This window comes from Grampus griseus (genome assembly GCF_964374135.1).
Source record: "Grampus griseus genome assembly, chromosome: 12".
Taxonomy (NCBI): Eukaryota; Metazoa; Chordata; class Mammalia; order Artiodactyla; family Delphinidae; genus Grampus; species Grampus griseus.
The window spans coordinates 11,858,865-12,079,462 of NC_139006.1; the positions used below are offsets into that span (position 1 = coordinate 11,858,865).

Below are 220,598 nucleotides of genomic sequence, written 5' to 3' on the forward strand. Positions count from 1 at the left end.
AAACAACCCAATCCAAAAATGGGCAGAAGACCTAAACAGACATTTCTCCAAAGTAGACATATAGATTGCCAACAAACACATAAAAGGTTGCTCAACATCACTAATCATTAGAGAAATGCAAATCAAAACTACAATGAGGTATCATCTCACCTCAGTCAGAATGGCCATCATCAAAAAAATCTACAAACAATAAATGCTGGAGAGGGTGTGGAGAAAAGGGAACCCTCTTGCACTGTTGGTGGGAATGTAAATTGATACAGCCACTATGGAGAACAGTATGGAGGTTCCGTAAAAAACTAAAAATAGAACTACCATACGACCCAGGAATCCCACTACTGGGCATATACCCTGAGAAAACCACAATTCAAAAAGAGTCATGTACCACAATGTTCATTGCAGCACTATTTACAATAGCCAGGACATGGACGCAACCTAAGTATCCATTGACAGATGAATGGATAAAGAAGATGTGGCACATATATACAATGGAATATTACTCAGCCATAAAAAGAAACAAAACTGAGTTATTTGTAGTGAGGTGGATGGACCTAGAGTCTGTCGTACAGAGTGAAGTAAGTCAGAAAGAGAACAACAAATACTGTATGCTAACATATATATGAAATGTGAAAAAAAAATGGTTTTGAAGAACCTAGGGGCAGGGCAGGAATAAAGACACAGACGTAGAGAATGGACTTGACACAGGGAGGGGGAAGGGTAAACTGGGACGAAGTGAGAGAGTGGCATGGACATATATACACTACCAAATGTAAAACAGATAGCTAGTGGGAAGCAGCCACATAGCACAGGGAGGTGCTTTGTGACCGCCTAGAGGGGTGGGATAGGGAGGGTGGGAGGGAGACGCAAGAGGGAGGGGATATGGGGATATATGTATACGTATAGCTGATTCCATTTGTTATACAGCAGAAAGTAACACAACATTGTAAAGCAATTATACTCCAATAAAGATGTTAAAAAATATATTAGCAACAAAAAAAATAAATAAAACAAATAAAAGATAACCAAAAGGACACCTTTAATTCAAAATTCAAATTGGGCATGATTCTTCTCTGATTCCATTCACACTGAAACCAAGAGACCAAGACATATGAGACCAGCATAAGGAGCTTAAGTGAGCTTAAGAGAAAAGCTGTTTCAGAGTCAAGACACTGGTGTAGCCATTTCTGGGGCTTCCCTCCCTGGACCTTATTTACAAGAGCAGCACTGATCCTCACCTGTTTGAAGTGGTTCGGTGTGTCTGCTCTAAGTCAAAGGCCAAGCAAGATGGCACTCGGAATCCCTGTAACTTTCATAGGGTCAGTGGTCCCCAAATTAAGAAAAGTGTTTTGTTGCTCCCAGAACATTGCCAACCCTTCGGAGACGCCCCCCCCCCAAGCTAAGTGATCAGAGGGCCAGGAGAGCAATACGGGTGAACTGCCATTTACACAACTGCATGTGTGTACTCTGATTCTGGTTTACCATCCATTCTGAACACCTTGGTTTTCCCATCAATAAAATGGGCAGGACTTCCCTGGTCCAGGGCACAGTGGTTAGGAGTCCACCTGCCAGTGCGGGTGACACAGGTTCGAACCCTGGTCCTGGAGGATCCCACATGCTGCAGAGCAGCTGGGCCCGTGCGCCACAACTGCTGAGCCTGCGCTCTGGAGCCTGCGAGTCACAACTACTGAAGTCCGCGTGCCCGGAGCCTGTGCTCCGCGGCAAGAGAAGCCACCGCAATGAGAAGCCTGCACACCGCAACGAAGAGTAGCCCCCGCTCACTGCAACTTGAGAAAGCCCACGTGCAGCAACGAAGACCCAACGCAGCCAAAAATAAATAAATAAATTTATTTTAAAAATTAAAAAAATATAAAATGGGCATGTATTGGGTACCCAGTAGTGTACGCACTAATGATGGTCTGTTCCTATCTTTTTCCTTCCAGACTCTGAGGTCAGAGACTACCTCACTGTAGTATCTGAATTCCTGGCACTCAGTAGTGAATGAGTGGACAAATGAACATATGAATCATAATAACAGCCTACTGTGTAGTGGTGTGCTGAATTGTCTCAGACCAGCTTGCAAGAACAAATGATTAAACATTCAGGAATTTTGCAAGCCCATTGTTCAATTATTGGTACCTTGAAATTGACCATGGTGGGAGTATTTACAACAGGGAAATGGGCAATGTTGCAAGGTAGAGCTTTTCCTCTGTTTTCTCAGGGCCTGTTTACCTGCACCCCACTGGATAGCACTTCCTGTGTCAGGCACTGTTTTAAGCCCTTTAGATATATGAATCCACATTTAACCCTCATAAATATCATGAAGAAGGCACCATTGTTATTCCCACTTTACAGACGGGAAACTGAGGCCCAGGGAGGCAAAGCCACTGGCCCAAGTGTGGTTCGGTAGTCTGTTTCCCTTAGACGAATGAAGACCATCCTCACCATCTCTGGGCTCAGCTGCCCTTGGTGGCCTCACAGGTACCAGCCATTCTCACTGCAGCCACTGTTTGTAATCAGCTCCTCTGGGAGAAGAGAGGCAGTTGCCTGGTGACCAAAGTGTTCCCTAGCTCTCCGAAGGTCACACTGAGTGAGGGGGAGAATAAAGATCACCACACAGGGTGCCCCCTCTTCCAGGGCTCCAGACAACAGATCCAATCAGCCCAGCCAGACCCCACGCAGCGCTCCAGACCTCCTTGGTGCTCTGACGCCATTAGCAGGATTGAATTAAAGGCCTGATGTCCTGGAACAGGGGCAGCAGGCTTTGTGTGCAGAGAGCCCTGCCGTGTGTGTGCATCATTGCCAGAGAAGGAGGCAAAGCCCAGGCAGAGGGTGGGTGACCGCAGGGCCCCCAAACCTCACAGGTACTTCTGTCCAGCCAGTAGTTGCCTCTGGCATGTCCCTTTGGGACCACAGTTTGGGACAGTCATGGACTCCCCAAAGCTCAGCTTAGGGGTTAACAGTCTCTCCAGCGGCCATTCCAGCTTGAACATTCCAGATCTCTGCGGGGCCTTGTTTACCCCGCTGCGTTGTCACCTCCTGTGTGTCTGTCTCCCACTCCTCCAGGACTCCCGTAAGAGCAGAAGTGTGGCTCCAGGCCCCAGGCAGGCCCCTGTACACAGCAGACCTTCGATAAATGGGCGATGAATCAATGAATGAACAAGCAAGCCCGCATATTCCTGCTGCCACAAGGAGCTCCCGCTTCTTTCTCCAAGCCCTGCCGCCAGGAACAAATTCCCTGTGCTCATCACACCCAGCCTTCCAGCTCCCGCTGGCTGGAGAAGGCGGCCTGTATGGCAGCAGACCCAGGAGAGCGGATGGGGGCCCTGAGAAGGACTCTCCAAGGAGGTGATGTTTATGCTGAGATCTGAGGAGCCCCGATCACGGGAAAATGGAGAGCAGCGGAGTTCCTGGCAGAAGGGACCAGCACAAATGCTAGTCTAGAAACTGACCGTGGCCAGCGGAGCTTGAGATGAAGTTGACTGGGTAGACAGACGATGGAGCAAAGACCACCTCCCTTCACCCCATACACTGGGAGTCTCTCCGCGATCACCCGAGGGGCAGAGCCAGGCCACGTGCCCCCTGCCTGCCCCAGGGCACTGTCCCAGGGCTTTTACCCCCGCCCACCTGTACTGTACCAGCTCTGAGAGCAGCCATGCCAAAGGGGAGGAGATGTAGCCGTGAGAACGTCATTTTCTATCTCCCCAGCAAAAAGCCCCAGCATTTAATCCTTGGATAATTTAATATAATAAAATTCCAGGAACAGATATTTTAAGTCGGAACAAAATTGTGTCCAGCAGTTGTGGGTAATTCCCAACGGGCCCAGGGCCCCATTTCTTGATCCAGAGGCCAGTTTGGGTTTCTAGAGTCCTTCTGACCTGACATGCAGTCTCCCAGGCGGCTTTCCAGTTTGCTTGGACCAGCTGATGCCCCCACAGCCAACATTTCCCCGGCTTGGCTAGGTCTCAGAACCGCCCGCGAGCTTTGCAAAGGCACATTCCAGGTGCCGCCCCAGCTCTGTGAGTGTCCTGACAGAGGGTAAAGGGGAGCTGGATTTTCAACCAGGAGGGGGCTGACTCTGCTGCTCTGGCAGGTTTCAGGAGGCCCCTGGTGACTCTGAACGGCATCCTTGTCCCTGGAAAGGGCTATAACCCTCAGCTTGGACCTGTGGCCTGCAGGTATGGGCACCTGGTTCTCAGCACTCCCTCCCCAGCGCTCTGTGATGCGGATGTAGGTGAGCCGGATCAAGTCTCCATGACCGCCGCCCCCCAGCGCTGTCAGCGGAGCATGGCACCCAGGACAGACCCTGAATACATGCCAATCCTTGATGGCCACGTCACCAGGCACGTGGAGCACAATGGCCTGGGCTTGAGACAGGGAAAGTGTTGACTTTGAATTGATGCCCTGGCTATGTGACCCTTCTGAGAACCAGTTCCTCTGTTGTAAAGTGGACATGCTTCCACAGCGGCTGTCTCGCGCTGTGTCCCAGGCCAGGCCTTTCTGATCTATGTCTCATTAACTATTATTATCCCCATCTTAAGGAGAAGGAATCATGGTTAGATAGGTGGCAGGACTGGCCGGGGTCACCCAACCTGGTTACGGAACCCAACTCCTTCAGTCAGCTTCAGGCAAAACTTCTCCCAGAAGGATGGCATTCTCTGGTAGTTTGAAATGCAGCCTCCTGGGCCCTGCCTGAGTCAGAATCCCTGAACCTGAAGACTTAGAACGTCCCCACCCTAAGCAACTAGGCTAAGTAGCTAGGACAGGCCAGTCGTGTACGTGGGTGTGCCCACTTCATCAGGGTGGGCTTTCCTGGAATAAACCAACGAAAGCCCCCCACTTGCGCATTCAGGTTCAATTATGATTATTATATTATCTTTATTGCTGTTCACCATAGAGATAATTAATGCTGTCCTTCTCCATTGTTCCCAGGGAGTTTCCCTCCTGACATCTGGGAGGGTGGCGGAGGGCATGGAACCTCCGTGGGGTCTGATGCCTCCTACCTATACCCCCAACTCCGCTCACACCTTCTTCCCACAGCCGGCAGGGGTGCGGAAGGGGTGAGGCGCGACGAGCACGGCCGCGGTTGTGGGGAATGGGGAACCTGGGTCCCCCTCCTCTCCTCACCCCTCTCCCCGCCGTTTCCGGCCCGGGGCGGGGCGCTCCCCACTCCCGGCAATGCGCGAAGCCGGAGCGCACTAGGACCGTGACGCTCCGCCCGCCGCCGCTATAAGAGGCCGCGCTCGCACCCCACGCGGAACCCGCGGCTCAGACCAGTTCCTGGCGTCCCGACCTGTGTCGGACCCGAGGCCGGACCCGCCGCTGCGCAGCCGACGCCAGCCCAGGGCCTGGGAGGGACGAGCGCCCCCCGGGCCCCCGCCGCGGGCACCATGGGCGCTACCCACTCCGCGTCCGAGGAGGTGCGGGAGCTCGAGGGCAAGACAGGCTGTGAGTATCCCGCGGGGGACGGTGACGGGGACCGCGACCGCCGGCCGGCTGGCACGGGGGCTCCCAGCCCACGGCCACCCGCTGGGCTTCGGGCCACCGCGCTGTGTGACCTTGGACTAGTAGCTGGCTCTCTCTGCGCCTCAGTCTCCCCCTCCTTCAAATGGGTCCCCGCCGGCCACTTTGCAGGCTGCGGTGATGCTGAGTAAGTGTCGCGGCAGCTCTGCCTCGGTGCTCTCGGAGTTGGCTGGGAACCCCTGAACCTGGGACTGCGGACCCGGGAGGGAGCGGTGTCCGGGCTCCCGGGCCGGGAAAGCTGGCGCCCATGGACGCTCAGCTGTTGTACGCGACCCGCACCTGAAAGTCGTTTGGATTCAGGATTACGCAGGGGGAGGAAAGTTTTTCAGTCGGCGGGAGCTGGGTGGGAGCCCGGCCCCGCGACCTTAGCGCGGGTGAGCGGGTCTCTGAGCCTCCCGTCTGTAAAATGGTTTCAGGCGGGTCCCCCGCTACCCCACCATGGGTAACTGGGAGGATTAAGCGAGGCAGCGCCCGAAGAGCACTTTGCTGGAGCCCGGCGACCTTCGTGGAGCTCGCCCGGACTCCCGGGCCCGCAGAGGCTGTGCGCCCCGTATCCGCCTGGGGCAGGGCGCACCGCACCGGGAGGCCGGGCTGCGGGCCGAGCTGACCGCAGGGAAGTGATGGCGGAAGCGCCTGACCGCCCAAGTCCAGCCGGGCTGGGAACTTGACCCTGGCACCCGGTTCTATTACGGGCTGTGAAGGGGGGTGTGGACTGAAGACCGAGAGAGGCCAGGTGAGTGGGCAGACTGGCTTCGGCAATGGGCAGACCGGGTGTCAACCCCGCCAGCGCTACTTCCTGGCTGTGTGTCCTTGGGCTAGTCACTTTACCTCTCTCTGTCTCTGTTTCCTTCCTTCTAGAATGGGATTTCTGCTAGTATTTTGTAGATAAATGCTCAAGAAAACTGTAGCTGCAGCGGTAATTTCCAGTCAGGAGCTGGCTCCTGGTGCCTGCTTCGAGTTTAGTGCAGACAGTCAGCGGCCATGGTGGATCAGCTGGAGGGAGCGGCCCCGCCATTTGTGCGTGAGCTGAAAAATGACCCCTCCTGACTCCCAATCTAAACACCTGATCCCAATCTAAACACCTCTTTCCAGGAGAATTGGGTGAAAATTACAGAAAGCCCTTAATAATTGGTGTCTGCGTCTACACATGCATACATACACAGACATGTATGCGGACACCTTCCTGTGTACAAATATAGAGCTATCTTCAACTGGAGAAAAAAAAGTTGTGGTGCATATATATCGTATGGAACCCCCTTTTTTTTAAGAGGGGGAGTAAGAGTATATTTTTGTAACTTTTATTTGCATCAAGGAATTAAGAATAATACTTATTGGGGGATTTGGTAGAAAAGATGAAGGGGGGGTGAGCTTTTCACTGTTAACTTTTTTATGTTTTCATTTTGAACCATGTGTGACTTTCACTTACTCAAAAAGTTTTATAAAGTCTAGTTCAACAAGGCGCACGTGAGAGAGGAGGTAGGATTCCTGTCACCTGAGTTTCTTGGATTTCCCCTGTTTTTATTATTTCTTGAGTGCCCTCTGGCTGTCTTAAATCTGGCTGGTTAGAAATGGGGGTTCTCTGAGGCTGGTATCTCTGCAGGAAGGGTGGGCTGGCCGCAGTCTCTCAGGCAGCCCCTCGTGGCAGGCAGTCTGGGGGAATTCCATCTGGTTGTGGGTTTGACAGGTGATGGGGCTGCAGAGCATGCTGGGAATCTTGTCAGTTTCCTGGGCCCAGCCTCTGACCCGGATGATAGAAGCTGAGGGTTCCGTGGGTTGTTGCTTTCCTAGAGGTGGCTGATGTGACTTCCCTTTTTGCTGCTCAGAACTCAGATTTCACACCCCAAAGAGGGAGGGGAGACAGAGGAGGTCAGGGAAGGAGTTCTGAGGTCAGACTAGAGGGGAGGATAATGCCTTCCGTTATCTGAACTTCAAGTAGGTGGAAACTTCCCCCTAGTTCTGTGAAAGGGGTTGGCACAGTCTGAGCACTTTTATCCATTCAGACCCAGAGAGGTTGATTTCCTGAGGGGAGATGCACAGCATAAACAGATCAACCCACTGGTGTCAAGTTCCGTGAAGAAGATACAATCCGACGGCATGAGAGTTGGGGGAGGGGCAAGGAAACATTTCTTTCGAGGGGACCAGGAGGGCTTCTCGGGGGAGGTGATAATGGAATAGACCCAAGTAAGAAGGAGCCAGCTGCGTGAAGACCAGTCAGAAGTGCATTTGGAGCAGAGGGCACAGCGAATGCAAAGGTCCTTTGGCAGGAACAAGTTGAGGACAATGAATGAGGTTTGTATGAGATGAGGACGTGGACATGGGGCTCAGGTTGGGATGGGAACCTGATTTAAGGGGTCTTGATAGGTATGCAGCCTTGGGCAAGTCATTTATGCCCTGAGTGCCTCAGTTTCATGCACTATAAAATCGGGATAAAAGTGGTACCTTCCTCTGAGTTGTTGGGAAGGATTAAGTGAGTGAATTCACCTGAAGTATTTAGAACAAGCACAAGTGTTTAGTATTATCAGCCATGCTTTAAATACCTTGAGAGGTCCTGGTTGCTCTGAGCCACAAGTAAGAGTTAAGTCGGTGCCGCTTCTTCACAGCTGCATGACCTTAAGCAAGTCGTTTTACCTCTCTGAGCGTTAGTGCTCCCACCTGGATCGTGGGGTGGCGGTATAGATTCAACAAGAGGGTGTGTGTATGTGTGGCAGTGCTTGACTTGGTATGGGAACGTCAGCTCCCAGCATCCTGCGGGCTGGGTGGAGTGTTCCTATAAGAACCCTTGGGAAGCATCCCTGAGAAGGGGGAAGAGCCCTAGGTCCCGGGCAGCCAGAGAACAGGCTGTGCCCACAGGGTTGCTAGGCTTCCCCCGCCTCTCTGAGGACCAGGGTGATCCCTTTGCATGCACTCTCTTGGAAGCCTCATGGTAGTCCTCCAGGGAAGGTGGTACTGTGGCCATTTTACAGAGGCTCAGAGGAGTAAAAGCAACTTGCCTCCCGTCCCGCAGCTCATAAGCGGAGGAGTAGGGATCTCAGGATGCCCAGGCTCACTGTCCTGCTACTGCTGTGCTTTCACTGTGTTTCGTTGCCCCTCAGATTTCTAGGAACCCAGAAGGGGTAGGAACAGCCTGCCCGTATATTTTTCTCACCACCAGGCCTTTGTACAATAGGTTCCCTGTGCCTGGAGCACTCTTCCCATCTCACATAATGCGGCGTTTGCATATGGCCGTACTTCTGTAACCACCACCCAGGTGAAGATCGCGCACGTTTCCTCTTTGCCCCGTCTCTCTCTCTCTTTTTTTTTTTTTTTTTGCGGTACGCAGGCCTCTCACTGCTGTGGCCTCTCCCGTTGCGGAGCACAGGCTCCGGACGCGCAGGCTCAGTGGCCATGGCTCACGGGCCCAGCCGCTCCGCGGCATGTGGGATCTTCCCGGACCGGGGCACGAACCCGTGTCCCCTGCATCGGCAGGCGGACTCTCAACCACTGCGCCACCAGGGAAGCCCTGCCTCATCTCTTTATGAAACTCATGCTCTTCCTCGTTCAGAGCTCAGCTTAGCTATTGTTTCCTTCCAGAAAGCCATCCCTGGCTACCCTCCTTCCTACCTTTGTGTGTTAAATGCCCGTCGTCAGCACTCCTGCAGCCCCTGCATTCCCTCCCGTAATAGCTCACATCACACCCTGTTATAATTGTCAGCTTCGTCGCCTGCCACCCCCTTGAAACTTGGAGCTGCCTGAGAGTGGGGAGTACTCAGTACCTTTGTACTCAGTGAGAACACAAGAGGTTCACGTTGAAGGGGTGAAGGCCCTGGGGACTTTATAACCCAGGGAGTATTGCCCAGGAGCCAGTGTCCGGTATAAAATCTAGTGCCTCACCAGCAGCTGGCCTTGGCCACGTCAGCCCTGCCAAAAATAGGCCTGAGCGCAAGCTCGCTCACGCAGGGCATCCTTGGGTCTGCACGCCCACCTCGCCTTGCCTGTCAGAGTCTCATCGACTGATTTAAAACATAGACAAGTACTCCCAAACATCTTTCCTGCGCCAGGAAAGCTGACCACCTAGACTGTTAAAATTCATATTAGAAACCCGAGCGAAGGCATTCTAGTCGTGTGTCCGAGTGGTGAGCTGGCCTTTCTCCGTGGCAGGCGTGGTGTCAAGCCCAGTGTGTGTCCCAAGGTGTGACATGGACGCTGGACAGGAAGAAAGGAGTCACTCACTGTAGCGTGTTCCCTGTCCCCACCTTGAGCTGGCCTGGAGGTGGCCCCCGCTTCCTGTCCCCCCAACCCCGTGTCTGCTTCTGGAATTGGAAAGGAAAGAATGCGAGGAGGAATCTGGGAAAAGTGGAGGGGTCTATTTTTTCCTTCGGGCTCCAGGGCAGCTCCACAGCTAATGTTTATCGGGCGCCTGTCACCTGCCAAACACTGTGCTGAGCTATGAAGTTTCCCCGCGGTGGCTCATGGAATCCTCCCAGGAACACTGTGGCCTTCCCATTCCAGAGATGGGGAAGTCAAGGTTGAAGAGAGGACGTGACTGCCACGGGCCTCTGAGAAGCAGAGGCGGGATTCAAGTCCTGGTCTGACCCCCGGACCTCATCCTTTGGGGAGGGAACCAGAGATGCAGGAGGCCTGTGTGGCCTGGGCTGCATTTTCTACTGGAATCTCCTGGCTGGGCAGTACTCCTGGGTTATAAAGTCTTCAAGCAGCCCCAGACCACAGCCTCAGCCCCTTCACCACATGCCACATGCCCTGGTGGCATGTCACCTCCCCTGCCTTCCTGAAGCTCGGGGCCTTGAGGGGTAAGGGCGGACCGGCCGGTTCCACTGTGTTCATTCCTGTTGTCACCAAGGCTTGTGAAGCTGAATGGCCAACAAGACCTATTGGCTCCCTTTCCGTTTCCTCTGGGGTGGACTGTGGTTTTAACTTGGGGTCCTTGGGGAGTCTCTGAAACCCATAAAGTGGGGTGCAGAATTGTGTCCGTGGGGCCCTGGGAGCTGTAGACCCTCAACTTTCCTGAGATTCTTAAAACAGTGACGATGCATTCCACAGTATGTAAATCAGATCCCAAATAGAAAGTAATAATAAGAGCACTTAAAGCTCTTGAGAAGAATGAGTAATGGTGGCTCCCTGCTGAGGGAGGAGCAAACATATCTGGGAGGACTGGTCCCCAAAGGCTGAGCTGTCAGGGGCCCATGACCACAGCAGGGAGGGCCAAGTGACCCCAGCCCTCTGGAACCTTTTCTGCCTTGGTCGGGTGGGTTGTCCAGACCTCTGCCCACTCCCTGGGTGCTCCCAGTGTGGAAACGTGCGGGAAAGGGCTGGGTAGCAAGTGAACTAATTCCTGGGCACCCAGAAGCACCCCCTGCCCTGGCCCGTTTTGCACTCTGTGCACCTGGATCCGGTCGTCCCGTGTTAGCAGTAGCTGCAGAATAGGGCTCGGAGGCCGGCGATCATCGGGCTTGCCCCACGCGGCAGTGCTAGGACGCCTGCTCCAGGCCCAGCCCTCTCTGAGCCGCCGTCTCCACCCCTTTGAAGACGTGGCAGTCAACGAGACGGTCTAGAGCTGTGGATGAGGTAACAGCTGCTCTTTCTTGGGCCTTTTCCATCCATCATCTCATCCTCCTAAGAGCCCAGTGGGACTTCTGTTACTCGTTTACAGATGAGGAAACTGAGGCTCAGACATGCAGGTGACTGCTCAGGGTCACTTAGATGCATACGTGTAACTGAATCACTGCCGTACACCTGCAGCTAACACGATTTTGATATTATAAATCAATTATACTTCAATAAAAACAAAGAAAATATAATTAAAATAAAGGTCACTTAGATGTGGTGTGTGGAACCCAAATTCAAAACAAGGCCTCTTTAATGGTATAGATGATCTCACTTGCAAAGCAGAAGTAGACACGGGTAGAGAACAAATGTATGGATGCCAAGGGGGAAAGGGGTGGGGTGGGAGGAACTCGGAGACTGGGATTGACACATATATATTATTGATACTATGTATAAAATAGACAGCTGATGGGAACGTGCTGTATAGGACGGGGAACTCACCTAATGCCCTGTGGTAGCCTAAATGGGAGGGAAGTCCAAAAGGGAGGGGGCATCTGTATGTGTACGTATGGCGGATTCATCTTGTTGTGCAGTGGAGGCTAACACAGCATTGTAAAGCAACCATACTCAATAAAAATAAATTTAGGAATACACTGTAAAAAAAAAAAAAAAAACTTTTGGGTGCAAGGAGAAACTGCCTCTCCCATGTGACAACATAGGTGGAGAGTGTGAGTGACCCCAAGTCGTATTATCTGTGAGAGTCAACACTGCTGCCCCATGACCTTGTTAACAGTGTTCCACACACTTGTTTGCCCAGCTGGCAAGGGGAGAATCGGACCTCAAGGCAGATAGGATTAGCTCTGGGTGATGTGGAAAGTTCTAGAAGTGTGGGCTATGCCCCCCAAACCCCCAGGGAGGGCAAGCTTGGTGATGAGCAGTGTGAGGGGTGTGGGGAGGGCTAAGAAGAAGAGACCCCCTCCATTTCCTGGGTCTGACTGTGTGGCTCACGTCTGTTTCAGAAGTTGTGTTTTCTCTGCGTGAAAGCAACCGCAATCCACTCCAAGACTTCTCAGCTCCACGGATTAGTAGTAATTAGATCCCTCATGCATCTTTCTTTCTCGCCTCCCCCATCCCCACGCTGGCAGGGTAATTTTTCTGTGAGTTAATGGTCCCCAGAATGTAGCATGGCATTTAATCACTGCTCAGATATGCCATACGGCCCAATCCTACAGAAAAAACGCCGCGATAAGATGCTTCTACTTTTGCAAAGCACTTTAGTATCTGCTATCTCAAGCCCGGGGAACAAGGCGTTTTTGGCTCAGGAGTGCCCACTGCTTTGGGAAGATAAGGCAGGGCCTCCTTTTCCCAGCCTGGAGAGGCTGGGCAAGGTGACGAGGAGGAGCCTGGCACCCTGGTCCTGCCAGCCATCCTGTCGCCGGCTCCATCTTTATTATTAATTCATAAAACCAGAAGGTCAAGTGGGTGATTTCTGCCAGTGGTGGAAATCACCTTAAGCGTGAGGACAAAAAGGCCCTTTGTTGTCCCAACAGTGTGACCTTTGTGGACGGGCAGGCTGTCAGAAGTGGGCCTTCTGTTCTCAGCACAGCTTCCTGGGAGGTGAAAGGGAGCAGTTAGGTCTCAGGGCCCAGGTACCTCTGGGAGGGAGGGCGGGTGGCCAGGCAGGAGACAGCAGCACGGTTGGTGTGGCTGAGTTATACAACGATGGAAAGAGAAAGCGGGGGGTGGGGGGGGCCCGGGGGGGGCCCTTCCCAGCTCCTGAGCACCCATGCCAGGGTCTCAGTGATCAGAGAACCCCAGGTGAGCACCCAGCACTTCACAGGCCTTACCCACCTGGTAGTTCTCAGGAGTTCCCTTATCTTGTCCTCTCCTGCATCTCCAAGGCCTCAGCCAGAGTCCCACGTGGACACAGACTAGCCTTCCACCACCTTGACCTTTAGCAGCAGGTAGATGTGGGTTTGAATCACGACGCTGCTGTTTACTGTCTAAGCAAGAAACTTCGCCTCCCTGAGTCTTAGTTTCCTCATCTGTATGATGGGAATGTGTCCCAGGGCTGCTGTGAGGATTGAATGAGAATTTGAGTAAAGCTCTTCACACGTCATAAGTGTTCAGTAGTTGTTGGCAGGTACAGATCGTTTCGATTGTAAACCTTTCAGAGGCTGGCCATATATCTCCTTTTTAAGGGTATTCTGTAACTTCCTTCAGTAATTCATATCACTTGTGACACACCTGCCATCTTTGACATGCGTCAAGTTTGTCATTTTCTTGATGTTGTGCTAAGGATCAGGGACCTTAGCATGCTTTAATTTGTATCACTCTGTAGTATTTTTTCTTTAATTTAAAAACCTACATATTGGTTTTTGTTTTATGCAGACTCTTAATTTTTGCAACCATTCTTCCTTATAGATTCAGGTTTTTTTTAATAGTTATTTATTTTGGCTGTATGAGGTCTTAGTTGTGGCATGCAGGATCTTTGTTGCGGCATGCAGGATCCTTTTTTAGTTGGGGCGTGCAAGCTTCTTAGTCGTTGCATGCAAACTCTTAGTCACAGCATGCATACGGGATCTAGTTCCCCAACCAGGGATCGAACCCGGGCCCCCTGCCTTGGGAGCACAGAGTCCTACCCACTGGACCACCAGGGAAGTCCCCAAATTCAGTTTCTTCTTATGTAATACACCTTTCCATGGAGTTTGCAACAAGTCTCTGTGAGTTGTCAGCTTTGTCTGAAAATGTCTTTATTTTGCCAGGCTGCAGGAATGATCATTTGGCTGGGTATAAAATTCGAGGTTGCTGCATGTTTTCTCTCAGCACTGAGTTTTTGGTCTCTTCTTGCTGTTGAAAAGTCATCTCTTTTGTCTGATTGATATTTCTTTGTAGATATCTGCTTTTTCCCCTCTGTTTAAAAATATTTGTTGGTGGTGTTTTTTTTAGGTGCTTTGTGTAGGTGTGGATTTAATTTATCCTGCCTGGGAATGGTTTATGCTGTATTATTATAAATTGACTGATATCTTCCATAATGAAGATATTACCTCTCCCCTTTCTCCTAATCTTTTTCCTCAGTAATTACTTTGGAAGGGGATGAACCGTGTCATCCTGTCCTGAATGCCTCTTTACTTTTCTTGCATATTTCCTATCTTTTTGTTGCTCTGTGCTGTATTTTGATTTGTTTCCTTAGGTCTGTCTTCCAATTCACTAATTCTCCTTTAGCTATTACAGCTTTGCTGCCTTAACCCAACTTAGTTTTTTAAATTCCATAGACTTAAAAAAAAACATTTTGTAAGTTCTGTAAGGTTTTCAGATTCACTGCTTTTATCACAGGGCACTGTTCTTATATTATTCGTAATAATTTAAAGCTTACTGCATAGTTTCTGCTGTCTCATCTTCTTGGGGGTCCATTCCATTTATTAACTGTGTCTGCTGATTATCCCATATGGTGGTCATTTGCTGTGTAGTTTGGGTTTTCATTCTGAGCTCATCTTTGGGCTGGCTCCCCCCTGGTTTTCAGTCATCTCCAGATTCATGCTGAGGCCACACCAAGTAGAGGTGGGCTTAGCTGAAGTACCTCTCCCATGAGAGTACCCTGTGCCCTGGGCTATAGAAGTACCTCACACAGTGCTTTGCATTTGTTGTTCTGGGTACCTTAGGGCTTTCGCTGGTCTGGAAACACTTTTTACGTTAATTCCTCAATCTGGCTTTCCTGTGCCACAGAGGTTTGGATTTTTCTCTTGTGAATGACACAGGCCTGGAGTTTTGATTCATCATAGAGTCCCCCTCCTCTCCTCTGCACCCTGCCACCTCTTCTGCAGAGTCAGCTTCCTTGTTGATTCTCTGGGCCAGCAGGGAACATTTTTCTGTCCCACCTTATATGGAGAGGCAGTCCTTTGTGCTCTAGCTTTTGATAGGAGTCTCACTTCTAACTCGTATGGACCCAAGGCCACTGCTGTCACTCAGTGGGCTAGAAGCCACACCTTTGCTGTGAGAGCCTGGAAATATTCTGGTACCCCTGGGCCACCTCACTTGCTGGGTCTGAGTCCCCTCCTTGCTTCTGGCACCTGGGGATTTCCCTTTCTTTCAAGCTTAGTGATGTCTTAAATTCTTTTTCTAATTTTGTCCAGTGCTTCACAGGTTCATAGTGGAATGCAAAGTCTGTGTTAGCTCCTTGTAGAAGGAACTGGAGGTTTTTTTTGTTTTTTTAATATTTTTTGGCCATGCTGTGTGGCATGTGGGATCTTAGTTCCCCAGTCAGGGGTCTACCCCACGCCCCCTGCTTTGGAAGCGTGGAGTCTTAACCACTGGACCACCAGGGAAGTCCTGATACTGGAGTTCTTTACCTAAATGTCCTGCCATAATAAGCCCTCATGCTTTTGGTAAATCTGGAGCTGAAGATAGTTCTGGAAGAATGTGAAAACCAGTTTCCTAGAGACTCTGAAAAGTGCCCAAATCTCCGCTGATTAACTGTTGCTTTTCTCCCTTCCTCATCTTACTCTTTTTATTAAAATGGAGACATCTCTCTTTGTTTAGTGATGTAAATGGTATGTATTCATTGTCCCAGTCGCTTCTTAGTTTTGGCAGACAGCACAGCAGATGGTCATGAGAACAGATTCCGGAGTCACAGACCTGGGTTCAAATCCCAGTTCTGCCGCTCATATCCGTGTGACCTTCAGCGAGTGACTTACCCTCTCTGAGAGTCAGTTTCCATATCTGTAAAATGGGTGTGATAACCCCCAGGAGAGGCAGGCACTGTGATGAGGACTAAGTAAGATCATGTGTGTCAAGTGTTTGGCTTAGTTCCTGCCTCTGAGTAAGTGCTGACACTTGGTGGTTATTATTACTGCTCTAAGGCAAATGGGAAAGAACAGAGGCTAGCCGTAGGAAGGTGAGCGCGGATGAGCAGAGCATGATCTGTGCGATTTTGAGTCATGCTCACCCACTCTGACAGCTTCCTGAGTTGTCTCGTTGCTCATGAGGGGAGAATGTTTTCTAAAATCATGTCCCTCCAGTCTGTCCCAGGGTCCCCTCCAGTCCTCAGATTTGGAGGATTCATTCTGTGCAGCAAACAAAACAAAAGGAAATATCCTAACAAGACCCTCGGTACCTAAAATAAATGCCGTCCTCAGGCTGGCATGGGCCTGGGGCAGCTCTTCCTGGGAACCCCTCAGCTTTTGCACTTACAAAGCGGGTTGACGTTTTCGAGCAAAGGGTTGAAAGCTGCCGGAGGAAGGCCAGCAATTAATCTTCTTGTCGTTGCTTCTGCTTTGGAATAGAATTGAGTTTGATAACTTCATTCTCAAGACCGAGGGCACCCAGGTGCATCTTTGGATTACTTTAAATTCCCAGCAGTGAGGTGTGGTCTGGCATGTGTACACACCCGGCACATGGCTTGCAAGGGGCAGGCAGGTGGAGGAGAGGAACAGGGCATCCGGCACCGTGAAGCATCGTGTGGGTGCCAGGCATGTGGGGGAGGGTCCCTTCCAGGCTGTGGAGGCCGGTCCCTCGCTCTCCCTGCCCAGGCCCCGGCTTAGTCATTGCTTGGGCTGTAATTCCAGGAGGGGCACAAGTTCTCTCTCCCCTGGGATCCTGGAGGCAGCTGAAGAGCCACATAGGTACCATGAGATTATTGCTTTGGGGACATAATACTAGCAAGCATGGCGGCTCCAGGATCTTACGCTCTTCCGGCCAGGTTCAGTGCTCAGTGTGTATATCATTTTTTTTTTCAATGGAGGCAAAATTCACATAACATGAAATTTACCATCGTAACCATTTTATTTTTATTATTTATTTATTTATTTTGGCCGCACCGTGCGGCTTGCAGGATCTTAGTTTCCCAACCAGGGATTGAACCTGGGCCTCCAACCGTGGAAGCATGGAGTCCTAACCACTGGACCGACAGGGAAGCATACAGTTCAGTGTCATTAAGCACATTCACGATGCTGTGCCGCCGTCGCCACTGTATTTCCCGACCATCTTCATCACCCCACAAAGAAGCTTCAGCAGTCACTCTAATCTCCCAACTCGTAGCCCCTGGCAACCACTAACCTACTTTCTGTCTCTATGGACTTGCTTACTTTGGGAGATTCATATAAAAGGAAGCATACAGTAGTGGCCTTGCATGTCTGGCTTCTTAATGTCATGTTTTCAAGGTTCATCCAGGTTGTATCAAGCGTCACTGCTTCATTCTGTCTCGTGGTGGAATAATGTTCCATTGGATGGAGATGCCGCATTTTGTTCATCTGTTCACAAGTAGATGGACATTTGGGTTCCCACGTTTTGACGATTATGCATGTTGTTTATGTGATTTGATTGTTTTTCGTGGTATGAACAGCCACGTGTAGGCAGTGCTATTATTATCTCTGAATTACGGAGGAGGAAGTTAACAGTCTTGGGGAGAAGGTTTAGTAAGACGAGAAGCTGGGGGTTGAACCTGCAGCTCTTGGAAGCGATGGGGTTAGCTCACCTTTCCGTCTGGCTGGGCGCATCTCTGTGTTGCAGGACCTCAGCCAATGCCTGGGTTGAGTACTGGCCAGTCTCTCGGGACACAGCCAGCAGGAGAGCTTTGGGGGTCCTGGAAGCCACCAAGCCCTTCCCAGTGATGCCACTTGGAGTCCCAGAGCCTGCATCCAGGCTGGCACTGCAGGGGGAAGCGGAGGGAGGCAGGGTGGCTTTGGGGTGCCCCTGGAGACAGCAACCAGCATGCTCTCAACCACCCTCGCTTCTCTCAGCTGTGTCTTGAGCGCCCTTCCCTACCTCGACTGCTCCAGCTGCCCGCCTCTCAGTGGGTACCCAGCCCCATCGTCTGCATCAGCCCTCCGTTCGGTTACCGGGCACATGGGATGTGGTTCTGTAGCTTAGCACCCTCCGGAAACTCAGGGTGAAGTCTGAGTGCCTTAGTGTGACGTGTGCACCCCCCACTCCTGTGCCCCTGTTCCTAGTCTGCCTCCCACCCGTGCTAAAGGGCTTGGAGCTCCCCGAGTTCTTCCCACTCTGCCTGCGCCAGCCCTCAGCCCCTGGGATCCCACTGGGCATCACCTCCCACCCCATCCCCATGGACCGGAAGCCCTACTCCAACCTTGGTGCTCCTTGGCAAGCGGACACTGCACTTAGGACCCTGGATCCCAGCGAGGTGAGGGCTCTGCCTCTTGTGTCTGCATCCTTGGTATCTGGCAGGTGCCCAGCAAACCAGAGGCACTCAGTAAATATCTCTTAATGAGTGGTGGGGGCACCTGTCAGAGGGTTGAGCAGATACAGGTGTGCCACGGAGGAGTCCGTCAGGCCCTCACACCCCTGAGGGCAGCCCAGATTCTGGGAGGAAGAAGCAAGTGGTATTCTATATGCCCCTCGCCACCAGGCTCAAATAGTCCTGACCGCCCCGTAGCGGACATGGGTAAATGGGGATCTTCGGTTTCCTCGCAAGTCATGTGAGGGAGGCTGGACCTCGTGGGAGATTTTGGGTGCCTAGTCTCCTCCCGCCCTCCTTCCTGAGTGTTGTCTCTGACCCCTGGTCCGTACGACTCTCCTTCCCCAGTGACTCCTTGCTTAGCATACCAGGGCGGCAGCCTGACCGTTGGGGCCAGGGCCAGGCAGAGACCCCATATCCATTAGCACCCCACTCACGCACTTTCTGTGTCCGTAGATTTGCCTGTTCTGGGCATTTCACATCAGTGGAATCACACACTATGTGGCCTTTTGTGTCTGGTTTCTTTGCCTCAGCAGAATGTGTTCCAGGTTCATCCACGTCGTAGCAGGTGTCAGTTACTCCATCCTTTTTTATGGCCAAATAATATTCCATTGTATGGATAGAACACTTTTTTATTAAGTCAATTTTTAATCAAATATTGTTCTTTGTTTCCTTAAATATGTAGTTTTTAGTAAACAAGCAAACTGAATATGGGAGGAAAAAACTATTTGTGCTGCCGGCCTTTTTTCTTCTTCCAGTTTTACTGAGATATAATTGACATACAGCACTCTATAAGTTTAAGGTGTGCAGCATAATGATTTGACTTACATACATCACGAAGTGATGATCGCAATAAGTTTAGTGAACATCCATCATTTCATATAGATACAAAATTAAAGAAATAGAAAAAAACCTTGTGATGAGAACTCTTAGGATTTTCTCTCAGTAACTTTCATATATAACATACGGCAGTGTTAATTATATTTACCATGTACATTACACCCCTAGTACTTATTTTTTAAATTTAATTTTAAATTTCTATTGGAGTATAGTTGATTTACAATGTTGTGTTAGTTTCAGGTGTACAGCAAAGTGATTCAGTTATACATATACTTATATCCATTCTTTTTCAGATTCTTTTCCCATATAGGTTATTACAGAACACTGAGTAGAGTTCCCTGTGCTATACAGTAGGTCCTTGTTGATTATCGGTTTTAGATGTAGTAGTTTGTTTATGTTCATCCCTAACTCCTGATTTATCCCTCCCCTCCATCTTTCCCCTTTGGTAACCATAAGTTTGTTTTTGAAGTCTGTGAGTCTGTTTCTGTTTTGTAAGTAAGTCCATTTGTATCATTTTTTAAAATTCCACTTATAAGTGATATCATATGATATTTATCTTTCTCTTTCTGACTTACTTCACTCAGTATGACAATCTCTAGGTCCATCCATGTTGCTGCAAATGGCATTATTTCATTCTTTTTTATGGCTGAGCAATATTCCATTGTATATATGTACCCCATCTTCTTTATCCATACCTCTTTCGGTGGACATTTACGTTGCTTCCATGTCCTGGCTATTGTAAGAGTGCTTCAGTGAACATTGGGGTGCGTGTATCTTTCAAATTAGTTTTCTCCAGATATATGCCCAGTAGTGGGATTGCTGGGTCGTATGGTAGTACTATTTTCAGTTTTTTAAGGAACCTCCATACTGTTCTCCACAGTGGCTGTATGCATTTACATTTCCACCAACAGTGCAAGAGGGTCCCCTTTTCTCCACACCCTCCCCAGCATTTGTTTGTAGACTTTTTTTTTTGAACATCTTTATTAGAGTATAATTGCTTTACAATGGTGTGTTAGTTTCTGCTTTATAGCAAAGTGAATCAGTTATACATATACATATGTTCCCATATCTCTTCCCTCTTGCGTCTTCCTCCCTCCCACCCTCCCTATCCCACCCCTCTAGGTGGTCACAAAGCACGGAGCTGATCTCCCTGGGCTATGCGGCTGCTTCCCACTAGCTATCTGTTTTACCTTTGGTAGTGTGTATATGTCCACGCCACTCTCTTACTTTGTCCCAGCTTACCCTTCCCCCTCCCCATATCCTCAAGTCCATTCTCTAGTGGGTCTGCATCTTTATTCCCATCTTGCCCCTAGGTTCTTCTGACTTTTTTTTCCTTCTTTTTTTAGATTCCATATATATGTGTTAGCATACAGTATTTGTTTTTCTTTTTCTGACTTACTTCACTCTGTATGACAGACTCTAGGTCTATCCACCTCACTACAAATAACTCAGTTTTCGTTCCTTTTTATGGCTGAGTAATATTCCATTGTATATATGTGCCACATCTTCTTTATCCATTCATCTGTTGATGGACACTTAGGTTACTTCCATGTAAGAATGCTCAACATCATTAATCATTAGAGAAATGCAAATCAAAACTACAATGAGATATCATCTCACACGGTCAGAATGGTCATCATCAAAAAATCTACAAACAATAAATGCTGGAGAGGGTGTGGAGAAAAGGGAACCCTCTTGCACTGTTGGTGGGAATGTAAATTGATACAGCCACTATGGAGAACAGTATGGAAGTTGCTTCAAAAACTAAAAATAGAACTACCATACGACCCAGCCATCCCACTACTGGGCATCTACCCTGAGAAAACCATAATTCAAAAAGAGTCATGTACCAAGATGTTCATTGCAGCTCTGTTTGTCAACTTTTTGATGACGGCCATTCTGACCAGTATGAGGTGATACCTCATTGTAGTTTTGATTTGCATTTCTCTGATAATTAGTGATGTTGAGCGTCTTTTCATGTGCTCTTTGCCCATCTGTGTGTCTTCTTCGGAGAAATGTCTGTTTAGATCTTCCACCCGTTTTTTGACTGGGTTTTTTTTTGATATTGAGCTGCATGAGCTGCTTGCTTAATCCAGTCACCTGTTGATGGACATCTGGGTTGTTTCTACCTTTTGGCTGTTATGCATCGTAGTGCTGTGAACATTCATTTATGGGTTTTTCTGTGGGCGTATGTTTTCATTTATCTTGGTTATATACTTAGGAGCAGAATTTCTGGATTGTGTGGTAAATCTATGTTTAATTTATTGAGGAGTCACCAAACTCTTTTCCACAGCAGCTGCGCAATTTTCCATTCCCACCAGCAACGTCTGAGGGGTCCAGTTTCTCCACAGTGTCACCAGCGCTAGGTATTTTCTGTTTTACTTTTCATTATAGCTGTTGAAGTTAAAATTTTTTTAATTTAAATAAGATGACACACGTAATCCCTATTAATTGCAGAAAAGTTAAAGGACAGGTAAGCAAAGATAAGGAGCTAGAGGAGGGAAATGTCCTGTCATTCTACCTTCTGGAACAATTTACTATTTTGTTGTGAACCTTTCCTAATTTTTCTTGTGCACACACTTGTATAACAATATGAACTTGGATGTAAATGAGATCTTTGTTGCCTGTTGGTTTTTCCATGTCATGATATTCCATGAACATTTTCCGATGTCCCACGATATTTTAAACATATTTTCTCAGGCCGTCTAGGATGCGCCAGGATTTATTTAACACGTTTCCCGTGGCCCGGCATTGCCCCCATTTTTTACTGTTTGAAACAGGCAACGATGATTACTCTTATCTGTTTATCTTTGTACATATGTCTCGGTTACTCAGGATTCATTCCTAGGGATCAAGTTCCTGCTTCAGAGCGCGTGTACCAAGCACTCTCCAGCACAAATATAATGCAAGGTGGAATAATTCTAAATTTTCAACGAGCAATAGATGGAATGTAATTCCCGATTTTCTAGTAGCCACATTAAAAAAAAAAAAGTAAAGAAACAGGTGAAGTTAGTTTAATAATATATTTAACCCATTGTAACTAAAATATTATTTCAAATATAATTAATATAAAAATTAAGACAGTTTACGTTTTTTCGTACTAGGTCTTTTAAAGCCAGTATTTTTTTTTACACTTCACATTTCAGTAGCCACATGTGGCTCTGTATTGGACAGTACAGGCGTATACTTTTTTGTTTAAACTTTTGATACAAAATGACAAGTCACTCCACCCTGCCCCCCCCCCCGGCAAAATTGGGCAGATTAAACTCCCACCAGCCCCATGGAAGGGTGTATATTTCCCTCAGGTTGAAATCTGATACCCAAAATAATGAGGTGAGATGCCAGGCTCAAGGTGTCTCTGCCTCCCGTTCCCATGGCAGCTGTGACCTCACAGGGGCCTGGAGAGAGGGCTCAGAGCGAGGAGCAGGGAAACTGGAAAAGCTTCCATCCCGGGAACCTTTGAGGGGACAACAGACAGGGCCTTCCAGGGTGTGACATGGGCACCTGTGTATCAGGCGCTCACGGGACAGACCTTATGGGGGCCCAGGGTCAGCCTGGGGGGCCAGAGTTGAGGGCAGAGGAGCTTAGCTGAGGGCTGAGCTCTTGGCTCTGAGGATTTGAGTGCCAAAAAGAGGGAACCAGAATTGGGGAGTTTGTCCTCCTAATTCCTCTGCTTTCAATCAAGCAGGACAGAGAGGTGCGTGTGTCACGTGTGCATGCACTTTGGATGCAATTAGCTGGAAACTCTTCGAGAAATCTGGTCTGAGATGGTTCCTGGTTTACACAGTGCTTCCCGGTCTGTGTGACCTTGGGCAGGTCTCAGTGTTCCCATCTCTAGGTTGGGGAGAAAACTGTGCCTACCTGATAGGATTGATTGAGAGTTATGTGGGCCAAGGCTTGTCGAGAGTAAAGTCGAACACAGTGCCCAGGACACAGCTCGACGAATGCCTATTTTTAATTAATGCCTATTGTTGTCATGATTATGCACTAACTTCTTTCTTAATGTCCTTATTGAGATATAACTCACATCCCCTGCATTTCACCCATTTAAAGTGTCCACAGTTGAGGGCTTCCCTGGTGGCGCAGTGGTTGAGAGTCCGCCCGCCGATGCAGGGGACACGGGTTCGTGACCCGGTCCGGGAGGATCCCACGTGCCGCGGAGTGGCTGGGCCCGTGAGCCATGGCCGCTGAGCCTGCGCGTCCGGAGCCTGTGCTCCGCAACGGGAGAGGCCACAACAGTGAGAGGCCCGTGTACCGCAAAAAATAAAAAAAAATAAAGTGTCCTCAGTTTGTCGTGTAATCACAGGGTTGTGTAACAGTCTAATTTTGGAACATTTTCATCCCCGTCAAAGAAACTCCTTTGCTATTAGCAGTGATTCCCTCTCTCTTTCCACAGCCCCAGGCAACCACTGGTCTACTTTCTGTCTCTATGGCTCTGCCTCTCTGAGTGTTTCGTATAAATGGAAACCCGCCAGGCGTGGCTTTGTGACGGGCCCCTCTCACTTATTTTTCATGGAGGTGGTTTAGGAGCGTGTGGTTGGCGTTAATTTCTGATCATTATTTCACAACACATCAGTGTATTTTTTTAAAATTACTGGAATATAATTGATTTACGATGTGTTAGTTTCAGGTATATAGCAAAATGACTCAGTTATACATATATATATTCTTTTTTAGATTCTTTTCCATTATAGGTCATTATAAGATATTGAGTATAGTTCTCTGCTATACAGTAGCACCTTGTTGTTCATCTATTTTATATATAGTAGTGTGTGCATGTTAATCCCAAACGCCTCATTTATCCCTCCCTCCCCCCTTTCCCCTTTGGTAAACATAAGTTTGTTTTCTATGTCTGTAAGTCTATTTCTGCTTTGTAAATAAGTTCATTTGTATCATTTTTTAAGATTCCACATATAAGCAATATCATATGATAATTTGTCTTTCTCCGACTTACTTCACTTAGTATGGTGATCTCTAGGTCCATCCATGTTGCTGCAAATGGCATCAGTGTAAGTTTTTTTGATTTGTGAGTTAGAGCTGAGAACTCTAATTGGCCAGTGTCATCTGATCACCTAAAGCGAGGCAGTGTGGGGTGTCAGTTAGAAAGAAAACCTAAACTAAACCACACATGTTCTGCCAGACAAACTAAGTTAAAATCCTGGGTCTGCCTCTTTGAAGTTCAGTGACCTTGAGCAGGTTACTGATCTGTGTATCTGTAAAATGGGTATCGTCTGTCTTTTGGTCATTGGGTCATGGAGATGATGAAATAAGCGCACACGTGCCCAGGATGCAGTACTTGCCAATGAATGATTCACCACTAACAATATTTTTGAGATCCCTCGGCTGTCTCACATGGGGCCATATTGGGTGCTTAAAATATTCATTACATGACTAATAAATATATATTGTATAAGAGACGGTTTGGAAAATATAGATGAATCAAAGCAAAACAAACATAGTCTTTAATCCCAGCCTTGAGAGATAATTGCTATTATTATTTGGGGAAAACAGGTTGATTTTCTTTCCTTACTTATATACGTTTGTATATATTTAGATGTTTTCCCAATGGGCGTTCGTGCTGTTTTCATAGCGTTGTTTTTAGACAACATTATGTTGGAATGTATGTTCACATTCAGTACACAACTGTCACTTTTAAACACAGCATCTTTTTTAAAAAATTGGCTGAACCTACCGTAAAGTATTTAACTGATCTGCTCTTGGTGGGCCCTGAGGTTGAGTCGTTTTTACACTGTTGTAGAGAATGTAACGGTGAACAGTTATGTACTCATCTTGTTGTACCCGTTGGATTTATTCTTTCAGGATAAATCCCCGCCGAGTAGAATTGCTGAGCTTCTTAAGTAAATGTTTTATTGCGATATCGTATACAGAAGAGTGTATCACTAGTGAGCATGCAGATCCCAAAACTTTCTGAGAACACATCTGTGTAACCTGCAGCTGGATCAAGAATTAAACTCTTCCAGTTCCCAGAAACCCTCTCAAGCCCCATTCAAATGACTGCCCCATCAAGGGCAACTTCTATCCTAACTTTTTAAAAAATTAAGACGTTATTATGAGCCATTTTAGGTTAACCGCAAAATTCAGGGGAAGGTACAGAGATTACTCATGGCCCCCTGCCCCCCCCCACACACACAGCCTCGCCCACTGTCAGCATCCCCCACCAGAGAGGACATTTGTTACAATTGATGGACCTCCATTGATACATCATCACCCAGAGTCCACGGTTTACATGAGGGTTCCCTCTTGGCGTCCTACATCCTGTGGGTTTGGACAAATGTATAATGACGTGTATCCGTAATTATAGTATCATACAGAGTAGGTTCACTGCCTTAAAAATTCTCTGTGCTTCGCCAACTCATCGCTCCCCTGGTAACCACTGACCTCGTTGCCGTCTCGGTAGTTTTGCCTCTTCCAGAATGTCATGTAGTTGGAATCGTACCATATGTAGCCTTCCTATCCTGCCTTAACACTGCAGATGAGTGTTGCCCGTTTTTGAGCTTTATGTAAATGGAGTCATAAAGTAGGTACTCTTCCATGTCTGGCTTCTTCCGCTTGTTGTTATGTTTTGGAACTCACCCAAGTTATTGTCCGTACTGTTTGTTCATTTTCACTGCTGTATCCTATTCCATTCCTTGCATATACCACACACTTTACTCTGCCATTGCAGGGCATTTGGATAATTTCCAGTTTAGGGCTCTTCAGATCGTACTGCCATGAACTCCTTCTACACATCTTCTGATGTGTGCAAATATGCATTTCTGTTGGGTATGTACTTAATTTGAGAGTGGAATGGCCAGACCATGGAATACACGAGTGTCCGTGCTAACACACATATGATGTAAATGGCTGTATTTTCCTCCAGAAAGGTGATAACTGTCCCCAAGGGTTACCTGACCTTTCCGACTGTCAGTTTGTACATCTGTAACATGGGATGCAGCCTCCTGCCAGGGCGTCATGAGGAACAGATGAGCTAATGTGTGGAGATGAGCCCCATTCCCCCAGCACATAGCAGGCCTTCGGGATGGGTTGGTCATTGTAAAGAGTATTTTCTAGCCAACAACAGCTTCTAGAAAGGCTTGAGAATTCTGAGTTGCATATTCTTTTTTATTTCGAATATTTATTTATTTATTTACTTTGGCTGCACCGGGTCTTAGTTGCTGCACGCGGGATCTTCATTGCGGTATGCGGGATCTTTTTTTTTTTAGTTGCTGGCATGCGGGATCTTTTAGTTGTGGCATGCGGACTTCTTAGTTGCGGCGTACACGCGGGATCTAGGTCCCAGACCAGGGATCGAACCCAGGCCCCCTGCATTCGTAGCGTGGAGTCTTACCCACTGGACCACCAGGGAAGTCCCCTGAGTTGCAGATTCTTGAAGAGATCACAGCTCGAGCCTGAGGCTAAAAAAAAACATGAAGTAAAGTAAGGTGACCAGTTGGCCCCAGAAATTAGCTACCTCTGGAACAGGAAGAGAAAAGATGCTTAAGGGATGAGAAATGCCAAGAGTCTGGTGCGGGGAGAGAGCCCTTCCCCAGCCCAGCCACCATTTCGGAAAGTTTTTTTTAATTTGTTTATTTTATGTTAATTTTTTTTTTTTTTTTTGGGTGCATTGGGTCTTCGTTGCTGCACGCAGACTTTCTCTAGTTGTGGTGAGCGGGGGCTGCTCTGCATTGCAGTGCGCAGGCTTCTCATTGCGGTGGCTTCTCGTTGCGGAGCGTGGGCCTTAGCCATGCGGGCTTCAGTAGTTGTGGCTCGCGGGCTCTAGAGCGCAGGCTCAGTAGTTGTGATGCACGGGCTTAGTTGCTCTGCAGCATGTGTGATCTTCCCCGACCAGGGCTCGAACCTGTGCCCCCTGCATTGGCAGGCGGATTCTTAACCACTGTGCCACCAGGGAAGCCCCATTTCAGAAAGTTTTGCCGGAACTGTCCATAGTCCCCAGGCACCAGGCCTAAGGGCCTCAAACACTAGGATATTCTGGGAAAAGAGGTGATGTTGTGTAGCGGTTAAGGGTGGGCTGTGCAGCTGGGGAGATGTGAGGTTGAATCCCAGTTCCACCAATCACAGTTGTGTGATCATAGCACCCTCTGAGCTGCACTTTTCCAGTGATACAACAGAGGGAAAAAGTATCTATTCACAGGGTTGTTTTGAGGAGGAAGTGAGAAGGTACACATAAGGGTTTAATATTGTGCGTTTCATAAAATAAGCACCGACACGTGAGTGGAAGGCTTCCAAAGCTTGGAACCCACCAGGCCCAGTCTTAGCTGTGGAATAAACAGGGTCTACCCACCAAAAATGGTAATAAAAAAAAAAACTGTATGTAGGTTTTCTAAAACAATTGGGGGTGGGGAGAGGGGGGACTTGGATGACGGCAGTCAGAGGTTACGATCTTGCACTTATAAGATAAATCAGCACTAGGGATGTGATGTACCACATGATAAATAGAACGAACGTTGCCGTATGTTATACATGAAAGTTGTTAGGAAAGTAAATCCTAACAGTTCTCATCACATGGAAAAAAATAGTTTTTTCCTTTTTTTTTTAATTAACTTTTATTGGAGTACAGTTGATTTCCAATGTTGTGTTCATTTCAGGTGTACAGCAAAGAGATTCAGTTATGCATATACATATTTTCATTCGTTTTCAGATCCTTTTCTCATATAGGTTATCACAGAGTATTGAGTAGAGTTCCCTGAGCTATATAGTACGTCCTTGTTTGTTATCTATCTTATATACAGTAGGGTGTGTGTGTCAATCCCAAACTCCTGATTTAGCCCTCCCCCCAGCTTTTCCCCCTTGGTAACCATAAGTTTGTTTTTGATATCTGTAAGTCTGTTTCCGTTTTGTAAATAAGTTCATTTGTATCATTTTTTAAAATTAGATTCCACATATGAATGATATATTTGTCTTTGTCTGACTTCACTTAGTATAATTTCTAGTTGCATCCACGTTGCTGCAAATGGCATGATTTTCTTCTTTTTTTTTGGCTAAGTAATATTCCATTGTATACATGTACCACATCTTTATCCATTCCTCTGTCAGTGGACATTTAGGTTGCTTCCATGTCCTGGCTATTGTAATAGCGCTGCAGTGAACATTGAGGTGCATGTATCTTTTTAAATTATAGTTTTCTCCAGATATGTGCCCAGGAGTAGGATTGCTAGATCATATGGTACTTCTGTTTTTAGCTTTTTAAGGAACCTCCATACTGTTCTCTATAGCGGCTGTACCAATTTACATTCCTACCAACAGTGTAGGAGGGTTCCCTTTTCTCCACACCCTCTGCAGCATTTATTGTTTGTAGACTTTTTGATGATGGCCATTCTGACTGGTGTGAGGTGATACCTCACTGTAGTTTTGATTTGCATTTCTCTGATAATTAGTGATGTCAAGCATGTTTTCATGTGCTTTAGGCTATCTTTATGACTTTTTTGGAGAAATGTCTACTTAGATCTTCTGCCCTTTTTTTGATTGGGTTGTTTGTTTTTTGATATAAGAGCTGCATGAGCTGTTTGTATATTTTGGAGATTAATCAATCCCTTGTTGATTGCTTCGTTTGCAAACATTTTCTGCCATTCTGTGGGTTGTCTTTTTGTTTTGTTTATGGTTTTCTTTGCTGTGCAGAAGCTTTTAAGTTTAATTTGGTCTCATTTGTTTATTTTTGTTTTTATTTTCATTACTCTAGGAGGTGAATCAAAGAAGTTATTGCTGCAATTTATGTCAGAGAGTGTTCTGCCTATGTTTTCCTCTAAGAGTTTTATAGTGTCTGGCCTTACATTTAGGTCATTAATCCATTTTTTAAAACTTATTTATTTGGCTGCATTGGGTCTTCGTTGCTGCGCGCAGGCTTTCTCTAGTTGCGGCGAGCAGGGGCTACTCTTTGTTGTGGGGCACGGGCTTCTCATTGCAGTGGCTTCTCTTGTTGCGGAGCGCGGGCTCTAGGCACACAAGCTCAGTAGTTGTGGCTCGCAGGGTCTAGAGCGCAGGCTCAGTAGTTGTGGCGCACGGGCTTAGTTGCTCCACAGCATGTGGGATCTTCCCAGACCAGGGCTCAAATCCGCATTGGCAGGCAGATTCTTAACCACTGCACCACCAGCGTAGTCCCCATTAATCCATTTTGTTTATTTTTGTGTATGATGTTAGTGTTCTAATTTCATTCTTTTACATGTAGCTGTCCAGTTTTCCCAGCACCACTTATTGAAGAGACTGTCTTTTCTCCATTGTATATTCTTGCCTCCTTTGTCATAGATTCATTGACCATAGCTTTGTGGGTTTATTTCTGGGCTTTCTATCCTGTGCCATTGATCTATATTTCTGTTTTTGTGCCAGTACCATACTGCTTCAATTACTGTAGCTTTGTAGTATAGTCTGAAGTCAGGGAGCCTGATTCCTCCAGCTCCATTTTTCTTTCTCAGGATTGCTTTGGCTATTTGGGGTCTTTTGTATTTCCATACAAATTAAAAAAATTTTTTTGTTCTAGTTCTGTGAAAAACGCCATTGGTAACTTGATAGGGATTGCATTGAATCTGTAGATTGCCTTGGGTAGTATAGTCTTTTTGACAGTATTGATTCTTCCAGTTCAATAACGTGGTATATGTCTCTATCTGTTTGTGTCTTTTATTTCTTTCATCGTATCTTATAGTTTCCTAAGTACAAGTCTTTTGCCTCCTTAGGTAGGTTTATTCCTAGGTGTTTTATTCTTTTTGCTGCGATGGTAAATAGATTATTTCCTTGATTTCTCTTTCTGATCTTCCGTTGTTAGTGTATAGGAATGAAGAGATGTCTGTGTATTAATTTTGTATCCTACAACTTTACTGAATTCATTGATGAGCTCTAGTAGTCTCCTGGTAGCATCTTTAGGATTTTCTGTGTATAGTGTCATGTCATCTGCAAACAGTGACAGTTTTACTTCTTTTCCAATTTGGGTTCCTTTTGTTTCTTCTTCTTCTCTGTTTGCCATGGCTAGAATTTCCAAAACTGTGTTGCATATAAGTGGTTACATTGGACATCCTTGTCTTGTTCCTGATCTTAGAGGGAATACTTTCAGCTTTTCACCATTGAGAGTGATGTTAGCTGTGGGTTTGTCATATGTGGCCTTTATTATTTTGAGGTAAGTTCTCTCTATACTCACTTTCTGGAGAGTTTTTATCATAGATGGGTGTTGAATTTTGTCAAAAGCTTTTCCTGCATCTGTTGAGATGATTATATGGTTTCTTTTCTTCAGTTTGTTACTGTGGTTTATCACACCGATTGATTTGCAGATACTGAAGAATCCTTGCATCCCTGGGATAAATCCCACTTGATCATGGTGTATGATCCTTTTAATGTGTTGTTGGATTTGGTTTGCTAGTATTTTGTTTAGGATTTTTGCATCTATGTTGATCAGTTTTATTGGTCTGTAATTTTCTTTTTTTGTGTGGTACCTTTGTCTGGTTTTCATATCAGGGTGATGGTGGCCTCATAGAATGAGTTTGAAAGTGTTCCTTCCTCTGCAATTTTTGGAAGAGTTTAAGAAGGATAGGTGTTAATAACTCTTCTCTAAATGTTCGATAGAATTCACCTGTGAAGCCATCTGGTCCTGGACTTTTGTTTGTTGGAAGTTTTTTAATCACTGTTTCAATTTCAGTACTTGTAATTGGTGTTCATATTTTCTATTTCTTCCTGGTTCAGTCTTGGAAGGTTGTACCTTTCTAAGAATTTGTCCATTTCTCCTAGGTTCTCCATTTTATTGACGTATCGTTGTTTGTAGTAGTCTCTTATGATCCTTTATATTTCTGTGGTGTCTGTTTAACTTCTCCTTTTTTCATTTCCAATTTGATTGATTCGAGTCCTCTCCCTTTTTTTCTTGATGAGTCTGGCTAAAGGTTTATTAATTCTGTTTATCTTTACAAAGAACCAGCTTTTAGTTTCATTGATTTTTCCTGTTGTTTTCTTTGTCTCTATTTCATTTTTTTCTGCTCTGATCTTTGTGATTTCTTTCATTCTACTAACATTGGGTTCTATTTGTTCTTCTTTCTCTTGTTGCTTTAGGTATAAGGTTAGGTTGTTTATTTGAGATTTTTCTTGTTTCCTGAGGTAAGATTGTATAGCTATAAACTTCCCTCTTAGAACTGCTTTTGCTGCATCCCATAGGTTTTGGATCATTGTGTTTTCATTGTCATTTGCCTCTAGGTAATTTTTTTTGGTTCCTCTTTGATTTCTTCAGTGATTTATTAAATTTTGCATATGAGATGATGGACATTCACTAAACTTACTGTGGTCATCGTTTCATGGTGTATGTGACTCAAATCATTATGCGGTACACCTTAAACTTACACAGTGCTATACATCAATTATATCTCAATCAAACTGGAAGGAAGAAAATGAAACAATTGAGGTTATCTAAATACATTGCCCACAACAGCAATGATCAAAATTCTATTTCTTTTCCTTCCACTTCTCTTGCTTTACCAGATTCTCTGTACACTTCTTACTACGGGTCTCCCAAATCACTTCCGGCACCAGCCTGAACCACTTTCCCCCTTCCCTCCTCCTCTGTCTCTTTTCATGTGACACACGAAGCCCCTTTTTCAGTGGGGAAAATGCCCATCTCCAGGAGTGGGAGGGGAGGAAGTCAGACAAGCAGATACCATCTCTTTAATGAGCTGAGGAAAGAGAGGGTGACCTGGTTCACGTTTGTCCTGTCCCACGAGCTGTTATTAGTAGTAATTGTCTTACTGCTAAAGGGGCAGAGCTAATAATAACCCCAGAGCTGTGTTGCCAGGAGGAATGGCAAACCCGTTCTCTGCTTCTTCACCCTGAGCTTCGTTTTGCCTTGGTAGGAGACGGCGAGAGGATGAATGGAACAGGAGGGTGAGGGGGAGACTCCAGCCTCCCTCCCGTAACTCCGAGTTCAAAGGTCAATGATGCCTTTCTCACTTCCTTTTTTTCTTGTTTTCTCCTACTTCTCAGTCTCGTCTGACCAGATTGAGCAGCTCCACCGGAGATTTAAGCACCTGAGTGGAGACCAGCCCACCATTCGGTAAGATCAGCAGCTGGGTTTGGGTGTCGGACAGGGCCGTGACCTTCAGGGATGTCCCTTTCCATTTATCTCTTCCCCTGAGTGCTGGCTGGCTCTCCCAGAGCCCCTGGGTAGCCCCATTTCCTGAGACAAAGTTGTAGTTGTCGTAATGCTTTTGGTTCCTTCTAGACAAGATGTCCTCAGCCGGGAGGAAAAGAATCTCATCTGTTTCTACTGGGATCAGAAAATTATAACTGGAGTGAAAACAAGGGGTTGGGGACAAAGAGCTGGTCAGCCACCCCTACCTCACCTTGCCTTCCCTGGAGCCCCAGACACACATGACGGGCGTGTTGAGTGCCAGGATCACTCCCAGTGCTGGGCACCCCAAAGATGATCAGTTGTGGTGCGGCTCAGTTCAGGGGCTTGAATGCTGTCACGAGGCCCCGGCTGTTGACCCCGCTTCCTCTGGTTGGTAGTTCCAGCCTCAGATTTCTGTCAGGGAAAATCACCATTTCACATTGCGTTATTTAATGTGAATCTTGTAGAAGCTGGTGGGTTACCTTTCTGTGAGGAGGAACGCCTTGGACTGTTTGCCGCCTTCTTCTATGAGAGTGTGTTCAGTCTTAGGTGGTGGTTGTTATTTAGAGCTAAGTTAGTGAGAAGTCCGAGTCAATGAGTCGAGCACAAAGTTGATGAGGAAGCTTCGAGTTGAACTAAAGCAAGCAGTTTCCAATGTAAAATGAGTACTGTTCTACCACAAACTTTCTAACAGATGTAGTTTCCTAAAATAGACATTCAGAGTCTCAAGGTTACAGTCTTGGAACTTTAAAATAAACCTTTAAATAGTCCAGGGAAGCATGTTTTTTTCTTAGTAAATGGACTTAAAATTTAACCAAATTTTTATGGAAAGCAACATGTAAAAACTATCCACTTTCTCTCGTCTGTCTAAACAAAGGCATGTTGTTAATCCAGTGCGTTATATTCTCAGAGCATCCGTTTCCAAAGCTCAGAGTCTGGTGGGCTCAAGGTTCTGATGGCCTCTGGTCTCAATTTGATTATATCCAGGGCGGGAGTAAATTAAATCAGGACTGACTTCTTGAATTCTACACATCTCACTCACTCAGCCCAGTGAAGAGCCCAGCAAAAGTTCCTCTGGCTTCTCATTGGCTCTCATGGGGTCACATGCCCAGCGCTGAGCCAGTCACCATAGCCAGGGGTTGGAAATGCAAATTGTTTTTTTCTCAGAGCTGTGAGTGAGCAGGGCTGGGTCTTCTGCCAAGGGCAGCGGTGAAGGGTGGAGTGATTTCCAAGGGCTTCCTTGGACCAGGGGCTGAGGAATGGGTGCAGGTCTCAGGGGAGGTGACACATGTGCACCTGGATTTTGGAACATGGAGGTGTGAAGGGCAGCCTTCATTCCTTTAGAAGTTCATGGGCACATGCTCTGTGCCAGGTGGGCAATATCTGTGCTGGCTGGCGGGACCACCATGCAGCTCACAATTGGGGGGGGATGAAGGCGGGGCCCCCTTCCTCAAGATAATTTTCCACCAAGCTGTGCCCCCAGCCCTATCATAAGCTGCCTTGGGCTTCTCATTATTATGGGTCTGGGGTCCGTGGGTCTTGGCTTGGTGAGAGGTCTCAGGTTCAAATTCCACATGTGTTTTCAGACTTGGGGGAAGCAGAGGCAAAACCCAGACTTGGGAAACATACCATATTTGGATCATCCATATCCCTGGCTGTGTGACTTTGGGTTAATTGTTCTGTTTCTCTGAGCCTGTCTCCTCCGTAAAGTGAATGTGGTCATTTGGGATTTGATTTAAGCATTAAAGATGAGCACATGCAGGATGCTTCTGCTCCGAGCTGGGTTCCTTGGCATTTGGCAAAGAGGACTGTCATCATTCGACCGTTGGTGAGGTCGTGAGGACCCACCTTGAGATGTCCGAGCAGTGGCCGTTGATTATCGGGCTGGAGTGGAGGTGGGGAGCACAGGTGCTGTGTGAGCAGGAGGTGGCAGTGCTGGTGGAGGCCCCTCCCACTTTGAGATTCCAGCATCCGAGCCCTGACTGTGTCGCCCAGCGGCCCCTCATGGGCTTTTGTAAGGATGTACTGAAACGTTGAGCTCTACACTGTTTTTTTGTTTTTTTTTTTTTAATGTTATTGAAGTATAGCTGATTTACAATGTTCTGTTAATTTCTGCTGTACAGCAAAGTGATTCAGCTGTACATATATATATTCTTTTTCATTATGGTTTATTACAGGGTATTGAATGTAGTTCCCTGTGCTATACAGTAGGACCTTGTTGTTTATCCATTATTTTTTTAATTGAAGTATAGTTGGTTTACAAAGTTGTGTTAATTTCTGCTGTATGGCAAAGTGACCCAATTATACACATACATACAGACTTTTTTTAAGTTATTTTCTGATCTTTTTAAAATTTTATTTTATTATTTGGTTGCACAGGAGGGATCCATAGTTGCGGCCCACGGGCTCCTTAGCTGTGGCATGTGAACTCCTAGTTGCAGCATATATGTGGGACCTAGTTCCCTGACCAGGATCAGACCCGGGCCCCCTGCATTGGGATCGTGGAGTCTTAACCACTGCGCCACCAGGGAAGTCCCTACATTCTTTTTCATATTCTTTTCCATTATGGTTTATCTAGGAGATTGGATATAGTTCCCTGTGCTATACAGTAGGATCTTGTTGTTTATCCATCCTGTATATACTAGTTTGCATCTGCTAACCCCAAACTCCCAATCCTTCCCTCTCCCTCGGCACCCACAAGTCTGTTCTCTATGTCTGTGAGTCAGTTTCTGTTTTGTAGATAGGTTCATTTGTGTCATATTTTAGATTCCACATATAAGTGATATCATATGGTATTTGTCTTTCTCTTTCTGACTGACTTCACTTAGTATGGTAATCTCTAGGTCCATCCATGTTGCTGCAAATGGCATCATTTCATTCTTTTATATGGCTGAGTAATATCCCAGTGTATATATGTACCACATCTTCTTTATCCATTCATCTGTTGATGGACATTTAGGTTGTTTCCATGTCTTGGCTATTGTGAACAGTGCTGCTATGAACATAGGGGTGTATGTATCTTTTTGAATTATAGTTTTGTCCAGGTACATGCCCAGTAATGGGATTGCTGGATCATATTGTAATTCTGTTTTTAGTTTTCTGAGAAACCTCCATACTGTTTTCCATAGTGGCTGCACCAACGTACATTCCTGCCAACAGTGTAGGAGGGTTCCCTTTTCTCCACACCCTCTCCAGCATTTGTTGTTTGTATATTTTCTGAGGATGCCCATTCTAACTGGTGTGAGGTGATACCTCATTGTACTTTTGATTTGCATTCTCTAATAATTAGTGATGTTGAGCAGCTTTTCATGTAACTACTAGCCATGTGTATGTCTTCTTTGGAGAAATGTCTGTTTAGGTCTTCTGCCCATTTTTGGAGTGGGTTGTTTGGTTTTTTGTTGTTGAGTTGTATGAGCTGTTTGTATATTTTGGAGATTAAGCCCTTGTCGGTCACATCATTTGCAAGTATTTTCTCCCATTCCGTAGGTTGTCTTTTCATTTTTTTTTAAATGATTTTCTTTGCTGTGAAAAAGTTTGTAAGTTTGATTAGTTCCTATTTGTTTATTTTTGTTTTATTTCTATTGCATTGGGAGACTGACCTAAGAAAACATTAGTATGATTTATGTCAGAGAATGTTTTGCCTATGCTGTCTTCTAGTCTTATGGTGTCATGTCTTATGTTTAAGTCTTCAGGCCATTTTTTAGTTTATTTTTGTGCATGGTGTGAGGGTGTATTCTAACTTCATTGATTTACATGCAGCTGTCCAACTTTTCCAGCACCACTTGCTGAAGAGACTTTTTCCCATTTTATATTCTTGCATCCTTTGTTGAAGATTAATTGACCATAGGCGTGTGGGTATATTTCTGATTCTCTATTCTGTTTCGTTGATCTGTTTGTCTGTTTTTGTATCAATACCAAACCGTTTTGATTACTGTAGCTTTGTAGTATTGTCTGAAGTCTGTGAGAGTTATGCCTCCTGGTTGTTGTTTTTTTTCCCTCAGGATTGCTTTGGCAATTCTGTGTCTTTTATGGTTCCAAGTAAATTTTTGGATTATTCTAGTTCTGTGAAAAATGTCATGGGTAATTTGATAGGGGTTACATTAAACCTGTAGATTGCTTTGGGTAGTATTGGTCTTTTAACAATATTAATTCTTCTACTCCAAGAGCATGGGCTATCTTTCCATTTCTTTGAATCTTCTTTAATTTCTTTTATTAATGTTTTATAGTTCTCAGCGTATAAGTCTTTCCACTTCCTTGGTCAGGTTTATTCCTAGGTTTTTTTTGTTTGTTTGTTGTTTTTGGTGTGATTTTAAAAGGTATTATTTTTTTACATTCCCTTTCTAATGATATTTCATTGTTAGTGTAAAGAAATGCAACTGATTTCTGAATGTTAATCTTGTATCCTGCTAGTTTGCTGAATTCATTTATCAGATCTACTAATTTTTGTGTGGAGTCCTTAGGGTTTTCTATATATAGTATCATGTCATCTGCATATAGTGACAGCTTTACCTCTTCCCTTGCAATCATTCTGTATATAATAGTTTACATCTGCTAATCCCAAACTCCCAATCCCTCCCTCTCCCAACCCCCTCGCCCTTGGCAACCACGAGTCTGTGCTCTATGTCTGTGTGTCTGTTTCTGTTTCGTAGATAGGTATATTTGTGTCATGTTTTAGATTCCACATATAAGTGATATCATATGGTATTTGTCTTTTTCTGACTTACTTCGCTTAATATGATAATCTCTAGGTCCACCCATGTTGCTGCAAATGGCATTATTTCATTCATTTTTATGGTTGAGTAGTATTCATTGTGTATATACCACATCTTCTTTATCCATTCATCTGTTGATGGACATTTAGGCTGTTTCCATGTCTTGCTATTGTGAATAGTCTACACTGGTTCTTTCCCAGCATGCGTGTACGTGCAAATCACCCGGGTATCTTGCTAAAGCACAGGTTTTGATTCACGGGACCGTAGTGGGGCCTGGGACTCTGCATTTTTACCTGTCATGGGCAGTCTTGGTGAGGTGCCTAGAATCTGGGGGTGGCACCCTGTTTGCCCTCCAGGCTTGGCTAGGTGCTGCTGTCCACCCCCAGGTGCTGAGAGGTCCATGTGCAGCCTCCTATTTCCCATGCCTCGTAGGTCAAGCCAGGACTTGGGAAGGTTTGAGCTGGTGACTGTGCCCGCCACCCTGCACCCCACTTACGTATCTCCTGCACACCCACCCCTGGGAGCACCATATGCATTGCCCTTTCCACCCCTGCCCTCAAGCAAGCCCTGATTATATCTACCTGGACCCAGGGAGCAGCCCCTGCTCCCGAGCCCTCGGGGGCTCCCCAGTCAATGTCATGTCCATGCCCTTTAGCTGGGGTCCACCAGGGTCTTCAGCTGCTGGGTTTTGCTTTGCTGAGGTCTCAGTGTGGACACCACCTCCTCCAAGACACCCTCCTGCCTCCTAACCCCCACAGACTCCTCCTGGGGGTGCCCCAGCCCAGAGTTGTAACTGCTCCCCTTCCAGCCACCCATCCCCTGCAACAGACTATCGGCCCCTTGCGGGGCAGGAACTGGGTCTGTTCCCCTGGCTCTAGTGCTGAGTCCAGGGCTTGTAACAGGGTCGATGCTCTGGGAGGAGTTGATTGATTGAACGAATGAATGAGAGAGCAAAGGAGTGAGGAACAAGTGAGTGAGCGTATTGACTAGAGGAGTTCTCTGTAGTCCATCGAGCATGGTATAGATGGGACCTGTTGTTGTTTGTAGTCTTTCCCTCACAGGGTTTGTATATTCCGGGTAGAGGAATTTATCTGGGCCCCGCACGTGGGGACTGTTCACAGGTAGAAGCTATTGTTTCAGCACATTTTATGCTGCACAGCCTGTTACTTCCGCCTTATACAACCCCACAGGTAGTGGTAGGAACACCTGTTCTCCCCGTTGGACACGTGAAGGTGAGGCTCGGGGAGGTCACGTACCTGGCTCCTGGTCACACAGCTCATAAGTGGAGGAGCTGATTTGAAGCCGGTGCTGAGATCCTTCTGTAAGGAAGCTGGGGGCATGGCTTTGACTTGCGAGTGTCCCGTGAGGGCCTCGGTCTCCCTGTTCTGCTCTCTGAGGACCCTCCGCCCTTACTGTCCTGGGATGCGGGGTATCATTCCCAACACCACAGCGCCTGCTGCAGTGGCTGCAGTCTCTGCTGGGCAGGTAGTGTCAGCTATACACAGTGATAGCCTGGCCCAGCGTGCAGGAAGGAGGTAACACCACTCGACTGCAGCGCTTATGCAAACAGGTCTGCAGGAAGGGCCTCTTCCCAGTGCCCTGGAACTGCTTTGCCTAATTCTAGTCCACCCTCCAGGGCCTGGAGAAGGGCGATGGGGCGGTTTTTCCAGTCCTCCTAGGTTTTCCTGCACGTTCTCCCTGGGCAGAAGGGATGAGCGGCCCTGGCCTGTGATCTGGTCCCCGTTCTGCAAAGGGTTTCCTGTGTGACCCCAGGCTGGGCCTTCAACCTCTCTGATCCCTGGGCATGTCCAGGGGAACATCCAGGAGTCCCTGGGCCACGCTGTGGTTTTGGAGCATAGAAAAGAGCTTTGTTTCTTTAGTGTCAAGATTTGTGAAAGTCGTTGACTGGGGTCCCCTGAGCAAGGTCCCCAGTACCCCAGTCTGGGAGGGGTGTGGGATGTGGCCCCCTCTGCCCCCCTCCCTCTCAGAGAACAAAGGTGCCTGAGAGGTTACTAGGGTCCCATGGGGGGACTTTGGAATACTTCCAGCGCAGAAAGCCCCTTAAAAGTGACCATTTACACCTGCAGCATTTATACATAGACTAGTAGGACTTGTACGTTGTGTTTAAAAGTTTAATGAAGAATTGGGTTTCTGAATTTATTTATTTTATTTATTTATTTTTGGCTGCACTGGGTCTTCGTTGCTGCGCGTGGGCTTTCTCCAGTTGCGGCGAGCGGGAGCTACTCTTCGTTGTGGCGCGCAGGCTTCTCACTGCAGTTGCCTCTCTGTTGCAGAGCACGGGCTCTAGGCACACGGGCTTCAGTAGTTGTGGCACACGGGCTCAGTAGTTGTCGCTCACGGGCTCTAGAGCACAGGCTCAGTAGTTGTGGCGCATGGGCTTAGTTGCTCCACGGCATGTGGGATCTTCCCGGACCAGGGCTCGAACCCGTGTCCCCTTCATTGGCAGGTGGATTCTTAACCACTGCACCACCAGGGAAGCCCAGGTTTCTGAACTTATGACTTCAATAAGTTGAATGTAGCTTTTAAAAAAATCCTATGGGGTAAAAATTGCGAAAATTGTTTTTAATTTTAACCCACCACTTCCTACCCATATCTGGTCCTGTCCCCTCTTTTTCTGAAAAATCATGTAAGGACATCCAGGGGTGAGTTTACCCTGAGGCTTTCAAAGCCAGCGCGTCAGGGCCCCACTCTGTATGGGTTCCTTACAAGCACCAGCAACTGACTTTTTGAAGAATTCCTAATGCTGAATTCTTTTTCTTTAAGAGGGTCCCCCAGATTATATGTGTTTCTGGACCCCCCAAACCTGAATCCACCCTGATCACAAAGCACTCTGTTCTGAGGCCTCTTGATGAAAAATGCTTGGATAGAAAATGTTCATCTGACTCATTAATTGAGCACCTAATATGCAGAGACTTCTGTCCTCAAAAGCTTTTCTTCGAACAGGGAAGACCTTCCATAAATAAGCTTGTTAAACGATGCTGATTTTAGGCAGTGAAGAAAATACAGTACTGGTTTCTTGCACTTCTCCTTTCTTTAATGGGGTCCCTTGAGCATCAAATGTTTTAAACAGCAGCCTTTGACTTCCTGATAGTGCCCTGGCAGGCTCTCCAACCCCCAGAAATAGATGCGATGGAATCCTTCAAATCTAGTGATGGGGCCAGGGAGGATGCCTGATTAGATAGAGCTGCATTACAAAAATATTTTTAGCTGCATCGAGCCACCACATGTGGAGTGATTCCCGGGATGAACGCAACCACAGATGTACACGGGGAAGAAAAAGGACGCAGCTGCCCACTGTCCAGCGCCACCAAAGTGCCGAGCAGCATTGTGATGTCAGCAAAAGTCCTGACTCCAGGGCTTGTTTTGCATCCCGCGGCCGTGCCTCTCACGGCTTTATCCAGTGAGAGGTTAGCTGTTAGCTGTGTGGTCTCGAGGGTCTCGGTATGAAGTTCACACCATTACCCCATTTGTCAGATGAAGAAACTGAGGCTAAGAAGGTTAAGGTCCCACAGCAGGGCTGACTGTTGGAATAGCCAGAGCCCTGAACCACTGTGATCACATCGCTTTTCCCCAAGTGAAGTCACTTTTTAACCCAGTCGCTTTGTTTTTTAACCCGTCAAATAACTGAGGATTTACTTTTTCTTTTTTTAAGATGTACTCACAACAGTGAAAGAACTGAGGCCCCACCTAGATGGTGAGGCTGTTTCACTGTCAGTATTTAACGTATTCCAGGAGTTTACAAGGACTTCCTTTAAAGCCTCAGCTAGGGTGATACACATTCACTTAAAAAGAAAAACCCGCAGTTACTTGTAAAACTGCCCAGGAAACAGCAGGTGAGAGTGGCCCCGGGGCTCTCACACCTGCTCAGGGGACCGTGTGAGGTCAGATGTGAGACGGGGACCCATGAAGGCATCAGTTTGGTGTGAAAGGGTGCCCAGGTGTCCCCCAGATCAGGAAGAAGCTCCCTAAATGGTCCTAGGTTTAGGGGACTCACATAAAAAAATTTTTTTTAACAGATTCTTTTCCCAGGACTATTAATACTTGACTCAGTCCTTGCTTTACAAAAACAGGTGTTAAGACCTTCCATGGCAGGTTCTAGTGCCGAGGAGACCGAATGAGAAGTGAGGCTCCCTCTGCCCCTCGGGGGGGGCTTCTGTTCAGGTGTGTGCATGTGAGTGTGAGCGAGGTAACTAGCATATAAGCCAGCTTGTTATATACAGTGACGAAGGAAACGGGGCAGAGAGGGTGCATCCCTTGGGACCACCACGTGGAGAAGGACCTTGGGACAGGTGGTCGTGAAGGCCCCCCTGAGGTGGCCGCCCTGAGGCTGAGAGCAGAATGGAAAGAAAGGGCCGGTGTGTGGAGGGAAGAGGGAAGGATGCTCCAGGCGGAGGTGGGACCGAGCTCCATCAGCCCGAGTGATGAGAGGACGGGAGAGTTGGGGGCAGATCACGGAGGCCCGCCTTGGCTGTAGGAAGGACCCGAAATAAAAGACTCAGTGCTGGCTCAACATACCACCTGGATATTAACTGTCTAATTTGTATCTCCGGCCGGGCCATCTCCTCTGAACTCCAGACTCACCTAGCCCCTGCCCGTCCCCTTGATGTCCCAAAGGCATCTCACGCTTAACACATCCCAGGGCAAAGCCCCCGTCGCCCCCCACCCCGGACCTCCCATCCAGGCTGCCATCAGCTCTCACCTGGGTTAGTTATCGTAGCAGCCACACCCCCCCAAGACCTCCTGCTCCTGTTCTCCCTGCCCTGCCCTCGTATAGACCCACAGTGATGCATGGTGGGGGGGAGACTCCGAAAATGGCAGTCCTCTGCTAAGGCTGCTCCGTCTCGCCGAGGAGAAGAAAGTCAGGGCCGCCTGGTCAGTGCGTGTCCTGCAGAGCCCTGCGCCCACCACCCCTCCGATCTCCTGACCATCTGCCTTTTACTCCTTCTGTTCCAGCCGCGTGGACGTTCTTCCTGTTCCTGCCTCAGGGCTCTAGCACGCACCGTTCCTTCTTTCTAAAATGCTTTTAGAAGCCAGAGTAGGCTTTCCACGGGCGCTTGGAGCTGGGTCACTCTTGTTGGGGTGGGGGGGGGCCTGTCATGTATGTTGTAGGATGTGGAACCGCATCCCTGGCTGCCTGTAGCACCTTTTCCCAGTGCGACAGCCAGAACTGTCTCCAGACGTTGCCAGGTGTCCCCTGGGGTTGAGCACTCGCCTCCCACGGGTCTGTGCTCACGTGTCACCTTCACCGTGAGGCCGTTCCCAGACCAGCCCACGGAGACTTGCACCAGCTGCCTGCGGTCTCATCCATCCCCGATGTGCTCGATGTGTCTGCGAAGCACTTCTCACTGCCTGAGATGCTCCGTTTTCTTTTCTTTTTTTTCTTTTTTTTAAAAAGTGTGTTGTTTTCCTTCTTTAGCCAGTGTGACTTTGATACCATTAACTCTTAAGTGTCATTTTCTTTCTTAAGTTTTTGGCCACACCCCACGGCATATGGGATCTGAGTTCCCCAAACAGGGACCGAACCCACGCCTCCTGCACTGGAAGGCAGAGTCTTAACCCCTGGACCACCGGGGAAGTCCCTCCGTTTTCTGTCTCTATCATTTCCCCCACTGGAACCCCAGGAGGGATCATGTCTTTCGCATCGCTGCTGAAGCCAGCACGCAGAACAGGGTCTGCCACCTGGAAGGTGCTGCAGTACCTGTCGCTCCCCCTGTAATGAGTACATGACCGGTATTGGGGTGCGGCCGGGCCGGGCATGGAGCAGCAGTGGGGGGCGGGGCGGGAAGCGCGTGCGGGGAGGAATCAGGTCGCTGATGCTGCCTCAGCTTTTGGAAGAGGCATTTGTCCGGGGGCGGGGGGACCGGGGCTTTCCTGCCGGAATCTGTTGTGCAAAGGCATGTGGATGAGAGAACCGCCTGGTGCAAGTAGGGAATTCTCAGAGCTTCTCAAACACAGACTTGCGTACAGATCCTGGGGATCGAGGTGAAATGCAGGTTCTGAGTCAGCTGGTTGGGCCCAGCCAAGACCCTCCACTTCTCACAAGCTCCCTGGTGCTGCTGCCACTGCTGTCCAGGCTGCCCTTTGAGCGGCTCGGCACTGCCTGCCAAGACACGGGCTAGATGAGACGTGCTCCTTCCTTCATGAGCTCCTGTGGGCCCCTAGTTGCCCTGCTGTTTAACCATCACAAGCTCAACACTAAGTGCAGGGAGGGGGTCTGGGAGGGTAGGGCATGCGGCCCGCAGAGGAGAGAGCCCCGTGTCTTTCCTTGAGCTGTGAAGCCCTGGGCCAGCAGAGAGCAGGGAGGCCGGGGCTCCAGGCTGAGAATCCTCCCCAGACTTGCAGAGAGAACTTTGCAGTTGAGCTGAGCCTCAAAGCCGCCGGAAACCAACCCACACCGCAAGGCAGGAGGAAGTGCCCGGCCCACCCTCCTTCGTGGTTTTTTCATCTTTCCTTCCTTTGTGGGCTGGACACTTGTCTTGCCCTCTTTCTGGGTCCCCGATGGGGCCTCTCGGGGCTGGGTGGGATCAGATGCCTCATGAAGATCTCTCTCGTTCTCTCTCTTTAAATTAAAAAACACAACTTGAAGGAAATAGCAAGTGTGAGGAAGTGCAAGGGGGTGGTGAGAGCCGGATTCAAAGCTCTTCTACTAGCTGTGTGATGATGGCTTAGTCACTTCACCTCTCTGGGCCTCATTTTCTTGCCTGTAAAATGGGGGGTCATTGGCGTCACCCATCATTGGGATGTGAGGGTGATTAAACATGGCTGAGCTCACAGAGTACTCAGCCTGGCACAGGAAACACGAGGGGGACTCAAGGGGGAAAGTTGTAAACCCACAGAAGCTGTGTGCCCCTGGACCCCTCATGGGTAGACCCCTCCCCGCTGGTCACTGGGGCAGCATCGCTGGACCACTGGCCACCGTGTATCAGCTCCGGCCCCGGCCCTGGGCTCAGGGTGAAGCAGAGCTGTTCCCACGGGTGGCAGGGAGGCCTTTGGCTGAGTTGGTTCAACCAGCCCCATGGGCACCTGGGGGTGGGAGGGGAAGAAGGAAAAATGAGACTGAAACTGGCCTTTACAGGACTATTGAATCAGAACCTGCATTTTACCACGATCCCCAGGATTCGTGTGCACGTTCATGTTTGAGAAGCGCCAAGAGTTCCCTGCTTTCTTTTTGTATTTTTTCATTTATTTCTTTATACAGCAGGTTCTTAATAGTTATCCATTTTACACACATCAGTGTATACATGTCAATCCCAATTGCCCAATTCATCACACCACCCCCGCCGCTTTCCCCGCTTTGTGTCCATACGTTTGTTCTCTACATCTGTGTCTCAATTTCTGCCCTGCAAACTGGTTCATCTGTACCATTTTTTAGGTTTCACATATATGCGTTAATATACAATATTTGTTTTTCTCTTTCTGACTTCACTCTGTATGACAGTCTCTAGATCCATCCACGTCTCTACAGATGACCCAATTTCATTCCTTTTTATGGCTGAGTAGTATTCCATTGTATATATGTACCACATCTTCTTTATCCATTCATCTGTTGATGGGCATTTAGGTTGCTTCCATGACCTGGTTATTGTAAATAGGGCTGCAATAAATATTGGGGTGCATGTGTCTTTTTTTTTTTTTTGCGGTACATGGGCCTCTCACTGCTGTGGCCTCTCCCGTTGCGGAGCACAGGCTCCGGACACGCAGGCTCAGCGGCCATGGCCCACGGACCCAGCCACTCCATGGCACGTGGGATCCTCCCAGACCGGGGCACGAACCCGCATCCCCTGCATCATCAGGCAGACTCCCAACCACTGTGCCACCAGGGAAGCCCACATGTCTATTTGAATTATGGTTTTCTCTGGGTATATGCCCAGTCGTGGGATTACTGGGTCATATGGTAGTTCTATTTGTAGTTTTTGGAGTAACCTCCATACTGTTCTCCATAGTGGCTGTATCATTTACATTCCCACCAACAATGCAAGAGGGTTCCCTTTTCTCCACACCCTCTCCAGCATTTGTTGTTTGTAGATTTTTTTGATGACGCCCATTCTAAGTGGTGTGAGGTGATACCTCATTGTAGTTTTGATTTGTATTTCTCTAATAATTAGTGATGTTGAGCAGCTTTTCATGTGCTTCTCCGCCATCTGTGTGTCTTCTTTGGAGAAATGTCTATTTAGGTCTTCTGCCCATTTTTTGATTGGGTTGTTTTTTTTAATATTGAGCTGAATGAGCTGTTTATATACTTTGGAGATTAATCCTCTGTCCATTGAATTGTTTGCAAATATTTTCTCCCATTCTGAGGATTGTCTTTTCGTCTTGTTTATGGTTTCCTTTGCTGTACAAAAGCTTTTAAGTTTTATTAGGTCCCATTTGTTTACTTTTGTTTTTATTTCCATTGCTCTAGGAGGTGGGTCAGAAAAGATCTTGCTGTGTTTTATGTCAGAGTATTTTTGCTATGTTTTCCTCTAAGAGTTTTATAGTGTCCTGTCCTATTTTTAGGTCTTTAATCCATTTTGAGTTTATTTTTGTGTATGGTGTTAGGGAGTGTTCTAATTTCATTCTTTTACGTGTAGCTGTCCAGTTTTCCCAGCACCACTTATTGAAGAGACTGTCTTTTCTCCATTGTATATACTTGCCTCCTTTGTCATAGATTAGTTGACCATAGATTCGTGGGTTTATCTCTGGGCTTTCTATCTTGTTCCACTGATCTATATTTCTGTTTTTGTGCCAGGACCATGTTGTCTTGATTACTGTAGCTTTGTAGTATAGTCTAAAGTCAGGGAGTCTGATTCCTCCAGCTCTGTTTTTTTCCCTCAAGACTGTTTTGGCTATTCTTGGTCTTTTGTGTCTCCATACAAATTTTAAGACTTTTTGTTCTAGCTCTGTAAAAAATGCTATTGGTAATTTGATAGAGATTGTATTGAATCTGTAGATTACTTTGGGTAGTATAGTCATTTTCACAATATTGATTCTTCCAATCCAAGAACATGGTATATCTCTCCATCTGCCATCTGTTGGTATCGTCTTTAATTTCTTTCATCAGTGTCTTATAGTTTTCTGCATACAGGTCTTTTGTCTCCCTAGGTAGGTTTATTCCTAGGAAGTTTATTCTTTTTGCTGCAGTGGTAAATGAGAGCGTTTCCTTAATTCCTCTTTCAGATTTTTCATCATTAGTGTATAAGAATGCAAGAGATTTCTGTGCATTAATTTTGTATCTGGCAACTTTTCTGTGCATTAATTTTGTATCCTGCAACTTTACCAGATTCATTGATTAGCTCTAGTAGTTTTCTGGTGGCATCTTTAGGATTCTCTATATATAGTATCATGTCATCTGCAAACAGTGACAGTTTTACTTCCTGTTTTCCAATTTGTATTCCTTTTATTTTTCTTCTTGATTGCCGTGGCTAGGACTTCCAAAACTATGTTGAGTAATAGTGGCGAGAGTGGACATCCTTGTCTTGTTCCTGATCTTAGAGGAAATGCTTTCAGTTTTTCACCATTTAGCAGGATGTTTGCTGTGGGTTTGTTGTATATGGCCTTTATTATGTTGAGATAGGTTCCCTCTATGCCCACTTTCTGGAGAGTTTTTATCATAAATGGGTGTTGAATTTTGTCAAAAGCTTCTTCTGCATCTATTGAGATGATAATATGGTTTTTCTCCTTCAATTTGTTAATATGGTGTATTACATTGATTGATTTGTGTATATTGAAGAATCCTTGCATTCCTGGGATAAATCCCACTTGATCGTGGCATATGATCCTTTTAATGTGGTGTTGGATTCTGTTTGCTAGGATTTTGTTGAGGATTTTTGCATCTATATTCATCAGTTATATTGGTCTGTAATTTTCTTTTTTTGTAGTATCTGTCTGGTTTTGATATTAGGGTGATGGTGGCCTCATAGAATGAGTTTGGGAGTGTTCCTTCCTCTGCAATTTTTTGGAAGAGTTTGAGAAGGATGGCTGTTAGCTCTTCTCTAAATGTTTGATAGAATTCACCTGTGAAGGCATCTGGTCCTGGACTTTTGTTTCTTGGAAGATTTTTAATCACAGTTTCAATTTCATTACTTGTGATTGGTCTGTTCACATTTTCTATTTCTTCCTGGTTCTGTCTTGGAAGGTTATCCCTTTCTAAGAATTTGTCCATTTCTTCCAGGTTGTCCATTTTATTGGCATAGAGTTGCTTGTAGTAGTCTCTTAGGATGCTTTGTATTTCTGTGGTGTCTGTTGTAACTTCTCCTTTTTCATTTCTAATTTTGTTGATTTGAGTCCTCTCCCTCTTTTTCTTGATGAGTCTGGCTAATGGTTTATCAATTTTGTTTATCTTCTCAAAGAACCGGCTTTTAGTTTTATTGATCTTTGCTATTGTTTTCTTTGTTTCTATTTCATTTATTTCTGCTCTGGTCTTTATGATTTGTTTCCTTCTGCTAACTTTGGGTTTTGTTTGTTCTTCTTTCTCTAGTTCCTTTAGGTGTAAGGTTAGATTGTTTATTTGAGATTTTTCTTGTTTCTTGAGGTAGGCTTGTATAGCTATAAACTGCCCTCTTAGAACTGCTTTTGCTGCATCCCACAGGCTTTGGATCATCGTGTTTTCATTGTCATTTGTCTCTAGGTATTTTTTGATTTCCTCTTTGATTTCTTCAGTGATCTCTTGGTTATTTAGTAACATTGTTTCGCCTCCATGTGTTTGTGTTTTGTACATTTTTTCCCCTGTAATTGATTTCTGATCTCATAATGTTGTGGTCAGAAAAGATGCTTGATATGATTTCAATTTTCTTAAATTTACTGAGGCTTGATTTGTGACCCAAGGTGTGATCTATCCTGGAGAATGTTCCATGCGCACTTGAGAAGGAAGTGTTATCTGCTGTTTTCAGATGGAATGTCCTATAAATATCAATCAAATCTATCTGGCCTATTGTGTCATTTAAAGCTTGTGTTTCCTTATTAATTTTCTGTCTGGATGATCTGTCCACTGGTGTAAAAGTGAGGTGTTAAAGTCCCCCACTATTATTGTGTTACTGTCGATTTCCTCTTTTATAGCTGTTAGCAGTTGCCTTATGCATTGAGGTGCACCTATGTTGGGTGCATATATATTTATAATTGTTATATCTTCTTCTTGGATTGATCCCTTGATCATTATGTAGTGTCCTTCCTTGTCTCTTGTGACATTCTTTATTTTAAAGTCTATTTTATGTGATATGAGCATTGCTACTCCAGCTTTCTTGTGATTTCCATTTGCATGGAATATATTTTTCCATCCCCTCACTTTAAGTCTGTATGTGTCCCTAGCTCTGAAGTGAGTCTCTTGTAGACAGCACATATATGGGTCTTGTTTTTGTATCCATTCAGCGAGCCTTCAGTGTCTTTTGGTTGGAGCATTTAATCCATTCACGTTTAAGGTAATTATTGATATGTATGTTCCTATGACCATTTTCTTAATTGTTTGGGGTTTGTTTTTGTAGGTCCTTTTCTTCTCCTGTGTTTCCCACTTAGAGAAGTTCCTTTAGCATTTGTTGTAGAGCTGGTTTGGGGGTGCTGAATTCTCTTAGCTTTTGCTTGTCTGTAAAGCTTTTGATTTCTCCCTCGAATCTGAATGAAATCCTTGCCAGGTAGAGTAATCTTGGTTGTAGGTTCTTCCCTTTCATCACTTTAAGTATATCATGCCACTCCCTTCTGGCTTGTAGAGTTTCTGCTGAGAAATCAGCTGTTTACCTTATGGGAGTTCCCTTGTATGTTATTTGTCATTTTTCCCTTGCTGCTTTCAATAACTTTTCTTTGTCTTTATTTTTGCAAATTTGATTACTGTATGTCTCAGTGTGTTTCTCCTTGGGTTTATCCTGTATGGGACTCTCTGCACTTCCTGGACTTGGGTGGCTAAAAACTTTCCCATGTTGGGGAAGTTTTCGACTATAATCTCTTCAAATATTTTCTCTGGTCCTTTCTCTCTCTCTTCTCCTTCTGGGACCCCTATAATGCGAATGTTGTTGCGTTTAATGTTTTCCCAGAGGTCTCTTAGGCTGTCTTCATTTCTTTTCATTCTTTTTTTCTTTTTCTCTTCCGCAGCAGTGAATTCCACCCTTCTGTCTTCCAGGTCACTTATCTGTTCTTCTGCCTCAGTTATTCTGCTATTGATTCCTTCTAGTGTAGTTTTCATTCCAGTTATTGTATTGTTCATCTCTGTTTGTTTGTTCTTTATTTCTTCTAGGTCTTTGTTAAACATCTCTTACATATTCTCGATCTTTGCCTCCATTGTTTTTCCGAGGTCCTGGGTCATTTTCACTAGCATTACTCTGAATTCTTTTTCTGGAAGGTTGCCTATCTCCACTTCATTTAGCTGTTTTTCTGGGGTTTTATCTTGTTCCTTCATCTGGTACATAGTCCTCTGCCTTTGCATCTTGTCTGTCTTCCTGTGAATGTGGTTTTTGTTCCACAGGCTGCAGGATTGTAGTTCTTCTTGCTTCTGCTGTCTACTCTCTCTCCCTGCTTTTTTTTTGGGGGGGGGGGGGCTGCACCACGTGGCTTGCAGGATCTTAGTTCCTCAACCAGGGATTGAACCCAGGCCATGACAGTGAAAGCACTGAGTCCTAACCACTGGACGGCCAGGGAATTCCCAAGAATTCCCTGCTTGGCACCAGGTGGTTCTCCCATCCCCATGCCTTTGCACAAAAAATCCTGGCAGGAAGGTCCTGGTCCCCTCCCCACGCCCCTTAGGAGAAGCTGCTCCCGGGCTAGAGCTTCCAGGTGCCACCTAAGGGGTATTGTTCTTAGCAATAAGACATTTCTTCAGCTCTCTGCCTCGGTTTCCTCATCTGTAAGGTGGAACTATGTTCTTACCTTGTAGGATAATAATGTAGGGCTCTCAGAACAGTACCTGACACCTTGGGAGCACATAGAAGGTCAGCTGCTGCTGCTGCTATAATTATCACCATCATCATTTTAAAATGACAGTCTCACTGCGTGTCAGGCATTATGCTAAGCACCTTACCTGTGTTTATCTCATTCAATCATTTCATTAACCCCATGGTCCTGCTGGGATATTCCCACAATCCCCATTTTACAGATGAGAAATCAAGGCTCTGGGACATGCAGTGGCTCACCCAGGGCCACATGCCTGGTCAGGAGCAGAGCCTGGACCGGCCCCCAGGTGTACTTGACTTCACTTCCCCTCTGATATTGGGGGGTGCTGCTTGGTCTGTATGCAATTCACAGATGAGGAAACTGAGGCTTGGGGAGTCACTAAGGTGCCCGTGGTGAGGGACAGTGTGGTTCTAGCTTCTGGAGAAAGGCAGCTAGCCTTCAAAGACACCTGCACAGACCTGCCAGGGGCTGTGCGGCCAGGACCCAAAGACACTGTGTCCCCAGTTCGATTCCTGGCACCTGCCTCACCTCTGGGCGGTCAGACCTCTTCTTTGTTGTTAATTTTCTCCTCCAGACACACAGTCAGGCTCTTCGAGGTCCTTCTGCCTCTATCCTCCTCCTGGGACCTTGCTGTCTGCTCTCCCTCCCAAGTCAGCCAGGGTCCCTCTGGCCCTTTGTAGGATGTCATAGTGCCGGGGGACCCTTCTTGCCACCTTCACAGGCATGGGGACCGGATGTCTCCCAGTGCCCCCAGAACCTGCAGCATCCCCATTTTTGGCCTCTCTTCCCTCCTGGGGAATTAATCAGATCTACTTCCCAGGCGTGTCCCCAAATGTGGTCCTTCCAGCAGCCCTGGGACAAAGCTCCTCTGAGAGCCCCATCCAGGACTCGGCGAGGCAGAGCGGGGTTGTGATGCTCTCCAAGGATCTGCAGACTGACTCCTGGGGGCACCAAAGGGTGTGGATGGCTGGGGAAGGAGCAGAGCCTGGGGGCCAGGTGCCCTGCCCACACCCGCCGTCCCTTCTGCTCAGCTGTTCGGTCCACACGCCGTGTTTTGAGCCCCTGCGCAGCCCTCAGCTGTGTGAGGCCTTGAGGCTGTGGTGCTGTGGAGACGAGAGTCCTGTCCCCGTGCTCTCGGATGCCTGAAGGCCTCCATCCATGGAGCCCTTGCTCTTCGCCAGGCACCGTGCTGAGAGTGACAGCCGCACGAGGCTCCTGTGTGTAGAGGAGCGAACGGAGGCTCAGAGAGGCTAAGTCACTTGTCCCAGGTAGCAGAGCTGGTAGAACCCAAGTCTGACTCCAGAGGCTGTGCCCACTTCACAGATGAGGAGACTAAGGCTGAGGAAGAGTTAGCAGTAGCCAAGACCCCTGGCCAGTGAAAGCCAGAGAGGGCTTGGGGGTCTCCTGCCAACTAGCAGCTGCTCGCTTCCTTTCCGTTCTCCCCACATCCCCTCTCAAGCTCCACGTGGCCCCTTTAACTTGACCTGTTCCCATCCTGGGGGCTCTGGGTTTTCTGTTTCCTCCTGTGGCTGCTTCCCACTCACAAGGAAGGAGGGGAGGATGGGGGCCTGTGCCAGTGTGGGGCGACTGTCATGTGCATGGGGAAAAGGGACAGGGGCGGTGAGATGATCTTTCACAGACTGAACACACCCGTGACCCCAAACCCAGAGCAAGGGCAGAACATCCTCAGCCCCAAGAGCTCCCTCCTGCTCCCTCCTAGTCAGCATTCCCGGTAGCTGACCGTGAACCTGCACAGGTGAGCACCTCACTTTTTGCTCTTTATATCGATGGAGCGATAGTGCAGTGGTTCTTTGCTTTTTGGTTTTTAAAAATAGCTTAGGGATATTTTAAAACAGCCTCATTGAGATATAATTCACATGCGGCACACTTCGCCCACTTGAAGTCTACAGTCAATTTTAGAATGTTTTCATCACCCCCAAAAGAAACCCTGTGCCTACGAGCCATTAACTATCCCCCGGCCCCTGGCACCCCCCAGTCTGCTCTCTGTCTCTATGGATTTGCTCATTCTGGACATTTCGTATAAATGGAATCATACGCTGTGTGGCCTTTTGTGTGTCCTCTTTCACTGCTAAGTGGGGAAATAAGGTTCATGCTTGTGAGGTTCATCTGGTTGTAGCATGAGTCAGTACTGCATTCCTTTTTTATGGCCAAATAAGTATTCCATTGCTGCAGGCCAGCTGCTCTGTGTCGCCCCCTTTAGAACTGGGCTCTCGGGAATCTAAAATGTTGGCGGCCACTGACACCGGCTCCTGAGTTTGGCCAAGTGCTGCGAGCAAGCGGAGCTGGGAGCGCTGGGGGATGGGGAGAGGCGGAGACACACAGAGATGGAGAGGCGTCGGGGGCGCCAGGCAGGTCCTGCTTCTCCTCCCTGAGCCTCAGCATCCCCATCTGTAAGATGGGGGCAGGACAGGGGTCAGCTGTGTCATGACAGAAGCTTCCAGCTCTGACGGTGCTGAATTCTCCGTGTACGTGACACTTCCTCCTTCCCAGCATGGGTTGGTTCTAGTTTCAAGTTCTGAATCTGAGGGCTCCTGGACATCCTTGTTTTAAGTGGCTAATATCCTTCCTCCTCTCCCCACTGGGCGTGCCCCCTTGTTCACCGGAATTCCCAGCCTGTGCCCTGGGTCCCTTCCAAGGCCACTGCCCGTTGAAGTCCAGGGAGCTGGAAGCAGATTCCGAGAACAAATGATGGCCTTATGCGGGAAGGTCAGGTAGATGAGGGACTTGCCTGCCTCCACGCCTGCAAACCCACAGCCTCTAGGACCCAGCAACGCCTGTGAGCAGCAACAGTGTCTGTGTTTGGAATTCACCCTCTCCTGCAAGCATCTCTCCTCCCTCTCTCTTTTTTCTGGCCGTGCTACTGTTTGGCATGCAGGATCCTGTTCCCTGAGCAGGGAGACCAGGGATGGAACCCACGGCCCCCTGCGGTGGAAGCGTGGAGTCTTAACCACTGGACGACCAGGGAGGTCCCTCTCTCTCTCTTTTTTTAAACAGCCTTACTGAAATACAGTTCACATATCCTACAATTCACCCACTAAGATGTGCAATGCAGTGGCTTTTAGTATGTTTACAGAGTTATGCATCCACCACCACAGTCAATTTTACAACATTTTCATCATCCCCATACCTGTAGACACCATCCCCATTCCCCATCACTCCCAATCCCCCAGCCCCTGGCAGTCGCTAAGCTACTTTCTGTCTCTATGGATTGATTTATTCTGAACATTTCATATGAATGAAATCATACACTGTGTGGTCTTTTGTGTCTGCCTTCTTTCACTTAGCACTGTGTCTTTAAGGTCCATCCGTGTTGTAGCCTGTATCTGTATTTCATTTCTTTCTATGGCTGAATAATATTCTCTTATATGGATAGACCATATTTATCCAGTTATCTGTGGGTAGACATTTGGGGTGTTTCTACTTTATGGCTGTTAGGAAGAATGCTTCTATGAATATTCATGGGCGAATTTTTATGTGGATAAGTGTTTTCATTTCTCTAGGGAGATACCCAGGTGTATACCTAGGAGTGGAATCCCTGGGTCACATGGTAACTCCATGTTTCTCACTTGTTGAGGACCTGCCACACTGTCTTCCAAAGCTCCAAGCCAGCATCCTGCTTCTCTGATTCCAGAAGGGCCAACTGAGGGTTTCCCTACTTGAGTTCTCTGACCCCTCGGAATGGGGTGCAGATCTTGTGTTGCTGCATCTTCCTGGGGGTGGGTGTCTAGGACGTTTATCAGATTCACAAGGGCATCTCTGAGCCTCCAGACCCTCTGTCGTCCTGCCAGCCCAGCGGTTAGAGGAGGAGACGGACCAGTGCAGCATATTCCAGTCCTGTCTCATTCTGGACTGTTCGTGTGGAGTCTGCTCAGGATAGAAAAACACAGCTTGAGAAGTGATGAACATGCTCTCTGACATCTGCTTTCTTTTCTCACTCTTTCCCCGGTGCGCCCCCTCCTTGGTACCCAGCAAGGAGAACTTCAACAACATCCCTGACCTGGAGCTCAACCCGATCAGATCCAAAATCGTCCGTGCCTTCTTCGACAACAGGTGGGCCTTTCTCCTGGAGCTGCCGATGGTGGGTGACTTTGGGGGAGCATTTGCCCTTGTAACTTCTTGCATGACTCGTGTGCTCGGAACAGCCCCTTAAACTGACGCAGAGAAGAGGGGGCTTTGTCAGGTAGGAGCTACAAGCCACAGGTCCAGGGTCTGGCAGTCCTGGATTCATGGCTGGGTGACTTGGGACAGCTCACTCAATCTCTCTAGGCCTCTGTATTAGTTAGCTATGGCTGTGAAACAAATTACCCCCAAACTTAGCAGTTTGAAGCAATATATATTTATTGGCTAACCATTTTTGAGAGTCAGGGATCTGGGTTCTCAGGCTCAGAGTGGGTCAGCTGGGGCTACATTCACCTGAAGGCTTGACTGGGGGAGGCTCTGCTTCCAAGCTCACTCTCCTGGCTATTGGCTGGAGGCATCTCATGGACCAGTCACCAGGGCTACCACACCTGGCAGCTGGCTTCCTCCAGAGTAAGCTGTTCCAATGAGAGAGAGAGAGAGATTGGGCGCCTGAGATGGAAAACACCATCTTTTGGTAACTTCATCTTGCAGATAACATGCCATGACTTTTGCTGTATTGTCCTCGTCAGAAGTCACTGGGTCACCTCGCACTTGGAAAGGGGACCACACGGGGCACGAATACCAGGAGGCAGGGTCACTGGGGCTGCCTCGGTTTTCTCACGTATAGAACGGAGGTGATAATAGCACCTGCCTCTCAGGGTTGCTGTGAGGCTGTGCTGAGATGAGGTATGTTAAAGAGCCAGGGTAGCTGTCGTTACGCACAGCACCCTGGCTTACAGACTGAGGCAGAGAGAGGCACCATGGACAGTATCCCAAAGCTGAGGCTGACACCAGAGTTCATGTCCCCAAATGTCTAGTGTCGTCGGAGTTGAAGGACTCACATATCCCCATGGAGATCACTGTGTCTGAGGCTTGGTGGAGAGGTGCAGGGGTGGGGGGGTGAGGGGGTCACGCCCTCTCCAGGCTGCCAGAACCTGTGGACAAACACACCAGGGGCCCAGGCCTGACACCCTGTGTCTGCAGAGATCGCTGAGAAGCAGAGAGAACTGGCAGAAAGAGGAAGGAAGGGAATAGGCATGTCCCTTCCTTGAGGTCGTATCATGGGTGGGGACTCCCGGACGGGTTTCAAGTTGTACGAGCCTGAACCGCCCAGCTCTGGTTCTGCCAGGGCTGCAGGGCCCTGAGGAAGACTCCGGGCCTCACCTGTTTATGGGTTGGGGCTACGGGGTCCTCAGGCTGCCCCAGAAAATGCAGAGGCCTTTCTCCCGGACCTGTGGGGTGAGACCTGAGGAGAGAGTGCCCAGGAGTTACCTAGGCAAAGCAGAGAGAGACCAGAACTGCACGTGCAAAGACCCTGTGGCACAGGGAGTGGTGCGAGTGGCAGAGGGGGCCTGGCTGGAGCACAGAAGGCCAAGCATGGTGAGAGGTGTGGGGTGGGCAGGGCCCTCAGCTCCTTTTTAATCCTCGTTCTGCCTGCGGAATCCCAGAGGGAGGCCTGGGTGGGCAGTGAGGCAGAGCAGGATTGGGGGGGGGGCTGACAGCTAGTGGAGAGGGGAGGTGGCAGGGGGAGCGGTGATGCGGCCCCCAAACGTGGAGACGACATGGTTGTCAGGGCCTAGAGTTGGAGGCATCACAAGAAGATGGTGCAGGGTGACCAGAGCCTAGTGACACCTAACGTGTCTGTATAGACACACGCCTGCATGTATGTGTCTGTGAGGCTTGTTTCCAAACGGCTGGACGAGACTGGGCCAGTTGTGAAGTTGGCCGGGCCCCGGCGACCCAGCCTTCTGTGGGTTGGAGCTAGAGGGGCTGGTGTCTCCTGGCCCTAGGTGTGCTAAGGTGAAGAGAGGATGACACCCCAGAGGTCCTGGCAAACCCTGCTTCCCCCGAGCCTGTGGAGCCCACCCAGGGCCAAGGGCTTGGTTCTTCCATCCTCACCGCCAGCCCAGGAGGAGACAGGTTGGGCTGGAGAGGGGCCCGAGGGAAACCTCTGGTATCCTGATTGGGGGGTGGGTTTCTCAGGTGCACACATTGGTCCAAATGTAAGATATGTGCCTTTTACTGTATGTAATTATTCCTTAAAACAAATCTGGGGACTTCGCTGGTGGCGCAGTGGTTAAGAATCCACCTACCAATGCGGAGGACACGGGTTCGAGCCCTGGTCCGGGAAGATCCCACATGCTGCGGAGCAACTAAGCCTGTGTGCCACAACTACTGAGCCCGTGTGCTGTAACTACTGAAGCCCACATGCCTAGAGCCCGTGCTCCACAACAAGAGAAGCCACCGCAGTGAGAAGCCCGCGCACCGCAACGAAGAGCAGCCCCCCCGCCACAACTAGAGAAAGCCCACGTGCAGCAATGAAGACCCAACGCAACGAAAAATAAAAAAAAAGTAAATTTAAAAATTTATAAAACAAACAAAAAAACAAATCTGGCCCGAGGTGGCTTGGTGCTCAGCTGTCCCCTGTGGGAACCAGAACAGATCCAGGAGTTGCGTTTTCAGCTCTTAGAGTGGAATTTAGGCGTTGCCAGGCATCTGTCCATGAGCACTGCCTCTGCTGAGGGGACAGTGCGTGAGCAGGGGCCAGAGGACAAGAAGGCGTGCCCTGAGTCAACAGTCCATAGTCAGAGGCAGGAGAGACCCGCTACCGTACTTGGGGCATCTGAGGTTAGGACAGAGCTCTTAAGGGCAGCGCAGGTGCAGTGGCACCTAAAGGGTGGAGGAAGGGGCCTTAGTCGATCAGGGAACGTTGAGTGCCCAGAAGGTGGGCATTGAAACAAGCTTTGGGGCCCCTGGGGAGGGGAGTGTGGTGGGAAAGGGTGGTGAGAGCTGGGCGGCTGGGACCAAACCTCTTGGGCCTGGGAGACCAGGTTGGGGGCTTGGGGGTCACCCCAAGAGCTGGAGGAGCTTCCCAGAGGGCATCGAGCAGGGGAGCGACAGAGTCTGATTTGCTTTTTGCAAAGCTCATTCTGTCTGCGTGTGGTGTGCCCGCTGAGATGGTGGAGGCTGGACCAGGCTATCCCAGGAGAGACGAGGAGGGATCCCAGAGAGATCGGAGGAGTGAAACTGGAGATGGACTGGATATGATGGGGACGGAGTCAAGGGATTCTCGGGTCTGCAGGTCTGCAGTGCGGGCAGCTCACGAGGCACCTGCTCTAGGGAATTGCTATCGGAAGATGACGCCTGACAGCAGGAGAGGGAGGGCAGTGGCCAGTAGGGGGTGGTGAGAGCCTCCCCTGTGGGGCCTAGGGCCTCGGCCTGGGGCGGTTGCTTAGAGACACGGTGTGGAGAAGGGGAGGCCCCGGGTGAGTCGGTGGGCAGCCCAGAAGTCACCAAATAAGGGAGGATTAAGGAAAGGCTTCCCTAGCCTGGACCCAGAGCAGCTCGGCGCCTGTGCCTCCTTCACATCTCGTCCTGTTTCAGCAAGGAGGTGGGGGAGGACTCAAGAGGAGGGGATTTTCCTTTCAAGAAATACCAGCGTCCACCTTGCTTCCTAAGACGTTTTGAACCAAGAAGCTGGTCTTGGAGGGCAGTTTGAGCTGGGTTTGTCCCCACCTCCAAGGGCTCTGATCCTTACAGGGTCATCGGAGAGTTAAGGAAGCGAAAAGACTGCTCTGAATCAGGCCTCCTTGCAGAAAGAATGCTCTCGTGCTGCGTTGCAGATTTGGATGTAGCCCCTGTTCTTCTGTCCCCCGACCCAGGTCTCGGGTGCTCCGTTGTGGAAGTGGACCGGAGTGCACGTGGGTCTGGCTCTAGGTGCTGCGTCTGGGTTTCCTCGGTCTCTGCATTGTGGTCACCTTTAGAGACCATGATGCTGGCCCGTGTGGGCCTCCTGGGGACACTAGGAGGAGAAGGGTTGCCTAGCCCCTGAATCAGGTCCTGATGCTGAAGCAGCCAGGTCTCGACCTTCCCTGAGAAGGACCCGTCCGTGGCCAGCCTGCCCCGGGGTTGATCACGTGTCCCCCGAGCTCACTGTCATCCCTCTCGCTGCAGCCTGAACCCCTTGAGAGGGACGTGCAACCCAAACACAGTGGAAAGACCTCCGAGGAGCCCAATACATCCTGGGGCTATTTTTACGCCCTGTAAATTTGGACTGTGCCCCTGACAGCAAGAACTCTGAGATGATTAAAAATCTGCCTGGAGTAGCGGTGGAAAAACTTTGTAAGAGAAGATTTCCGGGAAGATTGAGAGTTTTTACTCCAAGACTAGGCTTCCAGAAGATCTCGCCTTACCTCTCAGATTTGTTGTTTCATGATCCACCTTCCCGGTTCCAGGCTTGGGAGCCACCTCTTTCTGGAAGATGTCCTGGCATGGAAGATTGGGAATCGCGAGATCTCTAAACTGTGAAGTGTGGTACTTCAGGGGCAGTATTTGAAAAGGAGTAGATGGGCCCCTAGAGAGAGAACCTCGAATGTATTCCTTTAAACCGAGATATGGTCCTAACCGCAGGTGGGACCCAAATGCATTTGTCAAGCCCTAGCCCTTGACTGTTATCCCAGGCCAGCTGAGAACTGTCTCTTTGAAAGGATGCACAGTGAGGGCAGAGGGACCCTCAGCCCATCAGCCCGATGGCCACCTGCACCAGCGGAAGTCGGTTAGTGATGAGGGTTTGGCAGCAGTGGGTCAGGAGCCCGTGTTTGGTTGGCGTCATCTCCAAGCTGTTTTCTCAACTCTTCTTCTCTGCCAGGACCCTCACCCAGTGGCTTTTCAGTGCACTCACGCATCTGCTGAGTATCCGCCGTGTGCTAGGCACAGGGCAGACCCAGCCTTGGGTTCGCTCCCCGAGCCCCGCCTGGAACACAAGCCCTTTTCTTGCCCCCTGCAGAAAAGCACATCCATAGGGATGTTGGAGTGGTGGGAAAGTGCACAGGGAAGGGAGGTGTGACGCAGGCCCCCCTGGGACTCTGTGCCGTGATCTATCAGAAAACCTGCCGTCATCGGCGAGTTTTGCACTTTGGTAGGAAACGTCAGTCAGAGCTGCCTGTAACTGATCGTTGTGCTGGAGTTTTAAACAGCTGATAGCAGGAATTGGCAAACTTTCTCTAAAAGGCCAGAGAGTAAATATTTTAGGTTTTGCGGGCCACATGGTCGCTGTCACAGCTGCTCAACTCTGCCTCTGTAGCTTGTAAGCAGCCACGGATACTATGCAAATCAGTGGGCCTGGCCGTGTGCCAATAAAACTTTATTTATGGACGCCGAAATTTGAATTTCATGGAGTTTTCACTTGTCATGAGATGCTATTCTTTTTTTCCCCGGCATTTTTTTCAACCATATTAAAACAGAAAAACCCCTCTTAGTTTATGGGCTGTATAAAAATAGGCAGCATGTGGGATTTGGCCCCCAGGCTGCAGTTCGCTGACCCCGATCTAAAGGTAAGGGTCAGGAGATGTACCTGGGGGAATTACTGCCTCGCTTTCCCCGTGTTTAAGTGCCCAGCTCTGTGCACCGCAGCGTGCCCGGGCAGCCCTCCATCCCAGCAGCTGTGCAGTTGCCCGTGTCTCCCCCCAGGTCCTCAGATGGTGATTTCGGGGGGGGGGGCTCCGGGGACGGGCTGGACTAAACTGCCCTGGGGCCCGGGGCCCCCACGAGCAGGTTGTTGGGAAACAGAACCCAAGGCTGGGACAGCCATCGTAGGTGAAGTGTGTGCGCAGAAGGGCCGGGTTCTCGAGGGCTGTTGGTAGCAGAAGGACAAGATTCTGTTCTTAATGCATTTCCGACACCCCCTCGTGGCTCCCGTAGGAACCTGCGCAAGGGGCCCAGCGGCCTGGCTGACGAGATCAACTTCGAGGACTTTCTGACCATCATGTCCTACTTCCGGCCCATCGACACCACCATGGATGAGGAGCGGGTGCAGCTGTGCCGGAAAGAGAAGCTAAGATGTGGGTGTCCCGGGGCCCCTCCCCGGTGCGCACCTGGCCGCCCCCAAGGGGGGGTTGGGGAGGGTCGGGTCAGGTTGCACCAGCCCAGACCTTGGGGAGGTTGGTCCCGATTTTCACACACAAAGCGTGGTGTTTGCACCTCCCTCTCCTCGGAGGCTGTTGCGTGGCAGCCTCCTTGTTGACACTTCTCAGCAGCTGGTGGTTTTCTGGGAACAGAAAGAGGTGTCAGTGATTGGAAAAGGTTAAGGCCCTTGGTTTGGACAGACCTGGTTCAATCCAGCCCCTTCACTAAGCAGCTGTGTGACCCTGAACCTGACGGTGGGGATGAGGACTGAGCATAAGGGTGATTCTGAGGCTGGGTGGGATCTCGGGTGCTTCCTGAAAGTTCCTTTCTTCCCTCCCCTGGCCCATGACTGGCCACTGTATGCAGTTTCACGGGGCGGCCTCTGTGGGGCTTGTCCGTCCCAGAGGAGCCTCTGCTGGCCCTGGGCTCTGAGCAAGTTTAGCTGGGATCGGCCTTGGTGGGGGATGGCACAGAGTCCCAGGGTGGCTTGCGTCACACCTCCCTTCCCCATGCACTTTCCCACGACTCCAGCATCCCTCTCTATCCCACCCGAGCAGCAGCGTCTGCGCAGCGTCTGCAGGGACATGTAAACACGGGGCTTGGGCTATACTTAGCTCGGGCTGTGTACTGAGGGTTGTTGGGGGCAGGGCGGTGATGCCTGGTGTCCGCCCGGCTTCCACACTGTTCCAAGGACCAGGTCAAGGGGTGTGAGGGCTGTGGGATGGGACCCACTCTGGTTCAAACCCCCGGCTGCCCCTCCCTTAATGGGGTGGCTGCAGGCAAATGCCTTAGCTTCTGTGAGCTTGGCAGCCCAGTCTGTGAAATGGGCTCAGGGCAGCCCTGGCCTCACGGGGTCATGTGAGGATGAGAGGAAGAGATGTTTGCACAGCGTCGGGCTGGATAAATGCCAGGACCGAGGACTTTTATGAGCCTGAGGCTGAGCTAGGAGGCAGAGAGGTCACCTCCCCTTTAGCTCCTGGATCTGTTGGGCTGCGGGATGCTGAGTGATGTCAGTAAAGGGACCACGTGATGTCACTAAGAGTGAAATAACCGGAGCGGGTGTGAACGCCCCTCGTACCATCGGGGCCGGCTCAGATCTGCCAGGGGCAAGATGTAGGCAGCCGGGTCCGTGATCTGCCCCAGGCCTGGGATGACAGCCGCCCTCTGGGTCCGTCAGGAATGACACTTTGAAATAACGCCGAGCTGGCTTCCTGTTAATGAGACTGTCACATCGTCTGCACTCACAGTGTGCCAGGCGGTCGCTGGCCCTGGTCCACCAGCCTTAGCTCACCTGGCAACACCATGAGGCAGATGTGTGCTTACTCCCATTTTGCAGATGGGGAAGCTGAGGCTCAGAAAAGTTAGGTCACTTGCCCAAGGTCACCCGCCAGGAAGTGGTCGGTCTGGCCCCATGGCCTTTGCCCTTGCCCTCTATGGCTTCGGCAGGTTTCTGTTACTGGGGTCTTTTGCTCAGTTTGAAGTAGGGGAAGGTTGGGGGGCGGGGCGACCCGGGCTCCCCTCCACCTTGCCTGACTCAGCCGCTCTCTCCCCCTGCCACCCCCCAGTTCTGTTCCACATGTATGACTCAGACAGCGACGGCCGCATCACCCTGGAAGAGTATCGAAATGTAAAGTATGCTCCCGCGCCGGCGGGCCCCAGCGCCTCCCCTGCCCTGCGGCCGGGACGGAGGCCCGAGTTCACGGCGTCTCTGCTCCACCGGCAGGTGGTCGAGGAGCTGCTCTCCGGAAACCCCCACATCGAGAAGGAATCTGCGCGCTCCATCGCCGACGGGGCCATGATGGAGGCGGCCAGCGTCTGCGTGGGGCGGATGGTGAGAGCCGCCGGGGCCGGACCCCCAGATCCCTCCCTGCCCCTGCTGACCCCGCCGTGCCGTGCCCTGGTACTAGTCTGTGTTTGTGGAAGGCCCCAGCGGGCAGAGACTGTGCGTGTCCTGCTCGCCGCTCTAACCGGGCCTGGCGCAGACCACTGCTCACAGGCTTCTCGCTGCTTTCCTGTCCCCCCAGAAGACCGGCCCCATATCCCAACCCCTGGGGGGTCAGGCCAAGCAGGGGAGTCTGGCTTTGGGGGCCGTAGACCCCACTACGTAGCTCCCTCGGGCCCACAGGCAGTGCCTGGCACAGTGCCAGGCCCAGTTGGCGCACAGCCCGGCCTTGCTCTCATTTAATTATTAATGAGGGGATTTGTGGCCTGGAGGGCAGGGGTCAGCAGGGAGCTCTCTTGAGGGCCCACAGTCTGGGGTCCAGCGAGGAGCTGGGAGCAGCGGGGGGTGACGTGTAGATGAGACAGGAGAGGGGCTGGGCCATCAGGGCTTGTGTGCTGATGAGGGTGGGAGGCTCCGTGCTGACAGAGGCACTTGCAAGGCTGCTACGGTGGCCCAGGCGGAGGGCCGGGCTCGAGCTCTGATGGGGAGGAAGGCGGGTGGGACCACGTGATCAGGAGCTGGGACACAGCTGAGGCTTGTCGGGGTCCCACTGGCGTAGAAGTGGCTGGATCATTTCTGGAACCGTGCTGTTGGGCCTCCGGTGATGTCGGTGGGTTAGAGCAGGGTTTCTCCGCCCGGCCTTGTTGGCATGTGGGGTTGTCCTGGGGTTGCAGGGGCCTGAGCAGCCTCCCTGGCTTCCACCCACTAGATGCCAGTCACCGTCCAAGTCGTGACAACCAACATGTCTCCAGACACGGCCCACCGTCCCTGGGCCGGGGGACGAAGTCACCCCCAGTGCAGAACCGTTGGCGCAGAGGGGCACAGGAGCGAACGGTCAGGGCAGTGGTAACTGGCACGTCGTATGAGGGGTCACTGCCGGCTTTTACGTGCTCTGATGGTGCCGTCGTCAGGGTGGGGAGGCACGGACTCTGGCAGGCGCCTCCTGGAGGCTCCAGGCAGCCAGGTGCCCCCAGGGTCACCTGGAGGGTGACCACACAGCGTGTGCCGGCACCGTGCTGGCTTCTTCACGTGCATCACTTCATAGATTTGTAACCTTGCTTCACTGGTGGGGACATAAAGAATTTTCTGGACTTTGGGGGCAGCGACCTTTTTGCTGCGCTGGGTGGACTCGCTCTTGCAGGGCCGGGTCCACTCCAGACAGCCCCTGACGCAGGGGCTCGGAGCCCCCCGGGAGCCATGCGGGTAGGCACGTGACCATCTCCATGGATTTTGTTCCCTGAGGGTTTCGGGTGGTCCCCCTGGGGCCGTCCCCTCTGGTTCCTGTGTATTTATAGTGGCTGCAGCCCCAGACACCATCATGGCTTTGGGGTGACCCCAGCCCAGATGGAGGGGTGTTTTCCTGCCGAAACCTGCTGTCTGTGCCCAGGCCTGTCATCAGGAGATGGCGGGCAGGGGGCTGAGGTCACTTTCTCAGCCTGTATTTCATTTGTCTGCTTCGGGGACCCAGGGAGAGGCTTCTGGCTTTGGCGAAGCCACCCCACTCAGACAGTTAACTGCCGCGGAAAAGGCCGGTGACCTCGGTGGGGAGCGCGGGGATTCCCCTGCCGGGTTGCCTGAGCCAGATTCCCACTTGATTTAATGACACTCTCCTTCGTTAAATTGCTCCCCGTCCCGCTCCAGTTTCAATTGGCGACAGTTTTCTTAATTTGCTGTAGTAAAATTGCTGTCAGCTGCTGATCTGCATAAAAGCTGCACAGCCTCAGAAGCCGGGGCTTTCCGGGAGTCCGTGCCGGCTTCCTGGGTGCGCGTCCCGCTCACCGTGTGCATCTCTCTTTATGTACGGATCCTCTGTGTGCTCTTAGAGGGTTTTCTTGTGTGATCGTCGACCAGATACACACAGAGGCTCAGGGTGAGGGGTGGCCGAGTCAGTTCACACCCTGTGGCCCCTGAGGACGCTTAACATTTCTGCCCGCACCTCTCACCAAAGACAAATGACGCATCGCCCCGCCGTAACGGACCTCCGAAGCCGGCTGTCGACTGCGGCAGTGAGCTCTTTCCAGGGTGTTTCCCTGGAAACCTTGTTGTGGCTGGAGGCTGGGGCAGCTGTGCTGGGGTCTCAGCCTAGGGCGCTGCCCTGACCCTGCAGCCCCTCCACCCAGTGCCCGCCCTCCAGCCCGGCTCTTGGGCCGGGGGGACCTTATCTGTAATTAGCTCCCCTCGCTGCCCTAGGAATCCGGAGTCTCTGGCAGGGAGTGGGCGGCCACTTCTGTCTGTGCCCCTGGGCAGGAAGAGCCGACAGCCCTAGGGACAGGGCTGGCCCAGGCCTTCTAAAAAATTGGTGTTTTTCATAATATTAAAAAGTATATCCAGGGGACTCAGCCCTGACGGTCCAGTGGTTAAGACTTCGCCTTCCAGTGCAGGGGGTGCAGGTTAGATCCCTGCTCGGGGAGCTAAGATCCCACATGCCTCTCGGCCAAAAAACTAAAACATAAAACAGAAGGAATGTTGTAACAAATTCAATAAAGACTTTAAAAATGGTCCACATCTAAAAAAAAAAAAAGTATATCCAAAATTAGATTAAGAACAGAACCCACCTCTGGGAGCTGTTGTGAGGTTTGCATCAGTTCGTGGTAATAACGTTTGTAAAGTACACACGGCACGTGCTCAGAGAGCGCCTGCCGACGTTTTCTTAAAGACACGTAGGAACAAATCTCTAAGCGGTACAGAAGGAGAAGTGCGTCTTTCTTGGCCCTCCTCCCCTCGGCCCTGGTCCTTTTCCCTAAAGAGAACTGCCCTTGATGGTGTTATTCCCGACACAGGCCGACGTGTACACGTGTGTCTTTCGGTTCTGACTCACACAAAGCGGCACTGAACTGCCGCGGCTCGCTCTCCCCCGTGCTGACCCCACAGGTCCGCGGAGCAGGTGGCAGCCGTCTGCTTCGTGATGTAGGACAGAATCTGCAGCCATCTTTCTGCTCCTTGTTTGTTTTTTCCCCCCGTGTATGTATCTTGGAGCCTTTTCCATATCAGCAGGTCTAGATCGACCCCTTCTTCGTGGTAACCAATAGCCAGGGCGACCACGATTTATTTGGCTGGTGTTGTATTGACGGGCAGTGGGGTGTCAGCCCAGCTTTCACTGTCACAGAGGGCGCCGTGGGGACGTGGTCTTAGCACCATGGGCAGGAGCCCCATTTATCATCTCGTGTGTGTGCAGAGACTGGCACTGCCAGTGACTTGGCAGGTGGGAGGCTCCTGGGCCAGATGTTATCAGGGTGACTCACTTGGCCCTTTCCCCAGTGTCTGGAGCGCAGGTCGGCCCAGAACTGGTCTTACCAAGGCTGGTTTGAGGAGGCAGGACCTAGAAATGGCAGGAGGTGTCTGCTGGTGGCCGTACTGTTGGGAAGTGGCGGGAGGCGGCTGTGCCGGGTGGAGCGAGCCCTGCCTCTGTGCCCACCCTCTTCCTTTCCCACCCTCGTCTAACCTGTCCTCCCTGGGGGGCGTGGGGGGTGGCCCTGGTGAGCCTGCACCACCTTCCGTCCCACCATCGAGCCAGTGAAGGAGACGCTGGAGTTCAGGGCGACCAGCCTCGAGCTGGAGGCGAACAATCCAGAATGTTCTCCCCATTCTCATGATTCTACCTAAATGGCCCCAGCCTTCTGTGTTGCAGGGTGGGGGGAAGATGGAGAGTCTCCAGGCAGAAGCCCCTCACTGCACCCTGTGCTCTGTCCCCAGGAGCCTGACCAGGTGTACGAGGGCATCACTTTCGATGACTTCCTGAAGGTGGGTACCTGGGGGTGGGGGTGGGCACGGGGGCTGTGCTGGGGGCTTGAGGGGGCCCCTGCTGGTCAGGAGATGGGCGTCTCTGTGGAAAGGGGTCAAGCCTGGGTGTGGCCTTTAAAATAGTTTAAACTGGTTTTACTTATTTTTATTGGAAGGGTGATGATAGGTATACACGGTCAGAACAACTAAGCAAGTGCAAAAGGGCCTGTAAGGAAAACTCCATTTTTCTCCCCCCCCTCCTCAGAAGCACCCTGTTGACAGTTGGAGCCAGGGTTCTGGAATGTTCTGTGCCTGTAGAGACCTGCCCTTCACAGAAGCACACACTGGTGTTGACCGCGTGTGCTTCTGCCCTGGGGCTCGCAGCCCATGCTGCTTGTCTGGCTTCCCACCTTCCACCCTTGTTAGTGGACATTCAGGCCTCCCCCAGCCTTCACTGCTACAAACCTGCTCGCAGGCTGGGAACTGGGGCCCCTCGCTGCTCTGACAGGCAGATCCCTGTGGCAAGGAGTCGAGCCCCCCATGCTCTGCCCGTGCTTTGGCCCTGAGCATCCCAACAGCGGTGTCCCCGAGCCCCTTCCAGGAGGCAAGGAAGATGGGAAGTCAGGGGGACGATACCCAGGGTAGCCCCCTGGCCGGCCGCCGACTCTCCGGGCGGCCCCTAGGGAAACGGGCCTGTCCCTGGGTTGGGGCCAGGGACTCTGGTGAGCTGAGGGGCAGCTCGGCTGGGCGCTCCCCCAAAGTCTGCGCCGCCAACCTGGCCAGTCATGGCAAGAGGAAGGGGGCGGGCGGCACAGACCTGGGCCTGAGGGAGAGACCTGAAGGGCCTACTGGGCCAGAGGACAGGCGCCCCATGCCCCCGCCACCCCCAGGGCTGGGCAGGGCAGGCAGACTGGGAGCGCCTGAGCTGCCGTCGGTGCCACAGGCCACCTTGGCTTGTTCTGAGGTCTGCGCTCCAGAAAAGTGATGACACCCAAGCAAGAACCAGAATAAGGAGTTAGAAGATCAGGGAGGCCAGGGAAGGTTAGGGAGGAGGGATGGCTGCTTTAAGCCAGAAGATAGGATGAAATCCAATTTTGGCCTCAGAAACCAAGCTTCTTCCCCAGAAGGCTGCCCCCGCCGCTGCCCCGCCTCTAGTGTTCCCAAGGCCGTTGCCTCTGCACCGTGGGAGTTTTTCCTGACCAGCCGGCCCATCCCATTCTCTGAGCCCCACCACTAGCCTCTTGACCTGGCATCACCCGGCCTTTGGCAGAAACCACCCACCCTGGCATCCAGGTATCTTCTCCTGGGAACATCTTGTTCACCTAACAAGGAAAGCACCTGGCGGGCCGTAGGCATGTGACAGTGGCTGAGGCCTCCCTGCCACTTGGGTGCCCACAGGGCTCTGCTTTCCCCAGCCTCAAGGCTGTCCCTGGAGATGTTGAGGGCGACAGCTTGAGAGTTTGAAGTTCTCACATAAGCAGGGAGACAGTGACAAGTCACTGCCCACCACGTCCCTCCGCTCCTGTTTGCATCCTGCCCGCCATCTCTCCATCTGTGGTCCTCCTGGGCCCCGAGTGGCCAAGGAGCTGGCGGGCGCACAGTCCTGCCCGCGCTGGGGCTTCCTAGTGTGGCAGATACAGGGTCTGGTGGCCTGAGTGTCCGCTAGGGCCCTAGCCAGGATGGACCGTGATGGCAGTGCCAGTAGCAGGTATGTGGTGATGGATGTGGGCTTTGGCAGAAATTACCTTTCCTGGGCATGAGCCTTGTCTGTCTGGAACACGGTGACCTCCTATCCCTGGGAAGACCTAACTGTTGTGACCTTTTAATTTATAACGATGGCTTAATGAAACCTTATAATTGCACAGCCCTTAACAGTTTATAAACCGCTTCCGTGCATGATTCCCCTGGAGCCCCCAAAACATTCCGTGAACGGGCAGCACAGGTGGTGGTCTCGACACTTTTCTGGTGGAAAGGAGGTTTAGTGGGCTTAAGGAATTTGCATGAAAATCATAGAGCCTGAAGTGGCGGGTGGGATTCAAGTGACTTCAGCTAAGAGCTTGGATTCAGTACTTAATAATAACTTGCTGTGACAATCCATAAAGAATCCAAATGTCAGCCCAATTAACCAGCAAAAAGGCAGATGGAAGTTTCTCTTCCACGCTTCGCACTGGATTCCACCTGCGGGAGCTTCTCAGTGGGTGGCGGAGGAGGGCGGGTGGGAATGTGGCCGAGGACTCCGGTGGGGATGCCCGCTCACACTGCTCCGTCTGTTCCAGATCTGGCAGGGGATAGACATCGAGACAAAGATGCACGTCCGCTTCCTTAACATGGAAACCATCGCCCTGTGCCACTGACCGCCCCTCCCCCATGGAGAACCCGCACTTGGACCCGGGCAGCGAGGCCCACGGGGGCCCTTTTGCTACAGCTCTTGTAAATAGTCAACATCCCTTGCTCATCTCTTTTTCCCGCAGGGTATGGTACATGGGGCTTTGCTGTTTTTATCTCCAATAAAATAGAAAAAGGGTTTGTTAATGAACCTGGCTCCTGTCTGTTCCCCACGTCCATGCACGTGGCCTGGCCGTTTGGCGGCCCGCGGCTGGCTGACTATATGAGGAGCGAGGGGCAGCAGCAGCAAGTCTTCAGAGACTGGTTTGCAAGCGGATTTATTTTTCCCTTCCTTTCTGGTTTATTGTGGGTTAAATATTTGCTGTTTTCCCCGCATGAGTGCTGGGAATTCACCTGCCTTCGCAAGCCTAGGCAGGAAAGTAAGGAGAAGCAGCTCCTCACTCCATGGGGGCCGGGACTTGGGGGGGGCGGGGGGGGGGCTTCCTTGGTGCCACGACCGGATATTCAGACCCAAGGAGGAGACAAGTGGAGCTGAGCCTGGGCCAGCTGCAGTGAGGGCCCGACCTCGTCCCATGGTGCTGGGGCCGCCAGCGGTCCGGGCCTGGCGGGAACAGGCTGGGTGTGCCCTGCGGCCCTTCCTCAGGATGGGGGCCGGCTGCATGGTCTGCACTCCACTGTCCCCAGCGCCGCAGCAGCAGCAGGGGAGGTGACTGCCCCAGGTAGCATCTCCCACAACTCCCATTGTCACCTTCCAGCAGTGGGGTTTGAGGGGAGGAAGAAACAAAGGTCATTCATCTCGGTTGGTGGCAGTAGCCCATGAGTCAGCAGAGGGCTGGCAGTCGGTGGTGCCCTGGTGACCTGCTGACTCACTCGGGAGAGCTGCCACCACCGTGGTCACTGGTCACTGTTTACATTCCAGGCTTGTTGCTTTCATCAACACTCACTGGGAGGCACCTTCCTAGCCTTCCAGAAAAGTTCCCCTGATAATTGTTCCCCTGATAATTAGCTATTGCTATTATTTGCATTCTTGAATTTGTAATTCAGTTTTGATATTAAGTGTGCTTTATCTATCTTATACCCACATGGTGTGGGGTTCAGAATGTAACAGGCGCCCCCTGGAGTCTTCATCCGATGCCCAGCACCTGGTCTTCCCTTCCCTGAGGCAGTCATGATGGTCCTTCCTCTGACATCCGCCCCCACCCCCCAGCTGTGTTGTGCACACGTTGCTTAGGACGGGATTAACGTCAGTTTTTAAAAGCCAGCAGGCGTCCCGAGGGCGGCAGTGGAGCTGAGAAACCCTCATCATTTAGACAGAGCTGGCGCGGGCATCCCTCCCTAGTGAGCCTGCGGTGGACCAGGCTGGGCCTCCGACCCCAGCCATGCCTGAGGAACGCCAGTCTCCATGATGCGCCTGACAGGCGGCCAGGGGCAGCGCGGCCCCATCTCTGGTAAGTAGAGAGCGGTCTGAAGTCACTTCTAGAGCTCTGCTTTTTTTAACTTTTTTAAAATTTTTATGTTTTAAATCGAAGTATAGTTGATTTACAATGTTGTGCTAATTTCTGCTGTACAGCAAAGTGACTCAGTTATACATATATATATATATATTCCTTTTTTAATATTTTCCATTGTGGTTTATCCCAGGAGATTGGATGTAGTTCCCTGTGCTACACAGTAGAATCTGCTTCTTATTTAGACTTGTGCTTAATTCCACAAATATTTTGACATTTTCAAAGCAGTAGGTCAGGGCCAAGGCTGTGCTGCTTACCCTCCAGGTGCCGGCAATGGGGTGGGAAAGTGGGATGTGATTGCCCTCCCCACTCCCCCCCTTCTCCTGCTGCTGGGATCAGTTGCTCACACCCCTGGGTGCCTGGCTGCCCACAGAAGAAATTTAGAAAGGACTGGTGTGGAGAGATCTGGTCCTGTTTAGGTGCTAGTTAGCTATCGTCCAGGACGGGTCTCCAGTGAGACCCCTGCAGCCTGGCAGAAGCGTGCGTCCCCGTGCCCTCCCCTGCCCCGCACTACTGCCAGGGACCCGTGGAGTTACAGAGCAGCACGGACTGCTGGTGTGGCCACGGTAGGCTGGATTTTCTGGGATTCTCCCAATTTGCTTCCATTTTCTTCTCAACAAAGGCAGTTCATTAATGTAAAGTGTTTTTATAAGTAATAGATCTTCCATCAGCCCCCCTGCAGAGCCTGTGTTTGGGAGACATGGCCACTGTGGGCACAGGCAAGCGTTTGCCCTTGTTCAGACCACCGAGGGCTGGCCTCGTGTCTTTGAAGCTTTGAGCATCCGCTTACCTAAACTAATTAAAATGAGATTTATTCAGCCTGAGCCCAGTCCATACTGCTCAAAACCAAGCTGTTTGTTCACCGTCACTGAGGATGTCATCTAATCGGCAGGGTTGGGGCTCATTTCCACCAGAGGGCGGGCCAGAGTCCGCCTGGGGCTCCCCCGCCGGCTCCCAGGGCACTGTGTGCGTGACGTGTTTTCACTCATTTGGTGGTTCCGGGAGTGATGGGGTCAACTATTAGTTGGTGCGGACCTGCTCCTAGGAAGGGTGGTTATTCCCCCCAGTCTGCTGGCCTTTGATTAGGAAGAACGAGGGTCACTGCTCTGGGTACGCATCTCAGGACGGCTGTCTGGGCAGTGCGGTCTGCAGAGGCTGGAGGCTGGAAGCTCGGAAACAGCCCCTTACCGGCCGGACTGGTGGGCGTGCCCAGGAGGGGCTTTCTGGCTGCAGAGACCCTGAGGGAGTGTAGCACCTTCCCCCCATCTGAAGCAGCCTGAAGCAGGTGATGTTTGTTCTAGAAGTTGAGAAATTAACAAATGCACTTGTTTTACAGCTTTCCTTTTTTTTTTGCGGTACGCGGGCCTCTCACTGTTGCGGCCTCTCCCGTTGCAGAGCACAGGCTCCGGATGCGCGGGCTCAGCGGCCATGGCTCACGGGCCCAGCCGCTCCACGGTATGTGGGATCTTCCCGGACCGGGGCACGAACCCGCGTCCCCTGCATGGGCAGGCGGACTCTCAACCACTGCGCCACCAGGGAAGCCCCGGTTTTCCTTTTATTAGGAATTATATCCCTGTGACTAATCAGTGCTAAGTCAAATATCTGAAGTCAGTGCTTCGAGGGCCTCAGGCTGTGTGTGTGGGTGGAGGACACGGGGAGCAGGGACAGTGCAGCCTGCCGGATGAGGGTGAGGTCACCTCTCTCCATGTTCTCCACCCGTTTCCCAGGAATTGGGTTGAAAGCATATCACCAAGGGGAAAAGTTACCAGAACTGGGCTTTTGGCCGTTAAAAGAATACGGCAGTTTGACACAAACACGCCAATTTGGTAGGTTTACAAAAGGGCTGTGTAATGGAAATCTACTACGAGCAGCTCAGGGGAGAGCTGCTGCAGCCACGTTAAACATGAATTATGGATAAGGGAACGCAGTAAGATGACAGCAGCTTCCAACTGTGGCCAAGCATCCTCTGAGGGAACGACTTGCTGCTAGACTTTAGCAAAACCATTGCATTTTTTCTGATCCCAGGCACTGGCAAGTTCTCCATGTGCGTCATGTATGGATCGGATCCTTGTCCCTGAGCAGCTGAACCTGTCTCCACTGCCTGTGGTTCACCAGGCCAGAGCTGAACTGCAGGCGGCACAGTGACTGACGCAGGCTGATGGAGAGTTAAAGACACAAGTTGCCTTGGCAAGGGTTCTGCAAACACCTGCTTTGCAAGCTGTCCTCCCACACAGCGACCTTGGGAAGGCCTTGGAGAGTTGCGTGGGAGGGGCCGGGGTTTTCACCATGACTTCCTAGGGCGTCAGTGTTGCCTTTGTCTCCAGGCTCTTCTGGAATCAGTGAACAAGTACCAGCAGGGATTCGGTAGCGGATGAACTTGGCCCCAGCAGGACTGAGGACTCTGACGGGCACACGGCGGCTGCTCTTCCTTCTAATCTGCATGTTGACCAAGTGAGCAAGGGGCTAGGTTTCTGGTCTTTACCCCAGGAGTGGTCCAAGGGGCAGCAGTAAGGCTGGAGGATGTGCCGAGAAGCAGTTTATGGCCGCCTCCATCTTAGAGAAACGAGGCGGCTGCATTAGTGCTAGCACCGGGCGAGGGGACAGGAGATACAGTGGTGGGGCTGGGGGGAGCCTGCCCTCCCTTCCTAGGGGATGAAAAGGTCCCCGGCACAGAGCTTCTGCCTGGAAGCCCTTGCCCACCATCAGAGGCAGAGAGCAGGCTGGCACCCGCATGGCACAGGCCGGAGCCCAGCGAGAGGGGCTGTGCCGTTGCCCATCCCAGGCAGCCTCCGTCCAAATCGCTGCATTGCCCACTGCAGCAGCCAGGGAGCCATCTGGCCTGGCCGCTGGTGAGGTGGGCAGGTCTGCGAGGCTCAGGGCGCTGCAGACGGGCGGCCAGCACCACACGCTCCCGGCTGCCACAGCTGCTGCCCAGAGCAAAGGTCCGAGTCGGGAGAGCCAGCCGGCCCCCGCCTCAGCCACTCTCGTAGACCTGCCCGTCCTGACAGGCCGTGGACGGCCTTAAGGCGAAGGCTGTGCCCCTACCAGGAAACCGTTTCTCTCCGAGCTGAGCGAAGTTGGTTTGCAGTGACCAGCGTTTGTCATTTGAATGCAGAGTGGGACGCGCTATCCCCTCAAACGTGGGCCTCTGGTTCCCAGGAGGGGTACGGAGGACTTCATCCTGCTGTGGTCAGCTCTCCTGCACAGAAAGGACCAAAACTCCACTGTTGGGGACATTCAGTTTTTCCTCGAATCAGCTGAATCTGGGCAGCCTTGGTAGGGGAGGTGTTGCTGGCCCTAGGGTGTCTCTGCAAATGGATTATTGCCTGGGCAGCGGCAGTGGCAGCACCGTGGCAGCACACGGCTGAGACTGCAAAGCACAGCCTAGCGGCCGCTTGCAGAATCTGATGACAGAGCCATACTTCCTCCCAGAAAATGCCCTTATGCACAATTTCACATATGGTTGTGTGGGTTTCTTGGATCCTGGGCTAGGAGGCCCTCTAATAGTGGTTCTGGGAAAAACTATTCAACATGTCAGGTGAGATTTCCAGGGTGGGGGGAAGCTGGTAAAGTGGTATGCCAGGGGACTGTCACCACACACCTTGCCAGGGTGACAAGTAATATCAGCAATAAATACATTTAAAAAATTTAATACTAGAACTAACATGGACATGTTATAAAGCAGAAAACAAAGTCATACATGTTTTAAGACAGGGCAGAGATTTCTGGTGTTTGGCCCTCTGGCTCCCCCAGCGGCATATCTGAGTCTCTTCTGTCTTTAGGGGAGACATGGGGCCCGAGTTTGAAAAGCAGAAGAGATACAGAAGAAAAGGAGACGATAAGTCAACTAAGAAGTCAGAACTTGCAAAGAAGCTCCCACAAAATAGCCAACGGAGACCAAGGTAAGATGGGATGAGCAGATGGGGGTGGACATGGGCCAAGATTTTTTTAAGCCACTGGTAAATGTTGGTTCATAAAGGAACTTTGATCCTTTCCCCATCAGGCTATTTCTTCCAGAATGTAAGGTTTAAAGCAAAAAACACTGACTGAACGTGGTGTGCTTGGAGATTATTTGGGTCCAATAAACCTTCACAAAACCCAGGTGGTTTCCGTGAATGGGAGATGTTATCAACAGGCTGGGAGGAAAAACCCCATGCTTGTAACATTTACACTGGACCAGCAGCTGGCAGTGAATGAAAGTAGTTTAAAACTGTTTTTACTTTCAGTAAAATTTTTCTGGGTCGAATTTCTTTTGAACTCTTCCATTACTCTTAATTCCTGCAAAGCTAGGAGGGAGAATGTATCTGCAAAATGAACTGTGAAATGAGACTGGAAGGGGCTACTTCTTGAAAGGAAAAATAAACTTTCCGCAGTGGTCCAGTTGCATTAAGACTGTGAGAGGTGAAAACCGTATAAAGCGAGGTCACTAGGGGGTCAGAGCAGCACAAGGCAGCGAGCGTAAATAAAGTACGTACTCCATTTGCCCACTGCACGTTGGCTTCGTTTATGAAGTAACTGGGTTTTCTGAAAGGAAGCAGAAAACCCTCCTGACACAGCTGCCTTCCGGGGAAGGCAGCCTGAAGGAAAGCAGTGCTCTCGGGACTGAGGGGATGGTTCCCGGTCGCGGCTCTCTATGTGGCTCTGTCTCGTTGGATGTGGATTTTTTTATGACTGAGGATCTTAATTTGAAAAACCTTCCAAAACCCTCACGACTCAAAAAGTTGTAGGACTCTGCGTAATGGTGCATTTCCCAACTGCGTACGCTTGTGAACAACAGGAAAGCTTCACTTCGCTCTTGGATCGGGGGGAAGTGAGGAAGTGATTCCCATGCTGAAAATACTCGGTTTGTCCCTTGTGCCTTTTTTTCCCTTTATCAAGAGTCGTATATTTTGTCTTTCCAAAAACCTGCTTTCCGCTTTGCTTTATGATCAACTTCACTATTTGTTGGTTTTCTAGTTCATTAAAGTATTTTTATCCTTTTTTAACTCCTTTAAAGAAAGATTTAACTCCTTCTTTCTACTTTGTTTTTCTGTCTTATTTTCTATAAAGTCATGACGTCTCCCCGCCCATTCGGGCCTCGTCCCCTGGGTCTTGGTGTTCAGTGCTTCCACTATTACCCTGGTCTGGAGAGTTTCTATTTTCCATTTTTCTTTCCCTGTTTAAAACCAAGTTAATTCAGGAATGCCTGGGGCTTCCAGGTGTATGTTTTTGTTTAGCTTTTTGTTGATTTCTAATCGTACCACACTGGGACTGGGGGCACCGGATTGGACCTGTCTGGTATTGCTCTTTGTGTAATCTGAGATCTTCCTTGTGGCCTTCATACATGGTCATTTTTTATGCATGTTTTGTGGGTATTTGAAAAGGGACAGAATCCTACCTACATCCATCGTGTCACGCTTATAAATTAAGTAAATCCGCCGCATCACCCAGCATGGGCACGGATTTTGTTTCTCTGAGTAGTTGTCAGTTTTCTGCTTTGCTGTTTTGAAGGTACAGTAGACGGCGGCTGCTGCTCACAACAGTCTAAATCGTGAGTAACGCAAGGCTTTGCCCTCTTAATCCTTGGAAACGGAAGCTAGTTATCACACGGAAGCGGCCTCTCGTGCTGCCCCGTGTTAGCTCGGTGGTTGAACGTAATGGTCCCTCCGCGTTCTCCCCTTCTCAGTCTCTACTCCAGAACCCATCACCTTCCACCCCACGCGGGGGATGGGTGTTTACGGTACATAGAAAGTGTCTACTTTGTATCGTGCATTGCAGACACAATAGTCAGCAAAACAGTTATTAATGAAGTAGTTGTATAAATATATAATTATAACCATGTTAAAATCTACCAGGAAAAAGCACTGCTCTCCCAGGTTGGGTGATGGTGTCAGAGAAGACGACCCAGAGATGGTCTCAGATCCGGATCCAAGGGCTCAGAGACTAGCATGTCCAAAGGCCCCCAAAGAAGCAAGGGTTTGGAGACAGGAAAGAGGATGAGCAGGGGTGCAGAGGGCCTTTCTCAGAGCTGGAGCAAGGGCTGTGTGTAGTGTACAGAACAATGTGGGGAGGTCCCAGCTTGGGCCCGGGCGGCACTCCTGAGACAGGTGGGGAGCAGATGCAGGGCTGCGGTGGAGGAGCGTGGGGGAAGGAGGTACAAATCTGAGCCATCAGTGTGTGGTACTGAAAGCCCTGAGTGAGAGTGAGAACAGAGTAAGATGAAACGAGCCCTGACAAACGCAGCTGGAGAAAAATGAATTGGCAAAGGAGAAAAGCAAAGGCAGTAGAGGAAGATGTGGGGGTCACATAAGCATGCCCTGCAGTTGCTTTTTTCCCCCAACACTTAAAACCTAGTGAGGTGCTCCTCTGTAGTTCTAAAATACACAGAATTGGTTCTTCCCATGTTTCTCCCAGCTCCCAAATGAGACAGTTCTCTAACTGTTGTCACAGGGAAAAGCAAGCACCAGGTCATAGTTGTAACCCGGTATGGTGTCGCAGGACGAACGGCAGATGGGCACAGTGCTCTGAAAGGCCAGCCGGTCCACTGCAAACTCGTAGGCCTGGATCAGCCCCCGGTGTCTAGAGAAAGCAAAGAGACGGCGGCAGGGTCAGTCCTGGTCCCCAGCCCCCCAGTGACTTCTGTCTTTGTAGCAGGGACGTGCTGGAGACAGGAGAGCGAGTCATCGTGACACACGTCTGCTTCGGCCCCACAGTGTGTTATGGACGCTCCAGATCCCGCAACTAGAGACCAACAGGTGAGCAGACAAGTTTGATGGCGGGAACTGAGTGCTGGGAGGCATCTGTCTGAACAGGGAGGCAGGAAGGGTCAGCCTCAGGGAAGGCCTCACACGAGGCTGCTTGGAAGCCAGGCCAGTAGTAATCAGAAAGGGTCCCGGGCTTCCCTGGTGGTGCAGCAGTTGAGAGCCCGCCTGCCGATGCAGGGGACACAGGTTCGTGCCCCGGTCTGCTTTGCCTCTGTCACTGGTATTCAACACCACAGGTCCCTAAGCCTTTTGTCTTGGGCTCTTGGCACGTGTGGCCTCCATCCCACCCCCCTGTAGCGTCCTGCTGAAGTGCCTGAAACGCACCCAGCACATGTTGTTGGCTGATACCATCCTGCCCGCATGTACATGTATGCTCCTGACTTCTATGAAAAGAGCGGCTAAGCCTGAGGGTACCATCCTGTACGGACCAATGTGGCCTGGGATGTTCTATTAATAAAATCAAGCTAAGAGTGTCTCGTCTGAACTCCTACAAACCTGGACCAACCCAGCCCAAGCACTGACCTCCGGTGGGTGACGAAGTTGTCCAGGTCGGCGTTGCGCACCACCCTCTCGTAGGGCACGTGGGCCGTGATGAGGCTGTGGCAGTTGAAGGAGATGTGCCGCACGGGGTGTCTGGAACAGATGGGAGAGAACGCTTGTCAAGGTTAAGTCCACTGGAACTCAGCACATCCCACCTTTGCTGCTTTGGTCTCGGAAGTCTGGAGCTGCAAAGGACTCTAGAACCACCTAAGCCAGCTTTTTCTTTTACAGAGGAGGCAACCGGGCCCCCAGAGGGGCAGTGTCTGCCTCAGTTCCCAAAGCTAGCTGGAGAAGGCCCCACGCCAAGCCTACTCTGTAAACACGTCTCAACATCCCTGTGCTCACTGGCTGATGCCCTAACACCTTGGTGCGTTGGGACACAGAGGACAAACAACCTGAGACAATTCAGACACACGCAGTGGAGAACAGCGCCATTTCTGCCCCCCCCGGCTGGCCGGCCGGCCCTGGGCAAGTCACTCCAGCTCTCTGAGCCAGGTTCCCCAGCGGCAGGCTGTGTTGAGCAGTGCCCTACACAGGCCCGCCAGTCCTGAAGTCAGAGGCTACAAATGATACGTGTACTCTGGGTTGTGAAAGCCATTCAGAAAGTTTTGGAACAAAATGGCTTGAAACCTATGTAGCAAAGGCTTTTGTTCATTCTAAAAACTTTTTTCCAGCGGAGCACTGAGCCAGGAGACACAGGATAAGAAAGATGTCTAATGCAAGCAGATGCCTGCCATCAGAGGGATTCCCAACTGTTAAGAAGGTGAGATCCATTCCCACAAAAAATAACCAGTGTTTCTAGAGCACAAGAGGAGACACAGAATTCAGCACTTGGCAGCAGGAACAGGAGACCGCAGCACGGATTGCAGAGGCAGCCAGGCCGCTGCAGAAGGGCGGAGGGTGGCACGGAGGGGCTGAGGAGTCCCTTCAGGCTGAGCCACGGCTGTGCCAGAGGCAGGGACAGGCGTCTTGGCCACAGCAGAGGATTCTCTCAAGACGGGTGCCTGAGTCCAGGGTTTGCAGCACCAACTGGAGAAAGTGTGGCTGGAGGACTTCGCTCAGGGCCCAGTGAGGCAGGAGGGATGGAAAACAAAGCCGCGAGGAGGACAGGGAAGGGAGAGCGGGCTGGGGAGGGCAGGAGACCGAGCAACAGCGGGACCAGAGCTTGAGAGGGAATCAGGCCCACCAGCACGCTGTGCCGCGAGGACGCGCGTGAGCACGAGAACCCGGGCGGGAGCCTTGCTTTGGTGGCCGCCTCTGGGACAAGCCACTAAGCACTGGTGAGAACCGCATGTGCACTTACAAATGAGTTAGGAAGGCTGGGACAGGACGACAGTTCTGGGCACGACCTCGCTTAGCCTAGCTTCCCCTGAATGACCCATCCGAGGGAGTGCAGCTTTTCAGGGAGAGAAATGAGATCTGCTGGAGTGCAGGCCTAGTGAACTAAACGGAGCTGCTGGCGGCAGTCCCTGGGGGCCTGGACTGCTGAGGAGGCTGTCCTGGAGGCCAGGTCAAGCCAGCTCTTTTTAAAACAGAAGGGTGTCCTTAAAGGCAGACGGTTCTGGGCTTCCCAAGCGTGAGTTTTAGTTGCCTTTTGGCACCACCTGGTGGCAACTCAGTGCATCACCACAGCAGGCAGGGAGGGACAGAGCCAACCAAGAAGCGTGGAGGCCACCGTGGTCTGAGAAAGATGCAGGCCCAAGCACCGGTTACGGCCACCCTCCAAGGAAGAAACCAGTTCCTCTTTTGACCTCGTACTTAAGCTAGACTTGTGAGCAGTCTTCATTTTATCACTCTCTGCAGTTAGTGGGGACACGTCTCATCCCAGAGGTGCTGAGGGACAGCCAGGGGAGCTCGGTGCCCGTCTCGCACAGGCATGGGGGCTGGATGGATGTGGGCAACAGGGGAGAGCCTCGGGTCCGCTCCAGCCGACCCCTGCTCCAGGCAAGGCCGCCTCTGCTTTAAAGGTCAGACGCCAGCGCGCAACGTTTAACCGGCTGGGCCACCTTAGTATTCATTTACCTACATCCATACAGCCCTCTGCTGCGCTTGGGAGAACAGCTCTTGAATTTTAGAGCTAAAGGTTAAAGTTACAAATTCCTCCTTAGTTGAAGCCTGAATACTTTCAGTCTGAAGCGCCCTTGTAAACAGTAAGGAAGATCAAGACTTCCTGGAGTGGAGGGGATGGGGGGGGGCCTGGGCCCGCCCCACCTGGGGGCGGATGGGCTGCCTGCAGTGCCCCCGCCCGCCGTCTGGCCTGAGCTGTGGCAGTCTGAACAGTGACCAGCGCCATTTCTGAGCCCATTTCACAGCAGCTGACTTGCAGGGTTCCAGTGAGGACCACGTGGTAACGTGTGGACAGCACTCGCACAGTACCTGGCTCAGTGGCTGACTGATGCCATCATTGCTGCTACTGTGGTTACTGGAAGCACCTGAAGACCCACCTTACCTGGAGTGCACCTCCCACAGCTTCTGGTTCATCCGATAATCCCACACGGAGACCAGGCCCTCCTCGCCCCCGCTGACAATCTTCCAGTCGTCCATCTGGACTGAAGAGACTCCGAGCTGGTGGGCAGAGATGGACAGGGCGATCGTGTCAGTGCGGAGGTCGTGGATCCTCACCCTGCAGGGCCAGAGATGAGCGCAGAGATTAGCATTAGAGCCTGAAATGACGAATTCCTCCTCAGCCATCCTGGTCTGTGTACAGCAACCCTATGAAAACAGAGTATGAAACCCCTCAGTTACGATATCTAAATACTGATACTAAACTTTCACCACCTCCTTAGTGTACTCTCAGAGGAGGCCAAGAGGCACTAGAAATGCACTAGTTTAGAGCACTCCCCACCGTTCAAAGCACAGAATAAGGAGGACTCAGAACAGATACACTGGCTGCCCTGCTGCTCACTTCAGGGGAGACGCCTGCCCTGCGCACAAGCCCATTGTGATGGAGGCTGACCTGACTGCCATGGGGACGTCGGCCTGAGAAGGCTGTCCAGAGGGTAAGTATACTGCCCAGCATGGCAGTTTTGCTGTTCATATAAAAGTCTGTTAAGAGCAAGTTGTAAAACAGCTACATTTGTCTGAAACCTGAACCCTTACCTGGTTGGGAAAATAACACTTTTCGGGTAATTTAACTCAACTTTTAAGTTCATCACCATCTTGTTGGAATTTGGAAAGGCGATGCATGACTAAGCATAACAGAATCGTGATAAGAGTATGTGGACACTTGGCAGTCACTTATCTAAAGTCTTGAGATAATTACTTACCTTGTAATAATCTGAATTTCTTTAAGAACATCTTTAAAAACTACGTTCTATACAAGTATATGCTGAATTTCCACATAAGGATAAATTAGATGAGACAGAAATCTCTTATCCACTAGAAGTACCAACACAGTTCCTGAAATAAGCCACAAGAGCTAAAACTGAATGTGGCAACATTTCAGTACAGGTAAAATTAACAGCCCCTATGCTGCAAGTCACAAAGGAAAAGACAGTCGCTGCCCTGAAAAGATGCCACTAGCTAGCTAGCAGGGGAGCTGGACAAACATGTCTGACACAAATAATGTGGGGAAAAGGGATCATCTCGAACACGTTCTAGGTCCTAAACTCTTACAGGTACATGAGCACGCACAGACACAAAGTATCTTTGCGTGAGGGAAAATTATTTGAACTGGAAATTCTATACCTAGCTCACCTACCAAGTTTGAGGGCATAATGAAGACTTTTTTTTAAACATAAAAGGACTCAATGTGAGCTACCCATGGATACTCTCTGAAAGAAAGTGATGTAGAAGGGCCATGAGGAGCTGACACACACGCCACGGAGGGATATATGAAACAAACACTGAATGTTAGCAGACAGCTTAGAAAGCCCTATTGTGCCAGCTGGGTGGGCAGACGCACACAGGACAAACCCACCTCTTAAGAGCCTCAAGTCACAAAGCAAAACTCAATATAGGGACTTCCCTGGTGGCACAGTGGTTAAGACTCTAGTCAGGGAACTAGATCCCACATGCATGCCGCAACTAAGGTGCCTGCCTGCCACAACTAAGACGCAGCACAACCAAATAAATAAATTAAATAAATAATTTTAAAAAGCAGGTTTGAAAAAGATTTTTAAAAAACCCCTCAACATATGCTACACACGAAGGGCACATTTGCATGTGACAAGGAAGAGGTGACAATTTTAATACCTGAAAAGGTAGATTTCAGAGCAAAAAGCATTAGCCTGAGAGTACTTCAAAATGATGAGAAGGATACAGTTTACTAAATGTTTGATAAAACGTGCCAGGAAAGAAACAAAAAACCCCACATGATACCCGAAACTAATATAAAACTGTAAATCAACTATATTTCAATTAAAAAACCACACATGGACCTAATTTCTGTAGGTTGATTTTCCCCCCTTTTTAGTAATTCAGTTTCTTTCATCATTATAATCTATTTGGGTTTTTTATTTCTTGAGTTCATTTTTTGAATCTCCATATTTGAAGACCTAGATGAATAAATGACATTGTAGGAAAATAAGAATTATCAAAACTAACCCCCAGGAGACAGAAAATCCAAATAGATCAAGGAACACAGAGCAAGCTGGGAAAGCTGTCGAGGAGCAAGCTGTCCCTGCAAAACAAGAACAAGCAAAATGGGTCCAACCTGGAAGGAACAGACCGCCCCCCCGCATTCCCCAAACCCCGGGCTACATCTACTGTTCCACAGCACAGCAAAGGGAGGAAAGCTCTGACTCTTTACATGGAGCCAGCGTTGTTATTACGCAAAACCTGACACCGCAAGCATGACGGAGACGACAGATCTGCACCAGTGCTAAGACCTGAATAAAATATCAACTAACAGAACTCACAGCAACACGTTAACCAGCAAGTGGACTCTGTCTAGAATGTCCATTCCTGTGGCCCACCATGCCTCTCTGACAACAAGAAACCCATAGAGAGAGTCACTTCTGTGGACACTGAAGAGAGGTTTGATGACACAGAACACTTATTCCTAATGAAAAGTCTTTAAAAAATAGTAATCTACTTTTACCAATATTATTTCACATTGTTTTAAAAAAATTAGATACAATTAGATAAAAGAAGAGAAGTGGACAAATTTATCATTAGGGTTGACAATCCAAGGTAATTCAGAATCAAATGTATTTTAATATGTCAAAATCAATAACTATCCTTTGTACAACCACTAGTTTTAAAAATGTAATTGAAGAAAAGATCCCACTTAAATTCGCAATTATAAGCAAAATACCCTGTAACAACTTTCTCAACTTGGAGCTCTACCATATGCATTACACCAACATTAATAACAGAGGGCTCAGAGAGTTAAAACAAATATTCAGGATAGGAAGGCCTTTCTAAACATTACAAAAAAAAAAAAAAAGTCAAGGCAAATGGTAAACTGGGAAAAATGTTTGCACCAGAGGACTAATTTCTTATAAAAAAAATTCCTTCAAATTTATAGTAAAGACTGATAACCCAGGATTAAACTTTAATAAAGTTTAAGAAAAGAAAAAATAGTTCACAGGAAAAGAAGTACTAATGGCTTTTAAACACTGTAAGATGTTCAAGTTCACTGGTAATGAGAATGCACTAAAACTACAATGCAGTAATACCACTCAACCTGCCTACCCAGCAAAGGTAAAGTCTGGTAGTACTCCGAGACCCCTTCCACGCTGGTGAGCCCTGGATAGAGAGGTACTTCTATACGGCTGATGTGAGCACAAGCCCAAAGAAAGTGACTTGGCAATATCCAACAAAATAAAAAATATACTTCACTTTGACTTAGCAGTTCCGCTTCTAGGGTTTTATATAGGCTATATCTAACATACATGTACATCCACATATATACATACAAGGCCATTAGCCACAGTACTTTTTCAGTAGCAAAGATGAGGCTTCTGTTTCAGGCACCCTGTTGACCCTCCCACTGAAAATCACTTCATACTGCTGGATAAGACATTAACTACATCCTTTCAAGTGCACTGCTGAGCTCACAGAGTAAGCGACCTCCCTAGGGCCCACGCAGAAAACCAGGTTGGAGAGCTCGAGTTGCAATTTTGGTTGCCTCTATGCATGTGCGGTAGGAGTGAGGCTATTGGCAGGTGCCAGTCTCAGGAAGCAACAGGACTGGCTCTTACTGTACCACGGGGGCAAGGCTGTAAGACTGGGGTCCACTCAAAGGGGAGTATTGAGACCTTGCTTTATAAAAAAAGCAGTATAGAACTTCTAGACACGAAAACATAATCCCTGCAATTAAACTCATTACATAGGCTAGAAACAGATTAGACAAAGCATTTGTAAATTAGAAAATAAACCTGAAGTTACCTAGAATGGAGCACAAAGAGAGAAACAGATGAAAAACGTGAATGAAGCGTTAAGAGACAGGAAGGATGGAAGGGGATGATGGTTCCAGCTTACGCCCAAAAGAAATCCCAGAAGGAAAAAAATCTAGTGTGTGGCAAAGAAGCGATATTCAAAGTGTTAATGGCCGATGCTTTTCCAAAATGAAAGATAGGCGTACTCACACTCATGAGCTCTAATCAGAATAAATGAAAAGAAATACGTATTACAGAGTATCATAATAAAGTAGGAGAACCGCAAAAGACACAAGGGGTCTCAAAAGCAACCTGAGACAAAAAGACTTCTGATAATCAGACCAACAGGAAAAATGAGAAACAGTATTTACACTGCCATGAATTTGAGTGACTCAACGGGGAAGGCACATAACCTAGCTCCATCAGCAGATGCCAGGTAAAGCCGTGACGGTACATCCGGTACAGTGGAGACCTGCACGGGCATCAGAGAATGAGGCAGAGCTACACATACTGAGGACAGCCGTCGCCCGAACAGTCACACCCAGCGCACCAGGCCCAGCTGCGTGACGGCAGCTGGGGGGCGGGGGAGGGGGGCGCGCATCTGTGCGCAGGCACCCTCTAGAGAACGCCGCAGCACAGCCTCCGCTGAGGAAAGAGAAGCTCCCAGGAGACAACTTCTCCCTATATATACTTTTTTGTGCTTTTGAATTCAAAAGGTTACCTGCTTAAGTTAAAAAAATTTAAAGATAAAATTCTGGAAGGACATACTGGAGCTGGTAACAACAGTTACCTTGGGGAAGAGTCTCAATGGAAGAATGAGGGGAATAAATGCGGCTTTTACTTTTTATTCTAGATGCTGCCATGTTGTTTAAGGAACAAGAACTCGTTCATGACGGGGAGGGGCACCCAGAGGCCTTCACAAGTACTGGTCACACTCTGTTTCTTAAGTGGGTGGGTGGGTGGCGGGAATGCTCAGGTGTTCCGTTCTTTAAATTGTACACAGCATACCTTGTATACACTCCCATGAGGATGTTTTGTTTCAAATAAAACAGGGTTTTAGAAATCTATAGTCTTATGACACGGGGGTGAGTGAGGTCCATGGCTTCTTCCCTGCTGGCGGCGAGGCTGACTGAGAGCTCCCTTAGTACAGCAGGCCAATCAACACCCCCCCCCCACCCCGCCTCCCCTCTTCCCAGGGAGGGGTCTGTGACCAGAGGGATGCCGAGCGAGCAGGAAGCACACAGAAGACAAAGAGCTCCAGAGCTCCCGCAGTCAGCATTTGCAGACACTAATCTTTAGGCATTTGTGGGTTAGAGAAGGGAGAAAAGGTAAAGTTGCCGTGAAAGGAACTCTGCCTGGAGGCTACAGCTGCACTGCTTACTAATGGGAACGTGAAAAGGAAAGGGGAGGGGGGAGAAATTTTTAGCTTGAGTACTTTTCAGTGCGTATTTGGTTAATAAGGGTCTATTTTGCTCTAGTGATTTTCATAAAGAGCTCCTCTGTTGAATATTTATACTCCATAATTTACAGTTTGGCTGTTAAGGAGACAAAGGCAAACACAAACCTGGTCCAGAAGTTCAAAGTTTGCCATCTGTTTTCCTATTGTATTTAGATACCGGCATGGATGGCTCCAAACAAAATACACAAATACACCAAAAGATACAGCATTAGTGTATTTTATCACTAAGGAAAACAAAAATGGGCCAAAAAACAGACTCGAACTTCTCCCCACAGGGAAAAAGGAGAAGCACTTAGAAGACATCTCCTCAAAAAGGCACTGCTCTGGTTTCTGGCTGACAGAAAGAGATAGCACACAGCGCGGGGTGCGAAGTCCACGCGAACCCTTCGAGTTCACATCATGAAATGCATCTCTGCTTCACACACCTGACGGTGCGGCCCCAGCGTGCACAGCAGCGTTCCCTGGCAGAGCCCATACCCTCAGCGCTCAAATCAAATTCCTGACGTGGGGAAACAGGTAGCACAGCAAATGGGCACAAACATGCCAAGACAACTGATTCCAGGGACAAAAAGAAGCCAACGGTAGACACTGCGAATCCCTATCCAGCGTGTGTTTCATCAACTTTGCCCGTTGAAAAGAAAAAAATAATTGGTCTGAAAGCTGTAATTGTATTATGTTTAATATTCATGGTTGGGTTTGGAGGGCTGTTCCAACACTCCCTCTCTCCAGCCCCTCTCTAATGAAAATCACACCATAGGAGTCAGCTCAAGCCCGCCAATTAAAACAAAAGACACTGGAACCTTCCAAAGACTCCAACAGAGGAGCATCCATCAGATGGGCAGGAAAACGTGCTGGAACTGAGAGGGAGGCACGCGCTGGCTGGTCCTGTGCTGAGAGCTTTGAATAACTTATTACAACACTTGCAGATGGAGCAAATGTAACATTTACGCCCCACTCACTCTCCCTAACGGCCAGCAGCAGCACCAGAAGCCACCACAACTCTGCATTTGTCAAGGCGAGAAGCTCCGACACTCTCTAATTAGGGGTCACAACTCAGAGCTTGCTTCCCATTGGTTTGGATAAAACAGTCCCATAAAATAATAAGGCAAACTGTATTTGATGGCAAAGATGAAGCCTGTTCAGGCTCTGGCTCAGCAGTTTCATTAAGAAGGACCTGACCTTCAGCTATATTTCTATCCAGAAAATAAAGGGAACAAGCAAGACGGCATTAAAACAGTCTCTCTTTTTTTAAATGACCAAATTAATCAAGAAAACTCATTTTTTTTTAAGAAATCAATAACATGATTGTTTTGTCTCATCGAACCTATATTAAAGAGGATTTTTAAAAACAACGTTATATGCCCAAATTAGTAGCTATAACATATACACAGCACCAATGATGGCCTTTGGTGAACGATTCATTTTTAATAGCAACTAGAAAGACATGTATTTTCAGGTAGAACTGCCCAGTTTAATCCAAGCAGGCTATGGTTAGAGCTCTACGTACTGTAAAGCTGTATCTCGGAAGTTTAGAGTTCTTTGCTTATTGCCCATAAAGAGTAATAAGCCCCTTGGACTGATCGCTCGACCTTTCTGGACCTGTTTCCTTAGCTGGGCCAGCTATTAGATGGTCTTAAAGAGCTCTGCTAGACCGAAAATTCTGCAACCCTTACGAGCCAGCCCATACCACCACCAGTGGACAAAAGTGATGTATGGAAACACAGAAACATTCAGCTTACTTTAATAAATCCTTTTAAATTTCAATCAGATGAGTGTACCTAGAGTAAGCTCTCTATTTTATGATCAACTGATTTTCAACAGTGGTGCCAAGACAACTCAATGGGGAAAAAATAGTCTTTTCAACAGATGATGCTAGGACAATATATATCTACATGCAAAAAAGAATAAGGTTGGACTCCCACCTCACACCATATACAAAAATTAACTCCAAATGCATCATAGACCTCAGTGTAGGAGCCAAAGTCATAAAAATTCTTTTAAGTAAACATAGGAGTAAATCTTTGTGACTCTGGGCTAGGAAATGGCTTCTTCAATATGATATGATATTGCTATATGATACCAATAGCACAAATGACAAAGAAAAACTGGATAAATGGAATTTCATCAAAATTTAAAACTTCTGTGCTTCAAAGGACATTATCAAGTGTGAAAAGACAACCCATAGAACGGGGAGAAATATTTACAAGTCATATCTGATAAGAGGTTGGTATCCAGACTATACAAAGAACTCTTGCAACTCAATAAATAAAAAGACAACCTAATTAAAAAATGGGCCAAGGATTTGAATAGACATTTATCCAAAGAGGCCAAAAAGCACATGAAAGGATGTTCAACAACATCATACCTTTAGGACAGCTATAATCAGAGACCACAGCAAGTACTGGTAAGGATGTGGAGAAACTGGAACCCCCATACACTGCTGGTGGGAATTGTAAGATGGTACAGTCACTTTGGAAAAGAGTCTAGCAGTTCCTCAAACAGTTAAACATAGGGTTTATGTGGCATTGCAAGCCAGCAATGCCACTCCTAGGTATATATCCAAGAGAACTGAAAATACATGTCTACACAAAAATATGTAGTTGAATGGTAACAGCAGCATTATTCATAATAACCAAAAAATGGAAACAACCCAAATGTTAACTGATGAATGAATAAGTAAATGTGGTATACCCATACAATGGAATATTACTTGGCCATAAAAAGGAATTAAGTGGTGATTCAAGCTACAACACAGGTTTATCTTGGAAACATTATGCTAAGTGGAAGAAGCCAGTCACAAAAAGTCACACGTTCTATGATTCCATTTATATGAAGTATCTAAAACAGATGCGTAGAGGCAGGAAGTGATTAGTGGTTGCCTAGAGCTAGAGAAGTTGGGGGGACATGGAGAGTGACTGCTAATCGGCACAAGGTTTCTATTTGGGGTGATGAAAATGTTCTAAACCTGACCTGGTGATGACTGCACAACCTTGTGAACTTTACACTGGATTGTATAATTTAAATTAGTGAATTGTAGGTATGTGAATTCTATCTCAATAAAGCTAAAAATTTTTTAAATCAATTTAAGATTACAGGAGGAAAAGCAGTGGGATTTGTTGGCTCAGTGCATGTTGCTCTGGCAGCCCACTAACAACCTGATGTACGCCCTTACCACCAACTCTTCTTTTTGGCCCCGCCGTGCCGCCTGCGGGATCTTAGTTCCCTGACCAGGGATTGAACCTGGGCCATGGCAGTGAAAGCGCAGAGTCCTAACCACTGGACCGCCAGGGAAGTCCCACCCTTAACACCAACTCTTATTTTGATTCTCCCCAGCAGAGCATTCTCTGGTCTAGATCCCTGATTTCATTCGTTAGAAATGAGCAGATCCCAGATGAGAAGACTGAGAGCAACAGAATGGGAAGGGACCCCCTTTAATACAGCCCTCTACTGCCAACTAAACAGTTTATTTAAATTATTTAAAGAGAGTAGGAGTTCTGCATCTGACCTAAAGTAAGCCCATTACTGCCTCTGTCTTCTGCTGCTACAACCCAAACCTCTGGACAAAACACAAAAAGCAAACACCTGAGGACCCTGGGGAGTTGACTCACTACAGTGGATTGTGGGGGAAGTGGCCACGGAGGAAGGGGCCGTGGGGAAAGGAGTTTCTCTCTCACAGCCTCACCCCGAGTGTGAGCTCCTGTAGCACAGCTGTGTGGTAGCTAAAACGCTAACAGAAACACCCTCTTTCTGAAGAACCAAGGAGAGAAACCCCTAAGTCCAAAGAACGTGGGTGTGGCATTTTTGGGGATTCCCCCATCTCTTTTCTGTCTGGTTTTGCCCCAAGACAGTCCCTATTCACAGAGCTGCATGGTGGTAGGGATGCCAGCAGGTGAAACCCTGAGAGAAACCCCATCTTCTCGTCAGAGGCCCAGGGGACAAGGGCCCTGAAAGCTAGGAATCACAGGGATGAAGAGAGGGAGGAACTGGAGACGGGGAGCCCGTGATACCGTGTGCGACCCCGCGCGTGGCCCAGGCGCAGACCCAAAGCAGTACAGCAAAGGCTCAGGTAAGATTTCAACCACTGCCAGCTCAGACTAACCTCTGGGTGGCACGTGTGCAGGGCAGTCAGAGAAGCACAGCAAAGGTTTTGGAAATTGAACTGACACTGGAATCACCACCCACAGAAGGGAAGACACAACTTGCAGTCTGAACCTAACCAGGGGGACTGCCTGTTTAAAACAAAAACAAAACTCAACATCCTCCAGAGGATTATGTAACAGGATCGAAAGTGGACACAAAATGTCCAGGATACATCCAAAATTACTTGACATACCCCCACCCCAAAAGCCCCAGGAAAATGTGACCCATTCTCAAGGGAAAATGTCAACCCTAAAATAACCCAGACTTTTGGAATCATCAGTGACTTTAAAGCAGCTATTGTAACTATATTCCATGAGGTTAAGGTACAATGATAAGAATGAATGAAATTCTGAGCAGAGAAACAGAAACAATGGAAATTTTGAACCAAAAAAGTATAAAATCTGAAATAAAAAATTCACTAGATGGGTTCAACAGCAGAATGGAGGTGACAGAGGAAACAGTTCATGAACCCAAAGTTAAATCAGTAGATATGTGCAACTTGAAGAATGTAAGGCTTAGGAAAGAAAATGAATAGAGCTTCAGTGACCTGTGGGATAATATCAAAAAGTCTGTTCTTCACATCACTGAAGTTCCAGAGGAGAGGGGAAAGGGATCAGTGTGGAAAAAAATATCTGAAGAAATAATGGCCAAAAACATCCCAAATTTGGTGGAAGACATAAATTTACAGATTCTAAATGTTCAGTGAACCCCAAAGGTTAAACTAAAGAAACAAAACAAAAAAACTCACAGTGGTCTATTTCCTGCAGACTTTATCTTGGTAACCCATTCAAGTTTCTCATAACTGTTCTAATTCCTAAGATTTATTTTTGCCTTCATTGAACAAATACAGACTTTTATTTAATTGAAAACACCATCCAATTCAAGAAGCACCATTACTTTATGTAATATTTTAACATGCTGCCATTTGTAAGATGTTATTATAAAAGACACATCTTGATTTTCATAGATGTGAAAATGTGAAGAAAAAAAAAGTGCATCTCAGAATAAATGCAAAACATACACAGTTAAGCCCTCTCTGAGCACTAGACAGACACTGTGGTAAGACACAAGCGTCCTGTCCTAACACCGGATGCACACCGCTCCCTCCTCTAATGTTACTTACCACTCTTTCTTCTTGGCTTAGCAGGAAAGGACAAAATACGCATTAAAAAAACCTCATTGATCTGTAGTGTTAAAACTCTTGTGCAGAGCCCCACCTATATAACCCCACTTTATAACCCTTCCCTCCCAGCGAGGGAAAAGTACAATCCAACCATAACTCAGTTCCCACCCTGATCATTCTCTTAATCTTTATCAGACTCTACTTAACCTCTAGTGACAAGCTAGGTGAGCTATTTGTTTCATTTTTAATTTCAGCTTATACCCACCCCCCCAAAAAAAACCAACTCCTTAGAAAATTCCACCCATGTTATTAGCAAAGTTACTCAAGCTGATTTCCTTAAAGAAACATTATTTTTGTTTTAACCTTGGATAGTTTTATGTACCTTTCGAGTCCATTTCATTCTCAAGTTATTTATAAAGTACTAAGAGAATGCAATAGAAGTTCAGTTTTTTAAATAAAAATGGAGGTTCCAAGGTTTTTAAACTGCATCTGTCATGAAGTGATAGCCACCTAGCTCTCTTCATAGTATTTGCCCCCTCCGTCCCACTTCTGAAATAAAACATAAGCTGTACAAGCCTGGGTGTGCATCTCTGATGAGTTCCTACTCATAGCTATTAAGTCTCTGGGAAAAACCCCACAAGACATACCTCTATCACTTCAAAGTCTAGAGTCCTTATTCCTTCCTTTTTCCAGATGTATAGTGCTTTTAAGCCCCATGTTTGAAATTCATATTGCTAACACTGTTAATGTGATTCATAAAGAACAATCTTATATATGATGGCAAGCCTCGGCGGTACCAGTAGTGGTCAAATAGCCGGCACACAGATCTACAAGTGGCCCTGATTAAATGCCATTTTGGATAGCCCCCTCCCCAACTCCAAGTCCCAAGTCTATTCTTTTCATCCAAAAAGACAAAGGGTGTAAAAAAACCCACAAAAAACGTAACTGGTTTACTAATAAAATGGCTTTTAACGTGGCCAGGTCTGGCCTTCAAAATGACCAGAGAGCCCTTTACACTGCACATTCGGCTTCTCCTCTGGCAACGGGGAGCATGGTCAGGCAGCCCTGCTCCAGAGGAAAACGTCAGCTTTACCGAGTATGTACAGGCCTCCTCACTGACAGCAGGACGTGCAGCTGACAATGGTCATGACAATCTGGCTGTAACTGTGCTTCTGGAGCTAATGAGGTTACGTTATATAGAAAGCAGAGGTCTCTTCTCTGGAACACCATTTTGGTTTCCTGGGAGCCTAGCTGTGGTTGAACACCTAAATGGTCATGCTGTCAACAAACTCTGAAGCATAACCTACAATCCCAAACCCTTCCATCTGGATGCCCCACAGAGCCCTCTGCATTTGCTCTCCTGGAAGGCAAAGAGCTGTTAGGTCCCTGTGGGTAGATCCTATCAGATAAGCTTGAAGCCTTTGTACAGCTCAGTCAGAACTGAAAATGGGAGAGTAAAACTATAAACTGATGTGTTTCATTTGCTGTGCCACAAGTGGGGCCACTTATCAAGCCTAGTTTGTTTTCTTTTTTTTTAGAGAGAAAAACTGCCTGGACATACACTGAGGAGTTCAATTCTCAAGCATGAGAAGTATCAGCTGTTTTAGGAGGGCTCGAGGAAAAAAAGATCAGGTATTTTCTTTCAATAAAGCATACTCACATCTTTTTGCTCTCTGGGAGGGAGATAGTAGTAGTGAAGGTCAGAAGTTGAAAATATTATCTGACAAAATAATTATTTTTGCAAGCTGCTGCACTGGTACGACAGAGGTCTGGGATTTGGCACAAAGGAGGACCCGCCTCACGATCTGATACCCCACCAAGTGGCCCGCCACCTGCAGCCCGGGGCTGGCCAGGGGAGGGGGCGCCAGCTGAACCTGGCCTCCAGCCACGCTACCTCTCTTCAGGGCACTGGATCAGACATGACAGATAACCAGTCAAAAAAAGAAGAAAAAAAAATAAAGGAAGAAGAAAGAAAAGGAAAAGACAAGGGGGAGAGGGAAGAGAAAGGAAAAAAGCCTAAAATTTGGACTCAGACAGTCTTTTCAAACACTTTAATCCTTCCATGCTGATGGGTCCTGGAGCGGCCGGAGCTGGCACTGGACCCTGTACCGGGAAAATCCAACTCCCTAAGCCAATACGTTAAAGGGAAGACTGCTAATCAGCTAAATAGAAACTGGAATCTGTTCACATGAAGTCTCTTTTTTTCCCCCATCACCGGAGGGACACCATAGTGGTCTGAAACACACTCTTGACATCATTTGGCAGGCAAACCTATTCTGCTGAACATGATTCATCCCTTAGGTTGTTGTTTTTAATATTAGAAAGTGAGCTTTTAAATGCCAAACAAATTTTACAGCAGGGAGACAAAAGATATTCCAAGTGGTCTCACTGGACCTTCCACCAACTGCGTCCACCAAATGGCCTAAAAGACAACCTTCCCATGGTGTTTCAAAAATGAGGCAGAGACGCAACTCCATCCAACTATTACCTAATACAAGACTTTGTTCTCCAAGTTCACAGGGATGGTATTTATGGGATCAGGGCTGAACTCAGGTGGGCAGAGATGTGAGTGAGAAGTGAGGAGGGTGAGCCGGGGAGGAAATCAGTGAGCTCAGTGGAGGCCGAGCGGCCAGGCCTCAAGAGAAGCTGCCTGTGGCTCTAAGATGCGACTCTACTGACACCTACCTCCTGTCCATGTTGCCACTGACCATGAGATTGGGAGGGCTGTCCCGGAGGTTGACGCAGGTGAAGTCGCCAAGCGCGTTGCCCAGCTTCGAGAGGCAGCGTTCTGCTTCCAGGCTATACACCAGGATCTGGGGAGGAGGAAAAACACGTGGGTGTGCGTTAGGGGCAGCAGGCCTGCACAAACAATTTCCACCCAGCGTCGCCCCGGGGCACGGTCACAGCACCAACTCCCATTAGAGAAGAGGCTCTAATACTCCATTTCCTGACCCCTTCCAGGTAATGACAGTATAAGGATGGCTCTTAGAACAACAAAAGGAAACACAAGAGAAAAGAAAATCCAAAGAATTCCAGGCCAAGGTGCAAACAAACTCATAGGACACAAAAAAATGCCAAATGGGGAAATTCGGTATCCCAATTTCTTAACACAGAAAAAGAAGCATGGAAACTAAGGGTCACTGACTGCTTCTGATTAGTTAATGGGGGAGGCTAACAAGAAGTCTGTGTACAGGTTCTCTCTCTCTTTTCCCCCTCTGTATTTATACCACAGAAGGTAAAAAGAACAAACAGTATAAGCATCCAGGATGATGAAGCTTGTACAGTTAACCACTAGATGATTCCTTTAGATTAAACTACAAACCAAAACATAGTCTTATTCCCAAACGTTAAAAAAAAATTTTTTTAATTGAGGTATAACTGATATTCCCCAACATCTCTCTTCAGTCACTCTCCACCAGCTAATTATAGTAAGCTCTGTTCCATAAGGTATGGAGGCAAGTAAGAGAGTATCCTTGATCTCTAGACAATGTATTCATTACATTTGAACACTGCCTTTTCTCCAGCAAATGGGGAAACAAGGATGATTCATAAGGAATCTTTCTGAAGATTATTTAAGTCTTTTACTAAAAAGATCTTAGTAATTCAATTAACATTAAGTGCTTGCCATGGGTCAGTAATTGTTGTAAGTACTGAAGACATAGTTAGTCCTTGCACCCAAATTCACTGTTCAAAATCCTCCTCATTTAAACACACACACACGTGAGCATACGTTATATTCTGTTGATCATGTGGTTAAAATTAATCACTGAACTCAAAAGTTTTAATGTTAATATTTTGTAGAGTCTCCTCTCTTAGCCCACACATGAAAATGATGTGCTATTTTTTCTTATTAACCTATACATTTATCAATTATCAGTGTACAGATTCCTATTTTAGTACTGAGAGGTTAATAAATTGACTCCACCTTGAAAACCATTGATCTCATTGTTGACACATATTTCTAACAATTGAATCTTTGGAAATTCCTAATAGTCAAAACAACACTATAATATTAAGTAAAACTGCTCACGGTATCTGAAAGGAAAGAGAGCAATTTCAAAATGTAAAATGCCTTTTTTTTTTTTTTTTTTGCGTTACGCGGGCCTCTCACCGCTGCGGCCTCTCCCGTTGCGGAGCACAGGCTCCGGACGCGCAGGCTCAGCGGCCATGGCTCACGGGCCCAGCCGCTCCGCGGCATGTGGGATCTTCCCGGACCGGGGCACGAACCCGTGTCCCCTGCATCGGCAGGTGGACTCTCAACCACTGTGCCACCAGGGAAGCCCGTAAAATGCCTTCTTAATCCCTAAAGACCATAGAGAACAAGCTAAATTTATTTTTATTTTCATGCAGTTGAAAATAAAAGTTTCTGAGAAAATTTCAACTGTAAAATATCCAAAATAAGATTCTTCTTCCAAGTATGGACATAGAAATAAATCAAATCTTCCATCTACAGTAAATATCCTAAAAATTACATGAAAATCGGTTCCTGGAGGGAGAAAAAAAAAAAAACCAGCAATGTCATGGTCTACCCTGAAAGTAACATTCTGCACTTATGTATCACTATACAGCTTTCAAGAGGGCTTTTGGACTCAATCTCTTCTTCTTTTTAAAATACTTCAACATCTATAGCAGGAAGAAATGTTCCATGATAAATATAAGAATTAAAATCTGATATTGAGTCTGTTCCTATGTCTTTATACTTTTTTTTTAGAAGTTCTTTTTTGACAAGAGGATAGATCATTTCTGAATGAAACAGTGGGATCTAATCCCTCTTCAAAAAGACTGCAAATTCATCGTATAAGTTAGTAGTCAGGAGTCAAGTATTTTCTAAAATGTTTAATAATTCAATGAATCAGAACTATCCAAAGAGTACCTTGACCATTACGTTTAGTTAAAGACCGCAGAGATTAGAAAACACATTACCCATCTCAGAGGCGGTTCTTCCCACGTTACGAGTCCCTCAACAACCTTTAGCATCTCTCTCTCCCCTCCACGCTCTCTCTCTTTTAATAAGGTTGAGCAAATGGGACTTCATTTTATCTGACTGCCACAGACTAGTGAGATTAATTATTCATGCTCACACTCTCCCTCTTGTTAAGACCATGCATTAGACTAATTTTTCTCTTTATTGCCCTAGTTGGGTGAGTCTCAACCCACGGCCACTTGACTCACTCTCAGAAGTGTATGGATATGCTGGAAAGAAGGAAAAAACAACCCATAGCTAAAATCTTGGAGAAAATGTTCTGCACTAATGTGACCGCCAAATCAATAGATGTTGCTGGGGATATTTTTCTTAAGTACCACATGTATATTACAAAAGGGTTTAATCAGTGATAAAGGCGCAAATTTGTATAGAAGTTGGATGTTTCTTTAAGAATTATCTAAACTGACTGAACCATGTTGTGTATTTTACAAAGGTAACTGCAGGAGACGCGGTGTGTAGTCCCGGACGCTGCAGGCTCTACTCCTTTCTCTTTGGCTTCCAGGGAGATCTAGAGGGCACCTGGTGGAAGCAAGCATTATTTAAAAAGAACTTTCTGTTTTTTCCTTCTTAGAGATGTTAAGGTATTTTCACAAATCCTAGTCTTAGAATCCTAACTTTCATTTTTGTCAATTATTCAAATTTCTCTGAAATTTCTAAAGAATCTGTGTTTTTTTCTGATTTCAAACATAATATATCTTGTGTAACCTTCTGGATAGCCATCTCTCAGGAATAACCACTTTAACAGTTTAGTGTATACAGTTGTCCCTTGGTATCCATGGGGGTTTACTGCCGGGACCCCCCGGATACCAAAATCTGCCCACGCTCAAGTAAGTCCCTTATATAAAATGGTGTACTATTTGCATATAACCTACATCTTCTCATCTACTTTAAATCATTTCTAGATTACTTACAACACCTAATATGATGTAAATGCTATGTAAATAGTTGCTGGTGCTCAGCAAATTCAAGTTTTGCTTTTTGGAACTTTCTAGAATTTTGGGGGGAATATTTTTGAGCCGAGGTTGGTTGAATCAGTGGATTCGCAACCTGTGGATGTGGAGGGCTATGTACTGCTAGACTTTTTCTATACACGTCTGTCTTGTCTGTGGCGCGCACACTCTCTCTGTGTATAAAATTATTTTTTTCTCTCGATGGAACTGTCGTTCTACAACTTGTTTTTCCTACTAAATAACATGAGAGTTCTTTCCTCGTCAGTACCTATACATAGATCTTGTTCTTTTTAAAGGCTGCATAGAACTTGTCTATGGATATATGATTCCATATTGATGTATATTTGGGTTGTTTCTAATATTTTAGACAAAATAAATAATGCTGTAATTCTTTCAACAGCCAGTAAACAAATGTTTATGACTCTTCTCTGTGCAGCAGGCACTGGAATGAACAGGGAGGGTGGATGATGTGCAGGAGCCTGGCTGGCTGCCAGCTGAAACAATCCACCTCTTCACCAGCTAGTGCACAGCCACCAACTGTCCTGGTCCGCCATTTGTGGGGCTCGCCTCTCTAAGGAGACCCACCTTACAGCCATGTCCTAGCAGGTGGTGGTGTAACAGTAGGGGCAGCAGTGTAGAGTCAGGATGGAGGTGGTGGCCACAGGCCTGACATCTGGGAAACATCGGCAACGCCCCGGTGCAGGCAGGCCCCGCCCCTCCCAGGTGTGACCCGGACCATTTAGTGTGCCTAGGACTGGCTTTCCAACCAAACCATGAGGAAAGGGATAAGAAATGGCTACTGCCCCTGCAGTGGGGTGAGCTCAAGGCAGGCCAACTTCCTCTTTCACCCATTAAGAACTGGACTTAGCAATACAAACATTTCCTAATCTGGGACTGCTATTAGCCTCATAATGAAACAGGAACCACTGTATACAGAAATAGCTATGAAGAGATTACAGAGCCTTGCAGTCCCAGACTTTTGGCTGTGTGCTAATGACTGAAAAAAGGAATTCCATTTGTGTTTTCTTTAAGTTTACCACAATAGTGAGTCTTCCTCACACTCCTATGTGTCATCTGCCAAAGGCATGACACCACCACCAACGTCAACCTGAGCAGCGGGCTCACCGCCTCAGGACCCCAGGCACTGCCTTTCCAAAGGGGTGAGGAGTTGTCAGAAGGCTTCCTTACAAGACTATAGCTTTTCAAAAGGCGTTGTGAATTAAAGATAATTTGTCTGCCACCATCTAAAAAAAAGAGAAGCGACAGAGAGAGAAAAGGTTAGGGGACGCTGTGCTGGATTGCAGCGAAGTAAAAGATTAAAAAAGGCACGGGGAGGAAGATTTGACTGAAATTCCTGGAGATAGCAAAGTCTACCTACTTTCTTTTCTGATCTCTAACAACCCATCTCCATCACTACCACATATATTTTGCCCTTCTGAGGGGGTAAAGTCATGATAAGAAGCCAAATTCTAGAGAGTAAAGAAAATAATCCTCATGGTCTCTCCTCTTCCATCCCAATTAAGCTTACTGTGTGTTCTCTTTGAGCCCTTAGCAGAGTTTATTCCCTCTTGTCAGCGCTGAAGGTATTCACCATCTACGCACCCCATCTGGTGTCCCCAGGGGGCCACCTTGAACCGTACATTTGCTTCCTCCAACTTTTCCCCAGACCCATGGTTCTCAAACACTGGAGGGTAGGAGGGTCACCGAGGAGACTGTGATTTTAGCAAGCCAGCTAAGGCACTGTTACCAAGCGCCATGCCACATATTGTAAAACACTGTCCTAGACTCAGACTGTAAGTTCCTTGGGGCAGCAATCCTATCATTCATTCCTGCAGCACTGACCAAGGGCCAGCACGTGCCAGGTACTCAGTAAGTGCTTGTAGATTAACTGACTGGTACACATTTATCAGGCAAACCCAGGGCTTACCATGGTCTGGTACATAGTAAGTACTCAGATAGTCCTTGTTTTGCTTAACACATTCCCCCATTTCTGGATGCCTAATCTTGCTGCTGGCTTGTACAAAGGAACCCCTTTCCTTGTACTCAAAACAGAAGGTTCCACAGATCTCTCTCCACAGTCTCCAGATTCCAGAACTCCCAAACTGTATCCAGGCCCAAGGTTCCACCTCTGACAACACAGCACACTATGAATGTCTAGAATGTCTGGGAAACCATCCTGTTCACAACACTGAAGATTCAGTCTAGTAAACATTCCTGTAAACATTCTGTTTAACTCCTACGAAACCCGAGAAAGTCCGAGGAGGCAAAAATGAAGAAAGCACTACAACCCGAAAGGGAAGTAGCACTCACATCAGGGGCTGCTCTGGGGGCGTCTGCCAGCGTCAGAGCCTGGAAAACTGGGGAAATAGGAGGCAAGGTTTCCAGCCAGTGCCAGGTGGAACCAGAACTGATAAGTCTGCCTAAAGCTGGGCCCCTTGGACAGCTATGTACACTCAGCAAAAAGCAAGATAGGAACAAAAATCTATCCACTGGTGAAGAGAGCCTACGTGGCAACTTGCCTGTCTCAGGTTCAGCTCAGGATGGAAAATGTTTGCCCTCGGCCTGCAAGCCTCACGCAGGTTGGGAGTTTGAAGTTATACTACCTGCAAGGCCAAAAGACCCCAGGTCTAGTAATAAAAGTACTTTCATGCTGGTGACATGCTTCCTGGTACCTGGCAGAATCTTCTCAGGAGGAAGATCCTCTCAACCCAGGCCCCACAGGAGATCTACAAATCAAGATCAGCCAAATGTGAGTTCACAATTAAAGTTTTTTCCCAACACAGAAACAGCTCATCACAAGTGAGAGACAGAAAACAGGCTTCCAAGGATATCAGATGTTTATCAGATGAAGAAAAATATGCATGCTGGAAATGTTTACAGAAATAAAAGAGGGTGAGGGGTCAAAAGCAGCAAAACTGATTAAGTAGCTTTGAAAAACAAAACAAATAGAATTTCTAGAAATTAAAAAAAAAAATCAGGGGACTTCCCTGGTGGTGCAGTGGATAAGACTCTGCACTCACAATGCAGGGGGCCCTGGTTTGATCCCTGGTCAGGGAACTAGCTCCCGCGTGCATGCCGCAACTAAGAAGCCCACGTGCTGCAACTAAGGAGCCTGCGTGCCGCAACTAAGGAGCCCACGTGCTGCAAATAAGACCCAGTGCAACCAAAGGAAAAAAAAAAATCAATGGATGAGTTAAACGGAGTCCAAGAGAGAATCTGTGAACTGGAAGACAAAGATGAAGAAATTATTGAGGACGCAACACAGAGAGATGGAGATGGAAAAGATGAGTGAGTGAGGAAGAGCACAGAAGGGAGAACAAGTTGGTCTAACACACATCTAACCTGAGTTCTAGATAGAAAGAATAGAGAGAATGAGGGGAAATTTCAACAAGGCAATGGCTGAGACTTTCTGCAACTGAAAGGAAAGAAGTGCAAGAGAACCCCAAACAGGGAAAATAAAACTAAATCCACACCTAGAGACAGCAGAGTGAAACCATAGAAAATTAAAGACAAGGAAAAACCAGCCAAAAGAAGAGAAAAAGTCCTAAATGGGAATGACAGTTAAACAACTTCTCAGTAATAACAGTGGAAGTCAAACCAATCACCTCTTCAAAGGTCTGAGAGAAAACACCTCTCATCCTGGAATGATAAAGGACTAGTAAAACCACCTTTCAAGAATGAGTATGAAATAAAGATGTTCTGGGATAAAAATACCGAGCGCAGAGAGCACTTGTGGCCAAGAGACCCTCACTACACAATATACTTTTGGAAGATATAAAATCATTCCAGAATAAAAGGTCTGAAATGCTGGCAAGAACAGTGAGAGAAGATTCAGGTAGATGTGCACGAATATATGCGAATGTTGACTATACACAACAACAACGCTGATTTGGGGTTAAATAAATAGAATAAACTCTATCTAGTCATTATTATTCCAAACAGTCAAGTGCCATGCATCAGGGCAAAGTACCAGGAGCACAAAGATGACAGGTGCACGGGGGACCTCCAGCATCATGGTTTGGAGTGAACAGATACTTTCTTGGATACCTGTACCGTGTTTGGCACAAAGGAAGGACTCAGTATCTATTTGCTGAAAGAATGAATAAGTGCTGCACACCTCTGCCTGTGTCGATTACAGGTGAACGACACACCAGCCTTACATTAAAGATATCCCCCCCCACAGATGAACACATTAAGTCAATTTGCTTTCCACCAACAGCAGTATATTTAGCTGGTTCATAAGTGGGAAGTACAGTTTTATTCCATACAGAACTCAAAGTACAAGACTAGTAATGCTCAACTTAAAAAAAAAAAAAAGACAGAAGAAAAAGACCTCTCAGTCTTTGGGGTAGAATTTACTCATGTAAACGACCCAAGCTGCTCTTCTGACCCAACATAAATATGACCCTCAAAAATGTGCTCAAAAATTTTACTACAAAAAATGCAAGGTCTGCATATTGATGTTCACATACAAAGCTAAGTGAACAGTCTCTATAAATTCACAGATGAGCTAAGATTGTAAAAAACGATGAGAAAGACAGTTGGGGAGGGAAGGCGAGCTAGTGAGAAAAGAGTAAATCATACAAAAAACAGCCAATAAAAAAATAAAAAAGCAGTTAATATACATGAATAATGGATGTCTGATTTAAAAGCAGTTTACTCTGATATGATGTAATTTTTGACAATCAGCCAGAGAGACTATTTTGTAAGTCCTTGCCAGAGATAAGTCAGTGCAAGAGGCTTGGTAACGCGGCGTATCTGTGAACATGTGGAAAATGACTTTCACCACCATCCCAAAGGTGACTCTGCTGGCAAACAAAAACTTGCCTCTCAGGTGCTTTTAGCAGCAGCAAACAGCAAGATGCAGAGCCAAAGAAAAAAATGGACCCCTGACATGAGCACAGCTCCCTGAAACACAGCAGCCCCTCAACAGTCTCCATGACATGCTTCTGGCACAGTCCACCCTCAAACGCGGCACAAAGGGAGAAGCAGCCTGAACCGCTTTCATGTTTAAGTTTTAATGAGAGTGACAAGCCCACGAGGACAGGATATTTCAGGGATGGGACGGTGTTGCTGAGCCTCGCCAGGCACCGGGTAGGCAGGCCCGTGTGCACTCCCCACCACCACGTGCCAATGCACCTGCAACCCCTGCTGTTCCAGGACTGGACTCTGCCCGGGAAGGCACTGCCAATCACTGCAGACTGTGCCAAACATGGGGCTTTGTGATGTGGGCAGATGTCTACAAAGGACCAGAGCGAGGCCAAACCAACACCTATTGTGACCTAAGCCTGAAAAGAACCCAGAGAGCAGGAGTGCACTTGGGTGAAAATGCAGGCCAATATGACCCAATCTCTCTCTCCCCCTACACCCATAGGTGCTGGAAATAATGAAGGAAGGTAGTGACCAGAATATGGTTCTCTGCTTTGCTTCAGGGACCTCTTTAGACAGTCTCTGTCCTAGTGCTAGAAGAAGGACAAGAGGTACGACTAACAAAGAACGGGTTGATGGGGTACATAAAATGAATAGGAACCGCTCACTGTCAGAGCATTTAGCACAATGAAGAGATTATAATTATTATGCAAATATATAACTCAAAGCTGAAAATCCTCACATACTCCTTTCAGGTTCCCAGCAGGCCTCATCATAATAAAGAGCACAGACAGTTTTGAGCACTTCACAAATATTAACTACATGTAACTAACCAAAGTCCCCACGAGAAAGAAAGTTATCATTAAATCTGTGTTATGTAGGGAGGAAAACTGAGGCTGCAAACTACGAAATGAATTCTTCAAAATTAAAGACAACCTGGACATGATTTTTTTACGTGGGAAGATTGCAAGTGAGAGCTGGTCGTGTAACAACACTCGTGAGCCTGTAGACTTCACACTGTATACGCAATTCAGGATATCACGGTGCTTGCGCGTCAGTTTGCAACTGGCCTGGCAACTTCTCATTTGGCCCCAAGTTAGACTGGACAAAGGCTTAGAAGTGGGTAGACAGGCAGAATGTGGCTACAATCAGATCACCGAGACAAATGACAGCTGATGCAGGAGCATGAAAAGTTGCAGTGAACTACTGGCGCCTTTGGTGTAGGGCACACACACAGTCCACCCCAGTTCCCTTCACACGCTTAAGGGCATAACAACCTTTCACTATATGGTACTACGTGGAACACGACAGTGCCGGCACAAACGTGATCAGCAGCGTCTTGCACACGAAGTACACTGTAAATAGCAGCTGTTAATAATCATCATGATATTCCTTTCACACAAATCCTTTCAGAATATCATTCCATCTGATTCTCACAACCAGCAAAGGAAGACAAACACTACCGTACACATTTTATGCATAAAGAAACTGAGGCTTAAAATAATTTAAATAACTTACTCCAAATTACACAGGTAACAACAGCAGCTGAGGATGCACTAGGCAGAGCCCAGCTAATCTCATTTCTAGGTCAGTGTTTGCCACCATATGACAAGCCTTTTCCTGAGTCCTGGCAAAAATGGGTAGTGATGCCTAAGACTTACAGCGTCCTCTTATGTGCAAAACACTGCGACTACGCGTCCTCTCACCTGATCCCCGCCATGCCATACAGTGGCTATCATGACATCACTCACTTTATATATGAGGAAGCAGAGGTGTAGAGAGGCCAAACCACTTACACAGAACTGAAGGTTTGGAACCGGAATTCAAAGCTGGGTGGGTGGGCCTCCAACTACCCCGCGGTGCTCAAAGTGCGGCTCTGGACCAGCACCATCGGCAGCACTGGGCACAAAAGACCCTCAGGCCCCAACCCAGACTCGGTGAGTCAGAAGCCTTTGGGGTGGAGGCCCAAGATCTGTATTTTTCTGATACTCCCTGGCGTTTGAGAACCCCCGCACTACACCGACACTGACTGCCTCCCAAGCCAAAAAAAAGAATCAGAAACATTAAAGCAGTGGTACTTAGCTCTAAATGCTCACTTCCTGCCTCCCAGCTGATGGCAATCTGGTTAAGAACAGCGCTGGGCAGTAACAGTAAGGCAAGGTGAGATGCAGACCCTGTGTACTGTAAGTGTAAGGGAAGGGAGGTGTTCACTGAGAGCCACAACAGTTGAGAAGGCTTCTTCTGATAAGTGGGACCCTGGGTGGACCTTTCCTGAAAGGACATGGAGCGACAGGAGGGGAAGAGGGAATGCTGCTGCTAGTCCGGAATAAACATGGCATATTCTGGACGGCACAGGCTCCTTTTGCAGGTGCAGGGTGGAGAGTGGCAGGCCGACTCTCCAGGGTCTGGAAGGCCAGGCAGAAGGTGCGCACCAGCGAGTCACCCACAGTCCTTGGCACGCAGCCACTGCTCCTCCGACAAAATCTGAACGGGACCATGAGGAGGGACACTGACAGGTGGTACAAGAGACCAAAGGTGGGGAAAGGGCAGGGGCAGGTGAAGGAGGGGGGTGCTGGGGAAGAAGTATTCTCATGTCATTTTCAACATATGCTTTAAAACTTATTGTGGAACATGAGATAGGAGTTCACACCCTAAGGAAACTCCGCAGTCCAGAGAGGCCACCCAGGGGAACAGGCAGAGCCTGGGCCAGAGGTCCTAACCTAGAAAGATCCAAAGAAATGTGGGTATTGAATCTGGTCCTGGTCCAGTTGGTCAGTCCCATATCAATGGACCACCTGCAGCAGGAGACGGTCAGAACCCAGGTCACGGCAGAACTGCTTCCCCTACGTGGCACATTCAGACGATTCCTGGCCTCACTGTGACCCACTGAAAACCTCCCGAGTCCCTTAATCTGGAATGTGATTGTTCAAATGTGGACTGAGCTGGGGTTTTCCTTTGACTATCTACAAAACTGGATTTACCCTGTAAATTAATAACACACTGAGAGGATGCTTAAGAGAGTTAACTTTGCGTCCATTAGAAGAACTCATCTGCAACTCAGTAACTGGTAAGTTAGTTATAAGCCCGCTCCCTAGCACAGCGCCTTATAGACTGAAGTGCCGGGTAAATTAAGTCGTATTCATCTACGTATTGAATAAAAAGCAAAAGCCCTCCACTTCGTAATATTTTTGTTAGTTTAAGCTGCTACGTGTACTTGAAAACAATAAGATGTCTTAAATATTGTGAAATTCAAACTCACTCAGGCCATTTTCTGTGTGCCCTCTTCTCCTACCCTCTATCAAACCAACACCATCTGTCTCAACTGTCTGGATATACACACATGGAAAGCCTGCAGCCTATTCTACAGTGTTACTGTTACTGATTATAGAGCAAAGGTAAACATTTCCAATAGGCCCCAGTGATCTTCATTAACTGAAAAACGAGCTGATTTTTAACCCTAATAAACTAGTTGCTGCTCATCTGGCACAAAGAAGCCAAAGCCACCTATTCAAAGAGTGAAATAAACACCAAGATCAACTCCAAGTTCACACTCTCCCATGGGTATGGAACGGTAAACCTGGATGGAAATCCCACATAAGTAATCAGGAAAGCCATTAGAAAAATTAGGCCCTATATAAAATTCTAAGCTTAATTCAAAAGACAAATGAGGGCTTCCCTGGTGGCACGGTGGTTAAGAATCCACCTGCCAACTCAGGGAATACGGGTTCAAGCACTGGTCCGGGAAGACCCCACATGCCACGGACCAACTAAGCCCAGGCGCCACAGCTACTGAGCCTGCGCTCTGCAGCCCACGAGCCACAACTACTGAGCCGTCGTGCCACAACTACTGAAGCCCACGCACCTACAGCCCGTGCTCCGCAACGAGAAGCCACCGCAACGAGAAGCCTGCACACTGCAACAAAGAGTAGCCCCTGCTTGCTGCAACTAGAGAAAGCCCGTGTGCAGCAACGAAGACCCAATGCAGCCAAAAATAAATTAATTAATTAAAATTTTTTTAAAAGGCACATGAGAAAAAAGGAAATGATCATCATATATGTCAATGTAATGGTCTTGTAAAAACTTGCTCAGTGCTTCTAGAATTCTGATCAATGTTTTTAGAAATTAGAAAACGATACACGTGTCACGATATACAAAAACTACACCAGTGTGAGCGAAGACAAAAGATACTTTAAGACACAGTGCCGGCCCTCTCCAATGAGGCTCCACGTCTCAAAGTGACCATACACGAAGTGACTCAGCATTCACATTAATTTAACTGCATTCATCCTGCAAAAAGTTGAATTCCCCCAGCCCTTCCTATTCTAAATGTATTCTTGTAAACCAACTCTCAGGAAAATGACTCCTAGCAGGTATGGCTTTAGCACAGCTCCCACACCAGCCCACGGCACCTGTGCTCCAGCCCGCCTGGACCACCCCAGCAATACTTCCTGGCCCCCCAGAAACCCTCCTCCAGGCCTGGTGCCTCTGCCTGGGCTGCTCCCTTGCCCAGGATTTCCTGATGAACTCTGACCTGACCCCAAAGCTGGTGGGGATGGGGAGGTGAAGGAGGCGCCTAACAAGTCTTGAGCACCAGCCATAAGCACATTACCTCCTTTCCCCAGGTATTCTCCCATTTCCAAATGGGAAGCCTGAGGCACGTAAGCAGCTTGCCTAGGGCTTATCTGACTCCAAGTCCCCAGTGGTTATACCACCACCCGACTTAGCTGAAAATACTTTTCCCTATATTAACTTTCTGTAACTTCCATCACTCCCTCCCAGGAGTAGCTCAGGATCGCTGGAGATCCTGAAGCACTCTTAACTTCTACAAGAAGTGGCAGCGTTCTAAGAAATAGTTTTTGCAGAATCACCCATCATGGTTGTAGAGAATATCAGAGGTGGTCGGGTCCTCAAAGGTCTCTAAGTCAGAGACATTGTCTTGAGAAGCCCTTGGGGCTCTGTGGAGGCATTTCAGGGTTTTCACAACATGTGAAAACTATTCATTATCAACAATACACTAACAATTATATCAATTATTGATACATTCTATTTATTTTTTTTATACAGCAGGTTCTTATTAGTCATCCATTTTATACACATCAGTGTATACATGTCAATCCCAACCTCCCAAATCATCCCACCACCGCCACCCCTCCACTTTCCCCTTTGGTGTCCGTACGTTTGTTCTCTACATCTGTGTCTCTATTTCTGCCCTGCAAACCGGTTCATCTGTACCATTTTTCCAGATTCCACATATACGCATTAATATATGACATGTGTGTTTCTCTCTCTGACTTACTTCAGTCTGTATGGCAGTCTCTAGGTCCATCCATGTCTCTACAAATGATCCAATTTCGTTCCTTTTAATGGCTGAGTAATATTCCATTGTATATATGTACCACATCTTCTTTATCTATTTGTCTGTCAATGGGCATATAGGTTGCTTCCATGACCTAGCTATTGTAAACACTGCTGCAGTGAACATTGGGGTGCATGTGTCTTTTTGAATTACGGTTTTCTCTGGGTATATGCCCAGTAGTGGGACTGCTGGGTCATATGGTATCTTCTATTTTTACTTTTTTAAGGAACCTCCAGACCGTTCTCCATAGTGGCTGTTATCGATTTACATTCCGACTAACAGTGAAAGAGGGTTCCCTTTTCTCCACACCCTCTCCAGCATTTGTTTGTAGATTTTCTGAAGATGCCCATTCTAACCAGTGTGAGGTGATACCTCATTGCAGTTTTGATTTACATTTCTCTAATAGTTAGCGATGTTGAGCAGTTTTCAACGTGCCTCTTGGCCATCTGTATGTCTTCTTTGCAGAAATGTCTATTTAGGTCTTCTGCCCATTTTTTCACTGGGTTGTTTCTTTTTTTAATATTGAGCTTCATGAGCTGTTTGTATATTTTGGAGATTAGTCCTTTGTCCATTGATTCGTTTGCAAACATTTTCTCCCATTCTGAGGGTTCTCTTTTCATCTTGTTTATAGTTTCCTTTGCTGTGCAAAAGCTTTTAAGTTTCATTAGGTCCCATTTGTTTATTTTTGTTTTTATTTCCATTTCTCTAGCAGGTGGGTCAAAAAGGATCTTGCTGTGATTTATGTCATACAGTGTTCTGCCTATGTTTTCCTCTAAGAGTTTGATAGTGTCTGGCCTTACATTTAGGTCTTTAATCCACTCTGAGTTATTTTTGTGTATGGTGTTAGGGAGTGTTCTAATTTCATTCTTTTACACGTAGCTGTCCAGTCTTCCCAGCACCACTTATTGAAGACACTGTCTTTTCTCCATTGTATATCCTTGCCTCCTTTGTGTCATAGATTAGTTGACTATAGGTGTGTGGGTTTATCTCTGGGCTTTCTATCCTGTTCCACTGATCTATATTTCTGTTTTCGTGCCAGGACAATATTGTCTTCATTACTGTAGCTTTGTAGTACAGTCTAAAGTCAGGGAGTCTGATTCCTCCAGCTCCATTTTTTTCCCTCAAGACTGCTTTGGCTATTTGGGGTCTTTTGTGTCTCCACACAAATTTTAAGATTTTTTTTGCTCTAGTTCTGTAAAAACTGCCATTGGTAATTTGATAGGGATTGCATTGAATCTGTAGATTGCTTTGGGTAGTATAGTCATTTTCACAATATTGATTGTTCCAATCCAAGAACATGGTACATCTGTCCATCTGTTTGTGTCATCTTTGATTTCTTTCATCAGTGTCTTATAGTTTTCTGAGTACAGGTCTTTTACCTCCTTAGGTAGGTTTATTCCTAGGTATTTTATTCTTTTTGTTGCAATGGCGAATGGGATTGTTTCCTTAATTTCTCTTTCTGATCTTTCATGTTAGCATATAGGAATGCAAGAGATTTCTGTGGATTAATTTTGTATCCTACTACTTTACCAAATTCATTGATTAGCTCTCGTAGTTCTCTGGTGGCATCTTTAGGATTCCCTATGTATAGTATCATGTCATCTGCAAACAGTGACAGTTTTACTTCTTCTTTTCCAATTTGTATTCCTCTTATTTCTTTTTCTTCTCTGATTGCCATGGCTAGGACTTCCAAAACTTTGTTGAATAATAGTGGCCAGAGTGCACATCCTTGTCCTATTTCTGATCTTAGAGGAAATGATTTCAGTTTTTCACCATTGAGAAGGATGTTTGCTGTGGGTTTGTCGTATATGGCCTTTATTATGTTGAGGTAGGTTCCCTCTACGCCCACTTTCTGGAGAGTTTTTATCATGAATGAGTGTTGAATTTTGTCAAAAGCTTTTCTGCATCTATTGAGATGATCATATGGTTTTTCTCCTTCAATCTGTTAATGTGGTGTATCACACTGATTTGCGTATGTTGAAGAATCCTTGCATCCCTGGGATAAATCCCACTTGATCATGGTGTATGATCCTTTTAATGTGTTGTTGGATTCTGTTTGCTAGGATTTTGTTGAGGATTTTTGCATCTATATTCATCGGTGGTATCGGTCTGTAATTTTCTCTTTTTGTAGTATCTCTGGTTTTGGTATCAGGGTGATGGTGGCCTCATAGAATGAGTTTGGGAGTGTTCCTTCCTCTGCAATTTTTTGAAAGAGTTTGAGAAGGACGGGTGTTAGTTCTTCTCTAAATGTTTGATAGAATTCACCTGTGAAGCCATCTGGTCCTGGACTTTTGTTTGCTGGAAGATTTTTAATCACAGTTTCAATTTCATTACTTGTGATTGGTCTGTTCATATTTTCTGTTTCTTCCTAGTTTAGTCTTGGAAGGTTATACCTCTCTAAGGATTTGTCCATTTCTTCCAGGTTGTCCATTTTATTGGCATAGACTTGCTTGTAGTAGTCTCTTAGGATACTTTGTATTTCTGCGTCTGTTGTAACTTTCATTTCTAATGTTATTGATTTGAGTCTTCTCCCTCTTTTTCTTGATGAGTCTGGCTAATGCTTTATCAATTTTGTTTATCTTCTCAAAGAACCAGCTTTTAGTTTTATTGATCTTTGCTATTGTTTTCTTTGTTTCTATTTCATTTATTTCTGCTCTGATCTTTATGATTTCTTTCCTCCTACTAACTTTGGGTTTTGTTCGTTTTTCTTTCTCTAGTTCCTTTAGGTGTGGGTGGAGATTGACATTTTTCTTCTTTCGTGAGGTTGTATTGCTGTAAACTTCCCTCTTAGAACTGCTTTTGCTGCATCCCATAGGTTTTGGATCGTTGTGTTTTTGTTGTCATTTGCCTCTCAGTATCTTTTGATTTCCTCTTTGATTTCTTCAGTGACCTCTTGGTTATTTAGTAACATATTGTTTAGCCTCCATGTGTTTGTGTTTTCTACATTTTTCCCCCCTGTAATTGATTTTTAATCTCATAGCATTGTAGTCAGAGAAGATGCTTGATATGATTTCAATTTTCCTAAATTTATCAAGGCTTGATTTGTGACCCAAGATGTGACCTATCCTGGAGAATGTTCCGTGTGCACTTGAGAAGAAAGTGTAATCTGCTGTTTTCTGATGGAATGTCCTATAAATACCAATTAAATCTATCTGGTCTATTGTGTCATTTAAAGCTTGTGTTTCCTTATTAATTTTCTGTCTGGATGATCTGTCCATTGGTGTAAAAGTGAGGTGTTAAAGTCCCCCACTATTATTGTGTTACTGTCAATTTCCTCTTTTATAGCTGTTAGCAGTTGCCTTATGCATTGAGGTGCACCTATGTTGGGTGCATATATATTTATAATTGTTATATCTTCTTGGATTGATCCCTTGATCATTATGTAGTGTCCTTCCTTGTCTCTTGTGACATTCTTTATTTTAAAGTCTATTTTATGTGATATGAGCATTGCTACTCCAGCTTTCTTTTGATTTCCATTTGCATGGAATATGTTTTCCCATTCCCTCACTTTCAGTCTGTATGTGTCCCTAGGTCTGAAGTGGGTCTCTTGTAGACAGCATATATATGGGTCTTGGTTTTGTATCCATTCAGCAAGCCTGTGTCTTTTGGTTGGAGAATTTAATCCATTCACATTTAAGGTAATTATCGATATGTATGTTCCTATGACCATTTTCTTAATGTTTTGGGTTTGTTTTTGTAGGTCTTTTTCTTCTTGTGTTTCCCACTTAGAGAAGTTCCTTTAGCATTTGCTGTAGAGCTGGTTTGGGGGTGCTGAATTCTCTTAGCTTTTGCTTGTCTGTAAAGCTTTTGATTTCTCCCTCGAATCTGAATGAAATCCTTGCCGGGTAGAGTAATCTTGGTTGTAGGTTCTTCCCTTTCATCACTTTAAATATGTCATGCCACTCCCTTCTGGCTTGTAGAGTTTCTGCTGAGAAATCAGCTGTTAACCTTATGGGATCCCTTGTATGTTACTTGTCATTTTTCCCTTGTTGCTTTTAATAATTTTTCTTTGGCTTTTTGTCAATTTGATTACTATGTGTCTTGGCGTGTTTCTCCTTGGGTTTTGCTTCCTGGACTTGGGTGGCTATTTCCTTTCCCATGTTAGGGAAGTTTTCGACTGTAATCTCTTCAAATACTTTCTCGAGTCCTTTCTCTCTCTCTTCTCCTTCCGGAACCCCTATAACACGAACATTGGTGCATTTAATTTTGTCTCAGAGGTCTCTTAGGCTGTCTTTTCATTCTTTTCTCTTTATTCTGTTTCACGGCAGTGAATTTCACCATTCTGTCTTCCAGGTCACTTATCCGTTCTTATGCCTCAGATATTCTGCTACTGATTCCTTCCAGTGTATTTTTCATTTCAATTATTGTATTGTTCATCTCTGTTTGTTTGTTCTTTAATTCTTCTAGGTCTTTGTTAAACATTTCTTGCATCTTCTTGATCTTTGCCTCCATTCTTTTTCTGAGGTCCTGGATCATCTTCACTATCATTATTCTCACTTCTTTTTCTGGAAGGTTGCCCGTCTCCACTTCATTTAGTTGTTTTTCTGGGGTTTTATCTTGTTCCTTCATCTGGTACATAGCCCTCTGCCTTTTCATCTTGTCTATCTTTTTGTGAATGCAGTTTTCGTTCCACAGGCTGCAGGACTGTAGTTCTTCTTGCTTCTGCTGTCTGCCCTCTGGTGGATGAGGCTATCTAAGAGGCTTCTGCCAGCTTCCTGATGGGAGAGAGTGGTGGTGGGTAGAGCTGGGTGTTGCTCTGGTGGGAAGAGCTCAGTAAAACTTTAATTTGATTGTTTGCGGATGGGTGGGGCTGAGTTCCCTCCCTGCTGGTTGTTTGGCCTGAGATGACCCAGCAATGGAGCCTACAGGCTCTTTGGTGGGGTTAATGGCAGACTGCAGGAGGGCTCACGGCAAGGAGTACTTCCCAGAACTTCTGCTGCCAGTGTCCTGTCCCTGTGGTGAGCCACAGCTGCCCCCCAACTCTGCAGGAGACCCTCCAATACCAGCAGGTGGGTCTGGTTCAGTCTCCTATGGGGGTCACTGCTCCTTCCCCCTGGGTCCTGACACACACACTATTTTGTGTGTGCCCTCCAAGAGTGCAGTCTCTGTTTCCCCCAGTCATGTCGAAGTCCTGCAATCAAATCCTGCTAGCCTTCACAGTCTGATTCTCTGGGAATTCCTCCTCCCGCTGCCGGACCCCCAGGTTGGGAAGCCTGACGTGGGCCTCAGAACCTTCACTCCAGTGGGTGGACTTCTGTGGTATAAATGTTCTCCAGTTTGTGAGTCACCCACCCAGCGGTTATGGGACTTGATTTTATTGTGATTGCGCCCCTCCTACCATCTCATTGCGGCTTCTCCTTTGTCTTTGGATGTGGGGTATCTTTTTGGTGAGTTCCAGTGTCTTCCTGTTGATGACTCTTCAGCAGTTAGTTGTGATTCCGGTGCTCTCCCAAGAGGGAGTGAGCGCACGTCCTTCTACTCTGCCACCTTGAACCAATCTCTTACCACTGATACATTTTAATATTAAAACATGTACAAAATGCATAAGCATATTCAATCCTCATCTACGTATTTACCTGTATAACTTTCCAGTACTTTGGAATTCAGCAAATTAACCGTGAAGGTCTCCCTATGACCTCATGTCCATCTCAACATGGAGAAAACCACCTCTGTATCACTAAGTTGCTGTTAAAGCCCACGAGGAGGTAAGCCCCGACATGGATGTCATGTTTGAGACGTCCCTGTTTGCAGCACGGTCAGATATCCAGCAAATAGTGTGTGTTCAGTAAGCAGTCGTTCACAATGACAGCAACGTTAGCAACAAAAGTGGACACTTTGGTAGTCAACATCACTCAACAACCCAGAAAACTGGTCTCCAAGAGCTATTATTTTCTTAAACTTTTCCAAGCAGAAAGTAAATAAATATGAAACATGTTAAAGGTTTAAGGTGAAAGTGAAGAGGAAATGAGATACTTATTTACTTTGTGAACTTTCAATTTCAAATTATTCATCCTGCTTGTAAAATACAGTTTTTAGTTCTCCTCTGGAATGGAACCTTGAACAAAAGGAAAGATGGATTTCATATTCTGGTGTAGGTATGGAGAATGGTGCCAGAATCCATGAGCCTTTGATCCCAAAGGCTCTTCCAGACAGGTATTTCAACTTGTGACGAGTGCAATAACCAATCCAGAGTCTTTTCACGTCCACGTACAGGGAATGATTATCCTAAGAGACGTTAGCAATTATTTTCCAGCGTGATGTAAGCTGAGGCAGCAGCGCCAAGCCAGTGTCCTTGTCAAACACACCCCAGCCTCCTGGATTACTTCACTCACGTCACCCTGATTAGGATGCGTGCTGCGTGCTGCTAAATACAATCTGCCACCGAATGCCAAGCACTTCAGAACTAAATTAGGAAATATGTCCAAATACACAGAATGATGCTGAGAGCTGTAAGTGGGTCTCTCTCTTCCTTTATGAGGCATGAGATTCATCGTCAACATAATGCTCTTAAATGAGGCAATTCTATCTCCTAACCCTCCACCTCTGAGAGCAAAATTTAATTCAGGCAGCAAAAGAATTAATAAAGATGATTAGCATCATAAAAACATTTTCATGGGTGGAAGTATTTTTGACAGATTCAGGAAGTATGAGACTAAAAACAAAATTTAAAGGGCTATTTGGGCACAAAGGGCCACATTAAGAGAGCTGACACTGATATTTGCCCTGCAACATGATGAAGAGATGAGGCCAGAGTAACTGCTATTCCATTTGTTTTCTTTTACAATCATGTGCCACTTAGCAATGACTACCTTTAAGATCATTTATGCCACTGAAGTGTGAGAACCCAAGAATGCAACGTCAACACTTAAGAGTCCATTTTCATCTAAAAGTAAAAGACATTCAAGCAGCCCTTCTCACCACATACCCCTTGCCCAGAAAGGCACAGGAATTGATGAAAAAGTACCAAACAATTTCCTGCCCAAACATTCCTGCCAGCAATAAGCATGGCCCTTAGGAGATCCCGTTAGAGAAGTAACAGGAGAGCAATGGGTTCCTCAATCCATTTCAGAAACCCTCAGCTCCCAAATAGCCTCCAAGGACAGACCAGCTCAACACGACTCCACAGGTAAAGGAAAAAGTTTAAACCACCTAACTGCTTAAAGAATCAAGGGGGCTTCCCTGGTGGCGCAGTGGTTAAGAATCTGCCTGCCAATGCAAGGGACACCGGTTCGAGCCCTGGCCTGAGGAAGATCCCACATGCCACGGAGCAACTAAGCCCATGCGCCACAACTACTGAGCCTGAGCTCTAGAGCCCGCAAGCCACAACTACTGAGCCCACGTGCCACAACTACTGAAGCCTACGCGCCTAGAGCCCACGCTCCGCAGCAAGAGAAGCCACGACAATGAGAAGCCCGCGCACCACAACAAGGAGTAGCCCCCACTCACCCCAACTAGAGAAAGCCTGCACACAGCAACGAAGACCCAACGCAGCCAATAAATAAATAAATTAATTTTTTAAAAAAAGAATCAAGGAACGTGGATGCTGGACAGGAGACCAAAAGTCACATGTCCAACCCTCCTCATTTTACAAAAAAGAGGCAGATGAGCCTACTGTCTTTAAAGAACCATGGGTTCTCCCTCAAATGGTAGCAAACAAGGCGAGAAGGGGCACATATCAGTGTGTGCTGTAGCTCTGTCCACCCTAATGGTGGTCTGATAAGGCTGTCAGTCCCACTGCACTGATTCTAGGTAAAGCATGTGATTCTAGATGAGGTCATTCATCCTCAAAGCAGAGAGCTACAAAATAACTTAAATGAAGGCAGGACCAGACAGAGCTCTGTTTATTCCTTCTGGCCTCATTTTGTTGTGACCCTTCTGTAAAGCCTGTGAGAGGAAAGATGTTAAGGAACTGCTAGGAGAATGGGATACACTGCCATCCTCCACTTTCCAAGGAACACCTACTATAGAGGGCAACAGCTATCAAAATCATGAAGGCACAGCACCCTCTGACCCAGCAAGTCTTTACTTTGAGGAACTAATCCTACAAATACATTCATGTGGACCAAGTGTTGGTCACAGTAGCAAAAGACTGGGAGCAAGCTAACATCCATCAATAGGGGGTAGGGTCGCAGAATTACTTAAGGTACAACTACAAGGTGCAATATCATAAAATTGCAAAAAATAAAAAAACCTACCAGGAAGTTCTTTATTATGTTATAAGAAATGATGAAATGATCTCTAAGAGATTCTGTTGCACAAAAAAGCAAGAGGCAGGACAAAAATAGAGTATTTTACTATTTATATTTTTTAGAAAGAGGGGATTGAGGGCGTGTATGGACAATTTGCTTACATATGCATAAAAAATCTCTGGAAGGATGTGCAAGACACTGGCAACACTGATTTAGCTGCTCCAGGAAGAGAAACTGGGTGGCAGGTTGAAAAGAGTGGGAAGGAGTCATCCCACTGCACACCCTTCCTTTCATGTCTTTTGATTTCTGAATCAGGTGAATGCATTACCTAGTCAAAAAATACTTTTTTTTTTTAAGATGTTTAAAGATCTGCTCTTTTAAGAAAGAGTGCAAATAGATAATAGCCTTTTTTTTTCCTACAACTTTACGTGGCCAAAGAAAGAACATGCTGGCAAACCCAAGCGTGGCCCCTAATGTTAGAGCACTAACACCTTCTCTGAGCCTTCCTACCAGAGCTGGAAATGACTGAACCAGCTGTATTCACAAGCCTTTTCTTAAGATTAAATGGATAAACTTCTGCTAAGTTACTTGGTTTCATTTCCTTAGAAAACTAAGTATGTTTACTAACAGAGCTAAGTTACTTGACAAATACCCGTCTGCTGAAATCTGTGCACAATGTTGTTTTAATGCTCCGGTGCCAGGACACAACTGGTGCTCTGTAACTCTCTGTGATAAATACATGACAGGCTGGCTAGTAGATATGTGAATGGATGAGTCTGAACCATTATGACTGATACTCAGACAGCTGTGGTGTATATAAAATGCTAATGTGATCATCATATGGTGTAAAGACATTTTCCAAGTAAACAAAAGTAACACTGCTGAAATACTCCTACAGGTCAGGGAAATTTCAGTTCCTGACTAAAATTCTATTACCAACATTTGAACTTCATGTCTGCTTTTATCACAGTTAATCAACAGTGGACTCTAGCTAACCCCCAGTTCTGTATCAGGTACAAAGGAAGATAAACCAGACTCTGTGTTCTCATAAAGCCTTCATCTGAATCGTAAACATACAGGCCCAGAGGCACAGACACAAACCCTCACATGGACACAGCTCCAGGCAAACTCTACTGCTCCCAGTCTCATACCAACCTAGTAAAACGTGCTGCCAGGCCGGATGGAGAAAGCGTGGAGCTCACAAGCAAGGTGACACAGAGCCTGCACATAAGACTGAAGAATTATGACAGTACATTATGGGGTGGCAGGATGCTACTAAAATCTCACAGAGCCACCCATTACATGGCTTAATTCACACAGAAATGTTGGTTTTTCTGAGGAAGCAGAAAATCCATTAAACATAATCAGACAGAAAGTCCTACCTCTGCAAAAATAAGGAAAGTTTCACAGTTAAAGCTTGGCTTCCCTCACGTTCAAGTGGGTGGCGTTCATGTTGGAAAAGCATCTCAATGCAGTTACCACCAGCACTACTAACAACAACCCATCCACCCACACAAGTGTTTGAAGGTTTGCTGGTGTACTCAAAATACTTGCATGACTAAATGCTACTGTCAGATTTCAAAGAGGCACTTAAACGCATTCTTGTAGCAAATTTACTTCCACTCTTAATTTTAAAACACCAATGAAAACTACCCGCTAACAAGTTATTAGAGGGACTATAAACTTTTAATAATGAATTTTTATCAAATTAACATAAGAATCAGCTAATTCTTATAATTAATGCTTTTTAATTGGGTTGAAAATATTGAGAGGCATCCAAAAAAGTGCTTACTTACATCAACACCTAAAGGATGCTCCCAGTCTATTTTTTTTTTCAATCTAATTTTGTGCTGAGCTATCCCTTTAACTGGTTTCTCAAATATATCCACTGCAACTGTATCACTATAGAAACAGATCCACTCAGGTAAGTCAGAGAAATAGAACCTGTTAGGTGAAAAGTTTATTAAAAATATGAAAAATTTAAACCAGGCTAGGATTAAATAAACTATCACCTCACTACAATGAGAACTCAAGAAATAAGTGAGATAACTGAAACTTGAAAGCATGATGGATGAAAAATTAGAAAGCAAACAGTCTCTCTCCTCTCATCAAATGAGCTCACCAGGGATCAGAAAAGAAAGTGTTTTCGAAGGCCAAGAAAGGAAACTGCCTTAGGAAACCAACTGCTGTCCCTTTCCCCCCACGTCCTGGGAAGACAAAACACAGGAATGACTTCATCACAGACTTTCCAGCTAAGATATGCTGACTATGCTCCAGCGAAGCAGGCTAGCTTGAGCACAAAGGGGTCCCTTCTCACAGTGAGACTGAACTAAGCCACATGTAGTTTCTACGGCTTTATCTAGCTTCCTGGGTGAAGCACATATAATTGGAGTCCATGTTGCAAAACCAGTGAACACCTAGATAGGTGAGATTTGACCTTACAGGTGGCTGCATGGGAGAAACAAGATGTAAAAATCACAACCAGAGGCTAGACTCAAACTATGAGAGCTAGAAAGAACAGGAAGCACACAGTGATCTTTAACTCCAATGCCAGGTACTATGCTTAAAGCTTTACACATATGTTTTCATTTAATCCTACAATTCTGTGAAGTAGGTACCATTATGAACTCCCTTTTACAAATGAGGGAACTGAGGCATAATGAGGGTTAAGCAACCTGTTTAAGGTCACACAGGGTAGCAGGTGGTAGGCCTGCAGCTGGAACGCAGACGGTGTGCATCCAGAGACTGGCTCTTTTCCAGTTCACAACACTGCTACGTGAAAAGGGCCTCCTTCCTTGGGAGAAGGACGTCGTCAGAGGAGCTGCTGGCTCAGAGAAGTTCCTTCCCAGGGTTACACCCACTGCCAGCAGGGTCAAGACCCAGCAAACTGGAGGAAAAGCAAAATAAAACGAACCTTTATCCCTCTCCCCCGATTCCACTGGAAGAGAAAGAGTTCTGTAAGTCAGCTTTAAGACTAAGTACTTGGCCTGCAGTCAGGATGGTAAAATACTAAGCAGTGATAAAATTGAGTCATCATGCAAAGAATTTCAATTAAAAACTTATCTCCTTGTTTCTGGCTGAAAGAGTATCAGAGACACTTTTACAAACTGTGGATAAGAATATAAATTTTGATGCAACCTTTTTAGAAGGCAACTTGGCAATGTCCATCAACCCTCTGACCAAGCAACATAACTGCTAGCAATTTATCGTAGAGATTTACAAGTTGCAACACACACTGTAGCGCTGTCTATAACAGCCCAAACAGAGAAAGCAACCTAAATGCCCACTAGTGAGGAGACTGGTTAAGCAGACTACGGGTTGTAAGCATCGCTGGAATTCTAGGGAGAGGCAGCTCACATGGAATGCTCTCCAGGGTACATTACTGAATAACAACGTTGGGCACAGAACAGTATGTACACTATGATCTCATTTCAACAAAGGTATGTTTTTTAGTGTATAAATGTACCTATATATGCATTAAAATTTTCTAGATGGATACCTAAAAACTGTTAATAGTTTCTTCTGTGAAGTAGGGCTGGGGGAAGGGAAGAGAAAGAAAACAATTACTTATATCATTTTGAACTACCTGAATTTTTTTTAACCAGGCTGATATATATTGCCTGAACACATCTTTTAAAAATATATTAGAGATCTTTAATTTTTAAATTGCCTTTAAAAAAATAAAATCCAAAATCTTTTTTGTTAATTGCACATCTTGCTATTTTTGTACCTTGTTTCCTTCGTACACCCATCCCAGACTCTTCACACCAAAAGCAGCCTGGTTGGAGGAGACATCTAGACATGTGACAGGCTGCCCGTAGACATAATGGAGGGTTCTGGCAGAGTCTTCGGCTTTTAGCAGGTATACCAGATCTCCAGCAGTGGCTACGGCCACAGGATACCTTCCAGTATCTGGAACTATTTCAAGGTAGTCAACCTGTTAAAGAATAAGAGTCATTTTAGTCCTTCAGGTCTCGCCTACAATTCATCCTGACTTGCTCAAAAATACACAATTCCTCCTACACATCAATGAGAAGACCAGCAACCCAACAGAAAAAGACGGGCCAAGGGCCAGTTCACAGGAAGTGAAACACAGCTCCTACACAAATGAAAAGATGCTCATTGTAAAAGAAACACAACACACTCCTAACAAGAGAAATAAAAGGTGAAAATTCACCAAGATAGCATTTTCATCTGTCATATCAGTAAAGGTCAATTAGTCTGATAAGACATTGGGCTGGAAGTGGAGAGGGGACAACCACATTTATGGATCCCACTAAGGTTGGTGGGATGTAATCTGGTCCAAAATCTGGGAACACTTAACACAATGTCAGATGAGCACAGGCTCTGACACAGCAGGTCACTTCTAGGAATTTATTTACAAATAAACGCACATTTATGCAAAACGACTGTGTACAACATTATTTGCTGTAGCACTATTTGGTCATAGCTAAAAACTAGAAAACCCTAAACATGCCTTACTAAGGGACTAATTAAATAACTTACATCCATGTATTGGAATACCATGTGGTCACAGAAAAAAGCAGGAAGACAACCTTTATAAACTCATACAAACGGGGTCACCTCTAAGATAAATTTGGGGGAAAAAAACAAGGTAACAGGATTCACAGTGTGCTACTATGTGTAAAGGTGGGGCAGAGGAAGCCTGTGACACGCTTGTCTTATATGTGCACAAATCTAACTAACAACGGCTGCCTTCAGGGAGGGAAATGAGTTGTGGGACAGAGTGGAAAGGAGATTCTTACTGTAAACCTTATTGTGTTTTTTAAATTCTGAACCACGAGGCTAGAATAACTATTCAAAAATAAAAGTTTTTATTTTTTTCACAAGAAACTGAATAAATAACATAAAATTCACTCAGTTCCAAATTAGCCAAAATCACATTTTATTTATTTATTTTTGCGGTACGCAGGCCTCTCACTGTTGTGGCCTCTCCCGTTGCGGAGCACAGGCTCCGGACGCGCAGGCTCAGCGGCCATGGCTTACAGGCCTAGCCGCTCAGCGACATGTGGGATCTTCCCAGACCGGGGCACGAACCCGCGTCCCCCGCATCAGCAGGCGGACTCTCAACCACTGCGCCACCAGGGAAGCCCCGAAATCACATTTTAACATTTGTGCAAATAGCAAAAATGTGTTCCTAAAAGGTTAAAAGCACCCGAGTTATCTACTTTCTCCCGGTTTCAGTGCCATCCTAGGGTAGGAAGGCCACTGCAAGCACTTTTATGCCACACAGTCCTCCGGCCGCATCACTGCTACTACTTTCTCTAATCTGCGTAGGTATGAGGAGCTGCCTTTAAGAGTAACTTGCTTTCCTATGTTCGTTAAGTGGCATGCCTCCCCCGAGTGCAGTTTACATCGGGTTTTCACCTCCCTGAGTAAATTCTGAGAGTACAGAAGCAGAAGGTAAGCCACCTATGTGATTATGAAAATCCATGGTCCCTGACAAGAAGCCAAACGAGTTCAAAGACCTGAATCCTGAGAACTGTCCAGAAGCGCTCGACAGAGTAAACATCTGGGTGGCTCTGCTAGCCCTGAGGACCCACAGTGTGAGTAGTGGCCCCACATCCCCAGCCGAGGGCCCATCGCGAAGGACAGCTGTTCTAGGCCAGTATGACCACCTGGGAACACTGCCACTGTGATTCAGGGAGCCTATCTGAGGAAGACAAAGATGGCCCAGCAGCCCGGGCCAGGGGCTGCCTTTTCCAGAGACAGTACATTCTGTGGCCAGCCCTCATCCAGGGTGAGAAATAACACATGAAGAGCGTTATAACACAGGGCTCCAGCAACGGCTGCTTCATTCCTCTCTCCCCCATCCTAAAAATCACTTCTTGCTTTCCTAAAATCAACATCCTCAGTCTAGCCATTTAATTCACCTTCATGCTGGATGTGTGATAGACCAAGAGGCTCAGACTGACTGCGGTTGTGCCATCTTCTGGGAACTGTAAACAACTTCAGAAAGCTTCCGGTCGATGCCAGGATGCCACCTTATTGCCAAGGCCGGATTTGCACTTTCTGAAGGGACTCACGTCTCAAGTAATTGTCTGAGTTCATATAGCTATTGTTGATCTACAGTGTTCTTTAGGCAGAAACCAAATAACAAGCACTATGTAGTTTTGAGAACAGACAGAAATATGGTACTTTCACATTTTTCTAATAAAACCCCAAGAGAAGAAGACAGCATCAGGCAGTTTTGAGAACACTACACTAGAACCACAGAGGCTGAGCATTAAAGGCACAAGCAGCTTACAGAGGTGAAGCAGTGATGCCATGGCTTTTTAGTTATTCATGTCTAACAAGATTTTCACCAGGGGAAAAGGGAGAGGAACAGGATTTGTTCCAGGTCAGGCCATCAATTCATTATTCAGCATTGGCTTTTCTGTTCACTCCCCCACCAGTGCCAAAATCAAGTTTGCTTTAAATTAAATCCAAATTCAGCATAGACAGATTTCAGCTCTTCCTTCTTACCACCAAATCATCTCCCACCATGCAAATGTTGAGGCTCATGTACAAGTGAACTCAGAAACAGGCTCTACGTAATGAACTAGTAAGGTTAACTGAGCTTCACACATGACGTCATGGAACACGGCTACCCGATTAACACCGACTTGAATCTATACTCACTCAAGAGTTACCCTTAATGCCAAGTGAGAAAATCTTCGGATGGAGAAAGTGTAGGATGGAAACTTTCTTTCCCATATAGCCTGCGATGGTACCACTGAACTCATCTTCACTTATGTAACAGGCCAGATCCTGATCTCAGATTTCTAGGGGTGAACGTTCTGTTAATGTGAAGGAGGCTGAGGACCACAGTGATGAGAAACTGCAACCCCGATGTCAGCCTTGAGGTCAGAATCACAACTTCTTATCAGGGGCAAGTCAATTCACTGCTCTAAGATTTTATTGGCTGCTTGGTAAATGAGGAAAATACAACTACTTATTTTGCAAGGCTGTTGTGAGATTTATGGACATGAGGCCCACAGAAAGCCCTGAGTGAATGAGCACTGCCAACATCATTACTATCTGTTTATATCAGACCCAGAGATTCTAAGAATGAAAAATAAAATGACCAGACTAAAAGCTCACCAGTTTCTGAACTTCAAATTCTGCAGCTATTTGCCAATATCCCTCCTCATTGGGGCGTAACATTACGACATCAAAAGCAGAAGCTGTGGCAACAGTTGCATCTTCCTGGCTGAGGGCTAGTGCTTGTATTCTTGCATCATGCTCAAAACGATGAATAGGATACCTTCCAGTCCTTAGATCCCAAATATTAAGAAATCCTATGTAGAAAAAAAATTCAGGTAACAATTTTAAATTCATTTAGTATGCACAATTATAAAATAATCATGCAACATAAAGAAAATATAAAAGATAAATAATAAATTGGTAAAAAAAATCTGCATTACATATAACAAAGAGCCTATTTCCTTAATATATAAAGAGCTTCTAAGATTCAATAAGAAAAAAGCAACTGAAAAGTGAGCAAAGGACATGAGTGTGCTATGGTGTTCATAGAAAAAGAAATGCAGTTGACATATAAACATTTAAAAAATATAAAAATTCACTCACAATTAGAAAAATAAAAACTAAAATAGGATACTATTTTTCACCAATCAAATTGACAAAGACAAAAAATTTCATAAAACGTTTTGTTTTTGAGAATATGGGGAAACAGGCTTTCTCTTAAATTGTTCATAGGAATGTGAACTATTTCAACTAACTCTGGAGGCAATTTGATATCTACCAAATCACAAATGTATATAAGATAGTTACTACGTTTTAAATTATGTCAAAAGATTGGAAGCTACCTAAATGTCCACCAATAGAGAAATACTTAAATAATTGTATCTCCATAGTTTGGAATTTAAATAAAATGAGCAATTAAAAGAGTCAGCCTTATACATGAGCTATATAAAATGATCAACAAAATATACTGTTAAATGAAAAAAGGAAGGACAGAATAGTGGTATAGTATGCTATGTTACTTTTGCATTTTAAAAAATGTACAAGCACACATACACACAAATGTATACACAGAGTATCCTGGAAGGATACTTAAGAAACTTAACAATGAAAAAGCAATTGTTAAGAATTGTTAACGCCTCTAAGGAAAGAAACCAGGGAAAAGGGAAAGAGTAGGAGAGAAATTTACTATAACATCCCCTTGTATATTCTGAAAAATTTCCCCAAAATTATCCTTGCCAAAAAGATAAATTTTTAAAAAATGCTTTTATGAGAGATCTAAGAAGAATGGGAGGACATAATTGTTCAGTAGTTTTAACATATGGAGTTCTTAATTCATTCCCTTATTTGTCTATGCAACAGATAATTTTTTTCTAGTTTTGTTAAAATATAATTGACACAGAACATTATACAAGCTTAAGGTGTACAACAGAATGATTTGATATATGTATATACTGTGAAATGATTACCACAATAAGTTTAGTTAACATCACCTCACATAGTTACAAATGTCCTTTTTCCTCATAATGAGAACTTTTAAGATCTATTCTCTCAGCAACTTTCAAATATACAATACAGTATTATTACCTATAGTCATCATGCTGTACATTACATCCCCAGAACTTATTTATTTTATAACTGGAAGTTTGTACCTTTTGACCACCTTCAACCAATTCCTCTACCCCTGGCAACCACAAATCTGATCTCTGTTTCTACGAGGTTCTTCTTTTTTTTTTTAAGATTCCACATATAAATGAGATCATACAGCATTTGTTTTTTTCTCTTATCTCACTTAGCATAATGCCCTCAAGATCCATCTATGTTCCTGCAAATAGCAGGATTTCCTCCTTGGTTATGGCTGAGTAGTGTTCCACTGTATACATACACCACATCTTCTTTATCCACTCATCTGTCAATGGACACTTAGGTTGTTTCCATGTCTTGGCTATTGTGAGTGAACACGAGGGTGCAGATATCTCTTCAACATAATGATTTCATTTCTTTCAGATATATACCCAGAAGTCAAATCGCTGGATCACATGGTAGTTCTATTGTTAATTCTTTGAGGAAACTCCATACTGTTTTCCACAGTGGCTGCACCAGTTTACATGCCCACTAACACTGCATGAAGGCTCCCTTTTCTCCACACCCTCACCATTTGCTATCTCTTGTCTTTGATGATAGCCATTCTAAGAGGTGAAGTAACATGCAAGGAATTATTATTGAGCACTTTTTATATGCCAGGCACTGACCTAGACACTAGCAACATCTGAAAACAGCCACTAACCCACATTCTAAGAGGTTCTTATAAGTATTTTACATCCCTCCTCACCACCACCTTCTTTTAGCCACAGTTAGCAGAGATGTTTTATTTTGCATAGTCTAAAACACGAGCTTGACTATCCCAGACTTGTTAAAAACCATGATTTAAGGAATTCCCTGGCAGTCCAGTGGTTAGGACTCCACGCTTCCACTGCCGGCGGCCCGGGTTCAATCCCTGGTCGGGGAACTAAGATCCTGCAAGATGCATGGGTGGAGCAGTCAAAAAAAACAAAACAAAACAAAAAAACCACCACGATTTACCCACATACTATACACCCTTCTCCCCAGTCCCCTGAATGCTGCTCCCCAGATGAATTCCTCTCCCACACACTGGCTGTGTCTCCACCCTTCTCAAACTGTCTACAGCAATGATATCCAAGTGTAGACCCTGGACAAGCAGCATCAGCAACACTTGGGGGCTTATTAGAAATGCAGGTTCTCGGGCAGCAAACTCTGGGATATATGCCCAAGTTTGAGAACCAGCTGTCTGCAGGAACTTACACTTTTCTATCAGAAATATAAATTTTTCTGTATTTGGAGGGCCACTTATTCTTTTCTTGCCAAATAATTTCTTTTTACCACTCCCATCCACTAAGCTACCTTTTTACCCACAAAGCTTTATTCAAGAAAATAATTACTTTCTGCATCATGCTGGATAATGTCCTGTTCCAATTCCAACTGATTTTATTTTTCAAAAATCACTGAAAATAATTGTGTGCAGATAACACAGTCTGTGGTTGTTTGAGTTCAAATCCAGCTCCGCTGCTTGCTAGCTGAAGGCCTTGGGCAAGTTACTTAAAGCTGAGAGCCTGTTTTTTCACCTGTAAAACTGAAGGTAACATTACCCATTACACAGGACTGTTGGGCAGATTAAAGGAGATAAACCACACAAAATACTGGAGACAGACCAAGCATTTCTACATTTTTATGTATTCTATAGTGCCTGCCATGTTATAGAACATATTTAATCTATTAATAACACTAATCTCCTCTCTGCCCATCCATAAATCCAGTCCTATTTCCTACAACTTTCTAAAATAAAGCTTTCACTTCTCATCTTTTTGCAATCCCTCTTCCCATTTTTCTTGTCTTGTACTTTGTCCTTAAACAGTAAATGCTTTGAACTTAGGATCTTACCATAAGGTATCATTCATCACTAAATAAATACATCAAGTCAGAAGAAAACAATACTTGTGGGTTGCTTTGCAAGCCTTTCAAACTGTCAGTAGGCTAAGTAGGTGATTACAAACAAAAGCAGAGCTTTCTTCAAGTTAAATGTTGCTTCAGACGTAAAACAGTGCACTCTTCTAAGAATTATGATAAACTTGGGGGATAAGCAGATTGCAGAAGGCTCCACAACACATTCCTCTGGCAAATATTTTAGCTAATTCTTTCCATTTTGACTCAGAAGAAGCAGATACACTGCAAAAAATGCCAATGACTCTACACATTAAATAGGAGACAGGCACATTCCAGGATGTGCCTCTTCCAAATAGGCCTGCACTGCATTTGTTTGCAGACATTACAATAAAACAGTAAAGCAACCACTATTGCATGAAGCCTCTGACTGTTCAATCACTTGTCTCCTCTCCTTCAGCGCTAACTTCCATCTTGGGAAGAGCATCATTATCTTCACTTGACAAAACAGAAGAAACAGAAGCTCTGAGTGGTTCAACAACTGGTCCAAAGCCACTTGGTACGTGAAGTGGCTGGGCTGGAAGTTAGCTAGAAAGTGCAGGATGAGGGCTTCCCTGGTGGCACAGTGGTTGAGAGTCCGCCTGCCGATGCAGGGGACACAGGTTCGTGCCCCGGTCCGGGAAGATCCCACGTGCTGCGGAGCGGCTGCGCCCGTGAGCCATGGCCGCTGAGCCTGCGCTCCACAACGGGAGAGGCCACAACAGTGAGAGGCCCGCGTACCGCAAAAAAAAAAAAAAAAAAAAAAAGAAAGTGCAGGATGAGCGGCTGCATTTACAAGTACAAGTGCATGAAGTAACCATGAGTCCATGAGTAACTGACATAAACTTAACCTGTGTTCTGCCAAGTGTGGAAGTTATTCAACCACAGCTCACTCGAAGCACACATGGAGTTTATCTATAAACACATTTTTCATTACTAATCAAGTACTGGTTTTGTTGGCTTCATTTCCCCAACAGAATTGTATGCAACAAAATCCCCTTTACCACAAGGTTGCAGAGCTGTTCTAAGAAGGGTCTTTTTAGAAAATATATTCTGGGTGCCATCTATTTAATGGTCACATCCTTCTCTTCTGAATGCCTGTTGTGTCATGATCTTTGTCTGTTTTCTCTACTGCAGCTATTAAGTGTGTAACTCGGCCAGATCCTCACTTGTCATCAGTGCCACTATCGTTTGCACAGTCCTCCAAGATCACTTTTAGGTGCATTAACACTTAGGATTGTTGTGTCCTCTTGATGAAGTGACCCTGTATTACATGAAATGTCCCTCTTTGTGTTATGTTCTTTGCTCTGAAATCCACTTTGATATTGATACAGTCACTCCAACTTTCTTTCGGTTAGTGTTAGCATGCTATGTGTTTTTCTGTGCTTTCACTTTGTGTTGTCTTTATATCTAAAGTGGGTTTCTTGTAGATGGCATTTAACTGATCTTGCTTTTAACTGGGGTATTTAGACTACTTATCTTTAATGTGATTATCAGTAAGGATGGGTTTAATCTACCATTTTGCCACTTGTTTTCTATCTGTCCCATTTGTTCTTTGCTTCCTTTCCCCCTTCTTCTGCCTTCTTTTGGACTGAGTATTTGGATTAATTATGTGTTTATTTCATTTTAATTCCTTTGTTGGTTTATTAGCCAAAACTCTTTGTGTTTATTTTAGTTGTTGCTTTAGGTCTTTAGCACGCATCTGTAACTACCAGTCTACCTTCAAGCGATATTACACCACTTCACATACAGTGAAGCAGCGCACTTCCATTTCCTCCCTCCCAGCCTCTCTGCTATTGTTGCCACACTTTTTATTTCTACTGTATGTTATAAACCCCACATACATTGTTATTATTTTTGCATAAGCAGGCAATTGTCTTTTAAAGAGAAATAACAAAAAAAGCCATTTATATTTACCCATGTAATTACCACTTCTACTGCTCTTCCCCTTACCACTTTTAACATTATTAAATCCTGCAGCTTTTGCAAGATGTGCAATTTCACTTTGCAACTGTGTTGTTGGATATTTGACCCCAAGACACATGGGCAAGGTGAGCAGGAACAGACACAGCAGCTAACAGGACGGATGCTTGAGTGAAAGCTAATTTTATAAAAGGTCATTTTATTAGTTAATATAGTTTATATCATGCTACCTTTACAACCTCAAAACTGCAGGGGCTTGAACAGTGAATACTTGAATTATAAGAATGTTTTATGATATTGTAGAGGATTATTATCCATGTTAACCAACATTTAGCCAAAAAGGAGTTAATGCAACAATACATTCAACACGTATTTGAGCCCCTGCCTTTCTAAGCACTGGGGAAACTGCAGTGAATAAGACAAAATAAAACAAAAAAGTCCCTGACCGCATGGAGCTGACATTCTAGTGGCATCACCAAGCATCTTGTTTGGGGGCATACAGGAGGGATATGATCTCTGTTCTCACAAAATTCTCACTGCAGAAAGACGTGTTATAGTCACGAAAATATAACAAAAATATAAAAGATATATACACAAACTGCAATGGGACAATAGCTAAGCTTAAAAATGGATAAGTCCTATTGTCAAACTATTTTAAGATTCCCAAAAAGGAGCAGCTAACTTACGCAGACATTTCAAGTTGAACTGGGTCCACATACATTGCACAATATTAGTCAATACCTATCAGAGCCAAATAAATTTCCTTCCCAAACAGGTGATGATTTTAAAAATTTGATGTAAATTCATTTGAAAGGCCAAGTTTCATCATATTGCAGACACAGCACTAATATGGATTTGGCTCCTAGTATTGGGTGGATTTCTGAAGTGGCAGGACTGTGTCCTTTTTCTGCTACATTTCCTACGGAGTGACTTCACAGTACTGAAAGTGGCTGAACATCAATAAAGGTTTGCTGAATGTTTGTCTTATGTTTTAGCAATGGAACATTTGGTCATAAGAAACAAATCCACTGAAACTGGTTTAAATACAAAAGGAAACTGGCTGAAAAGGAACAAGGCTATTTCATGGAACCCAAGGGCAGGAAATACAGCTGGACAGTAAAAGGGATCAGAACCGGAAGTAGGAAAACATTCAGATCAAGGTAGTACGTTTCTTGTTGCACCATACATCTTGCCTCTGCTTCTCTCTGTAACTGCATCCCTCCCTCTCTACACAAAGCAGCTTTCTCTATTCCCCACTTCACAAGGTCTTCTACTCCAAGCACACAATTGAGACTGAAAGTCTGCAGCCCAAATGGTTCAGCCAAGAACATGAATCAGCTGCCCCAGGCCTGGGGTCCCCATCCTTGTCTACTCAGCTGACGTCAAAAGACCAACTCAAATTCTATGAATATGTCTACCTCTAGAGGGGCTTCAGAGCAAGGAGACACTCCAAAAGGTATCTACCACCCTTATCCTGTATGCTAGGCCAAGGTGAAACAAGAGAAAACTTCTCGGCAAATGCAAAGGGAGCTTCTGTGTGGCTCCTCAGTAGTGACTTAGTAAACAGGTCATTGCCATCATTCCCTGAACCAGGCATAAATAACCCTCAGAGCTGGAGCTGACACCCACACCGGGAAAGCTGAAAGGAGACCAGGTGTCTGTCTTTCTCCATGACAAAACCTCAATGGCTGCATAAAAGATGCTGACCTCTGAGCTAGTGCTGGGATCACAATACTGTTTCATTCATGAGAAAAATGAAAAGGACACAGGCAAAAAAAAAAAAAAAAAAACAAGGGTCTCTCAAAAACTGTGAAAGACCACAATGAGTGAGGGCCATCAGCCCAATAAAGTAGACAGGAGTAGGGCTTGGCAGTCCCACTGCTCTCTGGGCTCAGGGCCCTCCACCTTGACAAGCAGCACCAGGGCTGCAGGAACTCTGAGTTCACCCTAGCCTAGGAACAGTCATTAAGGGGGAGATGAGTAACGATGGCCAGTCTTTGGAGGAGACATAAAGTCTGCTCAGCAGCTGTGGATGGGCACCCATGCCAGTTTGCAGCATGCCCCTTCCACCTCCCAAAGGAGGCCAGCCAGAGTGTGGTAATGAAACTGCACATAGTGGAAATGGGATCTAAATGAGTTTAAACTGATTTATGTTAGCTTTTGTGAAGATTACTCGATATCAGGAAAGTGCTACCACTGTGAAATAATGTCAACAATCCTTAAGACCTCCACCTAATGGTACTTGCACAGAATATTTATATTCCTCATCATAGGAACAAGGACCATAATGGATACCGTTTTTGTTTTATTAGGGATGCATATTTAAATTAATCTGCTATTTGCCTAAACAATTAGCTGCTTCTGTTTGCATGCACAAAGCCAAAACTGCAATTAGGCTTCCATCAAAAAGATAAGTCCCAACTAAAACTGTCCCAGTGGAATCATAAGAGCTCAGGGCAGAACTTCCCAAAATTGCTTTTTAGCATAATGGTAATTATGTTAATTGCTTGAAAGGTAAATAACTGCTGAACTGGTTTTGGAAAAAGACAATTGGTATTATCCCTCCCCTCTGATCTTTTTCATGCACCATTAAATTTAAAACAGGTTAACAGTTTAGAAAGTCATAGACTGGTCACTTATTGTACTGCACAATTTGTCTTGTGGTCTTTCGCGCTTTTTTTCTCTTTTTAAATTAACTATTTATTTTTAGCTGAGTTGGGTCTTCCCTGCTGTGCACGGCTTTCCCTAGTTGTGGCGAGTGGGCGCTACTCTTCCTTGCGGTGCGCAGGCTTCTCATGGCCGTGGCTTCCCTTGTTGCGGAGCTCGGACTCTAGGTGCGCGGGCTTCAGTAGTTGTGGCGCACGGGCTTAGCTGCTCTGCAGCATGTGGGATCTTCCCGGACCAGGGCTCGAACCCATGTCCCCTGCATTGGCAGGCGGATTCTTAACCACTGGCCACCAGGGAAGTCCCATCGCGCTTTCTTGATCGGAACTTATTTTAGCCATGAGCTCCTGTTCACTTGAGCTTGCACAATAAACACCTGACTCTGAGGCTTGGTCTCAGCTTCATAATAACTAAGTAGACAAGATCAACTAACTGCAGTTCAGAGACACTTAGTGACGCTGACTATTCATAAAGCCAGCTGGCAATCTCAATTTCCACCAAGGCAAGTGTAAATAAACACTTGCCTATAAGAAATTAAGGAGGAGTCAAAGGAAATTCTGCAATGAGAAAAAGCATTTTAACAGAAATTTAAAATACACCCATACAGGTCGTAGGTGATCAGTAAATGTTCCTTGCTCTTCCCTGTATGTCAGAGGAGGAGCCATGCAAGAAAGCCAATCCTGCAGATCTCTGGCCGACAGAGAAAAGGCATATTCTTACTACAGTGTAAACCTGGATCAAACAGGCGCCCAGGGCAGGCCACCTCCCAGCCCTGAGGAGGCTGGCCAAGTGCATCTGTGCGTGTGTGTGTGGGGGGGATGCTTCTGACCCAGGATGGGGTGAGGATGGAGTTGGGCCCCACCCAGTTCAGGGGCCCTGATATTTGTCCTTCAGGCACTGCTCTCAGCCCAAATATTTGGAGGTTTGCCTGCTGAGTTTCTCCTTGGCCCACGGCAGCCATGGGAGTGCCTACTGTGGGGGGCCTGGGGTGTGTGTGTGTGTGTGTGTGTGTGTGTGAGTGAGTGAGTGAGTGAGTGAGTGAGTGTGAGAGAGAGAGAGAGAGAGAGAGAGAGAGAGAGAGAGAGAGAGAGAGGGAGAGAGAGAGAGAGAGAGAGAGATGCAGTAACCAAAAATAGCTCTGATGAAGCCTGGACCAGGCTGGGAAAGTGGGAAGAGCTGGGAGAGGGGAGAGTCAGGAGGCAGCCAAGCACAGGTCCCAGTAGTAACATTTTTGGTGGGACTGGGGTTCATTGATATAGAAGCTTCTCACCCACAGCTGAATGACTGCTTTCCCTCTTGCATGTCTCATGTCTAAGTGTAAGGTGCTCCTTGTAACCAGTTGCGTAAAATATCTGCATCATGGGCACGTGTTAAAGAATCTGTGTGTTAAAGAGACATGTGCTGAAGAAACCAGTTGTTAAGAGATTTTCAAGGATGCTTCAAGGGTTATTTCTTTGGGCTTCTTCATGTTTGATTCATGTATTAAATCGGGCATTTAGAATAAATAAATAAATATACCCATAGCACTCACTGAACGTGTACCTCTTCACTCATTAAGTCTACACAACATCACTATGAAATGTAAGCCAGAGATGTAAGTGGCGTAAAGTTTGAGAGGACAAAACAAGTTCTGCTTTCATGGGAGAAGAGGCCAGTAGGACATTAAAATCAGTGTAAACAAGGGACATAAAGAAGGGCTAAATCATGGAGGGTCTTGAAACAGAAAAAACTAAATGAAATTTATCTCTCACCTAGATGCTGCATCCACTGTGCATGTCATCCTCACCATCCCAGCTGAACAGAGCTCTAAAGCTGAACTCTCTTGCTTATGGCAGAAAAACAATACATATGAAGTATTCCGGAAGCTGCATTCCAGACTGACAAGGGAATGTGAATGGGCTTGTGGACCAATGAAGTGACTGGTTAGTGCATAAGCAAAGGAACGACAAGACATAAGATCACCAAAGCAGAAACTGAGTCAAGAAGGAGGAAAGATGAATATATTTAGTGGTCTCAAGTTCAAAGCAGAAAGAAAGAACATTCTAAAAAGAAGAATCAAAAACAAAGAGACAGTAAATTAAAAAGGAGGCAAGTGATATAGTGTAGGAATATGACAATGTGACTAAATAGAAGCATTTACAGTTAGCAAAGTCAAAGGAAAAACAGATCGATGGGGAAGAATTTGGACCCGCTCTTCTATAAGGGGAAGTGCAGAGAAGGCAGACAGTGCAAGGAAGACATCATTGTGCACACAGCCACTAACTCCAGCCAATTTTCTCCTGCACCACAACTAAGTGATGTAAACAATATAGAGTATATCTGGAAAACTATATCAGACGCTGGGACTGGTCAACGTCTCTAGAGAAGAGAGGGGGTGACTGGGGGGAACCAGGACCCCGTAGTGGTAGGGAGAGAAAGAACACTTTTTTACTACATGTTTTTTCTACATGTAATACTACATCAAACAATTTGTTATAATTTGTACACATATATTTATAAATATTAATTTTATCAGTGATGAGATATCTTTATTATTTTTCCCAATCACAATCCACATTTTATAATTAATATTTAACACGGATATACAAAATTAAATTAAAAACTCAAATTCTACTTCCGATTCATTGATGGGTTAAAGTGAATTAAACTCCAAAGGAAAGGGCTTCCCTCGTGGCGCAGCGGTTAGGAGTCCGCCTGCCAATGCAGGGGACATAGGTTCAAGCCCTGGTCCTGGAAGATTTCACATGCCAAGGAGCAACTAAGCCTGTGCGCCACAACTACTGAGCCTGCTCTCTAGAGCCCGCGAGCCTCAACTGCCGAGCCCGCATGCCACAACTACCGAAGCCCGTGTGCCTAGAGCCCGTGTTCTGCAACAGGAGAGCCCACCACAATGAGAAGCCCGCACACCGCCGCAAGGAGTGGCCCCCGCTCGCCGCAACTAAAGGGAGCCCACGCGCAGCAGGGAAGACCCAATGCAGCCAAAAATGAATAAATAAAATAAATTTTTTAAAAAACCCAAAAACTCCAAAGGAATCCGTAACATCACCACCACTTCTCCTGGATCAGGCCGGCACAGGGCCTGGGCTAGGACTGGCATTCAGTAAGTCTTAGCCTCCTTGTTCTTTTTCTTTTTAAAACTACTGTTTACTGCTAACAGGAAAATATGTCTGTCTTCAAAAATAGCTCCACTCATATGTTGAGTGATATAACCGTATAATATTTAGAAACCTGTGTAATTTAAAAGCAGTGCTGGTAACTACTGAAGCTGAGGGACAGGGATACGGGGGCTCATCAGACTATTCTTTCCACTTTTGCATGTTTTGAATTTTCCATAATAAAACAGTTTTAAAAAATAATTTGAAAGGCCATCCCTAACAAAAGCAAAAACATACTAACTTGTATCTTACAAATGTTTTCAGTAGCTGCCCTGAAAACTAAGTGACTTCTCAATTAGGATGGAGTTGCAATGAAACTTCTAATGGTAACACTGGAGGACTTTTACATCTATGTTCATGAGGACTATCAATCTGCAGTATACTTGTTATCATATATTAGTTACTATTTTTCTTCTTTAGCCTTGATAGGTAACGCTGGCCTCACAAGCTGCGTTGAGAAGTGTTCCTCTTAGTCTATTTTATGGAAGTGTGTAGAATTGGTATTATTTCTTCCTTAAGTGTCTGGTAGAATTCACCAGGAAAGCCATTTGGCTTGCAGTCTTCTTTGTGGAAACTTCTAAATTACAAATTCAATTTCTTTAATGGAAATATAGCTATTCATGTTTTACAGTTCTTATTAAGTGAACTTAGGTAGTTTGTTTTTCAAAAAATCAATTTATCCATTTTATCTAACTGGTTGAATTTACTGGAATAAAGTTGTTCAAAATAGTTCACTGTAACTTTTTAATATCTATAGGATCTGTAGTGATGTCCCCTCTTACATTCCTGATGTTGGTAATTCATTTCTTTTCTTCTCTTTTTGTCCTGATCAATCTGGTTAGGGTTTGTCAATTTGATCAAAATTTTCAAAGGAACAGTTGCCCATTTCATTGATTTTCCTCTATTGTTTTTTTCTCTATTCTATTGTTTTTTTCTCTATTCTATTTCATTGATTTCTGCCCTTATCTTTATTACTTTATTCTTTCCACTTATTTTGTTTAACTTTCTCTTCTTTTTCTAGTTTAAGGTGAAAAGCTATACTGTTAATTTGAGACTTTCTCTTTTCTAATATAAGCGCTTAATGCTATAAATTTCCCTCTAAGCATTGCCTTAGCTACATCCCATATACTGATATACTGTTTCTAATTTTCATTCAGTTCAAAATTTACGCATCGTGCTGTGTCATTAAAAATCAGTGTTCAATATATACGGAATCTAAAAAAATGGTTCTAATGAACCTAGGGGCAGGACAGTAATAAAGACGCAGACGTAGAGAATGGACTTGAGGACACGGAGGGGGAAGGGTAAGCTGGGACGAAGTGAGAGAGTAGCACTGACATATATACAATACCAAATGTAAAATGTATAGCTAGTGGGAAGCAGCTGCAACATACAGGGAGATCAGCTCAGTGCTGTGTGACCACCAAGACGGGTGGGATAAGGAGGGTGGGAGGGAGATGCAAGAGGGAGGGGATATGGGGACATATGTATACATATAGCTGATTCACTTCGTTATACAGCAGAAACACAACATTGTAAAGCGATTATACTCCAGTAAAGATGTTAAAAAAAAAATCAGCGTTCAATATACACTATGGAATATTAGCCGTAAAAAGGAACGAAAATGAGTTATTTTTAGTGAGGTGGATGGACCTAGAGTCTGTCATACAGAGTGAAGTAAGTCAGGAAGAGAAAAACAAATACCGTATGCTAATGCATATATATGGAATCTGGAAAACTGGTACTGATGAACCTAGTGGTAGGGCAGGAATAAAGATGCAGACGTTGAGAACGGACTTGAGGATACAGTGGGGGAAGGGGAGGCTGGGACACAACGAGAGAGTAGCACCGACATATATACACTACCAAATGTAAAATAGATACCTAGTGGGAAGCTACTGCATAGCAGAGGGAGATCAGCTCGGTGCTTTGTGATGACCTAGAGGGGTGGGATAGGGAGGGTGGGAGGGAGGCTCAAGAGGGAGGGATATGGGGATATATGTATGCATATAGCTGATTCACTTTCTTGTACAGCAGAAACTAACACAACATTGTAAAGCAATTATACTCCAATAAAGATGTATTTAAAAAAATATATCAATGTTCAGTAAAACCACCCCCCAATTAACCAAAGGATTAACACCAAACCTTGTATCATAAATGCAATGTGCCACTGTTTCCTGCATGATAAAACTATTTCAAATTATTTTCACTAGTAACTTCAAAATTTTGTAGTTATCCTAGAAATTGATCATCTGCTAATGTGTGCCTAGAGCATGAGAACTTCCCTCTCCAGTGTTTCTTAAATTTGAGAGTTTGCAGACCTCTAAGAATTCATCTATGAATCAGTCAGTGTGAAAAACAAAGCATTACAAGGCACACAGGTGATCACTTGGTGCCAACAGCCTATGACTATAAAATGCAAATTCAAATAATGAGATCTCACAGTATGGTTTAGTTACAAGGTCAAAAGATCCAGATTCCTTTTTAAAATTACGATAAAAATACACAGATTTAAAAAAACTTTCTGGGCTTCCCTGGTGGCGCAGTGGTTGAGAATCTGCCTGCCAATGCAAGGGACACGGGTTCGAGCCCTGGTCTGGGAAGATCCCACATGCCGCAGAGCAACTGGGCCCGTGAGCCACAACTGCTGAGCCTGAGCGTCTGGAGCCTGTGCCCCGCAACAAGAGAGGCCGCGACAGTGAAAGGCCCCCACACTGCGATGAAGAGTGGCCCCCACTTGCCACGGCGAAAGCCCTCACACGAAACGAAGACCCAACACAGCCAAAACTAAATAAATAAATAAATAATCAATCCTTCCCTCTACTAAAAAAAAAAAAATTTCCTAGAGATCTCACAACTCCCACCCACGATTTCATCTGTGGAATGCTACTTAAGGAACACTGAACTATTATTTAGTTACAGTGCGTATTCAGTCCAAAGTACATATAAGCAAGTGTAAAACAAATATAACTTCAAACTCCCCTCACTGAAGAATAGAAAAACTTTAAAAAAGCATTTTTATTCAGCAACTTCCTCCATCACATAAACATAGTCTCTATGGCTTGTCTATGAAACAAAATCTAACACCCTAGACCATTCCAGGTGGCAGTCAACTTTAAAGTTCAATGCCCTAAGAAATACTTCCTCAGTACTGAAAGAACCACCTCAGTTCAAAACTCTACATTTCAATTTTTAAATCCACTCTGAATATCTTTAAAATGTGAGCACTCTTACTGTTAAGAAAAAAGGACTCCATCTGGTATTTTTTTGGTTTTTATCAGAAAGTTGTTTCATGTTGTTTTATCCACCAAGTGTCTGAATAAGACTCCTAAGACCTAAGGGTAGGCAACGGTTTCAGGCAAGAATTACTTATTGAAACTTTTAAGAGAAAAATGACCAGAAAAGGCAGGCCTTGAAAAAGCACAAAATTCTCCACAATCCACAGTCAGGTGTCCTAGCCATCTCCCAAGCAATGCATTAGTATGTTAATAATCCACTTCTGAAACACCAGGGGAGAGGAGGAGATTGAATATTACATTCAAAGGTTATGTTATTAAATTGAAATGTCATCATCAACATACAAATGAGAGACATAAACAAAACTATTGAAGAACTGATTTTTTATTAAACATAAAGTTACAAATAAAACTTTAGAAGCACCTAGTCTCTACAGCCGTCTAAAATATGGTCCTACTGTTCACTGCTAAAAAGAAGCTTGGAGAGACCCACTCCCATCCATTGTGTGCACGAGAGTAAATGAGAAATCATAGTCACTTCGGCCCAGGTCAGGCACAGCCCTGGACAATGGAGCATGCGTGCATTCAGACAACTGCACTAGGAGTGCTGCAGGAGTGGATAAGCCACTCTGCCTTGCTTGACAGCGCCACAGAAAGACGACTGTTGGCTGTCCTATCTAGGCTTCCACGTGCTAATGTGCACTGGGTCTTGTTTCTCCTCTCTCCACTGAGGGGGACAAATAAGAACTTCTTTGCACCTAAGAAGTGTGTAATCTCATTTCTCACCAAAGAGTGAGTTTTCGTGACAAACTCTGAACAGGGAGCGGGTTTCGAGTATGCTGCCATTCCCCAATGCTGTGGCTCCAGGCCAAAGGCAGGCAAGCATGGAGCAGATGGAGTCCTGGCAAGGTCTGCACTGTCCCTGCATTAGTAGCATCTGCTCATTACTCAGAACCTTCGCCTGCTTTATCTAATGCTCCAGGAAAAGCATTTTGATTTGATTCATTTCGGTACGGTAACGTGCAACACAATTAGTGGTAAAATCAAACTGGAGGACGGCCAGTGCTGACAATCGGAAACAAGGCAGAAGAAATATGAGGCCAGTGGGTTGGAATTCAAAAAATCACAACTGTGGATCATCTTGCCAAATCTCAACACCCCAGGTGGGTGGTACAGTGTTCCTGCAGGGCCAGGAGGCTAAGAAGGACGTGGGGATGACTAACTTTTTCCCAAAGCAGTTTCCATCTCCCGCTCTGGACCTGACTCCTTCTGCGGAGAAAATGTGTACAGACAGACCATCAAGGGGGTGTCAATGGCTACAGAGCTTCCCTTTGGCACAAACAGGGAGCTGAAGTTCACTGGCTCATTTTATTATCTTATTCTTCTTTTCTGTGGGGCACAGTCCCGAATTTCAGACCTCACGAGGTGAATTTCCTTTGTGCTAGTATGGCACTGCCTAAGAAGCGCGTGTTCCCCGCTCCTAGAAAGAAGCAATACAAAATGTGTGTTTGATTATTTCAACCTGTCTTTGGCCAGAAGTAGTTACTCAGGAGTATGTTGGTACAAATAGCACAATGACAATCTGTTAAACTGAAGTTAAGACCAAAGACAATGCTACCTGAGGTCTGGGGTGAGGTTGGAGGGGGGAATGAGAAGCTGTTGCTTATCTCAGAAAGTAACAATTCCCATCAGACAGGTAAAACAAGCTGAGTGAGAGAGGAGCAAGAAAACACAAGAGCTTTTATCAAAGAAACAATCCTAATACCAAAAGGAATTCAAGACAAAGCAAAGATTTCAGTGTAAACGATGCAGCCAAGGAAGTACTATAGATTTTACCCACAGAAGGGCAAAATGAAACCCAAAATAATAAGACAGACAAACGTGATGATGTAAGTGTAAACAACCAGACAGATCAACTGAACAGAATGTAACATCCAGAAACAGACCGAAATACTAAAAGAGTTTCATGTGCAAAAACTTGTACAGGCAGCACCTCAAACCAGTGAGGTGGAGATGGGCTTTCTAATAAGAGATGCTGCAAAGATATAATCAGATTCATATACTATTATTCTAGGATGAACTCTATACTGGTCAAGATTCAAATATAAAGATAAGCCATAACACTATCATCCAAAAGAACACAAATAACAAATGTTGGCGAGGATGTGGAGAAAAGGGAACCATTATACACTGCTGGTGGGAATGTAAATTGGTGCAGCCACTGTGGAAAACAGTATGGAGGTTCCTCAAAAAACTAAAATTATAACTACCATATGACTAAGCAATTCCACTGCTGGGTATATATTTGAAAAAAATGAAAACGCTAATTTGAAAAGATACATGCATTCCAATCTTCATAGCAGCATTATTTACAATAGCCAAGATATGGAAGCAACCTAATTGCCCATCAACAGATGAATGGGTAAAGAAGATGTGGTGTGTACACACACACACACACACACACACACACTGGAATACTTCTCAGCCATAAAAAAGAATGGAATTTTGCCATTTGCAACAACACGGATGGACTTAGAGGGCATTATGGTAAATAAGTCAGACAGAGAAAGACAGATACTGTATGATCTCACTTATACGTGGAATCTTAAAAATACAACAAACTAGCAAATACAACAAAAAAGAAGCAGACTCACAGATACAGAGAATAAACTAGTGGTTACTACCGGGAGTAGGGGTTTAAGAGGCACAAACTCCTATGTACAAAATAAATAAGCTACCAGGATATGTTGTACAGCACAGGGAATATAGTCAATATTTTATAATAACTATAAATGGAGTACAACCTTTAAAAATTGTGAATCACTATGTTGTACACCTGAAATTTATATAGTATCATCTCAATAAAAAAAAATTTTTTATTGAAGCCCAAACAGTAACAGAAGAAAAAAGAATTACAAGTAGCAGGTACATATGTGAAAAAATTCAACCTCTCTCACACTAAGAGAAATGTAAGTTGAAACATTTGGATACTATTTCTTATCTATCAAAGTGACAAATACTGAACAGTTTGAAACATACTTTGCTGAGAAAATGGGCTCAACTTCATACCCTGCTGGTTCGAGTGCAAAATAATATAAGCCCATGAGCATCCACCTTTTGACCCAGACATTTCTGTAGGAAATAATCCTTCCTGCATTCACATGAAATGTCATACGTACAAGGCTTTTCACTATCACACTGTAATAGCAAAAGCATAACACAACTGTTCCTCAATAAAGGACTGTGTAAATAAACCACAGTGCGTGTACACAATGGAATACCATGAAAAAGGAGCATCTTCTCCATACACTGACGTGGACAACGTTTCAAGCTGTGTCATTAACGAGATGTAAGCATTCCCAGGTTTATTACAGCATTATTTACAATAGCCAAGATATGGATACAAGCCAAATGCCCATCAGTGGATGAATGGATAAAAAAGACGTGGTATACAGACACAATAAAACATTATTCAGCCATGAGAAAGAAGGAAATCCTGCCATTTTCGACAACGTGGATGGACTTTGAGCATATTATACTAAGTGAGATAAGTCAGACAGAGAAAGACAAGAACTGTATGGTATCACCTACATGTGAAATCTAAAAAAGTCAAACCTGTTTAAAAAAAACTGAGTAAAACGGTGGTTATGGGGTGGGGCGGGGGAGGAACAGGTGGGATAAGACTGATGGTGTTTAAAGGTACAAACTTGTAACAAGTGGTGAATAAACCACAGGGTTCTAATGTATAGTATAATGAATACAGATACCAATATTGTCCTATAATTATGTAATGTGATAAATATCACTACAATGGCAGTCATATTACAGTATATAAATGTATCAAAGTAACACAGTGTACACCTTAAACTTACACAATGTTACATGTCAAATGTATCCAATTAAAAAAAGATACGCCATTAAGTGAAAAAAACCAAGGTATGGAATGATATAAAGTAGTACGCTATCTTTTGTTTAAAAAGGGGGGGGAGGGACTTCCCTGGTGGCGAAGTGGTTAAGAATCCGCCTGCCAATGCGGGGGACACAGGTTCGTTCCCTGGTCCAGGAAGATCCCACGTGCTGCGGAGCAACTAAGCCCGTGCGCCACAACTACTGAAGCCCACGCGCCTAGAGCCCGTGCTCTGCAACAAGAGAAACCACCGCAATGACAAGCCTGCACACCACAACGAAGAGTAGCCCCCATTCACCAAAACTAGAGAAAGCCCACGCGCAGCAAAGATGACCCAAAGCAGCCAAAAAAAGAAAAAAAGAAAAAAAGTAATACTTACTTGTATTTACAATAAAGAAATACTAGAAGGATAGAAAACAAACTAAAAAATATGGTTGCTTTAGAATGGAGTGGACAAAAATGGGTAGAAGCAAGACTTTGCAATGCATAACTTTATATATTAGCTTGACCTTACATCCCTTAAAATGTATTACTTAGTCACATGCATTAAATTACAAAATAAAACCCACTCATTTATGGATTAAAAAATTAAAATCACATATTCACATACATACATAACTACTGTCTAGAAAAATAAACCATAAACAAAGTCCATTGAAGAATAAGGGACAAATTGAAAAAATATTTAAAATCAATGACAAGGGTTATTTCCTTAGCCCTTTATTTTCAACTGCAGAAGATAACAACCCAAAGAAAATGGGGAAACAATTTGCAGAGAAAGAAATACAAACACCTAAAAACACAATGAAAAGATGTTCATATATACTTATATAAAGAAAGGTAAACAAAAACAACAGTGAAATACCATGTCCACCTATCAGACAAGCATGAGGAAGCAGTCATTCTCATATACTTTTAGTGAGACTATAAACTAGTGAAACCTTTTTGGAGGGCAATCTGGCAGCATTTATCAAAACGTAAAGCATCTGTAGCCTCCAATCCGGGATTACTGGTAATTTACTCTGTGACTATACTTGCATAAGTCCATCACGATACTTGTTCAAGGATATTGTTTTGCAGCACTGCTTTTAATAACAACAACAACAAAAACCAATCCAAATGTGCATCGTTAAGGGCCCTAATAAATAAATTATAGTACAGCCACATAATGCAATACTACACAAGCTGAAAAAGAACAGGGTTTACCTATAAGTGCTGATATGGAAAGATCCCAAGATGTGTCATTAGGTGAAAAATCAACATGCAGAAGAGTACACAGAGTGGGACATACGTGTGAAACGTGAGAGGAACTAGGAGTAGGGGAGCAGGGAGGAACACTTCAACTTCTTTTTGTATGCATTTTCTTTTTTTATATATTATCCTTTTGTGCTTTGAATTTTAACTACGAAATTTTTTTAAACCAAGTATTTAAAATACATTATGACAATTATTTGCCAAGTATTTACTGAAAAAAGAAGTTTCCCTAGCCTATCTACAAGGTTTCCTATTATTTCTGTGCAACGACAGGGATAAGGGTGACAACTACAATTCTAACCAACAAACTAAAACCGGCAGCACACTTGCACATCACCAAAAACTCTATTTTCAAGCTCACAAGATATGAGATGTGAGGGTGCAAAAAATTGAGATGCACCTCTTTCTAAGTGTCTCTGTGGAGTTATTACATAAACAGCACTACATCCCTGGCATGGCCCAGAAGACACACCAAAGTTCTCAATTTGCGACTGATGACTGATTCAACCTCAAGGAAATAACTTAGTCGGCTTCTCTGGACCTCAGTTTCCCGATCTGAAGAAGAATGTGTGTGTGGCAGGAAGAGGCTACTGGATGGTTCTAAACCTGTATATGATTCTAACTTAAAAGTATTACAACTTCTGCATAGTTGTTTGAAAAAAACCTCATTGATAATTCGGCACATAGGAATCACACTCAAGCTGCTCTTATGTTATCTATTCAGGATGTTAACAAACATACACGAACTATGACATACCCCAGAGACAGCTTAGCTGAATTTCTAGAGGCTGAAAGGAAAATCCATCAATGGTGCCCAATTAATGTCAAACCAAAAAAACAGAGTTCATGTTAAAGTAATAAAATGAAAATATTTAATATTTCAGCTCTAATTTTTATTTCTTAAATGGCATATGGATATAAAATTCCCATTAGGTCCTTTACTACAGTCTTGTCCCTCTGAGCTACCTCTGAAGATTTGCAACCACGCCATGACAGGAACGCTAACATTCTGCAATATCTTGTGATCCAACTTTCAGGCAAGTGGGGAGACAAAGCTTTTGGAGACTCAAACTTTACAACATAATGGAAGTTAGGAGCATGAGAGGTAGTATACAATATCACAGCCATCAAAATTATTAGACTCTTCTTACCTAGTTCTGTAAATCCACAGCTGCCCACACACAAAAAGAATTCTGTTGATCCCAGAGAGACAACGTATTACCATAAATTATCTCGTATGGTATGTAAGTGCCAGGAAAAGGTAGGCCCTGCCTACCTTTATTTTTCTATTTCCGTATTTGTCAATAGATTATCTATGTCTATCCTCTTTTCACTCTTTCCTTTGGATCAAGCAGAGACGAAAGGAAAAGTAGGCCAAGTATATTTAACACCAAAACAAGTTATTTGCTTAAGATGGCTTGGCCAGCCTTGTCTGGCTCTAAAACCTAGCCCTACAGTTCCAGTAGGAATTAAACACCAGTTTGAAAGGGCGCTGTGTTCCAATGCCTACTAATGCATTGAGGGTTATTGGCCAACTTCTTCACATAAAGGCAAGAATAAGGGTGTGTGTGTGAACATGTGTGTGCCCACATGTATGTACGGAGGGATTATGGGTGGAGCCGGCCACAGCTGCTTAATTTTTGTCAAGCTTTTTTTTTTCCTTAACAGGGAGGAGGCTTGTGGTTACTTACCATCCTCATAAGCCGCTACCGCCAGCGAGCTGTTTATCCTCACAAAGGAGACATATGGCTGCATTCCAGGCTCATCCTCCTCGTAGTCCGATTCCAGGAAGGGGGCTGTGTAGTCCCAGGTGCGGGTGTCCCACACCCTCACGTCCCCTGATGTATATCTGGAAAAGAAGGACACGCTTGGTTCCAAATGGGGAATGAAGAGCAGGGCCACCGTGGAGAGAATGGGGAAGCCTTAAAACGACAGAGGAGTCAGATCTGGCCGGTGTGGAGCCACTGCTGCAACACTGTTTACACGAGTCACTCCAACAAGAGGAAATGGCAACTCTGTAACAGAAAGGCCAAGAGCACGTTTCCTGTTCTCGTAGCACAATGGGGACAATTTCAAGTGAGAATACTGTAATGAAAAATTGGGTAGCAAGATCTCCTTGTTTTTCCTTTTTGACTATTATAACCAACCTGCTACCTTAAGTCCTCCCAGTAAAGGGATCACTAGCAGAAATGTGTAGAAGCCACGCTATTTATACACAGACGCGCACACGCGAAAGACAGAGCGGGAACTGCTAAGGACTAATGGTCTTACAGGCACAAGCTTTCTAGTACTTCATCCATGCATCAGATTTGACTGATTAAAGTCCCTAAAGACTAATTGATTTGCTGAAACAATTAAATCTTGCCTTTAGCAGCCAGACAGTGCTGCCTTCTCATGAAAAGCTCTTGCCAACATGTATGACACACCCTGGTTTCGCCCGCTTAGAGGACAGGAGCGCTCACTCTCTCCGATTACACCTGCCACTGCAGCAAATGCCTCACTCCATCAACACCAAGGCAGGGCCAGAACCTGCGCAGACACCGGGCCCCGAAGATAATGGAACGGCCAGATGATGAGGTGGTGCGCTGGCTGCCACTGAGGTGTGTACGCTAAGTTCTTCACATCTGCTACAGGGGGTTTGATTCAACATGTAAAGCAACGGTGGGAAAGCACGTTAGAAACGGGGTAATGTATGTATATCGATGCTCCTCTCACTTCACCCCAGCTTCCACCTCCCCCCTCCGGCCCCGTGTCCTCAAGTCCATTCTCTATGTCTACGTCTTTATTCCCGCCCTGCCACTAGGTTCATCAGTACCATTTTTTTTTTTTTTTTTAGATTTCATATACATGCGTTAGCGTACGGTATTTGTTTTTCTCTTTCTCATTTCACTCTGCATGACAGACTCTAGGTCCACCCACCTCACTACAAATAGCTCAATTTTCTTTCTTTTGATGGCTGAGTACAGGGAGATCAGCTCGGTGCTTTGTGACGACCTAGAGGGAGGCTCAAGAGGGAGGGGATATGGGGATATATGTATGCATATGGCTGATTCACTCTGTTGTACAACAGAAACTAACATAGCACTGTGAAGCAATTATACTCCAATAAAGATTAAAAAAAAAAAAAAGAAACGGGGTAAGAGTCTCATGATGAACCCACACAAACACAGAGAAAGGCAGACAACTGTAAAGGTGTTCAGTCTTCCTGAGGCCAAGCCATAGTTCCTTCTTTGATCTCATATTACAAGTGTAGAATCGAACAAGATAACTCCAAGATTTATTTAATTACTTAAGTCTATGACATGATGCATCTATGAAGTGGTTATAGATGAATTTCTCATGCGAGGTTTCTTAATAAAGAAACTGGGAATATTCTGATTCAGGAATGCTTCATTTACTAAATGTAGCAGTGTTTCCCTCAAATTATTAGTTGACAGCAAATACGTACATTATGAATTCAAAGGCCATCCTGTCACACACATTCTCTAGGTTGGAGCACTGGACTCTCTCCCTGTAGGACAGTGACTGGAGAGTGTATGCGTAGTGTAAAGAGGCAATAGGAGAGACGTGCTTTCTAAAACTGGACTGATGGGCCTCTGTTTGACCACTGATCCTCCAGTAAAGAGAAACGCTCACTCCATGAGTGTCATTACACCTGGCGATGCACAAGCAAAGGCAGCTATTGATATCGCCACGGCCGCTGGCTCCCAGACCCTCCAGGCAGAGCTCCATATCACCTTCAATGAGGAAACCTCCATAAGAACACACACTGCACTGCACCAAAGCTACCAGGCTCACCCTGACACCCTGAAAATGACTCCAGCATTCCCTGCAATAAGGCCACATGCTTAGCAACAGAGACACTCAACAGAGATAACGTGGCTGAATTTCTAGTCTGTGTATGATTATTAGATTCTTAAGGTTAAATTCTATGTGAAAGGAACCGGCCAATTCAGAAAAGAAGGGTAAGAAGGATGGCAACATCTTTCAGAAATACAGAGAAGGTAAGTGAAAGACAGAGGGAACTCAGGAGATCAGAGGACTCAGGAACTTTGAGAGAAAGAAGTACACAAACCAGGAAAACGTATGTACTTTCCATCAGTCTTGGTCACTCTGTTTCTTATGACCTGCATATGGGACCACACCAGCCGTCTTCACGTGGTCCTCTGAGGTGCCCCCTTAGTGGATACAGAGGACAGGATTTGGGTGGCCTGAGAGCCACCATCCGCAAGCTCCCTTTACACAAGGGGTTCCAAGGTAAAGCAACAACCACCAAACCAAAACTTGAAAAACTGCTGAACCACACAACCGTGAGCTATGAAATACAATGTGTCTCTCTCTTTTGGGGAAGAGGAGAGACGGAGGGCAGAGGTCACCCAGAGAGGAGCATCTTTTAACATCGAAAAGGCTCCTGACCAGCCTCTTCTTCCATGCGGCTGTCCCCTTCCCACTGCCATTCCACCCACCTAAAATTAAACACGTGCTCTCCTCAAAAAGCCTCAGCCCACAACCAGACTGGCCTGTTGCAAGTTCCTGATTCTGTCGGTGACAGCATCCATCCCAGGTCACTGGTACAAAACCGAGGGGCTCCTCCATACCTCCTTCCCTGGCCACCCACACTGCTACACATGCGGTCAGCACGCCCTTCCTGCCCTTCTCGTTCCCCGTCTGCCAGCAGGTCCCACTCCCGCATCAGCTCCCGGCCGCCCCACGGCAGCCTCCTCACTCCTGAGCCTCGCCCACCTGCAGCCAGCCCCGCACCAGCCAAGCCCTCAAAAATACCTGACTACGCGGATCTCTCTCCCTCTCTCTCCACACTAGACCCTGAGCCTTATCATCTACCATGACAGCGGCCTAGACTTTCCTCGAGTGGCAACTGTGTGAGTACGTGTGTAGTCATCTGACTGTTCGTCTCCCCTACGAACCCACAAGCTTCTAAGGTCAGGGGTTGGGTCTTGCTCACTGATGTTGATCCAGTGACCAGAACAGTAGAACTACGATAGTACTTGACACCTAGGAAGCCCTCTGTAATCCTGAGGCCTCAACACCACACTGAATGAAGCTTTAACTACCGGCCAGGCACTGAGAACTCTCCACAAACTGGCCTCCACCCCTCTTCCAGCCTCACTTTCTCCTCTTCCTTAGCATGAGCTGGCCTCTAGCCAGGCCTGCCGTTCACTGGCTTCCACACCATAGGTGTCTCTGCACCTTGGCTCCACCTTTCTGGAGCCCCTTCCCTCCCCATGAACCAGCTGGGTGGGTCAACCTTGGCTACACATTAGAGTCACCTGGGATGCTTTTAAAACTCCCAATACCCAAGGGCACACCAGATCAATGAAATCTGACTCTCTGGGGGTGGAACCAGACAACAGTGTTTCCCAACGTGCCACCAAGATTGAGAACAACCTACCTCACTCAAGCCCACCAACGTCTCAAGGCCTAGCCCAGGCCCTCCTCCTCCATGAAGCCTCTCTGACTCAACTACTGCGCCCTTGGACCTGAAGAAATGGCGTTCACTGCTACATCCCACGTCTCCTCACCCTGACCGTGAAGTCCTCGTGAACGCCCTACCTCAATGCCACAGCCTCCATCACAGTGCCTTACACACAGCTGAAAGAAGGGGGTCCCCAGCTGCTTTGAGTGGCATCTCCTTTTCTTTCTGCTGCCCACCTTCTAGTGCTAATGATCAGTGAAACACCGGAATGCGTGCATCGAGATGCGTCAGACTTCTTGCATTTACTGCCAAACTGATTAAAACCTCTCTATAAAACACGGAATAAGCTAAATTATTTTGGTAAACATGAAATTTTCCATATATATCCGTTTAAATCAACTCCATTCTTCATGGCTAAAAAGCATGATAATAGCATAAATGCTGCAAAGCAACTCACAAGGCAAATATAAAAGACTCGGTGTCTCCTTTATGATGGGAAAAGAGAATAAATATCCCATTTCAGCAGGTACTACACGATGACTCAGCAATAGGCTCTAAAATCTAACACATGAAAGCAACCATAGCAGTGGTGCTCAGACTGTGTTAATGAACTCGTGCTAAAGAAACAGACATTTTCATGAGGTTAAAACACTGGTTGGGGCAGAGGGACCTGGACCAAACTCTAAATGTGATCTAAAAGCGCTTAATAACGTTGGCCAGGAGAAGCAAGAACAGATAGGAAAGGGAGGTAGGGAAAAGGGCTGATTCTTCTCCAGAGCTCCAGATGTCTTTATGGCTGCCTAATGACAATTACACTCAACCAATTAAGACACCACTATGACAGTTGCATTGTCAGTAAGCCTTTGGACCCCAATGTTGATGGCTCTCTAATTAGTGTCTGTGCAAAGTACAACTGCGACTAATATATTAGCTGATGTAAGAACGCTAAAGAAAAACTAAGGAAGAAAGAAGCCTTTTCCAAACGAGTAAGGACGTCCCGGCCCACGGCACGGACCAGTGAAGCTGTATGCTTTTCCCAGTCTTTTTTTATGCTTGGCAACGTTGAGTTTACCTCCAAATAAATAGGTCAGAGACCACAGCTGATTTTTTGTTGAAAGAATGGGAATAGAGCCTCTTTCAAGCTCGGCACACCAGAGCAACTGCCAATTTAAAATGATTTACCATGGAAGAGCTTTCGTTAACTAGTACATTTCCAATAAGCAGACTACTTATTTGGACTAGGAGACCTGAAGAAAATGGAAGAAGTGCTGTACAGCTGCAAACCACCTTGAACCTTTCTCCTCCTCTAAGGAGCCAAGCAGGTGGGAGCTGTGGGGGGATGGTTCCATTTTGCTTCCAGCTGCCAGTGATTTGCTAAAAAAATTTTTTTCAAGGCTCTTCACAACAACCTGGGGCACTGTTTTAAGAATCTGGTAGTCAGGTTAAGTGACTTACCCAAGGTCACAAGAAACATTTTAATGACACAGCTGGGGTCAAACCGGGTCCCCAGGCTTTTCTCTAACTGCTGCTCTAGCCAACAAGTCACTCTGCCTCCTCCGATGAGTGTCTGTAAACACATACGGTTTTTAAGAACCATCCCCATTTAAGTGCAATATAAGGAATTTACTGTTTTCAATACTGTGACTCAGGCTTGCCGGACATAGCCCCTGACCCTAACTCATCAATTCTACCACTACAGCTCAACTGGAAGGCAAGAAGCCAACAACAAAAAAGCTCAGTATGCTGGCAAGGGGCGTGGGACTGGGCAGATGCAAAGGTGCCGCCTACACATGCTTTACAGGTGATGTGGGAGCACATGTGGGATGGCTGGTAAAACTTCACCCTCTACAGGACCACAGTCACAGAGCCACCCCCAAAGTCACAAGTCTATTCTGATCAAGTACTCACAGCAGCCAAAAGGAGCCTTGTTATGAGGCCTCAGGCCAGGAACAGCAAATGGTTTCATTTGTGTGTCAAATCCAATAAATCAGTAGTGGCTGCCTACAGCCCTGTGTTGAGAAGGATTCTGAAGCTGTATTCCATCCAACTCACCAGAAAAATAAATGCTGTAATGGATTTTTCATGCCCACCGTTGGTTTGGGAGTGAGGAGCCATGGAATCTATGCAAGTTACTTGCGTCCTTACTCCATACAAAACTCTGCCTGGGGACTTCCCTGGTGGCCCAGTGGGTAAGACTCCACGCTCCCAACGCAGGGGGCCCGGGTTCGATCCCTGGTCAGGGAACTAGGTGCCGAATGCCACAACTAAAGGAGCCTGCGTGCCGCAACTAAGACCTGGTGCAGCCAAATAAATAAATAAAAACTCTGCCTGGCCAACTCCTAGTCATCCCTTCCAGACTCAACTGAGAAGTCACTTCTCAGGAGAAACCCTGCCTGACTTGGAGCCTACACTAGGTGCCTCTCCCCAGTGTGTTAGGGTGCCCGCTCTTCCCCTACCCTAACCTCTCTCACACTGTCCTGTAACCACCTGTAACTGTATCCCTTTGGCCTATGAGCAAGGGATGTGTACCCCTCCCCTCAGCAAGGAAAGCAAGAGATGTGTACCCCTCCCGTCAGCAAGGAATGTGTCTGCAGTATTCATCTGTGCTTAGTACATACTGAATGAACGATTCTGACTTAAACTCAGAAGATGGAAGTGGTTTAAAGCCTACAAAGCAATTAGGCAGAGGCCCCTACAAGTGCAGTGCCCACATTTCAAGAAATGTTCATTATGCCCTTAACATGCAGAGGTTTTAGGAGCTAGTCACACATACTCCATACTTTCTTTAGTAATACCAAAGATTACAAATCAATGAAAGCAAGAGTATTTACTGTTTTCTATGAAACATGACTGTGTTGTATTATGCAATTAACAAAATGAACTCAATCCCACGGTGCAGTCTTTCTGTGGAAATGCACTACTACAAACATCAAGTGCAGCTTAAGATGCATCAATTGAAAAATAATGAACATCTTAATGGACCTTACGAGATCCATGCACTACACACTTAAAACTGTTTTCCATACATCTTGGTTAATCACAATCAATAGAGTCAGAGCCAATGATGATTATGCAGAGTAACTGTAGCTGTGGCCCTTCCCATTATTCCTTGGAGAACCAGAGATGGATAAATGCAGTCATGAGTTCACCAGTATTTATTAAGGATATTCTGGAGCTCCTTCATTAAGGATATAATAAATGTAAAGCTCTCCTCTGGTCTCTTATCAATATCTTACCTCAGACTTACTTACCAGAAAAGCATGTATACCTCACAGCAGAAAATAAAAGTATTTATAAAAAGAGGTCCCTAATGGGTAATGATCGAATTCCTTATGGGAAACAATCCAATGTCATAATAAGCAGCAGCACAAAGTCTATATAACGCAAGGTTGAAAGGAACTGCCAAGAGAAACAGTTTTTTAAAAAGGAGAAAGACAGAAAGCAAGTCCTTAGTAAGTATAAATATGGGGTGACATTTATCTAATGCAATTTTTATCACCAATCTGTATTTACAAAGCATCTGTTATCATCTCAAGAGCCTCAAACTAATCCTATGTATTATCCATTTTTATACATTCACATGAAGCTAGAGTATTACAAACACCATCCTTGAGGTCCTCAGCTCCTGAATAGCAAGTGTTGTAAAATTCAGGGCAAATACACACTATTTCAGATCAAAGCCATATTTTGGCATGGTACATGGTCAATACAAAGGCACATTTTTAATTACTGGGAAAAGTGGAGAAAAAATGGCTAAAAGCAAGATATTTCAAGTTATCTTAGACACGTGCCTGTGTCTGAACTATTATTTTCCAACAGTTCTTAATTATAAACAATGATAACATTCCAATAAAGTGTCAATAGGCAAAATGAACCAACCAGAGATTCAGACACCAAATTTTACATATATAAACTGGAAGCTCAAAATGTTGCTTCATGTCTACATAAGACTGGCAACCCTCTCGACTCTGTCCAGGTTGTGACAGACAGAGCTCTAGGAAGGATAAAAGCCAGAACGACAGCCAGAGGTCACTTGGCTGCTAGAGACGTGTGTGTGGTTTTGCTTGGTGTCACTTGCCTCAGAGGGAATGGAGATGGAGGAAGTGCAGGAGACCAAACAGGACAACTGAGTACTTTTCAGGGAAAGAAGACACCTAGCACTTGGTGACATCAGACGATCCAGTTTTCCCTCCAACCACACTTGACAGAGAAGAAACATGGATACACAGTCACTGTTCCTTCCAGTCAAGGCAGGAGTTGCACCCTAAAAAGGCAGATCACCACAGCAGAAAACGGAAGGAGAGGAATTTAGGAGTGCTGAGAAAAACCTTGACACAAAGAGGGGGCTTGATGTTTTTTAAAACCAAAACGGGGGGGGGGGGCGGGGAATGGTCCTCTAATGTGAATAGTATGCTTTCTTACGCAAACTGAAGCGCTTCAGACTTATGAATCTTAAGTGACAGTGAGGAGGGACTTCACTGCAAAACACCACCATACTCCTGGGCATCTGATAAAAGCTTCTCGTGAGCTAATAGCTTAATGGTTAGCAGAGCTGGCACAAGGCTCCCAGTGAGCCCCTCCGCTTGACTTTCTCCGGCAAGTTTTACCCGAGATGCTCTCCTTCACTAGATGGCAGTAAAGCGAATATATTCCTGGCAAATTATACCTAGACCTACATCTCAGGTTATAATGTGACCCTTCTGAACTCATGATGTCATCTGTTTTCAACACCCTTAACTCCCAGAGTGCAACTGTGGAGAAAGAGGACGGTCTAGGCCTCACAAAACAGGACTGGGATGCCGTCATAGCCTCGTCCCTTCTAGTCTTTTCCCTCAATGATAAACGTATAATTTGAGAGACATTCTAAAATTCTCGGAGCTCTCACCACAAACAAACAAAAACAAAGAAACAAACACCATGCTTCCTAATCACTTATTATCAACCAACTTTCTAGATAACATCTCTTCTTCTAAATCCAAGGAAGACACACGCTAAACCTCACCGCATTTCAGGAACGCTACCAGACCACAAAGAAAACACAGACACAGGCTGAGCTCTGAGAGAAAGAGACAGGTGGCTTATCGCAGAGATTGGTGGCTTCTCAGCACAAATTATTCTCAGGTTAAAGAAATGGGAAATTTTAGCCAGAAAAAATCAAAGTAAAGGTTGTATTTGAATTACATACTTAGTCACCGTTGAAGGAACTTCCACTTACCTGACCAGCAAAGAAAACCACTGTTTCTGGTATCTTCTGGGATGCTGCATATCACTGCTAGGTGGCCACATGACACCACAGAGAGGCACGAGCAAGGGCCAGAGTTAAGAGCTTGGTAAGTCAAAGATGCGGTAAGGAGGCTCAGAGAGTGCAGGGTCTCAGAAGTGCAAGAAGTTTTCCTTCTATACATACCTTCCCCAAAGTTTCCTCGGTGCTGGGACTGGTGTTAGGCTCTGAGGTTACAAACATGCTTTATACATGGCCCCCACCATTTGAAAACGGTACAGGCAACAAGATAAAACTCTTGATCTTTATCTTTATTTATGGCACTGACCAAAAAAAAGGAAGGTGCACTCAGGAGACCGGGTTTGAGGGATGGTTTAGAGACTTCAAGGCAAAAAGTTATATGGGAAAGAAGTTGAGGATTATGAAGGCATTTTAAAATAATTTCTTTTTTAAAATTTTTTGGCTGTGCCACACGGCATTCAGGATCCTAGTTCCCCACCCATGGATTGAACCCGTGCCCCCTGCAGTGGAAGTGCAGAGTCTTAACCACTGGACTGCCAGGGAAGTCCCTAAAATAATTTCTTAATCTGGAAAAAATAAAAATCCATCCACCTAAATCCAGTAATATTAAAAAACAGGCAGAAAACTAAACGGTACACACCAAAAGCCACAACGGGAATTGTGGCAGCATGCTGGGGTTTAGGTGGATTTCTCGTCTCCACTTTCTAATAGTTTTGCAAAGACAATGTGGTTTTACTACTGTTTTCATTTTTAACAGAAAGGAAAGGTCCACACATGCCATGAAAGAAACCAAAGTGACGCTATAATAGCCAAGCCATCAGAGTAGCGAGCGAGGGCTGCAGAAGGCAGCGCTGGGGCCCGGCTCTCCACACGCCCCCCGCATAAGCACAGCAAGGCAGGCAGGGCACGGCTGCCAGCTCACTCCCCGGACCTTGCTGAGCCTCAGCTACCTCACCCAGAATGAGTGTTTCGGAAGAGAATCTCTAAGTTCCTTCCGGGTTTCAAGCTGTATGATTCTAAGTTGAAAAAAACTAAGAAATCGGAGAACAGACAAAAGAAATTAGGAATTCCTCCAGCTTCCCACGTAACATGGAGTATACAGGTGGGGGGAAGGGAGTCTATCAAATGTTAATCCTTTTTTTCAGACTAAAAAAAAGTATTAGTACTACAGAGCATTTAATGAAATATTATATATCACCTCTAGTTTTAAAAGACGCTTACAAATTAACTGAAAAAAAATACATGGCTGTAAGGTTAAGACAAAAATGCTTAGGCGAAGCCTCAAGGCCACGTGATTAGCTGCCCTATAAGCTGCAGATAATCACCCCTCCGGAGGTGTGAGGAGGGTAGACGCTGGGGCAGAGCGGCAGTGGGGCGCTAACAGGCTAGCACCCCATGGAACCTGTGGGAGGAGGCAAGGCTTGAGCTGGGCGCGAAAAAACGGGGACTGGGTTTCTTTCGGAGGTAATGAAAACGTTCTAGAATTAGATAACGGTGGGCAGTTACACAACCTTGTGAATATACTAAAAATCACTGACTTACACAATTTAAAAGGGTGGATTTTATGGCATGGAAACAGCATCTCAAGTTAAAAAAAAGACATGGTCAGAGGTGACTAGGACAGTGTGGCAGGGCGGGGGGAGGGAACCAAAGGTGCCCTGGGAAGAGTAATGAGGAAAAAGGGAGGTTGGAAACAAATTTCAAAGGCTCCAAACATCAGGAAAAGGTAACTGGAAAACTATCACCCATGAGACAGGAGAGGAAGCAAACACTCATGGACAAGAGTGAAAGATCAAAGCTTTGAGAATAACGTCTGTTTCCTCTGCTGGAAAAACAAGCCTCAGGTAAGAGGCGTCCCGGTCCTTTCACTGGACAGGGACTTGAGTGTCTCCACGTTTCCGAGTGAATGCGCATCTGAAGGGTGCCCTGGTTCTGCGCGCAAAGAAGAGTAAGGCAGAGCCGAGACTGGGTTCGCTCTAAGCTTAAGTGTGACACAAATTAGTCTAAGCCTAAGCAATGCAGTTCCAATCCAGGAACATTTACACAAAAGGACTGAAAAGCTGGGAAGAAGCTGGGGCAAGATTCTGCAACATAATCTTCATCAATTATATAAAATAATTTTACAGGTTTAAATGCAAAAATGTCACATCGGTTAGCTGCAGATATAAAAAAACTAAGCGTCTGAACAGATTCTACTTGTGTAAAAAAATAGAGAAGAAGGAAGGGAAGAAGAAAAATAGGAGAAATGCAAGAGAAGTAAAAGAGAAGGAAATGGTGAGATGGCCACTGTCTCTTTAAGAAGCTCCTTGGAGATACATAACTGCAGAAAGCCTGGTGAATACAACATTGATTGGGAATGAGGTAACCACAAACACCGCTGTCTCAAATGAAAAGGGATTCAAGATCTGACCCAGAAAACAAGCATCGTAACCACCAGATAAAATTTTAATGATAAACACAAAATGCTCTATATACAAGCAAGATTGAAGTATCTGATGCTAGGCCATAAACTAAGGTTCTCTTAGAAAGAGGGGCCATGAGGAGCCTCTCTGACCCACAGATCAAGTTTCATCTTATCGATCCACTAAACTCTGCCATCGCTTTGCTTTGTGCTGGCATAATCTGTAATGTTGAGCAGGCCTCGAGGGAACGGAGAGGCAGGAAAAGAAGGACTGGCATCTGGACTAGTGTCCAGATAAGAAATTCATAATTGGCTTTCGAGAATCGTCTCATTTCTAATTCCTTTTATGACTCTTTCAGTTCAATCTCAATAGTCTGTCCTCAAAGGCCCCTGACACACCAGGAGACTTCTCTAAGCTAGAATGATCCCAGTCCCTTTGGGAGTTATTGAGGAATCTCAGAATTAGCAGGTGAAAAGGATCTTACCTAGCATGAGCTCTCAGGCCCATACTTGAGCAATGAGGGGCAGAAGCCTAGAGCCACACTGATAACTGAAGGGATGAAATTCTAGATTTCTGGTCCATTAGTTTTTCTAAAAGTAATAGTTCTATAGCACTCCCAATAAGGGTATTTACTGGCCTCGAAATCATGGCCAGTAAAACACAAGGTAATGGAAAGTGTTCCTCCTAAGGCTTATCTTGTTTGAAGCAAAATACTTTTACATAGGTACTACGGACCACAAAATATTAAAATAATCTGACTCTTGGAAATTTCAGTTAAGGAATGCTTCTGAAGGAAAGAGTTTTCTTTAAAGAAAAAGGCTCTCCTACTACTAAGCTGTTAAGTCCAAGGTTTGTTTTTGTTTGCTCCTCCAGGTAGAAAGCTCTTTTGGGTGTCTCACTGCGAAGTCAATCCAGACTCAGAAGTTTAAGTGTCCTGGTCTCTATGGCATTAAGTACACAATGTGAGACTCTAGTTCAAGACATCTTGTTAATCCAAGAAGAAAGTCATCTTCTTATTATACATTAAAGAAACACATAAAAACATCTCTGTAATAAAATATGCAGAATTCATGAAAGTGGTTTTTGGAACAGAAGCCAAAGGAATTCACACAGAAGTTAGAATTAAATTTCTCGGCAATGGAGACAAACAAAAAGCCTATTTCAGGACAAGTTAACTGCAAATACGAACTGTGTGGTGGGGAAGGAAGATTACCTGTGGCCACAGCCCTTCCTCATAATAAAGGCTTCAGAACAAGAGATCAAGAATAGCACCTGGGGCTTCCCTGGTGGCGCAGTGGTTGAGAGTCCGCCTGCCGATGCAGGGGACACGGGTTCGTGCCCCGGTCTGGGAAGATCCCACATGCCGCGGGGCGGCTGGGCCTGTGAGCCATGGCCGTTGAGCCTGCGCGTCCGGAACCTGTGTTCCACAACGGGAGAGGCCACAGCAGTGAGAGGCCCGCATACCGCAAAAAAAAAAAAAAAAAAAAAAAAGAATAGCACCTGTTTCTGCCAACACTTATTATTATTGCTTGACTTTTTTATGTCTTCATAAAATACAAACTGTTTGCCTTAATGAAAATCTAACAGAACATGCCATAAGAGTGATTTAAAAGCTCAAAAGATGCATGGACACAAATGGATTACAGAGCCGCTCCACACCACTAGCTTCAGAGCTCTCAACTACTGGAGGATACAGAGTCATGGAGACGGCCCATCTCCACGAGGGCTATAAGTGGGAAGGCACGCACTCCCAAGGGAGAATAAGGTGGCTGGGACGCAGAGGGTGGTCCATGAAAAGTGAAAGACCTTAGGATGAAGAATATTAACTGAAAAACTGTTTTCGCTTACCCAGCAATGACAACACCATCGTGAGAATGCACATCACATAAAACCGCGTCAGGAATGTGTTCCAGCTCACTCACGGCGCCTTTGCGATTCTGCATAAGAAAAGGGGGTGCAGTTTATACTACTCTCTGGATAGCCAGGAGACAAAGCATTTCGCTCTCAACTACATTCATGGCAGTTTTTTACGGCATGGGCTGTGTCCATAGTTATCAAGACATTCGAAAGGACAGAGACAACTAATATGTTAAGCTATGTATTTATGAGTTACAAACACACTGAATGAAACTACTGGGCACGGGATGCGCGAGACGAGGGCCCTGTCCTTGAGGGGATTACAGGATGTTAACCACTCCACTCCGCAGTGGGCTGCTAGTGAAGAAATGTATAAAGTGTATTTAAAAAGTCCAGTTCAGATGAGAGAAAGTAGTTAATGGTATTTTACCTGTTAACACCCCTTATTAATGCTCTCAGAATAAAATGAAAAAGTATATACAACAAGATAAAAATCAGGATGGGGAAAAGAAAAGACATAGTTTCTGACTGAGAGGTCAGAGGTTCATGGAAAGGGTATTTAAAGGAAACCCTAAAACCCATAACACAGCTGCTCCTGAGGAGGGAACTAGGTGGTAGGTGGAGAGAGGCGAGAAAGAGATGTATTTTCCAGTATATGCCCTTTTATGACTTTTGATTTACTGCATCACGATTGTTTATTTACTGATTCAAAATATGTATAAATAAAATAATTATTTTTAAAATAAAGGGAATCTTGAAGAATAGAAAGTATTTACATGTGGGATGTTGGAAAGGGCAGGGCAGGACAGTTAAGCCAAAAAGCAAGTGTGAATAAAAGGTATTCAAGAATACCAAGCCATCAAAAAATACATACACATAACGGAATTGCTTTGCTGTACACCTGAAACAATATTGCAAGTCAACTATATACTTCAATTAAAAAAAATACCAAGCCATCCATAATTTCAACTTTGCTGTACCAGCACAAGGATTAGAAATAGTGTGTGTAAGTGGCAAGCACAGTTCTTAGCACACAGCAGGTTTTCAATAAATGGTAGTTACTATTTATATTATTAGGAGACAGATGATGACATCCGTTCCATTAAAACCAATGTTTATTAAGCAGCTGTACTCCAGGCACTGTGCAAGACGATCTACATGGTGATCTCACTGAACTCGAGGACCAAGTCCAAGGCTGAGGGACACAACTGGACACATCCAAGTGGGGCTGTCCTGCTAGTGGAGACATGGGGATGGAAGGACTTGAGAATCATCTGTTCGAGGGCCACAGCCAAAATGACAAGAACAGCAAAGCTCTTTTGAGGGACAAGCTATTGAAAGAAAAGGAGAGGGCCTGTGTGCTCACGTCCTCCACTAAGTTTCATCACGTGGCTTCCTCCCCATCAAGGGCTCCAACCCCACACTGGTATTCTGGATTAGAGAGATCCTAGAATGCTACAGTGAAATGAGTGTATGCAAACACCAGGGAAAGGAACATCATTTGCATGCTGGCTCTGAACTGCAGGTCCAGGTAAGTTCCTGCAGGTCCAGGTAAGTTCCTGCATTCACAGGTCATCCCCTGTGTGGAAGTACTGAGAACCCTGGGGTCCCTTCTCAGCTTCCTCCAACACCAACCTAGGAGATGCCAAACCAAATCACCTTCCCAACCCATCCTGAGGTTGACCATGAATAGCACCAAACCACAGCATCTGCGTGCCAAGGCCGATGCTAACTGAGCAGCAGACACAGGCCACGCGCTGTGGGAGGAGTGTTAGATATATCATTAGACAGTCATCCTCACGACGGCGCAAAGAGCGCAGCTACTCTCAGCTCCACATTAGAGATGAGAAATCAGAGGCACACAAAGGGAAAGCATCTTGCTCTGCACTACCTTTCATGTTTTCATAAGAATTCCTTTCATTCTAGAATCACAAGAATCCCATCACTACAGTTAATGCAAGAGTCATCATCTGACATTTTACTTCTGTAGTCCTCACAGGTATAACAGTGCAGGAAATGGGCCCGAGACACTCCACAGAGAAGCCTCCCTCCAGTCTCCCTGCAGTTTGACTCCAGGTCATTCAAGCAACGACCTCTTATTGAGCACTTAACAAACACATGGCTTTGGGTTTGTTGGAGAAGAACAACAGAACAGACGTTCAGTTGGATTGTACGTAATCTGTATACTGGCATTAAGTGCTGGATGCTATGCGGCGGGTCTTTAAACCCCTTCACTTCGGCCCCCTCCAGCCTGGATGAGGAGGGGGCACCTGCTTCCCTCCCTAGCTTTCTAATACCAAAGAGGAAACAAAGAACTCAGCTGCTGCTTTCTCTCTTAGAATCTGACATTTATGAATTCAAGCCAGGGTACATGGAATATCTCCAGCTCTCATGCTCACGAATCTCAAAAGTATCCCTCCTTCCCAGACAGAAAGGCCCTAGTAAACGCCTCACTCTCAAGCTTTCCTTAAATTATGGCTCCTCCTGCCAGGGTCAGACCCTCTGCTTTCCGGCCCCCAGCCTGTCTAAGCAGCTTTGGCAAACCCAATGCCTGCTCTCACTTATGTCCTTCACACAGACATAACCAAGCCAATGGGCAAGAGGGCGAGGGGGCCCTCACGCGAGTTTATTACCTGGAGTGGACACACAGAGCGGGGGCCAGAGGGATCTGTACTTAGTGGTGGGTCTTCATGGCCAAGCATGGCTATGCTAATCCTCTTTAGAAGGATGGTTCTCACCCAGGGCTGATTTTGCCCTCAGGGGACATCGGACTGGTCTGAAGACTTTTTGGTTGTCAGAGCTGAGGGGAGGAAGAGAATGCTTCTGGCATATACTGGGGAGAGGGTGGACATGCTGCGGAAGATCCTGCAATGCCCAGGACAGGCCTCACCGCAAAGTATTGGTCCCAAATGGCACTAGTGCTGGGGTTGAGAAACCCGAGTTAGAGGAACACTACGTCTTATTAGCTTTGCTAGGAACTGTGACGCTGCCCAGATCAAGAGTATCGGTCACTAATCAGGTTATGAGGTGACTGGGGACAGACATGCACATAGGCAATATGTCACTATCAGTAATGAGCAAAAGCTTGTTAATCTCAAAGTCTATTAGGATTGACCTTTACAGGAGGGGAAAGAATACAGTTCTGTCCCTTCCTTCCAACTGAATATCCAGCTACCCAGGTGGGAAGAAACGGGCACCACACTGCTGTCTCGTCATGCCTTAAACAGCTTTATGTAACACTGTTCTTGACAGTTATTTTCTACAGAAACACTGTTCTGTGCAAATTCATAGCTGTGATCTAATATTTCTGTAGAAATTTTGAAGTGATAAATGTTATGGAAGCAAGCCAATAGGTTATGTGAGGGAAGAGAAGACAGTACTTAGAGAAGCTTAATGATCTCCCTCTTAGAATTTACTGGAGATAGCATTTTCAGCCCCTCTTTTGTATTCAGGTGGTGCTTTCTTGGTCCATCCAGGGAGACGGTGGCAGTGAAAAGGGGCTGCACTGAGCACTAGCCTAAAGACCCCGACCACCAGAGGCGAGGGGACCGGATCCTCAGTCTCGCCCCTCCTCTCCTAGAGGACAACAGGACGCTCCCAAAGAGTGTGCTTGAAAACAAGGGCAGATACTCTAATGGGCAACAAAAGGGGCAACAAATCACCAACAGCTGAAGGGACGCTCACCATCCTCCTCCTCTCCTTGTTTTTGGCAGTTAATCTCAGGATGAAATTGGAAGGACTCGGGTGTTTAATCCCAGGCTTGGATTCCTGTGTCCTTGCAGGCTATTCCCCTACAGGTAATGATATTGGCCACTGCCTACCTTCCAGTTGGTTCTTAACATGTGTTCCTTGGCTCGGCACTCTTGGAAGATGAGCTTCCAGCAAGAATAATCGGAGATGCTGCTCTCGGGAAGGTGCCCTTCCTGCTGGCACAGCCGGTACCAGAGTACTTCATCTTCTGCAATCACCTTCCACGTCTTGCTCACCTAAAACAGCAGAAGTGACACAAATGTCAAATTCTGCAATTAGAGAAGTCCCTTGTCATCCAAAAATCAATCAACACCTTTATTACTGCCCTGGGTTTATGGCAGTATAAAATGTCTCATTAACAAAACACTCTGAGGCAAAAAAAATACAAGCAAATGTTTCCTGTTTTATCTTTCAAGATTTCAAAATTGTTGTACTACCATCTAATATCACATTTTAAACTACTTGGTTAAATTATTATATATATATATGTATAAAATATAAAGAGAAAAAAGACACGAATACATAAAAGGCATAAAATACACACTGTAACACGTTAATAGATATAAAATCATACACAGCTTTTCAGAACAGAATCTCTTTACTTTTCACCAATAAGCACTTGTCTTTCCATCTTATAGAGCTACAGACCAATGACCTCTGAAGTAAAGAGCTGTAATAAAATATCCATAACCCAAAACTTCTGGTCATATGAGAAATTCAGATTTATACTATGTGCAAAAACTTAGATTTTAAATGTGTAGATTAAAAAAATTATTTAACAGAAAACTCAAGCAATTATCTAGGATGGTAAGATCTGATATAGAGAAATTAATATTATGACTGGACTGAATTTCAAATCCCAACAGTATCCAGAGGAAATGGCCATTTTAGCTATTAGTGTGTGTTTGTTTGTTTTACCACCAATGTCTTTTTTTTTTACATCTTTTTTGGAGTATAATTGCTTTACATTGTTGTGTTAGTTGCTGCTGTATAACAAAGTGAATCAGCTATATGTATACATATATCCCCATACCCCTCCCTCTTGCGTCTCCCTCCCACCCTCCCTATCCCACCCCTCTAGGTGGTCACAAAGCACCGAGCTGATCTCCCTGTGCTATGCGGCTGCTTCCCACTAGCTACCTATTTTACATTTTGTAGTATATATATGTCCATGCCACTCTCTCACTTTGTCCCAGCTTACCCTTCCCCCTCATATCCTCAAGTCCATTCTCTAGTAGGTCTGTGTCTTTATTCCTGTCTTACCCCTAGGTTCTTCATGACATTTTTTTTCTTAGATTCCATATATATGCATTAGCATACGGTATTTGTTTTTCTCTTTCTGACTTACTTCACTCTGTATGACAGACTCTAGGTCCATCCACCTCACTACAAATAACTCAATTTCGTTTCTTTTTATGGCTGAGTAATATTCCATTGTATATATGTGCCACATCTTCTTTATCCATTCATCCAATGATGGACACTTAGGTTGTTTCCATCTCCTGGCTATTGTAAATAGAGCTGCAATGAACATTGTGGTACATGACTCTTTTTGAATTATGGTTTTCTCAGGGTATATGCCCAGTAGTGGGATTGCTGGGTCATATGATACTTCTATTTGTAGTTTTTTGAGGAACCTCCATACTGTTCTCCGTAGTGGCTGTACCAATTCACATTCCCACCAGCAGTGCAACAGTGTTCCCTTTTCTCCACACCCTAGCTATTAGTGCTTTGTCTTCCAACCCTAACTTTGGGGAAGGATGGATTTACTTCATCATGGGATAATGTACAAAGCTGGGCAGACTGCAAAGATGGACTCTGCTCGCAAAATGAGAAACTGATCCGGCAGATCAACATGATCTGGGGTCTGCAACACGTTCTGCTTGCTGTCCACCCAAAGGCTGAGCCTCACTTCTAAGAAAGTAAGAGTCATGACCAGTGGTTCATGGTAACTTGTGCTCCTTAACACTCCCTTGGGGCCACTTCAAGACATCAAGTACTCAGACAAGAAGAGAGAACATGAGACAAAGAGAGAGCACACAGCATGTGCACGGCAGACTCTCGTTACACAAGGGTGCCTCATCTGAGAAATACCAATAGGGAGTTAGCTTCCAGGACTACAGAGTTGAAGATCTCAGAAAATCTGCTCCTCCACAAAACCAACAAGAATACTGCCAAAAATTGTCAAAATCAACTTTTTCAGAACTCTAGAAATTAACTAAAGGCTTGCAACGTTCTGAGAAGCATCTATTCAAGAAAAATGGCTGAATCTTGGTAAGAATAGCAACCTTTGTATTGTTTTCACTTGCATTAATCCCATCCTCATCCTCTAGCTCCATGGTAGCCTTGAAAACCAACAGCCTCCAACTATAGCAGCTGTAAAAACCAGCAGTCTAGCAGCTCCCAGAGAGGCCAAATGGGTTTATAGCTCTCCAAAAGTACCATCCCCAGAGAACCGTCACTATTTGGCCTGTCTGGCAGCTTGCTAGAAAGCTCTGTTCTTGAGGCTTGTCTTTATCTAATCTGACTTAGATCTAACTGTCCTATATCCAGGGCATTTGTCAGAAAAAAATAAGGGACAACTGTTTAACGGTGCAGCTGCCTGACATGGCACTACCAAGTAGGGCTAAAAGGAGGCTAATCGAAAGCCTTAAAAGGAAAACCTGGGGAGTGGGACACCCCATTATAAATATATTCAAAATACTAAAGGAAAGCATATCTAAAGAAATAAACTTATGAGCACAATGTCTCACAAAGTAGAGAATATTGACAAAGAAACAATATTTTATTTTTTTTTAAAAGAACCAAACAGGGCTTCCCTGATGGCACAGTGTTGTTAAGAATCCACCTGCCAATGCAGAGAACACGGGTTTGAGCCTGGTCCGGGAAGATCCCACATGCCACAGAGCAACTAAGCCCATGTGCCACAACTACTGAGCCTGCGCTCTAGAGCCCACGAGCCACAACTACTGAAGCCCACACACCTAGAGCCCGTGCTCCACAAGAGAAGCCACCACAATGAGAAGCCCGTGCACCACAACAAAGAGTAGCCCCCGCTCGCCACAACTAGAGAAAGCCTGCATGCAGCAACGAAGACCCAACATACTTAAATAAATAAACTTCTTTAAAAAAAAAAAAAAAGAAGATAGTAATATAGGAAAAGAGGAACAAAAAAAACATACTGACAGCTCCTTAAATGGCTGAAGGCAGCCATCACATTTCCCCTTAGTCACTTCTTCACTGGTCTAAACACACCCATTTTCTCCAACTAATTGTCATAGGACTAGCTCCCCTACCCATTATCTCTGAAATGTACCCTAGTATTTATGCACCTCTGGTGTCCCTCTTCAAAAGTGATACTCAGGACTAAACAATACCCCAGATATAGACTGTCAAGTGCCATGAACAGAAGGATTTTATCAGATACTAATTTGCTACTTCACTTGAAGATACATCCTCATGGTTACAGAACGTATGGTCCAGAGCTTCTGGAGTCTGTTTATTTTATTAAATATTTAAGGCAGACAAATAGGTATATATTACAAACACCCATGGATACACCACCCTGCTTAAGAAATATTACCAATAAGCTTAAAACTCCTGTGCATCTCCCAGTGTCCACATCCTTTTCTCACCAACAGTAACCTCAGTTCGGTATTTATCAATCTTCAGAGTCTTTTTAAATACAAGTTGCAATTAAAGAAAAATAAATTCCCCATTTCTTACTCACACTATTATGTCTTAAACTTAAATTCTTAACTTTCTAAACTTTCTATCCATTTTAAATCCCAGCTCATCACACATACCCACCCCCAGCATTTTATATCATTTTTGCATCTCAATTCTGTCATCCATTGTAGGTATGCTACTTTTCCTGTACATAAGTCATCAGCAAAATACAGTCTGTGGGGCTTCATGTCTTAATTATTTTAAAAAATTAAGCAGGATAGGGCTGAGGACGGAGCCCGTGGCAAACCACTAGAGCCCTCCCCCAAGGCTGCCACGGATCCATTAAGCAGCCCACCCCAGGCACGGCCACAGCATCAGTTACAAATCCACTTAACCACACTGTCATCCCACACTTCTCCATCTTAGCCATAAGGGCATCGGGGAAACAAACCCTCATCTGATCACAAGTGGTCAGGAAATAAAGAATGGGATAATGACTCGGTAACACTGGAGTTCCAGTTTCGACTAGACAGAACACCATGGTTTTATTTTTGGCATGTTTGGTCCACAGCTGAGCCTGTCCATGACACTGGGTGGTGTCTGTCCATCTGTCTGTGCCAAAGTGAGTCTCAGCACTAGGCAATCATGAAGCACAGACAGGGACAGACCAACATCAGCTGTGATGGAGCCAGGCTACAGCTCAAATAGCTCCAGAGCAGAGTATTTCTGCCACAGGCCCCTGCAATTCAGGGTTAAATAAAGTATAAGGGTGAACACACAGACACCCTCATGGCTTCTCAAAGGCACAAAGTGCTAGCTAACCACACGGCAGTTTACTCTGATCCCTGGGATACATCAGCCCTTTTTTGTAAAAATTATAAAATGTAAAATTTTGTAGAATTTATGAAATGTAACTACTAGATGAAAGACCCAGACTCATTATTTCACTACACAGACCAGCACTTCCTAAAGCATATTCAATAGAATAGCAGCTCCTTAGGGTATTAATAAGTTATTTTAAAAAAGGATTCCACGGTCACACGAGTTTGGAGAACACTGGTTTAAACAAAACTAAGCAGGACTCTTCACTGCAGAACTTCTCAGAGCTTTTAGCAGACTGACACGTGTTGCATGTCTCTAAGAAGGAAATATAAGAGGCTGCATTCCTCGAACTTATCTGGCTCCTGAACTCTTCTTACAAGGAGTGTCTCAAAAGCCCAGTGTCCTCCAGAAGACACCTTACAGAACATTGATATGAGTATCAGTCAGTCAATTAAAACATATGTTGGGCACCAACTGTATGCGGGCACTAAGGCCAGCAATTCTTATCTACATTCCACCTCAACCTGCCAAACTGACACCTTTGCAGGTGGGTGACACCCCACGGACATGACCAGATTGGGGCCGCCTGCCCATGGCTGGGGAAGCTAGAGGGAAAAGTTCTGGTCTCTGCCCTTACAGTCGAGTTGGATCACAAGACTGGCCCCCAACAGCGGGTAATCTTTGTAATTCTGCAGTCCAAAAATTAGCTACAAGGCTGCACTTTGTTAGATGAAGCCAGTGAATCATCATCATTTCAGGAGAATCCAAATTCAATGCTCAGTGACTACAAACTAGAATATCCCAATTAAACACTCTGGATGAGTTTTAATGAGTACTAAACTGTACAAATTCCAGCCACTTTAAAATAGAGAAACTTTTCAGAGACTTTCAAGAACTCTCAAGTACATGTCAGACCTTAAAAATCTTGGAAGCCGAAAACATTTTTTTATATCAGCTTTGAAGAAAATGTCAAATTGTCTTAAATAACACAGTCTGAAATTTGTACAACAGGGTTATGGGATAAAAACCTGAGAACAAAACATTGATGTTTCGGTGCATCATCCCCACCACTGACCCCTAGACCACAGGGCCTCTTCTGTAGAAAATAATATTCAGGATAAAGTTTAATCCTGGAAAACAAACAATAAAGCTCTTTGAGGGATTTATAAAAGCTAGAGGTGAGAATTACTTCCAAAAAGGGATCAGGATTGTATCTACGATCAGGTATTGAACACAGAAATGTGCCAACAATTTCTTTAGCAAATGATAAAGAGAGGGTTGTCTTTTTATTCTTCTTGTAAAGGAGAACAAAAATGATAGGCTTTAAGAATTTCTTTCAATCCTGAAGGGGGAAAAAATCAACAAGAAAAACACCTAGTCAAACTTTCACAAGTAAATTTTAAAGAGTCTCACCAAAAGGAAATCTAATTGTTTTGATTTCTTAAATTACATTAAATCTAGAAAGTGTACGAGCCTGAATTTTCCAAAGGCCTAATGGTCTTTCTTTAACACACCAGGATTGGACTGGCCCTGCCCAGTAAAAGCCCCACTGAGTGAGCCTCAGCTGCAAGAATTTGCTAATAAAAGTGTCTCCAGCATTTTGCTTTATAGCACCACTATGAATTGCAGCATTAAAAGAAAAAAAATTAAAAAGCCCTTGACTCAAAAACTAGCTTTATTAACTCTGCCTGGATTAAGGTTACCAGTGAGGCCCACAACAGGGGAAAAAGTGTCACTGTTCCAGTCACACAATGACATAATGAAGTCTACCTGGGGAGGACACACCACTGACCTCCCATTGCTAAACCCAGCAGTCTCTTCTCAGTCCTCCTCTCACTTGACCGCTTATTACCTTTGATCACTTTCACCTCCTTGAAAATTGCCCTCCCTTGGTTCAGAGGACTGTGCACGCTAGGTTTCTTCCCAGCTCACAGGTACCGCCTTCTCAGTCAGCTTATCGTCTACTCACTGTCTGTGCCAGGGCCCAACCTCTAATCTCCTCCTCTATCTACACTCACTTTCCTGATGATCTCGTTCAGTTTCCTGGCTTTAAATACCATTCATGTGCTGACTGCTTCCAAATTGACATCTTCAACCCTGAGTTCAACCCAGAACTCATCTGCAGCCTCACATTCAAGTACTGATCTTCCCCCCAAACTTGCTCATCCCACCATTTTCCCCTCATTAGTAATGGTAACCTCATCCACCCAGTTGCTCAGGCCAAACACCCTGGAGTCCTGTTGACTCTTCCTCCTCTCCCCACACCCAACCCATCAGCAACCCTGACTCCACCCACTTCTACCAGCACAGTCCTGGTCCAAACCACCATGTAGCCTTCCAACTGGTCTCCTTGCTGCCGGCCTTGTTCCCCGGCATATTCTTCACATGGCAGGGAAAATGATCCCTTTTAACATATAAGTCAGACCTTGTCATTCCTCTGATTAAAACACTTCAATGGCTTCCCATCTCATTCAGAATAAAAGTTCAAGTTCTATTAACAGATTAAGTGCCTTCTGAATTTGGACCATCTCTCCTTCTCTTAGCCCTGTCTGCTCACTACATCCCTGTGTTAGTTTCCTATTGATATTCTAACAACTTATCACAAACTTATGGCTTTAAATGACCCACATTTATTCTCTTACAGTTCTGGGGGCCAGAAGTCTAAAATCAAGGTGTTGGGGGAACTCCCTGGTGGTCCACGTTTCCACTGCAGGAGGCACGGGTTCAATCCCAGGTCAGGGAACTAAGACCCCATAAGCTGCACAGCGTGGCCAAAAAATAAAATAAAATCAAGGTGTTGGCAACAGGGTTGCATTCCTCCTGGAGGCTTCAGGGGACGATCTGTTTCTTTACCTTTTCCAGCTTTGAGGGGCCACGTACATTCCTTCGCTTGCAGCCCCTTCCTCCATTTTCAAAGCCAGCAACATAGCATCTCCTCTCCTCTCTGACCTCCTGCCTCCCTCTAAGGAGCTCTGTAGTCACAATGAACCCACCTGGATAATCCAAGATCACTCCATGTGAAGATCCTTAACTTACATCTGCAAAGGTCTTTTTACCATAAAAGATAACGTAGTCACAGGCCTGAGGATTAGGGCATGAACATCTCAGGGAGGCCATTACTCAGTTGCCACAGCCTAGCCAGTCTGACCTTCCTGCTGTTCCTCACACAACAGGTACACTCACCTCAAAGCCTCTGCACCTGCTATTCCCCTCTGCCAGAGACCAGCCCAGCTTCCTTCTTCCTTCCTTCAGGTCTCTGCTGAAAGGTCACCTTCTCTATGAAGTCTTCCCTGGCCACCCCAGATGATGCAACCCCCAACATCATCTCTGCGTCTCATTTTTCTCCATAGCACTTACCACCATCAGATATATTCTATATTTAATGATATTATTTACTGCACATAATGTAAAGCTTTCCAAAAGGCAGGGGTTTTTATGTTTTGTTCACCGTCTAGAATGGTACATGGCACATAGTAGGCCCTCTGTAAATAACCGAATGAGAAGAATAAGTCAAATTTTTTTTTAAGTTCAACACCTAAAAAAACTGGATTGCTGGGCATATACCCAGAGAAAACCATAATTCAAGAAGACACACGCACCCCAATGTTCACTGCAGCACTATTTACAATAGCCAGGTCATGCATGGATGCAACCTAAATGCCCATCGACAGACAAATGGATAAAGAAGATGTGGTACATATATACAATGGAATGTTACTCAGCCATAAAAAGGAATGAAATTGGATCATTTGTAGAGACATGGATGGATCTAGAGACTGTCATACAGAGTGAAGTAAGTCAGAAATAGAAAAACAAATATCGCATATTAACGCATATATGTGGAACCTAGAAAAATGGTACAGATGAACCAGTCTGCAAGGCACAAACAGAGACACAGATGTAGAGAACAAATGTATGGACACCAAGGGGGGAAAGCGGTGACGGGGGGTGGTCGTGGTGTGATGAATTGGGAGGTTGGGATTGACATGTATACACTAATATATATAAAATAGATAACTAATAAGAACCTGCTGTATAAAAAATAAAATAAAATTCAAAAATTACAAAAAAACTGGATTGCTTTTATTTTCAAAGGTCAGCTCCTGGCATGTGCTGCTCTCAGAAGGCTTTGACTTTCTTATTCAAATATAATCTCTTGCTTTCTGATTTTTTTCTCTTTTAAGTTTTAATATGAAAAATTTCAACCACACAAAAGTAAAGTGAACAGCGTAATAAACTCCCAAGTCACCCCCACTCTGTTCAAATGACTATCAATATTTTGCCATTCTTGTTTCATCTAGTTCCCCATCTTTTTTTCTGGAGTTGCTTTGGTTCTCCCTAACCCCTTTTAGAGGGAGCAGCCACTGCAACCTGGGGAATTAAAAGGAAACTCCTGTGGATGCCTGGGTGTCAGGCATGCACATATCTCCCTGAGAGAAGTCTGGGGGCAAAGGTGGAAATTAAGAACTAAGGGAATCCTGCCAGCAACTACAGGTCCTCAGAATAATTTCTGCTCTGAAAATCAACCAGGCACACTTGGCTCTAAATTTCCAACCTTTAAAAATGTCATTAAGATCTGTAGCTAGAAAAACTCAAATTTTAGTTTCTCCTATTTGGACATATGGGAAGATCATAAGATCACATTTGCCTTGAAACTTGAAATATCATAATCTAATACACTGGGCTTTAGTTCCAGAGCTACTTATTTATTTTGGTAATACCTACTTCTTGCTTGCCAATTTTAACATAAATCTTAAGTTTTTAACCTCTCCCATCTTCCTTCTTTTTCTGTATTACATTCTTCAAGGACGTTTTTCTACCTTTTACTTGAAAATCATGGCCCTGTTGCCTTTGCAACTCTATTTCTAAACTTACATATTAGGAAATACACATAACTAAAATATATGCTAAAATTGAAAATGAAAAAATAAAGTTATAGAGATGGAGAACAAATTCGAGGTTGCCAGGGGTTAGGGAAGGGCATGGCTATAAAAGAGTAGCAGGACTCTTGTGATGAAAATTCTGTATCTTGACCGTGTGGTCACTCAAATCTACACACGTGATAAAACTGCGTAGACTTAAATACACACAAATAAGAGTGTATTAAACTGATGAAATCTGAGTAAGCTCCATGGACTTTGCAAATGTCAATTCCTGGTTTTGATATTGGGCTACAGTCTGCAAGACATTACCAATGGAGGAAACTGGGGGAAGGGTACACAGAACTTCTCTGCACTATTTTTTGCAACTTATGAATTTCTAATTACTTTTAAAGTTTTTTAAATGAACATTGGTAAATACTTAAAAACCTTTACTCCTTAGAATTACTCATGTTGTAATATAACAGCACACTCACTTTTCTCAAAAACCAAACAATTTTGTAATTTCGAAATCGACAATTTTGTCATTGTTGTCCATTTTAAAATATTACCCTTTAAAGTGTTTGGAAATCCTGTGGACACACACACACAAAAGAACAAAAAATTCTAAGTAGCGAAATGATAAACTGCTCAATGAACCGCCCCAAGCATAACTGCTTACTAAAACCCACACTGTTTGAGACATCCCAGCATGATACTCTCCCACAGAGATACTAAATCCCTCGAGGGACAAGTATGGATATCAAGGAGCTAGAGGTCAGCATTCAGGGTACACAGGACCACAAACTAACGTAAGAGGGCTTTAGTTTTGAAGCGTAAAGCCTCACAAAGCAGAAAAGAGAGGGGATGCAGAAAGGAGACAAAGTCAAGAGCCAAATCGATTCCCCAGTACAGTCTGTGGCATAATGAAATCTCAGAAGTCCGCCCCAATCAGGGTTCCTTACTGTTAGTCAGTTACCAATTTGGCATAAGGATCTAAGCAAACAGGTTTTCTCCAAGGGCACACATATAGTTTATGGTGCCAATTCCACATAACTGGCCCAACCACTTTCACTGAAATCCCAAGGCGGCTAGATTAAAAGAGAACCAGAGAGAAAGAGCGAGACGGAGAGAGCGAGCCCCCTCTAAAATAAAATCATAAAGCAGCAGGACACTCCATTCAACAGAAGGCCCTTTTCCTGTTTCAAAAATAAAAACACCACGAGAAACAAATGAAAATGCTACTTATTTTTCTTACTTTGTGGTTTTCTTTTAATGCTTGAAAAAAACAAAGCCAAGTCACAAACTACTGGCCATCCATCGTCATCTTTGTGCAAAAGCTCTACGAAAAAAATCCTGGCTTAGAAGATCAGAGCCACCTCAGGGGTTCTGTTTAAGTATATTTTCTAATCTTATACATGTGCTCTAAAAATTAGGTTCAACCACAAAAACCCAAATCCAACTGGCCCAAGAGGGCAGAATTCTGGTGCACAATTGGACTACTGTGTTGCAAATTAAACTGTTCACACCTGCAGAATAATCTCACCAGCATAACCAATCTACCCTGGAATGCAGCCCCACGGTACCAAAAGGGGGATTTCTTCTTCCACCAGATCCTATCTTTCACTGATAAACTCTTTGGATGAGAAAACCAGCAGCAGATGTGAAAGCCACATGGCCCTCTACAAAGCAGGAGAGCAAAAGCAACGTAAGAAGAAATGATTCCTTAAACAGCAGCTCCCTATCAAGAATGAAGATTTTATCATCTAAGGCTGACTTTGTGGAAAGCTAGCTATTAGATAGACCCTGTTCCAAGACTTTGGCTAACAGCATCAGGCTGAAATCCAGGAGCTGGACTCGTTTAGTTACACCCTTGTTTTCAACTCTTGGGAACAGGGCCAATGTGTAAAGTTAGAATATAACAAATCCAACTTCCAAGGCAAAGAAGAAGACAATGTAGGTACTCTTACTTCATGCGGTCGATAGGCTCTGAGCATGGTTTACACTTCAAACATTTTTATTTTGTGAATTTTAGCCTCTGCATAGTTTCTTCCGAAAGATTTCCACACCCTGCATCAAAAAATATTTGCCAATACCCCCCCTTAACTGATGCTGTGGCAATCAAAAATACTGAACACTTTCTCAAATTCATATTTAAGTAGAAAAATAGTTTTGATTAAGCAAAATGCTTCACAATAGGGTAAAACCATAATAGGGGAATAAAGTAAAACCAGAAACTCTCTAAATTGTCCTGTATTTTGTGTCATTTCACTGAACTGCCATGGAGTTAGACAGCTCTAGAGTCTGTCTAGTTTTCACCACCCTCAAACTGCCTTAATATTTTTATCTGCATATTCATGGTGGTGTTTCAGATTTTTATTGTATAGTTCTCCTACCCCTCAATTTCACCAAACTCTTTCTCCTGAAGGTACAGAAACTTGTATCAAATGCATTAGAGGATTCAGGGATGGGAAACAGTAACCACTAAACAAATTACTTCTTTGGCAATGGATACTCCAGTGCCTTCTGGGAACACAGCTGTCCATGAAAAGCCAAATGGTCAATCACATACACATTTAACTTATGAGAAATTAGACATTCTTCACCAAAAGGAAGAGAATAACAGACTAACTTTAATGATATAAATGCTTGCCTCTTAAAGCACGGCCAAAGCCACACTTGGCATCACCTGGTAGAAATGCAGATAATTGGGCCACACCCCAGACCTCCTGAATCCGAATTAGCATTTTATCAAGATCCCCTGTGATTCATGCATACAATAAAGTCCCGCCTAGACTGTATCTCCCACCATTCCACGCCATGGGCACGTGCCCCAGAGTACGCATGAGATGGGTGACGCCGATCTGCAGTTCCCTTGGTGGATCTCAGCTCTCACATGCCTCTCGCCTCACTGAGTGGAATTCTGATGTTTGAAGGGTAATTTGGATCATACAGTGGAACATGACTTCACTGTTTTGTCCCCAGGCTGACCCTCAGCTCCCAACCTAACGACTGGCGTGACTGAACCAAGGCCTTGCATCTTTGCATTAGAAACGGTGAGGACATTAACAGGTCTGGCGATCTCAGTAAAGGCAAGTACAACCTTGTCAGCCTTGAGCACGCTGCCACAGGTCAGCCATAACTCAGACTGCAGGAGGAACACAGCTCTGGGACAGAGGGTCACAAAAAGATAAACATGACATGGTGATATGGAACATAATCGTTTATGTTCAAGGTTGCTTTCCTTCAAGTAAAGCTGCTATCCAACTCATTATTTCTTTAAAGTTTGTCATTCTGTAAATTTCTGCTATGGAAGAGCTTGCCATACTTGAATTACACATGTAGGTAAATCCTGACCATCCATTAATGACAGCTTACCTGCGCACACCTTCCTAGTTCTTTTCTGTCCAGATACTGAAATATATTGATTGCCAACTCGTACGGCAGTTGGATATCAAAGAAGGGCACGTCATCCATTTCATTCTGAGGAGGAAAAAAGAAAAGGAACAAGCTTAAGGTTCTGAGATATGAAAATGTTCATATTTACAGGCCCTTTAAATGACCAGCAATAGCCTTAAGTGGTGACAAGAGAGACGATGCTGATTCCCAGGAGAAGCAAAGCGTTCTCACGATTCTGCGGAGCCGAGTCATGGAACTAATTCAGAGCTTGACAGCTACTCTCAATTCTCCGACCCCCACAAGCTTACTCTCCTTACATTCACTTATAAACTCCACAAGACCATTTCCCGTAATGCTTCAGAAAGGAGAAGCAGGGGTACCATCTCACAACCTGGCGTGTGCCACAGGAATCAGTGCAAAGGTTTGTGGAAAACCTCTCAGCTTCTAAGGAAAGGTGAGTGGTAGGCAGTCAAAAAAGAGCCTTGGAATCAGGGAGGCCACTGGTCCTTCCAGGACAACTGCTACTAGCCCCCAACTTGGAGGGGGGTGAATGCCCACAGCGAAGAAATGCTGACCTAGGTCACTGCAGTGTTTTCATCAGGAAGAGGGGGATAGGGCTGTGAATGTGAGCAAAAAGTAAACAAATGAAGTGCTGCTCTTGAGTAAGGTGAGTCCGTCTCCCCGTGGCCACAGGAGAAGCACAAGGTTTCCTAATGCACCTGGGGGCTTGTGCTGCTTAACCTGAGTGAGCCAGTGCAAACAGAGCAGTTCTTCTTCGGTGTCATTTATTAATGTGGAGAAATTAGAGCTTGCCTGCCTTTGGATAAGCAATTAGGGATGAGGTAACAGGCTTTATTTGAGAGATAAGGCTGTCATGACGATCCTGGTAGCACAAAGAAATACGAGGGTGAAACAGAAAAAAGGCCAAGTGTGCACATGGATCCCTCTGCCTGTTCCCGACTCCACCTGCCAAAGCTCACTTTGGTGTGTGCTCCTGTAAAGCTGGGGAAAGCAGAGCTCTGCATCCCAACAAAACTCGCTTAATAAAATTCATGTTTAATAAGCTTTGGCTGACGTCGGTGACTTACTGGTTGCAAGCAAATTATTAATCCACCACTCAAACACAACAGTTGTATATTGCAAGGCTGCATGAAAAGAATCTCAGCATTTTTAAGGGAGTGTGAGCACCGACTCAAACCCTACCACGATTCAGGGTGAAGATTCTTCTGGAATCATGTTTCCATTCATCTAGGAGTCTCAGGGCTAAAAGATAATCCAGGGCATAAGGAGGTAATGTATTCAACTGCAAAAACAGCGCAAGGCTAAGCACGAAGGCCAAGAAGGATCTCTAGAGGAAAAAAGAGGAAGAGTTGACAGTTCTCGGCGGGTAAAGAAGGAACGGCATGTTAAATCAGGACAGAAGTGTTGGCTTTACAGAAAACAACAGAAAAAAATCTGCAAGTGTAATTGGAAGACAAAGGGGTCCTTGCCTAAAAAAATAATGGAAAGTCATTTGTCTAATGTCATGCTAGGTCCCCTCCTACAGCTAATCAAGCTTTACTCATCGAGAGAGAGGCATCACTTTCTCTATGCCCAGATCCAACTTGAGACTCCTTACCGTAACTATGGAGGGAATGGAGGAAAGGTGCACACAGTACAAGACTATCCTTCACAGCCCTGGACCTCCTTCTGCTTTCTCTTTTGGATTTTTTGACTATGGTGAGGTGGAGAAGTCTACCTTATCCACTCAGTAAAGAAACAAGAGAAAAATGTTCCCTATCCTCATACAAGCAGAATAAAGGCAAAGAAAAGTCTGCACTCATGCAAACTGAACTCATAATTAGCTTTTTTTTTTTCCTCCCCCCTGCCAGAGGCATTGCTTTCTTCAATTGGTCCCTTCGGGACTCCCTGTAAACTGATGTCTGTACTTGACACTACTGCGATGAAGCATGAGAAGTCATCTCTGTTTTTAGTTTTGCTTGCGCAGAAAAGTCACAATTCTGGTGGCAGGTGCCTTCTCCCTTTTGCCTGTTCAGTTGGCCAGTTCTCTATTCTCATCCTAGAAAATACCGCCTCTGCCTTAGCATACTCCAAACTCTGCCACCATCCTCCTTCATGCCAGCCCCCATGACCTCTGGGATGCAGCAGAGCATGGAGGGTTAGAGCACAGATTCCAACCGATCATCCTAGTTCTGCATCTGACTAGCCACGAGACCAGGCTAAATGCATCTGATTCTTAGCTTCCTCATCTATGAAACAGATATTAACACACCTAATATGTTATTCATGGGGCAGTTATGAGAATAAAATGAAATAATGCATGGAAAGGGCCTGGCACAAGTACCCAGGCTCAGCATGCAATAACTGATTGCTAATAGTACTATTTTCTTTCCTTGAGTGGCATTCCAGGTCCCTTTTTTTCCTTCAACACATACTTTTGATTAGGTCCACATTCCACGTAGCCCCCACGTCAGCTTGTTGTTTACACAGAAAGTTGTCTCCCCTTGTCACGAGATAAGCACATGATAGTCGATGACAGTGGAAAGGGGATGGTACAGCAGAAGCTGTCATTCACAAGTATGAATACTGAAAGTATCCACACAACAAGGGCTTTTCCAAGAGGGCTTTAAAAAAAGAATCATCAATTTAAAAAGGTTATACCACAGTAATAACTACAGACGGATCTGCTCTAGTGCACAGAGGATGAGAAGGAGGTAGCCAGCAGGGTGTGAATGACCAGTCCGGGGTATTAGGGCTCCCACACCAACAGTCAGAGACTCCATGCTGGTCTCACTGCTAACACACGGTGTTATGGTTCTTGATCATTTATAAGTTCTGGAGAGCAACAACTGCTTCAAAGCATTGAATTATAATTATATAAACACCAACGTCACAAAGCCAAACTTTTTTTTTAAATCACTGTGCTCTTAGAAAAGGGAACTCTCCTACACTGTTGGTGGGAATGTAAATGGATATCGCCACTATGCAGAACAGTATGGTGGTTCCTTCAAAAACTAAAAAAAAACTACCATATGACCCAGCAATCCCACTACTGGGCATATACCCTGAGAAAACTATAATTCAAAGAGTCATGTACCACAATGTTCACTGCAGCACTATTTACAATAGCCAGGACATGGAAGCAACCTAAACGTCCACTGACAGATGAATGGATAAAGAAGATGTGGCACATATATACAATGGAATATCACTCAGCCATAAAAAGAAACGAATTTGAGTTATTTGTAGTGAGGTGGATGGACCTAGAATCTGTCATACAGAGTGAAGTAAGAGAAAGAGAAAAACAAATACCGTATGCTAACACATATACATGGAATCTAAAAAAAAAAAAAGGTTCTGAAGAACTTAGGGGCAGGATAGGAATAAAGAAGCAGACGTAGAGAGTGGACTTAAGGACACGGGGAGGGGGAAGGGTAAGCTGGGACGAAGTGAGAGAGTGGCATGGACATATATACACTACCAAATGTAAAACAGATAGCTAGTGGGAAGCAGCCGCATAGCACAGGGAGATCAGCTCAGTGCTCTGTGACCACCTAGAGGGGTGGGATAGGGAGGGTGGGAGGGAGACACAAAAGGGAGGGGATACGGGGATATATGTATACATATAGCTGATTCACTTTGTTATACAGCAGCAACTAACACAACAATGTAAAGCAATTATACTCCAATAAATGTTTAAAATAATAATAAAATAAAAGGTGTGAAGAGTGGGAAAAAAAAAAATCACTGTGCTCTTAGAATTGCATCTAAACTGCAAAATGATGGTCAATCCCAAACAGATCAAGTCCCAGATTCTTATGTAAATGACCTTCCCTGTTGCTACCACTGGCTGGGAATGGCAGGAAAAAAAAAAGAAACCAACATACTAAAGGAAGGTCCACATCTCCACATCTTAAGAAATATGTAGACCCACAAGGTCAGGAGACCAAATGCTGAAGTTTCATGTTGCACCCTTAGCATCCTTCTGGCAAGACATTCTATCATTGGCTCTTGTAGTGGAGGCTGTGGTGGGTCACTCAGATTCCCCCTCTGGATCCATGACACCTTCCCCCCAGATGCCCAGAATGCTGCCTGCCACTGGCTCATAGCTGTGTCCCTTCCCAGGCACTGCCCTTGGCCAAAAAGCTGCCTCATTCCAGGTTACACTCCCTCCTCAAGGGCAGTGTGCATCCAATGACTACTCAACAGCTGAATATAAAGACCTCTATGTGGGACCCCTGAGAAAGGCCAACCCATGAAACCACCTGCATGCAAATCTCTATCTCAGAGTCTGTTTCACGGAAATTCTAATCTTTATTCCCAAATAGTCCTGTGTTCAGCACATTCACAAGGGCTCTTATGCACAACTCCAGAGACATTAGGTAACCTACTTCCCTTTCTACTAAGGAGGCAACAGTGGAATGCAGGTAAGTTAGAGTGATGTTATTATACCGAAAAACAAAAAACTAGAGCAGCTTCAGGGATAAGTAAATCACTCATAAACTTCTCTCTCTTATTATTAGTAACATATCACTTGGGGAACACCTTACAAAAGATTGAGAGTTACGAGCATGCTTGATCCTGTGGTTAAAAATCCAATTCTTTTACAGGTACAGCATAATTTGACAAGGATGTGGAGCCACATCCTGGACAGAGGCTGCAGCCCAGTAACCACATATACCTTAATAGTAGCAGCAAGAAGGTCCTAAGCACTCTCATTTGGTACTACCCTGGTTCACAAAGTAAAAAAAAAAAAAAAAACAAAAAACTACTACTTGCTACTAGTGTGCAGAGAAGTACCCTGCCATCTAAAAGGTGCTATCAGTGCTCGCTTCAGCAGCACATATACTAAAATTGGAACGATACAGAGAAGATTAGCATGGCCCCTGCACAAGGATGACACGCAAATTCGTGAAGCGTCCCCTATTTTTAGCAATTATACTCCAATAAAGATGTTAAAAAAAAGAATTTAGCTGCAGTCTCTAAATAGAAAAAAAATTAAAAATAATAAAAGGTGCTATCAGACTTCCATCTAGGCTATTTTGAAGCATACAGCCACCCTAAAAGTTATGGGCCACATTAACCAACTATATCTATAGTAACTTAAATATGGAAATGGACAAGTTGGCAGTTCAGAAACTAAGATATTCCAAGAAAAGAGACACTTGAAATATAGGAAACGTGGTCGTACTATAAAAAAGTCAGTATGACTACAATGTTTAGAGAATAATTTAGAATGGACAAATTTATGCTACAGAAGACCATACAGAAGACCAGTAAATTTAAAGTATTAACATTCCTTCAAATTTAAAGAAGGACACCCTTTGGACAACATACAACTTGGGTTTTAATTTTTTTTTTTAATGGTTGAGATATTGATTCTCTCTCCAATATTGGTGACTCTTGTCCTGTATTATACATCAAAATCATCTGTGGAGTTGTGTGTGTGTGTGTTTTAAACCAAAAGCCCGTGTGTGTGTGTGTGTGTGTGTGTGTGTGTGTGTGTGTGTGTGTGTGTGTGTGTGTGTGTGTGTGTGTGTGTGTGTGTGTGTGTGTTAAACCAAAAGCCCAGGGTCTCACTCAGACCTAATGTCCCAAATTCCCAGGGATGGGGCTCAAGCAACTCTTCCTCAGGAATCCTCATACAAACCAAAAGTTGAGAACCACAACCCTAACTTACCAAAAGACTTAAGAATCAATCCTTTCCCAATCAAGCCAAAAGAAAAAAAAAAAGCCACCACAAAGGGGTCATGTTACTTTGTTAATTCAAAGTCAGTGAATACTAGATTTTCCCAAAGTCTACTGGACTTACTCCAAAAAACGCTAAGAGAAATTGCAAATAGATCCATCCCCAGGGAGGCTGATTTGTACTCTTATGTGCTAATGTAAGACTAAGTCTGTAAATGGACTGGTTTTGTGCCTTACTGTTAGAAATTTAATCTGTCTTCTCTTGTTTAGTAGAAGGAGGGATAATTACTAAGAGCCAAATCAGTAAAAAGTGAAGAAATTGACTTAAAGTTTGTTCCCAGTGTAATCTCCAGGGCAAACAACAGGAAAGATCTCTCTAGATGGTGTTTTAAGAAACTAAGCACCTGAGTTCAAACAATAGATACATAGCATTTCTGCTAAATCTGTCACTGAAAGGAGACTGTTTTCTACATGAATTTATCTCAACTTTCTACATACTGCTAAGGAGTAGACGCACACAATCTCAATCAGAAGGAACAGATGAGTTCCAGTTTCACCCGCATTTTCTTTAAGAAAAATAAAATTAGTTGATTAGGGGAAAAAAAGGTCTGAAACACTGTCAAGATAAACAGCCATTCATTTACATTCCCAAATGTGTCTCAAAACACGTTCTTATTTATACAAAAGAAAAAAAATGACAAAAGTCCACCAAAATGTTAACAGCTGTAGCCACTGAGCAATAACATTACAAGAGATTTTTGTTTTTGTCTTTCTATTCTTCTGAATTTCCTCAATATTTTTACAATAACCATGTTTCACAAAGAAAAACAATACATTTGTAAGATAAGGTGTTTTATGTTCAAAACACTATCTGAATTCAGGTCCATGCCAGGTGCTGGGGGGAGGGAGGTACTGTTAGCAAATGTATAAGAAATGATATCAACACCCAAAGAGCTAAAATCTTTTATAGAGCTAAATCACTGTCACATAAAATGGAATAAAAACTGGAGTCTACAAAAGGCAGTAGAGATAGCCCCTCAAGGTATTCCCAAGTTCATCAGGAAGCCAGCTATTTAGAACCTGGAAATCACTTCTCCGAAGCAACAATACTGTAAAGAGTGGTTAAGCTCCCAAGCAGTCCACAAAAAGCCAACTTATCTTTTAACATTTAACCTAATCCCTTGCCTCGCTATGAGAAAGAGCAAAAGGTATTCAATAAATTTTTGTTGACAGCATACGTGGATGATATAGCTGAACTTTAACACTACAACATCTAACAGGTACATTGCACTGCATACAGTAGATGCACATTAAACGTCCATGGGATTTGATTTTTTTTAATGGGCTTCCCAACTTCAAGAGCCATTATCATTCACCACCTACTGGTATGATTCCCCTGGGCACTCTGGCAAGGGGTGGACACAGAGAGCAATCTAAACGATTGGGCAGTGAGGGCTGGGGCAACCCCAGGAGGCTGGGCAGTGGAGAAAGCTAGGGAGGCAGAGGACGCACGACCTCTGCTTTCAAAGCCCCCTTTTAGTCGGATACAGTTTTTCTCTCCAGAAAGAAGTCAGCAGAGGAGGGGGAGGGGGAGCTCCCTTATCAAAAGCTTCCGGTCCCAGAGGGGCCTGTGTGGGTATAGTTTGTTTGTGGAAAGAGTTTCACATCAAGGGTCCCAAATACTCCAAACACATTCGTACCATCAAAATTGGCTATATAATTTGTAGAGCCCAGTGGAAAATGGAAATGCGGGGCCCCTTGTTCAATATTAAGAATGTCAAGATGGCAACAACAGAGCATTAAACCGAGCACAGGGTGCTTCTAAGCCTGGGGCCCTATGTGACCACACAGGTCACACGGGCCCACGAGGCCAGCTGGCCCTGGCCACCACAGAACCTTTGCACTTGCCATTCTCTGCCTAGAATGCCCCCCCCCATCTCTGCACACTTGCTCCCTCACCTCTTCCATAAGCATGACCTTCCTAGGAAGGCCTCTTGGCTAGCACTATCCCCAACACATACACACTCTGTCCCTTCCACCTGCTTTCTTCTTCTCCAGGGCATCTATTACCTAACAATTATTTGTTCATTGTCCATCTCCCTCTTGCCCAGAATGTGGGCTTTATAAGAGCATGAATTTTTTCTGACTTGTTCACTGCTGTAGCCTCAGTGCCTAGAAGAGTACCTGGTACCAAGAAGCCACCTAACGAGTACTTGAGGAGTGAATGAATGGAGCCCAGGCTGCTTCAAGCAGCAGAACCTTTCAACAAACAGACGTCCTAACTTACAAGTTGTTCCAGTGTACACAGAGACCATTACAAAACATGTCCAAGTAGACATGTGCTCACTCGTAACAGGAAAAAAATACATGGCACTGACAAGAAAACGTTTTAGTTGGAGTAAAGGAAAAGGCAGAGAACCTTGGGCTGGAGGGATCAGGGGAGAGTTAACATAGGAACAAGAATCAAGTTAAGCCTTAAAAGGAAGGAAGGCAAAGGACAGAAAGAGGAAGGAAAGTCACTCCAGGTAAGCCAGTGCATGAGCTCACATTTGACTCGGTTGCCTTCTCATTTTGTGTTAGTCAGTTCCCCTACTTGTTTCTAACTTTAAAAAAAGAGGAACGTCAAGTCATCAAATTGACCTGCTGACAACATAGATGTAGGCTCTGACAAATTAAATATTGACAAAGTGAGCAATAAATACTGGCCAACAGTATTAAAACTTTCATCAGGCCTGAAAACCCAAATCGTAACGCTCCGAATGTTCGCAGGGGTTCTAACCATCACAGAGCCTCCTTATGAGGCTGTTGCTGGAAGCAGCAGCTCTGCCCATGCTATTTCAATTCCACACGTGCCGACGGGGCCCCCACTGCACTGAGTACCATAGGCGGGGTTACAAGAGGAAGACAAGAGACGTCGCCCTCCAGGGATTCCAGGGGGCGGCCTGAAGCAAGAGGCTCACCAGGGATAAGCTTTAGCAAAGAGGAAGTGAGATAGTATAATGAACTTTTCTGCAATACTAATGATAATAATAGCACCAGCTTTAATTTACTGTCTACTTATTGTAAGCCAGCTTGGTGCACTAAGAATGTCCCAGCCTCTACACAAGATCATACTAGCCTGGTCCTCATCTGATAAGTAAGGCAGGGTAAGTGACCTGCCCAAGGTCAGACAACAAGTCAGCAGCAGAGACCGCACCTGAACTCAGGTCCACCCGATTCTGAGCCTGGACTTGTAACCAAAGCCATCCTGCTCCATTAATGTTACACTTTCATTTAAAAGAAGCAACACTAGGCTTCTGAGGTCAGGGACTGTGTCCATTCTGCTTTCTACTGATTCCCCGGCGCCCAGCTGATCCATAAATGTGTTGGATGAACAGAAAACACCTACATTGCTACAGTTAGTGCCGCTTCAAACAGTTACCCACTTAAAGTGGTCATCTGTCGTTTCTGCTCAACATCCATCCCCTCTTTTCTTTTAGGAAACCACCCCACTCTCGGTCAACATGGCTTAGGTGGGGCTGACCGCACTCTTACCTTCAGGAGTGGGCAGTGGATATGAGTCTGGCCAGTTTGCGTCAGTGACTGGTTTGAGGATGGCTCCATGACCCAGTCTGGATCAATGGGAATTTAAGTTCATAACTTCTGCTGCATAAAACAGATGCTCTCTTTCCCCCAGGTTGATAAGCTGACAGAATATAAGACTGGAGTTGCTGGCAGCCATTTTATCCCAAATTGGGATAAAGCCAATTCTATGAATAAAGCCAAGGCTGTGAATAAAGCCAACAAAAGGAAAGCAGGACTGAGAGATGGAGAGATTTCTACAGAGAAAAACAATTTTGTAACTATTGAGGTAACTGATGTTAACTAAACTTACTGTGGTAATCATCTTGTAACATATACATATGTCAAGTTACCGTGCTGTACCTGTTAGTGCTCTATGTCAATTATATCTCAGGAAAACTGGGGTGGGGGGAGGACAAATAAAAGAGAGATGGAGAGACTGCTAGTTACATCATAAAACCACCCAGAACAAGGACCACACCTGGAATTTTCAGTTACATGAATCAACAGATTCCAGTTTGGTTTTTTTTAAGCCAGTATGAGTTGGGTGCTGACTGCTTGCAGCCCAGAGTCCTGACACATCATCTAAGTAGAGACGGGACCGAGCAACTGGATTTCATAACCACCACAGTGAAGAGAGCAGCAGCATACTTGCAGTTATACTCCACTATCTGTGAGAAGTCCGAACTTACTGAGAAAGGGAAAAAAGACAAAAAAGACAAAGTGCCTACTGCCTCTAAAATTCTATGCAGGGCTGTATCATTTCTTTCACTAACTCAACCATATACCAAGAAGACAATTTAGGTGTCCCTAACTCACCACCTGAAACAGATGGTTTCTAAGCACTATTACTAAAAGCTTCACAAGAGAAGATGAGGCTCAATGGGAGTCGTTTCTAAGTTTTCGTTTCAGCTGGGCTTGTCCATCAAAGGTCTTGCCTGTACCCAGCCATGTGACACTGTAAGGTGATGCTGTTCATGTGCCCATCAAGAGGCAATTTCACGCCTGACTGCTAACGTACTAGTTGTTCTTGCTCTAGTGATGATACTGAAAACTGTAGTGAAAGAGACTGCACCAAAAGTACAACAGGATGTGCTGGTATAACAGAGCGCTCCAAAGGTGGGGAAAAAAGGGGAGAGGGGCTGTCAGGAGGTGGTACCGGCTTTTTATTTCCCTTTCATGTCAACTGGATGAGCCTGTCAGAGTTTCTGGGGAGTCCCAAATGAACTAAATTTTCCTTTTCAGGAGTCACCCACAGATCAAAGGATTCTTGGGAAGACAAAAAGCAAAGATCACAAACTCATGGCCCAAGGCAAATCTAGTCAAAGGAAAGGCATCGTTTTCTATCGTGTACACATGTTAACAAAAACTAAAAGTGGGAAGAGTTTTTGTGGTAGATAGTTATATTAACTAGTCCCCTAATTTGTTCACGCTTCTCTGTGTTCAAGCATTTGGGTATCTGACTCTGGGTGAGGCCATATGAATTGCATTGGTCAATGAGACAATAACAAACATGACCTAGGCAGAGACTTCAAAAGCACTTGGACGTTGGGACTTGCCTTTTTGCTGCTCTCATAACTCTGGTAAGGTCCACCCAGGGCTAACGTGCTGGAAGATGAGACACATAATCGAGACACACACACACACACACACACACACACACGGAAGTGGAGCTGCCTCGCTGACAGGAGTTAACCTCAGACAGGTACACGAGCCCACTCACGCCCAGCTCAACTGTCACTCTGCAAGATGGTGAGCTAAATAAATCTTGGTTGTCTTAAACCAAAGTTTTGGGGGTTTTTTGGTAGCAAAAACTGATAGAGCCCACATAAAAATACATAATCGCAATTTGGGGGGAAAAATCCCTAAAGACTCTGCAACACCAGGACCACATTCCTACACGGCAACAAGCAGCTGACCTGGGCAGAGGCTCTCGCTTTTAGCCCAGCCACAGCTTAACATTTTCCAATTCGTCACTATCATCTCATCCATGCTAGGGTCACGTTCAGTTGCCATATGTCGTCTCAGTTGGGTGGTGGTATATTTATGGCAAAGAAGAAAGTGAAATACTATATTCCACATACTCCAGTTACTATGAAAAGTGAAAAAAAAAGTACAACCACTTTGGAAAATGGTCATTATCTACTAAGGCTGAACATACACATATCTTGTAACCCAGCAATTCCACTCCTAAGCAAATACCCAAGAAGAGTGTGTACATATGTTCCAAAAGATGTACAAAATGTTCACAGCAGCACTATTCCTGACAGCCCCAAACTGGCTATTAACAAACTAGTTATCAGTAATGCCCATCAGGGCTTCCCTGGTGGCGCAGTGGTTGAGAGTCTGCCTGCGGATGCAGGGGACGCGGGTTTGTGCCCCAGTCCGGGAAGATCCCACATGCCGTGGAGCGGCTGGGCCTGTGAGCCATGGCCGCTGAGCTTGTGCGTCCGGAGCCTGTGCTCCACAACGGGAGAGGCCACAACAGTGAGAGGCCCTCGTACAGCAAAAATAAATAAATAAATAATAATGCCCATCAACAGAATTAGTAAGATGTGGCATATTCATAGGGATAAATCTCATACATAATGCTGTGCACAAGAACCCAAAAGTATGTGTTGTACGATTCTACTTATATAGTTCAAAATCAGATAAAATTAAAATAAGACGTTAGAAGTCAGGTGAGTGGTTACCCTTGGGCGGAATGGCACACATACGGGTTCTGAAAAGCTGGTAATGCTGTTCTGTAACCTGGGTGCTGTTTACATTGATGTGTACACTCTTGGAAATACATCAAGATGTACATTTATGGTTGGTACACTTCAATAGAGAGGTTGCCTTTTTGTTTTAGTTTTTAAAAAGTGGGGAAACAAGACCAAGAGGAGGGCTGTGCTTCAAGAAAAAATGGTTGAGTATTTTTCTTTAGGGGTATTGTGAAGACAATCTCTACACTGTTATGTTTACTACTTAATGTGACAAAAAGAACGGTAGCCGTTATGAAACAAATTATTACAAAAGTATGGCTGGAATCTGAAGACACAACACCTGATGAACTAGGGAAAAAAGGATCAAATGAGTAACATGTAGCCTACTTCACTCATTTGCACTTCCTCCCTGCCCTCTGTGGGCTTTGGGACTTACAACCCCTGAAATACCTTTTCTATAAAGGCTGCCATCATTTCTCAGACTGAAGATACTGGGTGGGTCCCTTAAAACAATTACTTTCCTAAACCTCATCTGTCATATGGGGCTAATGCTGTCCACTGGTGAGGGCCATTGGGAGAACTGAAGAAGACAACGTCTCTAAACCCTGACAAGACAATACCCAGGAGACAAACAAGTAAGCACGCAATGAATTATGATTACTTTATTTTTTATTTATAGCAGTGTTACTGATGATTGCTAAGTACAAAAAAACAAAAAAACAAAACCACTAGCGGTGCCCCAAAGTGTGGATGCTCCTCATGGTAGCCTAGAGCCTAGCAGAGCCTAATGTGGTGATTCCAAAGGGAGCAGAAGGGATCAAGGGCATATACTCCAGGGCAGGCTTTTTCTAACTATAAATGAAACAGATTCTGAAGTCCCTTGGATCCTCCAGCAGGCAGGCCGCTTCCATTTTTAGGATACTTCAGTTAGGGCTCCACTATTTTTGGTATCAATGCCTGTGCCTCAGGAATGTTAGGACTAGAAAGACTAGGGAATCCAGACTTCAAACCAAAATAAGCTGTACAGCTGAGAACAATGTCTCAAACTCACCTGATCATCCCAATCACCAGGTTTCTGGGCCCCTCCTCTGGAAACTGATGCAGCAGGGCTGGGAAGGGCCAGAACCTATATTTTAATAAGGCTTAATGTGACTGTTACAGCAAGTCAAGTTTAGGGAACTCCTACCTGGTGAAATTTAAAGTCCAACAGATCTGAATCCAAATTCAATCCCAAGAACTTGCAGCTGGGTAACCCTGGGCAAATTACAGAAAACCTGCATTTCCTCGTTTGTAAAATGAGACTGACAATACCTACCTCCCAGGATTGTTGTGACTCCTGAATACAATGCCACATTCAGTGCGGAGGATTTGCGAGGCCCCAAATGTGCCTTTGTCCTAATAATCCACATTCCTGTTTCTCTTTACCCCCAAAGCTGGTCTTGCCTCAGCCTACAAGTTTACTTTTATGGGGATAACTTGTATGTAGATCTGGACTAGCCTGAATGACTTATCAGGTGCTAAGTCACCTTCCCAAGGCATTGACAAATTTAATTTTTACATGTCAGACTTCTTCAGTGATGACCATGACGCCAATATGAATTTTCATATATAAGAATTAACACATTAAATGAGAACGCTTATAACACACACACACACAAAGTTGACATCTAACCTTAGAGATAGGCAGAGCACAGAACCAGAAACTCTGTGAAATCTTATAGCTACTAATGTTATTTGAATATAACTACATATTATGTTGAATAAGCCATTTCTTCTGGAAACAGCTTAGCAATTACACAATTACTCCCTATTGAGAAACCATAGACGCTGCCTTTGAGCCCAATTTAAGTCACTAAAACCTGCTGCCTTTTTCCAACTCTTAAACATGAATGTGTTTCAGGTGATCTTGATTGTGACAACTTCGTGAAAGGGGCTTTTTTTTTTTTTTTTTTTTTTTAAAGAGAGAGGGTTCCTAGCTTACTCCAGATTCTGGAAGGGATTCATGCCCCACAAAATGTGCACTATGATTAGCATGGAGGTTCTTATCAAAAGTTTTTTTTCTGCTTTAACTGAAGTAATACATGAACAGTTAGAAAAACTTGAACTGTACAAACACTATATAGAGAAAAGTTAAAATTCCTTCCTATCCACGTCGTGAGTTCTCCTCCACAAAGGCAACCTTGTTAAAAGTTTAGGAACCCTTCTAGATCAGGATTTCTCGGTCTCATACTTGCTGACATTTTAGACCAGATAATTTTTTGTGGGTGCTGTCCCGTGCATTGTAGAATGTTCATGAGCATTCCTGGCCTCTACCCACTAGACGCCTGCAGCGAACACACCCCCGCCCCAATTGTGGCATCTAAAAATGTCTGCAGACACTGCCAAAACGGGGGACAAAATCGCCCCCAGCTGGGAACCACACCGTCCAGAGATACTCAATGCACGCACAAACACAGCGGTGTGTACCTCTACTCATTTCCCCACCCCCACACTGGTGGCACACAGTTACTTTCCAACTCATTAGGCCATTTGTACCGGGGCGACGGCCAGCCCGTGCCTCGGCGGGAGGCGACGGCCACTCACCAGGTCCCGGATGAGCTGATCCACCAGCTGCTCCCCGCCGCCGGCAGCCTCGCGGGCCGGAGGGGAGCGGGAACGGCTCGCCGCCTCCTGCCTCTCGGCCCGGGTCGCCCGCGCTGCCGGGGGCCGCCCCGCGCCCTCCAAAAGGCCCTGGGCCAGCGCCAGGTACCCCGAGGCCTGCTGCTCGCCGCGCCCAGGGACCACCTCAGGCCGCCACGGCCGTCGCTCGGCAGCCTCGGGCCGCCGCCGCTTCCTCAGCGCCTGGGCCTGCGCCAGCTCCTCCTGCCAGTGCCGGCGGAACTCGTCCAGACTGTGGTCGGCCATCGCCGCCGCTCCCGGCCAGCCGCGTCCCCGTCGGCCCACCAGGTGCCACGGGACGGTCCCTCCGCGGGAAATGTCCGCCGCCACCGGAAACCGCCGCCGCTGCCGCGCTCGGGTTCCGGGTGGCCTGCCCGGCCCCGCCCCGCCCCCAGTGCTCCCTTCCGGCTGTCCCTGGCGCTGTGGCTTGCGGCAACCCAGGCCGAGGTCTGTGCCCTGCCCCCGCCCCCAGCTTCTCAACTTTACGCTTGTGGCTTTTGCCAAGCGCAGACTGTGCGCCAAGCCCTGTTTTTTCATTCAAACATGCATTGAGCAACTACTATGTCAGATGCTGAGAATTCAGTATTTGAATCTGCAGCAACAAAAATAATCTCTTCCCTCTTGGGGTTTGCATTCAAGTGAGGGGGTGGGAAGGAGGAGGCGTTCAACAAAAGAATATGAACGTTTGAATCCGTGGGAGGCGTTATGAAGAAGCTAAAACAAGGTAAGGTAATAAAACAAGGCGAGGGACGGGGATGGGAGAATTATTTTTAGAAGGATGGTCAGAGAATGGACTGTCTGATATGTCATGTGAACTAAAAGCTAAATGAGGAGAGAAACCAGCCATGGGAAGATCAGATCTCAGAAGAGATCTTTCCAGAAGGAACTGCAAGTGAGAGGGCTATGAGATTGGAAAGAAAGAGGCATACAATAGCATACCAACTTCTAAGGGCTTTGTATCTGTTGTTCGCTCCTCAGGGACTTTTATCCCCACCTTGACCTGGTTAACTCTTACACATCTTTCATATCTCAGTTCTCCTCCCAAACCCCGCCCCCGCAAATCAGGTCTCCCTGATATTCATTCTTAACAGCATCCCATACTTATAGCACAGAACACAATTTGTAATTTTATATCTGTGTGATGTCTTACTAACATCTCCCTTCCCTACTGGACTGTCAGTTCTTAGCTTGGAGGCCAGTGATTAATAGGAGCTCAATAAATATTTACTTAATAACAACCCTTAAAGTGAGAACTACTGTCTCCACTTTACAGATAAATAGCCACAAATCACGCAGCTGGCAATTTGCAGACCCAGGATTCTAATCCTCTTTCCTACTACATACCTGACCTATTAATTATCAGAATCATAGAGCCCACACATCTAAACCAGCTAGGGAGCACTTGGCGGCACCTCTGGTTACCGTGCGTGTGTGTGTGTGTGTGTGTGTGTGTGTGTGTGTGTGTGTCTATTTTCAAATTCAGTGATATCACCAGCATGGTTGTTGACAGCCTGGGTGCCAGAGTTGGATCTAGGTGGGAATCCCAGCACCTTCATTTACTCACATCCTCTTTCTTCCAGCAATTCCACTTCTAGGAATTTATCCAAGAGAAGAAAATTGAGGAGTTCAAAGAATACCTTCAAGGAGGTTCACGGAAGCGTTGTTTATAGTGCTAAATATCAGAAGCAATCTAAGTAGTTGACAATAGGGCGTTGGTTAATTAAGTTATGCTCCATTAGAATGTAAGAAAGATCCTAACTGGCTTGTCGCTTCATGAGAGCAGAGACCTGACCTATTTGTTCTTTGCTATGTCTTCAGTGCTCAAAACAGTGTCTGGCACATAGTACTGCAAATAATGAATGAGTAAATGAAAAACTGTGCAACTATTAAACTACATTGGAGAAGAAAACTTAACTATGTGAAAGTTATTCACAATATAGCAAAGTCAGGGTACATAACTGTAGGTATGGCATGATCCCAGTGGTGTCTCTTAAAGAGAGTGTATGCATTAAGAAGAATATACACCCAAATCTTACCAAAAGAGGTCTCTAGAGAGAACAGAATTATGGGTGTTTTAGTGTTCTTTTTCTTTATCTGTATATTATAATTTGCTACAATAAATGTTGTCCTAGCCTGAGTTCCTCCAGAAAGCAGAGCCCGAGACCTAGGCTTGCAGGCAGCTAGTTATTTGTAGGAGTGATTCCAGAGAAGAAGCGTGGGGGACTGAGAAGACTGAAACAGGGAAGGAGGGACAGCTAATCCAAAGAGCATTCTTGAGTTGGTCCTGTTCTGGGCAACTTACACTCAATCTCACTGGGACCTTCTAAGGAGCCTTGAAGATTGTCCTCCCAAGAAGTAAGAGCTGGAAGGCAACATTTATCCACTGGCTCATCCTCCGTTAGAGAAAGGTTAAACCATGGGTTTTACATAATCTTTCACTTCCAGATTGAATATAAGTAAACAGATTCCCATGGATGTCCCACACCAAGGCAGTGAAGAGACGCTGGGGCAAAAAGCAAGAGATACTCTACACAGCTAACAGGAGGGACTGTCAGGCACAAGTCAGTTGCTACAGCCAGGGCTAAAGTAAATGGCAAATCAAGAGGATGCAGTGTAGGGCATTAGAAGTGCCCAATAAGTATTTTTAGTTATAAAGATAAAATGAGCTATTTTCCCCCAAAACACTCAGCTAACATCCCACTTCATTCTAGATGCTTTCCATATGAATTCCAAAGATCAAACTTGTTTTTATTTATCTGCTTGTGGGTCAGAAGGCAAATAAGGCTCTTTTTATATCTCTAGGACTTATGGAGCATCTAATACTTGAAAAGCAAACTAGAAAAAGTTTTAAATGCCTAATTTTGATGGTCAAAAGGTCAGTTTCCTCTTGCCCCTTTAAAATAATTTTAAGGGGCAGAGGGGGCAGGCTAATGGGGCAATTAGTCACCCAGGGAAAATGAAGAAAGAGGGGAGAAAAATGCTAAGAGGAAGGGAAATACTGTCCTTTTCTCAGTATTACCTACCATTCACTAAGAATATCATGTTGAGTTTATATCTTGCCAATAAAATAGCAAATTCCTGGGCGTCCATATCCTCAAATGAAAAATAAAGGTAAAGGGCTTCCCTGGTGACGCAGTGGTTAAGAATCCTCCTGCCAATGCAGGGGACACGGGTTCGAGCCCCGGTCCGGGGAGATCCCACATTCTGCGGAGCCACTAAGCCCATGCGCCACAACTACTGAGCCTGCGCTCTAGAGCCCGTGACCCACAACTACTGAGCCCACGTGCCAGAACTACTGAAGCCCGCGCGCCTAGAGCCCGCGCTCTGCAACAAGAAAAGGCACCGCAATGAGAAGCCCACGCGCCGCAACGAAGAGTAGCCCCCGCTCACCGCAACTGGAGAAAGACCACACGCAGCAACGAAGACCCAACGCAGCCAAAAGTAAATAAGTAAAATAAATAAATTTATTAAAAAAACAATAAAGGTAAAGATATCTTCCCTTCAGAGTAAGGCTGGTAAGATGCCATAAGATGTGCCATATGCTAACATCCATGAGGCACAGAGCAGGCGTTCTGTGAATAACCGTTATGATCCACATTAATACGGTCCTGGCAGTTAGATTATGTCTAACCTATCCTCTGTACGTCTAGTGTTCCATGAGCCCCACCGTTTCCCCTATCAAGAGTGTTCCTTGCAAGTCCAATCCATTAGAGATCTTTGGTTGCAAGCAACAGATATCAAATCTCGATACCTGAAGCGTAAAGTAATCGAACTCGGAGAAATAAAGGAAAAGAGGAATGCCTAGGCCCTTGGAATGCCCAGAACCAGATCAGATTCAGAGATGTCATTATAGGAAATCCTGAACCATCCATTTTGGTTACATTCACCACCTGTCTTCCACATTCTGGGATTCAAAATCCCAGAGCAGGAGCTCTCAGAGTGTGGCCCTTGGACCAGCATCACCTGGGGACTCCTTAGGAATGCAATCCCTCAGGCCAGACTACTGAATAAGATACTCTGATGCAACCCTAGCAACCCGTGCTTTAACAGTCCCTCCAGGTGACTCTGATGCACAATCCAGTTTGAGAACCACCATCCCAGAGGATCACTGGAATGGCCTAGTTTGGGTCACATTCCAGGCCCTGACTAAGGAGCGGGGTCTACAGTGGGGTGGATTTCCAGGACCGTATGAAGTGAGGCAGCAGAGTTCCCCAAAACAGCAGAAGGGGGAAGGGATACTGGACCAGGCTAAAACATCTGCAAGGCTGTCATAGGAAGGAGGCTTTGGGAAGTCAGTCTTAGTGCTTCCCATGCCTGCACACCTTCTCTGCCCATGGTCGAGATGTTGTACGCTCCCCTCCAAACCCCAGCTCTGCCAGAGCCCCAGAAAGATGGCTGAAAAATGGCCATCACCCTTCCCCAAGTACCTCCTGCCTCACACCTCCTCCTCAGACCACTCATATGCTGGACTACAAGGGTTCAAGAACTTCTTCACTGCAGAGTCAGGGAGGTCTCAAAAAAGTAGTTACAGCGGGAGACAGGAGCAAAGATGCTCTCATGTACAAGGTAAGAGGGTTTATCAGTTTCCATGGCCGCTGTAAAAAATTCCTAACACACAAACAAACTAAGTGACTTAAAAACAACACGCAATTATTCTTTTACAGTTCTAGAAGCCAGACGTCCAAGATCCATTGCGTGGGGCTGAAATCAAGGTGCTGGCAGGGCCCTGCTTCCTCAGCGCCTTGAGAGGAGAATCTGTTTTCTTACCTTTTCCAGCTTCTAGAACGTGCACTCCTTGCGTTCCTTGGCTCGTGGCTCCATCTTCAAAGCCGGCAGGGTAGCGTCTTCCTTCCGCCGTCACACTGCCTTCCGTCTCTGTGTTCAGATCTCCCTCTGCCTCCGTCTTATAAGGATTCTTGTGATTACATAAGGCCCACCTGGGGAATCCAGCCGCCTCCTCTCCCCATCTCAAGATCCTTAATTTACTCTTTTTTTTTTTTTTTTTTTTTTTTTTTGGCCACTGCGCAGCATGCAGGATCTTAGTTCCCCAACCAGGGATGGAACCTGTGCTCCTGCAGTGGAAGCGAAGAGTCTTAACCACTGGCCCCCCAGGGAAGTCCCTCAAGACCCTTAATTTAGTCACATCAGCAAAACCCTTTTTGCCATCTAAGGTGGCATTCCAAGGTGCCAGAGATTAGGACCTGGCTATCTTTGGGGGCCATTGTTGGGGCTACCACAGAAGGCCTTCAGCGACCACAGAGCCAAATGCCTTCAGGTGACTCCACGAAATCAAAATGAGGCAAGTAGAGCAGGTGTGGACAGCGGCAAATGGAGTGTGGACGCCCATCTAGAGGGGAAACCGAAACTCGGCTCCAGCCGCCGTTGGATCTTAATCGGAATCTTCCAAATCCCAGTATCTTGATTTTTAATGACTAGCAACAAATTTTGATTTTTAAAGAATAAAGATTTCTATTAAAAGTGTAAATTGCATTCAGTAGCCTCCAAACCCCAAAGGTAGTTCATTCTTGAGCCATCCATCAATTAGGACAAAGCTCCCTCCCACTTACCATTAAGATACCTCTTTAGCTCTTGTGAGCAGGATTGAGAAACGACACCTCATTTGGGGCCACTAATGAATGAAGGACACCAGGAGACTAACATGAAACTAATAGAAAGAAATCATTGTGACTTCAAAGTATAGTGTTTAGAAACATTACCAAAAACATCAGAATTTTACAAGCAGCCATTTCGCATATCAACATGACCCTGGTGTATTCGTTGCTATAGGCATTATTGCCCTTTGTTGCTGTTTTATGCCTTCATAAATAGCAAAATATAAAATTCCTTGGGGAACAACTCTGGTCTTAAAGAAAAACTATCTATAGCAAGAAATAATTTGCTTGTTCTTGAGAATTCTCCCATCAATAATTCCATTTTTAAAAATGTTGCACAGACGGAATTCAGTGTCAGCTGCCAGTTACAGACTTAATCACTTAAAAGGAGGTTGTCCCATATGGACACCAGTCCCCATATCTGTTTCTCTCTCCTCAGTCTCCTCTTGTTTTTATTGAAGCCCTCACCCCTTTCATCTCCCCAGCCTGGTTCCAAAACCACCCCCTCCGTAGGTGTTACTCTCCCCAGGGTTCTATCTCTGGGTCCCTGTTATTTGTCTTGAAAATTCAGCTCCACCTGAGGCTCATCAGAGACGCTCTGTTAATGGAGGTGGCCATGGTTTGGGGGCTCTCACTCCTGCTTAGACTCTGAGACTCCAGGAGCTGATTTCCTTGCCTGCCTACTTAAGAAGCAACACAACAAGGCAAGCTTGGGTTTTTCCTGGAGCCGTCCCCGTCTGGGTTCACAGGAACAGATTCTTGTTAGCATGACTTTGACCCTGACTCCGTTAAGACAGGAACGCTGACATCGTTTCTTCAATTCCAAATCCTCCCTCCCAACTTGTTTCTCTGCAACCCCGACCAAGTGTTTCCTATCTCAGCAAATGACGCCGCTGCCCTGACGTTGCAGCCAAGAAGCTGGTTTTCCCTCTCCCCTTCCTCTCACATCAGCAAGTCCTGACAGTTCTACCTTCACAATATATCTTGAATCTGTCTGCTTCTCTCCACCTCCCCTGCCACCATCCTGGTCCAAGTAGGGTTGCCAGATAAAATACTGATGCCCAGTTAAATTGGAATTTCAGATAGACAATGATTTATTTTTTTTTTAGTGTAAGCATGCCTAAGCAAAATTTGAATTTCAGATAAGCAAAGAATAAATTTTTAGTATAAATATGTCCTATGCAATCTGTGGGACATACTTATATTTAAAAAAAAATTATTTGCTTATCTGAAATTCCAATTTAACTAGGTGCCCTTTGTGTTTATTTGTTAAATCTGACAGCCCGAAGTCCAAGGCATCATCATCACACCTGGAGTATCTCCTCACTGGTCTCCCTACCTCCACTCTGGCTCCTGGCAATGAATAAAAACTGACAGAGAGCTTTTGAAAAAGTGAATCATGGATTTCCCTGGCGGTCCAGTGCTTAAGACTCCATACTTCCAATGCAGGGGGCGTGGGTTTGATACCTGGTTAGAGAACTAAGATCCCCCATGCCCTGCAGTGAGGCCAAAAAAAATAAAAAGTGAATCAGATCAGCACACTCCCCTGTTGAAAACACCTCAAGGTGCCTCACCTGTTCTTGAAATAACAAATCCATTTTTAAAAACAGCTTTATTGAGATAAAATTCACATACTGTACAATTCACACATTTAAAATGCACAATTCGGGAATTCCCTGGTGGTCCAATGGTTAGGACTCGGTGCTTTCACTGATGGGGCCCAGGTTCAGTCCCTGATCAGGGAACTGAGATCCCACAAGCTGAGCGGCGTGGCCAAAAAATAATAATAAAATAAAGTAAGTGCACAATTTGATGGCTTTTAGAATATTCACAGATACACGTAACCATCACCACATTTTAGAACATCACCACCCAAAAACAATACCCCACTCCCTTTAACCATCACCCCTAATCCTCTCCTGGGCAACCACAATTCTGTTTTCTGTATAGATTTCTCTATTCTGCACAGTTCATAGGAATGGAATATGATATATGGTCATATGCGACTGGCTTCTTTCACTTAGCATAGTGTTTTAAAGGTTCATTCATGTTGTAGCATGTGTCAGTACTCATTCGTTTTCGCTGAATAACATTCCATTGTATGAATGGAACACATTTTGATTATCCATTCATCCACTGATGGGCATTTGGGTTGTTTCCACCTTTTGGCTCTTATGAATAACACTGTTATGAACATTCATGGATAGGTTTTTATGTAGTTGTGCTTTTATTTCTCTGGGGTATATACTGAAGAGTGGAATTGCTGGATTACATCAGTTTTAATCATGCTGAATCATTTGAGGAACTGCCACACGATTTTTTCAAATTGGCTGTGTCACTTTACATCCCCACCAGCAGGGTATGAGGGTCCAATGTATATTTTACACCTTCCCATTCAAACCTATCTGCGGTCTGAAGAAGCAAGCCGTTTTCTACCTTTGGGGGCCTTTGCACACACTTCTGTTGTGCTAAAGTACTCTTCCCACGTCATTCCTCAGTGCAGCTGACCCTATCCACCCTTGAGTTCTCGGCTTACGTGGGACCTCCTCAGACAAGCCATCCCTAAGTGCCTCATCTAAGTAATGCACCCACACACCATTTTCTCCATCACTGAAACTGACCCTTACCTTAACAGTTAACTTGTTTTCATTATTATTTACTTGTTTGTGTGTCTCCCCCATTAGAATGTAGCCTCCCTGAGGGTGAGACCATCTCTGTCTTGTTCACCCTTGTGTTCTCAGCTTGGTTCCTAGGATGTGCTAGACAATTGTTAGTTAGTTGGTTGGTTGGTTGGTTGGATGAATGAATGAATGAATGAACGACGAAATGAATGAATCCATGGGTGATGAAGCTAAGAGAAGGAAGAAGGTGTTTCTGAGGTTTGTGACCACACATAGTAGATGCTCAATAAATATTTGTGTCACTGATGAGGCTGCAAGTAATAAAGATATGCACAACTACACACACACACACACACACACACACAACGTAAGAGAAAGATGAATTCACTCCTTTAAGAAAGAAGTGAGGGATGTCATTGAAAGTCATAAATCTCAACATGAGTGCTCATATAGGAGATAGAAAGGGTTGCTTGGTCTATTCCACTTTGCAGTCTGCTGAAGACATGCATCTCCTCTCCTCTCTGTTTTATAGAAAAATCACTCTGAGCACTTTGGTGCACTGAGCACTTTGGAACTCTAATTACATGTGACACACAAATGGAAAGAAAAATAGGAAATCAAACAATTGAGCCAATAAGTTGCAATTTATATGGGCACTTAATAGCAGAAAAATGCCCTAAGCCACTCAGAATTTCCTCAAAGCACTTTGCAGATGGACATCACAGGAGCTGTCGTGAGAATGAAGTCGAGAATGTCTAAAATGTGCCTGAGTTCCTTGGTGACATGTCAGTGCTGTGAATCTTAATGTCCATTTTCACAATATTTCTCCAAGGTCAATGCCACGTAAGACTTTCTGAAGTCTGTCTCTAGCTCACCTCTGTAGTCTGATTTCTCAACACTGTCCCTCAGTCTCTAAGCTCTAATCATCTCAATCTCTTAGAGCTTTCCGCCCCATCGTGCTCCTATCCCCTCTCACCTGCATCTGCCTAACTCCTACCAGGTTTCATTTTAGAGGTCACCTCCTCCAAGAAACCTTCCTTTCCTTTTTCCTTCTCCAGGCTGGGTTAGATTCTGTATTAGTTAAGATTCTCAGGTTGACTTCTGATTCTGCATGTAAAAAGCTTTGAAGTCTCCACTCTGTCCTATCAACAAGTGAAAAGCTGAACAGACTGAAAAATCATCAACTCTTCTCGGATCCATAAGACAGGTGAAGATAGAGCAAACCACTGCCCCCAAGATTGGTGAAACAGGTGAATACAGGGAGTCCAGCTTACTGAAGCAGAGGCTCACAAGCAGAACGGTGCTGGGGAAGGGAAATCGGAGCTGTAGTTGATGAATTGCCTGAGGTTCAGTGTGCACAAGTCTGAGAGTTAAAAGCTCCAGGGGATCCAGTCACGGTGGGGCTCCACACTTTTCTGAGGTTTTCCTACAGAAGCTGCACCAAGGTGTCACAGTAAATATCAGAGAAAAGTCCCCTCATAGTTCCAGCAGGGAGGCAGGAAATGAACCATTTTGAAATACACCAGAGTATTCTGTTCTTCTTAACCAGGCCTGCCCTTAGGAGAAACTAGTTAACCAGAGGGTAACCTGCTAGGGTATTTTCAGAACCTAACTGACTTGGAGGAAGGGAAATGTCCAAATTCAGCAGCTCCAGCCTCCACATGGGAGAAGGGAAAAAAAGAGAAAGGATGTAAATTACTAATATCAGAAATGAAAGAGGGGATAGCACTACAGATCCCATGGACATTAAAAGGATAATAAAAGAATATTATAAACAACTCTATGCCCACAAATTTGATAACTTGGATGAGAACCCACACAAGAAGAAATAGATGATCTGAATAGGCTTACATCTACTGAAGAAATTGAATCAGTAGTTAATAACCTTCTAAAACAGAAAGCACCAGGCCCAGATGGGTTCACTAGTGACTTCTATCAAGCATTTAAGGAATAAATTATACAAATTCTCCACAATCTATTTCAGAGGATAGAAGCAGAGGGAATACTTCCTAACTCATTCTATGAGGCCTGCATTACCCTAGTACCCTAACAAAGACATGATCAGAAAACTACAGACTAATATCTCTCATGAAGATAGATGAACATAGATGCAAATAGTCTTAGCAAAACATTAGCAAATCAAATCTGCCAATGAATAAAAAGAATTACATACCATGACTGTGATATTGTGACTTTTAAGAAGGACATATCAATATAACTGGTCATTCGGATGACCAAATATATTTCTCACACGTACTTGGTTTTCCTCTTTGGTTCGTGGCTCACAGCTCCTGAAACCTTTGGAATTTCCTAAGTTTAGAGAATGGACAAGTTACCTTTTGTTATGCTAATGAGGTGACTTTTGGAAGGCACCTGAGGATGGGCTGGTTGCCCATAGAACCAACCATGTGATTAGAGGGTTGGAACTTTCAGTCCTACCCCCCTGACCTCTAGGTTAGGGAGACGGTCTGGATATTTGATTCGATCACCAATGGCCAATGATTTCACCAATCATGACTATGCAATTAAGCCTCCATAAAAATCCAAAAGGATGGGGTTTGGAGAGCTTCTGGATTGGTGAACATGTGGAGATGTGGGGAGAGTGATGAGCCTGGAGAGGGCACACTCTCTCCCCTCGTACCTTGCCCTATGCATCTCTTCCATCTGGCTGGTCCTGAGTTATATCCTTTCGTAATAAACCAGTAACATGTTTCTGAGTTCTGTGAGCCACTCTAGCAAATTAATCAAACCTGAGGAGGAGGTCGTGGGAACCTCTGATTTAAAGCCCAGTGGGTCAGAAGTACAGGCTTTCGACTGGCATCTGAACTAAGGTGGGGGGCAGCCTTGTAGGACTGAACCCTTAACCTGTAGACTCTGATGCTTTCTCCAGGTAGAGAGCATGAGAGTTGACTTGAATCGCAGGACACCCTGCTGGTGTCTGGATAATTGCTTGTTGGTGGGGGGAACCCTCCCCACCAATGTTAGAACTGGATCCAGGAACCCAAAAGAATGACCAAGTAGGATTTAGCCCAGCTATGCAAGGCTGGTTCAATACTCAAAAGTCAATTAAGGCAATTCATCACATCAGCAGGCTAAGAAAGAAAAATCTAATGATTATGTCAATAGATGCAGAAAAGGCATTCGACAAAATCCAGCACCCATTCATGATAAAACCTCTCAGTAAAATAAGAAAAGAGGGGAACTTCCTCAAGTTGATAAAGAATATCTACCAAAAGAACCTATAGCTAACATCATACTTAATGGTGAGAAACTAGAAGCTTTCCAACTAAGATTAGGAACAAGGCAAAGATATCCCCTCTTATCACTCCTTTTCATCATACTGGAAGATTCTTAGGTTGACAGAAACAGAAACCCAACTTAAAATGACTTTAGCTAAAAAGAGAATCTATTTTTGCTCTGGGAAGTTCAAGGGTAAAGTAAACTCAGGCTTCTGATCTCTCTTACTCCCCCGCCTTCCTCCCCCACCTTCCTCCTTCTCTCTCTCTTTCTTCCTCCTTCTCTCTCCCTCTTTTTCTCTGTTGGGCTCACTTTCTTCTACTGCAGTTGGGGATAAGCATTCCTGGAACATCAGGTGGCATAAAGGAAAGAGAATTAACTTAACACATGTACTACAATCCCTGACTCCATCTAGTATGGAATCTGGGGACAACTGGTAGGCAGAGTGTTGAGGAAAGAAGAAGCCCAAAGACGTTGGCTGCTGTTCTAACACATCCAGGAGCTAGCTCTGTGATCTTGGGCAAGTCACCTGACCTCTATCATTCCCACTTTCCTCATCAGCAAAATATAAAAAATAACCTAGGCCATCAGTTTTCACACTTTAACGAGCATCAGAAACACAGGGGGTGGGACCCTACGCCACAGTGCCTGACTGACTGGTCTAGTTAAACCTGGAGAATTTGCACTGCCAGTAAATTTTCAGACGATCCTATTGCTGCTGGTCCAGGGACACACACTTCGAGATGATTTCTGGGAACTTTCCAAATCTGAGATTCTATGGATCTAAAAGCCGTGGGGATAAGCAAAGGAAAAGATTAAGAACGATAAAAGGTTTTTAGATTTGGAATCATGATTGTATGAGGGTGTTTTGTTGCTGTTGATTTGATTTTTTTTTTACTGTGCTAAAATATATATAACATTGGGACTTCCCTGGTGGCGCAGTGGTTAAGAATCCGCCTGCCATTGTAGGGGACACAGGTTCGATCCCTGGTCCGGGAAGATCCCACATGCCGAGGAACATCTAAGCCTGGGCGCCACAACTACTGAGCCTGCATGCTGCAACTACTGAAGTCCGTGCGCCTAGAGCCCATGCTCCACAACAAGAGAAGCCACCGCAATGAGAAGCCCACGCACCGCAACGAAGAGTAGCCCCCGCTCGCCGCAAGTAGATAAAGCCTGCGCGCAGCAACGAAGACCCAAAACAGGCAAAAAAATATATATATATATATGAGACATAAAATTTACCATCTTAACCATTTTTTTTTGGCTGAGCCACATGGCTTGCAGGATCTTAATTTCCTGACTGGGGACCTCAGACCCCAGCAGTGAGAGTGCCGAGTCCTAACCACTGGACCGCCAGGGAATTCCCCCATCTTAACCATTTTTAAGTGTACAATTTAGTGGCATTAAGTACATTCACACTGTTGTAACCATGACCACCATGCATCTTCAGAACTTTTTCATCATCCCCAAATGAAACTCTGTATCCATGAAACACTAAATACCCATCTCCCCTCCCCCCAGCCCCTGGCAACCACCATTCTACTGTCTGCCTCTGTGGGTCTGACTACTCTAGAAACCTCATATAAGTGGAATCATACAGTACTTGTCCTTTTGTGTCTGGCTTATTTCACTTAGCATGTTTTCAAGACTCATTCACTTTGCAGCATGTATCAGAATTTCCTTCCTCTTCAAGGCTGAATAATAGTTCTTTGTATGGATAGAGCACATTTTGTTTACCCATTCAGCCATCCATCCATAGTATAGCTGTCTTTACTATGTGTCAGGGCTTTCATTTCAACAAAGGTGGAAGATTTAACATGGTTATTGTAGGGTTTCCCAGGAAGCCAATCTGAGATGGAGATTAGCATACAGGGGGTTGTTAAGGACACCCCTGGGATTGCCACCTAGGGAAGGGAGGAGAAAGAAGCAGGACTGGGCACAGGGAGAAGTTGAACTATGATGTGGTCCGCATGACAGACAGCTCTGTACCTTAGTCATTTTCCCTCTGTTTATGTCTGTGTCCAAATTTTCCTCCTCTTACGAGGACATCAGTCATTGGATTTGGACACACCCTAATCCTGTATGACCTTGTCTTAACTTGTTTACATGTGCAAAGACTCTATCTTCAAATAAGGTCACATTCACAGCTTCCAGATGGAGACAAACTTTGGAGGACACTATTCAACCCAGTACACATGTGATATCTGGAGATGTGGCAGCCATCTTGCAGCCATGAGGCAATAAGCCTGAGGACCAAAACCAAAATACTGAGGACTGTGGAGCAGAAGCAAAGACATAGCCTGATTCTTAATGAAATAATTGTACCACAAACCTAACCCTGAGCTTGTCTTCCTCCACACCAGGGGTTGACATACATTTTCTATAAAGGGCAAGATAATAATATTTTACCATTTGCAGGCCATATGATTTCTGTTGCAACTATTCAGCTCTGCTGTTGCAGCAGAAATGCAGCCAGAAATAATATGTAAATGAATGAGCATGACTGTATTCCAATAAAATTATTACAAAAACAGGCAGCAGACCGATTGGCTCACATACCATAGTTTGCCAATTTCTGCTCTGGACTCATTGTCAAGTAAATAGTAAAAACTCTTATGATTTAAGCCTCTACCAAATGTATACCACCTGCTATATCTAGGACAGGGTTTCCCACACTTGGCACTATTGACGTTTCGGGCTAAATAATTCTTTGCTGTCTGTGCATTGTAGGCTGTTAAGTAGAATCCCAAGCTTCTACCCATTAGATGCTAGTAGCACCCTTCAGTTTTGACAACCAGAAAACATCTCCAGACTTTGCCAAATATCTCCTGGGGAGCAAAACTGTCCTTAGTTGAGAACCACTGATCTAGAGTAAATAGCTAGAAATGTAATCAGCAGGTCATAGGGCATGTGAATTTCCAATTTTTCCAGGTCTGCCAAATTGTTCTCTAGTATTTATCCTCTCATCAGTATAATTTCAAGTCTAGTGATTCACTTGTTTAAAGTAAGCTCAGTTGCCTACAATAAAGTGATTATTGCCTGAGCAAAGGACGATATGTCTGAATTTTCACAGCAGGAGTACAAGTTTAAATTTATATTTTATTTGTTTTTTGCCTGCGTTGGGTCTTCGTTGCTGCGTGTGGGCTTTCTCTAGTTGAGGCGAGCGGGGGCTACTCTTTGTTGCGGTGCACGGGCTTCTCATTGCGGTGGCTTCTCTTTGTTGCGGAGCACAGGTTCTAGGCATGTGGGCTTCAGTAGCTGTGGCCCGCGGGCTCAATAGTTGTGGCTCATGGGCTCTAGAGCGCAGGCTCAGCAGTCGTGGCACACGGACTTAGTTGCTCTGCCGCATGTGGGATCTTCCTGGACCAGGGCTCGAGCCCATGTCCCCTGCATTGGCAGGCAGATTCTTAACTACTGCACCACTAGGGAAGCCCCATGGGAGTACGAGTTTAATCAGCCCTATCTCCTGTGACTCCAGTAATCAAGGAATTAGGTTTTATTTAAGTGAGCTTTACCCTTTACACTTAAAGTATTGATGAGACTATAATCATGGGCTGGTTAATCTTTTCTCTCCTGCTGTGGACATTCGTCTGCTGTTTTCTCTTTACTTACAACAAAAATATCCTTAAGGGAGAAGTAGCAAATGAATAATTAGGAGAGCCCTAGAGGAATTACCCCATCTTTCCAGGTATCAGAAGGTTAAATAGGATAAATGTGAGAGATGAGCACCGTGCTGCTCTGGCTCTATTGAATGCAAGGGACTTTCCTAGGAATAACTGTGATGTAATTGAATATTGGACTCACTGAAATATTAATCCTCTTGTTTTCCCAGTGGGTTTGGGTCATGGTCCCTGTTCTGTTTCTTAAGTGGATGCTTAATAATCCTGATACATCAGCAAGGGCCATAACACATATTTATTGAGTGCCAAGCACTACGCTGAACGCTTGATAACATTCTTTCTTTTAATCCTCACAACAACCCAGTGAGGTAGGTGTTTTGATTATTATTCCCATTTTACAGATGGGAAAGTGGGGGCTCAGAGAGATGAAAATTATGCCCAAGGCAGGGCCCAACATTGCATGATGGGGCTAGAGTTCAAACCCAGGTTTCTCTGGCACAGAGTGTCAAACCACTGTGCTATAACTCTGATTTAGATTCAAGAACTCTGTTGTTCACCAGGCTAACACCTGGCATCAAATCTGGCCCTGGCATTAATACATGGCTTCAGGAAACACAGCTGTTTGGAGGAGGCAACAGCTGTTCATTCATTTATCACTTCACGAAGCCACATGAATTAAAACACCGTAAGGTAAGGCTCAGTTGGTCTCCAACACCAGGATAGGTTATTATTGATTTAATTAAAGAAAAGAAATACTACCCACCCCCCCAATACACATACACTTCCTGCTAGAAACACTTGAGTTTTGATTTCTGTAGAGGTAAAGGAATGATTTGCGGCAAAATTTTTTTTAATGTTATTGATAATAACAATTCTATGTACGTCACCATGCATGTCTGAAAGTGGGAAAGACAAATCAGGATGCTTACCATTCACTCATTCTTTCCTTCTTTTCTTCCCTCCCTCTTTCTTTCTTCCTCCCTTCCTTTCTTCCTTGTTTTCTTTCTTTCTTCCTTTTGACAAACGTTTACCGAACACTTGCCGTGGGTTAAGCCCAGTTTTAAGCACTGGGGTACCACAGGAAGTCTTCATGGACTAGAAAAATCTATCTCATTTCTTTATAAGAGAGAGGCTGCACATCCTTGCAATTGGTATGGAAAGTTTTCTCTGAATAAATGTATCAACTGGATTTCATGAACTATTTCTCAAAATAATCCCCTTCAACTCCTCCTCCCTTAAAGATCTCCAACAGGACATGAAGGAGGAGGAAGGGAAACAGATGAACAGTCCTAGAAAAATAGCCAGGCACGTGCTCGGCAGTAAAAGTGGCCATAGGCCTTTCTCACCTTCTGAGATGGCCCACACTCTGCCTGGGGAGTGTGTTTCTCTCTAAATAAATCCACTTCTTACCTATCACTTTGTTTCTCACTGAATTCTTTCTGCGATGAGACATCAAGAACATGAGCTTCATTAAGTCCTGAAACCAGGTGTGTGATCTCAGTTGGAAAACCGTGGGTTTTGGCCGGGTTTGAGTCCTGGCACGTGGGTTCAAGTCCCAATCTGAGGTGCACAGTTTCAGAATCAGTAAGGCCTAAAAGCAAATAAAGCAACCTAAAAGAGAAAAAATAATGGGGGATGGCGAGGAAAAAGAAAAGAAAAAAAAAGTGGCCATAGTCTGGTGAATATCTGCTTCTAGCTTCCCTTTTAGGGCATTTTTTCCCTCTCACTCCCTCTGTATTAGGGCTGCCATAACAAAGCACTACAGACTGGGGGGCCTAAACATCAAAAGTTATTTTCTCACAGCTCTGAAGGCCAGAAGTCCAAGATCAAGGTGTCAGCAGGGTGGGTTTTATCTGAGGCCTCTCTTCTTGGCTTGCACATCGCCATGTACCCGTGGTGTCTCTCCCTCTTCTTATAAGAAGACCAGTCATATTGGATTGGGGCCCAGCTCTAATGACCTCATTTTAACTTAATTACCTCTTTAAAGGCCTTGTCTCCAAATACAGTCACATTCTGAGGTCCTGGGGCTTAGGACTTCTGCACAGGAATTTTAGGGGGACGCAGTTCAGCCCATAACAGCTGCCCTCCCTCCCTCTTCCTAAGTGCCCAGTGGTGACATAATACCAAAGAGCATTAACTCTGGGGCCAGACAGCTGTATGACCTTTGGTCAAATTATTTAAATGCTGGGATAGGGAGGGTGGGAGGGAGGGAGACGCAAGAGGGAAGAGATATGGGAACATAGGTATATGTGTAACTGATTCACTTTGTTATAAAGCAGAAACTAACACACCATTGTAAAGCAATTATACTCCAATAAAGATGTTTAAAAAATTATTTAAATGTTCTGCCTCAGTTTGCTCATCCAAAATAAAGGACTAATAATCACACGTGTCCTATTACATAGGGTCGTTAAATGAGTTGATACATCTAAGGCACTTAGAACAGTGCCTGGCACAGAGTGAGCACCGTGTAAGCGTTTATTAAACGTGAAAATCAAAAATGCATTTTTACTAAAGCGTTAGGAGAGTGTTACATGTCACTCTCCCAAAGAATTTGCTTTTTCTAGACAATACTCAACATCAGTGACAGAATCGCCACTTCACAATAGGGGAACCATATATATTTGAGGGTGTGGGCCTTCCAACATTCTTCAAAACGCACTGCTTAGCAAGCACATGATCTACTATAAAATAGTAACAGTAGCCAACATTTATTAAATGCTCACGGGTGTGCTGGGCACCGTGCTCAGGGCTTCCTGGTATGATCTTATTTATGAGGTAGGTACTATTGAAGTAGGTACTATTATTCCCAATTTACAGTTGAGGAAATGGAGGCTCCAAAAAGCCTCATCTCAAGGCCAAGTTCCCCAGTTAGTGAATGAGGAACTTGGTGGGCCCACTCTAAGGTGAGCCAATTTAGGGAATGACTGTCACCTGCAGAGTATTGGCGGGAGAGAAGGAGGTCTTATCTTCTCCCCCACTTTTCCATCACCCCCTGTTCTTCCTCTGCTGAAGGACATGTCCCCAGTGCCCACGGCCAAGGCTGCACTCTCTCTGCTACAGAAAACATCCAAGCTGCCAGGACCCGACCCAGCGGCACCTCACGAGCCCAGCATTTTGAGGGGCAGGCTTCCAAACAGGGTAATAATCGTCCCATTAAAATTAATGTCCATGAAGTGAGCCGTTAAAAGCGTGCAGATTAAAACGGGGGTGGGGGAGAGGGAACTGTTCAATTTAAATCCAAAGGGCTTTTTAAATAGACACTGTATCTTCATTCTTGGAACACTACCCTGGGCAACGGATCAGGTCCCCTCTGCAAAGACTAGGGGGGATTAAGGAGGTGAGTCCCAGGAGAATGGGGAAGTGGTTTCTGGCCAGAAGCAAAGGGAACCAAGGTTTATCCAGGGCCCGCTGCATGCCAGGTGCTTGGCATACATTTCTCTCATTTAATCTCTGCCCCGATCCTGGGAGGGAGGTATTATTATTCCCAGATTACAGGGGGCAGTATAAAACCACGGTTAAGAGTTTAAAGCCTGCGGCAGACTACCCTAATTTAGATCCAGGTTTATTCCTCATTAACTCTGTGATCTCCTGGCAAGAGACCTTGCCTCCCTGTGCCTCAGTTTCCTCATCTGTAAAAACAGGATAGTAACAGCACACTCTTACCACCCTAGAACGTGGAAACTCACTTTAGGCAGTGTAGACAGGGGCCTTAGCCCAGTAACCTACACAGAAGGCACTCAGTAAGTGTTGACCATTATTAAATAGGAGAATTGGGGTTGGGTGGATCTGAAGAACCACCAAGATCACAGAGCACAGCTGGGGTCTGAGCCCTGACCGTGCTGCAGGTCAAGGGGAAATCTCTCCATGATAAATCCAGACCCAAACTAAGTTCATAGTCTTGAAGAATCTTTTCCAAGTGACCAAAGGACTCCTCAGGCCTTGGCAACACCCTGCTGGTGGGAAGAAGAGGATCCGAGCTGCCTCATCAGGACCTAGAAGGCTGGCCTGGAGCCACCTCCAGGCTCCCCCAGTTTCCTGAATCCCCATGGATTCAAGATGGGTGAAGGTCTCATTCTCCTCCAAAGAATCCTGAGAGTCCCTTCACTCATCTGCACCGTCACCAGCATGGACAGTTCCAGATTTCCTAGTCTGGAGGGTCATAGGGGCAGTTCTCGGATTGGAAAAAAAAAAAAAGGAGCTAAAATTCCCTGCCGGCGGCCCCCATCCCCGACCCCGCCGACCCCTTAGCGTCGCCATTGCGCGTTAAATCGGGATCACTGCTAGAAACTAACCCCTGTAGGAAAGTAATCTTGACAAAGGAAGCAGACAAAAATAAGTTTCCTTCTGGAAAACCCCTTGTGAGGGTCTTTCGGGCGGAGGCGCGGTGTGCCGGGAACAGCCGAGACTAAGGGCCGACCCCCTAATCCTCTCCCCGCCTCCATCAAGGTTTCTAGCGGCGCTGTGGGCGTTTAAGGGTCTGGAGGCCTATCTCAGATGGGGGTGGGGTTGTGCGTCGGGTGTGCTCATATCCGCAGCCTACAGGTGCGGAGTCAGACCTGAAAGTAGGCAAGTTGGGTTGAATCCGGCCCTCTCATGAGATTTTGAATCGACCCACCTCCCCCAAACCAAACAATAGCTTCGGAACATTTTTTGAATAATGCAGCCGAATTCGATATCGGCTTCATCCAAAACGGCAAATAAGCCTGCCCCCCTCGCCAAATCGGAATTGGAGCTGAATTCAGGAAAAAGAGACGGAGAAAACCTCCCCTGGCGCTCCACGCCTCCGCGAGGGTCTCCCGCGACCCCTGAAGCCAGAGACCCAAGCGGCCGGTCGCCTTCAGGCGTCCCAGCGCCCCGCGCTCCTCTTCTCCCAACCCGCGCGCCCCCTCACTGCCGGCGCCGCTAGGGTTAAAAGTTACCTCTCGGTTTCTTCTGCCTGCACCCCCCCCCGGGGCCGGATGATGTAACCCCCCTCCCCGCGCCCTCCCCGCCCCCTCCACCATGTGACACTTTAATTAATAATAGCGCCGTCAGCACAACAAACGCACAACACAAGGAGAAACTTGGTGTCCAGGGGAGGCCCCCGGCGACTGGAGCGCGGCGGAGGCAGGCGCAGAGGCCGAGGCAGAGGAGGCGAGGGGCGGCCCGACGCGGGGAGGGAGAGAGGCGAGCGGTCATGTGCCCGTGCCCCCTGCACCGCGGCCGCGGCCCGCCGGCGGTGTGCGCCTGCAGCGCGGGCCGCCTGGGTCTGCGCTCGTCCGCCGCGCAGCTCACGGCCGCCCGGCTCAAGGCGCTCGGCGACGAGCTGCACCAGCGCACCATGTGGCGGCGCCGCGCGCGGAGCCGGAGGGCGCCGGCGCCCAGCGCGCTCCCCACCTACTGGCCCTGGCTGTGTGCGGCCGCGCAGGTGGCGGCGCTGGCGGCCTGGCTGCTCGGCAGGCGGAACTTGTAGGAACGCGGGGCTTCTTGGTGGGGCCGAAGCCGAGACCCAGCCGGAGCGAGCAACAGGTACGCTAGCGAGCGAGCGCCAGCGCGCGGTGTCTGGGGACTGGAGACTTGCGGCTGGCTTGGGAGCGGGAGAGCCTCAAGTTTGGCGTTCTTCTCTTCCCATCTCCTTCTTCCTCCGCAAGGATCTCGGTCCCCCTCCTAGGCAGTCCCCGTCTCTCCTTCCAAGTACCGGCTCCACCGTTTCTGCCCCTTCTCTCCGAGTCCTTAAGCGCATCTTGCCACTCTCTCCATCGGGGTGGCTTTGGGAGGACTTTAGCCTCCGTAAGCCCCACCAGCGGCTCAAGCAAACACACAGTGCAAGTAAAAACTGGGCTTGCTCTGAGAACAGTTATAGGCCAAGCCAAAGAATTATAATCTATCGCGGTTTCAAGACGAGCCCTCAGTCCTCTTTCAGACGCCTGCCACTCCAGAGTCGCCACCGTTTCCATCACCGCCGCTCCAGACCCCCTTCTCCTTAAGTGTCACTTCTCCAGTTTCTGTTGCCCGTCTCCCGGCGCCCCGAGCACTTCTCGCGACTTCCTCCCCCTCCTGGTTCCTGGCCGGCTCCGTCTTTCTCCCTACCTAAAACTTTGCAGTTTTCCTCCGCTCTGGCAACTTCTTCTCCCCTCCAGCGAGGTGTCCCGTTTGAGGAGCTTGGCCTCCTCTTCACCAAACGGAGGAACTGAGATGAAGGAGATGCCCCCAAGTGAGCTGGGATCGGAGGCTCTCAGGGAAACTCCAAGGGGAAGCCTTAATGAAAGAGCATCAGCTGAGCTCTATCTGGGTGCTAGGCCTTGTTGAGGGGAGGAGGTGTTTGAGAGCCTGCAGTATGCTAGGCACTGCACGGCGGGGGTGGGGAGTGAGTATGGAGCTAGTGTGTCTGGTACCAGTAGGAGAAAGGTACTGAGCACCTACTGTGCGCTAGGCCCTTGGGATTGGGGAATTACTGATCACCAGCTGTGCGCCTGGCACTGTGCTAGGCGCTTTAGGGGAGCAAACGTGTAAGGATCGTCTTTTCAGATTCTGGAATAGAGAGGAGAGCTGCAGTGAGTGCGAGTGGAGAGAATCAGGCTGAGCTTACCAAAGGTGGGTCTAGGGCCGGAAGGTGAAGGTCGAAGGTGAGAAAGCCAGCCTCGGGATGCCATGGCCCACAGAAACCGAGCTCTCGGGTCGCGGCTGAGCCCCGCGGTGCGCCAACACCCTGGGAAGCTGGCGCGGCGCCCGCAGGGAGAGGCGGCAGCCGGAGCGTGGGGGGTGGCAGCGCCCGGGGAGATGCGGGGGTGCGCGGGGTGTGAGCCGGGAGCGCGGGCGACAGATGTCTCGTGGGCCGGCGCAGCCCGGGCGCTGGCGAAGAGAGATGCGCGCTTCGGGACGCTCTCTGCCCGGCTTGGAGGTCACATCCGATTCTCCTCCTCCCGGAGGAGAGGCCCGGGGCTGCCCTCGACCGCAGAAGCCCAGGCTGGGGCCGCCGAATCCTAGAGGCAGGAACAGAATTTTGGATGGGGCACGGGGAGGTGGGGCAGAAAAAGGGAGCCAAGCAAGAGACGCGAAGCCCAAAGTGTGTAATTTAGGGAAAGGCGGAATGAAGGTGGGAAAGGAGGCAAGGAAAAAACGGGCGGCGAGACGAGGAAAGAAAGGCGGGGGAGCTGGAGAAAGAGAGAGTTCCTGGAGAACAAGATAGTGGGAACGTGGATTAGAAAGATGGGAAGCGAGGGGAATCCAGTAGAAATGGGGAGGAGGGCTAGGACACCGCTTCCTCCAGTCTTGGAGACCAGGCGAGGCTGGGGAGGCGCTGCCTTCTCGGGACTAGACGGTGCAGGATGCTGGGCGTCCCACCTAGGGGGCGGAGAGCGCCCACCAGAGCCCGACTGGCGCGCGTCGGGGCCGGGGGTGCTCCCGGGGCCCTCAGGAGTAGGCTGCCGCCCTGGAGGTGGCCCGAAACCTCCGCGAGGGCGCGCGGGGCGAACGCAGCGCGTCTCTCTGAGCTCGGGCGCGAGGAAGGACCCACGCGACAAGGAAGGGGGACGGGAAGGAGTTTTCGCCGGTGCGGCGTCAGCGGATAATTGTCGTCGCAGAGTTTATTTCCCCTTCCTGACTCTGCTTCAGCCCCAGAGCCCCGTGCTACGTCCCGACTCCAGGCCACCTCCTCAGCCTACCCCTGGGTTCTCCTCCATCCTGCTGTGTCCCGTCCGGGCGTCCCCAGCAGGCACACCCTCTAGGGTCCTCCCGCCTCGGGTGCCCTGACCCCAGGATGCCCGGCACGGCTTTCCTGCCGCGCTGCACCTCACTCCCTCGGATCGCCGGTAGAATGGTATTGAATAGAATGTGTACCACTACCATCCCGGGGTTCGCCTGGCTGGGTCTCCCAGGCTCGGCCCCTATCACAAGGACTTGGCTTCTCTCGCTGCTACCTCCACCTTGGGGCTTTCTTGTGCTTTGGGCTTAACCGGGGGAAACCCATCTTTCCCCAGCCTTCGGTAAGTTAGCAAGACGTGAAAGGAAATCCCCTGGAGAAAGACAGTTTGTTGAGTTGTGTGTGGTCCTCTCCACATTTCCTACCCCAGAAGAGAAATGGGAATGCTCACAGGGTGCCTTATTGGTTTCAGGGAGGCCTGAATCAGCCATCTAGAGCAGACCATTCTCTTAGGTTAAAGGTGAGCTTAGCTATATGCATGACAGCAGTTTCAACAAGCTTGTTTTGAGCCTCTACTGTGAGCCAGCAATAGTTTTCTTAGAAGTCATCATTAAACAAACAAACAAAAATCCAGCCTCTCCTCTGAGACTCAGTTTTCCCATATGTAAAATGGGGACAATAATAGTACTTAAATGCACAGCTATTGTCAAGAGGGTAAAATGAAGTCATTTACAGAGAGCTCTAGAACAGTGCCTGGCACATAAGAAGGGAATATAAACGTGAGCTATCATGACTATGATTGTGCATTTAATATCTTTCTTTCCGAAAGCAGACAACACTTTGCCATTGTCATTGCTGGTGATTCCACACTATTCTTACTTGCCATTTTGGGGAATCAAGGCCACCTGGGCCAGGATAGTATAGGGGTTAAGAGCATGGGTTTAGGGATCAGATGAAACTGGATTTAAGTCCCAGCCCAAGAACTGTCTGGCAGTGTGACTTTGGGTAAGAACCGTAACCTCTCTGAGCCTTTATCTGTAAACCGGAGCTGTATCTCTATCAGGATTGTTGGGAGGTTGATAGGAGAGCATCTATTTCACGTGCCCAGTGCAGTGCCTGGCACTTAGTTCAGTTGTCAGAGGATGCTATGAAATGGTTAATGCCATTCAAAGGGGAAACTGAGGCAGAGAGAGTCCACCTGAGTTGTCCCAATGGATCGATCAATGGCAAAGTCAGAACTGGCATTGGAGTCTCTGCCTTTGAAGGCCTGCAGCACACAGCCCGTCGGATGACTTGAGGGATGCGGGGGAGGAGATGATACCAGGGCGGCAAGCAGAAGGGGTGGTGAGCCTCGAATTCCTGCACTAGAGAGATTCCCTTTCTGAGGGAGCCTCGGGGGAAGCTCCTTGGAGGCTGGGGAGGCCTGGCGGAGAATGAGTGTGATTTAACCAGTCACTGCTCCAAGATACAGGAGAGGGAACAAAAGATGCTTTATGGTGAGCTCTGGCTGGTGGAAGCGTGGGAGGGAGAAGTGTCACTTGCCTTGGGTGGGGGTGGGGGGGGAGGGAAAGAGAAGGAGGAGGATTCGGGCTGGGGTGGGCAGAACCTTGCCTTAGGACTAAGGAGAGGGGAGAAAGGGGTACTCTGCGCACCCAAGAGGCAACGTAGTCAGTAGCAAGGAAGATAATGGGCCAGCAGGAGCCTGCTTTAATGAGTTAATGACGGTCTGGCCTGCCCGCCAGACATGCTAACTGGTTCTTGGAAGGTATTTGGGGGATTAAGTGGTTAAACCTGGAGGCGCATCCCTCAGGCCTCCCTCCCAGACTGCTGCACCCCTGCCAGGATTACTTTTAGAGCTTGAAAGCCTAGGCAAGGAAGGAAAGGAGTGAGCGGAGGAAGAGACAGCTGTTGGGGAGGAAACCCCCACCGCTGCCCCCCCAGGAAGCGGCCAGATGTGCAGGACGGTGGCAGCCTTCCTGCCACATGGTCGCTGTCTGGAGTCACACTCTTGCCTACTGAGAGGCCAGGACTCAAGTGACTGAGCTGTGGATGTAAAAACAGCCCCACCTGGGAAGAATTAAATACACCCGCAGATACGGGCTGCGTGGATTTGGCAACCGCACCTCTGGGTTTTGAAAAGTCAGCTTTTCAGACCTACATTGGGGGTGGGAGGAGTGGAGTGGGGGCTTCTGTCGCCCTTCTGGTCATCACTGTGTGTGACAGGATTTCATGGTAACAGTGAGCTGCCCCCACACTGTCCCTAGCCCATGGCAACTTGCTTGTCACATAGTAGATACAAAATAACTATGATGAATACATGAATCATTCAGAAACTGTGCACGGTGAGCGTTAGTGTTTCCTAAATTCGGCTTCTTTCACTTTTTCTCCTATTAATTATTGAGTTCCTACTGTGTGCAGGGCATGGTGGACACAGGAAGGACCAAGACATAGAAGCCCCTGCTCTCATGGAGCCTACATTTTAGTGGGAAGAGACAGATGATAAATCAGTAAAGATTGTTCTGGTTACAGCTGCTGTGTAACCAATTACTCCAAAACTTAGTGGCTTAAAACAACTATTCAATTAGGCTCATACATTCTGTGGGTTAGAAATTCAGACAAAGCATAGCAGGGTGACTTGTCTCAGTTCCAGGCTGACTGGGGGCTGGAGTCACGGTGATGGGATCTTCATTTATAGGCCTGGCTGTTGATGCTGGGTGCCAGCTGGGACTGCCAGTCAGAGCATCTACACTCAGTCTCCTCTTGTGGCTTGGGCTTCCCCACAGCATGGCAGCCTCACAGTAGATGGATTCTGACCTGGTATCTTAGAGCTCCGAAGGCAAGTGTCTCGGAGGGTCAGATGGAAGCTGCTTTGCCTTTTTTGACCCAGCTTCAGAAATCACTTTGGTTCAGCCCAGATTTAAGGGGAGTGGAATTAGACACTACCCCATGGGGGAGTGGCAAGGTTCTAGAATAGCCAATGGGAGAGAAGATATTGTCGTGGCCATCTTTGGATTATGCAGTCTAACACAGAATTTCAGAAAGTGTTCAGGGCTCTAAAGGTAACACATGAAGATAACGTCCAGGCACACCTCGGAGACACTGTGGGTTTGGTTCAGACCACTGCAATATGGTGAGTCACAAATGTTTTGGTTTCCCAGTGCATATAAAAGTTATGTTTACATGATACTGTAGTCTATTAAGTGTGCAGTAGTATTACGTCTTTAAAAACAATGTACACACCTCCATTAAAAAATACTTTATTGCTAAAAAATGCTAACCATCATCTAAACCTTCCATAAGTCATAATCTTTTTGCAACAATCACATCAAAGATCACAGATCACCGTAACAAATATAATAATGACGAAAGATTTGAAATATTGTGAGAATTATCCCAATGTGACACAGAGACACGAAGTGAGCAAATGCTGTTGGAAAGAAAGATGGCATCAATAGACTTGCTCGACACAGGGTTGCCACAAACCTTCGATTTGTAAAAAATGCAAACATCTCCGAGGTCTGCCTTTCATAGCGAGAGCCTGGAGCGCTCCTTACCTGCACTGGTTGGAGATGGTCACTTAGAGGAGGAACCAAGGAACCAATGCTGTGAGTGACGAAAAGGAGCCAACCACGTGAGTACCTGGAAGAAAGGTGTTCTGGGGAGGTGAGACTTTGCACCGTGTGCTTGAGGAGGAGGAAAACGAGCAGTGGGCTAAGACCACGTGAACTTGGGGGAGAGGAAGACAGAGGGCAGGCAGGGGCCAGATCAGGCCATGGTAGGGACGTTGAGTTTTGTTGTCAAGGGATTCACAAGTGCTGACAGTACATGAAGAGGTGCTTTATAAGAGGAGAATTAGATGTGATGCAATGAACTACTCATCCTCATGCATTTGCAAATATGAATTGAGCACCAGCTCAGGGCTAGGCACCAGGATGCAGGGATGCAGAGATGAGTAAGTCCCAGAACCTGGCCTCAGATGCTCCTAGACCTCAGGAGCGGGAGACCCCGGCTCTGACCCCCACTCCAGCCTACTCTCACTGGAGGAGACCTCCCACCAAGGTCTGAGAGATTCTGGCCCCTGTGCCAGCTCTGCCCAGCCCTCAGTGCCCTCAGAAGTTTGTGGATACTGGCTGGATTTCCATTCAATTCCGTATTGTCTCCCCTCCCTCCTTCCTGCTTTAAACTGGTGCCCTGCAGTTGGGTGAGGGATCTCTGTTTTAGGCCACATCAGTGAGATGTGTCCTTTTAGTACTGCTGGATACCCAGGAAGAGAGAAAGCTCCTTTCCCTGCCCTGTGGAGAGAAAATTGGCTGCCCCACAGGGTGTTGCCATCTTTGAACTTTTGCCCCACAGGCCATGGACTTGGGCAAGATGGAATTAAATTGTTTTGGGAAACTTAATAATAATAATAAAATAATAATGTAATATTCCTTTTTTTAAGAAAAAATAGCTTTTTCTTGATTACAAAAAATATTACAAGCACGTTATCAAATACTTGGAAAATACTGAAAAAAAGAAAGATTTAATCGATTGTTTTTATCTCACTACCCATTGTTAACATTTTGAGAGGTTTCTTTCCATTTAAAAAAAAAGCACTGAGAGGTACTTTAACAAGTAGAATCCCTCTAAATGCATTCTCTGTAATTTGACTTTGTCATTATATCATGGACATTTCTCCATGCTTTATAGTATTTTCTATGACACGCTTCTTTTTTTTTTTTTTTTTTTTTTGGCTGTATGCGGGCCTCTCACTGTTGTGGCCTCTCCCGTTGCAGAGCACAGGCTCACGGGCCCAGCCGCTCCGGGCATGTGGGATCTTCCTGGACTGGGGCACGAACCCGTGTCCCCTGCATCGGCAGGCGGACTCTCAACCACTGCGCCACCAGGGGAGCCCTACAACATGCTTCTTAGAGGTTGCTTAGTATTTCTGTTTAGGTCTTCCACGATTTACCTTCTCAGGCAGCTATTATTGGACATTTAGACAGTTTCCAGTGTGATGCAGAACATCCTTGGGTGTAACTCTGGATACACCACAGGTGATTTTCTTAAGAATGCCCACAAGTGGAACTTTGATATCAAAAGTGTAGGTAAACATTCTTTTATTATAAAGGTTGTCTAAAAGAGTACAAGATCTTGTAGTTTCTAGATAAACTCTGTTGCTTGTTCCCTTTTCTCATTTACGTCCCTGGCCACCATCCATAGTGTGGTTATTGGCTTGTCTGTGGAGCAGGCTGTTACCATCCCCAGCTAAATCTGTGTTATCTTTTTCTGGAATATCCTTCATGGACCGCATCTCTAGCCATTGTTGGAGTGCATGAGTGAGATGACTGCTGACATGCCCATTCCAACTTCAGGGAAAGGCTGCAAGTCATAGCAGTGTCACTAAGAGTTTGAAGAGCTTCTCTGCCTGCCTGGCTGTACTTGGATCTGGTGCATGGTACTTAATAAATACTGTAGGATGCTAACATATTGATGGTGGGGAAACTTAGACAAAGTGAGTTTGGAGGGGTCTTCAGAGGGTGGGAATGTGTCAAGGGCCACGGGATAGATTTAAGAAGAGGTAGTGTTTTCAAAGACACCCCAGATTTATAATGTTTCAGCCTGTTGGCACACCATGGGGCCTCATTCTTGACTCAGAAGATTTAACTGCTGGTAACTGTTTATCTAATTCACCCAGATTTTATGCCGAGGTAGGACAGCTTGATGGACGGTGACATGAACTTTGGAGTCAGGCTGACTTTCAGATCCGGTCCTGATCGGCCATTTCCCAGTTATGTGACCTTAGGCATGTCCCTCTACCTTCTGAGCAGTATAAGGCATATCACTGCCATTCAGAAAAGGGTAAATGATAGTGCAGGATATGTGTTGTTCTTATTTGGTGTAAATTTCAGTCCACGGGCCCATATTCAGAGTATGGTGGCAACTCTTAGGGGACTTTTCTGAGCTTTTTGTACAAAGCAGTTGCTAATCCTGCCCCCGCCCCCAACAGCCTTCTTAAGCCACTGCGCCGGGGCTGGGGGAACCTCCAGGACAGGACTCCCCAACCTGGGGGACACTAGCCTCCAGGTCCCGTGAGGGCCCCAGTCCTGGCTTTTTGTCCATCACTGTATCCCAGCACCTGGCATGGTGACCAGTGCAGAATGGGCATTCACTAACTACTGAATGAATGGATGGATGAATGAGTAAATGAATGAATGAATTTGGGAGAGGCTCAGGGAATTGGGGACACCCCCCCAGAAATGAGACATAAAATTGGCTGACTTCATACCCCTCTATTCGCCGCCCCCGCCCCCCGACTTCAGAGAGAAATCATTGCTTTGATCTCAAAAGTATGACCCAAAGAGATCACTGTTCTAAAAACACAGCCAGAAATAGACAGGACTTTAGAAACCACCTGACGCAACTCCCTCACCTTATAGATGGGGAAACCAAGGCACAGAGATGGCTTCTGAAGGTGAAAATGAGGTGGGCTTACATGCCAGCTGTCTCTGTCGAAGAATGTCTTAGCGTCTAGGCAGAAGTCGAAACCTGGTAGTTTCCTGGCTGTAATTGGCCTGCCATTTAGCTTTATTTGACTTGCATGTCTTCCGCCACACGCTTAAAAATCAGGCACTTTGGGCTTCCCTGGTGGCGCAGTGGTTGAGCGTCCGCCTGCCGATGCAGGGGACGCGGGTTCGTGCCCCGGTCCGGGAGGATCCCACATACTGCGGAGCGGCTGGGCCCGTGCGTCCAGAGCCTGTGCTCCGCAACGGGAGAGGCCACAACAGTGAGAGGCCCGCGTACCGCAAACAAACAAACAAAAATTAGGCACTTTCATATTGAAGTCCAGGTTTCCAGTTTTTATTGAAAAAACTGGAAAGAAAAAGAAAGATCTAACAATACCAAGTCCCATGTGGCAGCAAAAAGCTGGAGATGAGTGTCAGAAACGTCTTTAGATGGGACACAAACTCTTCAGGGACCCTGGCCCCTCCTGGGCACATGTTACTGGGGCCAATGCATTTAAGTTTATGACCTCTGGTTTTGGAGACCACCCTGCCAGACTTCCCTTGATGCGTAGACACACCCACACTTGTATGCTATTTTAAATAAATGAGATCATACTGTTTATGCTATTTTGTAATCTGTTTCTTCCCCAATAAAAATAGGTTGCTGAGATGTTCCCATGTCAACAGAGGTTTTCATCATCTTTTTTTATGGCTGCATGGTGTTCCGTTGCTTGGATGGACCACGATTTCCTTATTTGGTCACATCCCCAGGGATATTTACGCTGTTCCCCATTTTCTGATAGTTCGTAAGTGAGGTTTAGTGAACATTCTTGTTTGGACAACTTTGCAAAAAAAAAACACAAAAAACTGAAGTTCCGGGCTTCCCTGGTGGCACAGTGGTTGAGAGTCCGCCTGCCAATGCAGGGGACGTGGGTTCATGCCCCGGTCCGGGAGGATCCCACATGCCGCGGAGCGGCTGGGCCCGTGAGCTATGGCCGCTGGGCCTGCGCGTCCAGAGCCTGTGCTCCGTGGCGGGAGAGGCCACATCAGTGAGAGGCCCGCGTACCGCAAAAAAAACCAAAAACAAAACAAAAAAAACTGAAGTTCCTAGAGGTGAACTTGTTGGGTGAAAGAATATGTGTGTTGTAACATGTGATACATAAGGCGAGATTGCTTTAAGAAGGGTCTGTCCATTTGGTTTGGTGTCGATTGTGTGCTGTGCTACCCCCAACTTCTCAGTGCTTATTCTTTTGGACATCAAGTTAGTTTGGCATTCAAGGCCCACCTGCCAGAACTTCATAGTGGGCAGAGTTCTGAGATCTCTGGGCTGTCTCCACAGACTTCATATAATCAATAACTCTTCACTGATAGCATTGATAACTATTTACAGATAACAGGGGCAATAGATAGATAGGCAGAGAGAAGGAAGCACATCTTCCAGGAGCTGCCAATGGCCTCTTCCTTTCTCATACACCCCACACCTAGCCTTCTGCTCTTTTAGTCCCCTCAGCCACCGTCTCCTCAGAGCCCAGTGTCCTAACTGGCCAGCATGAGCTACATGGACAGAGATTTAAATGCTAACATGGACCAGAGCATCTTCCCTCTAGGAGGATTCCACATGGAGAGCTTTGTACCCATGATTCTTAGACATCAGGACCGACCACTGGTACCATTTGAACTCCATGGTCAAAATCAACCCGCTGAAACCAAAGATGGAAGAGTGGGTAATAAGAACCTGCTGTCTAGCACAGGAAACTCTACTCAATACTCTGTAATGACCTATATGGGAATAGAATAAAAAAGAGTGGATATATGTACATGTGTAACTGATTCACTTTGCTGTACAGCAGAAACTAACACAACATTGTAAATCAACTATACTCCAATAAAAATTAATTTAAAAAAAACAAAGATGGAAGAGTGGGGAAGTTCCCACCATTATTCACGTGCTCACTTAGCCATTGTCACTCAACAGGTTGAACTGAACACCTGCTCTGTGCAGGGCACGGTGCTGAGCCCTGAGGATGAAATGGTGGGTCAAGGGGAGAGACAAGTGTGTGTAAATGCACAGAAAGTATTCTGGGGGGCTTAGGGGTGGAGTGAAGGCGGCTTTCCTTTTATTTCTATATCCTTCTCTGCTATTTGAACTTCTAACTTATCACATATGCAAACGGCAAGAGCAAAAAAGATATTTTTTTCAACTAAAAATTGGGACCTCTTAGGAGGGAACCCAAGAGTCCTAACTCTTCTCAGATGTAGGGAAAAGGGGGTGAGGCTCCTGCTCTAACGCTGCAGCGGGATTCACAGCTCACAGCTCTCCACCTGCAGCGCCCCAGCCCAGGCAGCGGTCTCTCGAGGCTTCTTCCCCCTCTGTCCCCCGCCCCTCCACTCTGTGGGCGCAAAGTGGAAATAGGGACATTTAAGAACAGGCATTTCATGAATCTCTTCAGTTGTGAGCTTTGGTTGTGAGTCAGCATTTGAGAAAGTGCTTTATGAGCCAAGTTGGAGGAAAAACATCCCAGGGGCAGTTCAAGTGGTTCATAGGGAGCTGTGGACTTTATGTTTTTAAACTAGTTTAAAATTGTACAATGACTCCTTACTCCTTTCAAAAAAAGAAAAGAAAAAAATAACATAAACAATACAGAAGTAAAGTATACCAAGTAGAGCGCTGTAATTGTTCTTTTACTCCACCCCCAAAGCCACTCCCCTGGGGTAACTTTCAGTCTGGAGTATATAACAACAATAACAATAATAATAACAACAAATGCAGACCTTATTATGTGCTGGACTTCTAAGTCCTCACATATGTTAACACTTTCAGTCCTTATATCAACACAGTAAGATTGGATATACTCCCCCACCTTTTTCGTATAAGGAAACTGAGACCCAGAGAGGTTAATAACTGGCCTAAGGTCACACAGCTTTTAAGTGTCTGAATCAGGATTCCAACTCAGGTGTCGAGCTCCAGAGTCTAGGCTCTTAACCATTATACGATTTTGCCTCTCTGCCATACTTTTTATATGGATATATAGATAGATACAGCTATCTGTGTACGCACACACACATATTCATTAAAGGAAAAAAATCTGGGGCATTTGCTCTTTTCAATTAAAAATCATAGCCATCTTTCTGTCTCAGTACATTTAGATTTACCTCTTTCTGATAGGCAGGTGGCTTAATTTGTTAATCCAGTCTCCTGTCAATAAACACATGGGTTGTTTCCAAACTACAGATTTGTAATAAATTCCAAATTTATTACAAATAAAGCTGGAGGGACCATCCTTGAGCACATTCATCTGACTGCTTCTGTGGGCTAGTGGAGGGTGTCCAATTTAAAGTCCCCCAGAAGAAACAAACAAAAAAAACAGTTATACTTACTGACATGACATATCCTGAAGTGAAAAAAATGCCAACTAAAAAACGAACAAACAAATCCTCCAGAAGTGTATACATAGGCCCACCCTCTGTGGAGCGTGCTGTCGTGGCGTTGATGCCGTGCAGAGGTGTGCTTCTAATATTCATCCTTCACTGTGGACGCCAACCGGTAATCAGTACACAAACAGGCACAGGAATTTGTCCATTTAGCAGCCCTGGGAAACCCTTAGAAAGACTCATTATACGCTCAATGATTTACAGGTAGGAAAAGTGAAAATCAGTTGCTGGTCCTAGTTTTGCAAGGAAACAATACAGTTTCTCGCCTGATGCCACTGTTATTTTCCCTTCGTCATCTCCATTCAACTCAGGTATCAACACAGCCTCAATTGTCACAACTTTCAGATGCAGTTCCCTGCTCGTCAGGGTCCCCTGTTTGAGCCATACTTGTCACTGCCCTTGCGCCTTGCTTAGGCCCTTTCCCCACCTAAACGATCCTGCCTTCTTCCAAATATGGCAAAAACATTGTCTGGGGCTTCCCTGGTGGCGCAGTGGTTGAGAATCTGCCTGCCAATGCAGGGGACACGGGTTCGAGCCCTGGTCTGGGAAGATCCCACATGCCGCGGAGCAACTAGGCCCGTGAGCCACAACTACTGAGCCTGCGCGTCTGGAGCTTGTGCTCCACAACAAGAGAGCCCACGACAGTGAGAGGCCCACGAACTGCGATGAAGAGTGGCCCCCGCTCGCTGCAACTAGAGAAAGCCCACGCACAGAAACGAAGACCCAACACAGCCAAAAATAAATAAATAAATAAAATTAAATAAACAAACAAACCATTTAATTAAAAAAAAAATTGTCTGTGTATCTTCAAGGCCCAGTTCAAATCCCGCTTCCTCTCTGAAGCTTTCCTGGTGAGTGTAACCGCATATCGACTTCTGGGCTCTAAACACACCCAGACCAATGTGTCTGCACACTCATTGTCTGCAGACAATGGTCTTTTACAGTCCTGGCCTCTGGCATTTCATGTCTTCCCCAGTAAGACTGGAGGCCAATTGAGGGCAGGCACTGAGCTTTATCTTGTGCAGAGAACAATGCTTAGCATGAAGTCAGCACACTCCATAGCACACAGTAGGTGCTTAATAAACGTGGTTTCTTTCTCACCCTCCATCGTTCCTTTTTTGTACCCATGCTTAAGGCAGCATAATCACCTCAGGCTAATGCTGCAGGGTTCCACTGACTTTGACTCTATAGGTCAGTATGACTAGACACCAACAAAGTGAGATTTTTAGGGGTTACAGAAGCTGGTTTCCATGAACTAAATTGAGTGTGCTTCTCAGTTGAGTTGACGGTGAC

At 45.8% G+C, this 220,598-nt stretch overlaps 3 protein-coding genes across 3 annotated transcripts; 2 read left to right on the forward strand and 1 right to left on the reverse strand.

Moving 5' to 3' along the window:
• Window positions 1–5,238: 5,238 nt before the first annotated feature.
• On the forward strand, window positions 5,239–68,001 carry TESC (tescalcin). Its single transcript, XM_082668214.1, has 8 exons — window positions 5,239–5,442; window positions 32,054–32,123; window positions 53,756–53,836; window positions 59,606–59,745; window positions 61,375–61,436; window positions 61,533–61,640; window positions 65,445–65,492; window positions 67,748–68,001. Exons 1-8 carry the CDS (start codon window positions 5,385–5,387, stop codon window positions 67,823–67,825), a joined length of 645 nt encoding a protein of 214 aa, XP_082524340.1. The 5' UTR covers window positions 5,239–5,384; the 3' UTR covers window positions 67,826–68,001.
• Window positions 68,002–72,959: 4,958 nt separating this feature from the next.
• FBXW8 (F-box and WD repeat domain containing 8) lies at window positions 72,960–186,960 on the reverse strand. Its single transcript, XM_082667783.1, has 11 exons — window positions 186,597–186,960; window positions 172,039–172,143; window positions 159,382–159,546; window positions 155,552–155,640; window positions 142,317–142,474; window positions 121,106–121,302; window positions 117,732–117,938; window positions 92,339–92,466; window positions 79,058–79,231; window positions 76,591–76,701; window positions 72,960–75,883 (listed from the first exon to the last, which is right to left on the reverse strand). Exons 1-11 carry the CDS (start codon window positions 186,915–186,917, stop codon window positions 75,739–75,741), a joined length of 1,800 nt encoding a protein of 599 aa, XP_082523909.1. The 5' UTR covers window positions 186,918–186,960; the 3' UTR covers window positions 72,960–75,738.
• Window positions 186,961–206,943: 19,983 nt separating this feature from the next.
• Window positions 206,944–207,219, forward strand: HRK (harakiri, BCL2 interacting protein; the record flags this gene model as incomplete). The annotated part of the gene is made up of 1 exon (XM_082667798.1): window positions 206,944–207,219. One exon carries the CDS (start codon window positions 206,944–206,946, stop codon window positions 207,217–207,219), a length of 276 nt encoding a protein of 91 aa, XP_082523924.1.
• Between the last annotated feature and the right edge of the window lie 13,379 nt (window positions 207,220–220,598).

Bases quoted from the DNA above. Each gene is read 5' to 3' on its own strand.
- TESC (XM_082668214.1), top strand. From the start codon at position 5,385: ATGGGCGCTACCCACTCCGCGTCCGAGGAGGTGCGGGAGCTCGAGGGC. The intron at 5,443-32,053 runs GTGAGTATCCCG...CCTACTTCTCAG, and splicing joins GCTCGAGGGCAAGACAGGCT to TCTCGTCTGACCAGATTGAG. The intron at 59,746-61,374 runs GTGGGTGTCCCG...GCCACCCCCCAG, and splicing joins CCGGAAAGAGAAGCTAAGAT to TTCTGTTCCACATGTATGAC.
- FBXW8 (XM_082667783.1), bottom strand. From the start codon at position 186,917: ATGGCCGACCACAGTCTGGACGAGTTCCGCCGGCACTGGCAGGAGGAG. The intron at 76,702-79,057 runs GTAAGGTGGGTC...CATCTGTTCCAG, and splicing joins CTGTGGGAGGTGCACTCCAG to ACACCCCGTGCGGCACATCT. The intron at 75,884-76,590 runs GTCAGTGCTTGG...TGCTTTCTCTAG, and splicing joins AACTTCGTCACCCACCGGAG to ACACCGGGGGCTGATCCAGG.